The 288,358-nt window shown below is 44.5% G+C and overlaps 4 protein-coding genes across 9 annotated transcripts in view; 3 read left to right on the forward strand and 1 right to left on the reverse strand.

The window, feature by feature from the left end:
• Positions 1–19,359, forward strand: part of LOC137562794 (indolethylamine N-methyltransferase-like) — a 23,305-nt gene extending 3,946 nt beyond the window's left edge. The window contains exons 2-3 of the mRNA XM_068274489.1: positions 4,287–4,494; positions 14,941–19,359. Coding sequence (XP_068130590.1) covers positions 4,287–4,494; positions 14,941–15,367 — 635 coding nt within the window. The 3' untranslated portion in view covers positions 15,368–19,359. The remainder of the gene's footprint in view (positions 1–4,286; positions 4,495–14,940) is intronic.
• An 11,287-nt stretch (positions 19,360–30,646) lies between these two features.
• Positions 30,647–44,045, forward strand: LOC137562797 (indolethylamine N-methyltransferase-like). Its single transcript, XM_068274492.1, has 3 exons — positions 30,647–30,932; positions 34,699–34,906; positions 36,859–44,045. The coding sequence occupies exons 1-3, from the start codon at positions 30,788–30,790 to the stop codon at positions 37,274–37,276; spliced, it is 771 nt and encodes a 256-aa protein (XP_068130593.1). The 5' UTR covers positions 30,647–30,787; the 3' UTR covers positions 37,277–44,045.
• A 28,522-nt stretch (positions 44,046–72,567) lies between these two features.
• On the forward strand, positions 72,568–88,766 carry LOC137562796 (indolethylamine N-methyltransferase-like). The gene is made up of 3 exons (XM_068274491.1): positions 72,568–72,736; positions 81,974–82,181; positions 85,594–88,766. Exons 1-3 carry the CDS (start codon positions 72,586–72,588, stop codon positions 86,021–86,023), a joined length of 789 nt encoding a protein of 262 aa, XP_068130592.1. The 5' UTR covers positions 72,568–72,585; the 3' UTR covers positions 86,024–88,766.
• A 6,305-nt stretch (positions 88,767–95,071) lies between these two features.
• LOC137562801 (adhesion G protein-coupled receptor E3-like) lies at positions 95,072–223,872 on the reverse strand. Of its 6 annotated transcripts, XM_068274503.1 has the most exons (18): positions 223,674–223,872; positions 219,739–219,812; positions 205,350–205,409; positions 191,265–191,405; positions 170,843–171,001; positions 150,271–150,350; positions 148,087–148,170; positions 145,005–145,197; positions 140,807–140,920; positions 134,859–135,046; positions 129,632–129,805; positions 125,379–125,573; positions 118,367–118,602; positions 112,393–112,453; positions 108,970–109,061; positions 105,342–105,510; positions 96,592–96,693; positions 95,072–95,283 (listed from the first exon to the last, which is right to left on the reverse strand). In XM_068274503.1, exons 2-18 carry the CDS (start codon positions 219,782–219,784, stop codon positions 95,206–95,208), a joined length of 2,172 nt encoding a protein of 723 aa, XP_068130604.1. In that variant the 5' UTR covers positions 219,785–219,812; positions 223,674–223,872; the 3' UTR covers positions 95,072–95,205. The 6 variants fall into 6 exon arrangements, with proteins under 6 accessions (XP_068130604.1, XP_068130601.1, XP_068130602.1 ...); XM_068274500.1 differs by lacking the exons at positions 219,739–219,812; positions 223,674–223,872 and adding an exon at positions 223,042–223,162; XM_068274501.1 differs by lacking the exon at positions 223,674–223,872 and having other exon boundaries at positions 219,739–219,942.
• Between the last annotated feature and the right edge of the window lie 64,486 nt (positions 223,873–288,358).

Genomic DNA, 288,358 nt, shown 5'->3' on the forward strand with positions numbered 1-288,358 from the left:
TCATTGTCCTGTTGCATGATCCAATTCAGGTGAAACTAGTGGTCCCTCCTCCTTATTAGTAGCCTAACTATCCTCCTCTCCCGTTTAACCTTTTCTCTAGTTATCCCCAACTCCCCTTTGCCCTTTCACAGATTGACAGCAGAAAGAATTGCTGCAGGTATCCTTTCACCTCTCCACATTTCTGCAACAATGACAGCACTCCCAGTCCCATGGCATGTACTAATGCCAACCTCCTCGATTGTATGTACCAGGTCCTGGTTTGATGACATTCTCAAGCTGAGACCAGCAGGGGTGCTCGGATACCTCTTTTTAAAATCCGAATTGATTCGGATCCAGATACCCAGATCCGAATCGGATATCCGAATCCGAACTTTTTGGTATCCGAGTAAACTCAGATATCCGAACCCAATATCCGGCCGGATTCGGATATCCGGATAGAAAACCTGAAATAACCTTAAAAAGGGTTAAAAAGCTTCCAAAAGTCCCTTCAAATGGCAAAAACCCCTTTCGGAGGTCTCTCTCTCTCTCTCTCTCTCTCTACCCCCCCCCCCTTTTGAAAGAGATTTTTGCCATTGAAGGTGATTTTGGCTTCTGCTTAGATATCTGAACTAACTATCCACCCGGTTTTCGGATTTCAAATGGGAAATCCGAGTTTGCCCGCATAGTCTATTCGGATTTTAAAAAATATCCGAATTACTTTTTAAAGTTCGGATAGTGGAAAACGTTCGGATTATCTCGGTAGTTCGGATACCCGAAATCTTGCTGAGCACCACTGCATGCAAGTACGGAAGGGCAGATTCAGCAAGAGCCACAGGAGTGCCACACTTGTCACAAGAAAAAGGAGAGGTGAGAGAATACTTAACAACAACAAATTTCTACTACAGATCACCACCATAGGTAAAGGAGAGCTTAGTGGGGGAATAAGATATCAGGGTGGAGTACATTGATTAATCTCACACAGCTGGTGGATGAGGAATCCAAAGAAGAAGTATAAAGGCTGACTCCAAACAGGATGGCGCCACCTGCTGGTGGGCAGCGGAAGTATAAGGCAGCCAGAATCAACACTGCCACCAGGGCCGGCCTTTGACCTGAGCGACCAGAGCGATCGCTCAGGGCGCCGGCCTCCAGGGGGCGCTCCTGCCGCCTGGCCGCATGCATTATCTGGCTGCTGCGGGCTCCAGATGGGTCCGTCTTGCTGTGCGTCTTTCTCCACCCCCTGGTGCCGCTGGGGGCGAAGAACAGCAAACTGCTGGCGTTTCAGCTGCACCTTTGCCACTGAGCCTCCCCTCCCGTTGCCGCCTCTGCACCCGCCGCCTGTCCCCGACAGACCTCAGATCGCGGCGACAGCAGAGTGGCTGGCTGCGCAGGCTATCCACACTGAAGGTATTCCAAATGCGGAAGTGATGTCATTGACCGCTGACGTCACTTCCACATTTGGAATACATTGAGCGCGGGTAGCGTGCACGGCCAGCCACTCTGCTGTCGCCGCATCTGAGGTCTGGACTGCCAGACAGGTCTGTCGGGGACAGGCTGCGGGGACCGGTCGCCGTGAGATCTGAGGTCTGTAACTTGCCCCAGCCACAACTGCCCACCCAGCCACAACTACCCACCCAAACAGCCCACCAAGCCACAACTGCCCACCCAGCCACAACTACTCACCCAAACTGCCCACCCAGCCACAACTACTCGCCACAACTGCCCACCCAGCCACAACTGCCCACCCAGCCACAACTACCCACCCAAACAGCCCACCAAGCCACAACTGCCCACCCAGCCACAACTACTCACCCAAACTGCCCACCCAGCCACAACTACTCGCCACAACTGCCCACCCAGCCACAACTGCCCACCCAGCCACAACTACCCACCCAAACAGCCCACCAAGCCACAACTGCCCACCCAGCCACAACTACTCACCCAAACTGCCCACCCAGCCACAACTACTCGCCACAACTGCCCACCCAGCCACAACAACTGCCCACCCAGCCACAACTACTCACCCAGCCACAACTGCCCACCCACAACTACCCACCCAGCCACAACTACTCACCCAAACTGCCCACCCAGCCACAACTGCCCACCCAGCCACAACTACTCACCCAAACTGCCCACCCAGCCACAACTACTCACCCAGCCACAACTGCCCACCCACAACTACCCACCCAGCCACAACTACCCACCCAAACTGCCCACCCAGCCACAACTGCCCACCCACAACTACCCACCCAGCCACAACTACTCACCCAAACTGCCCACCCAGCCACAACTGCCCACCCAGCCACAACTACTCACCCAAACTGCCCACCCAGCCACAACTGCCCACCCAGCCACAACAACTGCCCACCCAGCCACAACTACTCACCCAAACTGCCCACCCAGCCACAACTACTCACCCAGCCACAACTGCCCACCCACAACTACCCACCCAGCCACAACTACCCACCCAAACTGCCCACCCAGCCACAACTGCCCAAACTGCCTCGCCACAACTGCCCACCCTGCACCCAGCCACCAGCCTGCACACTGCCCTAACCAGCATCCTGCCCCTGCACCCATCCTGCACACCGCCCTAACCTGCACCCAGCCACCAGCCTGCACACTGCCCTAACCAGCACCCAGCAAATACCCTGCACCCAGCCAGCAATTGGGGGTCCGCTATGGCTACCTAACATCTAGGGGCACATTTTTCTACCTACTGATATGTATGGGCACATAGCTATCTAATGCTTTTATTTGGTGAACATGGCTGTTTAATTTATGTATCCAGGGTGGACTTGGCTACTAAATTGTTTTATCTTGAGGCATCTGTCTATGTAATGTTTTTATTGTGAGGTACCTGGCTACTTACTGTAATTATTTTATCTGGTTGACTGTTGCAACTTTATTTTTATTGGGCAGCATGTGACTACTTGATGAATTATCTGATGGCATGTGATTACTTGATGAATTATCTGATGGCATGTGATTACTTGATGAATTATCTGATGGCATGTGATTACTTGATGAATTATCTGATAACATGAGACTGCTTGATGAATTATCTGATGGCATGAGACTACTTGATGAATTATCTGATGGCATGAGACTACTTGATGAATTATCTGATAACATGAGACTGCTTGATGAATTATCTGATGGCATGAGACTACTTGATGAATTATCTGATGGCATGAGACTACTTGATGAATTATCTGATGGCATGAGACTACTTGATGAATTATCTGATGTCATGTGATTACTTGATGAATTATCTGATAACATGAGACTGCTTGATGAATTATCTGATAACATGAGACTGCTTGATGAATTATCTGATAACATGAGACTGCTTGACGAGTTATCTGATAACATGAGACTGCTTGATGAATTTTCTGATGGCATGAGACTGCTTGATGAATTATCTGATGGCATAGGATTACTAGATGAATTATCTGATGGCATGTGACTGTGATGTGTTGGGGGGGAGGGGCGGAGAAATTTCAGTGTTTGCCATAGGCGCCGTATTACCCAGATATGCCTCTGGCTGCCTCTTGGAGTGCGAGACTCTGCCAGGCCCCGCGATATGTCAGGAATCAGCATGGGCGGAGGCGCCCTGAGGCTCAGGCTGCTGCAGGGAAGCACGCAGTACATGTGCCACCAGCTCTGTGACAGTGTCCTGAGTGACGACAAGTCCTTCTCTCCTGCTCCCAGAATTCCAGCAGCTACACTGGCACTGCTCTGCAGACAGTAAGAATAGAAGACCAGCAAAAAAGTAAGGTTCCCCATCCCCAACCTCCCTACGCGAAAGGGAGAATATGCCTATGCTAGATACACTAAGAGGGGAGGGGGATTGGCTGCCTAAATACACTAAAAGGGGATCTGCAACTGCAAGACTAGTAGCCTAAGCCTATATACACTAAGGGGGGATCTGCCTATATATACATTAAAGGGGATCTGCCTACATATGCAAGACAAGTAGCCTATATACACTAAGGGGGGGATCTGCCTATTATATGCACGTGAAGAGGATGAATGGGGAGGGGGGGGGGGGCGCCAATATCTGATTACGCTCAGGGCGCTGTGAAACCTAAGGCCGGCCCTGACTGCCACCAGTAGGCTAAAAAGTGTCAAAGCATAGTTTCTAACACCAGACACACGTCCAGAACCATTAATGTGCAGTTTGCCTATAGCCTATTAATTTAACAGGGCAATAGTAATCCATTTACAAACAGCTGCTTCAGGCTTAAATTGACCTTCATCAGTGCAAGGCAAATATTGACATGGCTCCAATCTCTTTATACTGCAAGGTGTGCTAAAAGGATCAAAGTTGCTTGATCTCAGTGTCGGTTCATCAGTCTTCCAGCTATTTCCAGTTGTTGACATATACAAGGAGATCTATATGGTGGAATTCACTGAAAGCAACATTGACCACTTGAAACTGTGGTTGGATAAAGATGAAAAGGCTACTGATTGGACGTTTGCTGCCAAACGGGCGTGCCAACTGGAGGGAAACAGGTGAGTATGTAAAAATTCAGCATTGTATTCACTTTCAATGACTTTTCTCAGTGACGGATGATTTAATTTCAAGGTTAGGCGTGGTTGGCACCAGGGCTGCTCAAATCCGAAACCGGGAGATATCCGGATAGTTTAATCCGGATATCTCCCAGTAAACCTGTGCGGGGAGTCAATCTTACCTGTCTGACGTCTTCTTCGTCTGTCCCTCGGCACCTCCCACGATGCGGTCCAAGCGGCGGTCACGTGATTACAAATGCTTCCTCCTTCCGGGTTGAAGGAGGAAGTGTTTGTAATCACGTGACGCGCGTGATCACATTGGCAATAATTTTTTGTGTCAATTGATTTCTTGACATAATATAATACATTGAGCATGTGTGCTTTTTAATACTTTTTTTTAAATAAAGTGCAGTTTTTGCACAGCATATACTGGTTTGTGCTTTTTGGTTTGTATTGCTTATCTTGTTACCAGTGCTGGTACCTGCAAAATAAACCACACACTATATACATCTTCTATATATAATATCTAAAAAAGACTTGCCTGATTACACCTTTTTGTATAGGCTTTTGTGGACATTTTCTTTTCGCAAAGCACATTTCTTATATGGCGGTTATTTTTTAAAAAAATTGATGTTTGGTCGAAAACGCGGCACTTGTTTTTTTTTTATTCGCTATTTGGGCAAAAACACAAAAAAATGTAGCTTATTTTTGTGGGAAAAACGCAAAAATGAAAATAGCATTTTCAATGCGAAGATGACTTTATTAAAAATTTGCAAGCAACACTGGTTTGTTCATGTTGTAACGCCCATTCTCCATACCGCTGCATGCTTATCAATGGGCGGTCGATTGCTCAGTGTTTGGATAATATCGGCATGTTGACAGTTCTTTCTGTGCACCAAACTGCATGAAAAACAAATTTAGATGGAAACAACGCATTGATTTTAAAGTTTGCCAGAGATGAATGAAAAAAAATTAAAAATCATACATACGGGCTTCCCCCAGCCCCACAACCCCTCCCCCCTGATCGCTCCCTCAGTGCCACCCTTCGTACCCTCGATCTTCCATAATGGGTCCCGGTATCTTCAGCCAGTCGGAGCAATGCGGCTGCGCATGCTCCCCCATCTCGCTCCTACGGCCAGGAGAGTTCTGCGCCTGTGCAGAAGTATTGCGCAGGTGCAGAAAGCTCTACGCATCAGGAGTGCACAGTAAGCCCTGACCCGCCAAAGATACCGGGACCCATTACGGAAGATGGAGGAGGTGGAGAAAGGCACAGAGGGAGTGATCAGGCCAGAGGGGACTGGAGGAAGCCCCAGGTATGTATGAATTTTTTTTTAGTCATCTTTGGTTTCATGTGATTTTTCTGTGTGTTTGAGATCCAACAAACCTGAAATGCATTTTATGTTAACATTTCTGCTATTAAAGGGAAAGTCCAAGCAAAATAAAATAATGAGTTTCACTTACCTGGGGATTCTACCAGCCCCATGCAGCCATCCTGTGCCCTTGTAGTCACTCACTGCTGCTCCAGTCCCCCGCTGGCAGCTTGCCGACTTCGGAGCATTGCAGGAACATTAACACATACATTTTTACGTGTTACTGGTTCAATGTGTACATTTTTACGCGTTGCACCACTAACGTGTAAAAATGTATGTGTTAAAGTATACCCCAACTGAAATGTGACATAATGAGATAGACATGTGTATGTACAGTGCCTAGCACACATATAACTATGCTGTGTTCCTTTTTTTCTTTCTCTGTCTGAAAGAGTTAAATATCAGGTATGTAAGTGGCTGACTCAGTCCTGACTCAGACAGGAAGTGACTACAGTGTGACCCTCACTGATAAGAAATTCCCCTTTTTTACCTCTTTCTTGCTCTCAGAAGCCATTTTCTGCTAGGAAAGTGTTTTATAGTTGGAATTTCTTATCAGTGAGGGTCACACTGTAGTCACTTCCTGTCTGAGTCAGGACTGAGTCAGCCACTTGCATACCTTATATTTAACTCTGTCAGGCAGAAAAATAAAAAAAGGAACACAGCATAGTTATCTGTGTGCTAGGCACTGTACATACCCATGTCTATCTCATTATGTCACATTTCAGTTGGGGTATCCTTTAATGTTCCTGCACTAGCGGGAATGCGTAAAAATGTACGCAATGCAGCCCGCCGACCTCCGAGGTCGGCAAGCTGCCAGCGGGGGACTGGAGCAGCAGTGAGTGACTACGAGGGCACAGGATGGCTGCATGGGGCTGGTAGAAAAAACTCGTTTTTTTATTTTGCTTGGACCTTCCCTTTAAAGGAAGCCAGAGATGTACTAACTAGCAGGATTTATACCTACCTTGGCATCCTCCAGCCCCATGTACTCCGTGAGCTCTCTCGCCGTCCTCCTGGGCGGCTTTGTTCTTCTACAAACATCCCTGGCAATAGTCCAGTTGTCCTCGCTCCCGCAGGTCTGCACCTGCGCAGTACGCTCCAGGTGATGTCAGGGGTAGCGAGGACGCGGCCGCGCTGGCGCAGTGGGTTTGCGACTTAAAAGTTGCAAATTCCGGAAGTGAACCGACGGCGGGGACTGGAGCATCGGTGACTGGCTGCATGGGCACAGGACGTCTGCGGGGGACCATTAGAAGCCCCAGGTAAAAAAAATGTTAAAAAAAAATTACATAGTTACCTTAGGGAGTTTTTAATATGTATGAGGCTATATTACTGTTAATTTTGCAAATCAAGATATGATGCTGCTACTTGCCATACTAAATGCTCCACTCTTAAATATGAAAGTCTTCAACAACCTGGAACTGTGACGCTGGAGATGCATTGTACCCACCATTTTAAATACTCAGTAATGTGTATTATACTATGGCGCCAAGTAGAGTAAGGCCTTGTTTCCATCTGTCCGCTTCTGTCCGCTTTTTATCAGCACATCAATGGTACAGATTGATACATGTTGCTGAAAAGCGGACAGAAGCGGATAGAAGCGCATAGATGGAAACAAGGCCTAAAATTAGTTAAAATTGTTAAAAAGGGGGAAGTGAGTGGACTCACCTCCCTTCTGAAAAAATGGCCAGACAACGGGCAGGTTGCTTCAAGTTTAAAGTAACATTTATTATGAGCTCCAAAAGTGCAACGCGTTTCACGGGTAACAGTCCCGCTTCTTCAGGCAAACAATTTTTGGAGGGAACAAAGTCGGGTCAAGAGCCAGATATAGCACACAGAGGTGCTATATCTGGCTCTTGACCCGACTTTGCTATATATATTTAAAATTGTACTATTTTTTCGCAATAGTGGTCCTTCAACCACTTTACCCCCGCCCGTACGAATTTCTCTGTCCCTTTTTCCATCCTTTAACCCCCAGGGACGGAGAAATCCGTACTTTCCGCGCTCCCGCCGCTGCCCGCGCTCCCGCTCGCTCTAGCACGCACTCCCGCGGGTAAACACGCCGCTCGCCCGGAGATCAATGAACGGGAAAATCCATCATTGTGAAAGAAAAAACCTGTTCCCAGCCTCCTAGTACTTCCTCCAAGCGTCAGGAAGGACGCTTGGAGGTCGCATTAAACAAAAAGTTACTGTTGCCATCTTGTGGCCAAACAGTAAAACTACACCCTAAAGCATTTTTCACATAGAAATACATTACTTATACACAAAAAATTAACTCATTACCTCCCACACTCCCCATTTTTTTTTTTGTAATTACATTTTTTTTTAAAAATTTACAATTAAAAAAAAATACATAAATAGTTACCTTAGGGACTGAACTTTTTAAATATTTAAAACGTTCAGTCCCTAAGGTAACTATTTATGTATTTTTTTTAATTGTAAATTTTTTAAAAAAAATGTTAATAAAAAAAAAAATGCCCATCTCAGTGAAGGAAGATTGAGAGGGGCGGGGAGAGGCGGCGATCAGCAGGGATTGACGCACTAAGAGGCAGAGCTACAGCCATAAGCTCTGCCTCAAGCAGTATAAACCCCTCGTTTTGCCGTGAGGATGTGGTGGTTTAGCAGGGCTTATAGTGCTTAACATGAATACAAGTTAAAAAGTGAATTTAGACTTGCTTCAGAGTCTCTTTAAACGTTGTAATAAGTAAGACAAATGGTCAAATGAAACGTGAGTTTTATGTATTAAAGCATGTTTAATTTTAAAACTACAATGGCTGAAAACTGATAAATAATGATTTTGTTTCTTTTTTCTTGTTATTCCCTTTAAAATGCATATAAAATAAAATAATTCTTAGCAAAAAGTACCACCCAAAGAAAGCCTAATTTGTGGCAGAAAAAAAACAATATATAGATCATTTGAGTGTGATAAATAGCAACAAAAAAGGAAAGAAACTGTGATCCTCAAGTGGTTAAAGAGTAGCTGTCATCCATACTATCTCAGAAAAAAACACATATATTTATAAGTAGATAAATTCTTGCTCTACTTACATAACATATGTATTGCACTGTCCACATTTTGATTTTAGTGATTTTTCTACAGTAAAAAAAGGAGAAAATCCTTCTTAGCATTTCCCATTTTAAGTGTGGCTATTTTGAAGCCAATTCTGATGTGATTTCCTCCCTTAGTCCCCTCTACCTGATTTGCCTGACCTTCGCTATAGAAAGTGCATTGTCTCAGCATGAGAAATATGAGAAATATTGGCCAATCAGAGAGGAGCAGAGGTGTGGGAGGGGAAAACAGGAAGGAAAGAGGCTTCAGCCAATTAGACCGCATTAGTTAAGTCCCGATTCACATTAGCGTTCCAGGTCCGGCTTCCCCGGACCCGGAACTCTCCGTACACAGCAGATGGTGAACGGATACATTGTTAATCAATGTATCCATTCACACTCGTGCGCCGTCCGGATCCGGATCCGATCCGGGAACGCAGCTCCGGGACGGTCCGGCTTTTTTTCCAACATGCGCTATTTTTCATTCCGTCCCGGTGCGGCTGCGGACCCGGGCCGGATCCTGACCCCAACATGCGGCCCATGCTGTGCAATGAGAAACGGATGTTTCTCATCACACTGGCAATAGGACCGGATGCTTCCAGCACCGGTCCTATGCCACTTGGGGGGCCCGGACTACACGCCGGTATCCCCCATGCTTGCAGTGCCTTTCTGGCACTGCAAAGTATCTAGTTCCGGCTACTTTATTGTAGCCGGAACTGATACATTCCGGATCCGCAACTTGTGCCGCCTTGTGGCCACCGCAGAGACCCGTACGGTCTCTTTGCGGCCACCGGACCCGGACCCCCGGACACTTGCGGACTCGAACCGCAAGTGTGAATGGGGCCTTAGTTTGAGGGGAAATACAGGAGCGAAAAAGGACAACCCAGCATGCCCTGCAACTTCCTTTTTGTGTACCAAATTTTGTGTGTACCAAATAAGAGTCAGGTAAACTGGTAAACGTTAAAAAAGGGCGTCGGGAAAAAAGGGAGGAGGGTTTTAAACGATAAGCATGAATAACTGTTAAAAAAAATTGTGCTATATTTCGTTTAAAGATAATGTTTTATAAAGTTATAAATCATGAAATAATGTGTATGAAATCGGCAATTGTAAAAATGTTAATCTTCCCTGTTTAAAAAGTGAAATGTATAATAACGTTTTATAAAACATTTATAAGAATTTTACTAAAACTATACCTAACCCTACTCTCACACAGAACCCTCCCTGTACCTACCCCTAACCCCTAGACCCCCCCCCCCCCCTGGTGGTGCCTAAACCTAAGACCCCCCTGGTGGTGCCTAAACCTAAGACCCCCCTGGTGGTGCCTAAACCTAAGACCCCCCTGTGATAAGCATTAATAACGTGTTAAAAAAATATTGTGCTGTTTTTAGTTTAAAAATAATGTTTTAAAAAAATATTGTACTGTTTTTCATTTAAAAATAATGTTTAAAAAATTATAAATCATTAAATGATGTGTAATCATGAGGAGCAGTTATAAAACATTAAAAGTCTCCGGGCGCCGCTTGTAAAACGTTATTTTTCTCTGGCGCCCTTTTTTCCTGTTGAGCGCCCATTAAACAATGTTTATTATGGGAGTGAATGGCGGCGCCCTTTTTGTCCAACTGCCTCATGCGCCCAAATTTCCTGCCTCCGGTAAACTGGGGAATAATCATTTATCAACAAGAAAAGTAATTGAGATTTTAACTTTTGGATTGCCTGGTTAGCATCCTTATTACTTGTTTACCAGATAAAAATAAAGAATTGATTTTTGATTTTATGCCCGACCGTTACACTTTAAGTCATAAACATTTCCTTTGTTGGTCAACAATGAAATTCATTCTTTTTTATATTTATACATATTTATTTCCTTTTAAAGCGGACCACCCCACTTTTTTGGGGTACTATTTAATAAATGTGATTGCTACTATTCAGACAGTCTTCCGTGTCTGCTTTGTGGAGGTAAGTCCACCACTTCCTCCCAGCAAATTTTAAAGTTTTTATCCGCTTTTATCCTGCTGGCGCCTCTGTTCTCCTACTGCTGAACACAGAACTTTCTCTCTGCTCTAAAAGATAAGCAACAGCATAATAACCTTTAAAGACAAACATTTCTTTGTTACAGCTGATACAAATCCTGCAATAAATGTACAGTGTGTCTACTTCCTGCTTTCATGGAAGCAGACATATTGTTAACATCCTGTGTTTACAAATTAGCTGCTCTACACCAGGCCGCCTCCGAATGGCCTCCATCAGAGATGCGCTGAGCCCCCCCAGGAACTACAAACGCACCTTGAACCCAAACAGAAGCTCTGCATATACACCAAAAGCATGGCTGTTAAGTGGGAGCAGCTGACCAAAAACGAATTAAATTAGTACATAGCAAGGAAATTAACAGCACTACTTAAAAACAGGCAAGTGCCTACCTGCAAAAGAGTGCAAGCCCCACTTGTGGGATATAATACACACTGAGCATACACATGAACTGTCTACCACTGGAGGATGTTGGTTTCCTGTAACAGCTTGCATGCAACCTATTAAGTACTCGTTCCTCCCACTGCGTAGAAGTCAATCCTCCATGGGAGGGGCCTAACACTAACTAAATCCTAACCTATGTATATGCATAGCCTGGGTGCGGCTAATCAAGTAAAATCGAAAATTGAAAATTGCGCAAAAGGTGGATCAGCGCAACACCAGGCCGCCTCCGAATGGCCTCCATCAGAGATGCGCTGAGCCCCCCAGGAACTACAAACGCACCTTGAACCAAGCATATACATAGGTTAGGATTTAGTTAGTGTTAGGCCCCTCCCATGGAGGATTGACATCTACGCAGTGGGAGGGACGAGTACTTAATAGGTTGCATGCAAGCTGTTACAGGAAACCAACATCCTCCAGTGGTAGACAGGTCATGTGTATGCTCGGTGTGTATTCGACCCCACAAGTGGGACTTGCACTCTTTTGCAGGTAGGCACTTGCCTGTTTTTAAGTAGCGCTGTTCATTTCCTTGCTATGTACTAATTTAATTCGTTTTTGGTCAGCTGCTCCCACTTAACAGCCATGCTTTTGGTGTATATGCAGAGCTTCTGTTTGGGTTCAAGGTGCGTTTGTAGTTCCTGGGGGGGCTCAGCGCATCTCTGATGGAGGCCATTCAGAGGCGGCCTGGTGTTGCGCTGATACACCTTTTGCGCAATTTTCAATTTTCGATTTTACTTGATTAGCCGCACCCAAGCTATGCATATACATAGGTTAGGATTTAGTTAGTGTTAGGCCCCTCCCATGGAGGATTGACATCTACGCAGTGGGAGGGACGAGTACTTAATAGGTTGCATGCAAGCTGTTACAGGAAACCAACATCCTCCAGTGGTAGACAGGTCATGTGTATGCTCGGTGTGTATTATATCCCACAATTATATCCCACAAGTGGGGCTTGCACTCTTTTGCAGGTAGGCACTTGCCTGTTTTTAAGTAGCGCTGCTCATTTCCTTGCTGTGTACTAATGTAATTCGTTTTTGGTCAGCTGCTCCTACTTAACAGCCATGCTTTTGGTGTATATGCAGAGCTTCTGTTTGGGTTCAAGGTGCGTTTGTAGTTCCTGGGGGGGCTCAGCGCATCTCTGATGGAGGCCATTCGGAGGCGGCCTGGTGTTATGCTGATCCACCTTTTGCGCAATTTTCAATTTTACTTGATTAGCCGCACCCAGGCTATGCATATACATAGGTTAGGATTTAGTTAGTGTTAGGCCCCTCCCATGGAGGATTGACTTCTACGCAGTGGGAGGGACGAGTACTTAATAGGTTGCATGCAAGCTGTTAATGGAAACCAACATCCTCCTCTAGTGGTAGACAGGTCATGTGTATGCTCGGTGTGTATTATATCCCACAAGTGGGGCTTGCACTCTTTTGCAGGTAGGCACTTGCCTGTTTTTAAGTAGCGCTGTTCATTTCCTTGCTATGTACTAAATTAGCTGATCTGCCAAGGCAGAGAAGATTCCTGAGCTGACATCGCTGAGAGACCAAATAACACTTGTGATTAGTCACAGATGAGGGGGTAATTAGACAGGCTAAACCAGGCATGGGCAAACTTGGCCCTCCAGCTGTTACGGAACTACAAGTCCCACAATGCATTTGCCTTTATGAGTCATGACTCCTGCAATGCATTGTGGGACTTGTAGTTCCGTAATAGCTGGAGGGCCAAGTTTGCCCATGCCGGGGCTAAACTTTCAAAATACATAAAGGGTGCACTTCTCCAGCTCCCTCCGGCCTCATCGCTCCCACGGTGTCCTCTTCTCCCTTTCCGTTCGCCCCCAATTGGCCACAGAAAGTCTTCCGAACCGAAGCCAACTGCACATGCGCAGCCCAGCCATGCATGCACTCCTACCACATACACATCCCCTGGAGCATTCTACTTCAGGTGTAGAACTTTCCCACTGATTTGAGCAAGACAGGGGAGCGCACCTGACTGGGCTGTGCATGCGCCGGCTGGCCCCGACTGATGGATTTTCCGGGCTAGTTGCAGGCGAATGGAGAGAGAGAAGAGGACGCCATGGGAGCAATCAGTCTGGAGGGGGCTGGAGGAAGCGCAAGGTATGTATATTTTATTGGTAATTGCCCATCTCTGGTACACTTTAACCACTTAATGACAAGCTGACTTATAAAAACGTCCTGCTAGAGCCTCTTTATGGCTCCAGGACATTTTTAGACAGTGCTAATGCCCCTGTTGCGTGCATGCGTGCATGTGCGTGCGTGCACGTGAAAACAGTGAAAAAAACCCACCAAAGAAAAAATACACCTTTATTTCCAAATACTATATTGTCACCATACTTTGTACTAGGGACATAATTGATAACCAGTACAAACAGGCAGATAAAATGTGTGGGTTTTATGTACAGTAGCAGTGTTTATATTAAAACTATAGGGAATGAAATTGGAGAAATAGTGTATTTTTTAATTTTTCCTTGTTTTTCCTTTTAAAATGCTTAGAAAATAAAGTAATTACTGAAAACAATTATCAACCCCAAAAAGCCCAATTGGTGGTGAAGAAAAACAAGATATACATAATTTCATTGTGACTACTAGTGATTAAGCTATTGGCAAATGAAAGGGATGAGCACTGAAAGGTGTAAATCGCTCTTGTCCGTTAGGGTAAAAACGCCTTGGGGGTGAAGTGGTTAATGAGAGCAGCATGAGCTCAGTGCACGCTACTCTGCGGTAGTGCAGCATAGCATGTGTTGGTAACTTACTTGCGCTCCCTCTAAATAATGGCCGCTCCACTGAACCCGCCCTGAGCCCCGGCGGGTCCAGTGGCTTTAAAGAGACACTGAAGCAAAAAAAAAAATTATGATATAATGAATTGGTTGTGTAGTACAGCTAATAAATAGAGCATTAGGAGCAGAGACATAAGTCTAATATTTGTTTCCAGTACAGGAAGAGTTAAGGAACGCAAGTTGTTATCTATGCAAATAGCCATTGAGCTCCACGACTTTGAAAGTCGTGGAGAGCTCTGACTTCTCATAGGTTATCTCAGCTGTATTCTGGTTTTCTTTTTTAGAAAACAGTTCAGGACAGGTCAAAAGTTCACTGCCCGTTCTGCAAAAACTTTTAGAATGCTAAGTAATGTGTAAACTGCAAGTATTAGAGAATGATGCAATGTTATAAAAAAAAAAAAAAGCTGTATAACTGAAAATAAAAAAATATGAGAATATTTTTTTTTTTTTTGCTACCAATGTTCTGGTAGTTACCCCTACTACACAACCAATTCATGATATCATAATTTTTTTTTTTGCTTCAGTGTCTCTTTAATGGAAGTGATCCACTCACTTTGATTGGCCCAATAGGCTGCCCGTCACAGTTGTATTTTTCTTTTCAGTTGCCCCATTCTGTTCAGGTGTGTATGGGACTGTAGTCTGATGTTCTATACTCAGCAGTTTCAGGCAACTCTGTACTTTGTGTCCAGTAAATTCACCTCCATTGTCACTTCTGAGCACAGGAGGTTTTCTTTGGAATGTGAGACTTGCTCTTGTTAAATTTCTTTTGTTTTTGCTTTCCAGGCAAGACTGGAAGGTGAAGGAAGATCAAGTCAGGCAAGCTGTTCAGCAGGTTGTTAAATGGGAAAACCATCATACCACCCCAATAGATCCTAAACTGGTGCCAGAGGTTGATTGTTTGCTCGTCATGTATATATTAAGTGTCTGTAAGACAAAAGAAGAATTCAAGAGCTGCCTGAAAAATGCTGCTTCCCGTCTGAAGGTGGAAGGTCAGCTGGTCCTGTTTTCACCGATAAACATGTCCTACTACAAGGTTGGCCAGCAAAAATTTTTCGCCTTGACCATGGATGAGAAGACACTTCAAGAGTTGGTGATGTCTGTAGGATTTATAATAGAAGAATATGACTTGATGAAAAATGCAGAAAAAAGTGATATACTTGACTATAGTCATGTGTGTTGTATTCGGGCCCGTTTGGCTCCAGAGGCCTAAACGTTAGGGCCAGGCTCTTAAAACACACCTGAACTAAAAAACAAAAACAAAAAAACAAGGTTTAGCCACTAGGGATGCTCATTCAGATGTCCCAGAATTAACATTTCTGATCGGAAATCGGATTTCTGCGGAAATACTGCGTTACTGCAAATCAGCAAAATAGTAATTTTAGCTTAATCACAGAACTCGAAATCAATGGACCAGTCAGAAAATGCAGAAACGACTCTGAAGTATTTGGCCAATCAGAAAATGCAAAAAATGACAAAAAAAAAAAACAATCGGAAACTGATCAAAAATCCATGGAATGGGTAATCAGCCTTGGCGGAAATCGGAATTTCTGTAGAATCAGAAATCGACATTTCTGACCATCCCTATTAGCCGCTCCTGGGGCTTCTTCTATTCCCCCATAATCTAAGTGGTCCCTTGGTTCCATTTGGCTTCCCTCCGTTGTGTTGCCTTTCTTTAAACTACTTTAAAAGCTTTGACCTGGCTGGGTCACGCCGATGGGGCATGCTCTGTCCCATCTGTGAGCCTCCTCGATCGCACTCTAGAGCGGCTGTACATGGCAGTCATGGCCGGGAACATTGTGCCCATGTGCAGTCTTAAGTTTTTCCAAAGCGCACATGCGCAGAATGCTCTGTTCACAGAGGCTTGTGACCACCATCGTGGAGATGCCCAGATGGGACAACGCAGCAGAGTCAGAATTTAAAACTAAAACAAGGTAAATACTTTAGTGACAATAAGCATGCAGTGAGCTGTATCGTTATAAAAGGGTTGCCCTTCTACTATTGCAATCATGAACCGCTTCTAGCTTACCAACTTGAACCAGTGAAGCGTTCATCAATAGCTAGTAGTGACTAAAACGACTTAAAAGGACTTCTGAAGTGAAGCAGGGTAGTAAGGGGTTACTTACTTGTGGTAGATAATCAGTGGCGTAGCTAAAGAGCTAAAGTGCAAGTTTTATATTGGGCCCACCACTCCGCCTCCCCCAAGCACTCTATAAATAACAATTGATACGGCGCAACAAAACCTGCCAAGGACAACCACGGTGTCAGAGGTGCAAGACGGGGATAGGGAACAGTTTGTTAATGGTTACTACTATTCAAAGCATCTACAGAAGTGAATATTAACAACAAAGGACCAATAGAGAGCAAATAATGTGGTTGAGGGAGGGCCCCTCTGTATCCAAGGGCCCCGATGCAAACCTCTACATCCCCTATTGCTACGCCACTCTAGATAATATAATGCAGAATCAGATCAGGGCTTGCCTCCCGTTCTCCACTGCACTGCATGGTTTAGCTATAAGTCCTCCTGGAATTTTCCACTATGGGACCTTTGACCTGGATCCATAAATCAAGTTCCCTGTCATGCGCAAGCACAGTTCAATTCCAGATGATGTGGCAGCTGTGCTCCTGCAGGTCTCCTGAGCGGGGTGCGCTCGCTCACAGCACATGACCGGGAACTTGATTTGCTGCACATGTGTGGCATTAATGGATCTGGGTCAAAGCTGCTGACCCAAGTTGGTCATGGATAAGTCCAGGAGGGTCTCCTAAGTTGGAGGGATATCAAGGGACAGTTTATTTATCTACAAATAATTTTCAGAGACATGGAATCTGATGCACTAAACAGTGGTAAAGTTACTTTGTACAGGTAGCACAGCAATTATACTGGTACTATGGCTGGGGGAGAACTGCTGATTACCTAATAGCACCATGCACCAATGGCCTACCTAGGGAATTTGACACCCGGTGCTGATTATTTACAGACATCCCAGCCCCCATTCCCAACAACCAATTTTTTTGATGGGAAGGTTGACGGGTTGGGGCGCCGAGCGGGCTGCTGAAAATTTTGGGAAAATGGAGTCATCAGGATGGGGACATAGCTAACCATTAAGAAACTCTGTACTCTATACAGTGCTGCAGAAGATGTCAGTGCTATATAAATACACAATAATAATATGGTAGGACATTAGACTATGACTATGGTACGATCAGTAGTCCAGGGCACTCAGCCAGTGCACATGGCTACTAATGGCAGGCAACTTCTGAAGCACTAAACACATCCTGCCACCTCTCCCTGCTAATGTCCCAGCTGTAGCACAGCAATCATTCTCTCTACTCACCCTGCTGCACTGAACATTAACTCACCGCAGGCTGTGTTTAGAGAGCAAGCCAAAACGTTGCCTACGGGACAGGAAGGGGGAGGGGTGCAACATCAAATGCAGGAAGTATTACAGCCCCTTGCAGTGCCTGCTGCTATTTCCCCAATGTTGCCCAAACTATGAAAAAGGTCCCAGGTGAAGATGAAGAATACAGTGACTGAGCACTACAGCAGCACCCCTAGCCATGGCTACACCTGGTGCTGTGAGCACTTGCAGCCTTATGAACTAAAAAAACAAACAAACAAGATTTCATTTAGCCACACCTAGGGCTTCTTCCATTCCCCCATAATCTAAGTGGTCCCTCGGTTCCATTTGGACTGCACATTACTGAGTTGTTGCGATGGCAATGCGCACCGTAACACGTGTTACCACAGCAACATGTGCATTTTCAGTGGCGTAGCTAAGTTGCTGTGGGCCCCGATGCAAGTTTTACATTGGGCCCCCCAAGCACTCTATACAAAACAATTGATACAGCGCACTTAAACCAGTTTTTTATTGATTACCACTATTCAAAGTATCTGTAGAAGTGATTATTATGAGCACAGGAACAATAGAGAGCTAATACTGCAATTGAGGCAGGGCCCCTCGGGGGCCCCTCTGGCTCAAGGGCCCCGATTCGGTCGCAACCTCTACAACCCTTATTGCTACGCCCCTGTGCATTATGCCACTTAGATTGTGAGGGACTGGATGGCAGAGCAGGAACATTCACAAGGCAACCAAGGCAACTGCGTGGGGCCCTATGGGCATTAATGGACCCAGCTGACACTTTCTCTGACCACTCTTTCACCTCAGCTTACCAAAAAGACCACAGGATGAAGCGAAGGCTAGTGCCTTGCCTTGGGCCCCATTTCATTTTTATCCTTTTAGGCTGGAATGAGTCCCAGATATGGCTAAATCTTGGTTTTTGTTTTTTTAGTTCAGGCATGCGTTGAAGTCAAACTAAAGCCAACATTTTTCGTTTATCGTTCTCTAATAGTGAAAGATTAGGACCTATTTTGGGGCTTTGATAGCTGTTTGTGACCCAGTTGCGGAAATGTCCCCTCACTTCCTGTTTTAGTGACAAGTTTCTACAGTAAAGGAAATTCATGTCACAATCTTTGGAAGGAACAAGTCCTTTGCCTTCTCTCCTTTTCTTGATTTTTCTTTCCTGCTGAAAGTTGTAGCACCATCCCGATATGGTATGGCAGCACCGCTGAGGTGGAAGGAGGAGAATTATTAACTGATTATTTCTGCTTACAGTTTACTGGTGTACAGGGCCGGATTTGTACTCTTTACAGCCCAAGGCCACTGTCACCAGCCGCCCCCCCCCCCTTCGGTATAGGTAGTGAGATGACTTCTCCACCCTTCCCTCCAGTATAGGTAGCCAGATGACTCCCTTAATCCCTCCTTTTCCCACCCCCCTTTCAGTATTGGTAGCCAGCTTGCCTTCACACCGCAGCAGCCATCAGTGTCACTCATTTCTCCACTCGTCTCCAGTGCAGAAGCTTCCTCTTCCATTCCGTCTCCAATTATGCCCAAGTCCATAGCCACCGGCCACAATGCAAACGTGCACAGAGAGCAAGGTGGCTGCTGCACAGGCGGCTAGCAGCAAAGTACCGCGATCTGGCTCTCGCCTGATCTCCCTGCATTGCAGCAAGCTTGCACCAGTTTAGCCTGCTTTGATGCCCTTGCACCTGTGGTGCCCTAGGCCATGGCCTCGGTGGCCTTGCCCTAAATTCGGCCCTGCTGGTGTAAGATGTGTTTTGTCTCTGTAGCCACTGAACTTTTGTACCACCAGGGCTTTGTTCTGAGCTACAAGGCTTAAATAAACATTGAACAGATTTGAGCAAAATGTCTCCCGTGTCTCATTCCCCTGCTGTGCACCTTTTCGCAAAAAATTAATGTGAACAAGCTCCCCAGATGAGTACCGTCACCAAGGTGAGCTAAAGGAAGAAAAAGGACTACTGACTGGATTCTCGCGGCTTAAAGAGTTGAAAAAAAAATCGTACTTACCTGGGGCTTCTGCCAGCCCCTAGAAGAGTATATGATCCATCACTGTTGGTTTGTTCTCCTCCAGGGTCCCACTGTCACTTTCGGAAGCTTGACAACCCAGGCCCAGGTCCAGGTCGCAAGCTTCTGTGTCGATGGGTTGGCAAGTACTACAGGGCTGACAGCGGGACCCAGGAGAAGACTGGAGTTGCACCAACGGACACACAGACTTCCAGGAGCTGGAAGAAGCCCTAGATAAGTAAATCTGCATACCTCTACTTTACTTTGGATGTCCTTTAAAGTGAAACTCCACTATTATAAAAACAAAACAATACCTTCAGTTCAGCTCTATAGCTTGCATTGGTCAGTAAAAAAAATTAACAACTCTATAACAGCTCAGCAACATGTCCTAAAAGAGGCTGTGAAATGGGAGTGTCCAAGTTAATTGCCAGTTAGTGGATTAATCCAGGTGTGGAAAACAAGCTCCTCCTCCTCCACTGTAAAGCTAATGACTTGGAGAGAAGGCATCTATCAGCTAGAAAGGAGCCACACTGGCATCATTGCTGCTATCTAAGATGGGGTACCGGAGAAAAATGTCAAAGAATTCCGAATAAAGTAAAACAGCTCCATGTGTGGTCCACTGACTCTTAAGCAAATCTGTAGTGATTTAAAAAAAATGCTGATACTTGCCTATGGGAAGGCTCAGGATCCCATAGAGCTTTCCCTGTCCCCTCTTGGTCCCCTTATTCCAGCACTGCCCCCCAGTGGTTACGCCACCTCCAGGAGCCCCCAGAAGGTTTTGGGAGTACTCTGAAAGACGGGGCCTACGTACTGAACATGCACAAGTGTGCACACTTGCACATGCGCAGTAAAGAGCCACCCATCTTTGGAACACAAGGGCATGCAACAGGGGTGACAGCCCTAGAATGAGGGGACCAAGAGGGGACAGGGAAGGCTCAACACGATCCAGAGCCTTTCCTCTCCATAAGGTTAGTATCAGACTTTTTCCCCTCGCTTCAGTAACATTTTAATTTTTACTCAATAAGCCAATGAGTATGAGCTCTAAGTAGATGTCTATTAGCTGGCAACAGAGCCGGGACAAGGTCCTCCAGTACCCGAGGCTGAGACACCAAAGTGCCCCCCTCCATACCTCCCACCCCAGCCGTCACACTGATTGCTATTAGACTAAGAGGTGCCCCATGCCCCCAACACCTTAATCTCTAGTTATCTGGCTTGCAGTCACTGACATGTATCCCCTTTTCTTATTTCTCTCAGCTTCAAACACAATATGGTAATGATAGCTGAGCGAGTTGTGCGCCCCCTCCTACATTGCGCCCTGAGGCTGGAGCCTCTCTCGCCTCTGCCTCGGCTCGGCCCTAGCTGGCAATCATGGGTTTCCTTCTTATTAGTGAATTAGCCTATCCATATTTTAAAGAGAATCTTTACTCTAGAATTCTTACAATAAAAAGCATACCATTCTATTCATTATGTTCTCCTGGGCCCCTCTGTGCTGTTTCTGCCACTCTCTGCTGCAATCCTGGCTTGTAATGAACAGTTTTAGGCAGTGTTTACAAACAAAAGACTGGTTTCTAACCAGAATGTGATAGGCTGAGAACTAGCTTACTGTGTGACTCATGCAGAGCTTGGAGGGTGTGTGTAAAGCTTCTGCCAATGACAAGCAGTGCTGCACATTTCACACATTCCAGCCTCAGCCCGACAGACACGACAGAGGAAAGGAGATAAGATTTATTACAGAGACAGTGCAAGTAGGAAAGGCTGCAGTAAGACAGGCCACATTAGAACAGGCATAAGAACTTATAGGACAGAAGAAATAAGGCTCAAAATTTTGTTACAGAGTCTCTTTAACCTCCCTGGCGTTCTATTGAGATCGCCAGGGCGGCTGCGGGAGGGTTTTTTTTAAATAAAAAAAAAACTGTTTCATGCAGCCAACTGAAAGTTGGCTACATGAAAGCCCACTAGAGGGAGCTCCGAAAGCGTCATTCTGATCGCCTCCGGCGACCAGAATAAACAAGGAAGGCCGCAATGAGCAGCCTTCCTTGTTTTGCTTACCTCGTCGCCATAGCGACGATCGGAGTGACGTCATGGACGTCAGCCGACGTCCTGACGTCAGCCGCCTCCGATCCAGCCCTTAGCGCTGGCCGGAACTTTTGTTCCGGCTGCGCAGGGCTCGGGCGGCTGGGGGGGACCCTCTTTCGCCGCTGCTCGCGGTGGATCGCCGCAGAGCGGCGGCGATCAGGCAGCACACGCGGCTGGCAAAGTGCCGGCTGCGTGTGCTGCTTTTTATTTCGCTCAAATCGGCCCAGCAGGGCCTGAGCGGCGACCTCCGGCGGTGATGGATGTGTATAGTCGTCCATACCGCTGAGGAGGTTAAGTATCCAGGGCCGGATTTCTGGCAAGGCCACATAGGCCATGGCCTAGGGCACCAGAAATTTTAGGGGCGGCTCAGTGAGGGGCAGTAAAGCTATTCTATGCAGCCATCCATATCTACAAGAACAGATTTAACCTTCAAACTCCCTGTCCTGTACTTGTGTCGTCCCTGCAAGACCTGTAAGCTCTATCCTGCAGGCACACTTCAGCCTAGCTCTCATGGTGACACAATGGTTCCATCATTAATGAGATAACAAACATAACATAAAAGTTCTTAAGGAAAACATGACTTATAATCTATACGCATATTACTAAAATAGTCATCTGTGACAACTGACATCCAATGAGGGAAAGTAAGTAGAATTATCATTGGGGCACACAGAGATAACAACCAAACAGACGGTATAGTTGGCCTTGGGTGGTGAAAAGTACAAATCCGGCCCTGAGTATAACATCTGATATGGTGCATGATGTGTTTAGAAAAATTGCAGTGTGATGCAAGGTAAAATAGGGTGGAATAAAAATGCCAAAAATCCAAGTATGTCCAGAAACAAAACAGAGATGTAGAAGGGGATACGCACACAAATAAAAAAGAAGAAGAAAAAGTTCCAAGCTCCCATCTTCAAATTAGCCAAATAAGCTGTATTGTTCCACTTTAGGTAAAAATTGTGGATTATGTACACAGTGCATGAGCTGGTTCGAAAAATTTGCATAAATTTGCTGTATCCAACCAGTTTGCTTTGTATACATAAAGCAAGAAGCACTATGTATGCCACGCATGTTAACTCAGCCAAGAACTTCAGCCTCCAGGATTCCAAATGTTGCAAAACTTTATTCGTATTATTGCATTGTTAAAAGCTTATGCAGACAGCTGAAGAAGACAGGCGTTTCATGGGGCATTCCCACTTCCTCAGAGACCCTTGACCAGCGTAGTACCCATCCCCCTGCACGTTCCACAAATAAAGCAAGGTCCAACGTGGCTCCAAAATGTTGGCGTTTTTATACAGGAAACGATTAAAGATACATATTGGATAAGCCAGCTGTAACGATTGTGGAATTCTCTCCGTGATCAGCGCACAAGACGTGCGCTGACACTGCGGAAATCCTCCACAAGCGTATAATTTGAGGAAACCCAGCAAGAGGTGCAATGCACCTGTAGAGGGAAATTCCTGTCGACAGGTGGAGCTGTGGAGTGCAGAGGAACAGCTCCTCTGCTCTGCCACAGATGCCAGACAGGAATTGTACGAGGGGAAGAAACGCAGGGCAAGATAGCCCTGAAAGAGAGCGATCAAAGCGACAGAAGGTATGTGTGTCCACCAAACTAGTCGCCACCCTGCGACGATGAACACACAACCATAAAGATAAAGTGAGAAGGCAATCGCCAGAGATGGCGATTGCTAACAGCGACACAAGACCGAATAAGCACAGATGAGGAATGTATGTATGTCCACCAATCTAGCCGCCAACCTGCGATGGTGGACACACAACAGAAGAAACCAAGTGAGAACGCAATCGCAAGAGAAGCGATTGCGGAAGAGAATGAGCACAGGGACAGAATGTATGTATGTGCCCCAATCTAGTCGCCAACCCGCGACGGTGCACATACAACAGCAGATATGAAGTAGGAACGCAATCGCGAGAGAGGAGATTGCCAGAGGTGACACAAGGCTACAGCAAGGCAGAGCACGAGAGTAGCAAAGGCACAGCAAATCATACAATGAGAAGATAAGGAAAATAACAAACGCTAACTAAACGCGAACACCGCACGCGTTTATGCGCGGTCCCCACGTGTTAAGCACAACAGAGACAAGCACGCCTAACTAACCACCGACAGACAAACATGAAACAGAGGACGCGAGCGCTTGCTTAACAGTTACCTCACCGAGCCTCCAGCAAGCGTTCATAGCAGACAAGACAGATACACGAAAACAGGAATAAGTGAGAGATACGATCCACTGCTCTTTCCGCCAGAGCGAGTGCGATCCAAGTATAGAAAGAGAGATGGAGATCAGACGGATCCACAGCACTAGCGCAAGGCGAGTGCGATCCAGGCAAGACAGATCAGATGAGATAGCTGGTAGCAACCACTGCTCCAGCTATACTCCAAGAACAAAGATCAGAACGACTTCCTGTCGACCACCGCTGGGACAGGACAATCGCAACAGACAAACAAAACAGATATGCAATCCTAACTGCACTAGGGAACCTGCCTAGTGCAGTCCCAGGAATTACTCTAAGCTAATCTTCAAACAATGAGCAAGGCTGACACTCCGGGGGTGTTTCACAGGACTAATCCTTATGACCAGCCCAGGTCTGTGATAGCACATGGTATTTATAGAGCAAGCCTACAAAGGATGTGGCTAGGCAATCTGCATGACAAACGTATGCAAATTCCTCAGCAGCAAGCTTCAAAACTGACAAAAGGTCTCTCTTCCAGAGACCTGCAGAATGCAGACCTGAACAGTGGTCAAAAAACTGCCTGCCTGTGCAGGCAGCCGAGCGGATCCTCACACCAGCCTTCTGTTTTATTTGAAGATTTGCAAAGGGCACTATCCCTATTTTCAGCTGTAGCACTCCCCCTTAAAGTGGACCTGAACTCAGAACTCCTGTCTGCAGTCGCTACCTCTGCACCCCCTGTTGCTACGTCACTGATGGGTGACAAAAGTGGGAAGGAGTGATGAGCAGCTACAACAACTGTAAGTAGTGACAGCTGGAAGGGGTGACAAGAAACAACGACAGTTAGAAGAGGGGATGAGCAGTATTGACAGCAGCAAGAGGTGATGAGGAGCGATGACAACAAGAAGGGGTGGTGAGCAGCATCGATGGTAGGAAGGGGGTGATGAGCAGCAGCAACAGCTGGAAGACTTGATGAGCAGTGATGACAGCGGGAAGGGGTGACTTCATGGAGGTGAGTGGAGCAATGGCATGGTGCAGGCAGGAATGATCCTTTCCTTTTGTCTTCCCTTCCTCTTGGCCCTTTATGTAGCTGGGCTATCATCTCTACATCCTCCATATTAGATTTGTGGTGGTATGGCCATGTGCAGGAGGCAGGGCCACAACATACAGAGGCAGAACCACAGTGCAGCGTATTGCCATTGCAACCTCCCCCTGCATTGCTGCGTGTCCTCCAATCACAGCAGGGGAAGAAAAAGAGCACATCTGCCTGCAGAAACAGGCACACAGCTCCCAAGGCTTAAAGAGATACTTACTCTAAGGGTGGGAAAAAAAAGTACTAGGGCTTGAACTCACTGCACCTATGCTCAGTGTAATAACACACACAGGCACTTCCTTTTAAAGAGGAATTCCAGTGAAAATAATGTAATAAAAAAAGTGCTTCATTTTTACAATAATTATGTATAAATGATTTAGTCAGTGTTTTCCCATTGTAAAATCTTTCCTCTCCCTGATTTACATTCTGACATTTATTACATGATGACATTTTTACAGTTGGAAGGTGATGTAGCTGCTGAATGCTTTTTTGGCAGCTGGAAATAGCTGTAAACAGCTAATTCCCACAATGCAACAAGATTCACAGGCAGGAAACTGCCAGGAGTACCACGGTATTCAGAGTTTCTAGTGGGAGGGGTTTCATCACAATATCACAGCGCCTCCTGATGGTTTGTTTGTGAAAAGGAAAAGATTTCTCATGTAAAAGGGGGTATCAGCTACTGATTGGAATAAAGTTCAATTCTTGGTCGGAGTTTCTCTTTAAACAATACTAGTTGCCTGGCAGCCCTGCTGATCTATTTGGCTACAGCAATGTTTGCATCGCACACCTGATATACACATGCGGCAAATCCAGTCAGACTTCAGCCGGAAAGAACTGATTTGCATGCTTGTTTAGGGTCAATGGCAAAAAGTATTGTGAGCGCTGTGATTACAGTGCAGGAGATTTGGGAGCAGCCGGCGCCACCATAGGCCGTGATAGGAATTACGGCTATATCGTGCACAGTCAGTAACTTTGGCGCTGTCAGAAGACGGAGCTGAAGTTGCTTCTAAAACACTGTAATTCGGCCGCCAGCAATAGCTGGAAGCTGAATTACATAAGTCCTTCTGATTGGAGGGCAGAGCATGATAACAAAACAACTTGCAGTCTTCACCACTGGGAATAGGAGGCACGGATCTACGCAGCTCTGATCATGTGCGTAGCCTGGGAGTTCTAATTGATGGAGAGTTAAACTTCAGAACTCAAATCTCTGCTGTGGTGAAATCATCCTATTTTCACCTGAAGAACATTGCAAAAATCAAGCACCTCATCCCCCCAGAAGATCTACCAACCTTAGTCCATGCCTTCATTACATCCCGACTGGACTACTGTAATGCTCTCTACACTGGCCTTCCAAAAAAGGTCTTGCACCGCCTACAGCTGATACAGAATACTGCTGCCAGACTGCTAACCAACCAACACCGTCACTGACACATAACACCGGTCCTGCACTCCCTTCACTGGCTACCTATAGAATGGAGGGTCCTATTCAAGATCGGCCTACTGACATTTAAATCCCTGAATAATCTAGGCCCTGGATACATGAAAGATATGTTGCAGCTGCGTAGCAATCCCCGCATTCTCAGATCCACAGGTTCTAATAATCTAGTCATACCCAGGGTCCACTTGGAATCTTTTGGTCCCAGAGCCTTCTGTCATGCTGCCCCTACGTTTTGGAACTCCTTACCTCAACAGATCAGGACAGCTCCATCCCTGGACTTGTTTAAATCCAGACTGAAAACCCACCTGTTCAGTTTGGCATTTGCAGAAATATAACTTTTGTTGTGTGAATACTTCATCCTACTACCAATTACTGAATCTGAGAGAGCCTAAGCGCTTTGAGTCCTATGGGAGAAAAGCGCTATAGAAATGTTATTGTATTGTATTATTGTATACATCGTTCCGCACTATCCACGTGAACCTGGAGGGGGAATCGTATTTAACGCTGCCGGGAGCTTGTGCAGCAGCAGGATAAGCCATACCGGCTGTATCCTGCACCAAAGTCACCCAGCGGCCAATTCATATGTATGCAAAAGTATTGACAACAGAGGTTTAAAAAGGAAAACCAGGCAATCTGCATTGTGCTAAGCAGTATTGTCACCATAAAAATCACATTTCAACAGCAACTGGTCTGGTATTAAGTGATAAAGATGCTAATCCTGCATTCAAAACTTTTTCTACTGTTATGGTTTCAGAGTTATTACATACTATAGGAGCACTGGCCCTAGTGCCAAACAGTGCCAAAAAGTTGAATGCTGGGAGTTCTTTAGAATGCTGGGAGTTCTTTTGAATGCTGGGAGTTCATTTTATCTATAATATATTCCTCCTCTTCCATTTATTTCCCTGCCTAGCTGATCACTTGTGTTTACAAGCAAGGCAGTGATTGGATGTGTAAATAAAAAAAAAAGACTCTGGGAGGAGGGCAGCTAATGAATACACAATGAGCAAGAGAAGGGAGGGGGGAAACAAGAGTCAGAAAGGATATGATGTCAGCATTAGCTTGGCAAGATGGCCACTGCCTAGAAAAGGATTTTCTGCTTTTCCTTTGTAAAATTCACAGGAATCATTACGTGGATAGCACAATACATCTGTTATGTAAGTAGAGGTAGTATATATCTACTTACATATGTGGTTTTTATTTCTAGGTTAGCATGGGTGTCGCTTGTTCTTTAAAAGGAAATACATAGTAATCTGCTAATTACGATTATGCCAAATTTTGTGTAATTTTTTGCAATTATGGACATATGTAATTAGGATTTGAACATTCAATTGATTTTGCGTAATCCGTTCGTAATTTCACGTAATTCGTAACATTCTGTAAAGTTTTCTGCCGACTTAGCGGTTATTAGCAAAGCCCCTATACATCTTATCATCACCAAAATTGCTACGTTTTGTTCAAGAGTATGGTGGGAACAACGGCAACGTTTTTCAAAAAGACCTTGTAGTTTTTGAGAAAATCAATTCTAAAAATGCAAAGAAAAAACATTTTTTAAACTCAGAAAAATGATAGTTTAAAAAACATTTTTCCTTTGCATTTTCAAAAATGATTACCTCAAAAAGTAAAAGGTCTTTTTAATTTTTTTTTTTTATCTTATTCCTATTATTACCCTTAAAGGGAACCAGAGCTGAAAACAATAAAGAAGTTATACATACCTGGGGCTTCCTCCAGCCCCATACGCGCTGATCGATCCCACGCCGCCATCCTTCTCTGCCCGCAGCTACGAGAACCGGCTACGCGCTGATCTGCCAGTCGGAGCCAGTCTAAGCATAGCAGAGGGCGCACTTCTCCTGCGTAGCCCGGCTCCGATGACGCTAGCGACGAGAGCCCGTTCTCGTAGATGCGGGCAGCGCTGGACGGCGGCGTGGGATCGATCCGTGCATAAGGGGCTGGAGGAAGCCCCAGGTATGTATAACTTCTTTTTCATTTTTTCATATATAGTTCATCTCTGATTCCCTTTAACATACTCCGCAATTTTGGTGACGATAGTATGTATGGGGGCTTTGCTATTATTATTATTATTTATTGTATTTATAAAGCGCCAACATATTACGCAGCGCTGTTTTAACCGCAAGTCAGCACGCAGTTACACGATAATTATGCGAAATTCCGATTCCTGATTGCGTTTACATACTAAATAAATTACGTTTTTTCCTGAAATTTTGCATTACTAGTTTGCATCATAACTGCAAAGTACAATGCAAAATTACGATTATGCAAAATCCATGCTCATCACTAGAAATAAATATGTCAGCCTCCATATCAGTTCAGGTGTGCTTTATTGGAGAATTCCATCCACCATCACCATTCAGCAGCGTGAACTTAGGCGTGCGCGTGTATGTGTGTAACAGCAACACGTCTGCAGTCATCAACAATCATGCAGGGGTACGGGAACGCGATAATACAACAGAAATCTGCCCGTGTTAGTACCAATAATGTTGCCATAAGTTGCCTCAGGCAGTTTCTAGGCTAAATTGCACCCAGGGCGAGGGTGTAAAGATTGGATCCCCCCCACACCCCCACCCCCGTGGACTTGTGAACCCTTACTCTTTAGGGATAGTCACACAGCCACAGGTCACAAGTAGATCTGCCTACTTACTAGTGACCAGCCACTCATCCAGGAGGAAGCAGGGACCAGGAAAACACACAGGCGAAGTGAGCCTGGAAAGCTGACTTCTCCATGGGCACCATGCACTGACAGCCTGCAGTACCGCTACAGGACATCAGGTGTCATCACACGTTGGTAACGTGACAACGACTTCACGTCTGATGCAGGTAGCCTAGGAGGAGTGAAGGAAGGTGATCGCACTGGCAATGTTTTTTCTTTCATTTGGCTGCACCACACGTCACCAGCTCGCTAGTGGTTATGTCCTTCTGCCTGCGCCCCACTTCTTCAACTTGTCGGTCTGCGCTGCACTGCCCAAGAAATGGCCCTGTGTTGCCTCTTCATGACAACATTATTGTAGGTTTGTGCATCAGGCCCATTGAATCTAGTTTGTGGAGCACTGATCAATCAATTCCCTGCGCAGAATGCTCCCAGCCGCTGGAAAGACGGAGGGAGCACATTGCACATGTGTCGACTGGCCACGACTGGCCAAGGTTACAGGACCATGGAGGAAGCCCCAGGTATGTAGAAAACGTTTAAAGTTACTCATCTCTGGTTTACTTTAAAGGGAACCAGAGATGAACGTTTCACACAAAATAAACATATCAGTGGATAGCTTGTAAAGAATAAATGCTCTACCTGATAATTTAGCCACTCTGGTGTGCCTTTTTTAGTGTTTTTTACCCATTATTGCTTCAGGAAAAATCCAATATGGCCGCTGGCTCATATCCCTTCTGCTTCCGGGTTATGAGTTGTTCTGGATGTGCTGTCTAGGCTATATGAGAAAGGCTGCTGCAGCCTTTCATCTGTGTGCTTTCATTTTGGTATGATGTGCAGCTGCCTGTAGGAAGTCTCTCTCATAGGAATGAAACTGCAGTCATCATCATTATCTATGCAGAGTGCACACAGAGCACACAGATCATATTGCAGCCACACTTGTCTGTTTCAGAGCTTCGGTCTCAGCAGCAGCAGCCCCTCCCATGTCATCAGAGCTCTCAGTATGCAAAGCAGGAAAGCTGAGCCAGGAGGGGGCAGGCTTGGGCTTGAAAAGACTCCACAGAAGAGTGACCCAGCTATAATGATTCCAGGTCAAACCTAGACTGAGCCAGTCGGGGATTCTTATCACAGCTGATAATAGCCTAATTAAGCAGATACGAATGAAACTAAAAGCAGGGTAGGTGTTTACTGTCATGTCCCCACTGATAAATGTAGTAAAATACATGAGGATGCTTCGTCTCTGGTTCTCTTTAAGGACATATGCAGTAGGAACATTGAGCTAAAAGAGAAAAGTCTCCCGGCACTGTTGACTATATGCAAACAGTGTATAATTTGTAAAGTTTGGCAATGCAGGCAATACTGAAACTCAAATACAGACACATATTCCCAGACAGACAGTGGTTAGAGGGTGATAGTTGAAGCCTGACCGCTGTTTCGACCCCTACGGTGCTTCATCAGTCACCTGCCACCCACTCTAGTATGTTTGTTTGTGTTTGAGTTTCAATATTGTCTGTGTTGCTACATTGTACAAATAAAAGACTGTTTGCATATAGTCAGCAGAGACGGGAGAATGTTCTCTTGTTCTTCAGTACACATAAATGAATCATCTAATATTGTTTTTAGAAGGGGGAGCTATCCTGTTCATTGAACTGCTTTGTGTGGGAAAATCCTTGCTATGCAGCCATGTTGACAAAAACAGCATGAATCTTGGATGATATATTCAGTTTTAGACCAAGTCTCTTCCTGGGAGTAGATCGAAGCTAGACAGCACTGGAAGAGTAATACCTGCGCAAGACAGGATATCTACTACACCAACAATGAGTGCCCAACACAAGCATTATCACGATGGGGACATGAATGCAAAGGACCTTGTAGAGACTCACTTTTCTCATGGGCAAGTCGACATAGTCGAAGAGAGTACGGGCTTCCCTATGATGGTTATGCACAAAAGGGTTTCAAAAGGTATGTGGCAGGAACACACTGGTTAAGTGTTTTTGTGGAAGTGGGGCAATTTTTTTACCAAATATTTTTTAACTAAAGTATTACCCCCCCCCCCCCCCCCGCCAGTAATTCTCAGTTTTAGGAGCTGGAAGCGGTGAGTCCGAGCTCAGTTCGGGGTTGGCTAAAACTGCTGCTCCTATTGGCTCCACAGTCCAATGTATACACACAAACGTTTTTTTTTTTGGGTGAACCAAAGTTCTCTTTTATTCTTCAAAATTATCCTTCAGAAAGCAGGTGATAAACGTAGATATGACATCAGACCTTCGTTTCACAAAAACATGCCAGGCATGTTTTTGTGAAACGAAGGTCTGATGTCATATCTACGTTTATCACCTGCTTTCTGAAGGATAATTTTGAAGAATAAAAGAGAACTTTGGTTCACAAAAAAAAACACGTTTGTGTCTATACATTGGACTGTGGAATTATTTGTAGGGGTGGAACCACACTACTTTTTTATCCTGTTAGTGCTCCTATTGGCTGCCTGGTTCCCGCGCGTGATCAGTGCTGTGCAGCGGGACCCAGGCTTCTCCCCCAGACTCTCTGCCTCCTCTTCGGCCGCCCATGTTCCGCTCTGATTTTGGGGACACGGGGGCCAGGCTTCTTCCCCTACTATCTGCCTTATAATTAAACATAGTGTAAACGTTGGGCAGCTAGCCAAAAAATGGTCTACACATTTTCTAAAGAACAGCAAAAGAAGTGGCAGCGCTCCTATGCAGGCTGCAACTAAAGTTATTACCAAGAGAGATGTGCAACGCCCCTCATCCTCCCGACCCTGAGACTTAAATACACACCATGAATTCAAAACAGATGCAAACGATGCACTAAACCCTAAAACCAGATAAAATTGAATGCAAACTGATACACATGGATGCAGCTAGCCAAAAGTAGACTTACATTTTTGTACAACAGGAGGAGATGGCAGCACTTCCAATATGCTGACTGCACCTGAATTGACCAGATTCATAGATGTGCAGAGCCTATACTCTCCTTATAGTTTGAGCCTCTCCTTATAGTAGAGCCTCTCTCCTTATATTTTGCCCTGGTGGTCTAGTGGTTGCCCATCCTTCTGATAGCTTTCCTTGGCGGTCTTCTTATGTCCCCTCCTATTTATAGCTGTCCCCTGACATTAAAAACAGGGAGCACCAAGAGCCCCAATAGTGTAATACGTACTGGATAAGGTGGCAATAAATTCGTATTGCTAGATACTCACAAGTCAGGGTTACCAGCAGGCAACCACTGTAAAGGCAGGTGGGGAGATTATCCTGACCCCACTCAGGATTAAGAAGTCGCTCTCTGTAGACAGGAAAAAAGGGTAGCAACCCTCCCCCAAGGGTGGACTCAAAATTGTATACAATGAACAGAGGCGCCAAAAGTATAAAATGAGATTAAATGAGCTTAAAAACCAACTCAAATGGCAAAAATGAAGGAGGAAGTTATGGTCCTACCTCCCTCAAGCAGACACGACAACGACTGCGATTCAGACAGTTTGTCAGACCTCTGTCAGAGGTGCTTAACTTGAATCCTTGTGCAGATCGCTTGATACTCCTCCCTGTATTGCCTGATGAAGCGGGATTGAGCCTGCGAAACGTGTTGCAAATTTTTGGGGGATTTTTTTTTGTTTCTAATAAATGTGTTTGACTGTCTGAATCGCAGTCGTTGTCGTGTCTGCTTGAGGGAGGTAAGACCACCACTTCCTCCTTCATTTTTGGCTTTTGAGTTGGTTTTTAAACTCATTTAATCTAATTTTGTACTTTTGGCGCCTCTGTTCATTGTATACAATGTCCCCTGACATTAGTGGTCTCCTTTCCCTTTATATTGTTTTCCCTGGTAGTGTAGTGGTTCCCTCCTTCTCTCTCTATATTTTTCCCTGGTAATCTAGTGGCTTCTTGGCACCTGCACGCACGGCACTGCATAGCACCTGACTTGGGAACTACCATAGACTGTATTGTTATTATGGCTATAGCAATGCAGGAGGAAATCGTCGTAATTTGGGTGCTGGCATTACTCGGACCCCCAATTACGCCACCAGAGGACATGCTAGGTAGTCAGTAGGGGAATATATTTTTTATATACCCCTGATTTGCCCAACTTCTCCTCGAAAGATGACTGCCACTCAAATAACACTTACAAATCCAGTGGTCCAACCACCCCCTCACCATCCCCCTTATAGCTTTCCCTGGTAGTCTAGCAGTCTCCCCTCCCTCCCTATAGATTTCCCTGAAGCCTAGTCATCCTTCTCTCTCCTTTTAGCTTTTCCTGGTAGTTTAGTGATTCCCACTCCCCTTTGCCCTTGCAGAGATTGGCAGCGGGGAGCAATGCTGGTAGGTATCCCTCTCACCTTTCCCCATTCCTACCAAAATTACAGTGCTCCCATGACTCATACTAATGCCAGCCACCTTTACTCTATGTACCAGGTTATGGCTTGATGACATCATCAAGCTGGGACAGGTACCTGAAAATACAGGAGGCCGGGATCAGTAAGAGCCATGGAGTGCCACACCTGCTGTAGGTAAGTGCAAAGGTCAGAGTGAGAGAACACGTATCAACATATTTTTCTGATACAGATCACTCCCAAGGGGTAAGGATAGATGGAAGAGGGGATAGGATGCCAGGGTAGGATACATTGGTTAGTCCCATATGTCACCTGGTGGGTGAGGAAACCAGAGAACCGGTTTAAAGGTGGACTCCAGACATGATGAGGCCCCCTGCTGGTGGGCAGTGTAAGTCCAAGGAAACAAGAGTTAACATTGCCACCAGTAGGCAGAAAGCGACAGGGCATGGTTTCTTATACGAAGTACATATCCAGAGCCATTGGTGTTCAATATCATGCATATAGCCTATCAATGTAATGCAGCCAAAGCAATCCATATATAAACAGCTAGTTCAGGCTTAAACTGGCCTTCTTCATTCTAAACTGGGATGGAAGAGGTGCCCTGAAAAAAAGTTCACTTGTTTTGATAGGGGAGAGATACAAAAAGGCTTAACTGAAGCAGTAAACCAATGATATAAGAAAATTAGGTTCTTTAATGAGAACTAAAACAATGCGTTTCCTGGATCACAGCCTGCTTCCTCAGGGCAATACAGTGTCTCAAGAGAATAAAAGATCTGTCACTAGGAGTGCATTTTTTATCTTCTGGAAGGTCTTCGGAAACATACCAGGGGCCATATGCAATTCACTTTTTCACCTGAGTTTTCTCCTAGGAGATTATTTTTTATCTTCTATTTAAAATAATTTTCCAATACTTTTCAACTAAAAAAGTACCAGACAGTAGGTGAAAAAGTATTAGCAAAATAATTTTGAGTATTTTCCTGCTTTCTGGTGGCTTGGAAGGCATTTTATTGACAAGTTTATTGGAAAATTATTTTAAATAGACGATAAAAAATGATCTCCTAGGAGAAAACTCAGGTGAAAAAGTGAATTGCATAAGGCCCCAGATGTCTTCTCTTCTCATCTTCTCATTGTAAGGCATGCATTGGCATGGCTCTGTGGGTAAATAATGGGAAGTAGGAGTTCTACAGAGTAGCCATTGATATCAATAATCTATTTTACCATTAAAAGATCAAAGTAGGCAAAGGTCTTGGGACCTACATTCTTTTTATGTCCATTGTTATTCCAAAACAGAATTGTAAATGAAAATATCTTTTTGTTCACCTAGCACAGACATGGGCAGAGTTCAATGTTCTTCAGTCATCCTTTCTCAGCTGTTCCACTTTCTTTTTACCGCAGGTTTGCTAAAGGGATCAAAGTTGCTTGATTTCAGCCTTGGATCTTCAGTCTACCAGCTATTTCCACTCTGCAACATATACAAGGAGATGTATGTGTTGGAATTAACCGACAGCCACATTGACCACATGAAACTGTGGTTGGATAAAGATGAAAAGGCTACTGATTGGTCGTTTGCTGCCAAACGGGTGTGCCAACTGGATGGAAATAGGTATGTAAATTTATGTAAACAACTTTATGACTTTTCATCATGACATATAATTGTCCTTTAAAGAGTAACTGTCAGGCTGCAAAAGCTAATTTAAACCTCTATTCTCCTGTGGTAAACAGTTTAGAAGGAAGCCAAAAGGCAATACTGAAGTTAAAAATCTCTCTTACTATGATGTGTGTTGAACAGCAAGGCTGGTTATTCCCAAGCTCTGAAGGAGGCTGGCAGGACGCATAACAGATACTGCAAAGCATTCTGGGGCTGCTTCTCCCCAGTGCACTACCTTGGGTCATCCCCTTCATTTCCCTATCACGCCCTGAGCCTACAGGCTCATGTTACAGCAGCTTCTAACAGCAGCAGCCTAAACTCACAGCACTGAAAAATCACAGGGCACATGTTCCGTTAGAGTATACTGCATGAGTCCGCTATTGTTCCTAGCCACATGGCTAATTAATATTCACTGCACCGTAGTGTTGTCCATTAGGATCTTTTTTTTGAGTCTAATCATCAGGAAGCAGGGAGGATATGACATCACAATTGGCTTCATAGGAGACAGACAAACATGGAACCTGCCATGAGCTGTCAGGAGCATCATTCTCTGCAAATACTATATAAAAATTCTGTGAAATCCAAACGTGGACAGTGAAATGCATATGTAATGTAAGTAGAGCCAATATTTAGCTACTGATATATGTGTTTTTTTTTTCCTCTGAGACCCTATACCTAACAGCTCCTCTTTAATCTCAAGGCTAGGTGTGGTTGGCACAATTACTGCAAAGGGAAAGCTTTATGGGATTTCTACAAAATGTTGTATCTCATTCCAGCATATTCAATTATTATTATTATTATTATTAATTTATATAGCCCCAGCATCTTCAGTGATGTTGTACAACAAAACAGGGTATAATAATACAAAAATAAACAATACAACAGTTAAAAATACAAGACAATGGTGGATTACAGCTGATGCAAGAAATAAATCAATTACAGATTTTTAGACGGGTGGAAGATACAGCCACATAATACACGGCATTGAAAGACAGAAGGGGAAGAGAGCTATACACAGAGGCTGGGTCTGGCTATAGTGCCCAGCCTCTGTTGTTAGTTGAATATTCCCTAAATCACAGCTACTCACCTACCTGGTTCCAATCGCCACTCACTCGCCGCCGGACTCCTCCTCTCTGCATAGCCGCTGATACACACGCTGCTTCCTGCTAAACAGGAAGCAGCGTGTGTACACCCGGCTATGCAGAGAGGAGACCAGCGGCTAGTGAGCGGCGATTGGAATGCAGGCAGGTGAGTAGCTGTGTATAGCGCTTCCCTGCGCACTACTCTGCAGTCTGGAGGGGGGAGCATGGAGGGCAGCCCGGGGAGAGGAAGGAAGGATTACAGTGCACCCCCTCTAGGGCGGCTGGGGTCACCCCACCTGGTGCAGGTCGCACCCCCCGCATCCCCGTCACGACGCGTATGCGCTGACGTAGATCTCATCGCTGTACATTGTAAATAGATGGCAATTACCGCTGGGAGCCTGATGACGGAGTGCGTCGTTCACAATCTCCTGCAAAACACATCCCCGGGACTTGACGTCAATCACCGTTAGGTGGTCCTGGGGGAGCCATCGCATTTACGCCAATCGGCGTGACACGGTCGTTAGGAGGTTAAATATCTATATGTCCACAAGTGTCATAAAAACAGACCGGTTTTTATAGGGCGTACTCAATTTTTCACATGACTCTATGTAGTATGTATTTTACTAATTTTCAAGATAGTGGTCCCTTAAGACCTCAAAGCCCCTTCAAAAAGTTACATAAAGTGCTGTTTTGTGGTACTTCCCATACTCTCATCTAAAGGCAACAAAATATGGAAGGTAATCAACATGTCTGTGTAAAATGTGTTATCTCTAGTCACTGGAGAGTCATACTGTTGTCCCATTTTTGTTTCTTTTTGCTCTCCAGGAAAGACTGGAGAGAGCTGGAAGATCAAGCCAGGCAAGCTGTTAAAAGTGTCTTAAAATGGGAAAACCATGAAACCAACCCTATAGATCCTAAACTGGTGCCAGAGGTTGACTGTGTGATCAGCATGTATATATTAAGTGTCTGTAAGACAAAAGAAGAATTACAAAACACCCTGAAAAATCTTGTTTCGCCACTGAAGATAGGAGGTCACCTGATCTGGTTTTTACCACTAAACATGTCCTACTACATGGTTGGCCAGCACCGTTTCTTCGTCCAACCCATCAATGAGAAGACATTTCAAGAGTTTGTGATTAATGCAGGATTTGTAATAGAAGAATCAGGCTTGATGAAAAATGCAGAAAAGAGTGATTTACGTGACTATAGTCATGTGGGCTATGTTGTGGCTCGTAAGGTTTAAGAGGTATAAAAGTCAGGGTCAGGCTCTTAAAGCACACCTGAAGTAAAACAAAAACAAGATTTAGCCACACCTAGGGCTTCTTTTAGTGCCCCATAATCTAAGAGGCTCCTCAGTTCTTTTGGCCTCCTCTCCGTCATGCTGCTGTCACCCCTCTTTAAAATCTTGTAGCTAGGGTGCCTGCTCTGTCCCATCCACATGCCTTCTTGAACACGCTCCTGAGCTGATGTGCATGGCAGCCCTGGTCAGACTGTTTAGTGCATGTGCAGTCATACTGTAATTCTTTCAGAACATGATACGCATAGAATGTTCTTACCATGTCTGCATGCACAAGTGATGGGGTGCATGATTGAGGATGCATGCCTATGATACAGAGCATGTGCTGTAGCTGTGTAGAGATGGCCCGAACAGTTTGCCGGCAGACAGTTCCTGGCAAATTTCCGCAGTTCGTGTTTTCCGCGAACTGCGAACATAGGGCGTGTTCGATCCGCCCCCTACTCATCATCATGGAGCCGAATTTTGACCCCTTACTTCACAGCCAGCAGACACATGGTAGCCAATCAGCTAGCACCCCCTCCTGGGCCCCCAACCCTCCCTATAAAAAAGCAGTTGCGGTGGCCATATTGGATTAATTATCTGCTGGCTGCTAACAGTTAGTAAGAGCAGGGTCAGACTTGCTGCAGATAGGCCTGTGTTCTTGTTCCTCACTTGCTGTGAAAGCACCCCAAACAGCCTTTTTGAGGGCTAGCACATCGGTCTCCTGTGTTGTTTTTTTTTTGTGTGTGTGACACACCACAGCCCACTGTGTGCACACTACTGCTGTTGCTACCAGGGGTGTGTAACAATAGACCCTGCAAGGGATGCCTCCGCAGGGGGGCCCAGATGCCAAAGGGGGCATGTGGGGGGAAAAGTTTGAGAGACTGACAGCTAAGGGCATGGAGAAAAAAAACGTATTCTGCTCTCACACCATTGTTATATTGACTGCATGTGTCCACCACACAGATAAGGAATCATACACACTTTGGAATTTGTACACTGTCCCTGCTCCCTATGGTTCGTAAAAAACATCTGGCTCTCACTGCTGCAAAGTTCTAAAGACTTGATGTACAATCTTAGAAACAAAGGAGCACATTTTGAAAAAAGTTGTAGACTTTCCCTTTTCAGCAAAAGGATTCCTAGATTATTATCACACGGGCTAATGACTTTATGGCCTCTGAATACTTTTACAACTCAATGGAGTGGAGATTGATGTCTTATGGTACATACACACAGGTTACAACTGTCGCTACAACCGCGTGGCACGCACATGTTGCAGCGAAAGATCCCCGTGTGTATGCCGCTCGCGCCACGAACCGTCGCTAGTCTGAGCTGTCGCCGGGCAATTGACTTGGTCAATTGCTGGCAACAGCTGTCGCCGCAACTTCGACGCAACTGTCGCTAGTCCGCCGTGTGTATGCGGACTAGCGGCAGCAACTCCATACACAATGTATGGAGCTTCCGGCGGGGGGAGGAGGAACCTTCGGCGACAGCTTCCGCCGAATCTCCGTCCCTCTGTGTGCCGTGTGTTGGCTGTAGCACAGAGGGACCTGGCGACGGACTGTCGCTAGTCTCTTGTCTCTAGAGAGACAAAAGTCCCCCGTGTGTACCCAGCATATCTGTTGCTGCTTCATTAAGAGCTTGTTATCTTATACTGAGTCCAAGATCCCGTAATAACAGTATCAATCAGTGACATTCTGAATGTTTTGCCAAAGTTACATTGATACTATATCTTACGTTAAGCATGTCATTGTTGTTCCTCCATATAGCATGTGCTCTCATGTAGTAGAAGCAGTAAAGTGTTGTACCGTGTTAGCCATGAGTAAAATAATACATGTAGTAAAATAATACAGCTGTGTGTGTATGTATGTACTGGGAGCAGAGCTGCAATGAGGTAAATAGATCTGGGGGTAGCATAGATTGCCTGATGTTTCCTTTAAGTCTAAGTGTTTTTATCTGCATGGGGAAAACACATTGGTCCTCAGTTTTCCTGTGCAGAAAGCGAGGGGGGTGGGGGGCCCCATCCAAAGTTTCGCAGAGGGGCCCAGTGAGGTCTAGTTATGCCCCTGGTTGCTACATTAAGTTGCATGCACAGTACCATTCCAGTGGATTATTATTTCACTGTATTCTGATAGTACTTTTACATTACTCTGTGTGTGACACATCACAGCCCACTGACACCCAGAGCTGTGCATAATGTGATTTCTGCCCTTTAGGGATTAAAACCTGACTTTGCGTCAACTCCGTAATTTTTGGTGGGACTTTTGGCAAGGATCCCACTCCGGCATGCCACAGTCCAGGTGTTAGATCCCTTGAAACAACTTTTCCATCACTTGTGTGGCCAGAAACAGTCTTTGTAGGTTTTAAAATTCGCCTGCCCATTGAAGTCTAAGCCAGTTCATCCGTTTTGCCATTTGCGGAAGTTCGCGTTTGCTGTTTGCGAATGAAAAATTCTATGTTCGCAGTTGTGTGACTCAGCTGGGTTGGAGTTGACAGCAGCATGACAGAAGGGAGGCCAAAGGAAATAAGGGGCCACTTTGATTATAGGGGCTGGAAGAAGCCCTAGGTATGGCTAAATCTTGATTTGTTTTTGTTTAGTTCAAATGTGCTTTAAAGAGTAACTGTCAGGCTGCAAAAGCTAATTTAAACCTCTATTCTCCTGTGTTAAACAGTTTAGAAGGAAGCCAAAAAGGCAATACTGAAGTTAAAAATCTCTCTTAGTTTTGATGTGTGCTGAACTGCAAGGATGTTAGACGCAAGCTCTTAAGAAGCCGAGAGCCGCATACCATACAGCAAAGCATTCTGGGGCCCTCCCCTCGGCTGCTAGTGATAAGTTACAGGGCTCGTGTTACAACAGCAGCAGCGCACAGCACTGAAAAAACTCCCGGTAGAGTACACTGCAGGAGTCCGCTATTGTTCCTAGCCACATGGCTAATCAATATTCACTGCACAGTAGTGTTTTACATTACCGTTCTTTTTTGTGAGTCTAATCTTTAGGAAGCAGGCAGGACATGACGACACATTTGGCTTCATAGGAGACAGACAAACATGGAACCTGCCATGAGCTGTCAGGAGCATCATTCTCTGCAAATACTATATAAAGATTCTGTGAAATCCAAACGTGGACAGTGAAATGCATATGTAATGTAAGTACAGCCAATGTTTAGCTACTGATATATGTGTTTATTTTCTCTGAGACCCTATACCTAACAGCTCCTCTTTAAAGTCCAACTAAAGCCAACACTTTTCTTTTTAGTCTTCTTTAATAGTAAAGCATTAGAACCTATGTTGGGTATTTGATTGCTTTTTGGAATCCAACAGGGGAAATGGGACAAGTTTCTACACGAAAGAAAATTAACATGACAATCTCTCGAAAGAAAATGCCTCTGCCCTCTCTCCTTGTCTTGCTTTTGTTCTGCTGAAAGTTGTATTTTTAACTGGCAAGCATTTCCTGACATGCTATAGTAGCACTGTGGTGATGGTGGGAGCGAGGATGGGTGCTGGTAAGCCTTTACTGAAAGTAGACTTGACCCTGTTTAGAACTTTTGCAGCATGGGTGGGGCACCAGGTTCACAGATGAAGCTTGAGGCATGATTGCCAACAGCAGTGTTGCTAGGATCCTAAAAGACACGGGTCCCCCAGAGGCACAAAGAAAGGAGAGGGAGCGTGGTGTGCAAAGCATGGCATGTTGAAAAGTGGGTGTGGTAATGACTAGCTGTGCTCTTCCGAGTAGGTACAAGTATGTAGCTACTCAGATTCGAAATGTAAATTAAACAGCTGCCTGTGACCATGAGATACGGGGGGTTAACCTACCCATGCATCCGTCGGATCTTATGCGTTCGATTCATGTCACACATCACGTCCCACGTCACTCTCGTGTTTCCTCCTTTCGGCTTGAATTGACATGGAACGCAAATTGTGACGCAAATGGAATGCAAAGGAATCCGATGGACTGATGGGTAAGTTAACGCCCCATCTCCAGCAGTCACAGCTGTTTAATTTACATTTCGAATCTGAGTTGCTACGTACTCATAGCTACTCGTAAGACCACCGCTAGTAATGACTGTTGGTGGGCGGATCAAATTGTAATGTAACATATTAACAGGGCAACTCTAAGACAGTGTGTCTGAGTTTCCCATCAAAACATACCCAGCAGCATTTACCCAATTGAAATAAAAAGGCATACCCCACCCCACTGGAAAACAGTAAAGCCCCCTGAAATCCCTGGTATCAGTGCTGGCACCTGTAAATAACAAACTACTACTTACCTCTGTGATGACTTCTCTGCCATCTGCCAGTGTGGCTCTCTCAAATGCAGCATCACCACTAGGGATGAGCAAGACCAGTGCAACGCGAAACTGTCCTGGCGTGCATGGGGGCCATGGGGCTAACCCACCTGTGTCAGGACCCCACACCACTGCGCTGCACGCTTCACATCCAGAAATTAGGCTGTGAATGTGGAAGTGTCGGGAAGATGGAGAGTAGTGTGCAGCACAGTGTCAAAAGGGGGGCAACACAAGTAAATTAACTCTCTCTGCTGTGGCCTGGGCCCCCATACATGCTCAACCTTAATGCCCACCCCACACTAAGATGAGCACTAAAGGCAGGCAATAGAAAAGCTGCATACGCACCCCCTCACACTCTCTAACACACTGAAGTGTGCAGGCCAGTGCACAGACTGTGCAAGATCCCTAAAGTCCTAATGGCATACAGCCCAACCATCCTGAATGGGAGGTATGATAATGGCTAGATGATGTCATATGGACTTTGAGGATCTCACACTGTCAGTGCACTAGCCGACACACTTTAGTGTTCAGCTCTGCTTGATGCTTAATAAGCTTGTGTATTTATTATTACTGAGTGAGCAAGTAGATTTAGCCCCCCCCCATCCTAGATATTAGACATATTAGATCCTGCTAAGAGACACACAACAACAACAAATAACATTTGTAAAGCGCTTTTCTCCCGTAGGACTCAAAGCACATAAGCATGGCTCAGACCAATAATTGGTTGATTGGTAAATTGTGGTCCAGAGGAAGAGCTCTATAAGTCTGGAAATGCCAGGCTAAACAGGTGGCTTTTCAGTCTGGATTTGAATAACTCCAGGGAAGGGGCTGTCTTTACTGAGTATGGTAGGAAGTTCCAAAGGGTAGGAGCAGCATGACAGAAAGCTCTGGCTTCAAAGGTTTTGAGGTGCATTCTGGGAGTGACCAAGTTTATGGAACCTGCTGATCTGATCACACACACACACGCACACACGCACACACACACGCACACACACACACACACACACACACACACACACACACACACACACACACACACACACACACACACACACACACACACACACGCCTCTCTGCCCAAAGCAGTGTTGGCTCTCTCTTCTACTCAGGGCTGGATTACCAACAAGGCAAATTAAGCATTAGCTTGGGGCTCCATCTAAGGGCCCCATCAGCCAACCGAGGAGCCAGCATCTTACATTCTATCAGCCACTCCCTGGCTGGAGCCCCTCCGTGCCTCAACTCCTCTCAGCACTCTGCTGACAATGCAGCAGCATGTGATCTAGCCCAGACGAATGAGCAGCAAACAGCGGCCGTTGCTATGGTGATGTGGACGCATGCCAGCTCTGCTTACTCCAGCCCAGTTTGTGCAGTCAGACATAGACTGATGTCAGCAGTCCCCGGGGAGGGGGCCCAATCTGTAAGTCCGCTTAGGGCCCCATTCAGTCTTAACCTCCCTGGCGTTCTATTAAGATCGCCAGGGTGGCTGCAGGAGGGGTTTTTTTTAATTTAAAAAAAACCTATTACATGCAGCCAACTGAAAGTTGGCTGCATGAAAGCCCACTAGAGGGCGCTCCCGATGCGTACTTCTGATCGCCTCCGGCGATCAGAAGTAACAAGGAAGGCCGCAATGAGCAGCCCTCCTTGTTTCGCTTTCCTCGTCGCCATGGCGACGAGCGGAGTGACGTCATGGACGTCAGCCGCCTCCGATCCAGCCCTTAGCGCTGGCCGGAACTGTTTGTTCCGGCTGCACTGGGCTCGGGCGGCTGGGGGGACCCTCTTTCGGCGCTGCACGCGGCGGATCGCCGCGCTGCGGCAGCAATCAGGTAGCACACGTGGCTGGCAAAGTGCTGGCTGCGTGTGCACCTTTTTTATTTCATCAAAATCGGCCCAGCAGGGCCTGAGCGGCAGTCTCCGGCGGTAATGGACGAGCTGAGCTCGTCCATACTGCTAAGGAGGTTAATCCGGCTCTGCTTCTACTGCTGCAAATGTTGTGCTGCTGCAGCCAATTATAATTGCTGCCAGGTAAAGTGATTGAATGTGCTGCTTTGGCCATTGAGAATTGGCACCTGATAAGCTGAGGGGAAACTGCAGATGTACTGTGAGTCAGCCTAGAGAGAGTGGCGCCAGTGCCATAGCAATGGTCACCGGCACCAAATGAGATTGGCCATGCTGTGGACCCCCGAATCTTGGCCACTAACGACGCATCTGATCGCTGACAAGCTACATTGAGAAGCTGAGACTAATAGGAAGAGTAAGCCAGAGTGTGGTGTGACTATTTTGCTTTGCTAAAAGTCTCTTTAGCATTCAATATTATTAACTGTTTAGTCCTGCTTGCTTACAATTTATTGTTGTAAGATTTGTTCTGTCTCTGTAGACCCTGAGCTCTTGTACCACCAGGACTTTGTTCTGAACTGCCAGGCTTTAAAAAAATTAAACAGTTTTTTGAAAAATGTCTCTTGTGTCTCATTCCCCTGCTGTACACCTTACTGTAAAATGTAAACATGCTGACAAGTTCATCAGATGAGTACCGTCACCAAGGTGAGTAGGTGGAAAAAAAGGGATACAGAATAAACCCCCACAGCTTAAAGTGAAATGTCACTATTTTCGAAGAAAAAGGAACATAACTCTGGGTGCTTCAAGTCCTACCCCATGGAGCCACATTAATCCATGCCGTGCACTGATGATGATTAACCAATCCGAAAAAGTCTGTATGCATATTGGATTAATGTGGCAATGTATGTAACGATAGGTGTCAGCAACCAGAGAGAGAATCTGATTCTTGGCGATCTGCAGTATCCCCAAGAATACAGATATACCTGATTATTGGGGATCTGCAGAATCGCCAATAATCAAATATGTCTAACCTCTAGACACCTGAGTGTGTAAGTGTTTTAGTGCAACAGTAACCTTTGGACCACCGGGGTAGCAGGTGGTCCAATAAGTAGAGAAGACTCTACTGCAGTCAAGGACACCTGGAGAGGGAGTCCCTGACTGATAAGGAGCAGTGTCCCCTCTGTAGAGCAGGGGACCCCTGCGGGGAGGCTGGCCACCCTGAGGGGGGGTGACAGCCGGAAGGTCAGACAGGCCGTGTTGGCAACAGTGTATCAGATATGCAAGGTACCAAATCAGAGATCAGAAGAATAGTCAAGTAAGCTACAGGTCATAACAGATATCAGAACAAGGCCTAGTCTGAGGTGTAAGGTCCGTGATCTCAACACCCTGGAACTATGCTAGAGAATAACACAGATGATATACAGTATTCCTAGTCTGGGGTGTGAGTGCCGTGATCTCAACACCCTGGAACTATGCTAGAGAATAACACAGATGATATACAGTATTCCTAGTCTGGGGTGTGAGGGCCGTGATCTCAACACCCTGGAACTATGCTAGAGAATAACACAGATGATATAAAGTAACTGGCTAAGTGTGGATTCCCAGGTCCTCCTGGTTCCACCACACTGAAGGATCTGACTAAGGTCTGAGTGCTAACACATAGGCATTCGCAACGCCAGACAACCAGCAACTGAACAGCAGGAGATATATATAGTAAAGCGCCCCACAGCGCCGCCCGGCTCCATCAACCAATCACTGACTGAGCAGGAATCAGCTGACTGCCCTGATCAGCTGATTTCCTCCTACTAGTATAAAGAGCTTGTCTTGCAGCGCGCGCGCGCGTAGCTCTCCATCTGTGTGCACTACTAGGTCCAGACAGCGCAGGCACATGTTGCTGGACGCACTGGACGCGGAATCCGCCGCCTTACCGTCGGAACATGCGGCGGCCCCCACGCCATTCTTCCCATGTGCACCATTAGTTCCAGATAACCCAGACGCATGCTGACGCGGACAAACCACCACATCAGACGCGGAATCAGCTGCCTTACTGTCAGAACATGCGGCGGCTTTTCCGCTATTCATCACAGTACCCCCCCACGAGGAGTGGACTCCGGACACTTTCCACCAGGCTTTCCAGGATGTAAATCATGAAACTTTTTCTTCAAATCCTCCGCATGCATGCGGCAATCTGGCACCCAAGATCTCTCCTCTATGCCATATCCTTTCCAGTGGACCAGATACTGCACAGAATTCTGCACCAAGCGAGAATCCAGAATCTTTTCAATCTCATACTCTGGTTGGTCATCCACCAACACAGGGGGGGGGGGGGGAGGAGTCCACCTGTACAGCTGGTTTCAACAGGGACACATGGAACGATCTCACACCTTTCATGTTGGGTGGGAGATCAATAGCATATGTGACATTATTAATCTTCTTGGCCACTGGAAATGGTCCTATAAATTCAGGACCTAGCTTGGGTGACAATTGTTTCAAGGCCAAATGACGAGTGGACACCCACACCAGATCTCCAGGGGAGAATCTCCACTCCACAGACCGATGTTTATCTGCCTCCTTCTTCTGGGTCTGAAAAGCTTTCCCTAGGTTCCTCTTAACCATTCCTCAAATCTCTTTCAAGGCCCTCTGCCAGTCCTCCAGAGCTGGAAAAGGAGTTAATGCGACTGGCAAAGGAGCAAACTTAGGTGATCTACCTGACACCACTTGAAAAGGGGAATACCCAGAGGAAGAGCTTTTCAGATTGTTGTGCGCAAACTCTGCAAACGGCAAAAACTTTACCCAATCAGTTTGCGCATCAGCAACATAGCACCTGAGAAATTGTTCCAGGGATTGGTTAACTCTCTTGGTCTGGCCGTTGGTCTGAGGGTGGTAGCCTGATGAGAATGCGAGTTCCATGTCTAATTGATGGCAAAAGGCCCTCCAAAATTTTGAAACAAATTGGACTCCCCGATCTGACACTACATTTTCCGGAATGCCATGCAGCCGGAAGATGTGCTGGATGAAGAGATCAGCCAGTTCCTGGGCCGAGGGGAGTCCTTTCAGAGGGACAAAGTGCGCCATCTTACTGAAACGATCTACTACCACCCAAATTACCGACTTGCCTTCAGACCGAGGGAGTTCACCCACAAAATCCATGGAAATATGAGTCCAAGGTTCATTGGGGACTGGCAAAGACTGTAACGTGCCCACGGGGGCCTGCCGAGAGGGCTTACTCCTCGCACAGATCGTGCACTCCCTTACAAATTCCTTACAATCAGACGCTAAACTAGGCCACCAGTCACATCTAGACAGTAGATCCTGAGTTCTGGTGTCTCCAGGATGACCGGCATTCTTGTGAGAATGAAAAAACTGTAGAATTTGTAACCGAAAGGGCAGTGGCACAAACATGACCCCCTCTGGCTTCCCCTCTGGAACATCCTGTTGATAGGGACTCAAAGTGGTTGACCAATCTCTCCAAGTCTCAGTGGCTGCCAGGACCATCTTTGGAGGCAGGATAGTCTCAGACTGCACTGACTCGGGTTCAAAACACCTAGAGAGTGCATTGGCCTTGATATTCTTACTTCCGGGAGTATACGTGATTATAAATCTAAATCTAGCAAAAAACAGGGACCACGGGGCCTGACGGGGACTAAGTCTCTTAGCCCCCTAGATATACTCCAAATTCTTATGGTCTGTGTAAACCGTGATAACATGTTCTGCACCCTCCAGCCAGTGTCGCCATTCCTCAAAAGCTAATTTGATGGCTAGAAGCTCCCGGTTGCCGATGTCATCATTTTTCTCGGCAGGTGAAAATCTGCGAGAAAAGTAAGCGCATGGATGTAGCTTGCCCTGCAATCCTGACCTCTGTGACAATACCGCTCCTACCCCCACCTCTGAGGCATCAACCTCCACAATGAAGGGAAAGGCGACGTCGACATGCCTCAGTATTGGGGCAGAACAGAACAGCTTCTTTAGAGTCGAGAAGGCCGTATGAGCCTCAGGTGTCCAATGATGAGTATCAGCCCCTTTCTTGGTGAGACTGGTGAGAGGAGAGATTATGGTAGAGTACCCCTTAATAAATCTTCTGTAGTAATTGGCAAACCCCAGGAACCTCTGGAGTGCCTTCAGCCCCACGGGCTGAAGCCAGTCCAGGACAGCAGAAACCTTTCCTGGGTCCTTCGAGAGACCAGAAGTGGAGATGATGTAACCTAGGAAGGCTACCGACTCTACCTCAAAGAGGCATTTTTCTAGTTTGGCATACAGCTGATTCTGTCGTAACCTCTCTAATACCCATCTGACATGCTTGCGATGTTCACCGAGGTTGGATGAAAAGATTAGTATGTCGTCTAAATAAACCAGAAAAAACTTCCCCAAGACTTCCCTGAAAACTTCATTAATTACCTCCTGGAAGACGGCTGGCGCATTGCACAACCCAAAGGGCATCACCAGGTATTCGTAATGCCCGTTCGGTGTGTTAAAGGCCGTCTTCCATTCGTCCCCATCTCTGATGCGAACCAGATTGTATGCACATTAGAAGTCCGGGACAAGGGGCGGCTACTCTGCAGAGAAGAGTCATCTACCGCAGTGACCAAGATTGGTTGATTCAAGGGAAGCATGGGTATACCCAATCTTTTTGCAAAGATTGGGTATACCCAAAATCAATAACCAAAATCAATAAAGGCTTCCGTAGAAGCAGTCTGACCCTCCCATGTGACCGAACAAGGGAGTAACAGACGACCATTATGTAGAGGTAAAGACTGCGCGCCCAGGGTATTACCTCTAACTACACCTAGGCGGCAGCGTTTCCCGACTTCTTGGGACAGTTCCGTACTATATGACCCTCCTCTGCACAGTATAGACAAAGCTGCTCCGTCTTCCTACGATTCCTCTCTGAACGAGCTAATTTGGAGTGACCAATTTGCATTGGCTCAGGTGGCGGTGAGATAGGTGGAGATGTGGCATAAGTGACATATCTAACCCTGTCTTTACCACGGGTTTGCTTTTGGTATCGCACCCGTCAATCCACACGCACTGCCAGAGAGATTGCTTCCTCAAGTGTCTTAGGTTCAGGGAATCCCAACATCAGCCCAGAAACTGCGTCTGACAACCCCGATAAAAAACAATCTAATAGTGCAAAAGCCCCCCACCTAGCCGACCCTGACCACTTCCTGAACTCAACCCACTGGATCCTTGCCTTGACGCAAGGTTTTTAGCTTCCGCTCAGAGGTAGACGCAATGTCTGGGTCGTCATAGATTATGGCCATGGACTCGAAGAATTCTCCAACTGACCTAAGTGCTTCATGCCCTGTTGGTAAATTATACACCCAGGTTTGAGCATCCCCTGAGAGTAAGGTTTTGATAAAGGTAATTCTCTGTGCCTCTGTCCCTGACAGATTAGGCCTCAATTCAAAATATGACATCACACGATTCTTAAAATTCTGAAAGTCAGATCTATGGCCAGAAAACTTTTCCGGTACAGACATTCTCAAGTCTGTGACTGGAGGGGATCGCACTGAATTGACAGTCGTCTGTAGGACTTGTAGTGACCCAGATAAAGCAGAGATCTGGGCCTGCTGACCTTCCATCACTCTGATGAGATTTTCCACCGAGGTGGTGAGTGTGTCCAGACGAGTGCTAAGTGCGTCCATATTGTTTTGGTCTGGCGTTCTGTAACGATAGGTGTCAGCAACCAGAGAGAGAATCTGATTCTTGGCGATCTGCAGTATCCCCAAGAATACAGATATACCTGATTATTGGGGATCTGCAGAATCGCCAATAATCAAATATGTCTAACCTCTAGACACCTGAGTGTGTAAGTGTTTTGGTGCAACAGTAACCTTTGGACCACCGGGGTAGCAGGTGGTCCAATAAGTAGAGAAGACTCTACTGCAGTCAAGGACACCTGGAGAGGGAGTCCCTGACTGATAAGGAGCAGTGTCCCCTCTGTAGAGCAGGGGACCCCTGCGGGGAGGCTGGCCACCCTGAGGGGGGTGACAGCCGGAACGTCAGACAGGCCGTGTTGGCAACAGTGTATCAGATATGCAAGGTACCAAATCAGAGATCAGAAGAATAGTCAAGTAAGCTACAGGTCATAACAGATATCAGAACAAGGCCTAGTCTGAGGTGTGAGGTCCGTGATCTCAACACCCTGGAACTATGCTAGAGAATAACACAGATGATATACAGTATTCCTAGTCTGGGGTGTGAGTGCCGTGATCTCAACACCCTGGAACTATGCTAGAGAATAACACAGATGATATACAGTATTCCTAGTCTGGGGTGTGAGGGCCGTGATCTCAACACCCTGGAACTATGCTAGAGAATAACACAGATGATATAAAGTAACTGGCTAAGTGTGGATTCCCAGGTCCTCCTGGTTCCACCACACTGAAGGATCTGACTAAGGTCTGAGTGCTAACACATAGGCATTCGCAACGCCAGACAACCAGCAACTGAACAGCAGGAGATATATATAGTAAAGCGCCCCACAGCGCCGCCCAGCTCCATCAACCAATCACTGACTGAGCAGGAATCAGCTGACCGCCCTGATCAGCTGATCTTCCTCCTACTAGTATAAAGAGCTTTTCTTGCAGCGCACGCGCGCGTAGCTCTCCATCTGTGTGCACTACTAGGTCAAGACAGCCCAGGCACATGTTGCTGCGGGGAAACCGCCGCACTGGCCGCGGAATCCGCCGCCTTACCATCGGAACATGCGGCGGCCCCCACGCCATCCTTCCCATGTGCACCATTAGTTTCAGATAACCCAGACGCATGCTGACGCGGACAAACCGCCGCATCAGATGCGGAATCAGCCGCCTTACTGTCAGAACATGCGGCGGCTTTTCCGCTATTCATCACAATGTACAATTAAGAAGCTTACACATCATTGCATTCATGTGGTTTTGGAGGTGTGGTTAGCTTACAGCCCTTACAATGGATGATTTGCATATTTAGCAGTAATGCATCGTGGGAAACATCATGTGCTCACTCCAATCTGAATTATCGCAAATACCTTCTGTTTTAACCACTTGAGGACCACAGTGCTAAACCCCCCTAAAGACCAGGCCATTTTTACTGAAATGGGCCACTGCAGCTTTAAGGCCAAGCTGCAAGGCCGCACAACACACCACACAAGTGATCCCCCCCCCCCCCTTTCTTTTCTCCCCACCAACAGAGCTTTCTGTTGGTGGGGTCTTATTACCCCCCAGATGTTTGTTATTTTTTTTTTAATAAATAAACATATTTTTATTTTATTTTTCCCACCCTCCCCTGGCCAGCCTATCACTGCCAATCGCTTTCTTGTGCCCCAGGGGGACAGCCGTGTCAAACGCCAATTGGCGTTAGGCGGTCCTGCGTCTGCCACCGTGGTCACACCCATTGGCATGATGCGGTCTTGAGGTGGTTAAGAAGGTAAACTTTTGTTATTCCTAACATTTTAGTAAGAGGGCTTTTTAGTTCTTTGTAGCCCCTTACACACTCCTAGGAGTTCTGGTTCACCATGAGCTTGCTTAGTAATCTGTAACTCTAAGAAAAAGGCGAATCCTTCAGTTGAGTATGAGAAGTTTCGCCAGCCAGGAGACTTGGGCGCAGGATACAGCCGGTATGGCTTATCCTGTTGCTGCACAAGTTCCCGGCGAAGTTAATTACTATTCCCCCTCCAGGTTCACGTGGATGGTGGGGAATTATGTAATTGCTGGATGTGTTTTAAAAGTAACTTCAGCTCCATCTTCTGACGGCACCAAAGTTACCCCCTGTGTGCCGCTATAGCTGTAATTTCTATTACGGTCTGTGGTGGCGCCGGCTGCGCCAAAGTCTCCTGCGCTGGATTGCAAGTGTTCGTCATCAGTTCAGCTCTATACATTTCAAAGAGATCACAGGAGCGTGCACCTTCCATCCAAGGCTTTATTTCCACATAGGTGACAGTGCAGCAATTCAATGTGCGAGCGACGGCCGTTTCGCATCTCCTGACGCAGGCACGTAGCGTGACCAAGCGTCAGGAGACGCGAAACGGCCGTCGCTCGCCACCTCTGTGCCTACCACCCACCTCCTTTCCACTGACCCATTACAGCATGGACACGTAAGAACTGCCACAATGGTCCGTCACTTCATATTTGACTATGCATGTTGATGCGATTTGTTGCACATTGAATTGCTGCACTGTCACCTATGTGGAAATAAAGCCTTGGATGGAAGGTGCACGCTCCTGTGATCTCTTTGAAATTGATTGAACTGTTCCTTCTTACCCTTAGCGGAGCACACATCCAGTGACAGTTGTTTTCAGTCGCAGGCATAGCCATAGTGGCCAGTGAAGCTTTCACCTGTGTTTACTGCCTATGTTCATTACTCAGTATGGGATTTGCCACACCATAAATCTTTATTCTACCTTGCCATACAGCTCTATACATTGCAATGAGTCAGTGCCAATTCTCAGTTCAGCTTAGTAACACATAAAACACAGTTGTACAACATGGTTCCTAAGGCCTCTATTCCATGAGCTACTGAAGGCGGTGAATTAACTGACTGTCAGCAGCTTCTGTCCACCAACTGGGCACTTCCTAGTGCTCAGCACAAGCAGTGGACAGGCAGCTTCTCCCCATGTAATTGCGCCTGAACATGGCAACTGCTCATGAGACAGTCTTTCTCTGCCGGGTAACGCCAAACCCTGTCAACTGTCAGACAGATGTTGTGATATGGGAGTGTCCAAGTTTATTGCAAGCTAGTGGATTAATCCAGATGTGGAAAACAAGCCCCTCCTCTGTAAAGGTAATGACTTGTATAGAAGGCTTCTATCAACAAGAGAGGAGCCACACTGAACTCATGGCTTCTAAGGCAGAAAAGAAACACCAAAGACACCAAAGATTTTAGAACAAAGTAATGCAGCGCCCTAAGTGGTTTCTAGGCTCTTAACTTTTACAGAATGTACTACCAACATGTATGAGGTTTCAGTAGATGTCTATACACATTAGCTGGGTTTACTTTCTATTAGTGAATTAGCCTATCCATATATGAAGTACAACATCTGACATGGTGAATGATGTGTTTCAAATAACTGCAGTGTGAGGGAAGGTAAAATATGGTGAAGGGAAAAATCCAAAATCCAAGTCTGTCCAGAAAGAGAGTTTCTCTTCTAAAATGTCTGAATGTTCAACGTAAACACAACATCATTTCATAAACAAAGATACTAGTGTTCTTAAAGGAAACCAGAGATAAATGCTTTGACACAAAATAAACATATCGCAGGATAGATTTTACAAAATAAATACTATACCTGGTATTTTTGGCGTTCAGGTGTGCGTTTTTTTTGTTTTTTTTGCTAAAACTCCATGAAAAACACAGTTCATCAGAAAAGCATATTACTTAGAGGGAGTGTGCAAAATGAAAACACCATTTCTAAAAACCTCTTATGAATAACAAATATTGATTAAAAGAAAAACGTTGTTCAATATACCCTTACATTAGCAGCTCCTCCCATCTCATCACAACTCTTTGTGATGCTGCAATTATACAGAACAGGAAAACAGAGCCAGAAGAAGGCAGGCTTGGGCTTGAAAAGACAACAGAGAAGACAGACTCAGCTATAATGGTTCCTGAGCAAAGCCAGACTGAATGCTCAGTCGGGGATTTTATCAGGGCTAATAACAAGCATGCTGAGCAGTGAAGGATTAAACCGAGAGCAGGGTGGGTGTTTTCTCTAATGTTCCCACTGATATACATGGTAAAATACATGAGGGTGCTTCGACTCTGGTTCACTTTAAAGTCGAGGCCAGATTAGAACTTTCCAGCGCCCAAGGCCTGCTGGAAACCCCTGGCACTTCTAACAGCAGCTTGTATGTCCATCATACAAAGGTGACAGCAGATGCTGACTGTCATAACAAACCAGGACGTAAGGGAAATGCATGATTTGCGAACTCTAAAATTTAGGCATCAGTGCAAAGCAGAGTGGCTGTGCTGCGGGCCTAGAGAGATTTAACATTTTTGCCTTTTGGACATGACTTTCACGTCCAAAAGGCTGCAGCTGGGCTGCTGCGCGTGTCTGCACCCTCCCGCGCCCGTGCCACCTCCCCCAGTAGCCCGGAGATCAATGAATGGGAACATTGTTCCCATTCATTGATCTAAGTCCCCGTAGAAAAACAGACGGCTTCTTTTCAGAGACCGCGGTCTTTATGACCCCCCCCCCAAAAAAAATCACATCCTCCTTATGCTTCCTGTAAGTGAGCACTCTCGCTTACAGGATGGAAATTAAACAAAATCACTGTGGCCATCTTGTGGCCAATTAGTAAAACTACATGCGCATACATTTTTTTTCACACATAACACAATAAATTACATTTAAAATTAAATGTTTACCTCACACACCCAAAAAATACCCAAAATAAAATTTTTAACTAAGAGAAAAAAAAAATTACAAAAAAAACATAAATAGTTACCTAAGGGTCTGAACTTTTTAAATATGCATGTCAAGAGGGTACATTACTAATATTTTTTTAAATTATAAGCTTGTAAATAGTGATGGACACGAAGCTGAAAAAATGCACCTTTATTTCCAAATAAAATATCGGCACCATACATTGTGATAGGGGCATAATTTAAATGGTGTAATAACCGGGACAAATGGGCAACTAAAATGTGTGGGTTTTAATTATGTTAGCATGTATTATTTTAAAGCTATAACGGCCAAAAACTGAGAAATAATGATTTTTTTCAATTTTTTTCTTAATATTCCTGTTAAAATGCATTTAGAAAAAAATAATTCTTAGTAAAGTGTACCACCCAAAGAAAGCCTAATTGGTGGCAGAAAAACAAGATATAGTTCAATTCATTGGGATAAGTAGTGATAAAGTTATTGGCGAATAAATGGGAGGTGAAAATTGCTTGGATGCATAAGGTGAAAAAAGATGGAAGGCTGAAGCGGTTAATTGCTTTGACATGTGACCTCTTATCTCTCCAAGTTCTGATGCCCTTTAGATTTTAGTGCCCAAGGCAATGGCCTTTGTGTCCTTTCCAGAAATCCAGCACTGCTTTTAGTTGCTTAAGATTTGACACTGTTGACCACTCCCTCCTCCTCCAATCACTACAGTCCATGGGCATCCATGGGCTTGCCTTGGCCTGGATCTCCTCCTACCTATCCAATCGCTCCTTCACCACTTCCTTCAATGGCTCCTCCTCAACTCCTGCCCCCCTTTCAGTCGGGGTCCCCCAGGGCTCTGTTCTAGGCCCCCTTCTTTTCTCCATATACACTTCCTCAATTGGCAAGCTTATCTCCTCCCTGGGCTTCAATTACAACCTTTATGCAGATGACACTCAGATTTACCTCCATACCCCCGATCTCTCAGCCACCACCATAAACAAGGTCTCCTCGTGTCTCTCAGCAATTTCCTCCTGGATGTCAGCTAGGTTCCTAAAGCTTAACCTAGACAAAACTGAGCTCCTGATCTTTCCACCCCATGCTGCTGCACCCATCCCAGGTTTCCACCTCACAATCGACAACACAACCATTCTCCCTACCTCCCAGGCCCGCTGCCTGGGTGTCACCTTGGACTCTGACCTCTCCTTCATCCCACACATCCAAAACATCACAAGAGCCTGCAATTTCCTCCTCCGTAATATCTCCAAGATCCGCCCATTCTTAACCCCGGACACGACCAAACTGCTCATCCATGCCCTCATCATCTCCCGCCTTGATTACTGTAACTCACTCCTTTCTGGCCTCCCCCTGAAACGCACTGCCCCCCTTCAATCAGTGATGAACGCGGCTGCAAGACTCATCCATTCTTCGCACCACTCTGCATCCACATCTCCCCTTTGTGAATCCCTGCACTGGCTCCCTATCCGTCTCAGGATAAGTTTCAAGATTCTATGCCTGGCGTATAAATCTGTGCACAAAACATGCTCTACCTACATCTCGGAGCTTGTTCACAAGTATACACCAGGTCGCCCCCTCCGTTCCTCCAACGACCTTCGCCTCACCACCCCGCGCATTTCACACTCCCATGCCCGCCTGCAGGATTTCTCAAGAGCTGCCCCCACCCTCTGGAATGCCCTTCCACCACCCATCAGACTTGCTCCCTCTTTCAACACATTCAAGCAAGCCCTCAAAACCCACCTCTTTATGATGGCCTACCCACCTCCTACCACACAGTAACTCTCTAAGGAATATTTAACAGCCCCCCCTAGTGTTTCCACCCCTCCCTTTAGATTGTAAGCCTCTGGCAGGGTCCTCCACTCCCTAGTGTAATCTACAGGATCATGTGCTCCTGTCCTATGACAGCCTGTACTTGTATTACTGGGCCTACCTAACCAGCCCATATTGCATGATCATGTATTTTGTACAATTTGTATGTATAACTTTGTTCTATGTGTATAACCCTATGTATGTCATCCTTGTATCATTGTATATATTTATTGTCCAGCGCTGCGTAATATGTTGGCGCTTTATAAATACAATAAATAATAATAATAATAATAATAATAATAAGATCATACCGGAAATTAAAGGACCACTGTTGTGAAAATTGAACACTTCATACATTTCTCCCAAACTAAAATGCGTTATTATTTACTTTTCTACTGTGTTACTTACAGTAGGCAGTAACAATCTGACAGATCGGATATTTCAGGAATATCTTTATTTTCAAAAGCACTTCATAAATAGAGATGGTGGTGAACTGCTCGTTGGCGAACATCTATGGGCAGCCTGGCCCTGTACTACTTCCGGGTCACAATGTCTCGCAGTAGTACGCATGCCCTGTCCATAGCTTCACAGTGAGCAGTTCGCCTATGTAGACGAGCTGCTCGCATGCATCACTATTGAGAAGACAAATAACATTTATATTGCATTTCTTTTAAGTGGTATGGGCGCTTCTCAAAAATTGACCAAAGCTAAAATATATGACAGCTTAAAACCACCACAGTTGATCGCAGTACACGCTGGGGGTATCAACTCCCTAAGAAAATATGTTGTAATGTGTACAGCGCTCCAGCTGCGTGGATACACCTAGGGTTATGAGCTCACTGCACCCTTTCCTAATACTGCACAAAATGTAACATCATATAACAATCATGCAACCAGTATCTGATTAGATTATGTAAAAGTCCAATAGATCCCCTCTCTACACAATCCGCTCTAGAGTCCAGCAATGGTGACCACACTGAATTCCAGGCTTTCAGATAACAAACAGTTCCACAGTTAGTAGTTATACTCTCACCGGTGTCCAGTGGCTGATAGCACAATTATCAGCAAATACGCTTATTAAGAACCGGGCATCAGCTCTCCTCACCGGCTTCTCTCTATATGGAACTCAAGCAGAACAAAAAAAGCACATAGTGTAATCCAGTTTAGGCGATGCTACCGAGTGACACCCTCCACCAGTGAGCACCTCTAATATAGACACACTGTCTCCGTGTGCACGCCACCACCAGAGAACATCTTAACGCTCACCAGATTAAATGGCTGACTGTTTCCAGACCAGCAACTGCACTTGGGTGTCAATCAGAAACTGCCATACGGACTTCCGCTTTCCACCAACTTTTTCCTCCTTAAGGACTCAAAACAGATGCTTCCATAGCATAATTCCGTTTTATTAAGACGTATAAAATGATAAAATTGCACTCACATGTGTAAAAAGATTATGCGCATATCAATGTAAAATCCTCGGCCGCTCTCTGCCATCTGCGTCTCTGCTGCCGCCGCACCTGAGGCCACACCCTCCTGGGCGGATTTAGATTCCGGATACCTGGGCCCAAATCCGGATAGCTCTATGTGGATATTTGGTCGCATACCCGGATATCCGCGGATATCATGCAGATATCCGGATCCGAGTACTGTTACCATGGAGATGACGTCCATGACATCTTTGAGCCAATCAGAGGGCTCCCAGCCTAAGCCCAAGCAACCAATCACAGAGGGGAACCTTGGCCAGTCCCTCCTGTATATAAAGAGGCGGCCATGATGAAAATCTCGTCCTTGCTTTGTGACTGCCACTGAGAGACAACTCCAGTGTGTTTGGCTAAAGCAAGTGCATTAGGGTCCAGTGAAAAATGGCGCCCCCTTCTGCCCGATATTTGTTTAAAACGATATTTATCGTTTTAAAGGTGAAAATAGTGCAGACCTTTAGAACGGAATTTATCGTTTTAAAACTTTTTTTTTGTCCTGCCTGAATGATATTTATCGTTTTAACCCCTGCTTTGCTGCCGTTTGGAAAATATCTGCCCGCCGACTTTGATGTTTAATAGCAAAGCCCCCTTAAATGCTAAAAACACCAAATTTGCATGGAATGTTAAGAAAAAAAATTATGAACAAGAAATTTTTTTTTTTTCAAAAAGACCATATAGTTTTTGAGAAAATCGATTTTGAATATTCTCCTTCTGACCGTGGGAAAATTAACCGCCCGCCGACGGTTAATAGCAAAGTCCCTTTAAATTCTAAAAACACCAAATGTGTAGGGAAATGTTAAGAAGAACAGTGGGAACAAGAAGAACATTTTTTTTTTCAAAAAGACCTTATAGTTTTTGAGAAAATCGATTTTAAATCTTAAAAGAGAAAAACTATTTAAATCGCGTAATGACATTTCTGCGGAAACAATTCCCGCCGACTTTAGCAGTTAATAGCAAAGTCCCCTTAAATCCTAGCAACACCAAATTTGCAAGATATGTTAAAAAGATACTGGGAAACAATATTTAAAAAAAATTGAAATTTATTTATTTATTTATTTTTTTAAATTTGAATGTTTGTGCTATGGGAAATTTTTTGAAAAAAAATGACGTGGGGTCCCCCCTCCCGAGCCTCTGTAACCCCTTGTCTCCCATGCTGGCTGGGATAGCCAGAATGTGGAGCCCCGGCCGACTGGGGCTTCGCACCCTGAGCTATACCAGCCCACATGGTCCATGGTATGAGGGGCTCCGGGGGGGAGGGGCGGCCAAGCCTTCCCCTCCCCCCCCTCCGGAGCCCTTGTCCAATACATGGACAAGGGGCTCTTCCCCACCTCCGGTGCCCCAGAAGGAGGTGGGGGCGACTACTCCCTGAGAGGGGGTTCATGGTGGCATCTGGGAGTACCCTTTAAGAAGGGGACCCCCAGATGCCCACCCCCCTCCCAGGAGAAATGAGTATAGGGGTACAAAGTACCCCTTACCCATTTCCACAAAGGGTTAAATGAAATAAAAACACAACCCCGAGAAAAGTATTTTAATAATCTTAATTAACCACAAATACTTACCTGTACCTTTAAAAAAATGTTCCCACGCCAATATATCCTCAGAAATGATCCAACGAATAACAATATCCTCTTATCTTGCGATCTTCAATTACCTTGATTGAAGATCTCCCACGCCAATTACAAATACTATACCTTACAATGCGTCCTGCGTAGGGACGCATAGCATTGGCTGCCGCTGTCCTCCCCGCCTCCTCACCTGTCACCCTCACCTAGCCTGGCACCTGGTGCACTCATGGGTGCACCGGGTGCCACCCTAGGTGAGGGTGTCAGGTGCAGGCAGGTGGGGAGAGACAGCGGGAGCTGATGCTATGCGTCTGCACAGGACGCATCCTAAGGTATAGTAACCGGCTCATCAATGAGCCGGTTCTTTTTGTATTGAATCGAATGAATCGGTTCAGAGCCGATTCATTCGATTCAATACAAGAAGAACCGGCTCATTGATGAGCCGGTTACTATACCTTAGGATGCGTCCTGTGCGGACGCAGAGCATCAGCTCCCGCGATCTCTCCCCATCTGCCTGCACCTCTCACCCTTACCTAGGGTGGCACCCGATGCACCCATGGGTGCACCAGGTGCCAGGCTAGGTGAGGGTGACAGGTGAGGAGGCGGGGAGGACAGCGGGAGACGATGCTATGCGTCCCTATGCAGGACGCATTGTAAGGTATAGTATTGCTGTAATGATCCGCTCAGCTGTCTGCACAGGCAGACAGCTGTTTGACCATTCCTTAAGTCTGTGGGCTGCAGGTCTCTGGAAAAGAGACTTGTCTTCACTTTGCAAGTTTCAGACCTGCTCTGCTGCTGAGGAATTTGCATACACTTGTCATGCAAATTGCCTAGCTGCCTCCTTTGAAGGCTTGCAGTATAAATACCATGTGCTCCCACAATCCTTTGCTGGTCATGAAGGTTTGTTCCTGCAAACACTCCTAGAGTGTCAGCCTTGTTGTCGTTTGCTAAGATTCTTAGAGTAATTCCTGGGGACTGCACTACGCATCCCTTGTAGTGCAGTCAGGTTGTAATATCTGTATTGCCTGTTCTGTCTTGTCTTGTCCTAGCGATTGCACTGTTGCCAGCGGTTGGCGATGGTGAATCGTTTGGTCCAGAACCTGGATCGCACTTGCCCTAGCGTTAGTGGCAGTGGATCTCTCTAGTCTATGTCTTGGAGTTTTACCGTAGCGGCGGTTGCTACTGGTTACTCCTTCTGTCTGTCTTGCTGTGTGGATCGCACTCGCTCTGGTGGAAAGAGCAGTGGATCCTGCTAGGCCTATTCCTGTACTCGGATCACACTTGCTCTGGTGTAAAAGAGCAGTGGATCCTGCTAGCTCTGTTTCTGTACTTGGATCACACTTGCTCTGGTGGAAAAGAGCAGTGGATCCTGCTAGCTCTGTTTCTCTACTTGGTTCACACTTGCTCTGGTGGAAAAGAGCAGTGGATCTTGCTAGCTCTGTTTCGGTACTTGGTTCACACTCGCTCTGGCGGAAAGAGCAGTGGATCCTTCCTGTCCTATCCCTGAACCCGGATCGCACTCGCTCTGGCGGAAGAGCGGTGGATCTTATCTGCCCTATTCCTGTTTTCCGTTTGTCTGTCTGTCTGGAGCAAACGCTTGCGGTTGCCTGAGGTAAGGCAGCCGTTTAGCAAGCGTTCCTGTTTTGTTTATTTGTGTTCATTGGTTAGTTAGGGTGGCACGCTTATTACTGGGCGCCTTACGCGCGGTGATCGTGCTTAAACGCGTCCTCTGTTGCGAATGAGTGCGGTGTTCGCGTTTAGTTAGCGTTTTTTATTTTTCTTATTGTTCTTGTTTGCTGTGCCTTTTGCTACTCTCGTGCTCTGTCCTGCTCGGTCTTGTGTCACTTCTGGCAATCGCCTCTCTTGCGATTGCATTCCCACTTTGGTTCTGTTGTTGTGTGTTCACCGTCGCTGGGTGGCGACTAGATTGGTGGACACGCATTTATTCTGTCTCTGCTCTCTCTTAAGGGCTATCTTGCCGTGCATTGCTTCCCCACGCACAATTCCTATCTGGCATCTGTGGCAGTACAGAGGGGTTGTTCCTCTGTTCTCCACAGCTCCATCTGCCGGCAGGAATTCCCCTCTACAGGTGCATTGCACCGCAGCTGGGTTCTCTCAGCTTATACGCTTGTGGAGGATTTCCGCAGTGTCAGCGCGCATCCTGTGCGCTGACCATGGAAATAATTCCACAATCGTTACAATTGCTAATTGGTGTGGGAGATCTTCAATCAAGGTAATTGAAGATTGCAAGATAAGAGGATATTGTTATTCGTTGGATCATTTCCGAGGATATATTGGCGTGGGAACATTTTTTTTAAAGGTACAGGTAAGTATTTGTGGTTAATTAAGATTATTGTGGTTGTGTTTTTATTTCATTTAACCCTTTGTGGAAATGGGTAAGGGGTACTTTGTACCCCTATACTTATTTCTCCTGGGAGGGGGGTGGGCATCTGGGGTCCTCTTCTTAAAGGGGACTATCAGATGCCACCATGACCCCCCCCCCAGGGAGTCGTCACCCCGCCTCCTCCTGGGGAACCGGAGGTGGGGAAGAGCCCCTTGTCCATGGATTGGACAAGGGCTCCGGGGGGGAGGGGGAGGCTTGGCCACCCCCCCCCCCCCGGAGCCCCCCCATACCATGGACCATGCGGGCTGGTATAGCTCAGGGTGCGAAGCCCCAGTCGGCCGGGGCTCCGCATTCTGGCTATCCCAGCCAGCATGGGAGACAAGGGGTTACAGAGGCTCGGGAGGGGGGATTGTAGTTAGTGTGTGTGTCTGTGAGCTGTGACAGTCTCTGCTGTCTGTGAGCTGTGACAGTCTCTGCTGCAGCCTGCAGCAGCTCTGCTAGTTAGGTGTCTGTGTCTGTGTGTGCTGTTTGTGCACACAGGCCAGGCCTGTGCTATTGCCTTAGCTACACAGTATAGTTTAGGGCATAGGGATTATTGTATTATTGTGTAGTTATTTAGTACTGCAGTGCTAGTTGTTAGAGTAGTACTGTCTGTGACTACTGCATTTCTGCTGTGCTGCTGACTCTGAGTGTCATTGTGACAGACCGTCCGTTAGTGTGCACACTGTGTTCTACTCTGCTGTCTGTCACTCCGTGCAGATTCATTCAAGTCCAACACCAATTACCCCGATTTGACTAAAGTGCAAGTACCCCACATCCATCTGATGACATCATCATACACAAACTTGCACTATGTCAGCTGACACTGGAAGCCAGGGGCAGGGCAGCAAGGCCAACAAGAGAGGGAACATTGCTGGCACCATCACCGCACCAGTGTCCATTCCGCCGCTAGCCACTGGCCGTGGACGCACTGGGTGCCCAGCTGATAGGGGGAGTCACGTTGCAGATGCGCAGCAGTGTGTAGCGGCCATTTTTCAGCAGGGGCGGCGCCGCAAATTGGAGGAGAAAGACGCCGAGCCTATGATGCAGCTGATGGTGGATGACGAGCAGGCCACCACCACCTCTACAACACACACCCCCACCACCACTCCTGTTCGCAGGTGCAGCAGCAGCCGCCCAGCAGTGCACTCGTCAGTCATCATGTCGACCCCAGCGGGCAGCCTACCCTCAGTCAGCGTGCTCTTTACTCCAGGCACCGGGAGCACAATGAGGGCTGTTACCACCACTGACATTCTGGCCACAATGAGGTTTGCGGAGGAGTCAAAGATGGTGACGGTTATTGTTGGGGGGATTCCTTGCCTGAGGTGTCAGCAGAAGAGGAGTTTGGGGGTCATCAACATTCCAGCAATTGTTTGAGGAGGGGGAGTATGATGTGTATGATGCTGGTGATAAATATGATGATGATGACGAGAGAAAGGACAGTGACTACCAACCACAGGAGGGGGATGTTGGCTCTGAGTCTGAAGAGGAGGAGGCATGCGTGGGTCTGGCACGAAGGATCAGCATCGCTGACATTAGCAGGAGCAGCAGTGGGCGTGGAATGCGGGACCCACAGCCTGCTGCTTCATCTTCTGCCGCTACCACCAGCCGCACCACTCAACCCCAGGCCCCAACCACCGCAGGCCAAAAAAAAGCAGCAGCAGCCCAACCAGGGGGTAAGGGCAAATTTCTATTCCCAATCTTGCAGTTTTTTTACCTGCCTTCAGTGGACAGATAGTTTGTCGCTTGCAATGTGAGCCAGATGAAGCCGAGGCACCTCCAGCTTCATTAATCATCTTGCCAAAAAGCATAATGTTGAGCATGAGGAGCTCAAGAGGCTGAAGGAAGCTGGTGCTGGCAGTGCTCCGGCCAAAAGCACCATCAGAACCCTCTTTGCCACTCCTGCCGACACTGACACCTGTTCAGGCAGCCAGTCCTGAGCGGTCTCCTTTGCTCCCTCCTCCTCTTCGCGTGCAACCCAAAAACGCCAACAGACCCTGCTGAGTGAGTCCTTTGTGGTCAGGGCTAAGCCTCCCAGCAGCCGTCACATCCGCTAGCTGAACGGCCTGCTTGCACGGACCATGTCTTCCCAGCTCCTCCCGTACTCCTTTGTGCAGGAGGGGAGCGACATGCGTGCGCTCCTGCAGAGCGCAGCACCAGATTGGCCAATACCCAGCCGGCACAACTTCTCATGCACGGCCATACCTGCACTGCACCGCTTCGCGATGGCCAACATGGAGCGTGGGCTGGATCATGCGGTGGGTGAGCGGGTCCATGTGACCATGGACTCCTGGAGCAGCAGGTTCGGGACAGGCCGCTATCTGTCCTTCACAGCGCACTGGATCAATTTGGTGGAAGGGGCTGAGGAGGGGACAGCAGCATCGGCCACAACAGCAATCCAGTGGGTGGTGCCATCCCGCAGCAGGGTCAGGGAAAGTGCAGCAGGTTCCTGTGGTCCGGTTCCACCCTCCGCCAAACTCCCCCTCCTCAGCAGCAGTGTGAAAGCCCGCCACTGCCAAGCGCTGCTGGAGATGGTCAGCCTGGGAAGCACAGGCTGACGGCAGACCACGTTCTGGAAAAACTCCAAGAGCAGGAGAGCAGTTGGCTGACTCCCAGAGTCGGAGAGGTGGTGTCCAACAATGGGGCCAACCTTGTTGCTGCCATCCACCAGGGAGACCTCACCCACATCCCCTGTCTGGCCTACGTCCCGAACCTGGTGGTGCAGAAATTTCTGAGTACCCACCATAGGATGGACCCACTGTTGAAAGCGGTTCGAAAAACGGTGGGTTATTTCCGCCGCTCGGTCGGTGCCTCAGCGGCCCTGGAAGGCGTGCAGAAGGAGTTGAACCTGCCACAACACCGTCTGATCATAGACGTTCCAACGCGGTGGAATTCCGCCACCGAGTTTGGGACCGCCACCACCCACCTCCCAGACATCATCCTCAATGCAGAGAGGGAAAAAATGCAGCTGGTGTGCTTGGTGCTGGCACCCTTCCTGGAGGACACCAACATGGTCAGCCGGGACTGTGCGTCGCTCTGTGAGTGGGTGACCATGGTGTGCTTGCTGGAGAAGGCCCTCGATGCTCTGCTGGAAGTGGGAGAGGCAGCCTTGATCCAGCAGGAGCAGCAGCAGCACCAACCTTCACAGTCCACCTCTGTTGAGGACTTGCAGTTGGAGGACTTGGAGGAGTTGGAGGTCCCTGACCTTGAAGATGAGGGGGCACGGCCGAGTGCAGCTGCAGTGGTGCGGGGGTGGAGAGAGCAGGGGGAGGCTCAGGAATCAGAGGAGGAGGACAGCACTGGGGTTGATGAAGACGAGTATGTGTCAGCAGAGATGGCAGACCTCTTCCCCATGGCAGCGCACATGCTGCAGTGCCTGCACAGTGACCCAAGGGTCAAGCAGGTGCGTGCTCGGGACGACATGTGGATCACCCTGATGCTGGACCCACGGCTGAAGGGGAAGCTGCATCAGTTCCTGCCTGCAGGAGGAGACTCTGTGTGCCGAATGATGGATTTACAGTGGTCCCTGGTTCGGCGCTTGGGGGACGCAGACTACATGGGGTCCTACAGCGGCCTTGACAGCGACACCCCTGTGGACCCCTTGAATTACTGGGTCAAGCACCTGGAGATTTGGAGCGAGCTGGCGCAGTACGCCCTGGAAGTCCTTGCTCGCCCCCCTTCCAGCGTGCTGTCCAAAAGGTGCTTCAGTGCGGCCGGTGGCGTGGTGACTGAGAAGCGCTCTCGTCTGTCCACCCAGTCTGTGGACAGACTGACGTTCCTCAAAATAAATCAGGCTTGGGTGGTTGGTGAATTCCTGGCCCCTGTTTTTGGCAAGAGGGGGAAAGGAAGTGGCTGGAAATCACTAAGCCTGCCTTACGACCCTTTACCACCACAACCTCCAGGCTCCGTCTTAAATCATCATAAGCCTGGTTCAAAAATTTTTTACTGAGCCGTGGTACCACCAAGTGCCATGGTGAACTATCTAAACACAATTGCTGTGTAATTTTTTTGTAGGTGACTGTGCTGTCACAGTTGTTGGGAGGCCCCAACTGCGGCAGTACGACCGCTTCCTGGAACCTCTCCTTTTGTAATGTTTTACCTGTGGCACACTAGGTACCGTAGTGATTATCTGAACACAATTGCTATGCAATTTTTTTGGAGGTGTCTGTGCTGTCTAAGTTGTGGGGAGGCCCCAACTGCGGCAGTACGACTGCTTCCTGGAACCTAGTCCTGATGTTGACAGCCATTTTTTTTTTGGGGGGGGGGGATTTTAACCACTTCCCGACCGCCTAACGCACAGAGGCGGCCGGGAAGTGGAGCCCTTAAGGACCGGCTCACCCACAGAGGCGGCGGTCCATTTAAGGGCATGGGCGGAGCGATCGCGTCATCCGTGACGCGATCCTCCGCCGGCGCCTGTCACCGCTCGCTCGCCGCAACATCCCGCCGGCTATACGGAAGCGCCGGCGGGATGTTAACCCCGCGATCACTGCATACAAAGTGTATAATACACTTTGTAATGTTTACAAAGTGTATTATACAGGCTGCCTCCTGCCCTGGTGGTCCCAGTGTCCGAGGGACCACCAGGGCAGGCTGCAGCCACCCTAGTCTGCACCCAAGCACACTGATTTCTCCCCCCCTGCCCCAGATCGCCCACAGCACCCATCAGACCCCCCCCTGCCCACCCCCCAGACCCCTGTTTGCACCCAATCACCCCCTTAATCACCCATCAATCACTCCCTGTCACTATCTGTCAACGCTATTTTTTTTTTATCCCCCCCCCCTGCTCCCTGCCCCCTCCTGATCACCCCCCACCCCTCAGATTCTCCCCAGACCCCCCCCCCCAGACCACCCCCCCCTGTTTACTGTATGCATCTATCCCCCTGATCACCTGTCAATCACCTGTCAATCACCTGTCAATCACCCGTCAATCACCCCCTGTCACTGCCACCCATCAATCAGCCCCTAACCTGCCCCTTGCGGGCAATCTGATCACCCCCCCCACACCAATAGATCGCCCACAGATCCGACATCAGATCACCTCCCAAATCCATTGTTTACATCTATTCTCTCCTCTAAACACCCACTAATTACCCATCAATCACCCATCAATCACCCCCTATCACCACCTGTCACTGTTACCTATCAGATCAGACCCTAATCTGCCCCTTGCGGGCACCCAATCACCCGCCTACACGCTCAGATTGCCCTCAGACCCCCCCTTATCAATTCGCCAGTGCATTAATTACATATGTTCTTCCCTGTAATAACCCACTGATCACCTGTCAATCACCTGCCAATCACCTATCACCCATCAATCACCCCCTGTCACCCCCTGTCACTGCCACCCATCAATCAGCCCCTAACCTGCCCCTTGCGGGCAATCTGATCACCCACCCACACCATTAGATCGCCCGCGAACCCGCCGTCAGATTACCTCCCAAATGTATCGTTTACATCTGTTATCTTCTCTAAACACCCACTAATTACCCATCAATCACCCATCAATCACCCCCTATCACCACCTGTCACTTTTACCTATCAGATCAGACCCTAATCTGCCCCTTGCGGGCACCCAATCACCCGCCCACACGCTCAGATTGCCCTCTGACCCCCCCCCCCCCCCCTTATCAATTCGCCAGTGCATTAATTACATCTGTCCTTCCCTGTAATAACCCACTGATCACCTGTCAATCACCTGCCAATCACCTATCACCCATCAATCACCCCCTGTCACTGCCACCCAACAATCAGCCCCTAACCTGCCCCTTGTGGGCAATCTGATCACCCACCCACACCAATAGATCGCCCGCAGATCCGACATCAGATCACCACCCAAGCGCAGCGTTTACATCTATTCTCTCCTCTAAACACCCACTAATTACCCATCAATCACCCATCAATCACTCCCTATCACCACCTGTCACTGTTACCTATCAGATCAGACCCTAATCTGCCCCTTGCGGGCACCCAATCGCCCGCCTACACACTCAGATTGCCCTCAGACCCCCCCTTATCAATTCGCCAGTGCAATATTTACATCTGTCCTTCCCTGTAATAACCCACTGATCACCTGTCAATCACCTGCCAATCACCTATCACCCATCAATCACCCCCTGTCACTGCCACCCAACAATCAGCCCCTAACCTGCCCCTTGCGGGCAAACTGATCACCCACTCACACCAATAGATCGCCCGCAGATCCGACATCAGATCACCACCCAAGCGCAGTGTTTCCATCTATTCTCTCCTCTAAACACCCACTAATTACCCATCAATCACCCATCAATCACCCCCTATCACCACCTGTCACTGTTACCCATCAGATCAGACCCTAATCTGCCCCTTGCGGGCACCCAATCGCCCGCCTACACGCTCAGATTGCCCTCAGACCCCCCCTTATCAATTCGCCAGTGCAATATTTACATCTGTTCTCCCCTGTAATAACCCACTGATTACCTGTCAATCACCTATCAATCACCCATCAATCACCCCCTGTCACTGCCACCCATCAATCACCCCCTGTCACTGCCACCCATCAATCACCCGCTGTCACTGCCACCCATCAATCAGCCCCTAACCTGCCCCTTGCGGGCAAACTGATCACCCACCCACACCAATAGATCGCCCGCAGATCCGACATCAGATCACCACCCAAGCGCAGTGTTTCCATCTATTCTCTACCCTAAACACCCACTAATTACCCATCAATCACCCCCTGTCACTGCTACCTATCAGATTAGACCCCTATCTGCCCCTAGGGCACTCAATCACCCGCCCACACCCTCAGAATGCCCTCAGACCCCAGCCCTGATCACCTCGCCAGTGCATTGCTTGCATCTATTCCCCCCTCTAATCACACCTTGAGACACCCATCAATCACCTCCTGTCACCCCCTAGCACACCTACCCATCAGATCAGGCCCCAATTTGCCCCGTGTGGGCTCCTGATCACTCGGCCAAACCCTCAGACCCCCTTCCGATCACCTCCCCAGTGCATTGATTGCATCTATTTTCCCCTCTAACCACCCCCTGAGACACGCATCAATCACCTCCTGTCACCCCCCTAGCACTCCTATCCATCAGATCAGGCCCAATACAACCTGTCATCTAAAAGGCCACCCTGCTTATGACCGGTTCCACAAAATTCGCCCCCTCATAGACCACCTGTCATCAAAATTTGCAGATGCTTATACCCCTGAACAGTCATTTTGAGACATTTGGTTTCCAGACTACTCACGGTTTTGGGCCTGTAAAATGCCAGGGCGGTATAGGAACCCCACAAGTGACCCCATTTTAGAAAAAAAAGACACCCCAAGGTATTCTGTTAGGTGTATGACGAGTTCATAGAAGATTTTATTTTTTGTCAAAAGTTAGCGGAAATTAATTTTTATTGGTTTTTTTTCACAAAGTGTCATTTTTCACTAACTTGTGACAAAAAATAAAATCTTCTATGAACTCGCCATACACCTAACGGAATACCTTGGGGTGTCTTCTTTATAAAATGGGGTCACTTGTGGGGTTCCTATACTGCCCTGGCATTTTAGGGGCCCTAAACCGCGAGGAGTAGTCTAGGAAACAAATGCTTCAAAATGACCTGTGAATAGGACGTTGGGCCCCTTAGCGCACCTAGGCTGCAAAAAAGTGTCACACATGTGGTACCGCCGTACTCAGGAAAAGTAGTATAATGTGTTTTGGGGTGTATTTTTACACATACCCATGCTGGGTGGGAGAAATTTCTATGTAAATGGACAATTGTGTGTAAAAAAATCAAACAATTGTCATTTACAGAGATATTTCTCCCACTTAGCATGGGTATGTGTAAAAATACACCCCAAAACGCATTATACTACTTCTCCTGAGTACAGCGGTACCACATGTGTGGCACTTTTTTACACCCTAAGTACGCTAAGGGGCCCAAAGTCCAATGAGTACCTTTAGGATTTCACAGGTCATTTTGCGACATTTGGTTTCAAGACTACTCCTTACGGTTTAGGGCCCCTAAAATGCCAGGGCAGTATAGGAACCCCACAAATGACCCCATTCTAGAAAGAAGACACCCAAATGTATTCCGTACGGAGTATGGTGAGTTCATAGAAGATTTTATTTTTTGTCACAAGTTAGCGGAAAATGACACTTTGTGAAAAAAAACTATTAAAATCAATTTCCGCTATTTTGTGACAAAAAAATAAAAACTTCTATGAACTCACCATACTCCTAACGGAATACCTTGGGGTGTCTTCTTTCTAAAATGGGGTCATTAGTGGGGTTCCTATACTGCCCTGGCATTTTAGGGGCCCTAAACCGTGAGGAGTAGTCTTGAAACAAAAATGACCTGTGAAATCCTAAAGGTACTCATTGGACTTTGGGCCCCTTAGTGCAGTTAGGGTGCAAAAAAGTGCCACACATGTGGTATCGCCGTACTCGGGAGAAGTAGTACAATGTGTTTTGGGGTGTATTTTTACACATACCCATGCTGGGTGGGAGAAATACCTCTGTAAATGACAATCTTTTGATTTTTTTACACACAATTGTCCATTTACAGAGGTATTTCTCCCACCCAGCATGGGTATGTGTAAAAATACACCTCAAAACACATTGTAATACTTCTCCCGAGTATGGCGATACCACATGTGTGGCACTTTTTTGCACCCTAACTGCGCTAAAGGGCCCAAAGTCCAATGAGTACCTTTAGGATTTCACAGGTCATTTTGAGAAATTTCGTTTCAAGACTACTCCTCACGGTTTAGGGCCCCTAAAATGCCAGGGCAGTATAGGAACCCCACAAATGACCCCATTTTAGAAAGAAGACACCCCAAGGTATTCCGTTAGGAGTATGGTGAGTTCATAGAAGATTTTATTTTTTGTCAAAAGTTAGCGGAAATTGATTTTAATTGTGTTTTTTCACAAAGTGTCATTTTCCGCTAACTTGTGACAAAAAATAAAATCTTCTATGAACTCGCCATACTACTAACGGAATACCTTGGGGTGTCTTCTTTCTAAAATGGGGTCATTTGTGGGGTTCCTATACTGCCCTGGCATTTTAGGGGCCCTAAACCGTGAGGAGTAGTCTTGAAACGAAATTTCTCAAAATGACCTGTGAAATCCTAAAGGTACTCATTGGACTTTGGGCCCTTTAGCGCAGTTAGGGTGCAAAAAAGTGCCACACATGTGGTATCGCCGTACTCAGGAGAAGTAGTATAATGTGTTTTGTGGTGTATTTTTACACATACCCATGCTGAGTGGGAGAAATATCTCTGTAAATGGACAATTGTGTGTAAAAAAAATTAACAAATTGTCATTTACAGAGATATTTCTCCCACCCAGCATGGGTATGTGTAAAAATACACCCCAAAACACATTATACTACTTCTCCTGAGTACGGCAATACCACATGTGTGGCACTTTTTTGCAGCCTAACTGCGCTAAGGGGTCCAAAGTCCAATGAGCACCTTTAGGCTTTACAGGGGTGCTTACAATTTAGCACCCCCCAAAATGTCAGGACAGTAAACACACCCCACAAATGATCCCATTTTGGAAAGTAGACCCTTCAAGGTATTCAGAGAGGGGCATGGTGAGTCCGTGGCAGATTTCATTTTTTTTTGTCGCAAGTTAGAAGAAATGGAAACTTTTTTTTTTTTTTTTTTCTCACAAAGTGTCATTTTCCGCTTACTTGTGACAAAAAATAATATCTTCTATGAACTCACTATGCCTCTCAGTGAATACTTTGGGATGTCTTCTTTCCAAAATGGGGTCATTTGGGGGGTATTTATACTATCCTGGAATTCTAGCCCCTCATGAAACATGACAGGGGGTCAGAAAAGTCAGAGATGCTTGAAAATGGGAAAATTCACTTTTTGCACCATAGTTTGTAAACGCTATAACTTTTACCCAAACCAATAAATATACACTGAATGGGGTTTTTTTTATCAAAAACATGTTTGTCCACATTTTTCGCGCTGCATGTATACAGAAATTTTACTTTATTTGAAAAATGTCAGCACAGAAAGTTAAAAAAAATCATTTTTTTGCCAAAATTCATGTCTTTTTTGATGAATATAATAAAAAGTAAAAGTCGCAGGAGCAATCAAATAGCACCAAAAGAAAGCTGTATTAGTGACAAGAAAAGGAGCCAAAATTCATTTAGGTGGTAGGTTGTATGAGCGAGCAATAAACCGTGAAAGCTGCAGTGGTCTGAATGGAAAAAAAGTGGCCGGTCCTTAAGGGGTAGAAAGCCCTAGGTCCTCAAGTGGTTAAGTTCCCACATCATCAATTAGTGTTCCCCTTTAAAAAAATAATGATGCTACATGCCTCATTTACCCTAAAAAAAACGTTTTTAAACCAATTTAAAGGCCACTTCCGGTTTTTCTATCCGGATATCTGAATCCGCCCGGATAGGCCGGATAATGCGTTCGTATATACGCATGAACGTGGATATCTGAAAGTTCGGATTCGGATATCCGATCCAGATCCGGATATCTGGGTATTAATTCGGATTTAGAAAAGGGGTATCCGAGCACCCCTGGAATCAACCCCATTGATTCCAGTGTGTGGAGCACTGATCAAACAATTCCAAATTGGCAGACTTTCTGATTAAAGAAAAAATGTTTAGAACATTAATCGGACATAATTTGATCAGAATCAGAAACATTTATTTTGCCAAGCATGACAGGGTCATGCACGAAATTAAGTTTGGCACAATACATAGCTCAATGGGAGGATAGAGGTAGATCGATAGATAGAGGTACATAGTGCAAAAAGATAAAAATAAAACAGTAAAACATCATAAATATCTTAGTATCCAGCTGTAAACATCACGCAAGCATTACCGAAAACAGAAAAAGGCTAATCAGTAAGTCCTTAGGCCGGGTTGACATGGCCTTGTTGAGAGGAGGAATAATGTGGAGGGAGTTCAGTAGGCCGCCAGCTGAGAGGAAAAATGAGTTTCTGTGTCTATCAGTCCTGGTGGAGATGGCCCAAAGCCTCCGGCCCGCTGGAAGTGGGCTGAAGAGAATTGGCCTGGGTGAGAGAGGACATTGGCAATCCTCCACGCTCTAGAATGCAGTCTGGTGTTGTACGGGAGGGCAAGTGAGGGAAGGGGTCTACTAATGATTCTCTCCGCTGACTTGATGACCCTCTGAAGTTTCTGTCTATCACTGGCGGTGGCACCAGCATGCCAGACCAAGATGGAAGAGCAGATGATTGATTAAATAGAAACTATGGCTAATTTTAATTCCTGTTTTGACTTACATAGCTCAACCTGAGAACTGTAACCTAAAAAAAATATTGACTTTTTACTGTGAAACATCACATGATGACAAAGTTAAATAGATACACATAATAAGTCATCTAATATTTTCTTAAAAGGGGGAGCTATCTTGTTTATTTAAACAGTATCATCAGTATCTCGTGGGAAAGTTTCTTGCTATGCAGTCATGTTGACAAAAACAGCATGAATCTAGTGTTATATATGCAGTTTAAGACCACACCCATCCCTGGGAATAGATAAAAGCTAGAGAGCACTGGAAGAGGAGTAGCACCTGCACAACATAGTAGATCTTCTAGATTAATGATGAGTACCCAACAATACAAGAGTTATCACGATGAGGCCTTGGATGCAAGAGACCTTGTAGAGACTTACTTTTCTCATGGGCAGGTCCAAATGATTGAAGAGAATGTGGTCTTCCCGTTGAGATATCTGCACAAGTGGGCTTCAAAAGGTATGTGGTAGGAACACACTGGTGAAGGTGCGTGTATCTGTGTGGAAGCCGGGCAATTGAATGAGAAATATGTAAAGTAATTTGTACATCCTTTGCACCCATAGTAACATGCTAGAAGTCAGTGAGTCAGTAGCGTAACTACAATTCATGGGGCCCCCCCAGCAAAACTTTGATGGGGCCCCCTTAACCTCCTGAGCGTTATGCCGCTCAGGAGGTTTTGCTAGCCTGAGTCCTCCCCCTTTCCCTCCCCCCATAAAACATTTTTTGCACAACATTGACCAGCCATGTCAGTAAAACATTTTAAGTGCTGAGTAGTGATGAGTATGAATTTCACAAAGTCGTCACTTTGCATCATAATTAGAGATGTAGCAAACCCGCTGATTTTTTTTCGCGAAACGGCAAATCAACCAAACTTCAATGGGCAGGTGAACTTTCAAAACTACAAACACTAATTCTGGCCACAAAAGTGATGAAAAAGATGTTTCAAGGGGTCTAATGCTGGGCATACACGGGTCGATGTGCCCTTATCAATCGAGCCGCTGATGGCTCGATTGATAATTTCCGATAGGTCCGATGACCCGCCGGATCGATTCCCCGCTCGATCCTTGAGCGGGAATCGATCCGGACGGCGGCGTGGACACGCGGGGACGCGGCAGGAGTCGATCCAGCGGTTAATCGAGCAGCCGGATCGACTTGTGTATTCCCAGCATTACACCTGGAGGGGGCCATGGTGGAGTGGGATACATGCCAAAAGTCCAGGGGAAAATTCCATATTTGACGCAGAGCAGGGTTTTAAGGGCAGAAATCACATTGCATTGCTAAATTGGAGGCATAAAGTGCTTTAAAACATCTTGCGTGTGTATACATCAATCAGGTAGTGACAGACCAAACTCACTGTGTAACGCACCGCAAACAGCTGTTTGTGCAGTGGTGGCCGTGCTGGACTGGTGCGCACCATGGCAAGAGTGCAGGTGGTGGTGGTTTTCAAGCCCATATGGTCGGCCTGAGGTAGCTCAATGACAGAACAACAGTGACTGAGTGTCCAGCTGATCGAATTTGGTCTGGTGATACGCAAGCCCCTGCACCGCGGCAAGGTAACAATCACGAAGGGGAATTGACACATGTACATGCCTTTTGTTTTGTTGTTGCAGCCGGAGTGCAGCCAAAAAAATTAGGCGGGCCTGTACACGCATCAGAAAAATTATTATAGCAGCCGCTGCTTGTAGCGGCCTTAAAAATTCAGGAATGCACCTGGAGTCCTCCTGGACCCTGTTGGTGGTGGTGGAGAAGGCAGTCAAGCGGCGTGCAGGCAGAGAAGCTGTGTGGGGACTGACTTAGTCTTGGGGCAGGCAGTCACACGGCGTGCAGGCAGAGATGCTATGTGTGGGGACTGACTTAGTCTTCGGGCAGGCAGTAGCCCTCCGGGATCCATATCTCATTCATTTTGCTAAAGGTGAGGTACTGAACACTTTTGTGACCTAGGCGACTTCTCTTCTCACTGACAGTGCCTCCAGCTGCGCTGAAGGTCCTTTCTGACAGGAAACTTGAGGCAGGGCAAGCCAGAAGTTGGATGGCAAATTGTGACAGCTCTGGCCACAGGTCAAGCCTGCGCACCCAGTAGTCCAGGGGTTCATCGCTGCTCAGAGTGTCTATATCCGCACTTAAGGCCAGGTAGCCGGCAACCTGCCGGTCGAGGCGTTGGTGGAGGGTGGATCCGGAAGGGCTAAGGCGAGGAGTTGGACTAAAGAATGTCCGCATGTCCGACATCACCATGAGATCGATAGAGCGTCCTATCCTTGCCTGCATGGACATGGGAGGAGGAGGAAGATTACTGGCAGTGGCACCTTTGTACCGTTGTGCTGTGACATCACCCTTAAACGCACTGTAAAGCATACTTCCCAAATTGTGTTGCAAGTGCTGCATCCTTTCAGCCTTATTTGGTAACATCTCTGCCACTTTGTGCTTATACTGAGGGTCTAGTAGCGTTGCTACCCTGTACAGGTCATTCCCCTTGAGTTTTTTTATATGGGGGTCCCTCAACTGGTTGGACAGCATGAATGACGCCATCTGCACAAAGTCGGATGCCGACGTACGCCGACGCGTCTTGCTCTTCCTCAGTGATGTTAGGTAAGTTCTCCTCCTTCCCCCAGCCACGAACAATACCACGGAACAGATGAGCAGCACAAGACCCCTGTGACGCCTGCTGCGGTTGTTCTTACACCTCCTCCTCAAAAAAAACCACGTTCCTCATTTGACTCCTCTTCCCCAGATGCCTCCTCCTCCTCCTACTTCCCCCTCCTCTGTGATGCTGCAGGTGTTGATGCCGCAGGTGATGTTTTCCACAACTCTTCCTCCTCTTCCTGATCACGCTCCTCTACAGCTTGATCCACCACTCTACGCACGGCACGCTCCAGGAAGAAAGTATATGGGATCAAGTCGCTGATGGCGCCTTCACTGCGACTCACCAGGTTTGTAACCTCCTCAAACGGACGCATGAGCCTGCAGGCATTACGCATGAGCGTCCAGTACTTCGGCCAAAAAAAACCCAGCTCCCCAGAGCATGACCTTTTGACTGTAGTTGTACAGACACTCGTTGACGGCTTTCCTGTTGTAGAAGGTGGTCAAACATGAGGAGCGTTGAATTCCAGCGAGTTGGGCTATCGAAATCTAGCGCCTCACCGGCAAGTTGTTTCTCCTCTGAATATCGGCCAAGCACGCCATGGCCGTGTAGGAACGCCTGAAATGGCCACACACCTTCCAGGACTGCTTCAGGACCTCCTGTAAGCCTAGGTACTTACTCACAAATCTTTGGATTATAAGATTGAGCACATGTGCCATACAGGGTACATGTGTCAACTTTCCCAAACTCAAAGCCGACAAGAGATTGATGCTGTTGTCACACACCACGTTGCCAATCTCCAGTTGGTGTAGGGTCAGCCACTGATTCACCTGCTTGTTCAGAGCTGCCAGGACAGCTGCTCCAGTGTGACTCTCAGCTTTGAGGCAAGAAATGTCCAAGATGGCGTGACACTGTCGTACCTGGCATGCAGCATAGGCCCTGGGGAGCTGGGCGTGTGTAGTTGGAGAGTAGATTGACACTGCCACTCAGCCGAGGAGGAGGAGAATGACAGTGAAGAGGAGGTAGCAGGAGGAGTAGGAGGAGAAGGAAAGGAGGTGGCAGCAGGCCTGCCTGCAAGCCGTGGAGGTGTAACAACTAGGTCCGCTGCACAGCCACATACTCCCTGCTTGCCAGCGGTCACTAGGTTGACTCATTGTGCCGTATAAGTAATGTACCTGCCCTGATCGTGCTTTGCAGACCAGGCATCTGTGGTCAGATGGACCCTTGACCCAACGCTGTGTGCCAGAGATGACACCACTTGCCTTTCAACATCACGGTACAGTTTGGGTACTGCTTTTTGAGAAAAATAATTGAGGCCTGGTATCTTCCACTGCAGTGTCCCAATGGTCAAAATTTTCGGAAGGCCTCAGAGTCCACCAGCTGGTATGGTAACAGCTGGCGAGCTAACAGGTCCACCAAGCCAGCTGTCAGACATCGGGCAAGGGGGTGACTGGCAGACATTGGCTTCTTCCACTCAAAGATTTCCTTCACGGACACCTGGCTGCTGCTGTGGGCAGAGGAACAGGAAGCGCTCAAGGTGAGAGGCGGAGTGGAGGAGGGTGGCTGTGAAGGTGCAAGGGATAAAGCGACTGAAGATGTTGCACCTGAAGGAGGAAGAGGAGGCAGAAGGGTGGCTTTGCATTTGTGTACTGGTTTTCCTCAGGTGGTCATCCCATTGACGTTTGTGCTTTTTCATCATGTGCCTTCATAAGGCAGTTGCCCCTATGTGGGTCTTGGTCTTTCCACAACTCAATTTTTGATTGCAGAGAGTACAGATGGCATTGCTATCATCTGAGGCAGACACACAAAAAAATTCCACACCGCTGAGCCCTGGAATGATGGCACTCTGGTGGTGGTGTCAGCAGCAGACCTTGAATGGCATGTTAGCTGGCTGTCCATTGGTGGCGATACATGCTGCCGGACACCGCCACAAGCTGTTTCTGATGATGAGCTCCCCCTGCTTCTTTCAGCAACTCGTCTCCTCCTACTCCTCTTTGACTCCCCCTCTGAACTGTCCCCCTGTTCATCTTGTCTATTGGGAACCCACATGAGATCCATGGCAGTATCATTATCATCATCACTTCGCTTGTATCAGACTCCTCCAAAACTGCACCAACAACCAGGGCCGGATTACCGACCAGGCAACTAAAGCAGTCACTTGGGGCCCCATCAGCACATAAACCAGCCCTCGCCATCCTGTCAGCGATGGCTGGATGGTATAATGGTTAAAGGGACTCTGAGCAGTGCAGTAACTATAGAAAGATGCATATCATTTTAAAGCTCTCTTTCTCCTCTTTCCAGTGATATATAAACCGCCGCCCTATGCCTTTTAGTTTTCACTATTTTCGCGATCGAAATCGCAGCCACAGCAATTTTGATCGCTAAAATAGCGAAAACTGAAAGGCGTAGGGTGGCAGTTTATCTATCATTGGAAAGAGGAGAAAGAGAGCTTCAAAAAGATATGCATCTTTCCATAGTTACATTGTATTACACAGGACGACTTTTCTCCAAAGTCGGCAGCTCGATTCAGCACAATGCAATGAAATATATGAGACCCAGGGGGATATAATTCCACACATCATGCTGGTAGGTGTGATGATGTAATTAATTAGTTGTGGGTATGCTTAAAGGCATACTCACAGGCACTGCTCGGAGTCCCTTTAAGGGCTCTGCCTCTGACACAGGAGACCAGGGTTCGAATCTCGGCTCTGCCTGTTCAGTAAGCCAGCAGCTATTGTGTAGAAGACCTTAGGCAAGTCTCTCTAACACTGCTACTGCCTATAGGGCGTGTCCTAGTGGCTGCAGCTCTGGCGCTTTGAGTCCGCCAGGAGAAAAGCGCGATATAAATGTTATTTGTCTTGTCTTGTCAAATGATGCCGTGCGCTGCTGATTGTCTTCAGAGCCAGCTCCTGCTACTGTGCGCTCTGCCACTGCCCACTCCTCCCTCCCTTCCCACAGAGAACCACAGCTGCAGCAAGAATGATAGCAGCAGATGGCAAACGCTCACTCACCTATCCATGATCCAAGAGATAGAGATCCCGTCATCTGAAACCCATCTGTCTCTTCTACAGTGCAGCCGCTCGCTCTGAAGTAGTAATAGTAGTAGTAACAGAGCGGCAGCACTCTAGAGGAGACAGATGGGCTCCGGATGACGGGACCTCTATTGCTTGGATCGCAATAGGTGAATGTGAGTCATCTGGTGCTGTCATTCTCCCCCCTGCGGCTGCCCTCTCTGCTGGACTATCGTATTCACTGGGATGGAGGCTGCATGGTGGCTGCCTAGTTTGGGAGGAAATCGGTTGTTCAGTGGTGGGGGTGATTATGCATTCTGTCATAGCAACCAGTAGCTCGGCTGCCCCGGTGTGTGCGGCATGTTGCTGTGCAGCTGCATCTTCTGATTCTATTACGAAATGATGGGGGGGCCAAAATCAGTTACTTTGCTTAGGGCCCCATTTAGCCTTAATCCGGCGCTGCCAACAACAGGTACTTCATCATCATCACACCTTAAGTCCATACTGGCACTTAACTCAGACATATGAGGTGGTGGTGTAACATGCTTAGCGCCGTCATCTTGTAACAATAATGCCTGTGAATCAGTTAATTCCCCACCAAATAACTACTGCGAAGTGTCAAATGGAGCGGACGTGGTGGTAGTAGTAGCAGTGGTGGCTGTGGAGGAAGATATGGTCACAGTTCCGTGCGGAAGCTGAGGAAGATGAGGTGTTCTGTCTTAAATAGTCAACTATGTCCTGGCAATCTTGGGAGTTGATGGCACGTGCCTTCTGAACACTGTACTGTGGTCAAGGGCCGCACAAAATCATGTGTTCATATTGGGGGGATGAAGTGAAAGGTATGCACTGACTTGACTAATACAATGTGCAGTCACACAGGTGCAGTGAAAATGGATGCACTGACTGTTGGTATATAAAACAGCGTGCGGTGCAGTGAACGGTATGCAGTGACTGCTGGTATAACAATGTGTAGTCACACAGGTGCAGTGAAAGGTATGCAGTGACTGCTGGTATAACAATGTGCAGTCACACAGGTGCAGTGAAAAGGTTTCAGTGACTGCTGGTATAACAATGTGCAGTCACACAGGTGCAGTGAAAGGTATGCAGTGACTTCTGGTATAAAATGTGCAGTCACACAGGTGCAGTGAAAAGGTTGCAGTGACTGCTGGTATAACAATGTGCAGTCACACAGGTGCAGTGAAAAGGTTGCAGTGACTGCTGGTATAACAATGTGCAGTCACACAGGTGCAGTGAAAAGGTTGCAGTGACTGCTGGTATAACAATGTGCAGTCACACAGGTGCAGTGAAAGGTATGCAGTGACTGCTGGTATAATAATGTGCAGTCACACAGGTGCAGTGAAGGTATGCACTGACTGCTGCTATAATACAGTGTGCAGTCACACAGGTGCTGTGAAAGGTATGCACTGACTGCTGTTATAATACAATGTGCAGTCACACAGGTGCAATAAAAATGGATGCACTGACTGCTGGTATATAAAACGTGCGGTCACACAGATGCAGAGAAAGATTTGCAGTGAGCTCTATATAAAGCAGTGTGCAGTCACACTGGTGCAGTGAAAATGGATGCACTGACTGCTGGTATATAAGACAATGTGTGGTCACACAGCGTCCCCCCAGGTCCCCCTGCGCTCTGCTGGCCCCCATAAATCAAACGCCATGCTAGCGACACACAGCGTGTCGATAGCCGGCTGTTTACCTCTGGATGTGTCAGTCTCGCCGCTGCCCTGCCTCCTCTATGTCGCCGCTCTCCGCCTGTGTCCCTTCCCTCCCCACTGATTGGAGGGAAGGGACGCAGGCAGGGAGCGGAGATATAGAGGAGGCAGGGGAGTGGCGAGTATGACACATCAAGAGATAAACAGCCGGCTAGCGATATCGCTAGCACGGCGTTTGATTTATGGGGACAGCAGAGCGCAGGGGGACCTGGGGGGACGCTGTATAGCAACATAGGCTGGGCATTATATGCAGACCCAGCCTCTGCGTGCTATTAGGATTCTTAGAACCCACCTCGGGTTCTCTTTAATTGCAAAAAAAAATGTACGTGAAGTTTAACGTAATCGTAATTAGCAGATTATGATAATCACTAGTGCTGAGTTCCTGGAGGAAGCTTTTGAATAATTTGGAGATGATAACAGTAGCTGAGCTTTATTTCAGTGAACTGACTTCAGAGTTATTTTTGGAAGCACTAAAGAAATTTGAGAAGCCATGTACCAAATCTGGCCATGTACCAAGTCATTCCTCTTGGTGCATTCTAGAACGTTTCACCACTTTCAGTGCACCTTATTGGATTACATCATTAATAGCTGCAAAGATAACTGCATTGTTCACCGCTGGAGAGCTGGGCGCACCACCCTCCTGCCGCTAAAATCCCCAATGGTTTAAAGGATACCACAACTGACATGTGGCATAATGAGATAGACATGGGTATGTACAGTGCCTAGCACACAAATAACTATGCTGTGTTCCTTTTTTTCTTTCTCTGCCTGAAAGAGGTAAATATCAGGTATGTAAGTGGCTGACTCAGTCCTGACTCAGACAGGAAGTGACTACAGTGTGACCTTCACTGATAAGAAATTCCAACTATAAAACACTTTCCTAGAAGAAAATGGCTTCTGAGAGCAAGAAAGAGATAAAAAAGGGGGAAATTCTTATCAGTGAGGGTCACACTGTAGTCACTTCCTGTCTGAGTCAGGACTGAGTCAGCCACTTACATACCTGATATTTACCTCTTTCAGGCAGAGAAAGAAAAAAAGGAACACAGCATAGTTATTTGTGTGCTAGGCACTGTACATACCCATGTCTATCTCATTATGCCACATGTCAGTTGTGGTATCCTTTAACCTCTTCCTGATCGCATAACGCCGATAGGCATCGGGAAAGTGGCAGCCCCAGGACCACGTAACACCAAAAGGCGTCAAGAGCGGTGGACAGAGATTAGCGGGGATCGCGCACGCCAATGCACATGCATCCCCCCTTGAGTGATGGAGCGGAGCTCTGTCAACAGTCTTCCAGTGGTGATCTCCGCTAGCAGACTGTTAGACTCGGCTGTCCCCTGGAGTGGCCCACAGAGTGATCGCTCTCATAGGCTGACGCATGTGGGGATCGCAGGGATTGACTGCCGGGGGGAGGGAGGGAGAGTGAAAAAAATAGTACATTTTATTAAAAGAAAAAAAAATTAATTTAATTAAAAAATAAGACAGCAGCCGCAATCAGAGCCCACCAACAGAAATCTTTGTTGGTGGGCAGAAAAGGGGGGGGGGGATGGCTCTGCAGCGAGCTATTAAAGCTGCAGAGCACTGAATTGTAAAAAATAGCCTGGTCACTGGGGGGGGGGGGGGGGAGAGACTGTGATCCCTAAGTGGTTAAAATACTATTACTGCAGCTAGTCGTCACAACTCGGAGGGAGATGTAATACAGGCCAAGCTGAGGCAGAGGCGGGAGAGGCTTCAGCCTCAGGGCGCAGTGTAGGAGAGGGCGCACAACTCAGCTATAATTCCCCTATTGTGTTTGAAGCAGAGAGAAATGAGAAAAGGGGATACATGGCAGTGACTGCAAGCCAAATAACTAGAGATTAAGGTGTTGGGGGCCCTGGGGCACCTCTTAGTCTAATAGCAATCAGTGTGTGGCAGCTGGGGTGGGAGGGATGGAGGGGCGCACCTTGGTGTCTCAGCCTTGGGTGCTGGAGGACCTTGTCCCGGCTCTGGTGAAGAGGGCCCCGCGACATAGGCGTACAATATAAGGGATGGAGTAGTGGGACACATTAGGGGCCATCTCGTTAGCATAGACTTCGGGAAAGTTAAATATTCTTCATTCATGGTTACCCAGCTGCTCCATTGTCTTTGTCCATTCATACAAAGGACCTGGGACTCTACCTGGACTGAACAGCACATAGTTTGATGTGTTTTCCCACAGACCATAGCTGGAAAATGCACAAGTTTTGATCTGAAGTTTTGTTTGAATGTGTGACATTATTACCGTAGGAAAGCTTGGCACATTCCTGGTATGTCTCCCTGGTGAAAACATGGTCAAAGAGGGGGTTGAGTGAACGGTGGTTCCTGATTCATTGGTGCCATTTTCTTTGTACCACAGGTTTGCTCAAGGGATCAAAGATGATTGATCTCAGCATTGGATCAGCAGTGTTTCAGCTATTTCCACTCTGCAACATCTACAAGGAGATCTATGTGCTGGAATTCACAGACAGCAACATTGACCACTTTAAACTGTGGTTGAATAAAAAAGAAGGTGCTACTGACTGGTCACATGCTGCAAAACGGGCATGCCAACTGGAGGGAAACAGGTATGTACCGTATTTTTTGAAATGTAAGATGCTCCGGCATATAAGATGCACGTAAGTTTAGAGGGCAACAACCAAGGAAAAAAAATATATATACTAAACCTGGTGCATCCATATTCCAGGAGCATCGTGAACATGTTCAGGTCCTGATTATGTTTACATATGAAATTAATTACGGTTTTCCCTAAAATTTTTCATTACGATTTTGCAAATTACGATGCAAAATTGCGATTGCGTGATATTTGGGCTCATCACTATTGTGGATTATGGTGTTCCAGAATGTGATGACATGGCTACAGTATAACTGAATAACTGTTTACTTTTTTTTGATTCAAGAATAAATGTATATTGTTGTCCTTGGAAAAATAAGATTTCCCCTAAAAAAAAAGCCCTAATCAGGGCCGTGCCGAGGCAGAGGCTGAACAGGCTACAGCCTCTGAGCGCTTCCCCTAGAGTGCTTAACTGAACTGGTGTCGGCGTCCTGCAGAGTTGCCTCTGAACAAGACTTATGCATGTGTGAGTTCATGAGCTGTAGCTTAAAGTGAATCCAAGATAAACTTTTACTCATTGCATAATTGTGTTCCTTTCATATAGTTTATAGGGCATTCCTAAAGCTTTTTTTGTTTTGTTTCAATACTCTAATTACTCTAATTCCCTATAAACTAAACAATCCTCGCCCACACTCAGTCCCAAGTAGCAAGGGCTTATGGGAGTTCAGTCTGGGCAGGAGGAGGAGGAGGTTACTAGCCAGAGATTTCAGAGGCAGAGTGGAGGAGGGAGGAGGAGGGGGGAATTAAATTTTCTACAGGCTGAGGGCTGGAGATGCTATCAGCTTGTCTCAGTGTAGTGTGACAAAAAGAACATGGCTGCCCTCATTGTATCACAGCAATAAATAATCATAAACGTTTGAAGCTGTTTGCTTTAGATGAGATATATAGAAGTTACTTTTCATCTTGGATCTGGGGGAGGGACGGGGGGGGGGGGAATGGGGGAGGGACCCCACGCTAGGATTCAGGCAGCAGTGAATGCCGGACCCTGTCCACGGATCAATTGACAGGAGGGACAGAGACCCAGCTGTTGTTACTGTTGACACCTGGGAAGAAACAGGTATGGTGAGGGGAAGGAGGGCTTTGAAAGGGGCAGAGAGATAATCACACACTGCAGTATTGAGAAAAGAGAGAGGGAGAAGGAGAGTGTGTGTATGTTTTTTAGGTGAGGCATACATTTAAAAAGTGTACCAGAGATTAAGAAGGCAGAATGATTTTTACTTACCTGGAACTTCTTCCAGCCCACTTTAGTCCGTTGATATCTTCCCGATCCCCTCAGTTGTGCTGTTTCCAGCCCCGTACGTCTGCAACTCAGCTGAGTTACAGACAGGGGCGCAGCAATAGGGGTTGCAGAGGTTGCGACCACATCGGGGACCTTGGGCCAGAGAGGCCCCATAGGTCCCTCCCTCAACTGCAGTATTAGCTCTCTATTGGTCCTGTGCTCATAATAATCATTTCTATCGATGCTTTGAATAGTGGTAATCATTAATAAACTGTTCCCCATCCCCTTCTTGCACCTCTGACACTGTAGTTGCCATTTGCAGGTTTTGCTGCACCGTATCAATTGTTATGTATGGAGTGCTTGGGGGGCCCCATTGTAAAACTTGCATCGGGGTCAACAGCTTCTTAGCTACGCCACTAGTTACAGACTGTTGCAAATGCGCAGTCCCGGCCACGTGCACCCCTTGATTGTGCTTCCACAGCCAGGAGGGTTTTGTGCTTGCATAGTTTAAAGTGTACCTGAGACGAGAAGCGTCTCAGGCACCATACTTACCTGGCCTTCCTTAAGCCCTGTTAAGGCTGCTTGTCCTTCACCGTCTCCCTGGGTGACTCCTGTTACCTGCAATTGTTCCTGAAAGCGTGGCCAATCACACTTCCCCATCATGTTCCCATCCCTGGGAGTGTTCTGCGCCTGTGCAGTAGTGCTACAGTTTCCCGAATTACCTGCTCTGAGGAGGAGGGGTGTGTGGGGGGCGGGGGGGTACGTTGGAATCTCTGCCTCTGGTGCTGGGAAACCTTGTCCCGGCCCTGGTCCTAACATATCTTTTGAAGCCAAAAAAATAAATAAAAAATATAACACCTTGTTACTTAGTCTGTATAGGGAAGCCTCAGTATAGTGCAGAGGCTTCCTCAATGTCCTTTCTCCTTACACCCCACTGTTCCAGTCAAATATATGTTTCTCTTGGCCACGCTCCCATCCATGTACTGTAGCACCTGCACGAATGCAATCCATGCATGCCCAAGGAGGAAGAAGCACTGCACAAATGGCTTCGTTCTACTGCAGGGGTCCCCAACCCTCCGGTCCACGGCCCACTGCTAGGCCGCAGGCTATGCAGAGCTGGACCGTGCCCATCTGATTGCACAGAGTTTGAGACACTGAGAGTAGCGTCACTACAGTAAACAGGATGCTGAAGAGAAGCAGAGCTGTCTGCAGCCTTTCTTACTGCTGCCACCTGGTGTCAGTAATTTGTAAAGCAGCATGCTTTTTATCTGTATGGACACCGGGTGGCAGAAGTGAGGATGACTGAGACACTCTGGTTTCTTGTCAGCCACAGAGTCTGCAAGGAGGTGATGAAAAAAGTTAATGTAGGAAAAATGAAGGGCTAAAAGTGTAGGGAAGGGTAGAAGTGAGTGAGGGGATGGGGGATAGGTGAAAAGTGAGTGAGGGGAGGATAAAAGTGAGTGAGGGGAGAAGGGAAGGATAAAAGTGAGTGTGTGGAGGAGGGAAGGGTAAAAGTGATAGTGAGGAGGTAGATGAGGGTAGGAAAGGCTGGAGGTGACTGCACCAGTAGATAGGGAAGCCCAGGCAGTACCCCACTCACTTTCACCACCTGTCCCACCAGAAGTGACCCCCCCCCCCCACACACACACACACAACCCCATTACCACACACACACTTTCGGTTCACTACTGGTTCTTGGAAAACTGCCAGATGTGGAAGCAGTCTTTGGGTCAAAAAGGTTGAGAACCACTGTTCTACTGGACTTGCACAGGCACAGTACAGCCACTCTTGTATATTGACAGGAGCATGGCCCTAAACAGGACTAGGGTCCAGGGCAGCAGCAGTCAGGTACAGGAGGATCAGGGAAGCCCCTGGACTATCCAGGGACTTCCCAATAATTATTAGAACACCTTTTTTATTACAGGTTTACTTTATTTTTTTCACTATAGTGATTCTTTAAGAGCTCAAGGTCCCTTCAAAAATTCACACCAGTTTAGTTCTGTTTTTCTGTTCTTCCCATACTCCGTCTAAAGGGAAAAATGTATATGTAGAAAGAACTCAATATAAATTTGTGATTCCTAGCCACAGCATAACCACTCTTTTCTCTGTTTTTTTTGTTTTGTTTTTTGTTTTTTTTGCATACCAGGCAAGACTGGAAGGAGAAGGCATATCAAGTCAGAAGAGCCGTTAAAGGTGTCTTCAAATGGGAAAACTATCAAACCACCCCTATAGATCCTACACTGGTGCCAGAGGTCGACTGCATCCTCAGTGTGTATTTATTACATGTGGCCTGCAAGACACAAGAAGAATTCCAGAACAGCCTGAAAAATGCCGTTTCCCGACTGAAGATGGGAGGTCACCTGGTCATGTTTGCAGCGGTAAACATGTCCTACTACATGGTTGGCCAGCACCGTTTCTTAATTCTGAACATGGATGAGAAGACATTGCAAGAGTTGGTGATTAAAACAGGATTTGTAATAGAAGAATCAGGCTTGATGAAAAGTGCAGAAAAGAGTGATTTACTTGACTATAGTTATCTGTGCTGTCTTCGGGCCCGTAAAGTTGAAGCAGTCTAAAAGTCAGTGCCAGGCTCTTAAAGTCCAACTAGAGTTAACATTTTTGTTTTTATCTTTCTTTAATGGGACAGAATTAATTGGGTATGAGATTGCTGTTTGTGACTAATACAGGAAGTGGAGAAACCTTCCCTCACTTCCTGTATCAGTGACAAGTTTTTACAGGAAAGGACATTAATACGACCCTCTCCAAAAACAAAAGAGTCCTATGCCTGCCCTCCTTGTCTTGCTTTTATTTTCCTGAAGATTGTGTTTTCAAATGGAAAGCATTATGCCGATTTGTTATAGCAACACTGTGGGGATGGGGGGAGGATTGGTACTGATAAACCTTTAGGGCCCGTTTCCACTATAGCGAATCTGCAAGTGTTTTCTGCATGCAGATTCGCAAAGCCAATGATAGTAAATGGGCCTGTTTCCAATTGTCAGGAAATCTGTGCAGTTTGCTGTGCAGGAAAAATCTGCACAGCAGAACCATTAGAATTCGCACACTGCCTTGATTCACATACAATGTAATTAATAGGAAATTTGCATGCGTTTTCGTTATGTGAATTTTCCATGCAATTTCGCGTACGTTTTTGCCTAAAATCAATGTAAAAGCACACAGGCACTGACATGGTTAAATTCGTATACTTACACAAATACACAAAAACGTATGCGAATTCACGTTAAAATTTGCCTACGAATTCGCATCCGCATGCAAATTAGTTTTCGCATTTTCCGCAACTAATTCGCACCGCACAAGTGGAAACGGGCCCTCAATGAAAGCAGTCTTAGCCCTCTTTAGGCCTGGAACCAACTACAAAATGCTAACGCTAATCGCAATCGCTAGTGTTTTTAATGAGCGGTTTGTAAGCAATTCCATGAGCGATTGCTGGTGATTTTGGTAGCATTTTTAAAAAGTGTCAGCTTTTTGCCAGCGATTGTGTAGCGATTAGCGTTTTTAATTTTGATTGGTCCTTTCAATTAATTTCAATTTTTCTACAGTGTACAGTAATGTAAAAACGCTAGCAAAATCGCTCTGTGTAGATTTTGATGAACGATTACACCAGCGTTTATATACTTTACATTGCAGAAACTCCAACGCTAAACTCTAAAAATGCTGCATGTCCTGCGTTTGTGATTTTGATCATCGCAATCGCTCCAGTGGAATTTGGCCCATCCATTAACATTAGCTGAGCGTTTAGGGAAATCGCTAGTGTTTTGAAACGCTCCCTAAACGCTCAGAAAATCCCTCTAGTGGGTTTGAGCCCTTAGATTATTTTGCAGTCTGATCTCCAGGGTGACCGGCACCAAATTCACAGATGAAACTTGTGGCGCAATTGCCAACAAGCTACACTGAGGAGCTCAGTCAAATGAGCAGAGTAAGCCAGAGTGTGGGGAGATTGTTTTGCTTTGCTGAAAGTCCATTGCTTTGTATTATTAAAGAGGCACCCTAATAACATATAGTAGAATGTGATGCATTAGTTGGGATGCCCAATTCTTTATTTATTAACCTGGTTTCAGCATCAGAAACACTCGCCATATCTATATACAGTATTTCTGTATATTGGTATGCAATCCGGCCCTTTCAGTGTTGTTTAGCCTAGGATATTTAGTTATCCAGCCTTCTGCCCTAGAGCATTCTGGGAGACTAGGTATTGCTTCTGCACACACTACAGTCAAACATTTTACTGCGATGAACCTTACCAGCACTTAAAGAGGAACTCCAGTGAATATAATGTAATAGAAAAAGTGCTTCATTTTTACAATAATTATATATAAATGATTTAGTCAGTGTTTACCCATTGTAAAAATCTTTTAAATCCCTGATTTACATTTTGACATTTATCACATGGTGACATTTTTACTGCTGGCAGGTGATGTCCCTCCAAGTATCTGCTGTTTGCTTATTTGGCAGTTAGAAACAGCTGTAAACAAACAACTATTTCCCACAATGCAACTAGGTTCACAGACAGGAAACTGCCAGGACCATGGTCCTCAGAGTTTCTTGTGGGAGGGGTTTCACCACAATATCAGCCATACAGAGCCCCCTGATGATCCGTTTGTGAAAAGGAATAGATTTCTCATGTAAAAGGGGGTATCAGCTGCTGATTGGTATGAAGTTCAATTCTTGGTCACGGTTTCTCTTTAAGATGTCACCACCACCTGTGATAAATTTAATAATGTAAATCAGGGAGAGGAAAGATTTAACACTGGGCAAACATTAAATAAATAATTTATAACCATGATTGTTGTAAAATATAAGCAGTTTTAGGCCTCTTTCACAGTGGGACGTTGTGTTTGATGAAACGTAAAGTAACACAACGTGCCACTAACGCAGCGCATGTAGGTTATGAAATTGGACATTATTTTGGACTACGTTATGTGTCTCTTGGTGTACCGTTTTCGTCACATGCTGATGGAATGAAAATGGCGCATGCGTTACATTAAAAAAAAACATTACTGAGCATGTGCAACACACATAACGCGGCAAATTTATTGCTAAACGCACAGCATGCAGCACTTTCTAAATATTGCTACACGTTACACACAACACAACGTGTGCACTGTGAATGTCGCACAGACTTTGTATTGCGTTAGTCTGCGTTATACATTTTTAACGTCCCACTGTGAAAGAGGCCTTAAAATTCCCCTTAAACTGTTTTTTTTAACTTACAATTTACTATTGTACTGTCTCCATAGCCATTGAGCTTTTGTACCACCAGGGCTTTGTTGTGAACTGCCAGGCTTTAACAAACATTCATTAAACTGCTTTCTGCAAAATGTCTCCTGTGTCCCAATCACCTGCTGTGCTCCTTATTGTAAAATGTAAAGATACTGGCAATACAGAAGAGGGAAACCGAGAGCCCAATATAGTGTAGTAAGTACTGCAAAAATGGATATATGTAAAGAGTACAATATATATTCTCACAAGACAGGGTTACCTCCAGGTAACCACTGTATAGGCAGGTGAGGAGATTATCCTGTCCCCACTCAGGAATAAGAAGTCGCTCTCTGTAGACAGGAAAAAAGGGGTATCCCCCTCCACCAAGGGGATTTTTTGGGTATACTCCAAGGGGGTCTCAAAAACGCGTTGCGACCCCCTTGGAGTATGCCAATAAAATTTATTTAGATTTGAACTGACAGTTTATAGTGTCTGCTTACAGAAGGTAAGTCCACCGCTGCCTCCAAAGCACTTTTAAACGTTGTATTACCTGATTTTATCCTGCTGGCGCCTCTGTTCTTTCTACATAATAAAGATACTGGCAAGCTCTCCAGATGACGAGTGCTGTCACCAAGGTAGGTGTAAGGCGGGGTGCCCACACTTTTTTGGCTCGCGAGCTACTTTAAGAACTGCCGAGTCTAGGATATCTACCACACCCCGAAGACACCCCCAGCATTCACGACTATCCTCTCTCCGACTCAGTGTACACACACATCCTTCAGATGTTTCAGCTTTTCATGCTATCATCCACAAACTTGATGAGATAGATGATCATTTGATTGGAATGTCAACTCACTGCACACAGAGCACATAGACAGGCTGAAAAGGGGATGTTAGCTGTGAAGAACGAGAAGCTGAGTGCTAAAACCAGTCAGCACTGCATGAAGAGTGGCGGGCAGAGAGAGCTGCAGGGTGGATGCATGTTTGTCAAATACCTACTGGGAGAGAGCTCTGAGGACACCAGCAGCTGGGATACATCGCACTGACCACAGAGAGCTGAGCTCGGCCAGTCTCCCTTTCCTAGAGTCCCAAGCAGCTTGAAATGGAGGAGACGTTGTGTGAGTCACACAGCACGGAGGGGAGGAGACCTGTCTCCTTATTCGCTTCTCTTCCCTTCAGCCATGCCTCCCCTTCAGCTGCACCTCTCCCCTGTTCTCTCTCTTCTCTGTGAAGCTGCTATAGCAGCAAAATCTGACAGCCGCGGTTGTACGGCTTCAGATTGTTACAGGACGTGGCCAAGCGACCGCGATCTACTCAACAGGTGGTCGCGATCTACCTATTGTGCACCCCGGGTGTAAGGAAAGGGAGTAGAGACTGGACCCTCACAGAGTAAAGTGGAACTGAAGTCAGTTAATTTTCTATGGGCAACACTGTGGTGTAGTGGTTAGCACTCTTTCCTTGCTGCAATGGGTCCGCGGTTAGAATCCCAGCCAGGGAACAGGGCTTGTATGTTCTACCTATATCCATGTGGGTTTCCTCCGGGCACTTCTGTTTCCAACCACATCCCAGAAACATACAGATAGGTTCATTGGTTTTCCCCTAAATTAGTCCTAGACTACGATATAAACACTACTACATGATATAGACATATGACTATGGTAGGGATAAGATTGTGAGCCCCTCTGAGGGACAGTTAAGTGACAAGACAATATACTCTGTACAGCGCTGCAGACATTTTTGGCGCTATATAGATACTAAATAATAATAATATGAGAGCACAATGAATAACTTACACACAAAAAAAATAAATATTTACAGGTAAAAATGTATTTTTACTTTAAAGAAATGCAATTTACAGCTTCGGTCAAACCACCTTTATTCTCAGTGGCCAAGAAAATGTATTGTTTATAATTATATACAGTGTCAACTTAAAGAGAGTCTGAAGTGTCCCAAATTAACTCTTTTTATTTCAGAGTCCTCTTGAGCAGTAATAGCAAAGATGATTTGCCGCATCCTCGCAAATGTACGAGGTCTTTAACCCCCCCCCCCCCCCCCCCCCGAAATCACCGGAGCAAAATCCTCCAGTACTTCCTAGAGGAGGCAGAGCTTTGTGCTGTAGCTCTGCCTCCAGCACATTCAATCACTGCCGATCGCTGCCTCTCCCCGTCCCTCTCAGTCTTCTTTCACTAGTCAGCGGCGATTGATTGGACTACAGCACAAAGCTTTGCCTTCCCCGGGCAGCAAAATCTGCGACTTTGAAAGTTGTAGAATTTTGCCCCGGGATTTGGGGGGGGGGGGGGGATAAAGACCTCTTATGGCCGTGGAGATGCGGTGAATCATCTTTGCTATTACTGCTCAAGAGGACTCTGAAACAAAAAGAGGTAATTTGGGACACTTCAGAGTCTTCTTAAAGAGGAACTGTCACAAAAATCTTAAAATTTAAAACACATACAAATAAGAAGTGCATTTCTCCCAGAGTAAAATGAGCCATAAATGACTTCTCTCCTATGTTGCTGTCTCTTACAGTAGGTAGTAGAAATCTGACATTACCGACAGGTTTGTCCTTTCCTCATTGGGACCCTGATGCTTCCCCCTCCCAAGTTAAGTATCCCCAGAGGGCTTTTTTTTAAGTACAGGTTCTCTTTAAAGAGAGCTTGGATGCTTTACTTGCATTGAAGCGCATCCACCACTATAATTATTAGGTAATTCCCGGAATAGTTGCTCCAGGGATTCATCTAACTGCCATCTGGAGGCTAATTGGCTCAGGCCTTGTAAGGTTATTTGCCTTCCCGTAAATTAACTGGGATATGTGCAGGTTTAAGATGGTGTTTTATTTATTTATTTATTTATGCATTATTATTTTATTTATTTATATTTCTGGTTGGACTTGATGGACGGATATCTTTTTTCAACCAAACTAACTATGTAATTATGTAACCTTATTTCAGCTGAGTAACATGTTAGCATTTAAAGAGACACTGAAGTCTCTTAAAAATCCTTTTTTGATGACAAAATCCTGATTAACCTCATAGCCCTACCTAAACCGCCCCATCCCCACCGCTGTACATTATCTAAATCCCCCCAAACTCGCCCTCCCTCTCCTCTGCAAAATCCACGACTTTCTTGGTCATAGATTTTGCTGCTGTTGGAGGCAGAGCTATGAGCCGCAGCTCTTCCTCCATTCCCGTCTATCAGCGGCGGATCTCCGCCTCTCCCCCGCCCCTCTAAGTGAAGGAAGACTGAAAGGGGCGGGGGAGAGGCGGCGATACCGGGCTGACAGACGCGCTGAGAGGCAGAGCTGCGGCTCATAGCTCTGCCTCTCACGGAAGCGCTGCCCAAATTGCCCCCCAGGGAGTTTGGGGGGATTTAGATAGTGTACAGCGGCGGTTTAGGTAGGGCTAATATGTTAATCAGGATTGATCTTTAAAGCATACAGTAGTTGTACAGCATGGTTACTATGGTGAATAAACAAGCCAGCAGCTTATATGGTCCACACTGGAACACTGGAAACCATCATTGTATTAGCCAAAGACACAAAAAACCCCACAAACACACGCATTCTCTATATATCTACTGCAATGCACATCCATGTAATGTGACAGGAACGGAGAGGCGCATGGTGTTTATCTGGCTGCATAGCACTTGTAAATTGAAAAGGAAGTAAAGAGGGCATACAACAAATAAAAGCGCACGAAAAAAAGGGCGCACAGTAATGATGTTAGTAAAATATAATTATTAAATACCGATATTTGACTTACTATACCCTCAACCCCCCCCCCCCTCCCTCACGACGCCTAACCATTAACTCTCCTCCCCACCAAAGTTCCAAGCTGCTCCCGGGATAATCAGGGCGGCCTGAGAGTGCGGGGCTTGGCTGCAGATCTCCCCTGCAGAGCGGTTCCGCCTGCTGAGAGCTGGCAGCGTGTGCTCGACGGCCCCTGCCTGGAGGTACCTGGTCAGAGGGGAGCAGGAGGCATTTACTCCAGCTGGGCCCCTGACAGCTCCCCAGCCCTTGCTGGAGGGGATGTCTGAACCTGAGTACGCCTGCCTGTGCCCCACCATCCAAGGCCGGGTTGCTGCTCTGCGGTCCGCCTATCCCCAGTGCAACCCCAGCTGGGTCACCTGGCATCCACGCTTGCGACAAGTGGACTAAATGGACACCGCCATAGGCGCCAATACAAAATAGCGGCATTTGGGCGCCCGCGATGCCCAATATATAGCGGGTGCTGTATCAGTGCCCGCTACAGATCGGGCACCCACATTTCCGCTTTGGCGCCCAAAGGCCGCTATTTTGTATTGGCGCTATGACAGTGCCCATTTAGTGTACTTGCCGCATACGCCCTTTTTTCCTGCTCCTGGGTTGCCACTGGGAGCAGGTAATATTTAATGCTCTGTTGCCCCCGCATTGGCAGGGGTCATGGTGGGGGGCTGTTGTCATGCCCTTGTGCACATCCAATTGTTACAGCACTAGAGAAGGTACCATGGCTTAACTCAAAGGTTTGCAAATGTTCAAAACTAACCCTGCTTATTAATGACAATTAGAGAAGCCTCTGGATCCTGAGGAGGCTTCCCCATCCCCCACCGGAACCACCCAAAATACGCCAACAAGGCTGTGTCGTGCCTTGCGCAGTCACACTAGCGGATTAACGCTCAGGTGGAAATAACTGAGCCCGATTAGGTCCATGATACTGCGCAGGTGTGAGCTGTCTGCGACTGCCCAGTAGAGGAGACCAATCTGGCTCGGCTTATTCCACCGGAGCTACAGTGGTAGGTTGCTAGTGCGCCTGCGCGAGGAGCGTCACAGTGTTGTTTTGCTTAGAGACAGTTCGGGGGGTCTCTGTGCTGAATCTCGCAGGGGATCGGGGTAGCCTCATTAGGATCCAGAGGCGTCCCCCTCCTGAGGTAAGCACCCCCTTGGGGCATTTTTCCCCCACTACAGGTTTGCTTTAAGGCCAGGTTTACACTGCACATAAAACTGTTCAGTTTAGCGGAACTAAACAGAACGGATCAGCACAGATGCGAATGGAACCTATGCAAAGTAATAGGATCTGTTCACAAAAGCCCTTTCTGAAGAGATCAGTTTGAAACACAAATATGGGTCCTGCACAAGTTTTCCATATTGGCCCGTACGAAGCGGATGCCAGTGGAATCAATGAAAGCTTATGAGAACTATGTTTCCATCCTCGATAGGTGGGACATCGCATTTGTTTCACCATGTTTTACTCACCTGCTGCCATTACATTTGGATCCTCTGCTGCTGCTACCACTGCTGCTGGATCCACTGCACAGAAAAAATGTTGGTGTAATGTGGAAATAATTCATGAAAGTTTTATAATTGATTGTGTGTATATCTTTTATATTCCTATGCTGTTATAAGAATCACGCTAATCTAGTGTGCTAGAGTGACATTTTAAGAATTATCACAATATTACTAAATGAATATGCATTTGGAGCTCATTTACTGTGTATAGCTTTTTATGCCCTTGCAGTGGGATTCCAGTCTCAGAGGACAAGAGAGGAATCTAGGAGGCTTCTAGCAGACTTCCAGAGGCGGGTTTTTTCCTTGAGGTCACTTTGAAGAAGTCGAAACTCGAAACTTAATCTACCAGGAAGTGAGTCACTTCTGAGGTCATTTCAAGGAAAAAGGAACTTAGCACGAAAGTATAAGTTAACTTACAGGAAGTCTCATAAGGGACACAGGTGATCCCACTCAGTAAGGAGGTCCAAGCGACCTTAAAATAATGATGATCGGATTCATAGAAGAAGAGACTGCCTAAAGGGAGGAATATGTTAACATATTAACTGGGGTATAAAGATAGAGCAAACAAAGGAATTCTCACTTTTCCTTGCTAGTGAAGCGTGCAGATAGTCTTGCTGTCTTTATATGCTGGCACATGGAAAAGTCCTCAGCTGAGTAATACAAAGATTTTACTTACATTGGCTACATGAAGAAGGTTTCAGAGTGGTTTTATTTCTTTTTACATCAAAGATTTGAGCCCCATCAGAAGCATTAGGCTCCCAATGGATTGCTACAGACCAATGGGAATCCTCCCTGGTTTAAGGTAGGATTCTCATTGGTCTGCTGCAGTCCAATGGCTCAATGCACCTGCTGGAGCTCCAGTTTGTATATCGGTGCTCCCTCCATGCAATGGACCCCAGCAGAGGTGCCAGAGGAACGCAAATGTGATGGCGACATGTATTAGCAAGAATGGGTGGCCACACAGAACAGGAAAAATAACTTAAAAATGGATGCCAACGTCGCAAACTGATCTGCTTGAAATGGAAAACGGATTTGTTTTTACGGGGTGAGTTTTTCATCCGATGCAGTGTGAACCCAGCCACACTGGTTAGAATTATCTCATTCACTATCCCATTATAAGTACACATATTTCAACCAGACACTGTGCTGTGGTCAGTAGTAGCCCTGCATCTGCTTTATTTTCATTTACATACATTTGCATCAGTGAGTTAATCTGCTTATTACAAGTCAATTCAATCTTCTCTCGGCAGGCTGAAGGTCCTCGTGACTCGGGCATGTCATCTACACCCTATGATCCCTCTCTTTGGCTTCAGCGATGCCGGTACTGTCTGCAGCCTTATTAAACACCACTGTGTTGTTCTAGGGAAAATCACAAGAAGAATAAGTCACTGAGGATATTGTAAATAAATAGTGATGATCGTAAACTGCTGATTACGATTCCCCAAAATATCACGTCAATTTTCGTAATCACGGCCGTACATAATTACGATTTGGACATTCAATTGATTTTGTGTAATTCCTTTTGTATAATGACTAATGCTACTTACACACTTGAAAGATTAATGAAAGATCACAGACCAATTTTACCACCTTCCATATAGTATAAGAGCCATACTCTACACAGTCTATTCTATTGAGCTGAACTCCCCATCAGATAAAAATCTTTGCAATGCAAGATGCTGCAAACAAAGATGCTGTACACATGCAACAGATCAGTATCTGCCAAAGATCCGTTCCTGCAAAATGCATTCATAGTCTATGATATCTGCAGATCCTCATACACACCTTGTTTAACAGACATTCATCTGCAGATCAGATCCACCAGGATGGATCTTCAGATCTGCAGATGATTGTCTGATCTGCAGATGAATGTCCGTTAAACAAGGTGTGTATGAGACCTGCAGATATCATAGACTATGAATGCATTTTGCAGATACTGATCTTTTGCACGTGTACAGCATCTTGCAAAGATTTCTATCTGATGGGGAGTTCAGCTTGATAGAATAGACTGTGGCCTCAATTCACGGAGCATTACCAAACGTTTATCAAACACTTTATCAAACGTTTGATAATTTACCACATGGGTAAAATCTCACTAAACGTTTGATAAAGTGTTTGATAAACGTTTGATAATGCTCCGTGAATTGAGGCCTGTGTAGAGTATGGCTCTCATACTACATGGAAGGGGGTAAAATTGGTCTGTGATCTTTCATTAATCTTTCAAGTGTGTATGTAGCATAAGTGAAATTCACGCCAAGTGAAATGCATAGTAATATCCAGTTCAGTTTCTAGGCTAAAATGTACCCAGGGCGAGGGTGTAAATATTGCGCAACCAACGCCCTCCCCCCCCCCTGCTTTAACAGGAAGCAGCGTGTGTATCAGCGGCTAGGCCGAGAGGAGACCAGCAGGGCGTGAGCGGCGATCGGAACCAGGGAGGTGAGTAACTGTGTATAGCAGCGCTTCCCTGCGCGCTAACTGTGCAGTCTGAGCGGGGAGCATAGAGAGCGGCCCGGGGAGAGGGAGGGAGAGGTCGGGCTGCCCTCCCCGTGGCTCCGGCTCCCCCCGCCATCACAGCGCCCCCCCTTCCTCTGCGCCCAGGGCAGCGGCACGGGCCGCACGGCCCTAGAAATGGCCATGGTAATATCTGTAACTGATGTTTTTCCTTACTGGCTTAGAGGCTGTTTGAAGGCTAGTAGTGGTGGAATCATCCTCTTTCTGCTTCCGCAGCGGACATAATCTGTAAAACAGATTGCGATACGCTTCTCTAACCTGAGAAGAAAGGAAAGAAATTAACTTCATAATAATGGAATGGATATAACAGAACCTATTATTAGAACCTATTATTACACTGATTTTTAGCCAAATACACTATAGGAAACCAGTCACACATTTGCATTTGATATCATCTGAAGCTCCACTCCAAAATTTAATGTAATGGGACGTTTTACGTTTAAAACTATGTTTTGTGTCTTTTATTTAAAGAAACTCTCTGATGACATATAGCACTGAATTATTCAAGATACCCAATTTTACCTTAGTTATCCTAATGTCAGTGGCATAAATACTTCTTATATCTATATATAGGAGAATGTCAGTAAGTTGCCCTGCCCCTCGGTGATGTTCTGCTGTGGCATTGATGTTATTTGCTATTTGTAACTTTCTTTCAGGCTGAAAGGACCCCAAACAAGATGTCAATGTTTCTACTTAAATTCTTCATCTTTTTATTCAACTGAATTCTAGCACAAACGTTTGCAAAAAAATCCACATCCTGCTGCGGACGCGAACAGCTGATATCCGCGCGAACTACCCGCCGGGCGAACCAATCAGGCCATCTCTATCCAGGATGACACCAAGACAGCGGGCTTGAGACGTAGGGCGAATGGTAGTGTGGTTAACAGTGACATGCACATCTGGGAGGTTCAGGGATGGCCGAGGTGGGAAGATCATAAGTTCCATTTTGTCCATAGGAACCTAGCGGACATCCAGGAGGAGATGGCTGATAGGCAGGAGGAGACCTTGTCCATGGCAGTGGTAGATAGGTCAGGGGTGTGGAGGTAGATCTGGGTGTCATCTGCATACAGATGATATTTAAAACCCATGGAGAAGATAACCTTGTCAATGGAGGATGTGTATAGGGAGAACAGTGGGGGGCCAAGGACCGAGCCTTTGAAGAAGGTCATGAAGGAGCGGTTGGAGAGGTAGAATGAGAGCCAGGCCAGGGTAAGGGCATGAATGCCCATGGACGTGAAGGACTGGAGGAGTAGGGGATGGTCCACTGTGTCAAAAGCTGCTGAAAGGTTAAGGAGGAGGAGAATGGAGTATTTGCCTTCAGCTTTAGCTAAGGCGAGGTCATTGACCACTTTGGTGTGAGCTGTTTTGGTTGAGTGGGCAGACCTAAATCCATATTGTAGTGGGTCTAGCAGGAAGTTGGCTTTCAGGTACTGGGTCAGGTGTTTGTGTACCAGATGCTCAAGGAATTTTGAGGCAAATGGGAGGAGGGAGATAGGGCGGTAGTTGGAGGGTAGTGAGGGGTCAAGGGAAGGTTTCTTGAACAGGGGTAGTACAGTGCACACTGTGAACACAACCACGGTCCTGGAACCCCTTCAGGGAAACAAATCCTTGAACTGCCGGTGCTACGCCTCACCCAGGACACCCACCTGAGGATAAAGTCATGCAAACAGTGAAGAGGCGGCACACAAACGGCTTTGCTATTTAAAGCGTATATTGGTGGTGGAGCAACACTACATGTTACGAACCATCGCGGTTCTTCATCAGGTGTAAAATGAAACCAAATGTAATCCACATATTTATACAAGTTCAAAGCCACACCCCTTAGCCCGGGGGCGTGGTGATCTTAACTAGACAAAGACCACACCTAGCTATCACAATTACACTCCAACTCCTCATTTCACCACTTATCAGATAGAACAATCAATCAAAAAATGTTTACAAAAATTCACATTATTACACATTAGCATCTCTGTAATTCTACACACAGTAACACATTAGGGGAACTCCAAAATATGGCTACCCATTACACAAATATTATAACTGACCGTGATCCCAGGGCACTCCACTAGGGCTACCCGTGAACTCCGACCTAAAAAAAGAAAGGCAAAAGGCTGTAACTATAGTCACTACCACTAAAATCCATCATACATTGCACCACTAGCTTAGCTTGGTCTAATTACAAATAGCAGTAAAAAGCACCTAAGTTGCTATAAATGCTATACAAAATGCTGTAAAAATGCTGAAAAAATGCTGAAAAAAGCACCTTAGCTGCTATAAAAATGCTGAAAAAATGCTGAAAAAAGCTGAAAAAAAGCACTGCTGAAAAAATGCTGAAAAAAGCACCTTAGCTGCTATAAAAATGCTGAAAAAATGCTGAAAAAAGCTGAAAAAAGCACTGCTGAAAAAATGCTGAAAAAAGCACCCTAGCTGCTATAAGTGCTATACAAAATGCAGGAAAAAGGCTGGAAAAATGCTGAAAAAATGCCGCCATAATGCCATGAAACAGCTGAAAAATGCTGCAAAAATGCTGCAAAAATGCCGCCATAATGCCATAAAACAGCTGAAAAATGCTGTAAAAATGCTGCAAACATGCTGCCATACTGCTACTAAAAGCTGCTATATAAAGCATTTCCACTGCATATGTTCATTCATCCCTCTTGGGGACATCACATCAAGGTAGCTAATCCATCGTGCCTCTTTCTGAAGTAGGAGCTTTTCTCTGTCTCCCCCACACCGTTCTAAATCTAGGGAATCAAGCACCATCCATCTTAATTGTGAGGCCCTGTGTCTCGCTTCACAAAAATGCCTGGACACAGAGGTTTCATATATTCCTTTGCCTTCCAAGAACCCACTGATAAATCGCTTGTGTTCCTGGATTCGTACCCGCACAGCCCGTGTGGTCATGCCAACATACATCATACCACACGGGCATTTTAAACCATATACCACATGGGTACTGGCACAGGTGGTAGTACAGGGGTAGTACAGTGGCCTGCTTAAAGTCTGAAGGGAAGGTGTCTGTGTATAGAGATGGGGTTAAACAGAGTAGTGAGGGCTGGGACCAAATCCATGAAGCGAGGATGGAGTAAATCAGATGGTACGGGGTCAAGGGGGGAGGTAGTGGTATGGGAAGTCTGCAATAGGTGGTTGACTTCCTCAATGGTAGTAGGAGTGAAGGAGGTGAGGGGAGGATAGGGTGGAGGAGGAGCTGGATGGGAGAGGGTGGGAGGTGAGGATTAAAGGTTTGATATTTCCTGAATGATGAAGACAAGTTTGTTGGTGAAGTGGGTGGCTAAATCGGTGGCAGAGACAGAGGAAATGGAGGGTGAGTTTAAGCAGGGAGTTGAAAGTGGCAAAGAGACGCCAGGGGTTGGAAGCTTGCGCTCCGATGAGCTTGGTGAAGTATTCCTACTTTGCATGAGCAAGGGCAATGTGGAACTGCAGCAGGTTTGCCTTGTACTGTAGGAAATCCTGGTTAAGTTGAGTTTACCTCCATTTCCGTTCAGCGGCGCGTGTTACCCTCCAGAGGTTGCAAGTATGGGTAGTGCACCAGGGCTGGAGGTGGATGTGGCAGAATATTGGGGGAGCAGCTTCCTCTAGGGCTGATGAGAGGGTTTGACAATACTGAGCTGCAGCAAGATTAGGACAGGTTAGGGTGGGGAGAGTGGATGAGAGTGCATGGAGGGGGTCAGCAAGGACACTAGGGTTGAGCTGACGTGGTTTCGTTGCAATCAACCAGGTGAGTGGGTGGTTAGTTTGGAGGTGCCTGCCATGAGGAGGTTGAAGGTGAGAAGGTGATGGTCTGAGGGTGGGAAGGGTGCGATGTCAAGGTATGTAATGGTGGTGAATTTAGTAAATATAAGGTCAAGAGCATGACCTGCAGGGTGGGTGGGGGTGTTGGTGTGTTGAACTAGGCCAAGGGAGTTGGCAATGGTGAGTAGCCGGGTCATGACAGAGTTGTTGGGTTCATCGATGGGATTGTTGAAATCCCCGAAGATGATGGTGGAGAAGTCAGAGAAGAGGATGTGTGGGAGCCAGGAGGCGAGGTTGTCGAGAAATTGTGGTGTGGAGCTCGACGGAGGGCAGTATAAGTCCGCAACAATGGCTGGGAGGGGATGGTAGAGGTGAAAAGTGTGGGCCTCGAATTATGTGAGTAAGTGGAGTGAAGAAACGGAAGGTGCAGGATGGGGAGAGGAGCAGTCCCACCCCTCCATCAGTCCTGTTGTCTGGTCTGGGGGTGTGACTGAGGTGAAGCCCACCATAGGAGTAGAGATGGCCCGAACCTCCGATTTTCGGTTCGCGAACCGGGTTCATGAAAATCTGCCAAAAGTTCGGTTCACGCGAACTTTCGCGAACCGCAATAGACTTCAATGGGGAGGTTAACTTTGAAAAATAGAAACTTATGCTGGCCACAAAAGTGATGGAAAAGATGTTTCAAGGGGTCTAACACCTGGAGGAAGGCATGGCGGAGTGGGATAGACGCCAAAAGTCCCTGGGAAAAATCTGGATTTGACGCAAAGCAGCATTTTAAGGGTAGAAATCACATTGAATGCTAAATTGCAAGCCTAAAGTGCTTTAAAACATCTTGCATGTGTATACATCAATCAGGGAGTGTAATTAGAGTACTGCTTCACACTTACACACCAAACTCACTATGTAATGCACCGCAAACAGCTGTTTGTGTTGTGACGGCCGTGCTGGACTGGTGCGCACCATGGTGAGAGTGCAGGCCGTGGCGGTTTTCAAGCCCATATGGTCGCCGGGCTGAGGTAGCTGAATGACAGAACAGTGACTGTCCAGCTGATCAAATTTGGTCTGTCCACAATGAAGCAACGGCCTTATTATCATGGGTGCCCCCCCGACACACTCATATAGCCGTCGGTCATTGCTTCATTGTGATATGCAAGCCCCTTCACCGCGGCAAGGTGATGATCACGAAGGGGAATTGGCACATATACATGCCTTTTGTTTTGTTGTTGCAGCTGCAGTGCAGCCAGAAAAATTAGGCAGGTATGTACACGCACCAGAAAAATTCAGGAATCCGCCTGGAGTCCTGGACTCTGTTGGTGGTGGCGGAGAAGTCAGTCAACCGGCCTGTGGGCAGAGATGCTGTGTCAGTGTGGGGACTGACTTAGTCTTCGGGCAGGCCTGAGCGTGCTTTGCAGACCAGGTATCGGTGGTCAGATGGACCCTTGACCCAACGCTGTGTGCCAGAGATGTCACCACTTGCCTTTCAACATCACGGTATAGTTTAGGTATCGCCTTTTTTGAGAAAAAATTGCGGCCTGGTATCTTCCACTGCGGTGTGTGGCTTTGCTTTTGTGTGCTGCTTTTCCTCAGGTGGTCATCCCATTGCAGTTTGTGCTTTGTAATCATGTGCCTTCGTAAGGTAGTTGTCCCTACGTGGGTCTTGGTCTTTCCACGGCTCAATTTTTGGTGGCAGAGAGTACAGATGGCATTGCTCTCATCTGAGGCAGACACACAAAAACATTTCCACACCGCTGAGCCTTGGGGTAATAGCACTTTGGTGGTGGCAGCCGACTGAGTGTTAAGTAGGGTGCCAGAATCAGAGCAGGAGGAGGAAGATATGTCACGCTTCCATGTGGAAGCTGAGAAAGATGAGGTGTTCTGTGTTAAATAGTCAACTACGTCCTGACAATATTGGGGGTTGATGGCACGTGCCTTCTTCTGAACACTGTACTTTGGTCGAGGGCCGCACGAAATCACGACAGAGCGACCTCGAACAGACCTGCCAGGTGGCCTGCCTCGGCCTTTTGTTTTGTCCATATTGAGGGAGATGAAGTGAAAGGTATGCACTGACTTGACTAATACAACGTGCAGTCACACAGGTGCAGTTAACAGGTATGCACGGAGTGGTATATCATACTGCATGCACTCACGTAGGTAGGTGGGTGCACTGAACACAACAGGTAGGTATATGCAGTAATGGGTATTACAATGTGCACCTGTCACACACAGACAGGTAGCGGACAGGCACAATGACACTGCGTGTGCTCACGTAGGTGGGTGGGTGCACAGTGAACAACAGGTAGGTATACGCAGTGATGGGTAATGTGCACCTGTCACACACACAGGTAGTCACTGAATGTGCTGGGCCTAGCAGTGGCACACACAGTATGAATTATCAAGGCTGTCTATGCAACACAAGTGCCAGTGGGACACACAGAAAAAAGAATAGATCACAAGAACAAGATTAGCTCTCAAAAGAGCTGTTGTGGGGTGCTATTTTAGCAATAAGAATCAGCAAGGAGCAAGCTAACAAGCCTACAAGAGCCTTTCTAATCTTTCCCTATGAGAGAGTCTGCAGCAGCTGTACCTTCTCTATTTACTGCAGGCACACGAGTGAGTAAAATGGCTGGCGATGCCTGCCTTTTATAAGGGGTGGAGTGGCTCCAGGAGGGTGTGTAGCCTGATTGGCTACCATGTGTCTGCTGACTGTGATGTAGAGGGTCAAAGTTGACCCTAATGGTGCACCATGGGGCGAACCGAACTTCCGGTAAAGTTTGCGGTTCTCCGCGATCGCGAACCTCCGGAAGTTCGCCTGGAACCATTCGCCGGCGAACCGTTCAGGCCATCTCTACATAGGAGAGGGCAGCCTCTGTGGCAGAGTCAGAGGGGGTGAGCCATGTCTCTGTGAGTGCGAGGATGGTGAGGGTTTTGGAGAGGAGGTGGTTGTGGACCGCTGTAAGTTTATTGCGGACAGATGTGGCATTCCAGAGACCGCAGGGTAGGGGAAGCATGGGTTTGTGGGTGGGATGGATGGAAATGAGGTTGGAGCAAGGGTGGATGTTGAGGTTATTTGTGAACAGAGGGGTGTGAAGTATGTGAAGCAGGTGAGCAGCAGGGGATGCTTGCTGGCAGCAGTCTGTGGCCCTAGGTAAGGTGATATATCACCAGCTGCAAGTAAGAGGAGGAGGGAGAAAGTGAGTGAATGTGAATGAGACTTAAACGTTTGTGAGTTTTTTGAGCTGCTGGGGGGAGAGAGAGATTTTAGGAGAGCTAACAGTTCATGAGATGCTGAGCAAGGTGAGGAAAGCAGAGCAGGTGAAATGAATATGGAGTGTGGTACACTGGGAGGATGCATGTAGCAATGCAGCTTGTAGATGTTTGCAGACAGGCAGAACATAAAAAACAGTGGAGTAAACATGGTGAGTGTGTATGATTATAACCAGAGGATAGATACAATTATTTAACTCATCAGCTTATATCCACTTCGGGTTCACTTTAATTAAAGGAAAACTGTAGTTAGAGGTACATGTATGCTGCCATAATGATTTCCTTTTAAGCAATACCAGTTGTTGATCCTCTGTCTCTAATACTTTTAGCCATAGACCCTGAACAAGCATGCAGCAGATCAGGTGTTTCTGACATTTTTGACAGATCTGATAAGATTAGCCACATGCTTGTTTCTGGTGTGATTCAGACACCACTGCAGCCAAATAGACCATCAGGGCTGCCAGGCAACTGGCATTGCTTAAAAGGAATTAAATATGGCAGCCTCCATATACCTCTCACGACAGTGGTCCTTTAACATCTGCTTAGTGAATGTCAGTTAGCCAGACTGTTGCTAGAGTAATTTTCCTGCATTTATAAATGTCTGGATATCTTTTTCACCTTAGTAGATCAGTAGAAGTTGCTCTGTAAAGCTGATCACTCACCTGGTCACCGCAAACAAGAAGTCAAGTGATCGTGGTACTTTGCGCAAAGTCATTGGGGATCTGTTGTAATGGTCGTTATCGCTGTGCAATGCCAAACGTCGTTTGTGTAATAGTGTGCCTGTAACCACGTCGCGAGAATAGGGAAACAATCGTTCAAATAAATCACCAGTCGTCGGAAAATTAGTCTGAAAAAACAGGTAGTGGGTACGGGCCCTAAAGAGACTCTGTAACAACATTTTCAGCCTTATTTCTTCTATCCTATAAGTGGAAGGAGTTGTCTTTACCACTCCAGATGGAAGATCCCAAACCACAGGGTTTATGTTAAAAGATTAAATTATTTATTCCTACCTGTTGCACTTGTCCTTTTAATCGTGCTGAATAAATAATTTAATCTTTTTACATTAACCCTGTGGTTTGGGTTCTTCCATCTGGAGAGGTAAAGACGTGTTGTTGTTGTTGTACAGTAGGTTCAACTGGACACCTTTTAGAAGACACTTCCTCCACCCTATTGATATTTTTGTTTCATTATATTACCTATTTTTGGGTGCCTCCACCCCCAGTATTATTAACCTGCTGGGCGGTCTGGACGAGCTCAGCTCGTCCAGTACCGCCGGAGCCTGCCGCTCAGGCCCTGCTGGGCAGATTTGGCTCAAATAAAAAGCAGCACACGCAGCCGGCACTTTGCCAGCCGCGTGTGCTGCCTGATCGCTGCCGCTCTGCGGCGATCCGCCGCGAGCAGCGGCGAAAGAGGGTCCCCCCAGCCGCCTGAGCCCAGCGTAGCCGGAACAAAAAGTTCCGGCCAGCGCTAAGGGCTGGATCGGAGGCGGCTGAAGTCAGGACGTCGGCTGACGTCGATGACGTCACTCCGCTCGTCGCTATGGCGACGATGTAAGCAAAACAAGGAAGGCTGCTCATTGCGGCCTTCCTTGTTTATTCTGGGCGCCGGAGGCGATCGGAAGAACGCCTCCGGAGTGCCCTCTAGTGGGCTTTCATGCAGCCAACTTTCAGTTGGCTGCATGAAATAGTTTTTTTTTTATTAAAAAAAAACCCTCCCGCAGCCTCCCTGGCGATCTTAATAGAACGCCAGGCAGGTTAAATATTATGTCAGAGTTTAATACCACTTTAACTTCCAGGACATCTGAGGTTACAATACACATTTGATTTCTATAAACATAGATTTGTTGTGCTATACTCTAATTTCATTGAAATACCAACAAATACGAATACCTGATGATTGAGTAGGCAGTGTACGAGGAAGATGTACGCCCCCTGGAGGGTGTTTAACATTGTGAAGAGGTATGAAATGACCAGTGACTGAAATGCCAACTGGAAGTAGCCAATACCCCAAGTACAGCCAAGAATACAAAACTGGGCCAGAGACTTGAATGTCAGCAGCCTGGGGAGAGCAGAGACAACGAGAAGAAAGTCAGCAGCATTGTAAAATCTTCTAGACGGTCTGAGCTTCTGCAAGGCAATCTTTAGTATGAACTGATGTCTTGATGTAATATAATTTTAGTGCAGAGATACCAGTGTTGGAGGTGCCATTACCCTAGGAAGTGCCACTACTCATCGATTTAAAGTAATTATCTAACCAATGAATTCTGTGAGCAATAACCCTGGCTCCTAAATTGTAAGGCCACGTTCACACTTGCGTTTTGGCATGCAAACGGACTGGATCCGGATCGTATCAGGACCTGATCCGGATTGGAACCGTTCGGTTCCGACCCGTTTGCATCAGCACTGTATAAGGCTGCCATCCGGATCCGGATCGTAAAAAAATAACAAAATACCTTTAAAGTTGTTGGGGTCAGCAGAAGGTGCACCTGGTGCACCTGTACAATCAAGTCCTCCGCTGTAGGCCTCACCTCCACCTCCCGACATACTGCCAAACAGCTCTAGCACGTGTGTCACTGCTGCTCCACTCCAGATATGTTGGGCCCATGTGTCCCCATCCGAAATGGCCGCTATGATACGCATAGGAAGTGGGGTAAAACGTCAGGTGTTTGTCTCCAGTGTGTTCTGTGCTTTCCGTTCCCCATAGGTTTCTATATCCGCTTGGTGCAGTCAGGATCCGGTCCGGGTGCGTGGGCCGGATGATCCGGACCCAAAAAATAGCGCATGTTGGAAAAGCCTCCAGAGTCCGGATCCGATCCGGCTCCATTCTGTACGGAACGGACGCATGTGAACGTCCGCATAGCCTTTGCATTGCTATGCGGAACGTACGTTCTGTTTGTACAGTATACGGTCCGGATCCGATCAGGCGGATCCGGACAGGGAACGCTAATGTGAACCGGGCCTAACTCACATCTTCTTCACTCCTGTTCTAAACCTAATTCTAATCATCTACCAAAAAGTATTTTTCTGTTCGAAAATGCTATTTTCAATTTTGAGAAAATATACGCTAAAATACATTGTATTTTCTCAAAATGGTCAAAGGAAAAAAAAAATTGCGAAAATTTGCAAAAAAACCCGAAAAATCTGAACTTTACCACGAAAATTCATAAAAAAACGCAAAACAGGTTTATTTTTAGTGCAAAAATTTGCGCAAAAGGCAAAAATCCCAAACTTATTACAAAATGATTTCTATGGCATTTTCGCTCAAAAATCAAATTTAACATTATTTTTTTAATTCAAAAAGAATATCATCATTTTTGTTCATCACTGCGGTTGTTAAAACATGTTCAAAAGCTGCTAGATACAGTATAACTGCAACTTATAGATAACACATTTGCAAAATTTACAAGAGACTGAAAGGCATGCATGGAAAAAGGGGCGCAAGGAAATTTGGGCGCCCAGTAAGGGCTCGTTCACACCTAGAGCGTCTTCGCCTATTTTTTAGTGCTGACTATTTTAAAAACCCGCCATAAAACGCTTGTGCAATCAATCCTTATGGGATAGTTCATATCAGTGTCTTTCGTCTGCTTTCCGCTCAGCAAAGCGCTGCCTGTACCATTTTTACGCTGATTTTGCTATAACAGAAGGTATAGGAAAAACGCAAAACGCTCACAAAAGCGCTTTCATGAATAAATACATTGTATTTATTAATTTCTGGGTGAAAGAGTTCAGTTTCTGACTGAAGAAAAGCGCTTTATAGAAAAGTGCAGGTAAGCGCCGGGAGGGTGAAAAAAAACACTCACAAAGTTGCAAAACGCTGGCCTCAGCGATTGCGATTTTAGATGTGAACAAAGCCTGACTGATGTTCTACGTTTAAAAAGTGTAACTTATCGTAGTAAAATATTGGTAAATAGAGATTTTTTTTTACTACAACTTAAAGTAATACTACTATCACACAGAGCCCTCCCTCACCGATGTGTAACCTTAACCGCCCTCCGCCCCATGCCTAGCACTCAACCTCCCCCACATTTAACTTTAATCCCCCCCCCCCCCCTTATGCCTAACCTTTAAAAATGGAAGCAGGAAATTTAGCCACCCTCTAGAGAGGAAAATTTGGGCGCCGACATAGGGTTCCATATGCCCCGAATACCAAAATTTATTTGGCGCTGCGGATGCCCTAAAATTCCCTCCCTTGCAAATAAGTTTAATGGCGCCCTATAGGTTGGGCTTGAGGAAGGCTGTTTGTGCAGGGGCGGTTAGGGTTAGGCGTCAGGAAGGGTGTTTGTGTGGGGAGATGGTTAGGGTTAGGCATGGGGGGGGAAGGGTTGTGTGAGAATAGACTTAGGTTTAGCTATAGTAAAATATTGGTATTAAATACTGATGTTTTACCTTTGTTTTTAAACTTTAATAGTAAAATATTGGTATTAAATACCAATATTTTACTAACGGGATTACTGAGTGCCCAAATTAAATTAAAATAGAGCAAACTGGTCATGTGACACCTCCAAGTGTTCACAGAGCTCCCTCTGCAGGTCAGTCCAGACATTACAGAGTATCCAACAATAATAGAGACTCCTGCTAGTGGACAGCGGAAGTTCATGCCAAGTCCAACATTCACCACTAGCAGTATTCCAACAGCATGACAGCATCCTTTTTTGATGTACCCCTTAAAAACCCTCCCAGTTATGACTAAGCACCATAAATTGTGATGACTAAGCATTGTGCACTATGTGCTGTGCAAAATTATACAAACATTCACAAAAGAAAAGTCATCCATTACCATCAATGCTACCGATGCATTGATGGTAATGGGTAAACTTTTTTGTGTGAATTTTTACATAATTTTCACAATTATGGTTCTGATCGTAATTAGGTTCTCGTGGGTAATATTGATTTCGCATATTTTTCTCAAGTTAGGCAAAATAACATTTACAGAATCCAGTACAATGTTGTCATCTAACCTGCAAAAGGAGATTTGCGGTAAGCATGTCATGCACATGTGCATGACCCTGCCCCTGCATCCCTTTATGTGGGCGCGTGCGGCCACGCCTTTGTCTTATTCACTGCGGTGGGAGTTTAATTAAGCAGTAAAAGTGGCCAATAGGCCACTCTGTTCTTTGAGCAGCCAGTGGTAGCTGGGACTGGTAGTCCAACTTGATTGGACCTCTCCATAATAAAAGTCTGTCCTTTTCAATGTCTTATTGTCTGTGGTAGGTGGTAGCAGTTAGTACTATAGCTACTAGGTGTGATTCAGGCTGCTACTGTTACAACCTTTGCTTGAGCCTTGACTATGTTTTTGGATTGCTGTCTGCCTTGACCTCTGCTCGTTTGACAACATCATCAGTTTTATTCCTGGTTTATCTGCCAGGCTGCCACATCTACTATGTTTGAGCTTTGTCTTGTTCCTGACTTCAAATTTGACGGACTCCTGGATTGACAGTCATCTGACCCCCAGTATTGACCTTGGCCTGGTTCCTGAACAAAACTGCAATTTAACTTGTCTGTACATTTGGACGCTTACCGAGTATTCGTCAGAGTGGACACATTTGCATTCAGAGATGCCAACCTCTTTCTCAACAGGTGAAGAGTGAGGGACAAAAGAACTGTGTTTAACTAAGGTAAGATACAAAAAAAAAGAAAAGAGAAAAGAGAAGATGTGAGGGGTATGGGGGCAAATAGGCTGAAAGATCTAAACAAATGTACTAAAATACAAACATTTGTCTTACAGGCACTTGCAGAAAAGTAGATACCACAAGTGGGTGTATGGGAACAGTTGCCTCAGGTCTCACAATCCCTGAACACTTGCCGGTGCCTTGCCTCAGCTGGATTGCTCGTACAGCTCATATAACATGTGTATGAAGGAAGAGACGACACACCACTGGCTATGCAAACTTGCTGTGTATGCTGGTGTGCCGTCTCTTCCTTCATACACTTGCAGAAAAGTGTTGTGCTAATGATGTTAAAGGACATCTGAGGTGAAAATAAACTAATGAGAAAAACAACTGTATCTATCCTCAGTCTCCTAAAAATGACTTTAGATATCCCACCATTTTATTTTATATTTTAATCTAGTCTTTAAGTTTTTACTGTTTTATTGTCTCTGCTCAATGGCACCTTTATTGAAGTAAACCAGAGGTTAAATGTATGAATTATTAACCCTTTTTATCTCTTTCCTGCTCTCAGAAGCCATTTACTGACAGGAACGTGATCTATGGCTGTAATTACTTATCAGTAAGGGTTATGCTATAGTCTGACCCAGGCCTGACCCGGTCCTGACCCAGATAGAAATCAGCATACCTGATATTTAACTTTTTTACGCAGAGAAAGAGAAAAAGGAACACAGACTAGTTATTAGTGTGCTAGGTACTGTACATACCCATGTCTATCTAATCATGTCACATGTCACCTCGGTTGTCCTTTAACCATTTCTGCCACCCGGACGTGAAGCTTACGTCCGGGCGGCTGCTCCGCTGCGGTGCCACGATTCGGCGCGCCCCCGTTAGCGATCGTGGGTGCCCCCCGTGGTGTCCCCCGGTAGCCCTGAGATCAGTGAATGGGAACATGGTTCCCGATCACCGATCCGCGTCAGAATATCGAAGCGCTCTCGCTAGAGGCTTCAGTCTTTCTGCACGTAAAAATTTCCACGTCCCCCTTGTGCTTCTGCTTAGCGAGAAGCACAAGGAGGGAAAAAAAAAATCAAGGTGGCTATCTTGTGGCCAAATAGTAAAACTACATCTACATATTTTTTACATTACAATTTACACATGTAATAACATTAAAAATTAACTGTTTATTTCCCACACCAAAATATTACCCAAATAAAATTTTTAATGGAAAAAAAAAATTACTATTAAAAAAAAAGACATAAATAGTTACCTAAGGGTCTGAACTTTTTAAATATTCATTTGAAGGGGGTATACTACGAACATTTTTTTATATTATAAGCTTGTAAATAGTGATGGACGCAAAACGGAAAAAAATGCACCTTTATTTCCAAATAAAATATTGGCGCCATACATTGTGATAGGGACAACATTTAAATGGTGTCATAACCGAGACAAACGGGCAAATAAAATACATAGGTTTTAATTATGGTAGCGTGGATTATTTTAAAGCTATAATGGCCGAAAACTGAAAAATAATTAATTTTTTCCATTTTTTTCTTATTAATCCTGTGAAAATGTATTTCTCAAAAAATAAATCTTTAGCAAAAATGTACCACCCAAAGAAAGCCTAATTTGTGGCGGAAAAAACAAGATATAGATCAATAAATTGTGATAAGTAGTGATAAAGTTATTAGCGAATGAATGGGAGGTGAAAATTGCTCTGATGCATAAGGTGAAAAATCCCCGCGGGCTGAAATGGTTAAGGTAAGGTCACTTTTCAAAGAGACCAGTGGTTCTGAAAATATCACTTTTGTGCCAATCACCATCTGCAATATACATTGGCATCATTATAATAAATGGGGTCCCCAGCAAAACTTTGATGGGGCCAAGCAACGTTCACACACCTTCCCTTACCTCCCCTTGGTGCCCTTCATGGTCCTGGAGCCCATCTCCCAAGGGTCATAAAACAAGTGTGGCCATAAAAAATCAGAATTGCATGTAGTGTGTGCAAGAGGCCTAAAGCCCCTTTTACACCTGTAGGGTAAACCTGCGTTGCGTTACCGCTTTTTACTGCAAGAGGCCGCAAAAGCAATGCAAGTCTATGGAGCCTTGCACACTTATTGCGCTCCAATGTGGTGTGGCAGAAGCTTTCCATCCGATTCAAGGACTACAGTGCGTTACCGCAGGCAATGCGCTTAACGCAAGGAGCCTGCTGTAATGCAAATCTGTGGGCTACACATGTATAGTAAACGATGGAGCATGGTGAGTCACAGTGAGCATGCGCGGACTGACGGGAATCCCATTCACTTACTTCCTGTATATCACTGAACTGAGGGGCGGTGCATGGCATATGACCATGTTAGTGCACGCTGCCACAGGATCATGTGATTGCAGGGGCATAACGCCCCCGCTCAGGGCCGTTTTGTGGGAACACAGCATGAGAAGAGAGCATGGGCACACATCGGCGGGGAGGGGGGGACAGTCCCCTCCTCCCTCAGCGCTCCCCTCCAGCAGGAATTAGTGGTAACAGGCGGCAGGCAGGATCACATACCTCCATCCACTGCCGGAGGTTCCTCTCTCTAAGTGTCTGATGCTACTTTCTGTTTAAACAGGAAGTAGCATGAGGCCCTTAGAGATTGGACCTTTGCATTGCGGTGAGATATGTCAGGCACTGCAATGCAAAAAACAAATGTAAAAGGGGCCTAAATCGAACTAACTATTCAACTTGTTTGTTGATGAATTGTCAGAGACACAGATGATATAATGTAGCTGCTCCATTTTTTTTTTTTTTAACAAAACACAACAGATTTAAAGGGAAACCAAGATGAAAGGCATATGGAGGCTGCCATATTTATTTCCTTTTAAACAATACCAGTTTCCTGGCAGTCCTTTTGATCCTGTGTCTCTAATACTTTTAGTCATAGACCCTAAACAAGCAACAGATCAGGTACTCTGACTCAGCCGACTCAGATTTCACTGGATTATGGATTATGGATTTATGCTTGTCCCGGGATTTTGACTCAGACACTACTTATGCCAGAAGATTGATTCATATCCCTCTCACCTCGGGTTCCCTTAAGGTTTATTATGTTACTGCAAAATTAGACTTGGTTCACGCATAAGTCAGTACATTTCCAGTTAAGTCAATTCTGCATCAGTTTTCTGTCAGTTTTAACTGACTGGACTGGAAATATTCACCTTTTATGTGTGAACAAAGCCATAGGAACACATACAAAACTGATGCCAACTGTCAAAAACTGACAGGACAGGAATGGGCACCTTTTTATGTGTGAACCCAGCCTTTAGAAGTAAATAATTGATTAGTACTGAGTACTTACAATGATGAGCACCAGCACTGGACCAAGGAAACTCCAAATAAGATTATGACTAAGCCAGCAACTAAATAGAAAAGCAAAGACTGCTTAGATTAATCAGAACATAAACACTAAGTTATAAAGCAATTCATGCAGTACGTCATCTATTAACCCTCCTGGCGGTTAATTAATTCTGCCAAATAGGCAGAAATACATTTTTTATTTGTATTTATTTTTTTGTTTCATGTAAAACTACCAGAGTGGTAGCTACATGAAACAACACTAGAGGGCGCATGTGTCCCTCTAGTGCGATCGTCGCCGGCATCAATAGCAAACAGGGGAAAGTGTATATAACACGTTCCCCTGTTTGGCTTTTCCTGACGCCATGGCGACGATCGGAATGACGTCATGGATGTCAGCCGACGTCCTGACGTCAGACGCCTCCGATCCAGCCCTTAGCGCTGCCCGGAAGTCATTGGTCCGGGCAGCGCAGGGCTCTGGCGGGGGGGGGGGGGGGCTCTTCTGCCGATAGCTGTACGCGCGGCTAGCAAAGTGCTAGCTGCGCGTACAGCACTTTGAATGAGGCGAATCGCCCCACCAGGGGCTGAAATATCCTCCTCGGCAGCTTACCCCGAGCTCAGCTCGGGGTTACCGCTAAGAAGGTTAAAGTAGCAATGCAAGCATGTTTTACAACCATATTGCTGAATAAATGTAGGCAATGTGTAATATTTAAATAAAAACTAGTGATGAGGCCTTTTTCGGTTTTACATAATTTTTTTTACAAAAATGTCACATTTTCACACAAATGAAAATAACTGTGAAATTATACTGCATGAGAAAATGTATTTTCACCAAATGCACTGAAGTCAATGGGCATGAAAATCTACAAGAAAATGTTTATTTCAAAGAAATTATATTGTATTGTTTCTCTAAAATTTTGAGTTGAAAAATGTGAGTTCATCCTTAATAAATACAATGCAAGTGAACCTAAGGTGAAAATAAACTGATGTAATAAACAATTGTATTTATCCTCATGCTCCTAAAAATGACTGCTTTAGATATCTTATGGTTTTAGTTTACATTTAAATGTTTGCGAAATAGATTGAATGTTTTGTTGTCTCTGCTCAGTGGCAGCCTATGAAGTGTCCCTAAGTCAAATAAATGACCTATTGACCTTTTTCTATCTCCCCTGCTCTCAGAAGTTGTATTCTGCCAGGAACACTTTCATGTCTGTCATTTGCTTATCAGTGATGTTTACTATATTCCTGACTAGCTACCGATAAGACAGAAGCTGTCACTTCCATGCCTAGAAATTAGCTCTTTCAGGCAGCAAAATAAAACAAGTAAACAACCTGGCTATTAATATGTTTTGTACTGTACATACACATGTTTAACTCATCATGTCACAAGTCATTTAAGGGGGTTACAAAGCCAGTCCCCAAGGGGTTAAACAGAAAGGTGCCATAAGCTTCAGTTTTCCCAGCCACGGGCATAAGTAGAGGGGAGAAACACGTGCAATCACAGGGAGGGGGATGGCAGAGCTGTGGGGACCCCAACTACTAACTTTTCTTTCTTCCTCAGATACGGGGATTGATGGATTTTCAAATAATGAACAATTAGCTTTAAGAGATTATGGGTTTAATAAAACATATATGGTTTTTTTTAATAGGATATAACCTTCTAGGATTTGATGTACTATGCCTGCATGGTCTATTGTATGGTTATAGGAAAAGTTATTTTATTCTGTTTTAATACAATTAATACTAAACTGTCTGAATCATTAAATTTCAGAAAATGTCTATTCTTTTAAAAGGATAGCTCAGTCTACCAGACTGTTAATTCAGATGTGTTGACACAACTCAGCCTTGGACAAGTCTTAAAGCGGTATAAAACCCTGACATTTTTCTACTTTTTATATGCCATACGTTTATCATATTTGCATTTGTGCATAAGTATTATTATTCATTTAGAAATTACAAGTTCCCAAAAGTACAGTTTTTTTCTTTGAGAGCTGACTTTGCATTTTATTCATAACTGGTTTTATTCATTATGTGTTGAAGGCAGAAATGCTTTGAGTGTCTGTCTGTGTCCAGGAGCTCCTGCACAGCCAGAGAATGTGTCACATTCCTCACTTGATACAATTAAGTAAACACAAGATAACATTATCTACACTTTCGGATGCGTCCAGATTTCTCTGCACTGAACTTTTAAGTCCTGTGTGTAATCCTTTGAATGCTGTTCTAGTAAAAAAAAATACTGTAAATATTTTTTTAGAGCAAAGAAGAAATGCTGGGTTTCATTCCACTTTAAGCCCCATCTACACCATACAATTTTTTTGTGCGATTCGATTCATCGATTCGATTCAATCCAACATGTTCGATCAGGATTCGATTCGATAGTGTGGTCGAATGTCATTGCAAAACAATGGCAAATCGATCGCACTACCGATCAAATTGAATCAAATCCTGGTTGGTCGTCTCAGATTGAATCGAATCGATGAATTGAATCGAATCACACACAAAATTGTATGGTGTAGATGGGGTTTTAGAGCCTGGTGTCTTTATTTGAGTTCAAAGGACAGCTTGAAGTTAGAATGTGCAGGCTGGATAATGATATATAAGAAATTCCTGTATGAATCTTTCTCTATTGGGAATATTATACCTAGTGTGTCTTATATAATGATAAAATAAACATTATTGTCTTTTATACAGATTGATGGATTTAAAATGGAATTGATCCATATAAATATATATATATATATATATATATATATATATATATATATATATATATATATATATATATATATATATATATATATATACCATATCTATATATATAATAGACTAAGTGCCTCAACCTTCAAACAAGACGAAGAAGTACTTTGCATGAGAACATTTATGCGTGCTCAAACACCAAGTTTAAGGCCTTTTTTCCACGGACTGTTGAGCTGTGTGCTCAGCAAGCAGTTACCAGGCAGCAGTGAGCAGATACCAGGCAGCAACAAGCAGTTACCAGGCAGCAGCAAGCAGTTACCAGGCAGCAGCAAGCAGTTACCAGGCAGCAGTGAGCAGATACCAGGCAGCAACAAGCAGTTACCAGGCAGCAGCAAGCAGTTACCAGGCAGCAGTGAGCAGTTACCAGGCAGCAGCAAGCAGTTACCAGGCAGCAGTGAGCAGATACCAGGCAGCAGCAAGCAGTTACCAGGCAGCAGCAAGCAGTTACCAGGCAGCAGCAAGCAGTTACCAGGCAGCAGCAAGCAGATACCAGGCAGCAACAAGCAGTTACCAGGCAGCAACAAGCAGTTACCAGGCAGCAGTGAGCAGTTACCAGGCAGCAGCAAGCAGTTACCAGGCAGCAGCAAGCAGTTACCAGGCAGCAGCAACCAGTTACCAGGCAGCAGCAAGCAGTTATCAGGCAGCAGCAAGCAGTTACCAGGCAGCAGCAAGCAGTTACCAGGCAGCAGCGAGCAGTTACCAGGCAGCAGTGAGCAGTTACCAGGCAGCAGTGAGCAGTTGTGAGAGTTTGAGAGCCTTTTTACTGCCTATTCACAGTCCATGGAAAAGAGGCCTTACCCTAGCAAGTCTGACATTGCAAATCTGGCCTAATTGGCTATTCATGAAGCAATGCTCATGCAAATGCATGCACAAACCAATACCACAAAGCAGTCACCCTGCTACATGCTACATTAGCACTATCCGGCTTAGTGCACACCAGAGCGGTTCGGCAGCGTTTTGCGATCCACTTGCGGCTGCGGATACGCTTGGGTAATGTATTTCAATGGGCTGGTGCACACCAGAGCGGGAGGCGTTTTGCTGAAACGCATACTCCCGAGGTGAGACATTTTTTAGATTGCGGAGGCGTTTCTGCCTCCAATGTAAAGTATAGGAAAAACGCAAAACGCTCTGAAAAACGGCAGTTCAGAGCGGTTTTGCAGGCGTTTTTGTTACAGAAGCTGTTCAGTAACAGCTTTACTGTAACAATATATGAAATCTACTACACCAAAAACGCTTTACGAAACCGCAAAATGCTAGGTGAAATGCTACAGAAAAATAAGAAAAAGCGTTTCAAAATCGGCTAGCATTTTGCGGATCTGCTAGCAGTTTTTGGTGTGCTCCAGGCCTCCAGGAGCGCCACGGGGAGGATTCCCAATGCCCCCTTTTTATACAACTGGGGGGACTGCAGGGTCCCAGGCTCTCTCACTGCCTGGAAACCACAGCGGCACCCCGGAGGGGGAGGCTGGGTGGCGTGGACGACCCCCCCCCCCCCCCTCCCCCAAGTGTGGCCAGCGCCGGGGAGAGCCGTCTGCACCCACCTCCCAATATTAAAAACAGGCACTTACCTTAACGTCCATTGCGTTCTGCTACATGCGCATTAATTTGGGGGCACCACATGAGAAAGGAGAGAAGCATGGGTCACCCCGAGCTTTAGAGCTCAGGGCTGGCTCACATACAGCACTCCAGAGGGATGGGGGAGGACAGGCGCACTCACTCCAGGGTTCACACCACCGGAGCAAGCCATCCACCACCTGCCTCCAAAGGATACAAACTGCACAAAATGCTTTCCATGAGAAAATGAATGCGCATGTAGCAGAACCCAATGGACGTTAAGGTAAGTGGCTGTTTTTAATATTAGGAGGTGGGTGCGGACGGCTCTCCCCAGCGCTGGCCATGCTTGTGGGGGGGGGGAGGGGGCGGCTGCGCCACCCAGCCTCCCACTCCGGGGTGCCGCTGTGGTTCCCAGGCAGCGAGAGAGCACTTTGCAGTATTGGTTTTTTGACCCTGCATAGTTTGGCATGCGAAAGCAAATGCATATTTGCCAATTAGGCCGGATTTGCAAAGCCAGACTTGCTAGGGTTAAACTTCTTCTTGCTTCAAGGTTGAGGCACGTACTCTATTAGATAGATAGATGCGGCGTATGCTACGACGCGGGTTGGCTAGTACCAGATATTAACGTATATAAAAGGACATTCTAAGATTTTTCTGCAGACCAAAAACCCGGCATGTTTATTGAAACCGTAATGAATAACTTTATTGTTGACCAGACACAAGGAAAATACCAGCTGTATTTGCTAGAAGGGGCTAGTTTCTCTTATCCCTTGTTCTAAAGCATTAAATTACAGTAGAGGTAAAATGTATGTTATTTTGTGATTGCTCGGCCTACTTGTGATTTATTGGTCTTATAAATTAACATCTTGTGGTAATTGGAGATAATGTTATCTTGTGTTTACATTCCTCACTTGATACAATTAAGGAAACTATTCTCTGACACTGCAGACTCTCCTGAACACAGTCAGATGCTCAGAAAGCATTTCTGTACACAATACAATATGAAAACACACGTTATGAATAAAATGCAAAGTCAGATCTCAGAGCAAAAAAAGTGTACATTGGGAACTTGCAATTTCTAAATGAATAATGATACTTATGCACAAAAGCAAATATGATAACCGTATGGCATATAAAAGTAGGAAAACATGTTTTTATTGAATATTATGTCAGGGTTTTATACCGCTTTAAACGAGCCTTAAATTCTTTTTATTACCTTTGGGTACAATTTATGTGACTTTATCAAAAATACGTGTAAATAGCCCGACAGGACAATACTTTACATCAGGTGTTTTGTGGCTACACTTGTTATGGGTGTGAAGATCATGATGGCTGCCCTTGTTTTATGACCCTTGTGAGATGGGTCTCAAGGCCGTGAATGGCACCAAGGGGAGGCAAGGGAAGGAGTGTGACATGGGGGGGGCATCAAAGTTTTGCTGGGGGGGGGGCATAAATTGTAGTTATACCACTGTTTCCAGCTATTTTATTTTACCAATTTATTTTAGTGTATTTTTAATTATTATTCTTATATTAAATAATCATGCTCATGGATACGACTGGCGGATCGTGTTTTGAAACTAAAGAAATGGAAAAGTTTAAAAGAGACTGCAAATGTGTTGCGTTTTAAATTCTGCCTCTCAAACAATACAGCAAAACAACCCGGATCTTACTGTGCTGTAGTTCCGTATTCCTGTGGATGGACAGCAGCTGAAATCCCCACAATCACAGAGGGGACGCCGAAGCCCAGAAGACACATGACTGGTAGGTTGGAGCTTTGGGAGGTCATGTAGTTTACAGCCCGTAGATTTCTGATAGTCATAAAGAGCAGGAAACTCTCAATAGACATCCAGCAGAAGGCGCAGAGGAAGAAGAACTGGAGACCACCAGCAATGAAGGCGCACAGGACCTAGAAAGGGGGTTATGCATGTTAGAAACAATGAGGTTGATTCACAAAACTCATTTCATGAATTATTTCGAGTGATGATCGTAATCAGCTAATTACGATTACGCAAAATTTTATATACATTTTCGCAATTACAACCATACGTAATTACGTTTTGTAAATGTGATTGATTTTGTGTAGTCCATTCGTAATTTCGCTTAATTTTCATATAATCTTCACTTAATTTTCGTGCTGACTGTAGCAGTTAATAGCACAGCCCTTATACATGCTGTTATCACTAAAACTGAGTGCTACATATGCTAAAGGGAATCAGAGCTAACCTAAAGAAAAGATTCTATACATACCTGGGGCTTCCTCCAGCCCCATACGCACTGATCGCTCCCACGCCGCCGTCCACCGCTGCCCGCATCTAGGAGAACCGGCTCCCGTCAGTGACGTCATCGGAAACGCTCTACGCAGGAGAAGTGCGCCCTCTAAGTATCTCTCCATACACTGCTGCAGAGATACGCAAAGAGCGCACCTCTGCTACGCTAGACTGGCTCCGACTGGCGGCAGAGCGGGGTCCCGGTTCTCCAAGATACAGGCAGCGGTGGATGGCGGCGTGGGAGCGATCGGTGCGTATGGGGCTGGAGGAAGCCCCAGGTATGTATAGAATCTTTTCTTTAGTTTAGCTCTGGTTCTCTTTAAGGAGAATAGTGGGTACACATAAAAAAAAATACGTTTTTCAAAAAGACCTTGTGGTTTTTTGAGAAAATAGATTTTTTTAGAAAATGCAATGGAAAAGTGGTCATTAAACTCAGAAAAATGACATTGCATTGCATTTTTTAAAATTGATTTTCTCAAAAACTGCAAAGTCTTTTTAAAGGATATCCGAGGGGAAAATAAACTGATGACAAAAAAATTGACTCCATCCTTCTCCTAAAAATTACTTTTAGATGTCCCACAGTATTATTTTATATTTAAATCTAGTTTTTAAGTTTTTACTGTTTCATTGTCTCTGCTCAATGACACCTTCATTGAAGTATGCCAGAGGTCAAATCTATGAATTATTGACCCTTTTTTATCTCTTTCCTTCTCTCAGAAGCCATTTACTGACAGGAAAGTATTTTACTGCTGTAATTAATAATCAGTGTGGGTTATGCTATAGTCTGACCCAGTCCTACCCGGTCCCGACCCAGTCAGAAACTGTCACTTGCATACCTGATGTTTAACTCTTTTAGACAGAGAAAGAAGAAAAAGAACACAGCCTAGTTATTTGTGTGCTTGGCACTGTACATACTCATGACTATCTCATCATGTCACTTGTCACCTCCGTTGTCCTTTAAAAAATTATTTTTTGACAGTTAAGTGACAAGACAATATAATCTGTGTACAGCGCTGCAGAAGATGTCAACGCTTTATGAATACTAAATAATAATTTTAAAAAACAATCAAATTTATCAATCGCTCTGGCCTGAAGCTCTCGCACAAAAGGGGGCAAGGCCAGGGCATGGCGGCAGTGGCGGTAGAGTGACAACCAGCTCAAGGACCTACCAAGTCTACCACAATTTGTAATAGTGTTCCCATGGGGCGTTTTGATGTTGAGCGCTTGCAGCAGAGCACTCTCACCTGTCTGCACAGAGTGCTCCCCCTGTGTCCGTCTGTCTCTATCCTTACCTGAGCTCTGAGAACAGGTGCCCCAGGAAGGGCAGAGACAGAAGGACAGAGGAGGGAGCGCACCGGCAGGCAGGTGAGAGTGTTCCGCTGCAAGCATTCTGCAGGAACCATGGTGGAGCACTATTAGATGGGAGGATCTCGGGGGGGGGGGGGGGGGGGGGTGGGGGAGGGGGATCAGCTGGCCATGCTCTGTGGCGGTTCCATAGATTTCTAATAGATTCCAAGCTAGAGGCTAGGTTCACAGTAAGACGTTGCGGAGCTGCGTTATAACTCTTATAATGCAGCTTACCGCACTGTTATGAAAAGTGCATGCGACGTTCACAGTGCGACGTTAGCGTTGCATTGTAACGTGTAGCATTATGGTTACGCATTTCTGCAGTGTGTTACCTCTAAACGCACACGTTACCAGGTACAGGAAAGCATACTTTTCATTGCCTGTATGCTTTACTGTACCTACTGTATGCAACGGTAATGCAGCATTAACCATTTTAGCCCTCAGTCGTTTTTCACCTTATGCATCAGAGTAATTTTCACCTCCCATTCATTCGCCAATAATTTTATCACTAATTTTCACAATGAATTGATCTATATCTTGTTTTTTCCGCCACGAATTAGGCTTTCTTTGGGTAGTACATTTTACTAAGAATTATTTTTTTCTAAATGCATTTTAACAGGAATATTAAGAAAAAATCTAAAAAATGCATTATTTCTCAGTTTTCTGCCATTATACCTTTAAAATAATACATGCTACCATAATTAAAACCTATGTATTTTATTTGCCCATTTGTCCCAGTTATTACACCATTTAGATTATGTCCCTATCACAATGTATGACGCCAATATTTTATTTGGGAATAAAGGTGCATTTTTCAGTTTTGCTTCCATCACTATTTATAAGCTTATAATTAAAAAAATATTAGTAATACACCCTCTTCACATGCATATTAAAAAAAGAACAGACCCTTAGGTAACTATTTATGTTTTTTTTGTTTGTTTTTTTTATTGTAATTTTTTTTCATTAAAAATTGTATTTGGGTAGTTATTGATGTGGGAGGAAAACAGTTCATTTTATATGTAATAATATGTGTTTATTTAATAAAAAAAATGTATGTGGATGTAGTTTTACTATTTGGCTATTTGGAGGATGGGAAACTTTTTTTTTTCTCAGAAAGACCGTGGCCTCTGATAAGAAGCCTTCGGTCTTTCAGCCAGGGACTTAGATCAACCAATGTATGTTCCCAATCATTGATCTCCGGGCTAATGGGGCGGCACGGGAGCGTGCGGGCGCGTGCTGCAGGGCAGCAGCAGCCAAATAGACGTGACAGTCACTTCCATTCGGCAAGAATGGTTAATGTGCATTGCCACCTTATTTTGCGTTGCTTTATAATGCTGCGTTGACTTAAACATCGCATTGCAACGCAACATCCCACTGTGAATAAGCCCTCAATCTATTAAAAATTTGTATGTAATGTGTGGCAGGAATAAATCTTTCTCTGATCCGATTTTGTCCAGAGGAGGATCTTTCTTTTGGGCACGTTACAGAGGAAAAAAATGACAATATGAAGGTATTTTAAGGCTACTTTCACACCAAGACGTTGCATTTTAGGGGACCTTAAGGTCGCATAACATGCCCCTTACGCAACAGGTGGTGGTGTAGAAGTTGGACGTCAGATTGAGCCGCTTTATGCGGCTCTCAAAGCAGCCTTTCCAGGATAGTGATGGGAAGTCCGGATCTTTTTAAGGATTCGGATCATTCGAATTGGATCATTGAAAAGATCCGGATCTTTGAACCGAATCATTTGAATCACTTTACTAGGGAAGCAGACTGGGTGAAATGACTAGCAGGACAGGTCTTTTCCTGCACTGTGCATTCTGTATGTTCCTGTTTCTTCCAGACAGACATCCACTGTGAACCAAATCTTTCATTGTGATCATCCGGATGATTCAATTCAATTCACTTTATTGTCATTGTGTAACACAACAAAATTACTTTTCATGATAACCCCACGGTGCATATAGGGAACATAGTGATAGTAACAAGGAAGAGAAGAAATTATAAACATATGCCAGGTATTACAGATATTTAAACAATTTGTACACAGTGTTAATTATTTCAGAGAGGATTCAGAATTCATCAAGTTTATGGCAGATGGGAAAAAGCTGTCTTTCAGTCTGTTTGTGTGTGTGCGGATTGATCTAAAACGTTTACCTGATGAAAGGAGCTCAAACAGGGCATTTCCAGGGTAAGTGTTGTCCTTGATAATGTTTTTGGCCCCTCTCACGCTGCGAGTATTATACAAAAGTTCCAGTGATGGTAGTTCAGTGCCAATAATGGCTTCTGCTGTTTTAACAACTCGCTGCAGGGCTTCTCTAGTAGCCTTCGTGCAGCTGTTGAGATTCGACTCACAAAAAAGATCCGGATCAAATGAACGATTCGTTCATGATCCGGACAACACTACGAGTCCCACCAGGAGTCACCACAGTGCAGTGAATATTAATTAGCCATGTGGCTAGTCACTGAGCGTGTGCAAGCAGTCTAACACAGCTCTATAGGGGTATAACGTACAGCATGCTGCACTTTCATTTAACGTGCAGCGTTATACCCTAACGCAACGTGTGCACTGTAAACAGCACATTGATTTTATAGTGCTGTGAGTTAGGCTATGTTACTGACTGCTGTAACGTGAGACTTTAACGTCCCACTGTGAAACCAGCCTAACTGTATGTTTTGCATGTTTTGCACTACTCCTCTGATGAAGCTTCCAGTAGTTATGAAAGTGAAACATGTCAGGCTAGGTAGAGGGTGGTGTTGTGTATGAATATGCATTCATTTTTATGTGATTTAAAGGGGTAGACATCCTGCAAATACTGAGGATATACCAATCCTAATAGGGTGTTCTGACATATATTTACCTCCTATGTCACATGTTACAGTGGGTTGCAAAAGTATTCGGCCCCCTTGAAGTTTTCCACATTTTGTCACATTACTGCCACAAACATGAATCAATTTTATTGGAATTCCACATGAAAGACCAACACAAAGTGGTGTACACGTGAGAAGTGGATCAAAAATCATACATCATTCCAAACATTTTTTTTACAAATAAATAACTGCAAAGTGGGGTGTGCATAATTATTCGGCCCCCTGAGTAAATACTTTGTAAAACCACCTTTTGCTGCAATTACAGCTGCCAGTCTTTTAGGGTATGTCTCTACCAGCTTTGCACATCTAGAGACTGAAATCCTTGCCCATTCTTCTTTGCAAAACAGTTCCAGCTCAGTCAGATTAGATGGACAGCGTTTGTGAACAGCAGTTTTCAGATCTTGCTACAGATTATCGATTTGATTTAGATCTGGACTTTGACTGGACCATTCTAACACATAGATATGTTTTGTTTTAAACCATTCCATTGTTGCCCTGGCTTTATGTTTAGGGTCATTGTCCTGCTGCCCCAGTCTCAAGTCTTTTGCAGTCTCCAAGAGGTTTTCTTCCAAGTTTGCCCTGTATTTGGCTCCATCCATCTTCCCATCAACTCTGACCAGCTTCCCTGTCCCTGCTGAAGAGATGCACCCCCTGAGCATGATGCTGCCACCACCATATTTGACAGTGGGGATGGTGTGTTCAGAGTGATGTGCAGTGTTAGTTTTCTGCCACACATAGCGTTTTGCATTTTGGCCAAAAAGTTCCATTTTGGTCTCATCTGACCAGAGCACCTTCTTCCACATGGTTGCTGTGTCCCCCACATGGCTTGTGGCAAACTGCAAACAGGACTTCTTATGCTTTCTGTTAACAATGCCTTTCTTCTTGTCACTCTTCCATAAAGGCCAACTTTGTACAATGCATGACTAATAGTTGTCCTATGGACAGAGTCTCCCACCTTAGCTGTAGATCTCTGCAGCTCGTCCAGAGTCACCATGGGCCTCTTGACTGCATTTCTGATCAGCGCTCTCCTTGTTCGGCCTGTGAGTTTAGGTGGATGGCCTTGTCTTGGTAGGTGTACAGTTGTGTATACCTTCCATTTCTGAATGATCGCTTGAACAATGCTCTGTGGGATGTTCAAGGCATTGGAAATCTGTTTGTAGCCTAAGCCTACTTTAAATTTCTCAATAACTTGATCCCTGACCTGTCTTGTGTGTTCTTTGGACTTCACAGTGTTGTTGCTCCCAATATTCTCTTAGACAACCTCTGAGGCCCTCACAGAGCAGCTGTATTTGTACTGACATTAGATTACACACAGGTGCACTCTATTTAGTCATTAGCACTCATCAGGCAATGTCTATGGGCAACAGACTGCACTCAGATCAAAGGGGGCCGAATAATTATGCACACACCACTTTGCAGTTATTAATTTGTAAAAAATGTTTGGAATCATGTATGATTTTCGTTCCACTTCTCATGTGTACATCACTTTGTATTGGTCTTTCACGTGGAATTCCAATAAAATTGATTCATGTTTGTGGCAGTAATATGACAAAATGTGGAAAACTTCAAGGGGGCCGAATACTTTTGCAACCTACTGTAAGTAAACCATATAGGCAATACAGGCTGCACCTGAAGTTTTAAATGTTTTATTAAAAGTTAAGTTTTATATAGCTCTATATCTCTCTATAACAAGCATAAATAGTGTTTTGTATGCTTTCAGCATAGTGTTTAGAGTTTTGGGCATGTTAGGTGGCTATCTGCCAGATATTTGCATTGATTTATGTGAAATCTTTCAAGTGAAAATGTCATTGAAAATCATTTTGTAATAATGTTTTGCAAATTTTCACTTTAAATAAATGGCTTATGCACTTCTTGCAGTAAAAATAACAATCTTCAAATTTTTTCACAAATTTTTCTACTAGAAAAAAAAATTATTTTCTTTGACCATATTGTGAAAATACAATGTATTTTTGCAAATATTTTCTCAAAATTGCATTTTCGATGCAAATGATTATGACTTATGAGATACTGTAAATGCAAGTGACTTGCATGCACTGCGCTCATAGCACAAGCCGCGTTATGTAAACAACAAGCGCAATATTAGCATGCTGAACATTTCGCAAATGATGCAGCTTGTATTAGAGAAGCAATGCTATACAGTCTGTACAAATTTCAAAGGTTTACAACATTTGATATTTACCCTGTTCCTGGTCTGATCAATTCCCACGAGAAATAACAGTTGTGCCAGGAAGAGGCATCCACACAGAGCGGTCAGCACAGAGGTGTGAGCGCTCCTCATAGAGCGGCACAGGAGGAATGTGAAGAGCGACAAAGAGAGGCAGACAAGAGATATGATCAGGCCAATGTGGGTGAGAATTCTAAGCATAAAATTGTCCTGTGGAAAAACAGAGAAATGTAAAAAAAGGTGAACTCCCTCAGTTCATTTATCATGTTGTAACATAGATCTTATTTATTCTTCGTAAATAAAAAAAAAATATATAAATACCCCATAAAAAACCATGACAAATTAGCTCTTTATCCCTTTCCGGAGGACATGAACTAGGCATGGAGGAAAGGAGATTTTATCACCTGTTTAGAATGTGGCTCTTTAGAGCAAGCTATTGTCCACGATTCTGCCACAATCTGATTGTGTAACGGAACTGCTACGGGCATAATTGCGGTGCATTGTGTTAGCAATTTCAGGAGATAAAAAAAAATAAGCTGAAAAATATTTTGAATTGCGGAAAAATAGTGGCGCAATTTCTATGTGATTTTCCTGCCCTCCTATACTGGTATAGGAGCTAAAGCGCACAAAATTGTGTCACAAATGCAGCCTATTAATGGAATTACCATCCCTGTGCGGTGTCCATTGGTTTAACCACTTCACCCCAAAGCGGTTTTTACCCTAACGGACAAGAGTGTTTTTCACCTTTCAGTGCTCATCCCTTTCATTTGCCAATAGCTTAATTACTACTAATCACAATGAAATGATCTATATCTTGTTTTTTCACCACCAATTGGGCTTTTTGGGGTTGATATTTGTTACAGTAATTACTTTATTTTCTATGCATTTTAAAGGGAAAAACAAGGAAAAAATGAAAAAATTCACTATTTCCCCAATTTAATCCCTTATAGTTTTAATATAGACACTGCTACTGTGCATAAAACCCACACATTTATCTGCCTATTTGTTCTGGTTATCACATTTTAATGATGTCCCTAGTACAAATTATGTTGACAATATAGTATTTGGAAATAAAGGTGTATTTTTTCTATGGTGCACATGCACGGGAATGCACGTGCATGCGCGAGAGCGTGCATGCGTGCACACGCACAGCGGCAGCAGCACTGTCTGACTTATAAAAACGTTCTGGAGCCATTAAGAGGCTTTAGCAGGACTTTTTATAAGTCGGCTTGTCATTAAGTGCTTAAAAAGTACCATGCGTTTTGTGATCTGCTAGAGATCGAAATGCAATATAAAAATGCTACTAGTGGAAAATCACCCTAAGTGCTCATTCACACTAGTGGCGTTTTTGAAATTTTTTAAGCGCTTGCGATTTTCAAAATCACCCTGAAAGCGCTTGTGCAATGGTTCTCAATGAGAAAGTTCACATCTGAGCGGTTCATTTCCGATCCGCTCAGAAAAGCGGTGCATGGGCAATTCCGCCTCAATCGATGGTATAGTAAAAAAGCAGAACGCTCACAAAATCGCTTTGTGCAGTGATTGAGTTTGCGTTTTTAAGAAAAAATACATTGTATTTATTCTTTCCGGATCAAAGAGTTCACTTCCTGACGTCAGGAAAGCACTTAGAAAAGCGCTTAACAAAAAGGTCCAAAGCACATAAATCGAAAAAAAGTGCCAAAAAACAGCCAACGCGAACGCGATTGAAGCGCAATCTGAACAAGGTCTTAGAGTGGTCAAGATGTGAAATATCATAGTTATTGGAAAATTCTATAACTGCCCCAGTGCCGCACGCATTCTGTTCTCGTTCCCGGTGCCAGGAGTATGCTGCGCTTGCGCAGTATGCGTGATGTCACACGCCAGCATGCTATGTGCTGGCGGTGTGTACAGGGCTAACGGAAGAGCGGGGATTTGGAAGATGGATGGGTACCATGACACTGGACAGATAATGTATAAATGCACACATTACATACACATTTATACATCAGGGCACCCATTTTATTCCGATTCCAATTACAGTAGACTACCATTTATCTGGAACTCAACTAACCAGCAGTGTCAACCAATCAGCACAAATCATCGACATTACTCACAGTGGTGAAGACTTACTTCTTAGGCTGTTTGTGGGCAGAAGGTGGCAGCCCTAGGACCGCCTAATGCCGATTGGCATCAAGTTCTGGACCGGGGTTTTGCAGGGGATCACTCCGTTATCAGCCTGCTAGCTGCAATCGCGTACAGCGCTGCTATCTAGTGCAGCACTGTACAGGGAACACTCTGCTGTCACTCAGAGTGGCTGGGAGTCTAAGCCCTCTCATAGGCTGATGCCTATGAGAGGCGGAGAAGAGGACGAATCCCAGTCCTAGTCAATTCAGGACTGGGAAGGGGGGTGGGAAGGAGAGGGAGGGAGAGTGAGGGAAAGTCAGTCTGTTTATGCTGAATTAAAAAGATTCCAAAAGAATGTCCTGTTAAGAACAATAAAAGGATGTAAGATTCATTTGTGTGCTGAGTTGTAAACAAACAAACAAACACAGAACACTTATCTCGCGCTTTTCTCCTGCCGGACTCAAAGCGACAGAGCTGCAGCCACTAGGACGCGCTCTATAGGCAGCAGCAGTATTAGGCGGTCTTGCCCAAGGTCTCCTAGTGAATAGGTGCTGGTTTACTGAACAGGCAGAGCGGTATGGCTGTGCAGCAAGCTGACAAAGCTGCATAACCATGTGTTGTGAAAAATGGCCTGGTCACTAGGGGGGGGTGTAAGCCTGTGGTCCTCAAGTGGTAAAGAATGGGTTCCTCGGCTCCCCCAATGTTAATATACCTTTAATGACTGTATTTTAACATATAATACATAGTTCATAGTATGTTGGGGTATAGTACTTTATTAGCGAGGCCTATTTTTTAACCTTGAGTCTCAAGCAACCAGAAAGCACACTTATCCAGCATCAGCTGATCCCCGTCAGTACCATGTAACCGGGACTCTACTGTATAATAATCAAATTGGATGATCGATCGGCTGCCAAGTTGCCTAAAGTATGACCACCTTTACAACAGTTTTAGGAATTATCCTTCCTCTGGATCAGGTACAAGGTTGAGACACAAATCCAGTTAAACAATGCAGGGGGCTTTTCCCCTGATCCTGTGTCTCTATTACTTTAGGTCATACACCCTGAACAAGCATGCAGATCAGGTGCGCTGGCTCAAATCTGACTGGAGTATCAACATGCTTGTTTCAGGGTTGTGATTCAGACACTCCTGGTACCAGAAGATGACAGGCAACTGGTATAGTTTCAAAGGAAATAAATATGTAAACCTCCATATACCTGTTCTTCGACTTCGAGTTCACATTACAATTGCCATGAGCAGGCAGCACACTACAATTTTATTGGTACTTATGCCAGTTGGCCAGTGGGCATTGCGCAAATAGTGCAGCTGCGCTACTCCACATAGCTGCCTGCGCACTGCAATTTTAATGTTCTTTTGTGAATCAAACCATTGAGCTCTTACCAATAAAATACATTTTCAGCTTCCAGCAAGCAAAACAACAATACTCATAATAGGTGAGTATTTTTTCTAAACTACAACAATTAAGTAGAAACACTAATTAAATCAGAGCCATAGTTTAAAGAGAACCTGAGGTGGGGTTCTGACAAGGCAATCCACATACAGAGGCTGGGTCTGCCTATACAGCCCAGCCTCTGTTGCTATTTCAATCCCCCCTAAGTTCTCCCTGCGCTCTGCTATCCCCCATAAATCACAGCCACGCTGCCGACACACAGGTGTCGCAGTGGGCTGTGTTTACATCTGTACTGTCAGTCTGCGTACTCCTCCGCCTCCTGCATAGCTCCGGTCCCCGCCCGCGCCCTTCCCTCCCCGCTGATTGGAGGGAAGGGACGCGGGCGGGGACCGGAGCTATGCAGGAGGCGGGGGGAGCACACAGAGTTACAGTACAGTTGTACAATAAACAACTGTGATTTTTAGGTGATTGCAGAGCGCAGGGGGAACTTAGGGGGGATTGAAATAGCAACAGAGGCTGGGCTATATAGGCAGACCCATCCTCTGTATGTGGATATCATTCTTAGAAACCACCTTGGGTTCTCTTTAAACTAGTATTGATGTGCATGACCTGGTATTTCAGACACTTTTTACTGTCCCCCGAACCTCCCCCCAGCCGCTCTAACCGCAAACCCCATTTTGGGGAAGAAAACTAGTGTCTTATATTCTGAAAATGACGGTACACACATCTTCAGCAAATTCTGTGCTATATAACTTTATACCTTGATAGGTCTATAATTATCTGGAGCCATAATGATTGCAAAACTGGAGAGGTGTCTGCAGGTGCAGATGGTGTATTTCTCATTGGATTGTGAAGTCTCACAGCCCTTGTCTGACCAGCCTTTCCCTGTAGAGTTCCAGTGGGCACAATAATTCTTATGATAGGGCTTCAAAGGCTGGAATAGAACATATATACATATTTATTAGCTTTGAATCAGGATGATACCATTTATAAGCTAACTTAAAAGAAAGAGAGGAAGCTTTCAGCTAATAAGCCTTCTTCAGACTCTGTTCCTGTATGCTGACAAGATGTTAGAGCACACAGCTATATATACATTCAACAGCCAAAAGAGATACACAGATTGTTTTACAGTGTACCCGAGGTGAAATGTGACATGATGAGATAAACGTGTATGTAGAGTGCAAAACTTATTCATAATCAGGCTGTTTTACTTGTTTTATTTTGCTGCCTGAAATAGTTAATTTTTAGGCATGGAAATGACAGCTTCTGTCTTGTCTGTACCTTGTCACGAATGTGTTTTATATGGGGTTTTTTTGTCAGCATGCACAAAGCTTATGCTGGTGTATGTGCATGGTGCGCATGGATACATTACGTTAGCTCCCTTGTGCGATTGGTATGATGCACTATCTGTCCCAGGAGAGGACGTCAGGATGTGTGCTCCTAATCCCTAGATATGTTTGATGCAATGAATGCACTATGCATGTTACAGGGCCAGAGTTAGGACACCTTTACCTGGGTACTTCTGCGCAGTATAGGTGACTAAGCATAAGAATGCATTCTTCTGTGAACTAAGACCCCGGCTTTTAACTTAGCTGTAGGGATAACAGTGGTGCCTGGATGAGTGAATCTGTGAATGCATTTGTTTGAACATTTGCATGTGAAAGTGCGAAGGGTTAATTGATTTTTGCTGTTTTCTGGCCACACCCCCTTCAGCACCTCCCTTTCCTTAAAGGATACCCGAACTGAAATGTGACATGATGAGATAGACATGTGTATGTACAGTGCCTAGCACACAAATAACTATGCTGTGTTCCTTTTTTTCTTTTTCTGCCTCCAAGAGTTAAATATAAGGTATGCAAGTGGTTGACTCAGTCCTGACTCAGACAGGAAGTGACTACAGTGTGATCCTCACTGATAAGAAATTCCAACTATAAAACACTTTCCTAGCAGAAAATGGTTTCTGAGAGCAAGAAAGAGGTAAAAAAAGGGAATTTCTTATCATTGAGGGACACACTGTAGTCACTTCCTGTCTGAGTCAGGACTGAGTCAGGACTGAGTCAGCCACTTAAATACCTGATATTTAACTCTTTCAGGCAGAGAAAGAAAAATGGGAACACAGCATAGTTATTTGTGTGCTAGGCACTGCACATACACATGTCTATCTCATTATGTCACCTTTCAGTTTGGGTATCCTTTAATAACTTATTTAATGTCCTAACTAGAGGCGATGTGCCTGGATATATGTGTTTTTTTCTGTGTTTTTTTTTTTTTGTCACAAATACAGTACACATCACTGATAAGCAAAGTGCAGTCATAAAAGTTTCCCTGGCAGAATACAACTTCTGAGAGCAGAGCAAGTGGCGATAGAAAAAGGACAATAGTTAATGTATTTTCATTTATGGACACTTAATAGGCTGCCACTGAGCAGAGACAACAAAACATTCAATCTATTTTGCAAATGTTTAAATATAAAATAAAACCATGGGCAATATATAAATAGAGAGAGAGTGAGAGAGAGACAGAGAGAAAGAGAGAGAGAGACCTTTTTAGGAGTAGGAGAATAAATACAATTGTTTATCTCATCAGTTTATTTTCCCCTCGGGTTCACTTTAAATAAGACAGAAAAACCAAAGGGGTCGACTCCTGAAAAGATGTTTTCAAATTTATGACATTATGGGGTTGATTCATTATACATCATCAGTAATACTAACACACACACACAAAACACGGCAATAATACTTTTGCAATAATTACTTTTGCGCGTAAGTATCGCAAGATACACTAGTAGTGTGACCCGTGGTACTCCAGTAATGCGCCTGCTACTATGGTAACACTCTAAAAGTACACCTTGGTACTTTAAGAGTGCTGAAAAAAAAAAAAAAAACTTTGGAGAAAAAGTGAATTGGGTAATAGGCCTAATACACTAACTAGCATTAATATTGCCATGCACAGACAATGAACAGCAATATTACTCTTACTGCCAGTAGCGTGTACCATGAGTTTTGCTATAAGGGCAACCCGCAGTACTCGAGAAGTGCAAAATTTGCTATAGAAAATCACATAGCACCGTAGCAATGTTCACACTACTCAAGTACCTGAGTACGGGTCAGTACGGGTCACGCTTATAGCATAACTCGCAGTACATGCTGCTGGTAGTAATGGTAATATTGTCGTGTGCTGTCAGCACAAAGTAATATTAACTTTAGTTAGTGTATCAGGCCCAAAGTCCCTAAGGGGGTAGTATAGATGGTCCAAGCAGATGTTGTGATTTGTAGGTGTATGTTATAGTGGTCACATCGGTGATAACTCACTAGAAGTATACAGCCAGTTGTGTCTCCCAGGTGAGATGAACTCAATGAGAACCAACCAAGTGACTGCAAAACATAGGGGCCCATCAAAAAGCCACCAAGGTTAGTGTCACTAGACTATGCTGAGAGTTTCCTGCTGATGTAAGAGATCTTCAGTGCTTGGCAGTGGCGTAGCTAGGGAGCTTTGGGCCCCAGTGCAAGTTTAACATTGCGTCCCCCAGTACTTTATACATAAGAATTTGTATAATGCAACAAAAACTGACAAGGACACCACATTATGAGAGGTGTAGGCAGAGGAGGGGGACAGTTGGTGCAGTTGCAAGCTGTACATACCCTATTGCTATGCCACTGGTGGTTGGGGAGTAGGAAAAAGTAAAAGATACATTGTCCATTTCATTCATTAATTTCCTAGGCAATCACAAGAAATTATCTTGTGGTTGCTCCCTTGATCTTTGCTTAGCCATGGTCGTATCCCCTGGTCAATTAAAGATTTGCTAAAATTTCACAATGGATCTTATAACTAGCCTGTATTGTGCTATTCCTTCTCAATTAGATGAATTGGTTAGGCATGGTCAGAATTGCCAAATTACAAATCAGATAACATTTTGCCCAAAATTCCAAATGTATTTTGAATTTCATGGATTCCGAGTTTGCACTGTGAACTCATGAAATTTCCAAATTATTTGAATTTATTGTTAATATATTTAAACATGTCCACAATGTATTACAATTTTGTTTGAAGAGTACAATGCAAAACTTCAAATAGTTTCCACTGAAGCTGCATGATAGTTGTAAGGCCTATAGCCCTTTCAACCTATTACTACTACAAAACCATGCACATCTAAGGCATACTCAATGATACTCAAACTACCTGGTGATGGAATTAATAAGGCCAAAGCAGCCCGTCTTTATCTTAACCAAAAAACAAAAGCAGTGCAACATTAAGATCATCAGAGAGCTGAGGTAAGGGATCTGGAAGTGCACCACGTGCTAATGGTCACAATAACTTGGCAAGCAGCCTTAAACTGGCCTCCAGCCGCGGTCGCCGCCTTAGAGACAACTGCATGCCCCACCAAAGGATCACTTCACGAAGAAGACCGTTACTGGGCGATTTGCCCCCAAGGTAAATCCCCCATCGAAACACACCAACTTCCGGAGCCCTTACCCCTTCGGCTGCAATGACAAGATTAAAAAAATGCTCTGTGCACTTGGCAAACTGCTGCTCCGCCCCCTTCACTGCTTGAAATCTACTACCCAATCTCCCACCTCCCTGCAACTTGCCTCCGCCCCTTATTTTCTCCTCTAAATCCCTCAGGCTCCTGGCAGGCTACACTATCATCATGCGTGGCCTTCCTGACATCACTACTCTATGCCTCCAGGCCCCTTGCTTTACACAAATGTAATTTAGTCATTTGCAGAGATTTCAGAATTTATGTGTCGGAATGCCATGGATTCCAAACTTCCACTTACAACTAAAGATATAATACAATTCAATGCAAAAGTTGTAATTCTGTGAAATCTGTACGCTCAATCTTAGAACTGACCAAAGCAATGTTTTTGTGGATAATGTAAAATAAGTTGGCATGAAATTTAAAACCACTTCATGACAAAGGACGTATACATACGTCCATTGTATTTGTGGCCAACGCACCACCAGTTTGTTACTAAATGTGGCACATGTGGTATCATTTTAACCATGAGAAGTTGTAGAATACATTTTGGTGTGTCTTACAGCTTGGACCCCCATCACAGAAAAAATAGGTAGGGACAAACTCAATCAAAACATAATAATTAGTTTTCAAAATTATGATCAAACTAGGGAAAGTTGTAAGAAAACTACTAGAGACATATGTGGTAACATTTTAACCGGGATAAGTAGTAGAATACAGTTCAGACAGTTTTAGGGGTGAGGCCCATGTCTTGTGTATTTTTTTTAGTCACAAACTGAATCAAAAGCAATTACATTTTCGCATATTCTGAACCAAAATAAACGACTCGTAAAATGATATCAAAGTTACAGAATATAAAAGAAAAAAACATATATTGTTACCTTAGGAACATGGCTTTTTAAATATGTATGTGATGAGGGTATATTACTATTATTTTTGCAAATAAGGTCTTGTATTGATGGATAGTGTATAATGAGAAAGAAAAAAATAAAAGAACAGAAAAAGACACTTTTCTTTCCAAATACAATAATGTAACCATACATTGTGCTAGAACAGAATCTAAATGTTTTAATAACCAGGATGAATAAGCAAATAAAATGTGTGGGTTTAACTTATAGTTAGCGCTGTTTATTGTAAAGCTATACTCAATGTAAATGGAGAAATTGTGGTTTTTTTTCTATTTTTTCCCTTATTTTCCATTTAAAATGCATATAAAATAAGGTAATTACTAAACAAAACTATCACATGCTAAAAGCTTAATTTGTCCTGAAAAAGCCTAATATATAGATAATTTAGGTGTGATAAGTAGTAATAAAGTTATTGGTAAATGAATGGGAGCAGCGCTGATATATGAACGTTGCTCTCATCCTGAAGTGGTTAAGTAGAGCATCAGGTCACAAATCAAGATTGAGCTTACGTTTGGTTGCAAGAGAAAAACAAAATTAATATTTAGTGTGACCTTTGGGTACAGGCAAGGTTACTAAAAGTGTTAGCTGTTCAGAATACTAACCTGGAGATGGTAAAGAGTGAAGATTACCGGGTAAGGTAAGTTTTCCCTAGCATGGTTTGTAATAGTTCCAGATACCACTTTAGAGTTGACCACAACTAAATTATCTTCTTGAGGAACGTGTGGAGTAACTGATATATTTCCATCAAATGCCGACTCAAAACCTTTGTAGGTAATAAAAATAACACCATCTGGAGGCAGAATTACAAAATGATTAATTTTAGTTATGCTCATTTTACCTAATATATGTCTGACCTTATAAAAAGAATACTTAACTGTATTGGCCTGTAAAGCCCAAAATTCGATGAACCAACTTAAATTACATTTGCACACAACATAGAAGGAATAGTAGTCCAGTAGTATGCAACTTAAATTTATGACATGTAGTCAGCATACAACGGAGATAATATCTTCATATGACAATTGCAAAAAGCCAAACACTCATAAGTGCTAACTCATCTGTAAAAGCATGGTGTAATGCTGGGCTGTGATCGGCAGAGGTGCAGTGGGCGCCTGTGTTGCATGACGTAATGATCGTTTCACGGAGGGGGTTCCTCGCTTTTCCTGAGGCTTGTGCACATGTGTGTTTGCAGAGGAGCAACCATTAAATTTCAATAAATTACTCATTTGACTTATAGGAGACCTGAACTGTTAATACTTATATCAGTGAGAATTCTCTGGATGGTTCAGAGACATTCCAGATACTTCTCCAATCCACCATTCCAGCATTGGATCCCGCAATACCTATTCAACAAAATAAAGTCAAATAGGTTTCTTCTGAATGCTAGTGCAATGGTGGACAAGTCCATCTTGACTGGGTATGCATGCAGGGCCGAGCCTGGGCGGGTGCTGCGGGTGCAAGGCACCCAGGCGCCTGCCTCTGAGAGGCGCCGCCCGGCCGCCGCTCTCCCCCTGTGGCCGCCGCTCCCTCCCTCCCTCTAGCCGCCGAGTCAGACCTCGATCAGGCGGGCGGGCGCTAGGACCTAGCACGCAGCACTGATATGCGGAAGTGACATCACTTCTGCATATAGAGCGGGTGCGTCCGGCTCCTGGTCGGGTCGCCCGCTGATTGAGGTCTGAAGCTGCTGCAAGGTGAGAGGGGGAGCGGCGGCGGCAGCAGCAGCAGCAGCGGCGGCGGGAGGGGAGGGTTGGGTGCGCTCCTGTCACTACCTAAACGGGGACCCTATACCCCCTGGCTACACATACTGGTCACATATACCCCCTGGCTATATATAATGGGCACATATTACCCCCTGGCTACATATCCTGGGCACATAATACCCCCTGGCTACATATACTGGTCACATATACCCCCTGGCTATATATACTGGGCACATATTACCCCCTGGCTATATATACTGGGCACATATTACCCCCTGGCTACATATCCTGGGCACATAATACCCCCTGGCTACATATTCTGGGCACATAATACCCCCTGGCTACATATCCTGGGCACATATACCCCCTGGCTACATATCCTGGGTACATATACCCCCTGGCTACATATCCTGGGCACATAATACCCCCTGGCTACATATCCTGGGCACATATACCCCCTGGCTACATATCCTAGGCACATATACCCCCTGGCTACATATCCTGGGCACATATACCCCCTGGCTACATATCCTGGGCACATATACCCCCTGGCTACATATCCTGGGCACATAATACCCCCTGGCTACATATCCTGGGCACATATACCCCCTGGCTACATATCCTGGGCACATATACCCCCTGGCTACATATCCTGGGCACATATACCCCCTGGCTACATATCCTGGGCACATATACCCCCTGGCTACATATCCTGGGCACATAGACCCCCTGGCTACATATCCTGGGCACAGATACCCCCTGGCTACATATCCTGGGCACATATATCCCTGGCTATATATTCTGGGGATACTGGCTGTTTGTCATTATGTATGCATTTGCTGGTGAAAAGCTGTCTTATTATGTGCATTTGCTGGTGAAAAGCTGTCTTATTATGTGCGTTTGCTGGTGAAAAGCTGTCTTATTATGTGCATTTGCTGGTGAAAAGCTGTCTTGTTATGTGCATTTGCTGGTGAAAAGCTGTCTTGTTATGTGCATTTGCTGGTGAAAAGCTGTCTTGTTATGTGCATTTGCTGGTGAAAAGCTGTCTTGTTATGTGCATTTGCTGGTGAAAAGCTGTCTTGTTATGTGCATTTGCTGGTGAAAAGCTGTCTTGTTATGTGCATTTGCTGGTGAAAAGCCGTCTCTTGTTATGTGCATTTGCTGGTGAAAAGCCGTCTCTTGTTATGTGCATTTACATGGGGAAAAGCTGTCTCTTATGTGAATTTAGTGGGGAAATTTTGTCAGTAAAAATAATCTTTTGTCAGTAAATTTTTAGGTATTTGTCAGTAAAAAATAACGTGAAAGGTTGGCAACACTGGCAGGCTGCGCGGCGCAACGGGAAAGATACAGGCAGCCCACCTTGGGCTTGGCAGGGGGGAGGAGCCGACGTCAGCGAGCGAGAGTAGGGTGGCCTCAGGCAGCCATAAATATGCAGTGTGTGACTGCGTCGCACTCGCAGAGCCTCTCTGCCTGAGTCAGTCCAGAGACTAGCAGACTCGCAGGAATCCAAAGCCAGCCAGGAGCAAGCCCATGGAAGAGGGGTAGGAATGGGGTATCACATGCATGCGTAAAGAGGTGGAAGGTGTGGGTGTGATTAGGCAGGACATGGGTGTGGTTATGTGGTTGGGCACGGTTAATTTAACCACTCCCATAGGCGCCAGAGAAAATCTTGCACCCAGGTGCCAGGCACCCCAGGCTCGCCCCTGTATGCATGACTAAGATCCATACATACCCAGTAGAATGAAACACTCGTTCATGGAGGAAGAAAAACCTGTGCTTAAGTGGTTTGTTCTACAAGATGTGCGTGGACCTTACTCATGAATGCCCAGTCCAGATGCACTCATGCACAGCTGGGAGCATGGCCAAAAGACGAAGATGGACTCTAAGCTGGAATGGTGGGCTCTATGAGGATCCAGGAGGCCTCTGGACCATCCAGAGGCTTCCAGCTACTGAGGTAAGTATCTTACTAGCCTCCCCCCCCCACACACACATACATGCCGTGGAAATTTTCAACACTTATTAAAACTAAGGAATAATTGGAGCGGAGGTTGTCCGAGTAGGCCCGTTTTGCTGTTTTTATTTTTTGATTGAGGGTGTTCCTGGCTGCTCTAAACTCCTTCAAGGAACCATATCTGTCCGCTTCCTCCTTGATTTTTCGAAGCCGCCGCAGTTTGCCAGCGCATCATCCAAACAGCAGAAAGGATAATTAGCTGTAGCTTACCTTCCCTGCACAATCTTTACGCTAGCAGGTGCAGAAAGAGAGCAACCAAAATTGCCTCTGACCCGTCTCACCCTGCTCACTCCATCTTCCAGCTCATGCCTTGAGGATTAAGATTCCGGTCAATCGCAACTAAAACCTCTAGACACAACAACAGCCTTTTTCCTCAGGTGGTAGCCATACTTAATGCTGAACCACGCTAGAGCTGCAAGGACCTGAAAGTAATCAGCACAGAACTGAAGATGAACAATTCTCACCTTGCTTACTGCCATTATACTTACTACTTGCATATTGTCCTTGACTTGTAATATACATACTGTCTGTCCTTGTATTGTTTTTGGTTGTGTTTTTTTTTGTTAAGCAACTGCCAAGATTGCTTAACCAAGATTCTGATTCTGATTCTGAATAGTGCTGGTCAAACAGCTCTTTATTGGATTCACTGGTTAATCAAACATCAAATCTAAATACCATTAAAGTGTTCCTGTAGGGAAAAATTGCCCCTATGGGGTACTCGCCTTGAGAGGGGGAAGCCTCTGGATCCTTAAGAGGATTATCCCGTTCTCTTCCACTGGCCTGTTCCAGACCTGGGACCCTCAAAAAGTTGATGACAGCTCAGGCATGTGTACTAGCACAGACCTCCTCAGCTTTCTTCGGTAAAGGCCAAGCCCAATCAGGTCCATACTACTGTGCATGTGTGAGCCACCTACACAGTAGCACGGACTAAATCGGGCGTCCCAGTGCTAGATCCAATGGAGTAGGACGGGGAAGCCTTTAGAGGATCCAGAGGCTGCCTCCTCCTGAGGTAAGTATCTATTATTGGGTATTGCAAACCTCCTAGGATGCTTTAAAGTCTGTGAATTTGGGTTAATTTTCTGGATTGCAGACACCGTATACAGTTTCCAAATACACTTAAGACATTGCAAAAATCCTAACACTCTGCACAACACTGTACAAGCCAAGAAATATAGTGGTGGACCTTCGTATGCTGAGCTCGGGATAACCGGTGTAGTGAAACATTTTGCTACCCATCATATTTTGCAACTTGCCATAGAGGACAGTGTATGACTGTGTAGGCGTGGCTCCTCTCTGTTAACACGCCTGTAATTTTTTGCAACCACATTTCCAATTGAGCTAGAAGGGGGATTGTTCCCTCCAGGGGGGGTTATTAGTTGAGCAAGAGGGGGGATTGTTCCCTCGGGGTGGGGGGGTTATTAGTTGAGCAAGAGGGGGGATTGTTCCCTCCAGGGGGGGTTATTAGTTGAGCAAGAGGGGAGGGTTCTGTGTGAGAATAGGGTTTGGTTGGGTTGCATTTTCTGATACAGATAGGTTAAAGTCAATGGTTAGGTTGCACTTTCTGATAGCTATACCTATAAATTAGTGCAACCGGTTGCAAAATCTGATAAAGTTGCAAAAAATTTCACCACACCGGCAAGGAGGTTAATTACACAAATTCGGAATTTCGGAATTGCCATTCAAACCGTAATTTGGAATTCCGTAAGGAAAAATTTCGGTTTCATAATTTCGTGTTTTGTCGCAAATTCGTGTTTAACTCGAAATTTAGTCATTTCATGTTTTCTATAGAAAGTTATTTTAGTTACAAAAATGAACGTCATTTTGTTTCTAATAGTAATTATGCACTAATGACTAAACTCAGGAAAGTCACTCATTGATTGCAATTACTGATTGCAATAACTGATAATGCAAAGGCCCCTGCACATGCTGTCGCTTTAAATGTATCAGAAGGCTCTATCCGCAGCCACTTCTAAGACAGGTGCTCTTTGCCATGGTGCTCTTAGCTGTCATGTTGAGACACTTGGTTTTGGGCCTTGCAATATCTGGTAATGCAAAGGTCCCTGCACTTGCTGTCACTTTAAATTTATCAGGAGGATTTACCTGCAGCCACTTCTAAGACAGGTGCTCTTTGTCAAGGTGCACTTAGCGGTCATGCATGCTGAGACACTTGGTTTTGGGACTTGCAATATCTGATAATGCAAAGGTACCTGCAAGTGCTGTCGCTTTAAATGTATCAGGAGCCTCTGGACTGGAACACAATTTTGAGGAAGGTTGAGTTTGCGTGTTAAACATGAAATTCTGATTTGTTTGTGTTATGTAAACAATCGTAATTATGAAAAAGATCGTGATTACGAAATTCCCCATAAACACGAAATTTCGCGTAATTTCGTTTAATTCACGAAATTTCGATTACGGCCATAATTGTAATTTCGTGAATTTCATGAAATCGTAATTGGGTCTTTACGCTCATCACTACTGTCCTGTGCAAGAGTTCAGCTTCACTTTAACACAAGTTGCAGCCAGAAATACAGAGAAGCTGTGTCACTAGCAGAGATCGGCTCACAAGTGCTGGGGGCAGACAAGCCTTCTGCTTATACAGGGCTATGGGTGCCTGTGATGCTGTGCTGGTTTCAGGCAGCTGAAAAGCCATATCAGGTCAAATATAGTTTTGACTGGATCTAAACACCAACACTACTGAGGAAGTTACTCCGATTGGTGGCACATTCTATTCTAGTTTACTTAAAATTATTTTAACTAAATATCTTTTCAGTATAACTAATAATAATCATAATAATAACATGAATAATGAAGACAATGAACCACTCTAGTTGTACATTACCTCTTTCACCAGGTATTAGCTTGCAGGGTACCTTCATACTGTTGACATTTGGCTCCACAAGCAAGGACTGAAAACTAGAGTTGCAGTTGCTTTGAGAAGCCTTCATGGTAATACCTGATAAATAGAATACTGGAGATATGAGCTAAGCTTTTCATTAACATCAAATACATCATGTATAGAGAGCTGAATTGCATTTTTTTCCGCTATTTATTTTTACATGAAGTAATTTCAAAAAGAAAATTACAGCATTGTAGAGATTTTTATTCAGGTAGTATCTTCAATGACTAACTTAGTCATAGTTTTCTTACAAGATTGTGAAACGTTAGGGTTTAAACTCTTTTGAAATGTAGAGTACCTCATTAATGCTTGGGTCTATTCAACCTTCAGAGAACTGAACCCACTGAAAATAAAGGCCTAGCTCCCAACTGTCCCTCTTTTGGAGGGATAGTTCCTGTACGTGAATAGGGATTTGTTGGGGGCATAATTAGGGGTTAGGCAGGGGTTTGGCTTAAAGGGAACCTTAAGTCTGAGAAAAAAAATGACTTTTACTCACCTGAGGCTCCCCGCAGCCTCCTGCAGCTGAACGGTGCCCTCGCCGTGTCCCTCCGATACACCTGGACTGCCACTTCCGGTTTGGCCATCACCGGCCGACAGTCTGGGAACGCGGCTGATTATCCGCGTCCCCGGCCGCAATAGCATTATAGAGGGCGCTATTGCGGCCGGGGACGCGGATAATCAGCCGCGTTCCCAGCCTGTCGGCCGGTGACGGACAAACCGGAAGTGGCCGCCGGCGAGTCCAGGTGTATCGGAGGGACATGGCGAGGGCACCGTTCAGCTGCAGGAGGCTGAGGGGAGCCTTGGGTGAGTAAAAGTCATTTTTTTTCTCAGACTTAAGTATCCCTTTAAAGGGACCCTGAGCAGTGCCTGAAATTAAATTATTACACTACCATTTCTGTAGTTGGGCAGGCCCTGGCGTCTGCAGAAGTAGGGTAATCAAAGCCTCTGTAAAAAGAAAAGGTAAAATAAAAGGTATTCCATAGCATTTTGGTAAGAAGATGTTTAGGTCCGTTGTGGCCTCTTACACACTCCTAGGAGTTCTGGTTCACCATAAGCTTGCTGGGTACTGTGTAAATCATTAATTCCTAGAAGGGTCTCATTTCATTTAAATTGAAAGCTGTGTAAATGAATACTGGGGGCTCGATTCACAAAGCAGTGCTAACCCAGTTAGAGACTTTAGGCATGATAACCATTGCACCACTCTGGTGAAAAGCCAGTTTAGGTGTGATAAGTTTAGGCATGATAAGTTTAGGTGTGATAAGTTTAGGCATGCTAAGTTTAGATAAGTTTAGATCGCTTGCAAAGTCCCGCACGCAAAGCAGCGCCATTAAACTTTATACGAAGTGCACCAGACTTTGCTAGCGTAAAACTTTTGATCAGCTGTGCACTGCGGTGCTAACGCAGTTGGCGCTTAAACTTATCATGCCTAAACTTATCACACCTAAACTTATCATGCCTAAACTTATCACACCTAAACTTATCACACTTAAACTTATCATGCCTAAACTGAGTTTAGGCATGATAAAGGGCTTTTCACCAGGGTGCTAACTGTTAGCATCGCTTTGTGAATCAGGCCCTGTGTGAGGTATCAGTGTACACTACAGTGAGTCCCCCTCTTCATTTATCCCCTATAAAGTCTCATACAGTCTGTATAGTTGATTGATCTTCTCCCTACTAGTATGTGCACCAAGTCCTTTGTTAGACCACCACAAGAGAAACTGGGATTTCTATCAAGAAACCTCTTGAGTCTCCATTATTAGAGCGAATCTAAAGCCATCACCCAGGAGAAGCCACAAGAATATTCTTGCCCCATTTAATCCTATCTGGACGATTATAGTCTTCCAGATAGGAGCCGCTCTGCTCTATCTGGACATTGATACGCGCCCAGTGTTTCCGCGGTGGGTGCATGCGCATATGCGCATGCCCGCTGCTCATTACCAGCGGCATTTACACAGCGTTGATTGGAGAAGGGGAACTATTGTTCCCTGATCCAATCGCAGTGCCTGCAATGAATGGACATGACCCCGACCAGGGGCCATGTCCATTCATAATAGTGAAAGTAAAATGGTGTAGGAGGGAAAAAAAACACTTCCTGGTAACACAGGATAGTGATTGCAGCACCATCTAGTGGCGAAAAAGTTAAAATACACTTAAGGTAAATGTTAATTAAAAATTAATAAAATTAATCTCTTTTAATGTGTAGGTTTTATTTATAGTAGCATTGCTTATTTTAAAACTTTAGGGGATGAAATTGGAGAAATAGTGTATTTTTTCCGTTTTAGTTTTTTTTCCTTTTTTCCCTATGAAATGCATAGAAAATAAAGTAATTGCCGAAGACAAGTATCACCCTAAATTGTGGAGGAAAAAAAAAAAGATATAGATCATTTAGGTATGATCAGTTGTGAAAAAGTTATTGGTAAATGAATGGGAGAAGTGCTGACAGGGGAAAATTGCTTCTGTCCTAGAGGTGAAAACATCCATAGGCTGAAATGGTTAATTCACTTTTCTCCTGAGTTTTATTCCGGGAGATACCGTAAGTTTTCGTCATATCTAAAAATAATTTGACAGCACCTGAAAATTGAAAACATAATAAAGAGTATATAAAAAGGTAATTTTATTTTGAGGGTTTTTTTTATTGGGAGTATTTTCTCGCTTCCCATGGAAGTGTTAGGGCCCGTTTCCACTAGCGCAGAAACCGGGCTGAATTCGGCGAGTTTCCCCGCAGGCAAATCGCGTGGGGGAAACTCTGCCATAGGAAACAATCAGATCAGGTGCTCTGAGTCTTCTGACTAGATGTTCCAGGTGTGGGATTCAGATAAGGATTACGGTACATTATTTTAGCCTGCTTACTTCGTTTTTCCCTCCATATAAAACACATCCATTCTAATAGGAACTGGCTAGTTGGAGTGATTGCTACAGAATAGTGCAGGTTTTGAAAATGTGAACAGTGGAACAGCAGCAGCTGCTTTGTTCAGTTAATTATTCACTTTGCAAGGTGGGAGTTAATTTGCCTTCTATGCCAATTAATCTCATATGCTCACTCCAATCTGAATAATCCCAAGTACGTTCTGTTTTAAGAAAGCAAACTTTTGTTTTGCATAGCATTTTTGTGAAAAGGCTTTTTGGTCCTTTGTAGCCCCCTTACACACTCCTAGGAGTTCTGGTTCACCATGAGCTTGCTGGGTAGGCTGCAACTCTGGGTGTTTCTAGTCCTACCCCATAGAGCCTCATTAATCCATGCCATACATTGATGAGGATTAACCAATCTGAAATAGTCTGTATACATGTTGTATTATTATGGCTCTGTATATTTAATAAACTGACACATCATTTCATTCCAGCGGTTCTGGAGGCGTGGTTAGCTACAGGAACAACAAATGATGATTTCCATATTCAGCAGTGATGCATCATGGGAGACATCATATGCTCACTCCAATCTGAATAATCACAAATACCTTGGGCCTGATTCACAAAGCGGTGATAACTCAGTTATCACGCCTAAAAGACTTTAGGCGTGATAACCTTTGCACCACACTGGTGAAAAGTCAGTTTAGGTGTGATAAGTTTAGGTGTGATAAGTTTAGGCATGATAAGTTTAGGCATGCTAAGTTTAGATAAGTTTAGATCGCGCACAAAGTCCCGCACGCAAAGCAGCGCCATTAAACTCTATGCGAAGTGCACCAGACTTTGCTAGCGCAGAACTTTTGATCAGCTGTGCACTGCGGTGCTAACCCAGTTGGTGCTTAAACTTATCATGCCTAAACTTATCACACCTAAACCTATCATGCCTAAACTTATCACACCTAAACTTATCACACCTAAACTTATCATGCCTAAACTGAGTGTAGGCGTGATAAAGGGCTTTTCACCAGCGTGCTAACTGTTAGCACCGCTTTGTGAATCAGGCCCCTTGTGTTTTAAGAAGGCAAACTTTTGTTTTTAATTGCCGTTCTGTACTCCCAATAGAGAACCGTTGCCAAAGAAGAGCTTGCAGTCAGTTTAGCAAAATCTTAAATGGATATGATAATTTTAATAGCAGTAAATTGCAATTACAGCACTGGCTTATGGTTATGACAATTGTTATTTTAGCATATTCATACAGTTCCCTTTAAAAGCCCACAGGTATGAAATCCATTCTTACTTAGTGCTGAGTTGTTAATTTCCTGATCCCTTGGTGCACTGATGAAAGAAATCAGCACAGCTTTTTCTATGTAGTACAGAAACTCAGTAATCAGACTTCCTCTCTGCTTCTGGCCACTGATGTCTCTGATATGGTTATCGGTGAGAATCTGAGAGAGTGAGTCAGATAGATGGTCGAGCTGCTGTTCCGCTTCCTGTGATAAAATGGAATAATAGAGTGCTTCTGATATTTGTAAACTATGGAAACAACACCAGAGAATTACATATATTCTATTAAACATGTATGTGTATGTAGATAGAGAACTGGTTAACCCCCCTCGCGGTATAAAAAATTCCGCCAGGAGGCAGCGCAGCAGTTTTTTTTTTTTTCTTATATCATGTAGCGAGCCCAGGGCTCGCTACATGATAGCCGCTGCTCAGCGGCATCTCCCCGCCCGCTTTGATCGCCTTCGGCGATCTCCGATCAGGAAATCCCGTTCAAAGAACGGGATTTCCTGGAGGGCTTCCCCCGGGGCGGGATGACGTCGGGACGTCATTGGGAGTCCCGAACCACCCCTCAGCGCTGCCTGGCACTGATTGGCCAGGCAGCGCACGGGGTCCGGGGGGGGGGGGGGGGCACGCGGCGCGACGGAGAGCGGCGATTGAGCGCGGGGCGGCGGCGATCGGTGTGCTGACGCAGCTGCTAGCAAAGTGCTAGCTGCGTGCAGCAAAGAAAAAATTAAACAAATCGGCCCAGCAGGGCCGGAGAAAACCTCCTGCGCGGCTTACCCCAAACTACGTTCGGGGTTACCGCCATGGAGGTTAAGGGATAGAAGGCAAAAAATGGTGGTAAACGGAACATACTCAAAATGCGAAACTGTTAGCAGTGGGGTACTGCAGGGGTCAGTACTTGGCCCAATTCTTTTCAATTTATATGTTAATGATTTAGAAGATGAAATACAGAGTCAGGCCTAGTGCACATCAAAAACCGCTAGCAGATCCGCAAAATGCTAGCAGATTTTGAAACGCTTTTTCTTATTTTTCTGCAGCGTTTCAGCTAGCGTTTTGCGGTTTTGTGTAGCGGTTTTGGTGTAGTAGATTTCATGTATTGTTACAGTAAAGCTGTTACTGAACAGCTACTGTAACAAAAAACGCCTGGCAAACCGCTCTGAAGTGCCGTTTTTCAGAGCGGTTTGCGGTTTTCCTATACTTAACATTGAGGCAGAAACGCATCCGCAATCCAAAATCTGCAGCAGCCCGGGAGTATGCGTTTCTGCAAAACGCCTCCCGCTCTGGTGTGCACCAGCCCATTGAAATACATTACCCTAGCAGAACCGCACCCGCAAGCAGATCGCAAACCGCAGCGGAAACGCTCCGGTGTGCACTAGGCCTAATAGCCCTCTTTGCAGATGATACAAAATTATGCAGAATTATCAACACTTACATGGATAGTAACATACAGTATTACAACAGGATCTTAACATTGCCATATAGGCAAGCACATGGCAGATTAACATTTTAATGTTGATAAATGTATTGTCATGCACCTTGGACGTACCCATGTAAGATCACCATATAAAATAAAAGGCTTACAGCTGGGAACATCAGATTTGGAGCAAGGCTTAGGAATAGTGGTTGATAACAAGTTAAGTACAGGTAGTCCTCGGGTTACGTATGCCCGCTTTACGAATGCCCCGACGATACGAACGGCCCGCCGATAGCTCCGCCCCGTTGATGACGTCACCGCGAGCGCCGGATTGCAGTGATTTAAATCTTTTTAAGTACTTTTACATTGATCTAAAGATGCCATGTGTGTGTGGGGAGGTGAGCAGCTACATACCGCACACCTCCCGTGTCCTGGTGTCACCCTCTGCCTCTGAAAAACACCTCTGTATCATTAAACAGATCTACGTCCTCTGACGCATGCCAGGACGTGACCTGTCATACTGCGCATGCGCAGCGTGTACAGTATCCGGGTCAGAGGCCGCGGATCTGTTTAATGATACGGAGGTGTTTTTCAGAGGCAGAGGGTGACGCCAGGGCACGGGACTCGGGAGGTGTGCGGTATGTAGCTGCTCACCTCCCCACACACACATGGTGTCTTTAGATCAATGTAAAAGTACTTAAAAACATTTAAAATGCCACAATCCGGCGCTGTCTCGACTTAAGGACAGATTCAGGTTAAGAACGAGATGACAGTCCCTATCGTTAACCGAGGACTACCTGTAATCATATACAATGCCAAGCAGCTGCTGCTAAATCAATTAAGCAAATAAAATCCTGGGACGCATAAAACAGGAAATAATATCTCGAGATTCTTTTATACTACTCCCCCTGTATAAATCACTTGTGAGGCCACTCTGGAGTATGGGATACAGTTTTGGGCACCACACTATACAAAGGAAACTGACCTTCTAGAACGGGTACAAAGACGGGCAACTAAATTAATCAGAAGGATGGAAGATCTCACTTCCCAAGAAAGGTTTTACAAACTGGACTTATTTAGCTTGGGGAAAAAAGGCTCCTCAGAGGTGACTTGGTTAATATGTATAAATACATCAGAGGGCAATACAAAAGCTTGGCAGATGAGCTTTTGTCTCCAGGGTCATACAACAGACAAGTGGACATGATATGCGTACTAAAAAAAGTTTTTGCCTATCTCTTTAGAAAGGGGTCCTTTACAGTGAGAGTGGTTAAAATCTGCAATATCTTACCTCATAAAGTAGTTATGGCAAACAGTATATTATCTGCATTTGAAAATGGCTTGGATGCTTTCCTTGCACAGAAGGGTATCCACTGCTATAATTACTAGGTAATTCCTGGGAGAGTGGATCCAGGGGTTTATCTGACTGCCATCTGGAGTCGGGAAGGAAGTTTTCCCTTTTAAAGGTACGTGGCCCAAGCCTTGAAAGGTATTTTGCCTTCCCCTGGATCAACTGGTTACTGTATGTGCAGGTTTTGGTTTTTTTTCAACCAAGCTAACTATGTTACTATGTACAGTATATTTTCGGACAGCAATCTGCTCTACTCTTGCCAATCTGTTTCGCTAAAATCTGCCCACTCACACACACACACACACCCACTCACTCACAAATTTGTCTTACTTTCTCAGTGATGCTGATATAATTTAATTGACATGACTGGTTGAGAAACCTTCGTGCATCCTGAATCGCAGAACACAAAGAGTGCTGAAAAAAAGAAAAACTTATGAGTAAACTGTTGCAAACCCTTTTTATCTTGTATAATATGCATATTTTTTCAGGGCAGAAAAACTCCTCCCTCCTGGAACCAGAAAGAGGTGAGTTTCCTGCCTGCTGCACTAATATCTGGAGGGGAGCTGGGAGAACTGAAGAGGGGGGCCTGAGCTGGAGTGGAGTCTGGCCCCCTCCACGCCCATGTGTGCCTGCTGCTCCCCCCTCCAGGCTACCTATACTAGGGGCACTATAGATCTGGCTAACCTATACTGGGGACACCTATACCCGACTAACCTATACTGGGGGTACATATACCTGGCTAGCTATATTGGGGTACCTATACTGGGGCACCTATACCTGACTAACCTATACTGGGGGTACATATACCTAGTTAACCTATACTGGGGGCACCTATACCAGGTTACCTATACTGGGAGCACCTATACCTGGCTACATATACTGGTGGAACTGGTATGTCTGGCTACCTATACTAGGGGCACATACAGGGACGGATCAAGACCAAGTTGCGCCTGGGGCAAGGTCAGGTTTTGGTGCCTAAAGGTCAGGTTTTGGCTAACCTATAATGGGGGCACCTATACCTAGTTAACCTATACTGGGAGCATCTAAACCAGCCTACTTATACTGGGGGGCAACTATACCATGTTTGTTTCTAGTGTTATCCAGACACTACTGCAGCCAAATAGATCATCAGGGAGTAGTTTAAAAGGAAATAAATATGTCAGCCTCCATATTCTTCTCACTTCAGTTGTCCTTTTGTATTCAATTTGTATCCACTACCATTTGCTGCCTGGTGGTTTATCTGGTTAGATAGCTGCTGTGTGCTGACTACATCAATTTACATTGCTGTGTGGGGCCTATTGTATTGCATTTAGATCACATAAGACCACGTAGGGAGAGACTGACTGCTGCACATTTGTATAGATGCAAATTGCGTAACTCGCTACTATACTTGCATCTCTTGCTTGTGCAACAGAAACTAAGCAATGCATGGACAGGTATATAGAATTATATGCAATTTGTGTAATTTGCTACATAGATTAAATAAATACCTTAAAGGGACACTTAAGTCGAACAAAAAAAAAATGAGTCTTACTCACCTGGGGCTTCCAATAGCCCGCTGCAGCTGTCCGGTGCCCTCGCCATCTCCCTCCGATCCTCCTGGCCCCGCCGGCAGCTACTTCCTGTTTCAGTGACAGGAGCTGACAGGCTGGGGACGCGAGTGATTCTTCGCATTCCTGGCCACAATACTGCCATCTATGCTGCTATAGCATATATCATATACCATATAGCAGCATAGAGGGTGCTATTGTGTCTGGGAATGCGAAGAATCACTCGCGTCCCCAGCCTGTCAGCTCCTGTCACCGAAACAGGAAGTGGCTGCTGGCGGGGCCAGGAGGATCGGAGGGAGACAGCGAGGGCACCGGACAGCTGCAGCGAGCTATTGTAAGCCCTAGGTGAGTAAAACTCATTTTTTTTTGTTTGACTTAAGTGTCCCTTTAAGCCCAGTTCACGTTAGCTTTTAGCTGCGGATCAGGCCGTACGTTTCCGCTTTCCGTTCTGCTGAACGGACAAAAAAAATGCTGCAGGCCCTAATTTTGCGGACCATTTTGCCCAGCGGAACCGGACATTTTACAGCACACTGGCTGTTAAAACGGAGCATTTCCCGGATCCAGGTGGCCGGATCCGTACGGCCGGATCCGCAAAAAAACGCAAATGTGAACCGGGCCTAAGGCTTGAGACCCACCACAAGCGTTTTGCTACCAATCACAAGGCATCCACAATTTGCTAAATCATAGAAGTGCTGCAATTTCACCGTGATTCCCAGGGTGATCGCAATTTGGCTACTGCAGCCAATGATGGGATTGCTCCGGGATTGCTCCCAAAATACTGCAAGTATCGATTTGCAATCACTCCACAATCTCAGCGCTACCAGTGGGACCCCCCCCCCCCCCTGCAGATCGCCAGCAAAAAAGCAAGCACAGAAAAATCAGTGGTGGGTCCCAGGCCACAATGTGATAGTTACAAATCTGTACTGGGCCATATAAAAAAGGATGTTTTCACACAAGTACATACCTGAGTTGTCGAACTGCTGCAGTATTCTGAATATCTTCCCCAGTTAATATTAGACTTACATTCTTTTATCAGTTCTGATGCTAAAAGCAAGCAATCAAAGTAATTATTGGTTGAATGGAATATTCGAAAAAAAATAGCCCAGCCTATTAAAGTATAAAAGAGGAACTGTGCCTGTTTCAAGCACTTATCGTCTTATATCCATAATTTTGTGCATCATCCATTATAAACATTTGACTGAGGGCAGCTTGCTCCTACTACAGCCAGAAAGGAAGTGGTTTTCTCATATGAGTTTTGAGGTTTCCGCAGCCAATTAGTTTTGAATGAGATGAATGTCAGTTAAACGAATGTGTTGGCAGCGCTTGGGGAGTTCTGGTTGTGTTTCAAGAGGGACAAGACTAGAGATGGTCGGAAATGCATCGTTTCCACATTCTGAGAATCAAAATTTCCGTGTAATGTTAATTTTTGCTATTTTTGTCAATAAAGTTACATAATTTTTTTATATATTTTTTGCAGGATTTGCTTGTTTTGCGGATGTATGCTATTATGCGTAATCCGCATTTCTAATTGGCCAGGATGGCACACTTCCACAGTGGTGAGACTGTGCGGGAGCCGTGACTCACAGAAGCAGAGAGGGATTAGAGATGGCCCGAACATCCGATTTTAGGTTTGCGAACGTCGACCGCGAACTTCCACAAAGGTTCGAGTTCACACGAACCATGTGAACCGCAATAGATTTCAATGGGCAGGTGAACTTTCAAAACTGCAAACACTGTTTCTGGCTACAAAAGTGATGTAAAAGATGTTTCAAGGGGTGTAACACCTGGAGGGGGGCATGGCGGAGTGGGACAGACGCCAAAAGTCCCCGGGGAAAATTACTGATTGGACACACAGCAGGGTTATAATCCCTAAAGGGCAGAAATCACATTGCATTCCTAAATTGGAGGCCTAAAGTGCTTGAAAACTTCTTGCGTGTGTATAAGTGGATCAGGGAGTGTAATTAGAGTACTGCTTCACACTGACAGACCAAACTCACTGTGCAACACACCGCAAACAGCTGTTTGTGTAGTGATGGCTGTATTGGACTGGTGCGCACCATAGCGAGAGTGCAGGCAATGGCGGTTTTCAAGCCCATATGGTTGGGCTGAGGTATCTCAATGACAGAACAACAGTGACTGTCCAGCTGATCAAATTTGGTTTGTCCACAATGAAGCAACGACCTTATTATCTTGAGTATTCCCCTCAACACACTCATATAGGTAATTTCTTCATTGTGATACGCAAACCCCTTCACCGCGGCAAGGTAACATACATGTCTACATGCCTTTTGTTTTGTTGTTACAGCCGCAGTGCAGCCAGAAAAATTAGACAGGTGTGTACACGCACCAGAAAAATTATTACTCTTTTTGTTAGTGTCCTTAAAAATTCAGGAATCCACCTGGAGTCCTGGACCCTGTTGGTGGTGGCGGAGAAGGCAGTCAAGTGGCCTGCAGACAGAGATGCTGTGTGGGGACTGACTTAAGGTGCCCATACACTCGTCAGATTAGCAGCAGATAGATAAGAAATGCATCTGATGATCTATCTGATGTGTTTTTAGAACATTTTTTACCAGGATAGAATTCCAATAGATTTCAATTTGAAATCTATTGAAATTCGATCTGATGGCATTTTTTTTGCCATCAGATTTCCATTAGGGCCAATGCAAAATGATAAGCAATCTCATCAGATCAACCTAGATTTTCTACCCTGCCCGTTCGATGGAGATCCATCGAAATCGATGGAGATCCATCGAAATCGATCGAAATCGGCCGTCGATCGGTCGATTGGCCAACCGATTTGCAATCGATCAATCGATTTTGATCGATCGGTCGGCCAGAAAATCGGCTGAGTGCATGGGCCCCTTTAGTTTTGGGGAAGGCAGCAGCGGCAGGCAGGCAGGCAGAGATGCTGTGTAGGTACTGACTAATGCTGCATACACACTTGAGATAAAAGTCTCTGGAAAAGGCAAGATTACAGACCAATTTTACCCCCTTCCATGTAGTATGAGAGCCATACTCTACACAGTCTATTCTATGGAGCTGCACTCCCCATCAGATAAAATCTTTGCAAGATGCTGCACACAAAGATGCCCTTACACATTCAAAAGATCATTATCTGCAAAAGATCTCTTCCTGCAATAGATCCATTCCTGCAAAATGCATTCATAGTCTATGAGATCTGCAGATCCTCATACACACCTTGTTTAACAGACTTCATCTGCATATCTGGCAATCATCTGCAGATCTGAAAATCCATCCTGGTGGATCTGATCTGCAGATGATCTGCAGATGATTGCCTGCTAAACAAGGTGTGTATGATGATCTGCAGATCTCATAGACTATGAATGCATTTTGAAGGAATGGATCTATTGCAGGAAGAGATCTTTTGCAGATAATGATCTTTTGAATGTGTACGGGCATCTTTGTGTGCAGCATCTTGCAAAGATTTTATCTGATGGGGAGTGCAGCTCCATAGAATAGACTGTGAAGGTATGGCTCTCATACTACATGGAAGGGGGTAAAATTGGTCTGTGATCTTGCCTTTTCCAGAGACTTTTATCTCAAGTGTGTATGCAGCATTAGTCTTCGGGCAAGCAGTAGCCCTCTAGGATCCATTACTCATTCATTTTGATAAAGGTGAGGTACTGAACACTTTTTTGACCTAAGCAACTTCTCTTCTCACTGACAATGCCTCCAGCTGCGCTGAAGGACCTTTCTGACAGGATTCTTGAGGCAGGGCAAGCCAAAAGTTGGATGGCAAATTGTGACAGCTCTGGCCACAGGTCAAGCCAGCGCACCCAGTAGTCCAGGGGTTCATCGCTGCTCAGAGTGTGTATATCCGCACTTAAAGAGAGAAACTCCAACGTAGAATTGAACTTTATCCCAATCAGTAGCTGATACCCCTTTTACATGAGAAATATAATGCTTTTCACAAGCAGACCATCAGAGGGCGCTGTATGACTGATTTTGTGCTGAAACCCCTCCCACAAGAAGCTCTGGGACCGCGGTACTTTTGGCAGTTTGTTACAATGTAACAAGGTTCACAGACAGGAATTAGCTGTTTACAGCTGTCTCCAACAGCCAAAACAGCTAGGAGCAGCTACATAACCTGCCCACAGTAAAAATGTCACCATGTAATAAATGTCAGAATGTAAATCAGGGAGAGGAAAGATTTTACAATGAGCAAACACTGACTAAGGGCCTGTTCAGACTATGTGCGTTCCTAGACGTTTTCAGGGAACGTGTCTGGGTACCAAAAACGCATAGAAACGGCTCCTAATGCTTTTGAATGGGCTAGTTCACATGTATGCGTATGAGACGCATACGTTTCTCATCCGCATTGCTGCACGCAGTTCTGTGCGTCACACATAGAAACGGACGCAATGAAAGTCTATGGACGCGTATCAAAAACGCGTACTATTGCGTTTTTAGCGTCCGTTTCCCTCTGCGGTTCCCATAATTCTCTTTTTTCCCCTGGGTCACGTGTGTGTGCAAAACGCAATAGAATACGCATTAGAACGCAAGAAAAACGCATGCGTTTTTCAACTTGCGTTTCTTTGATTTTAAACGCATTCTTCATACGCAGATAGTCTGAACAGGCCCTAAATCATTTATACATAATTATGGTAAAAATGAAGCACATTTTTTACTACATTATTTTCACTGGAGTTCCTCTTTAAGGCCAGGTAGTCGGCTACCTGCCGGTCGAGCATTGGTGGAGGGTGGATCCTGAAGGGCTAAGAATATCCGCATGTCCGACGTCACCATGAGATCGCTAGAGCATCCTGTCCTTGCCTGCGTGGACATGGGAGGAGGAGGAAGATTACTGGCAGTGGCACCTTTATTCCGTTGTGCTGTGACATCACCCTTAAACGCACTGTAAAGGATACTTGCCAGCTTGTTGTGCAAATGCTGCATCCTTTCTGCCTTCTGGTGATTTGGTAACATCTCAGCCACTTTGTGCTTATACCAAGGGTCTAGTAGCGTTGCCACCCAGTACAGGTCATTCCCCTTGAGTTTTTTTAAACGGGGGTCCCTCAGCAGGCTGGACAGCATAAAAGACCCCATCCGCACAAAGTCTGATGCCGACCTACTAATCCATCTCCTCTTGCTTTTTCTCAGTGATGTCAGGTTAGTTCTCCTCCTCCCCCCAGCCACAAACAATACCACTGGAAAGGTGAGCAGCACAAGCCCCCTGCGACACCTGCTGCGGTTGTTCTTCTGCCTCCTCCTAAAAAAAAAACACCTTCCTCATCTGACTCCTTTTCCCCAGACGGCTCCTCCTCCTCCTCTCCCCTCCTCTGTGCTGCCGCAGGTGTTGATGACAAATCTGGTTCTGATCGTGAGGTTTCCAACAACTCTTCCTCTTCTTCCTGTTCATGCTCCTCTACAGCTTGATCCACCACTCTATGCACGGCACGCTCCAGGAAGAAAGCATATGGGATCAAGTCGCTGATGGCGTCTACACTGCGACTCACCAGGTTTGTAACCTCCTCAAACGGACGCATGAGCCTGCAGGCATTACGCATGAGCGTCCAGTACTTCGGCCAAAAAAAACCCAGCTCCCCAGAGCATGACCTTTTGACTGTAGTTGTACAGACACTCGTTGACGGCTTTCCTGTTGTAGAAGGTGGTCAAACATGAGGAGCGTTGAATTCCAGCGAGTTGGGCTATCGAAATCTAGCGCCTCACCACCAAGTTGTTTCTCCTCTGAATATCAGCCAAGCATGCCATGGCCGTGTAGGAATGCCTGAAATACCCACACAGCTTCCTGGGCTGCTTCTTCCTGTAAGCCTGGGTACTTACACACAAATCTTTGGATTATAAGATTAAGCACATGTGCCATGCAGGGTACATGTGTCAACTTTCCCAAACTCAAAGCCGAAATGAGATTGCTGCCATTGTCACACACCTTGTTGCCGATCTCCAGTTGGTGCGGGGTCAGCCACTTATTCACCTGTTTTTTCAGAGCAGCCAGGAGAGCTGCTCCAGTGTGACTCTTGGTTTTGAGGCAAGACATGTCTAAGATGGCGTGACACCGTCATACCTGGCATGCAGCATAGGCCCTGGGGAGCTGGGGGTGTGTAGTTGGAGAGGAGATCACAGCACTAGTACAGTAGCACTACCAATCAGCCAAGGAGGAGGACCATGACAGCGAAGAGGATGTAGCAGGAGGAGTAGGAGGATATAGAGAGGAGGTGGCAGCAGGCCTGCCTGCAGGCCATGGAGGTGTCACAACTATGTCCGCTGCACAGCCACATACCCCCTGCTTGCCGCCAGCGGTCACCAGGTTGACCCAATGTGCTGTATAAGTAATGTACCTTCCCTGACTGTGCTTTGCAGACCAGGCATCCATGGTCAGATGGACCCTTGACCCAACGCTGTGTGCCAGAGATGACACCACTTGCCTTTCAACTTCACGGTACATTAGAACAGAGGCGCCAAAAGGTTAAAAGGAAGCTAAATGAGCTTAAAAACCAAATTCTTGGTAAACAGAGGAGGTAGTGGTGGACTTACCTCCTCCAAGTAGACACACAACAACTGTAGTAAACACAGTCAATATATTTTATTTATGAACTCCAAATATGCAACGCGTTTCGCAGGTTTGATCCCGCTTCATCAGGCATAAACAACGGAGCAATAGCATATGTGGTCAGTAGAAGAGCCAGGCACCTCAGAGGTGTCATCATGTGCCTTTGTAAGGCAGTTGTCCCTACGCAGGTCTTGGTCTTTCCATGGCTCAATTTTTGGTGGCAGAGAGTACAGATGGCATTGCTGTCATCTGAGGCAAGACACACAAAAAAATGTCCACACCGCTGAGCCCTGGGATAATGACATTGTGGTGGTGGCAGCAGCAGCTGACCTTGAAGGACATGTTTGCTGGCTGTACATAGGTGGCAATACATGCTGCCGGACACTGCCACGAGCTGTTTCTGACAATGAGCTCCCCCTGCTTCTTTCAGTAACTCGTCTCCTCCTACTCCTCTCTGACTTACCCTCTGAACTGTTCCCGTGTTCATCTGGTCTATTGGGAAGCCACGTGACATCCATGTCAGTATCATCATCATCATCATCATAATCATCCTCCACAGCTTAGCTTGTATCAGACACCTCCAAAACTGCACCAATAGCGGGTACTTCATCATCCTCACACCTTACGTCCATACTGATGCCTAACTCAGACATATGAGGTGGTGTAACATGCTTAGCGCCTTCATCTTATTGTAACAATAATGGCTGTGAATCAGTTAATTCCCCACCAAATAACTGCTGCGAGGTGTCAAATGCAGCGGATGTGGTGCTAGTAGAAGCGCTGGTGGCTGCCGGCTGAGTGTTAAGTGAGGTGCCAGAATCAGAGCAGAAGGAGGATAATAAGTCACGGTTCTGTGCGGAAGCTGAGGAAGATGAGGTGTTCTGTGTTAAATAGTCAACTACATCCTGACAATCTTGGGAGTCGATCGCACGTGCCTTCTGAACACTGTACATCAAGTCAGCATGACCTCAAACAGACCTGCCGGGTGGCCTGCCTCTGGCTCTGCCTGTGCCTGTTGTTTTGTCCATATTGGGGGGGATGAAGTGAAAGGTAAGCACTGACTGCTGGTATAATACAATGCGCAGTCACACAGATGCAGTGAAAGGTACTGACTGCTGGTATAATACAGTGTACAGTCACACTGATGCAGTGAAAGGTACTGACTCTTGGTATAATACAGTGTGCAGTCACACTGATGCAGTGAAAGGTGCTGACTACTGGTATAATATATTGTGCAGTCACACAGATGCAGTAAAAGGTATACACTGACTGCTGGTATAATACAATGTGCAGTCACACAGATGCAGTGAAAGGTATGCACTGACTGTGCTGGGCCTGGCTCAGTATAGCAATTAGCAAGGGCCAGCTGCGACAGACAGGGCTGTATATGCAGTGTCAGTGGCACACACAAAAAACAAAACAAAACAAAAAGATCACAAGAACATTAGCTCTCAAAAGAGCTTTTTTTTGTGGTGCTTTTCAGCAACAAATATCAGCAAGGAGCAAGCTAACAAGACCTCCTAACTAATGCTTTCCCTATCTCTGCAGCAATGTGTCTCCCTTCTCTCACTAAAGCAGGCAGCAGACAGAGTGAGAAAATGGCCTACGCTGCTGCCTTTTATAAGGGGGGTGGGGGGTGGGCAGGGGTCCAGATGGAGTGCAGCCTGATTGGCTGCCATGTGTCTGCTGACTGTAAAGTTTAGCCCAACGATGTAGTAGAGGGGGCGGGTCAAACTCGCTATATGTTCACATTTCGACACAAACGCGAACCCCCGTTTTTTCACATGAACAAACCGTTTGTGCCATCTCTGTAACCTTTGACTGACAATAGCAGTGAGTGAATAGCAACAGTCTCTGTCTCCTGTAAGTCCCTGTGATAGGACACATTGGCTTCAATTCATCAAGCATTACCGCATTCGGTAATGCTGAAAACAGCTGACTTAACAAAGCACTTTAGAAAATGTTAATTCATCAAAGCTGTTACCGAATGAGAAGCTGAAATGACACAGCAATGAGATAAATTACCGACATGTGCTCAACAAATGTTAATTCATCAAGGTTCCCACATTCGCTAACACATTCGGTGTTTATCTCAAGCTCTCCCCTGTTGTTACAGGCTTCGAAAGCCTTCTGTGTGAATGTTTTCATGATTAGCAGGAGCAGGCAGCCAATAGAAACAGCCCCTGTTCTCCTGCAAGTGCCGCTGATAGGTCACACAGGCTTCTCCACACAAGCTTTCAGACCCCCCAAGCAGTGAGCAGAGAGAACGGGTCAAAATATATCCCCAGATTCCCTTCGGTGGTGTAACCCTTTCAGGCCCTGTTTGATAATGCAAAGATGCTGGTGGTGAAATCACCAAGCATGGCATTTATAATGTCTCCAGGAAGTTCATCTACGTTGTGGCAAATAAATAAAATGTTAAGAAAGACTGATCGACAGATTCAGAGCAGCAGAGGCAGTATAAATAACAGTAACTATAACACCTTTACATCACAAAGGGATGTCTGGATGCCTTCTATTGTTATCAGCTTGTAACAACACAGAGACATTCCAAGCTGCTCTGCACCACTCTGCAGTTATCGAACAGCCTTTGATGAATTGAAGCCTAGTAGTTCGGTAACTTAACGAACCTCTACCACACATGGGAAAATATTGATGAATTAGCACAGTGAAGTGTAAAATACCGAATGCGGTATTTTAAGGACTGGGGTTTTGTTATCGAACACCCTTTGATGAATTGAAGCCAATGCCTTCTCAGGTGGAACAAGCTTTTCAACCTGCCAGGCAGGGAGCAGAGAGAATGGAACAAAAGAGGTTTCCCCTGGAGCCCTTTGACTGTTTAGCCCCTTTGGTTCCTGTTTGAAGATGTAGAGGAACTAGTAGAGAAATCACCTAAGCAAGACATGTGTTATGTCTCCTGGAAGTTCTTCTAAGCTGTAGCAATTCAATTAAATGTTAAAGTCTAATATATTCAGAGCGACGCAGTATAACAAACATACATGCTAAAGGGATGTTGGGATGCCTCTTACTATTGTAATGCCCTCACTGCATGGAGAATAGCATATAACAAAACAGACAACTCCATACTCTTCTGCTGTTACTGAACAAGTTTTTTGTGCATTGAAGCCATAGGTTTCAGTAAATTACCGAACTTCTACCTCACCAGTGAAAATCTTGATGAATTAGCAAAAAAAAGTCTAAAATACCAAATGCGACATTTTCCCGACTTGTTTATGTTTTTCTTCGAACAGCCTTTGATGAATTGAAGCCAATGGCTTCAATTCATCAAGCATTACCGCATTCGGTAATGCTGAAAACAGCTGAGTTAACGAAGCACTTTAGAAAATGTTAATTCATCAAAGCTGTTACCGAATGAGAAGCTGAAATGACACAGCAATGAGATAAATTACCGACATGTGCTCAACAAATGTTAATTCATCAAGGTTCCCACATTCGCTAACACATTCGGTGTTTATCTCAAGCTCTCCCCTGTCGTTACAGGCTTCGAAAGCCTTCTGTGTGAATGTTTTCATGATTAGCAGGAGCAGGCAGCCAATAGAAACAGCCCCTGTTCTCCTGCAAGTGCCGCTGATAGGTCACACAGGCTTCTCCACACAAGCTTTCAGACCCCCCAAGCAGTGAGCAGAGAGAACGGGTCAAAATATATCCCCAGATTCCCTTCGGTGGGGTAACCCTTTCAGGCCCTGTTTGATAATGCAAAGATGCTGGTGGTGAAATCACCAAGCATGGCATTTGTAATGTCTCCAGGAAGTTCATCTACGTTGTGGCAAATAAATAAAATGTTAAGAAAGACTGATCGACAGATTCAGAGCAGCAGAGGCAGTATAAATAACAGTAACTATAACACCTTTACATCACAAAGGGATGTCTGGATGCCTTCTATTGTTATCAGCTTGTAACAACACAGGGACATTCCAAGCTGCTCTGCACCACTCTGCAGTTATCGAACAGCCTTTGATGAATTGAAGCCTAGTAGTTCGGTAACTTAACGAACCTCTACCACACATGGGAAAATATTGATGAATTAGCACAGTGAAGTGTTAAATACCGAATGCGGTATTTTAAGGACTGGGGTTTTGTTATCGAACACCCTTTGATGAATTGAAGCCAATGTCCCAAGGTGATTATATATTAAGGTGTGAACTGCGTATCTTTTTTACTACTTTTTGCTGTTTTAGGAAAAGGACAGGATGTGCAATGTGAGGTGGCATCTTATAGTGGCATAGGGGTTTGCCCCCTCCCCAGCAATTGTGAAGAGAGTGACAGGGTTGAATAGGATGAGGGAGCTGAAATTACGGTGTTTTTTGTTTATTTAACAATACATTTTTATTGAGTTTTGTACAACAAGGCCTATCAACATGCCAACAGCATTCAGTGAATCGAAAACATATTATACTTTTTAGAACAGTGTTACAGTGCAGGTACTAGGTAGAGTTATTGTGATAGGTTAAATAAAGGAAAAACTGAATACTTGTAACTCCAATGGCAGTCTGGTTAAAAGTTCAGGAGGCATTATCCTCGAACTGTGGGTTATTTTCCCTGCATATAGTTCGAGGGTCGCTTCCAGGTATCATAGGCTGCTGTAAGCACTTAGATGTATGGCAAAAACACAAAGGGATGTTAAAGAAACAAATTGAAGTCTTTAGCCGGTTTCCCCAGATCACAACTCTGCATATGAGTATTATCATCCTAAGATGATGTAGAATACCAGTTATAATTGCTGCTAACAAGAAATACGAAACTCTAGAGAAGGTATTAAGTTCACATCTTAAAGGAAACCAGAGATAAATGCTTTGGCACAAAATAAACATATCCCCCGATAGATTTAACAAAATAAATACTATACCTGTTATTTTCGCCACTCCGATGTGCCGTTTTTTTGTGTGTTTTTTTTACTAAAACTCCATGCAAAACACAGTTCATCAGAAAAGCATATTATTTAGTGGGCTGTGTGCAAAATGAAATCACCATTTCTAAAAACCTCTTATGACTAACAAATATAGATTAAAGAAAAGTTTTTCAATCTACCCTTACGTCAGCAGCTCCTCCCATCTCATCACTGCTCTCTGTGATGATTTGAATATACAGAACAGAAAAGCAGAGCTTGGGCTTGAAAAGGCATCCGAGAAGAAAGGCTATAATGATTCCTGAGCAAAGCCAGACTGATTGCCCAGTCGGGGATTTTATCAGGGCTGATAACAAGCAGGCTGAGCAGTAAAGGATGAAACAGAGAGTAGGGTAGGTGTTTGCTCTAATGTTCCCACCGATATATATGGTAAAATACATGAGGGTGCTTCGCCTCTGGTTCACTTTAAGGCCGAAAGAGATCTTGAGGGGAATTGAAGAATTAGTAATATGTCATCAGCAAAAAGGCCTAGCTTAGCCTCTCTGCTAGGAGTTTGGATACCAATGATGGGTTCTAGGGAGAGAACAAATATTAGTGGCGAGATAGGGCAGACCTGGTCCATGCCATTGGTGATTCTAAAGGGTTTTGAAGATAAGCCTGAGGAAGAAATCACTGTAGAGAGTCGGGAGTTTAAAGACATGATGGCATTGTGTATGAATCCAGTGCAATAAAAATAAATTATTACAAAAGCTCAGGGGATGCTCAAAATACAAAATAATTTATTTAATATCAACACAGCCACTTGGTCGCTATGAATCCAGGTACAGTGGAGTTGCCTGTAGCTGCCTGGTTCCATAGGGTCTTTCCCTTCTTTGGCTATCATTTATAAAGATGCAGAAATGCTTAAAACAGCTGACTTTACCGCACACGTAGCAAAAGCGGAACACGGAGAAATGTATCAATTCGGCAGCTTCTGTGTCTCCGCAAGCCTACCGCCTGTTTACCGCCAGCCTAGCTCGGGGAATCTCCGCACTGCTACCGCACCTGAATACTTTTTTATGAATCAACAGCCAGAAGTCTAAAACACTGCCAGCGGTGTTTTCCCGCACTGATTCTCCATACCGACAGCACTTTCATGAATGATAGCCTTTGTGTATTGTTATAACATTAGCTAAAAGTGATTCTTGAGGGTAATTTCCAGAGTACGGCCTTGTTAAAGGCATTAGTGATGGGAGTCAGACATTTTTCCTGAAATGTCTTAAAATAATAACTTAAGAAACCATCAATACCAGATGCCTTATATGATTTTAGTTCATTGATGGCAATAAGGACTTCAGATTCCTTTGTATTTATTCAGGGAGAGTAGAGCTTCAGTTGTGATAGTGGGTAGATTAATGCTTTGGAGGTAATCATTAATCTCTTGTTCGGTAGGGTGATGGTTTAAAGTGTCAGTTTTGTAAAGCTTAGTATAATAGTCAGCCAAAGCATTAACTATATCTTGGAGTGACGGACAGTTAACCTGGGTTGTACAGTGTCTAATCTGCAAGATGCATGCATTGGTAGTTTCTTCTCCCTTTTATTTTCAGAGCTAGACATTTACCTAGTTTATTGCTGAGTAGTTTGTTTCTCTGAGGATGGATTGTGTAAAATCATATTTCTAATAAAGTAAAGTGCATAGGTTATGTCTAAGAAGTTCTAGTTTGGAAATGGCTTCTTCATTTGGAGATAGATATATTATTATTATTATTATTATTGATTTATAAAGCGCCACCATATTCCGTGGCGCTGTACAAAGTAAGAAACAAACATGGGGTACATTATAATACAGACAATGGTGTACACCAAAATACAAGATACATAATTAGTGACAAAATACAAAGAATGATACAAAAACAAATTATAGAATTGGTAATGACAGTGATAAAATTAACATGATGAATAAAATGTATGATGGTTATCAAGAAACAAAAGGGGGAGAGAACCCTGCCCTTGCAAGCTTACAATCTAAAGGGAATGGGGGGGGGGGGACAGGAGGAGGGGTAGTATGCAGCAAATATATAGAGGCTGTGTGTTTTAGGATACCTAGTAGGAGTGCAATTTGGTCTTAGGACAAAGGGAAGTAGCCTAAGGTAGCGTATATGCTTGTCGGAATAAGTGTGTTTTTAGAGAGCGTTTAAAGGCAACAAAGGTTGGCGAGTGACGGATGTGTTGAGGGAGGGCATTCCAGAGGAGGGGTGAAGCGCGTGCGAAGTCTTGTAAACATGAATGTGAGGATTTGATTCTAGAGGAGGACAACAGAAGATCATGTGCCGATCTGAGATTGCGATTGGGTTTGTATCTGGAAATTAGTGAGGATATGTACCGGGGAGAGAGATTGTGGAGAGCTTTGTAGGTTAGGGTTAGGAGTTTGAACTGAATCCTCTGGTTAATTTGCAGCCAGTGAAGAGCTTGACAAAGAGGGTCGGCAGAGGAAGATCGAGAAGAAAGATGAATGAGACGAGCAGCTGAGTTCAGTACCGACTGGAGCGGGGCCAGTTTGTTAGAAGGTAGACCACAGAGTAGTATGTTTCAGTAGTCCAGACAAGAAATTATAAGAGCCTGTATTAACATTTTAGTTGAGTCTTGAGTGAGAAAAAGACGGATGCGAGATATGTTTTTGAGTTGGAGATGGCAGGAGCTGGTTATGGAGTAAACATGAGGAATAAAAGAGAGAGATGAGTCGAATATCACCCCCAAGCACCGAGCTTTGGGAACTGAAGTTATGGGAGTGTTATTAACATTTATTGTTACTTCAGGCAGGGAGGTGGACAGAGACGGTGGAAAAATATATCTCCTGTTGTAGTGATTTGGTTTGTTTTAAAAGGGAATCTATATGGGATCTCCTCTGTTTTTTAAATTGTGAGCTAATCTTAATACAAATGCCCCACATGAAGGCCTTGTGAGCATTCCAGATAGTAATGCTGGGTACACACGATGCGTTTTTTCAGTTGATTTCCCGTTCAATCGATTTTCCATTTGTTTTTCCGCTCGATTTCCCATTCGATTTTTTTTATCAACTTCCAGTCACTTCTATGAGAAATTGAGTGGTAAAACAATCAAAAGTAATATTGGACATGAGGGAAATTATCAATCGAATGCATCTATCGACCGCAAAAACGCAACGTGTGTACCTAGCATTAGGCTGCTAATACCCTCTGTAGAGTTCAATTAAAAATAATCAATCAAATGTTGTTTTAGAGAAGATTGAGTTCGAGGTGAGTGTTAAACAGTCCTATTCATTCTCCACGTTGTTGGTGGACGGGATTCGTTCAGAGAAATAGAGACCGAGACCAGGGCGTGGTCAGTCCAGACCCTGGTGCCAATGGCAGAGTCTTTTGTGATGTCAAGGGTAGATCTGTCTATTAAAATGAGGTCAAGCCTTGCAAATGACTTGTGTGTACCTGAAATATAGAAGTAGTCTCTCTCTCCAGGTTGGAAACATCTCCAAGTATCATACTGCGCTCTCGCCTTGCAGCGCTGGGTCCCCGGTTCGAATCCCAGCCAGGTCAACATCTGCAAGGAGTTTGTATGTTCTCCCTGTGTCTGTGTGGGTTTCCTCAGGGCACTCTGGTTTCCTCCCACATTCCAATAACATACAGATAATTTAATTGGCTTCCCCCTAAATTGAATTAATTAGAGCAAAAAGAAAGGTCCTCAGGCCACCATAATTATACCAATATACAAAAAGATTTATTGCAAAATATTTTATACAAAGCACAATCCCCTAGATGTAACCCATAATTAAGTAATAATCACTCCCCAAATTAAATTTAAGGACCATGCGGAGCAAAGGTTATGCATGAGTGATGCAGTGCCCGCAACTAAATCAGCATGTTAATCATTGGCCTAGGCCTATAAGACTATACACACCAACACAGTCGCCCGCGCATACATACACCTTTCATTCTGCCATCATATCTCAAAGATTGTCTTCGGGGGCCCCCCTCTCTCTTCCTCCCTTTGTCTAAGGATAGGATTGTCCATATACAGGTTACAAGTTCCAGTGAAAACAGCCAACGGCTTCCGGATATCTTGTCACATGATTCCATTAGGCATAATATGATATAATATGATATGAGTATGGATGGGTCTCACCCGTGGAGAAATCCCCTCAGCGTGTCATGCAGTGCCGCTCACTCCTTACAGACGTTTGAGCGATCCAAAGACCATGCGCATGGTGATGCCGGTATCCCCTCAGGCTGCCGGTATAGATGATTTCGCCTTGTGTTATTTCCAACACGCTGGACGCACTCAATGCGCTGGTCCTGTAAGCGGGGTTGGTTGTGGCCGCCAAGGTGACGTCACGCGTCATGCACGCAAACACTCAGCAGGCCAATGCTCCGCCCACCGACGCGTTTCACGCCCACATTGGGCGTTTCATCAGGGTGTGGCCTATGCGGCCATTACGATCCCTTAAAAGCACTTTCCATAGTCCCTCCTACACCGTAACCACGGCAACCAGCACGCTTCCACCTACGGATTTATACGGAGGCTGGATTGGGTCATAAATATAAATAAAAGGAAAAAGAAATATCTTTTATTCTGCGCATAGCTTTCAAATAGATTTGTGAGTTCTCTCGGATGGATACAATTGCTACTGTATGTGTATATTTCAATAAATCAAAATGTCCAGGTCATATTGTGGGATAGAAACGGGGGAACAATGTAACATTATCCCAAACTATAATGTTACATTGTTCCCCCGTTTCTATCCCACAATATGACCTGGACATTTTGATTTATTGAAATATACACATACAGTAGCAATTGTATCCATCCGAGAGAACTCACAAATCTATTTGAAAGCTATGCGCAGAATAAAAGATATTTCTTTTTCCTTTTATTTATATTTATGACCCAATCCAGCCTCCGTATAAATCCGTAGGTGGAAGCGTGCTGGTTGCCGTGGTTACGGTGTAGGAGGGACTATGGAAAGTGCTTTTAAGGGATCGTAATGGCCGCATAGGCCACACCCTGATGAAACGCCCAATGTGGGCGTGAAACGCGTCGGTGGGCGGAGCATTGGCCTGCTGAGTGTTTGCGTGCATGACGCGTGACGTCACCTTGGCGGCCACAACCAACCCCGCTTACAGGACCAGCGCATTGAGTGCGTCCAGCGTGTTGGAAATAACACAAGGCGAAATCATCTATACCGGCAGCCTGAGGGGATACCGGCATCACCATGCGCATGGTCTTTGGATCGCTCAAACGTCTGTAAGGAGTGAGCGGCACTGCATGACACGCTGAGGGGATTTCTCCACGGGTGAGACCCATCCATACTCATATCATATTATATCATATTATGCCTAATGGAATCATGTGACAAGATATCCGGAAGCCGTTGGCTGTTTTCACTGGAACTTGTAACCTGTATATGGACAATCCTATCCTTAGACAAAGGGAGGAAGAGAGAGGGGGGCCCCCGAAGACAATCTTTGAGATATGATGGCAGAATGAAAGGTGTATGTATGCGCGGGCGACTGTGTTGGTGTGTATAGTCTTATAGGCCTAGGCCAATGATTAACATGCTGATTTAGTTGCGGGCACTGCATCACTCATGCATAACCTTTGCTCCGCATGGTCCTTTGGTTTTAAATTTAATTTGGGGAGTGATTATTACTTAATTATGGGTTACATCTAGGGGATTGTGCTTTGTATAAAATATTTTGCAATAAATCTTTTTGTATATTGGTATAATTATGGTGGCCTGAGGACCTTTCTTTTTGCTCTAATTAATTTGATTTCAGTATTCAGGTGGGCCCCACCCTATATTGTTCAGGGATATTAACCAATTTATGAAGCACCATTGCTTTCTCATTTATTATTGTTCCCCCTAAATTGGCCTTAGACTACATTAAATATGCTACACAATACATATATAGACATATGACAATAGTAGGGACTAGATTGTGAGCCCCTCTGAGGGACAGATAGTGAAAAAAAAAAAGACGATATACTCTGTACAGCGCTGCGTAATATGTTGATGCTATATAAATAAATAAAATCTTTTGAGAGTTGAGCAGTTAAGCTTAGGATCAACCACAGGATTATAATCTTCTGCTAAGTTAGTATGCCCTGCGCAAATTTGGTGATCTTGGAGAGGTTTCTATTGGTAAAAGAAATGTGGTTCGTATTTACATAGTTATTTGGTTTGAAAAAAGACATCCATCCATCAAGTTCAACCATCGAGTTTGGTACATATGAATTACCTATGGTGTAAAAAGAATTGTTCATTTCCCCAATAATTGCAACAAAGCGAGTATTCTCACTTTGTTGTGTTGCAATGTGTTCAAAACTCAAAAGTGTTGCAGAAATCTATGCAGACCCCTCTCTTTTTCTTTTTCCTCAATACACTATGAAATATATCAAGGAAGAACGGGTGACAAAATTTAGGCGCTTCACGAGAATTTAGATAGTGTTTTTTGGAGGCACAAGATGTCCGCCTTTTCTTCTGCAATCAGCTTTCATGATAAGTAATGTTTCCTGAGAGAGTTGAGGACTCTCACATTAAGGGTAAAAGTTTAAGGGCCATTATTATTTAATACATAAAGCAGTGCAGTTATCGATTAGTTGAGAGTATATCTCAAAAGTCGCAAAGTGTAGAGCAGCACCTTGGTAAACAGCCATCTTTGGGGAGAGCGAAAGGGTGGAGGAGATGGGAAAGGTTAGGCACAACTACAACAAAAATAAAGATAACAATTGAGCAGAGAAACCAGTTGTTCGAGTAAACAAGCAGGCTCAAAGGGACCTGCAAAGGATCTGCCATCACCATGGAGGGTAAGGCCACAGGGGTGGACATCCTATTGGGGGGGTTACAACTCTTGGGATTAACTCACCACCAGAGAGGAAGGGCATCACTCCGAGGATGGTCAGGTTGGAAGTTCTTCTGCATTGGAGGATTGTTCTCCAAACCAATTTATTGACTGGAGTTAAGATTTAGGGGAAGCACAAATCTGTTTGTTTGTTGACGCAGATGAGATGTTCCATGATTTCAAAGTCTCTAGGCCTTCTTCAGAATCTGCAAGTTTTTCGTTTAGCCAATAAACCACCTCTACCGCTCATGAGCCTCCACTAGCTCATTATGAGCAGATGTATAGTCAGTCATCTTGGTTTCTATATACTGTATGTCACTCTCTCATTAGTCTCAGTAGTTAGGTGCAGCATTTGCTCTGAGAGTAGTCTAATATCGCTGTACAGGGCACCCCTAAAGGACATAATACAATCCTTTAGAGAGGCTTGAGTCAATGGCCGATCTTTTGCAGGGAAAAGTCCTAATGGATCTGCCTGTGTATGTGCTTGTGCAGGCATATGGCCTACCTGATCTGAGTCAGTCCTGGATTTCAGAGGACTCCTGATAGTGGGGGAGTCCAGTGTGGAGGAACCACTTCATCAGGCTGTGGCAGGACAGGGCTCACATCACATTGGCTGCAGCGGAGGATCATTGTGGTAGAGCTGCAGATACAAAGAGGAAGAGGAGCAGCGTGTCTCTGTGAGAAGGGCAGGCACCATCTTGGATCCGGCCAGCACTCGTGGTGGAGACTCCATCAATTTTCGGGGTTTGAGTTTGTCCTTTTTTCTTTTGCTGGCAATGGCAAGTAGTGATGGGCTTCCCCGGCAGATAGGCGCGGTATCGGGCAGAAGAGAGGGCTGTGGAAGTTGAAGTGAGCCGCCATAGCAGAGGTGCAGGGTGAGCTAGGGACTCAGGCTGCTATTCAGCTCTGTGTCAGGCCACTCCCGCCCATTGCAGTGTTCTTAGTGCACGGGGTACAAGTAGCATCAGAAAGGGCTAAAAAAGAAGCATCCCCCCTTCCCTAACTCTTGGCCCTTTGAGGTTGTAGGAGCTTCTCCCATATAGTTACACCCTTGTCAGGTCTTTTGGTAATGTTTTTAAATAGTTTTAAAGACTTTCTAGGTGCATTGTTCAACAAGTTTAAAGGGAACCTGAGACGAGAAGCATCTCAGGTTCCATACTTACCTGGGGCGACCTTAAAGGATACATCCGAGCTGCAATAAAACCCCCAAATCTACTTACCTTGGCCTTCCTGAAGCCCCTTTTTTCAGCTCAGATGTATCCTTTAAGCCCCTTAAAGGGGTTCTGTGGGGGTTGTGGAAGAGAAAAACTGACACTTACCTTGGGCTTCTATCAGCCCCGTGCAGCGGTAATGTCCCACGCCGTCCTGCTCCCATCCGCCGTTCCCCGCAGCCGGCACCGGGCTATTATTCGTCTGACATACAGACGAATAATGCGCGTTGCCGTGCCTCCGCTCGCGTCATCTGAGGCTTACTGCGCAGGCGCAGTACAACGGAGCCTTGTACTGCGCTTGCGCAGTAAGCTTCCGATGACGCAGGCGGAAGCGAGCGGGTGCGCGGCCACTCTAGCGCAGCCGCAGTTGGATCCCATGCCGCTTAGACCGGGGCCGGCGGCGGAGAACGGCAGATGGGAGGAGGACGGCGTGGGACATTACCGCTGCACGGGGCTGATAGAAGCCCAAGGTAAGTGTCCGTTTTTCTCTTGCACAACCACCACAGAACCCCTTTAAGGCTGCTCATTCCTCGCCGTCTCTCCGGGTTGCTCCTGTCGCCCACAATTTAGCCCGAAAGCCAGTGTGAGTCACGCTTCATCACGCATGCCCGGCCCTGTGCTCTCCCCCGTCATGCTCCCGTGGCCTGGAGCCTTCTGCGCCTGCGCAGTAGTATTGAGCAAGTAGTAGTACTGAGCAGGTAGTACTGAGTGGGGAGACGTCGAGGGACGAGCGGCCTTAAAGGAAACCAGAAACATAGACAGTTTTATACATACCTAGGGCTTCCTCAAGCCCCATCCGGACAGATTGCTCCCACGGCGCCGTCCTCAGTCTTCTCCGTCTTCTGCACCAGGTCCCATAAGTTCGGCCAGCCGCGGCCAGTCTGCACAAGCGCAGTGTGCTCTCTCCATCTCTCTCTGGCAGAGAATAGTATTGCTCAGGAGATCTGTGCGTATGGGGCTGGAGGAAGCCTCAGGTATGTATAAAACATTCAAGAGTCTTCCTCTCTAGGACACTTTAATACACCATCACTGGTTTTTCATATGGTTTTACATATATTTATGACAATTATGAGTAAATCAAATATAAAAGAAGCTGAAACAGCCACAAAAGAATACTAGATAAACTCAATGTACTTATAAAAAATTCTGTAAGCTGTACTAAATAGACGATACTGTATGTGTAGTAGTTAAATATGTATTTTTAAACAGAACTATATGTAAGACTTGAAAGAGGGACACATAAGGGGCAAGAGAGGAAGAGAGGGATTATAAAATAGGAAATGTATCTACAAAATAGGATTTGCCCTTGGGAAGTATGGAAGTTTTCATTATATATTTACGGGTTTATATGAAAAGGGCGCCTGTAAAAAAGGGCGCCTGGTGTAGCCCATACAAAAACTTCGGCTACAAAAAGGCGCCTGGTGTAGCCCATATAAAAACTTCGGCTACAAAAAAGGCGCCTGGTGTAGCCCATATAAAAACTTCGGCTACAAAAAGGCGCCTGGTGTAGCCCATATAAAAACTTCGGCTACAAAAAAAGGCGCCTGGTGTAGCCCATATAAAAACTTCGGCTACATAAAAAGGCGCCTGGTGTAGCCCATATAAAAACTTCGGCTACAAAAAAACTCCGGGATGTGTTAATTACTATTCCCCCTCCAGGCCGCCATGGATAGTGGGGGAATGAAATAATTCGGCTTCCAGCGCCTGTAGCCTATATTAAAACTTGGCCGAATAAAAAATATGGGCTACAAAGGAGTGCCCTACTGTAGCTGAAAACCTTGTAGCCAAAAAAATATGGGTTACAAAGGGGCGCCCTTTTGTAGTCGAAAACCTTGTAGCCGAAAAAAATATGGGCTACAAAGGGGCGCCCGCTTGTAGCCTATATCAAAACTCGGGTGCCCTTTTCAACACCTTGTAGCCCATACTTCCAGAAATAACATTGATGTCGATGGCAGTGCCCTTTCCATACAGGCAGCTCAGGCGCCCTTTTCAACCGATACCATATTTACTCACACTAAAGAAAAATGTAATACAACACATGGTATGCCAGGGAGTTCTTGCCTCTCATCACTCACCTGTGCATGCATTCTCTCCTGTGTTGTTGCTAGGACAGAGAGAGGTGTCATCTCCTTTCCGGAAGCCTCTGTCGCATACACAGTAATATCCACCTATCGTGTTCTTACACTCTGTAAAAGCTCCACAATGATGTTTCAGTTGAAAACACTCATTTATATCTAAATTGAAAAGAAAGAGACATTATTTGCAAATATTAGTGGTATAAGCGCTGAACAATCTCTGTACTCAGGGCTTAAAGAGAAACTCCGACCAAGAATTGAACTTTATCCCAATCAGTAGCTGATACCCCCTTTTACATGAGAAATCTATTCCTTTTCACAAACAGACCATCAGGGGGCGCTGTATGACTGATATTGTGGTGAAACCCCTCCCACAAGAAACTCTGAGGACCGTGGTACTCCTGGCAGTTTCCTGTCTGTGAACCTTGTTGCATTGTGGGAAATAGCTGTTTACAGCTGTTTCCAACTGCCAAAAAAGCATGCAGCAGTTACATCACCTGCCAACAGTAAAAATGTCACCATGTAATAAATGTCAGAATGTAAATCAGGGATTTAAAAGATTTTACAATGGGCAAACACTGACTAAATCATTTATACATAATTATTGTAAAAATGAAGCACTTTTTTATTACATTATTTTCACTGGAGTTCCTCTTTAAAGGTTATAATTCCTTTAACATTAATATAATAAATTAGTCACAAATAATATGCAAGAAGTTTTAAATCAGGATGATACCATTTATTGGCTAACTACAAATGAATAAGAATAAACAAGCTTTCGGCCTTGCAGCCTTCGTCAGGTTTTAAATCAGGATGATACCATTTATTGGCTAACTACAAATGAATAAGAATAAACAAGCTTTCGGCCTTGCAGCCTTCGTCAGGTTTGTAGTTAGCCAATAAATGGTATCATCCTGATTTAAAACTTCTTGCTTTTACTGATGGCTAACACGGTACAATACCCTACTGCTCACAAATAATATAGAATGGCAGAGTTCATAGAACGGCAGGCTCATGGGATTGCCGTGGCAAGGGAATATGTGTGTGTATATCTATCTCTAAAATTATATATGGGTGATGTTAGTTTTGTTTAGGTGAACAGAGTTACTATTAAATGTTGGCATTGTATGGGGTTTTTATTTTTGCTGCATCTGTGGTTTCCAGAGTATTGGCTGTTCACAGAAGAACATTTTGCAGTGGAGTAATTGGCTGCAGTGTTGGCCACACCCACCCACTCCCCTCCTTCCCTTGTAAGGTAATCTCAGATATGGCTGGGCAAAAAGATGCTTGTTAATTGGGGATGTTATATATGTATGTGTTATTGGCATGGTTGATTATTATTCTTTATTTAGTAACCCTGAATAATAAAATTGTTGCAGCCATTTCATATGATAATTTCATTGGCGTAGCTATGGAGCTACGGGCCCCGGTGTGAATTTTACAACAGCCCCCCCCCCCCACCCAGCACTCTATATGTAACATTTGATACTGCGCAAAAAACCTGCCAAGGTCATCCACAGTGTCAGAGCTGCAAGAAGGGGATGGGGAACATTTTGTTAATGATTACCACTAATCAAAGCATCTATAGAAGTGATTATTACCACCACAGGACCAATAAAGAGCTAACACTGCCAGTGAAGGAGGGACCCGTGGAGCCCGTCCAGCCCAAGGGCCCCGATGAGGTCGCTACCTCTGCAACCCCTATTGCTACACCCCTGGATTATTTGTAGAGTGTGTAGTTATTAATCTAGTTATAGCAGTATTATAATAATTAAGGTGTTTTATGTGGTTATGGTAAAATAATGCCTCATAGAATGCCACGTTCGCTGATTAGTAGTGTAGTTAAGGTGTATTATGCTGGGAACACACGTTTCGCTTTTTGCAGGCGATTCTCCGTTCGATACGCGGCTTGATTCTCTTATCTTCCGCTTGTTTTTCTTATCTTTTTTCCATTCACTTCTATGAGAAATCAAGCAGAAAACAATAGAGCGGAGAATCGGACATGACGGAATTTATCAATCGAAGGCATCTATCGAATCGATTCTCCCACAAAAACGAAACGTGTTCCCAGCATTAGAGATTTTGCCCCCCAGGAAGCAATATAAGGGAAGCCCACCCCTTTCCCACCCTCTAGCTGCCTCTTGTTTACAAAGGCTCTTCTACAGCCCCCGTATACTGTGTACACTGTACATTAGTGTTTTCCACAATCAGTACAATATAGCTGATTGTTGTAGATTTTAATGTGAATGAGGTGACTGTGTGCTTCCTGGTGTGTCTGCTTGTGGCATAAAGGTATTCCATGAAAGGAGACTATGGCCACAATTCACAAAGCTTGTCTCCTGTGTGTATTAACAATTCTGAGCTCTTTTTACTGTTATTACTATGTTGACAATGCAACTTACCTCATGTTATCCTTAACTTAAGGTTTCTGTACTTAAGTTAAGGAGAGATTCCTAAAGTTAATGATTGAATCCTTAGATTAAGGACTGAATCTTAAAGTTAAAGCTAGGATGTTAACTCACAGAGAGAAATAAAGGGGGACTGAGGCATATCGCAATGCCCCCCCCCCACACACACACAGCACTGTTTTCCCCAATAAAACTCCTCTCTTTGCTTTGTTTAAAGCGGAATATAACCCAGAATTTCTTCTTTGGTCTAAAAGATTATTTACAGCATATAATATACTAACACAATGTTTCTTTTTAGTAAAACAGCATTCAAAGGGTTACATCACAGTGCTGACTCTTTCTTCTGCAGGGAGAACCAGCATCGGAACTGCTGTTAAGCTTATCTTGTGTACACATTCTTTACTTGATACATTTATGTAAACATTCTCTGGCTGTGCTGGACTTCAGATGATGAGTCCTGGGGTGAAACACAGGTCACAAATCACTGGTGGCTGCATTCACAACAGTTATGAATAAAATGCACCAGCAGCTTTAAAAATAAATTAACTGAACTTTTGAGACGTTATAATGTCTAAATGAATAATAATCCTTGTGCACAAAAGCAAATATGATCATTGTATGGGTTATAAAAAGTAGGAAAACACATTTTTGGTGAAAATTGTGTCAGAGTTTTAAACCGCTTTAAGGGATATTCTTTATTATGTGCAAGTTGTGGTGGAGTTCTGCCTTAACATTACATTTAGCTCAGAAGGTCATTGCTCAGGTGTGCCTGAGTTGAAGTAACCGGCAAAAGGAGTTGTGGAGCACACCTGTGATGGTTAGTCCATGATTGGCTGGCTGTGGTCCAATAAGTGGCTCATGGCTGTTGGCCAGCATTAAGAAACATCCATGCCATTCAGTCTGTATTTCAGGCTAGATTTTATTCTGGAGGTCACCCACAGGGCTCAGAAGAATGAAGGAGGAGAGGCTTGGCTGTGTCAGGTGCTTGCTGGTATAATAATCATATTTTTATAGCGCTTTTCTCACTGGGAACTCAAAGCGCTGTGACCCTGCATTATGAAGTATTAAAGAGAAACTGAAGCGGAAAAAAAAATTATGATATTATGATTTGTATGCGTAGTACAGCTAAGAAATAAAACATTAAGATCAGATACATCAGTCTAATTGTTTCCAGTACAGGAAGAGTTGAGAAAATCCAGTTGTTATCTCTATGCAAAAAAGCTATTAAGCTCTCCGACTAAGTTAGTCGTGGAGAGGGCTGTTATCTGACTTTTATTATCTCAACTGTAATTGAACTGTTTACTTTTCCTCTGCAAGAGGAGAGTTCATTACTTCACAGACTGCTCTGAAAGACTCATTTTGAATGCTGAGTGTTGTGTAATCTGCACAGATTATAGAATGATGCAATGTTAGAAAAAACACTATATACCTGAAAATAAAAGTATGAGAATATTTTCTTTGCTGCTAATCTTCTAGTAATTATTCATAGTACACAACCAATTCATTATATCATATTTTTTTTCCCGCTTCAGTGTCTCTTTAAAGGCTCAGGTAAAGAGGTGGGTTTTTTAGCCTTTTCTTAAAGCTGCCTGGAGAAGGAGCCTCTCGCACTGATTGTGGAAGTGAGTTGCATAGAGTAGGGGCTGCATGGGCACCAAATGTTTATAAGTGAATCCTGGGAATAACCAGATTCATCTGACTGGCAGAGCGGAGGGTACGTGGAGGGGCATATAGTTCCAACAGATCAACTATGTACTTGGGTTTCATGTGGTTTAGAGACTTGAATGTCAGCAGGCAGATCTTAAAATGGATTCTTCTACTTTCTACTGGCAACCAGTGAAGAGTTTGCAGTACAGGGGTGATGTGTGAGCTGCGGGGGGCATTGGTTAGGAGTCTGGCTGCAGCATTCTGTACTAGCTGTAAGGGGCGCAGAACCTTTTCTGTAGATCCGATGAACAGGGCGTTGCAGTAGTCTAGGCGGGAGGATACAAATGCATGAATCAGGGCAGGTAGGTCTTCAGCTGGGATAAGGTGTTTGATTCTCGCTATATTTCTTAGATGGAAGAAGGAAGACTTGACAACAGCCGATACCTGCTGTCTGAGTGTTAGCTTTCCATCCAGGATCACCCCAAGGTTTCAAACAGAGTCTTTATACTGTATGCTATCTCCCCATTTGCTAGTTTGAAGTGGGAAAAGTTTTGGACTTAATCCATCATGTGTGGGCCACCTACCACCAACACCTCTGTTTTGTCAGAGTTCAGCCTCAAGCAGCTGGTGTTCATCCAGTTTTTTAATTCCACTAGACAGACATTGATGGATGCTGATGGGTCTGGCTTGAAGGATAGATACAGAAGTGTGTCTTCTGCATAACAATTGTATCCTAGGCCATAGTTCTGGACTATTTTGCCCACTGGGAGTATGCAGACTGCAAAGAGTAACAGTGATAGCACAGAACCCTGTGGGACTCCACAAGCAAGTGGCACTGGATTAGAGTAGTGGGTGCCCAGACCAGTGGTGCTCAAATACCCCTTTTTAAAATTCGAGTTTGGTCGAATTCGAATAGTAAATTATTCGAGGTCAGTCGAATATTCGAGTCGAATAATTTTTACTATTCGATTCGACCTCGGACTTCGAGCTCACTATTCGAGTCGGTATTCGAGCTCATTATTCGAGCTGACTATTCGAATTGGCCTTAAATAGCTTCCAACACTTGTTTTGAGGGTGAATGATGCAAGAAACCTCTTTTTTTCCAAGTAACAACAGCAAGTGATTATGTGGGGATGTTCCTTTAAAAAAAAAAGGTGGAAAGAGAAGTTGTGTCCAGAATTTTGTTCAGTACTGTATATACTTCTTCTTCTTCTTCTTTATCTTCTATATCTTCTTCTTCTTCTTCTATATCTTCTTCTATATCTTCTTCTTCTATATCTTCTTCTATATCTTCTTCTTCTTCTTCTATATTGTCTTCTTCTTCATCTTTTTCTTCTTCTTCATCTTCTTCATCTTCTTCATCATCATCTTCTTCTTCTTCATCTTCTTCTTCTTCATCTTCTTCATCTTCTTCTTCATCTTCTTCATCTTCTTCTTCTTCATCTTCTTCTTCTTCTTCATCTTCTTCATCTTCTTCATCTTCTTCTTCTTCTTCATCTTCTTCATCTTCTTCATCATCATCTTCATCTTCTTCTTCTTCTTCTTCATCTTCTTCATCTTCTTCTTCTTCTTCATCTTCTTCAGCTTCTTCATCTTCTCCATCTTCTTCTTCTTCATCTTCTTCTTCTTGATCTTCTTCATCTTCTTCTTCTTCTTCATCTTCTTTTTCTTCTTCTTCTTCTTCATCTTCTTCTTCTTCTCCTTTTTCTTCATCTTCTTCTTCTTCTTCTTCTTCTCCTCCTTCTTCTTTTTCTCCTTCTTTTTCTATATTGTCTTCTTCTTCTTCACTTATTTCTCTTTTCAATTTTTTTTTTTAAAGAAATGCAGCTATTTTTGAGCGTAACAAATAGCTGGTGGCGCACGCATGTTGGAAGCGCCATTGTATGTGCTCCCTGGCAGTGGAAACACACAGACAGCAGTAGGTAAATTCAGCAGCAGGAGGAGGAGGATGAGTGTGTGGCAGCAGGCAGTCAATGAGGCAGGCAGCGTGACATAATAGCCCTGGTACCTAGCGGTGATACCAGGGCTGTAAATAAACACAGCAGGCAGGAGGTCCCAGACAGCGGTCGTGCAGCCCACATCGTGTCCAATACACAACTGGGACAACACAGTTTTCAACCCGGGCACCTCTGAAAAATTAAACCTTTTTTTTTTTTTTTATGGTTTTTTGGTTTTGTTTGTAAAACAAATTACACAGATATATAGCTATTTTTTGACGTAATAGCTGGTGGCAGAGTGGCAGCAGAATGTAATTCTGTGTACCCTGGCAGTGGGAAACACAGACCGACAGCAGCAGCAGCAGTAGGAATGGAGGAGTAATGTGAGCAGCTATTGTTTGACGTAACAGCTGGTGGCAGAGTGGCAGCAGAATGTAATTCTGTGTACCCTGGCAGTGGGAAACACAGACAGACAGCAGCAGCAGCAGGAGGAATGGAGGAGTAGTGTGAGTGTGGCAGCAGGCAGGCAGCGTGACATAATAGCCCTGGTACCTAGCGGGTGATACCAGGGCTGTAAATAAACACAACAGGAGGTCCCAGACAGCGGTCGTGCAGCCCACATCGTGTCCAATACACAACTGGGACAACACAATTTTCAACCCGGGCACCTCAGAAAAATTAAACCTTTTTTTTTTTTATGGTTTTGTAGTTTTGGTTTTACAACCAATTACACAGATATAGCTATTTTTTGACGTAATAGCTGGTGGCAGAGTGGCAGCAGAATGTAATTCTGTGTACCCTGGCAGTGGGAAACACAGACAGACAGCAGCAGCAGGAGGAATGGAGGAGTAGTGTGAGTGTGGCAGCAGGCAGGCAGCGTGACATAATAGCCCTGGTACCTAGCGGGTGATACCAGGGCTGTAAATAAACACAACAGGAGGTCCCAGACAGCGGTCGTGCAGCCCCCATCGTGTCCAATACACAACTGGGACAACACAGTTTTCAACCCGGGCACCTCTGAAAAATTAAACTTTTTTTTTTTTATGGTTTTTTGGTTTTGTTTGTAAAACAAATTACACAGATATATAGCTATTTTTTGACGTAATAGCTGGTGGCAGAGTGGCAGCAGAATGTAATTCTGTGTACCCTGGCAGTGGGAAACACAGACCGACAGCAGCAGCAGCAGGAGGAATGGAGGAGTAATGTGAGCAGCTATTGTTTGACGTAATAGCTGGTGGCAGAGTGGCAGCAGAATGTAATTCTGTGTACCCTGGCAGTGGGAAACACAGACAGACAGCAGCAGCAGCAGGAGGAATGGAGGAGTAGTGTGAGTGTGGCAGCAGGCAGGCAGCGTGACATAATAGCCCTGGTACCTAGCGGGTGATACCAGGGCTGTAAATAAACACAACAGGAGGTCCCAGACAGCGGTCGTGCAGCCCACATCGTGTCCAATACACAACTGGGACAACACAGTTTTCAACCCGGGCACCTCTGAAAAATTAAACCTTTTTTTTTTTTTTTATGGTTTTTTGGTTTTGTTTGTAAAACAAATTACACAGATATATAGCTATTTTTTGACGTAATAGCTGGTGGCAGAGTGGCAGCAGAATGTAATTCTGTGTACCCTGGCAGTGGGAAACACAGACCGACAGCAGCAGCAGCAGGAGGAATGGAGGAGTAATGTGAGCAGCTATTGTTTGACGTAATAGCTGGTGGCAGAGTGGCAGCAGAATGTAATTCTGTGTACCCTGGCAGTGGGAAACACAGACAGACAGCAGCAGCAGCAGGAGGAATGGAGGAGTAGTGTGAGTGTGGCAGCAGGCAGGCAGCGTGACATAATAGCCCTGGTACCTAGCGGGTGATACCAGGGCTGTAAATAAACACAACAGGAGGTCCCAGACAGCGGTCGTGCAGCCCACATCGTGTCCAATACACAACTGGGACAACACAGTTTTCAACCCGGGCACCTCAGAAAAATTAAACCTTTTTTTTTTTTATGGTTTTGTAGTTTTGGTTTTACAACCAATTACACAGATATAGCTATTTTTTTACGTAATAGCTGGTGGCAGAGTGGCAGCAGAATGTAATTCTGTGTACCCTGGCAGTGGGAAACACAGACAGACAGCAGCAGCAGCAGGAGGAATGGAGGAGTAGTGTGAGTGTGGCAGCAGGCAGGCAGCGTGACATAATAGCCCTGGTACCTAGCGGGTGATACCAGGGCTGTAAATAAACACAACAGGAGGTCCCAGACAGCGGTCGCGCAGCCCACATCGTGTCCAATACACAACTGGGACAACACAGTTTTCAACCCGGGCACCTCTGAAAAATTAAACCTTTTTTTTTTTAATGGTTTTTTGGTTTTGTTTGTAAAACAAATTACACAGATATATAGCTATTTTTTGACGTAATAGCTGGTGGCAGAGTGGCAGCAGAATGTAATTCTGTGTACCCTGGCAGTGGGAAACACAGACCGACAGCAGCAGCAGCAGGAGGAATGGAGGAGTAATGTGAGCAGCTATTGTTTGACGTAATAGCTGGTGGAAGAGTGGCAGCAGAATGTAATTCTGTGTTCCCTGGCAGTGGGAAACACAGACAGACAGCAGCAGCAGCAGGAGGAATGGAGGAGTAGTGTGAGTGTGGCAGCAGGCAGGCAGCGTGACATAATAGCCCTGGTACCTAGCGGGTGATACCAGGGCTGTAAATAAACACAACAGGAGGTCCCAGACAGCGGTCGTGCAGCCCACATCGTGTCCAATACACAACTGGGACAACACAGTTTTCAACCCGGGCACCTCTGAAAAATTAAACCTTTTTTTTTTTTTATGGTTTTTTGGTTTTGTTTGTAAAACAAATTACACAGATATATAGCTATTTTTTGACGTAATAGCTGGTGGCAGAGTGGCAGCAGAATGTAATTCTGTGTACCCTGGCAGTGGGAAACACAGACCGACAGCAGCAGCAGCAGGAGGAATGGAGGAGTAATGTGAGCAGCTATTGTTTGACGTAATAGCTGGTGGCAGAGTGGCAGCAGAATGTAATTCTGTGTACCCTGGCAGTTGGAAACACAGACAGACAGCAGCAGCAGCAGGAGGAATGGAGGAGTAGTGTGAGTGTGGCAGCAGGCAGGCAGCGTGACATAATAGCCCTGGTACCTAGCGGGTGATACCAGGGCTGTAAATAAACACAACAGGAGGTCCCAGACAGCGGTCGTGCAGCCCACATCGTGTCCAATACACAACTGGGACAACACAGTTTTCAACCCGGGCACCTCTGAAAAATTAAACCTTTTTTTTTTTATGGTTTTTTGGTTTTGTTTGTAAAACAAATTACACAGATATATAGCTATTTTTTGACGTAATAGCTGGTGGCAGAGTGGCAGCAGAATGTAATTCTGTGTACCCTGGCAGTGGGAAACACAGACCGACAGCAGCAGCAGCAGGAGGAATGGAGGAGTAATGTGAGCAGCTATTGTTTGACGTAATAGCTGGTGGCAGAGTGGCAGCAGAATGTAATTCTTTGTACCCTGGCAGTGGGAAACACAGACAGACAGCAGCAGCAGCAGGAGGAATGGAGGAGTAGTGTGAGTGTGGCAGCAGGCAGGCAGCGTGACATAATAGCCCTGGTACCTAGCGGGTGATACCAGGGCTGTAAATAAACACAACAGGAGGTCCCAGACAGTGGTCGTGCAGCCCACATCGTGTCCAATACACAACTGGGACAACACAGTTTTCAACCCGGGCACCTCAGAAAAATTAAACCTTTTTTTTTTTTTTATGGTTTTGTAGTTTTGGTTTTACAACCAATTACACAGATATAGCTATTTTTTGACGTAATAGCTGGTGGCAGAGTGGCAGCAGAATGTAAATCTGTGTACCCTGGCAGTGGGAAACACATACAGACAGCAGAAGGGCAGTACACAGCAGCCCACTGTAGTTGTAAAATGTGTGGCTGCAGGCGACGTAATAGTCAAAGTGAATCAGGCTGGCTTAGTGAGCAGGAGCCAGGAGGTGGTAAAGGGTAGTAAGGCACATTAACGATGGTTCTAAGTTCCAGCAGCCAGTTCATGTCCCCCTCTCGCCGACAACAGGGGCCAGGAACTCGCCTTCCACCCACGCCTGGTTCATCTTGAGAAACGTCAGTTTGTCCACAGACTTGTGAGACAGACGTGAGCGTTTCTCGGTGACCACGCCACCAGCTGCACTGAAGCAGCGCTCGGACAGCACGCTGGAAGGGGGGCAGGACAGCACTTCCAGGGCGTACTGCGCCAGCTCGCTCCAGATCTCCAGGCGCTTGACCCAATACTCCATGGGATCAACAGGGGCATCGCTGTCAAGCCCGCTGTAGGACCCCATGTAGTCAGCCACCATGCGGGTCAGGCGCTGGCTGTGACCGGAGGAGGATGCTGCTGCATGCACCTCCTCTCTAGTCACTGCTGCCGGAGCCTCTACAGTCTTGTAGAGCTCGTGGCTGAGAGACAGCAGGTCTGTGGGGCGCTTGCTGCTGGATGCAGGCACCTGCTGCTGCCTCTGTGCTGGCTGGACAGTGGGGGTGGAAGGCTGGGGGAAGGCTTCCTCTAAGCGCTCAACAAGGGCCTGCTGCAAGCTCCTTATTTGTTGCGCTGGGTCTCCTCCTGCAGGCGGCAAGAACTGGCTCAACTTCCCCTTGAGGCGCGGGTCCAACATCATGCTGATCCAGATGTCCTCCCTCTGCTTCATCTGGATCACCCTGGGGTCCCTGCGCAGGCACGTCAGCATGTGCGCTGCCATTGGGAAGAGGCGGGCCACGTCTGCTGGCACATCGACGGCAGTGCTGTCCTCCTCATCCTCCTCCTCTGCCGCCTCATCCTCTCTCCACCCCCGCACCAACTCAGCTGCGCTGTGCTGATCCCCCTCATCAGCAGCAAGGTCAGGGACCTCCACCAAGTCCTCCTCCTCCTCCCCCTCAGAGGTGGACTGTGCAGCTGCTTGCCGCTCCTGCTGGTCCAAGGCTGCCGCTCCCTGTTCCAGCAAAGCATTGAGGGCCCTGTTCAGCAGACAAACCAGGGGCACCCACTCGCAGACCATAGCATGGTCCCTGCTCACCATGTTAGTGGCCTGCAGAAAGGGAGCCAGCACTAAGCACACCTGCTGCATGTGCCTCCAGTCATCATCGGGGACGATGGACGGGATGTTGCTGGTCTTGTCCCTTCTCTGAGCGGCGGAAACAGTGGCCTGGGCAAGGTACTGGTTGACAGCGTGCTTCTGTTCAACCAGACGCTCCAACATCGCCAGGGTGGAGTTCCAGCGAGTCGGAACGTCAAGGATCAGCCGATGGCGTGGCAGCTCCAGCTCCTTTAGCACGTCTTCCAGGCTCGCACAGGCTGCAGCCGAGCGCCGGAAGTGACGCACAACGTTCCTTGCTGTTTCCAGCAGTTCGCCCATCCCCTGGTAGGTGCGCAAGAACTTCTGCACCACCAGGTTCAGCACGTGGGCAAGACAGGGGATGTGGGTCAGGTTTCCCCTGTCTATTGCGGCAACCAGATTGGCCCCATTGTCGGCCACCACCTCTCCGACTCTGAGGCCTCTGGGGGTCAGCCAAATCCTCTCCTGCTCCTGGAGTTTGGCCAACACATGGGTTGCCATCAGCTTGGTCTTCCCAAGGCTGACCAAGTGCAGCAGCGCTTGGCAGTGGCGGGCCTTCACGCTGCTGCTGAGGCGGGGGGTTTGGCCAGGTGTGCTGGAGGATGGCAGAGGATCGGAGGAACCTGCTGCAGTTCCCCCGACCCTGCGGGGTGGCACCACCCACTGTGTTGCTGCTGCTGCTGTGCCCGCTGCTGCTCTCCCATCCTCACCCCCTTCCACCAAGCTGACCCAGTGGACAGTGAAGGACAGGTAGCGGCCTGTCCCGAAGCGGCTGCTCCAGGAGTCCATGGTGACGTGGACCCTTTCACCAACCGCGTGCTCCAGCCCTCGCTCCACATTGGCCATCACAAAGCGGTGCAGTGCAGGAATGGCCTTGCGGGCGAAGAAGTGTCTGCTGGGGAGCTGCCAGTCTGGGGCTGCGCAAGCAAGCAGCGCACGAATGTCGCTCCCCTCCTGCACGAGCGTGTACGGCAGGAGTTGGGAGCACATGGCCCGTGCCAGCAAGCCGTTCAGCTGCCGCACGCGACGGCTGCTGGGAGGCAGAGCCCTAACCACCCCCTGGAAGGACTCGCTCAAAAGGCTCTGGCGTGGCCTTTTGCTGGCACGGGAATCAGCAGACACAGCAGAGGAGGCCACTGAGGACTGGCTGCCAGAACAGGCCTCAGTGTCGGCGGTAGGAGTTGCAGAGGGGGGAGGAGCAGTGCGTTTCCGCACTCCTGCTGGTGCTGCTGGAGGAGCAGGAGGGCGGGTGGCTGCTGTTGCTGCTGAAGGCTGTGCAGTGATGGGTGTGGTGCCACTGCCAGCACCAGATAGATGCCTTCAGCCTCTGGAACTCCTCATGCTGGTGGAAATGTTTCGCAGCAAGGTGGTTGATGAGCGAGCTGGTGCTGAACTTTAAGGGGTCTGCACCTCTGCTCAACTTCCGCTGACAGTGGTTGCAAGTGGCATACTTGCTGTACACTGTGGGCATGGTGAAAAAGCACCAGATTGGTGACAAAAACAACCCCCTACGGCATGGAACCGCTGCTGCCTGTCTCCCTGTGGTGGTTGGGGGGGGGGGCTTGGGTGCGGCTGGTGGTGGTACTGGCAGATGCTGCTGCTGCTGCTGCTGAGCCTGAGACACCAGCAGGCTGGGGGACCTGCCTACTGCTGCCAATGCTTGCAATGATGCGCCTCCTTGCAAGGCCCACAAGCGCATCCTCCTCCTCAGAGCTGCTGATGACGACATCCCCTGGAGCTGGTGGCACCCAGTCTCTGTCTGTCACCGTGTCATCATCATCCTCCCCCTCCTGAAACATGTCCTGCTGGGATGATGACCCCCCAAACTCCTCTCCTGATGCATTAATGGGCTGCTTGACTGTCGCCACAGTCTTGCTGTCCAATCCCTCATCCCCCAAAGTGCCCATCAGCATCTCCTCCTCCAAATCGCCAACAACAGCAGACAATTGACTCATCATGCCTGGGGTCAAAAGAGTGCTGAGTGACAGGTCGGCGACTGACGGTGAACTGGCCTCCTCCCCAGGCCTTGCTGGGCGGCTGCTGCGAACAGGGGTGGTGGTGGTGGTGGTGAGGGTGGAGGCCTCGGATGCAGAGCTGATGGCGGGCTGCTCATCCTCCGTCATCAGTTGCACCACAGTGTCTGCATCCTTTTCCTCAATGGGACGTTTCCGACCCGGCTGGAGGAAAATCGGAGCAGGTGCTACACGCTGCTGCTGCTGTGTTTCTGCAGCGTGAGTTGCAGATGCTCCTGCTGGGCGGCGCCCAAGGCCAGTGGCTATAGGAGGAATGTTAGCCACTGACGCTGCTGCTGCTGCTGCGGAACTGTGCATGGTGGCGCGGCCGCGCCCGCGGCTTGCCACAATGCTGCTCCCTCTCCTCCTGATTCCCTTGCTGCCCTTCCCCTTGCCCAAACCGCGGTGGCTGCCACTTCCAGACATCTTCGATGTTTTGGGCGTAAACACAAAAGTTTTTTAAAAGGGCGGGTGAAAAGTGGGGTACTTTAATGGAGTGGGTTGGTGGGCAAGGTGACTGAGTGAGTGTCTAGTACAGTAAGTAAGTAGTAACAGAGTCAGTAAGTACAACTAGAAGTTACAATAATCAGTAGTAATAATCACAAGGAAATAGAGTGTGTGTACACAGACAGTGAGTGAGTGCACGCACACGCAGGAGCTATCCTATGAACAGTGACTGAGTGTCCCTACTAGTACAGTAAGTAGTAACAGTAAGTACAACCAGAAATTACAATAATCAATCAGTAATCAGAAGGAAATAGAGTGTGTGTACAGTACACAGACAGTGAGTGCACGCACACGCAGGAGCTAGTAGCCTATGAACAGTGACAGTGAGTGTCCTAGTACAGTTACAGTATATAACTATTCAGAAGGAAATAGAGTGTGTGTACAGTACACAGACAGTGAGTGCACGCACACGCAGGAGCTAGTAGCCTATGAACAGTGTCAGTGAGTGAGTGTCCTAGTACAGTTACAGTATATAACTATTCAGAAGGAAATAGAGTGTGTGTACACTACAGTACACAGACAGTGAGTGCACGCACACGCAGGAGCTAGTAGCCTATGAACAGTGTCAGTGAGTGAGTGTCCTAGTACAGTTACAGTATATAACTATTCAGAAGGAAATAGAGTGTGTGTACAGTACACAGACAGTGAGTGCACGCACACGCAGGAGCTAGTAGCCGATGAACAGTGACAGTGAGTGTCCTAGTACAGTTACAGTATATAACTATTCAGAAGGAAATAGAGTGTGTGTACAGTACACAGACAGTGAGTGCACGCACACGCAGGAGCTAGTAGCCTATGAACAGTGACAGTGAGTGTCCTAGTACAGTTACAGTATATAACTATTCAGAAGGAAATAGAGTGTGTGTACACTACAGTACACAGACAGTGAGTGCATGCACACGCAGGAGCTAGTAGCCTATGAACAGTGTCAGTGAGTGAGTGTCCTAGTACAGTTACAGTATATAACTATTCAGAAGGAAATAGAGTGTGTGTACAGTACACAGACAGTGAGTGCACGCACACGCAGGAGCTAGTAGCCTATGAACAGTGACAGTGAGTGTCCTAGTACAGTTACAGTATATAACTATTCAGAAGGAAATAGAGTGTGTGTACACTACAGTACACAGACAGTGAGTGCACGCACACGCAGGAGCTAGTAGCCTATGAACAGTGTCAGTGAGTGAGTGTCCTAGTACAGTTACAGTATATAACTATTCAGAAGGAAATAGAGTGTGTGTACAGTACACAGACAGTGAGTGCACGTACACGCAGGAGCTAGTAGCCTATGAACAGTGACAGTGAGTGTCCTAGTACAGTTACAGTATATAACTATTCAGAAGGAAATAGAGTGTGTGTACACTACAGTACACAGACAGTGAGTGCACGCACACGCAGGAGCTAGTAGCCTATGAACAGTGTCAGTGAGTGAGTGTCCTAGTACAGTTACAGTATATAACTATTCAGAAGGAAATAGAGTGTGTGTACAGTACACAGACAGTGAGTGCACGCACACGCAGGAGCTAGTAGCCTATGAACAGAGTCAGTGAGTGAGTGTCCTAGTACAGTTACAGTATATAACTATTCAGAAGGAAATAGAGTGTGTGTACAGTACACAGACAGTGAGTGCACGCACACGCAGGAGCTAGTAGCCTATGAACAGTGACAGTCAGTGAGTGTCCTAGTACAGTTACAGTATATAACTATTCAGAAGGAAAAAGAGTGTGTGTACAGTACACAGACAGTGAGTGCACGCACACGCAGGAGCTAGTAGCCTATGAACAGTGTCAGTGAGTGAGTGTCCTAGTACAGTTACAGTATATAACTATTCAGAAGGAAATAGAGTGTGTGTACACTACAGTACACAGACAGTGAGTGCACGCACACGCAGGAGCTAGTAGCCTATGAACAGTGTCAGTGAGTGAGTGTCCTAGTACAGTTACAGTATATAACTATTCAGAAGGAAATAGAGTGTGTGTACAGTACAGTACACAGACAGTGAGTGCACGCACACGCAGGAGCTAGTAGCCTATGAACAGTGTCAGTGAGTGAGTGTCCTAGTACAGTTACAGTATATAACTATTCAGAAGGAAAAAGAGTGTGTGTACAGTACACAGACAGTGAGTGCACGCACACGCAGGAGCTAGTAGCCTATGAACAGTGACTGAGTGAGTGTCCTAGTACAGTTACAGTATATAACTACAATACAAAATACAATCAATCAGTACTAAAGGACAGCAGAAATACTGGTATAGATGAGAAATAAACAGAGGACAGGAGAGAACAGCTGCCCACACAGGCAAGGCCCTGAGGCCTAAAGCTGTAAGCCTGCAGCAGCTGTCTGAGTCCCTCTCTATGTAACACAAAAGCTACTAACTAAAATACAATGTCTATCTAACTAACAACAATATAGGTGTATATAGGAGGTGTATGTGAGCAAAAACGCTAGGTAAATGACCACAATAAAGCTCTTGCTAAGCCAACGCACAAAGGAGCAGATCTCTCTCTGTGCAAAGTCGGGCAAGGACGGAGAAACGGAACATGGCGGCCGCTATTTATAGGGTAGGGGCTGGCCAGGGTCCCCCTCAGTGATTGGCTGCCGTCAGAGGGCCTGGGAGCCCTCTGATTGGCTCTAAGGACATCAATCTGGGCTATGACGCTATTCGAGCTCGGTATTCGAGCTCGAATAGCGCTGTTAGCTCGAATAGCGCGAATAGTGAATGGGCTATTCGAGTTCACTCGAATAGCCCATTCGAATAGCTCCAGCTATTCGGAGCTCGAATACCGAGCTCGAATAGCTGAAAAAGAGCTCGAATATTCGAGCTACTCGAATATTCGAGCTCTGCTGAGCACCACTAGCCCAGACACACTTGCTGTGTCCCTTAAGATAGAAAGGTTTAAATCCAGCTGAGAACATATTTCTTCAATCACTGGATTAATATTTCATGACCCATGAAATCAAAAGCTGCATACAAGTCAAGGAGATTCAGAAGTGAGCACACACCTTTGTGTCTTGCTGTAAGTAGATTATTCATTACTTGGACTAGTGCCGTTTCAGTGCTGTGCATTTTCCTGAATACTGACTAAAAGGTATCAAATATGTTGTTATCTGAAAGCATGGCTTATAGTTGGTTGGCGACTGCTTTCTTGTTATGCCAGTCCCATAATTGCCTTAGAAGTTAGAGACTCCCAAGGCTGGAGCGCCGGGAAGTGGTGAAGAGGCGAGTTTGCAGACAGCAGCATTGATTCTCGGCATGTGTCTGCAGATGGGAGTGACCTGCCAGATCGATTTGTCCAGTCAGTGGTCAGAGGGAGAGAAATTCGCAGGGAGGCAGAGTCATGGAAGGAGCCAAAAGAAAGAAGCACGTGACCGGAAGGGGAAGAGTCTGGTGGAACGCACGCTGGAAGTGCTGTGGACTGGAGCACCTGGCCTGCCAGCAGACATCACAAGTGAGGTCCACTTGTTCCCTTTCCTCTCCAAGGCAACAGGACTTGCCAGCACCACAGCAGCCTGCAATTTCCGAGGGACAGTGCTGGAACTTTGCTGCAATCAGGCAGCAGAAAGCAAGAGGCAATCAAGCTGCAAGATCGTCAATGTCTGCAGTTGGTGGCAGACTTGAGGCAGCAGACGAGTCTTCGGCCACCAGGGAGGAATATCATGGTCAAGCTCCACATCATCCTACTGATCAAGAGGACAGCTAATCTGATGATGAACAGAGAGAACAACCAACCAGGGTTGGGTGAGTGTGCTCAACCTGGGGTTATGAGGGATTCTGCATTACTTGTTTCTTCCTTGTATGAAAATGTTAAGAGGTTTAATGTGCCTTTCTTTCTCCCCTACCTCTCCTCCCCCACCTCAGCCCCGGTGGTGTCCCTGCCATAACATTCTGCGGCATGGTTCCCACCAGGTGTTCCTCTAGCTGCTACATCAGCAGATAGTGTAGTTAGTTTGGTGGTTTCCATTTTGCAGCCTTGGGTGCTGGAGAGATTTTATAGGGAGGCTATTGCTTGTGATGTTTTGCCATTAGGTTTTCACCTTCCCATGTCTACAAAAGAAAAGATATGGAAAGGTGAATTTGTTAACATTTTATTATTATTGCCATAATGTAAGGAATTTGTGGTTAAAGAAAAATAAAAGAAAGGTTATGAGGATCGCCAGAGGCCTGTTGCCAGGACTTTTCAGAACTAGCTGCAGGCCTTCTTTTTACAGGTGTCCTTGGGAAAAGCAGCCTAGAACTGTGTACTGGTCTCTTTCTACATCTTGAAAGTATTTTGGAGGTGTATCGACAGCTTGGTGGCTGGTCTTGGTTCATGTATGATGAATCATTCAGGCATACGCTGCCGGTGTACCCATTCAATGGGGAGTTAAGGATGCAGGACTTTGATTTAAGAGACTCTGAAGCCTCACAAAATCTCCCTTTTTACTAACAAATCCTCTTGTGCGATATGGTACTAGCTGAAACGCAGCTATCCCACGGCTAAATGAGTCCTCTTTGTCCCCCAAATCCCCGGGGCAAAAATCCACAACTTTCTTGGTCGTGGATTTTGCTGCCCGGGAGGCAAGACAGACACACACACACACACACACACACACACACACAGACACACACACACAGACAGACAGACAGACACACACACACACACAGACACCACACACACATACACACACAGACAGACACACACACTCACACACAGACACACACACACACACACACACACACACACAGACAGACAGACAGACAGACACACACACACACACAGACACCACACACACATACACACACAGACAGACACACACACTCACACACAGACACACACACACACACAGAGACACACTCACACAGACACACACACACGCACACACAGACACACACACAGACAGACACACTCTCACACACACACACACACACACACGCGCACACACACACACACATACACACACACAGACACACGCACAGACACACACACAGACACACACACACACAGACAGACACGCTCACACACACACACACACACACACACACACACACACACACACACACACACAGACAGACACACACACACACACACACACACACACACACATATACACACACACAGACAGACACACACACACACACACACAGACAGACACGCTCACACACAGACAGACACACACAGACACACACACACACACACACACACACACACACACACACACACACACACACACACACACACACACACACACACACACACACACACACACACACACACCTTTTATTTCATGGATGCATTTTGTTCAAGTGCCTTTTAATTTGGCTGCTGAGTCAATGCAGTGGCCAGGATATCTGTGAAGTGTGTTCACTATGCTATGGAAGTTTTTCTGGGGTACAGCACTTCCCTTAAAGCGGAATATAACCCTGCATTTCAACTTTGCTCTAAAACATTATTTACAGCATATTATATGCAAAAAGCATTTTTTTTTACTAGACCAGCATTGGAAGGGTTAAACACAGAGGTTTAAAGTTCCGTGGAGAGATATGCAGAAGTTCAGATTGTTACATTCTATTTAGTTAAATGTATCTATTGAGAAATGTTACACACTCTTTGGCTGTCCTCCATCACCTTCTCAGTCAGAGAGAGTGAGTCACATTCAACACTTAGATACATTTATGTAAACAAAATGTATTTATGTCAGCTTCGGATGCGTCTGCAGAAATCTCCAGGAACTTTTAGGGCCCGTTTCCACTATAGCGTTACGAAATCGCCGGCGAATCACCGCAGGCAAATCGCATGCGGGTGCGATTCCGCATGCGTTTTTTGCCGCGATTTCGCATGCGATTTTGCATAGGTAAGGCTGTATGCGATTTTAACCATGTCACTGCCTGTGTGAATTAACATGGGTACCTATGCGAAATCGCATGCGAAATCGCGGCAAAAAACGCATGGGGAAAATGCATGCGATTTCCCTATTAAATACATTGCGTGCGATTCGCCTGCATTCCACACGCAGGCGAATTCTGAGGCCGCTACCCTGCAGATTTTTTCTGCACAGAAAAACGTGCGGGGAAACGCACAAGTGGAAACAGTCCCATCCACTTGTACTGACTGTGCGAATCCGCATGCGTTGCCCGCATGCGGATTCGCGATAATGGAAACGGGCCCTTAAAGCTCTGTGTAACCCTTCCAATGCTGGTCTAGTAAAAAAAAAAATGCTGGTTGCATATAATATACTGTAAATAATGTTTTAGAGCTAAGTTGAAATGCAGGGTTATATTCCGCTTTAATCTGACATCTTCCTCTTTTTCTTAATACCTAACCCTAACCTTCCCCTTTAAGAGAAATCCCTTCCCCCATGCCTTACTTCTCCCCCACAGCAGGTTATTCCTTCCTAATGCCTAATCCTACTCTCCACTCCAGCAATAAATCACTACCTCAAATCTAAAGACCTTCACTTCCCCTCCCAATGTAAATCCATTCCTGACACCTAACCTGCTCTCCTATCACAGTATTTCCTAATGCCTAACCATATCCTCCTATCCCCGAGTGCTGAAAATAAGATCTCTCTACCCTGTCCTCTAACATTAACCGGCCTAAAATATATCTTACCCAACTAACTGAGGTCAAAAGATGGCAGCACAGCCGCCTAACACTAGCTGATATTATAGCCTTGGGCAAGAACCTAAATTAGGGACCCTGACCCAGAGCTGCAGGCCTGGATTGGGCTATAGGGCCACACACAATTTAAAGCCAAAGTGCCAGTGCCCAAATTATAGGCTTAACCCCTATATAATTATGACAGATATACTCACCATCACATTGGGTTACATTTCTTTTACCATGTTTTAAATACGATATTTGGAATCCAGGTAGACAGGGACAAGTAGAGAATGGTTCATCACAGTCTTCACTTATCAGGCAGACCTTTCTACTATCAGCACACACTGTTCCATCTACATAATAGAAGAAACAAAATAAAATGATCTGACATCTAAATTATATCTTATTGTTATTAGGGCATTGTTAAATTAACCCTAAAATTGCAGGATGCTTTTGCTGACCTCCTTTACAGGCTGCCATACACTGATCGATTGCCACCAAATCGACCAGCAGATAGATCCTGTCACACGCCCCCTAGTGGCCAGACCGCACGATGCCTTCCAATGGGTTTCAGCACACAGACCATGCAATCTGTGGTCACAATCGGTGCGCAGAAACCGCTGGAATTTTGACAGGAGACAGGCTAGAAGGGAGCTTGTGAGTTAGAGTAACACAAATTACACACTATTTCAGGGTATAACTGCCACCACTCCTACAGAAGGGTTGGAGACCTAACTGCACTGATACCTGCAAATAAAACGGTTAAACACACTCTATTTTATCTAGCTGTCAACAGTAGTAGCGACTCTTCAGAAGCTAGGATTCGGTTTGTGCGGCTAAATAGCAGGGGTAGCTGAAAAAATAAATGACTTTTTAGAAGTCTTTTATTATAAATGCAATATAAATAATCAATATACACAGAAAATCATTAAACTCAACAATTATAGAGACATTAGTAGCGCAGTATGAAAATAAAAATAAGGGAAGAAATAAACGGATACTTAAGCCAGGTGAAAATATGTCCTTTCTGGGAAATCTGAGCACATGGAAAATGTCCTTTGTTTCAGTTCAGGCAAATGGGCACCAGCCACGTGGTCCTCTGGCTGGGTGGCTTGATCAGGTGGTGGTACATAGGGGAGAACTGCCCCTCCTTGTATGCATCCTGGTTTTATGGAAGCTAGTTTTGGGGTGGGACCAAGCCCCCCCCTCTGGTTGACAAACCAATCACAGTTCAAGTCCTTGGAGAGAGATTTAGGTTTAAACATATAAAATGCTGTAATTCAAAACCGATAAATGCCATATTTGTGCGGATGACAGATTCATATTCTTCAGAATATGACTATTCCTATGACATCAGATGTGGCAACCATATTATGTTTAGTTTCTGAGAGGTTTAATACTTGGTCGTGGCTTATCCCTGGCCCCCCCAAGACTGGTATCAAAATGTCTGTCAAGACACCCCGAATCAAATCATATAACTTTCATATCTCTGGGTCTATCCTGTCTCTTCAAAAGGCAGCAACACTTTGCCATATGGGTGTTACGATTCTTGTGGTATCATCTCTTGCCTGCTGGTGGTGGTATTGAGTTGGACTGCCCTGGACTTCCACTATCCACCAGCAGGTGGCTTATCATTGCATCTAAGGACTTGCAGTTCTTTGTATGGCCTGCAGAGGCCTCTAATGTGTCTCTGATCAACTACCACCAGCTGCTTCCTATTACATGGACTATATAAGTCTGCCTCTTCCTGCAAGTCATTGCCAGAACTTCCTATGTTACAGGTCTGAGTCTCTGGTCACCTCTGTTCCTGATTCCTGGTTTCCTGTACCTGCTCTGTGATCTGATTACCTGCTGCTGAACCTCTGCTAGTCCTGACTCTGCTTCTGTCTATTCCTTTGTACCTTGCTTGTATCTGATTACCCGTTGCTGACTCTGTTATTCCGTTTTGACCTGTCTTTGCCTGCTCCCTTTGATACTGCGTTATTGTATATATATATATATTTGCTTGTACATATATATCTCCTGCATGCCGTTTGTAGATAGATAGATAGTCAGGGTTTTGGTTATATGTGTGCACACTGTTTTGTTTGGTTTGCGGGAGATTCACTGTATATATTGTTTGCATATGGTTGTATGTTGTTTGCATGATTTGGTCCTTAATAAAACACCTTTTTGCACATTCCTGTCTCAGTATCAGTGTTTCTGCAAACTGTGGTCATTCATTGCAATACCTGTTTATTGTTCCGTAACAGTAAGTTCTGGCCATTATACTGACCACTGCAGACATACTGTGCACTGATACCTGTTGTGTCCAAAAATGGATCCGCAACAAATGTACTATTATGTTTTGCTGGCTGATTAAGAAGAGATCGAATGTCATGCTGAATTTGCTGGTTTTTCTAAGGCTGAAATACAGCAGTTAATTTTCCAAGCCCACAGTTATGTTAAATTGGGAATCTTAAGCACCCAAGATATTGAAAATTTAGCCAGGATCTGGAATGACCTTGTACACCCCAAAATAACAAATGTTTGTTTGCAACCTGATTATGACAGAAGTATAGTCAGCGATTATGAACCACCTTTTGACAACTATGCCATAGAAGCTCTAATTAATTTGTTTGAGGATGACAGGGAATGTTTTCTTGATTACTACTCAGGCAAAGATAAACAGAGCGTGCAGGCTTGCATTGATTCCCTCCAGTCCCTGATTACTAAGGGAATATGCAAGTATGGGAAAGCCTCTCTTTTGCTAAATGCATGGCAGAAAATTTTCTCTGCAGGTTCCACAGCTCCTGCCTTACCTGTTATAAATCCTGTCCAGGTTGACTTTACTTCTGAACAAGTTAACATGTACCATAGTTATTTGAAAACAGACAGAAAAGCATTTTTTGACTTTTACATTAAGCAAAGCTTTGCATTTGTTTCTGGATGTAAATGTGCGGTTGAGAGTCTATTGTCTGAAAGAAGATGTAAGCCTGAGTCATCTCATGCCCTGATTGATGCATATTCTGAAATCCTGTCATTATGCAAATCCCCTGTTAACCCTCTGGCTACCTCTCATCTAGTTCAGAACCCTGAGTCCTCTGCAGCTAAAGTACCTAAATGTCAGTCTTCCAGAAAAGAACGTTTGGATTTTTTGTTTAACTCTGATCAGATTGACCATTTGTTTGATTTTTTTGAAAAGAGATATGAAAGGGTTTTGTGAATGGTATTCTGAAAAAAGTGAAGCGTTTGTATCCGCCAGTATACGTGCAACTGAGTCTTTGTTGAAACATAAGCTTTGTAAGCACGGATCAGCTGTTGCTCTGATTGCTGCTTGGAATGAAATCCTTTCTTTCCGTTCCCACCCTCTGTCTCCTGCTCATTTTTCATTTACCTCCTCCTGTGTCCAGAACTCAGAACCTACCATAGTTAAAAAAACATATCAAATCAGCGCCTTTGCAAACCGCTATCAGGTCCACACCTTGGTCCTGGCAGTATCCAGCCTCATCAAGAGAACCTGCTGTTGCTCCAGTTTCCAGAGTGGTCTCCAAGTCCAGACGCAAATATTCTCCAACGGCTTCTATTACTCCAGTCATCTCACCTCCTGTGCAGCCTCCAGTCATCTCACCTCCTGTGCAGCCTCCAGTCATCTCACCTCCTGTGCAGCCTCCAGTCATCTCACCTCCTGTGCAGCCTCCAGTCATCTCACCTCCTGTGCAGCCTCCAGTCATCTCACCTCCTGTGCAGCCTCCAGTCATCTCACCTCCTGTGCAGCCTCCAGTCATCTTACCTCCTGTGCAGCCTCCAGTCATCTTACCTCCTGTGCAGCCTCCAGTCATCTTACCTCCTGTGCAGCCTCCAGTCATCTTACCTCCTGTGCAGCCTCCAGTCATCTTACCTCCTGTGCAGCCTCCAGTCATCTTACCTCCTGTGCAGCCTCCATCCAACTCCTGTCTGGTGCAGCCTCCGGTTAATGTTTCGGTGACACCTGTTATACAAACTCTTGCCTTCCTCTCACAGCTCTTGCAGACTTGGTATGCTCCAGGATCCAGTCCAGCCGTGTGTTTGTCTGCAGAGCCTTGCCTTCAGCCTGCAGAGACTTTGCCTCCATCTGCAGAGCCTTGTGCTCAGCCTGCAGAACTTTGCATCCAGTCTGCAGAACTATGTTCCCAGTCTGCAGAATATTGCCTCCAGTCTGCAGAGACTTCTAGTCAACCTGCAGAATCCTGCTCAGTCTGGAGAGTTTTGCATCCAGTCTGCAGAAAACGGCATACAGCCTACAGAATTTCAATCTAGTATCCTGCCCACTCAGTTTCAGTTCCAGTTCGCACAGGCCCAGTCCGCACAGTCTCAGTGCCAACTCGCACAAACTGTATCAGGGTCTCAGCCAAAGGTCCAGTCAAGCGCTCAGCCAACGGTTCAGCCATGCGCTCAGCCAACGGCCCAGCCAAGTACTAAGCCAAAGGTCCAGATCCATGAAGTTATGCAGGATGTTGCCCTGCCTGAAACTACTGAGCCTGTTGCCCTGTCTGAAGTTTCCCAACCTGTTAACCTGCCTGAAGTTTTCCTGCCTTCTGTTTCACCTGATGTTATGCAATCTGCTGCCCAGTCTCCACAGACTTTTGCTGCTGCCCAGTCTCCACAGACTTTTGCTGCTGCCCAGTCTCCACAGACTTTTGCTGCTGCCCAGTCTCCACAGACTTTTGCTGCTGCCCAGCCTCCACAGACTTTTGCTGCTGCCCAGCCTCCACAGACTTTTGCTGCTGCCCAGCCTCCACAGACTTTTGCTGCTGCCCAGCCTCCACAGACTTTTGCTGCTGCCCAGCCTCCACAGACTTTTGCTGCTGCCCAGCCTCCACAGACTTTTGCTGCTGCCCAGCCTCCACAGACTTTTGCTGCTGCCCAGCCTCCACAGACTTTTGCTGCTGCCCAGCCACTAGAGACTCCTGTAATCAACGCTCCTGATGCTTCCAAGACTGCGGTCTGCCCTGTTGGTACCAAGCCTGCGGCAGCGCCTGTTGTCTGCCAGTTTCCTGCTCTGTCTGAGACCTGCCAACCTGTTGTCCACTCTGATCCTGTCCAGTCTCCTCCTCAGCCTGATGATGCATGCCAGTTTCCTGCCAAGCCTGTTGGTGCCTGCCAGTCTCCTGTTCAGCCTGATCTTGCTCATTTTCCTGCCAAGACTGATGATCCTGTCCAGTCTGCTGTTCAGCCTGTTCCTGTCCGGTTTCCTGCTCAGCCTGATGATGCCTGCCAATCTCCTGCCAAGCCTGTTGGTGCCTGCCAGTCTCCTGCTCAGCCTGGTGACCCTCTCCAGTCTCCTGCTCAGCCTGGTGACCCTCTCCAGTCTCCTGCTCAGCCTGATGATCCTGTCCAGTCTCCTGCTCAGCTTGATGATCCTGTCCAGTCTCCTGCTCAGCTTGATGATCCTGTCCAGTCTCCTGCTCAGCTTGATGATCCTGTCCAGTCTCCTGCTCAGCTTGATGATCCTGTCCAGTCTCCTGCTCAGCCTGATGATCCTGTCCAGCCTTCTGCTCAGCCTGATGATCCTGTCCAGCCTTCTGCTCAGCCTGATGATCCTGTCCAGCCTTCTGCTCAGCCTGATGATCCTGTCCAGCCTTCTGCTCAGCCTGATGATCCTGTCCAGCCTTCTGCTCAGCCTGATGATCCTGTCCAGCCTTCTGCTCAGCCTGATGATCCTGTCCAGCCTTCTGCTCAGCCTGATGATCCTGTCCAGTTTCCTGTCAAGCCTGATGATCCTGTCCAGTTTCCTGTCAAGCCTGATGATGCCTGTCAGTCTCCTGCTCAGCCTAATGATCCTGTCCAGTCCCCTGCCAAGCCTTATGCCTGCCAGTCTCCTGTCCAGCCTGATACATTGCCTGATATCCTCCAGTTTCCTGAGATCCTGATTTCTACATTGCTCTCTGTCCAAAAAATGCTGGTCTGGATTTGGTTGGCATTATTTCCCTCCCTGCCCACCCAGGTTTGCCTTCTACTGCCTCCTGTATTTGTTGCTGCTTTCTGGGTCCTGCCTGATGTTGTACAGTCTTTTCTCCAACTTGCCATCCTGCCTGGACGTCTACAGCTTATGTTACAAGATCCAAAGATCAAGTTTTCAAAGTGTTTTCCCTCCCTGCCCACCCGAGCTTGGCCTCTGCGAACCACCTGGCCAATGTGTGGATTGTCTGCCTTCTTGTGGGACCCGGGCGGACATTTTCTAAAGACACTGTGGAGCGTCCTGAGGCCGCTCCTTCAGGGGGGGGTACTGTTACGATTCTTGTGGTATCATCTCTTGCCTGCTGGTGGTGGTATTGAGTTGGACTGCCCTGGACTTCCACTATCCACCAGCAGGTGGCTTATCATTGCATCTAAGGACTTGCAGTTCTTTGTATGGCCTGCAGAGGCCTCTAATGTGTCTCTGATCAACTACCACCAGCTGCTTCCTATTACATGGACTATATAAGTCTGCCTCTTCCTGCAAGTCATTGCCAGAACTTCCTATGTTACAGGTCTGAGTCTCTGGTCAGGTCTGAGTCTCTGGTCACCTCTGTTCCTGATTCCTGGTTTCCTGTACCTGCTCTGTGATCTGATTACCTGCTGCTGAACCTCTGCTAGTCCTGACTCTGCTTCTGTCTATTCCTTTGTACCTTGCTTGTGTCTGATTACCCGTTGCTGACTCTGTTATTCCGTTTTGACCTATCTTTGCCTGCTCCCTTTGATACCGCGTTATTGTGTGTGTGTGTATGTGTGTATGTATATATATATATATATATATATATATATATATATATATATATATATATATATATATATATATATATATATATATATATATATTTGCTTGTACATATATATCTCCTGCATGCCGTTTGTAGATAGATAGATAGTCAGGGTTTTGGTTATATGTGTGCACACTGTTTTGTTTGGTTTGCGGGAGATTCACTGTATATATTGTTTGCATATGGTTGTATGTTGTTTGCATGATTTGGTCCTTAATAAAACACCTTTTTGCACATTCCTGTCTCAGTATCAGTGTTTCTGCAAACTGTGGTCATTCATTGCAATACCTGTTTATTGTTCCGTAACAATGGGCTTACTGCTGGAAAGCTTTCACACCCAGGTGTCACTGGCCCAGGAAGGAACTTCTTTTGATCAAGTTAATTTACACACACAGGTCTTATCAGAGAGCCAACTTGTCTCATAAAAAGAAAGTTCTGCTCACGGCTATGAAGAAAACAGACCCCCAGGCTTGGCTGCCTGCTAAGCCCTAAACATCAGATTCTGATCTGGCACGTCAACGCCAATCGGTGCAGCAATCCGATTGCAATTGCGTTTCATTTTTCTCGCGGTTCTTCCGTGACAGATCCCTCTGCGATCCAATCTGATCAAAGAGGGATCTATTGGCTGCCTACACTGCAAACAGATTTTGAATCGATTTCACTATAAAACTGATTCATACTCTGTGGAGCTCCCGCTGCCGCCGCCGTCCCCTGCATAGATTACCTGATCCGGCCGGAGTGAATCCCCCGGTCTCCGCTGTCTCTTCTCCGCTCTGGGCTCCAGCTTCACTTCCTGTCGGGAAGTTTAGAGGGCCCTCTACTGTTTAAACTTCTCCCGAAAGGAAGTAAGTAAAGCCAGCTGGAGCCCAGCGCGGAGAAGGGACAGCGGGGACGCGTGTCGGCAGAACAGGCAATGTATTGCCGCTAGCGTGGGTCGTCGGAAATTCGAACACCGATATCGACGCACCCCCGACCCGCCGGCGATCAAGCGAAATCTTCCGTGCGGACAGATCGACGGGAACGATTGATTTCGGACTGAAATCGGTCATTCGGTCAGCATTTGCACATCGATTTCGCAGCAGATTCGATAACAATGATCGAATCTGCTGTCTATCGACGGGAAAACGTGTAAGTGTATGGGCACCTTAAGAACCATCATTTGTTTGGTTATCATTTTTCTCTCCATTATGCATTCTGAATTATTGGCTCAGTAAATTAGTGTGTAGATAAGAAAGCTGGTTCCTGTGTTACTCCAGGTGAGACTCAGATACTACTGAAGCCAAAAGATCAGCAACATCCTATTATATAAATACATAATAATAATATGGTAGGACATTAGACAAGGACAATGGTAGGATTAGATTGTGAGCTCCACTAAAGGACATGACTATGTACTCTGTAAAGCAGCGCAGAAGATGTCAGTGCAATATAAATACTGTACATCATAGTAATATGGTAGGACATTAGATGTCACTGCTATTTAAATACATAACAGTAATATGGAAGGACATTAGACTATGACTATGGTAGGATTGGATTGTGAGTTACTCTGAGGATAGTCAGTGACATGACTATGTACTCTGTAATGTGCTGCAGAAGTAGTCTGTGCTATATAATACAATGTGAAGGAGAGACGAAGGCTAGTTTCACAGTGGCACATTGCATTGTAAAGTTGCCAGGCAACATTGCAACGCAACACAACAAAAAAAGTGGTAACACAGATTAGCACTGGGTTACTGCTGCATAAAGTAGGTACAGTAAAGCATTCAGGCAATGAAAAGTATGCTTTCCTGTACCTGGTAACGTGTGCGTTTAGAGGTAACGCACTGCAGCAGTGCATAACCATAATGCTTCATGTTGCAATGCACCATTAATGTCGCACAGTGAACGTTGCATACACTTTTTATTGCAGTGTGGAAAGCTGCACTATAAGACTTTATAATGCAGCTCCACAACATCCCATATGAACCTAGCCAGAGGGTAAAAGGGAGATCGATATGCCAGGGAGAGAGGGTGAGAAAGACATGGGGAAATGCAAGACACAATCTTCATTGAGACATTGATGCGATTGGATTTAAGAGTTCTATCACATGAGCATCTAAATTCCAGGAAGTATTTAGCTGCCATATCCATCCCAACCTCCCTCATTGCTTCTTCTTCTATCACTACAGAAGTCTGGTGATTGTAAGCATTGTTATCTGTATCCACTGGCCTTTGCAGCATACTCAGTTTAGTGTTACAGGAGACAGTCAATACAGATAATAATGAGGACAGCCAGCATCTGTAAATAATTTAGAAGTGAAACAAGGTCCCGACTTCCTTCTTTACTAGCATACAGCTGGTGCACAGGGCTATGTTTATACCTGGCTCTGTGCTCTGTCAAGTATTTAGTATTTATATAGTACCGACATCTTCAGCAGCTTGTTACAGAATATATAGTCATGTCACTGACTGTCCCTCGCAGGAGCTCACAATCTAATCCCTACTATAGTTATCTACTTAGTCTATGTATCTATCATAGTCTAGTGCCAACTTTAGGAGGACTCCAATTAACTTATCTGTATGTTTTTGGTATGCGTGAGGAAACCGCAGTGCCCCGAGGAAACCCAAACAACACAGGGGGAACATTCAAACTCCTTTCACTTAAGGTAGCCATACACCGGTCGATTTGCCATCAGATTCGACCAACAGATAGATCCCTCTCTGATCGAATCTGATCAGAGAGGGATCGTATGGCTGCCTTTAGTGCAAACAGATTGTGAATCGATTTCAGCATGAAACCGTTCACAATCTGTGGTGGTGGTGCTGCCGCCGCTCCAAGGCATACTTTACCTGCTCTGCCGGCGCGACTCCCCAGGTCTCTGCTGTCTTCTTCTCCGCTCTGGTCTGGTCTCCGGGTCCGGCATGCTTCACTTCTTCCTGTCTGGGGGAAGTTTAAACAGTAGAGCGCCCTCTACTGTTTAAACTTCCTGCCGGAACAGGAAGAAGTGAAGAAGTGAAGCGTGCCGGACCCGGAGACCAGACCAGAGCGATGAAGACAGCAGAGACCTGGGGAGTCACGCCGGCAGAGCAGGTAATGTATTGCAGCTGTTTTGCGTCGGTCGTCGGGCACTCGAACGCCGCTAGCGTCGCGCTCCCTACCCGTGGGCGGTCGACGGTAATTTCCCGCACGAAGCGATCGACGGGATCGATCTATTTCAGGACGAAATAGATCGAAATTTAGCGTGTAGCGTGAACGATGTAACAGCAGATTCGATCCCAGTGATCGAATCTGCTGTTACATCGTTCACGCTACACGCTAAATTTCGATCTATATCGTCCCGAAATAGATCGATCCCGTTGATCGCTCCGTACGGGAAATTACCAGTGATCGAATCTGCTGTCGATCGGCGGGGAATCGGCCTAGTGTATGGCCAGCTTTAGTCTTTATTGGATAAGGTAAAATTAAAGTAACAACGGAGTGTCATAAAAGTAATAGAACAAACTTTCAACAGCATCATAAAAAATCCAGAATGACTATGCAATAAACCCATGTAAATGGGAAGCAAGATTAACCATAATCCAAATGATAATATCAAAGCGTATCAGTATACAGATAAAACCATTCAAAACCATTCCCATAAACAGGTAAAAGAAAACCAAACAGTTCACAGGTAATATCCCCAGATAATATCAGGCAGAGAGATTCCCGCGGTACAACAGCACCCACGTTAAGCAGGGATTGAAGGGGGGGGGGGAAGTCCAATGCACTTAGCACAGTACGGCAACAACCACATAATAGCTCACTTTAAAAAGTTATGTATAAAGATAAGGCAGAACATGCAGAGACATGCAGAAAATGGCAGAAGAGCTACTCATCCAGAGTATGTTCACAATAATCAGGTGAAGGTTGAGAGGATCTAACTCGCCTGGATCTGTTAGGGGTCCAGATAGGAGACAAGGACCTTCGAGGTTGCTTAACAGGCATGTGCAAAGAGGAAGGATTGTGTAACCCCAGCTTATGTAGCAATTTGTCGCCTTCTCTTGGAGTTTGAGCCACATGAGTAATTCCATTTTGCGTCACGATAAGTTTAAAAGGGAAGCCCCAGCGATATTTGATCTGCGCCTTTAATAATACAGCTGTAATATTTTTCATCTGCTTATGTTTTTCAAGAGTAATAGGAGAGATAGCCTGATAAATTTGAATAGTATGATCTTCGTGCTTTAGATCTGAAGTTGATCTGGCAGCTTTAATGATTTGTTCTTTAATTAAAAAGTCCTTAAGACACAGAATAACATCTCTAGGAGGTTGCTCAGGCGATGGCTGGGCTCTCAGTGCACAATGAATTCTATCACAAAGAAAGGCAGGAGTGATTTAAAAATGCTGTTAACCGTTGGTATAAGGTCCTGATAGGTCTCAGGAAGGCCCGATTCTTAAATTGTTCCTGCGGCTACGATGATCTGAATCTTCTGATTGTGATTGCAAAGCACTGACAGTATCCTTTAAATGCATGTGCTCCAATTGTAGGTCCTTATGAGAGGCAAGGAGCTCATCATGTTTTGTTTCTAAAAGATCAGTACGAGTGCAAAGAGAAGCTATTTCTTGAGATAAAGAGGATTCCAACCTGCGTAGTTCAGATTGAAATTTACCTGCAAGTCGCTCATACATCAGTTCCAGGCTGTCTTCCAGATCGTGCTTAGTTAGAGGTTTGCTGCGTTCTTTCTTGGATTGAGTCCAGTCTGGGGCAGCAACTGGGAGGGAGTCTTGAGAGAGAGCAAAGGCCATCTTTCGAGGACATCTCTGCACCACGCGGCCTAAAGGAATAGTCCGACACTGAATTCTGCTGCCTCGGAGCGTCGGTTTTCTTCTGCCTTGATATGCACCAACAGGAGCGGGGATTAAGGCTGACGACCGGTGCGTGATTTGGGTGCTAAAATCCCCATGGAACGGTCGTTAGAGCCGTTGAAGAGCGGAGCTACATTCAGCTGCGTCCGTCTTCCTGCGCGCCGCGCATGCACCCAGAGAACATTCAAACTCCTTGTTGGTATAAAGCCACTGTACCGCCCATTCTAGTGTCTCAACTTGTGCCTGTCCCCAGACACTGCAATGGTCATGGTCTGAAGGGGGGTAATCCTCCCTAATCTTGCCTATGGACTTCCTGATCCAGAATGATGTACTCTGTACTGGCTGCATGCTTGTTCTGGAAGTGTAACTCAGAAACCTCAGAAGCAAAAAGTGTGGCAGCTTGCAAACTGATATACTTTCTAACAGGAATTACATATTGCAATCTCTGTATCCCTCTCAGTTCACATTCGAGTCATGCCATATTGTTTGCACTTCAGTTTCCTGGGCATCACCATGGGCTGTAATCATAGTAACTTTTTTGGCAACAATAACTAGAGGGCAGGGAAGTTTCCCCACCCCCTCTCAAAATTTGTAGTCAGGGCTGGATTTACCATAAGGCACTTTAGGCATGTGTCTACAGGCACCTGATGATGGAAAAGCGACTCACTTCCTTTTCCGAGCGCCTCCCTCCCATCTTCCCTATGCAGAGTCCTGATGAGAGTGTAAATGAGAGGTTACTCACTCTGCTCTCAGCATTTCACTGACGATATCTCCCTTCAGTCAGGACCACCTCTAGCTACTTAATATTGAGGCAACTTCTGGCTACCTAATACTAAGGGGCACCTGTAGCTACCTATGATAGGCATGGGAAGTAATGGAGAAGTGACAGCTGGGACAGCCAGCACACTTGCGGTGCAGTTTGGTGGAGGTTTGTAGGTTCATGGACGGTGAAGTTTAAGTTGCCGGGGCATCTGTGCCTATAGGCTCCTGTGAGGTAAATCTGGACCTGATTGTAGGGCCACATTGTCATAACAACGTCAGCAGCCACAGTTTGAATCTATAATACAGCTTGAATACACAATACATAAAATCTACTGCACACAGCCTAATACAGCACAGGGGGATCCAAGTAGGAGAAGGGGAGACTCAGGGACAATACATAGGCATACAGAGGAGCACACAGCAATGTGTGTACAGCCTCTTAAACACCATCATATTGTGGATTACTGATCTGGTCCATCAATCTACAACCCAGTGCCCACAGTATCTAGCGTTACACTTAAAAAAACCTCCTCCTTTGTGGGGTGGAGCCGGGGTGTGCGCAGTGATTGGCTGTTGCCTACATTTTTTTCTCCATTGAGTGTGTGTGCACTGTGGTTGACCACAGCCTCTTGAAAAAGCCAGATACACCGGCGAAACATATTGAGGGCCTCAGTGTGGCAGGACATCTGACTGCTGATCCACCGTTTTGGGTGTGTGAGTGGAGTGAATGTATGGCGGATGATCGGTGGTCTGAGCATTTGTTGTCAGTTTTAACATATCGTTGTTTTTTGTCGGTTCTATGAAATAAAATAATGATATTTTAGCACTATAGGTGTTTTGCATTTTTGTTGCTTGGAATATACGTCTTTTTTTTTGGTTCACCTAAAGCTTGCGATAAATAATAATTTTTTTCCAGTCTTTTGCTTGCTTTTCCATTGATATGCATACATAGAAAGTACAAAATGTTCTTAGGAAAAAATGCTGCCCAAAGATAGTCTAGTTTGTCAAGCCCAAGCTGAACCGCACTGCAAGTGTGCTGGCTGGCGCAGCTGTCACTCCTCCCTTACTTCCCTTGGCCTTCATATGTAACTATAGGTGCCCCCTAGTATTAGGTAGCCAGAAGCACCCTCAGTATTAAATGAACACTATCAAACCAAGTGTTCTAAAATGGCAATGTACAAATAAGTAGCTGTGTAAACATTTTTCTACTTTTCATGTTAAATATCAGAGGCAAAATCTTTAATTCATTGTGTGTAGGATTTAGCTCTATTGGGACAAATCATTCTCAAAAGGGGTGTCTGCTTCAATGCACAGCCAGTGTTGTTTTTTTTGGTTATCAGACTTCTCTGAAAGCAAAAATAGTATGAAAAACTGTGGCGTCACAGACAATTACAAATGTTTATAACAAGTTACATTTCCTCTGCTCTCTTCAGACACTTCAATCAGAGACACAAGCAGGACACAGGACTGTCTCTCACACACACAGGAGTAACAGGTTCACTGTGAGGGAATTCCCCCTCCCCTCATAGCTCACTCTGCCATCAGATTACAGCAGACTGCTGTCAGTTCAGAGTGAAAAGAATTTGTTACAGTAAACAAGAGATATGCAAATGAAATGTATACATCATTATTTACCAGCACTTCAGAAACTCTCTTAATCCAAGGTTAAAAAAACATGTTAATCGATAGTGTTCCTTTAAGTAGCTAGAGTTTCCCCTGACAGAAGAGAGATGTGGTCAGTGGAATGCCAAGAGCGTGGTGATTAATTTACGCTCTGCTCAGGACTCTGCATAGGGGAGGAGGGAAGCGCTCTGGGAGGGGGATGAGTCCCCTTTCCATCATCAGGCGCCTGTAGGCATGTGCCTACAGTGCCTCGTGGTAAATCCAGCCCTGGTGTAGATATAAGATGGTTAAAAACAAGTTAACATACACGATTTTGTGTAACTTACTTATATTTTCCTTAGGACACACAGGAGGATCATTGGCTCCTTTTGCAGAAATATCTATCTCTGTGATTTAGAAAAAAAGAGTGAAAGAAAAAGAAAAGAAAAAAAAGACAAAAGTTTAATGACATGCTGTGTACAGTATAAGATAAATAATTATAAAGAATGTAGCCATAGAAAATGTATATACAGTATGTGTTAAGCTAACACATGTATGATAGTTCTTGACAGAGGTGGTTGGTGGGGGCTGCCTCTGCTGAGAATCTAGAGTGTGTACAGTGGCCACCGACCACCCGCGATGTGCTAGTGGCTGTTCCACCACAGCAGATCAACTTGTTTGTCACTCCGTTGTCCCTTTTCCATCCTCCATAGCAACAGAACTCATCACTATACAGAACTCGTCAACAAAAGCAGCAGCGCTGTATAGTGCACCCTTGAATGATGTAGTTCCACCTCCAGAGATCCCAATGATAGATTCTTCCTCTCCTAAAAGTGCAACTCAGTGCACAAAAAAGGGAGATATGGACTCTCTCAGTGGAATAATAAAAGGCAAATTTTATTGGAATATATGGATTTTAAAACAGATAAGATAAACTCACATCTAGAGGGTCCCACTCCAGTAGGAAACTCGTCCCGACTAGTTTCGAAGAGAGCGGGCAATGCTACACTGATCGCTGTGATTTGTAGTACCGCACGGAGTGGGAAGCGTTTATTGCCAAGAGGGTTCCTACTGGAGTGGGACCCTCTAGATGTGAGTTTATCTTATCTGTTTTAAAATCCATATATTCCAATAAAATTTGCCTTTTATTATTCCACTGAGAGAGTCCATATCTCCCTTTTTTGTGCACTGAGTTGCACTTTTAGGAGAGGAAGAATCTATCATTGGGATCTCTGGAGGTGGAACTACATCATTCAAGGGTGCACTATACAGCGCTGCTGCTTTTGTTGACATATCTACTGCTTTGGAGGCTGAGGATTTACCTCTACAGTGGCTGCAGTGTGTATCCTTGTCTATAGAATACCAGTTGTTATATCGTGAGGCGCCTCTACTACACCATTGACTATACAGAACTCGGTCTGAACTGTCGCCAGTAGGCGTCCTGATCCATGCCAGGTGACATTGGTCATACATGTGTATCCAGCTTTAGGGTCATGGCACAAGAGAAATTTAGCAGTAGCATGTCAGTTCTCTTTAGGGCAAGGGTGTATAACCCAAGTCGCGGTTGTATGAATTGCTCTATTCCCCCACCCTGTAGAGTTGTGCACACTATTGTGATGCGGTAGCCACAGTTGACCCCCAGGAAAACCCCACCCTGTGTAAGTAGCCAGAGGAGCCCTCAGTATTTATTACCCAGAGGCAGCCCCCCCAGCATAGCTAGCCACAGGGGACCCCAGTAGCCAGATGCAGCCCCACTTAGTATAATATGTACTTTAGGGATAGGTAGCTAGAGAGCCGGTCCCCATGTAGGTAGCCAGAGTGCCCCCCTGTAAGGTAGCCAGAGCCCCCCCCCCTCAGCTAGCCATGCCACCCATAAGGTAGTCAGAGTGCCCCCTCTGTAAGGTAGCCAGAGTGCTACCCCCGTAAGGTAACCAGAGCACCCCACCATAAGGAAGCCTGAGTGCCCACCCATGAGGTAGCCAGAGTTTCCCCCTGTAAGGAAGCCAGAATGCCCCCTATAAGGAAGCCTGATTGCCCCCCTTCCTATAAGGTAGCCCAGGTGCCCCCCTGTATGGTAGTCAGAGTGCCCTAAGGTAGCCAGATTGCCCCTCTGTAAGGTAAGGTAGCCAAACTGCCCCCCTCTGTAAGGTAGAAAGAGTGCCCCCCCCCCCGTGAGGTAGCCATAGTGTCCCCCGGCCTCTAAGGTAGCCAGAGTGTCTTCCCTGTAAGGTAGCAAGAATGCCCCCCCATAAAGTTACCAGAGTGCCATCCTGTAGGTTAGCCACTCCATTCTTAGCAAAATGTACCACCCAAAGAAAGACTAATTAGTGGTGGAAAAAACAAGATATAGATCAATTCATTGGGATAAGTAGTGATAAAGTTATTGGCAAATTAATGGGAGGTGAACATTGCTTGGATGCATAAGGTGAAAAACGACTGAAGGCTGATGTGGTAAACACTAAATTATATCTATAGCAAATTATAGGCTTGTCTTTAGGGTGCATTTGCAAATTTCCAGGCTTGTAGCATGGCCATAGACCAGGATGTGGGTGTGGTCATGGGTGGAGCCAAATTTACAGGTGCCCCCCAGCGTATGTAGTTACAGGTGCCCCCCAGTGTATGCAGTGACAGGTGCCCCCCTCCCGGTGTATGTAGTGACATGGACCCCCAGTTTAGGTAGTAACATGTGCCCCCTAGTTTAAGTAGTGACAGGAGCCCCCAGTGTAGGTAGTGACAGGTGCCCCCCACTCAACGTACTGACAGCAGCAGCCCAGCGTCAGACCTCAGAATCAGCCGGTGACCAGTGAGAGCGGGTGCACGGTACTTCCTGGATACCGCGCTGCATATTAAACTGGTCTCTTTGGTGTGTCTCCCATGTGTCCACAGGTGTCCCCAGTGTGGCCCCCAGTTCCTAGTGTGGCTCCTTCTGTCCCCAGTGTGTGTCCCTGGCTCCCCGTATGGTCTTCTTACACTCCCCTCCCCCAGGGTGTAATTATCAGGATAGCGGCAGTCTTACCTAATGCAGTGGCTCCCGGGGATCGTAGACCTGTCTCCTCTCTTGCTCTGCCCCTTTAGTGATGGCTTCTGCTATATGTGTCACCAGTAGAAGTCAGTAGAAGCCATCACTAAGGGTGGAGACAGGTCCGCGATCCCTGGGAGCCGCTGTATTAGGTAAGACTGCCGCCATCCTGATAATTACACGGGGAGGAAGGGGGGGTGCACACAAAAGCGGGAGGAGCTCACACACAAGCAGAGGGTGGTTTATATTAGTGGGCATTCATAAGTCAGGGATTCCCTGATTTTGCTCTTTAAAAAGCAGGGACTATTTCTCCCCACTTTTTGGGGTGAAAAAGTGTGTTGTATACGGAGGCAAATACAGTATTCTCTTTTGAACCCTGGTAGAATTTTTATGACATACAGAGGTGTCAATAGTTGTTTTCATGTACAGAACTTTGGAGACTGTATTCTAAGGACAAGTGCCATTTTATTATTAGAGATGCAGCAAACCGTTCTACCGCGAACAGTCTATGGGCATCCTGTACTACTATCCGGTCAATAAGGTCCCTCAGCACACAGGTGCTGGCCCGGCCGCACGGGTCCTCGATCGCACGCCGGTGGCCGGGCATGCTCTACACATGTGCATGATGTCATGCCTGCTTACTGCTGAGGGACCTTGCCAACCCGGAAGTAGTACAGAGGGAGGCTGCCCATGGACTGTTCGCAGTAGAATGGTTTGCCACATCTCTATTTATAAGTTTCTGTCAGGGCCAATGCTGGATGGATGGATGGATGGATGGATGGCCAGTCAGCAGGAAGCTCAGGAAGGTCTTTGATAAGAGCTAATTAACTCCGTGTTCTGCCTGTGATAACTGGAAAATTAACCTTTTGTCAGCTCTGGGCTGCTGTTACGCTGTTAATGAGGTATGATGTATTCCATAACTCATTTCTTCTGTTGAAAACACGGTAATCCCCCCAATTCTTATGCTATGTTTAATGTTTTAGAGCAGAGATGACATTTTGAGTTTCATACCACTTTAATAAGCTTCTTCCCACAGGCATCCTTCTGTAATGAAAAATAAATATAGCATCCTTGGAGCTGAAAGGAGATAATCTGGTTCTCTTATTGTTTCCAGACTCAGTCACCTATGTGTCAGCCAGTTGGATACAGAAAGTGTTAAAATATTTGCATTTTTTTTTTAAGTATAAAGTACAAATGTAATGCCTATATAGAGCACAGTCCCAAAAGTATTAATTGACTTTAAAGTTAGGCTATAAATCTCACAATAGATAAAAGTTGCCTGTAATTGACAATTTTCTAGTGTGTGTACACTGGACACTCTGGCATTGGCTGGTCATCGTCCTTCTGCCCTTCTCCATAGCAACAGAATGCATAGCCTAAAGGCTAGTGATGCCTCTGTTGGGCCCCAAATTGTCGTAGAAGGGACAGGTTTGCTGCACATGCATACATAATAGACAAAATACTGTGTGGTACATTTATGGAAGCATCAGCCTCACAAAACCTTGTCTGAGCAAACTGGTGGAGCAGAGTGGTCTGTACAGACAGATAGAAGTTATGCTACATACACACTTGAGATAAAAGTCTTTGGAAAAGGCAAGATCACAGACCAATTTTACCCCATTCCATGTAGTATGAGAGCCATACCTACACAGTCTATTCTATGGAGCTGAACTTATCAGATAAAAATCTTTGCAAGATCCTGCACACAAAGATGCTGTACGCATTCAAAAGATCAGTATCTGCAAAAGATCTTTTCCTGCAAAAGATCCGTTCCTGTAAAATGCATTCATAGTCTATGAGATCTGCAGATCCTCATACACACCTTGTTTAACAGACATTCATCTGCATATCTGACAATCATCTGCAGATCTGAAGATCCATCCTGGTGGATCTGATCTGCAGATGAATGTCTGTTAACAAGGTGTGTATGATGATCTGCAGATATCATAGACTATGAATGCATTTTGCAGTAACGGATCTTTTACAGGAACAGATATTTTGCAGATACTGATCTTTTGAATGTGTACAGCATCTTTGTGTGAAGCATCTTGCAAATATTTCTATCTGATGGGGAGTTTAGCTCAATAGAATAGACTGTGAAGGTATGTGTGATGATTTGCTCAGCTGCCTGTGCAGACAGGCAGCCCTTTGACCATTGTGTAAGTTTGCATGCTGCAGGACTCTGGAAAGAAGAGTTTCTGTCAGTTTTGCAGCTTGTGCTTGCAGAGGAATTTGCATACGTTGTCATGCAAATTGCCTGGCCACATTCATTGGAGGCGTGTACTATAAGTACTATGTCTTTCCCACAATGCTTTGCTGGTCATTTCCCTTCCATGCTCAGTTCCTGATGGACACTGCTGGAGTGTCAGCCATTGCTATCTAGTATAGTTAATTCCTGGGGGTTGCTTTAGGCTCCCCTTCTAGCCCAGTCAGGTTGTATTATCTGTATTGCCTGTTCTGTCTTGTCTTGCCTGTTTGCCATTGTCCTGTCCCTATGGTGGTTGACAGGAAATGGTTCTGATCTATGTTCTTGGAGTATAGCTGGTGCAGCGGTTGCTGCCAGCTATCTCTTCTGTTCTGTTTCCTGGGATCGCGCTAGCTACTTTGTGCTAGCGCTGGGGATCCTTCTGTTCTGTTTCCTGGGATCGCGCTAGCTACTTTGTGCGAGCGCTGGGGATCCTTCTGTTCTGTCTTGTCGGTCGCGATTGCGCTGTCACCAACGGCGGTTGATAGCGAATCGTTCTGTCTTGCTGAGATCGCACTAGCCGCTAGCGTTAGCGGCTGTGGATCTTTCTGATCTGTGTTCCTGCTTGGATCACACTTGCTCTGGCGGAAGAGCGGTGGATCCTTCCTGCCTAGTTCTTGTTTTTCGTGTGTCTGTCTTGTCCGCTGCGCTTGCTACAGGCTCGGTGAGGTAACCGTTAAGCAAGCGCTCGCGTCCCCTGTTTCATGTTTGTCTGTTTATGGTTAGTTAGGCGTGCTTGTCTCTATTGTGCTTATCACGTGGAGATCGCGCATAACCGCGTGCACTGTTGCGAATGAGTGCGGTGTTCGCGGTTAGCTAGCGGTTGTTATTTTCCGTATCTCCTTATTGTATTTGCTACCCTCGTATTCTATTCTGTTCTGCCTTGTGTCACGTCTCGCGATTGCACCTCTCGCGATCGCGTTCCTATTTCGTATCTGCTGTTGTGTGTGCGCGGTCGCGGAGTGGCGACTGGATTGGCGCACACACATACAACCTATCCCTTTTGCTCAATCTCATTCGCAATCGCCTCTCTTGCGATTGCGTTCTGCGCTTCGTACAATTCCTGTCTGGCACTTGTGGAGGTACAGAGGATTGGTTCCTCTGCACTCCCCAGCGCCATCTGCCGACAGGAATTTCCCTCTACAGGTGCATAGCACCTTTTGCTGGGTTCCTGCAAATTATACGCTTGTGGAGGATCTCCGCCGTGTCAGCGCACGCGTTGTGCGCTGATCACGGGGAAAGTTCCACAATCGTGACAGTATGGCTCTCATACTACATGCAAGGGGGTAAAATTGGTCTGTGATCTTTCATTTTCCAAAGATCTCAAGTGTGTATGTAGCATTAGAACTCTGAAGAAAACATGCAAAGATAGATCATAGACCACCATCAGATAATACAGCTTACTTAGAACAGTGAGGAACAACAGAGAATACAGGAAATAATCATCGCATAAAGATCAATGCCTCACATTACAGACAGTGACATCTTGTAGTTGTTAAACTATACTGCAGTTTAGGTAATAATCCTGTTGATATTTCCAACATAAACAGTAGCCAAATAAACAGCTAATATTTTTCTCATGTCTTTGATTATCTATAAGCTACATAAAGACATTGTATTATCATACCTGCTTGGTAGGAATAGCAAGATGCTGAGTTGGGTTTTCTTGGCTATTTGCTTTTGCATTCCTTCACAGCAGGTAGTGCTGCTCCTTTTCCCATTCCTTGTCCATAGGAAGGGATGTGCATGATTTGTCATAAGATCAGGGGAGTAACTAGAGGGGATCAGCCCCTCGCAGGGGGGCCCAGAGCTGTGGTGGGGCTCCGACTACTAACCTTCCCTTCCTCTGATACAGGGAACTGCACTTCAGATCGGGTGTTTTGTGGCTATACTGATTATGGATGTGAAGATCATGATGGCTACACCTGTTTTATGACCCTTGTCAGGGTTGGTTCTAGCTAGCTATGGGCCCCAAAGCTTGTTGCCAGGCCCCATTCTACCCCACCTGTCACACAATATCATCAGTTGTCCATCATATGTCCCCTCAAAAGCATTGTTGGGATCAGGGCCAGGCCAAGGCAGAGGCAAAGAGTGTGTGACCATCTAGGGAGACACAGGGCCATGAATGTATGTATTATACACTTACCGCAAATGCACTTTTGAAAGTTAGATGTAAAAATATTAGTGCATTTCTTAACCACTTTGTCCTCCTTGACGTATAAAAACGTCAAGGAGGACAGGCGCGCTCCCGCGGCCGATCGCGCGCGTGCACGTGCACTCCCGGCCGCGGATTCGGTAGCCCAGGAATCAATGTATCGGGCTATGGTGCCCGATCACTGATTCCTCTCCCCCGCTGAAAAAGCGACAGCTTCTCTCGGAAGCTTCGCTTTTTCTGAAGCTATGTCCCTCTAAGCGTACATTATACGCTTAGAGTGAAGTCATGTAAACAAAATCGAGATTGCCATCTTGTGGCCAAAAAGTAAAACTACAAGTAAAAGTAAAAAAACATTACAATACACAAATATTTGCCCAAATAAAACACTATTTATATCCCACCCTCCCAAAGATGCCCACATAAAATGTTTAATAAAAAAAACAAAAACATTACTATAAAAAAAAACACATAAATATTTACCTAAGGGTCTAAACTTTTTAAATATCTATGTAAAGATGAAATATTTCTCTCTATTTTTTTTTTATAAGCTTGTAAATAGTGATGGATGCAAAACGGAAAAAATGCTCTTTTATTTCCAAATAAAATATTGTCGCGATACATTGTGATAGGGACATAATATAAACGGTGAAATAACCGTGACAAATGGGCAAATACAATACGTGGGTTTTAATTATGGAGGCATGTATTATTTTAAAACTATAATGGCCGAAAACTGACAAATAATTAATTTTTTCATTTTTTTTCTTATTCTTACTGTTAAAATGCATTTACAGTAAGGTAGCTCTTAGCAAAATGTACCCCCCAAAGAAAGCCTAATTGGTGGCGGAAAAAACAAGATATAGATCAGTTCATTGTGATAAGTAGTGATAAAGTTATAGGCTAATGAATGGGAGGTGAACATTGCTCGGATGCATAAAGTGAAAACGAGCTTAAGTGGTTAAACATTATTTTGCCTAACTTGAAAAAAATGCAAAATTAAGATTACCCACAAAAAGCTAATTATGATCAAAATTATATTTACGAAAATTACGCAAAAATTCCCAAAAGCAAAGTTACCATTACCATCCTTGGTGGTGATCCTTGGATACCATTACCATCAACATTACTTGCTACAGCACATAATGCACAATATTCATAGAACACCAGTTCACACGTGAGTTTTCTGCACTACCCAGGGCCACTGTATGTACACAATAATGCAGCCTACTGAAACCGCAATGTCTCTAGTATTTAGCATGGGATTTTTCCATTGACAGTGTAGCACTTCACTTGTATCTGGAGGTAGTTTTTCTTCAAAATTGTTGCAAATATGTTAGCCATATGTCTCAGTGATATCTTGCAGCCTTTAAAGGACCACTACTTCAAAATTAAAGTATTCAGTTAAAATCTGACAGAACTGAAACTAGTCCATCTCCTCATTGGGGATTCTCATGGTGTTCTTCGTTTTCCAAAGAATTTCTAGCATAACTAGAAATGACTGGACCCCCCCCTGAAAAACTTTGGAAGGGCCCCCTCCCCCTGCACACTGAATAGGGACTGTCTACAAATCTTTGTCTACAAAACTTTGTATGATTCGTTATCAGTGGCTGGGCAGATGCCGTCATCGGAACAATTGTACAGAGAGCAGAACGTTTTTCTCTCCTCGCCCTTAGTTGTCAGTCTCTCAGGACGGGGCCCCCTGTGGCTTCTGGGCCCCCCTGCGGCTGCATCCCTTGCAGGGTCTATTGTTACACCCCTGCTGACATGACTTCATTCTATAGACTGATGCAGAGAGAAGATTATAGACAAACATGGATTATTACCGGCCATTAGTAGGAGTATATTGTACAGAATCCAGGTTACTGAACCTCTCATTTTGTGCAGCCGTCACTGTCGGCGTTCTTCTGATGTCTATCATGTAGCTTCACATACCCAACTGTGCAACATCCTCTCCATCCTCTTATCTATTCTAGTGAATAATCAAATTCTGTCTCTCACAAAGCGTTGCTTCCTGTTGGTAGATCTTATTAACCTGCTTTGTAATGCATTTAGAATTACCCATTGTATTCTCCGCAGTTGGCAGCCCTCATGTACTGTTGGTGTTCAAATTTGGGTTGTCCTTATATTCCACCCAAATATGGTTGTTTCAATTCGGACTATATCGACCCAAAAATCACGATTTGACGGTGCAAATTCAGCACTTCCATAGTGCCTAGTGATTGAGATCTGCTAGTGAAAGCACAGCGCTGTGTCTGCTGGCAGAAAGCCACTATATTGTGTTAAAGTGAACCCAAGGTGAGAGTGATATGGAGGCTGCCATATTTATTTCCTTTTAAAGAGAATCTGTACCTGAAAAAAAAACCCTCTGGAGGATATTTACCTCGGGAGGGGGAAGCCGCTGGATCCTAACGAGGCTTCCCCCGTCTTTCCCCATACCTCCTTTCAAGCACTGTATTTTGAGTATTTTTGAAGCATATTTCATTGCTGTCACCGCAGGCCACAGTTCACCGTGGCAGACAGTCAGTCATACAGTGACTGTATATCATTGATTATATTAGCACTAAAGTTTTGCGTGGCTGGACAGTCTAACTCAGAGCACACAAGGATTTTGTAGGAAAAAATATCCACAAAAAAAATGATTTGGACTGAGAGAACGGCATCACGTTACATCACTTGTAATAGAACTTTTAAACTTGGGTAAGTGGTTTGGACTGAGGCTGTTTTTATACAAGTGCAGTGCGATGATCCCACTGCAGAGGAGTCAGCCACGGGATCACCGCACCACAGGAAACCATACTTCATATGACCCTGCTGCAAAGTACACCTTCAGAGTCATATGCCCAACGTTGTTCAGTGACTTCCTGTTGGACAGGAAGTACGTCACTGGGATTTCCGTCGGTCCACACTAGCGCGCCATGTTGGACCGCACTCCGCTGTTTATACTAACTCCATTGCTATTGACTTGCATTACTGTATAATACATGCCGCGGTATGCACAGATCGTGCGGTAAGGCGTGAATGACTGGATTGCAGCGATTTGACTTCATCCGGCACAGCGCGACCCATTGCATAAGTATGAAAGTCTCCATAAACTTTCATTGCTCTTGCGACGAGGCAGCAAACCATACGTAGTGATAAGCGTAATGACCAAATTACGATTACACAAAATTCACAAAATTATGATTATGGTCATAATCGAAATTTCGTGAATTTCACGAAATTACGCGAAATTCCGTCTTTATGGGGAATTTCATAATTACGATTTTTTCGTAATTACGATCGTCTAGGTAACACAAACAAATCAGAATTTCATGTTTAACACGCAAATTCGACCTTTCTCAAAATTGTGTTCCAGTCCAGAGGCTCCTGATACATTTAAAACAGCACTTGCAGGGACCTTTGCATTAGCAGATATTGCAAGGCCCAAAACCAAGTGTCTCAGCATGCATGACCGCTAAGTGCACCTTGACAAAGAGCACCTGTCTTAGAAGTGGCTGCAGGTAAAGCTTCCTGATACATTTAAAGCAACAGCACGTGCAGGGACTTTTGCATTATCAGATATTGCAAGGCCCAAAACCAAGTGTCTCAGCATGACTGCTAAGTGCACCTTGACGAAGAGCACCTGTTTGAGAAGTGGCTGCAGATAGAGCCTTCTGATACATTTAAAGCGACAGCATGTGCGGAGGGCCTTTGCATTATCAGTAATTGCAATCAATGAGTGACTTTCCTGAGTTTAGTCATTACCTAAGTGTGCATAATTACCATTAGAAAAAAAATTACATTCATTTTTGTAACTAAAATAACTTTGTTTCAATAGAAAACATGAAATTAATAAATTTTGCGTTAAACACGAAACGCGAAATAATGAAACCGAAATTTCGCTAACAGAATTTCGAATTACAGTTTGTATGGCAATTATGAATTCGTGTCGTAGCGGCAAAATTCGCGTCAGTAATTGAGGAAACACGAAATTTCGAAAATTACGGCTCATCACTAAGCACACGGCAACGTAATGCGTTATATGTGAAAGGGCCCTCAAAGAAACGCATCACTACCACTGGTAACAGAAGTCTTAAATCGGGCAAGTAGTTTGGTCTGGATGAATCGCATCACATTACATCACTTGTAATAGAACTCTTAAACCTGGCCAATTTTTGGACTGGGCGAACCCTTTCGGGATCTTCTGCCTCTACTCTGAATATTGAATTAGAAATATTTTAATCACAATATTAAGCACGAGTGGGTCTTGCCCGGAATTGGGTTTGGCACATACAATTGCTCAGAGTAGAAATAGGAAGTATCTATGGATAATAGAACAAGAATAGACAGAAGTGCAAATTAATAACTACCGGTAAGAGTACACATTAAAATTAATTAACAGGAGTAGCAAAGGAGACCACAGGACACAGTTCTGAACACAGTGTTACGCTAGTAGATAGTTCAATCCGACAGCTGAAAATTTAGGAGGGGGGGGGTGGGTATAAACTGAAGGGGGTGGGCACTGAAGGTGGAATGGCCTGAAGCGAGTTCCAGAGGTTGACAGCAGAGGGGAAGAAGGAGTTTCTATACCTCAAAGTTCTGATGGACATTGCCCAAAACCTACGGCCTGAAGGGCCGATTCAGCGGAAATTACGATTTTCACAGATGCCAATTTCCGTATTTGTAATTTTCACGTTTTCAACTTCTGATTTCCGATTTTCCAATTTTCAAGGAGTGTTTTATTAGTCATTTGTTTGCATCAGAGAATGCAAAAATGCAAAAAACAGAAATAATCGTACTCAATGCCAAGCCGCTGCAGCTAAAGCTAACAAAATTTTGGGATTTATTAAAGGGAAATAAAAACTTAAGATGCTAGCATTATATTGCGCTAGCATAATATTGCCCCTGTTTAACACTCTAGTAAGGCCACATCTGGAATATGGAATTCAGTTCTGGGCACCAAATTACAGGAAAGATATTGCAGTTTTAGAGCAGGTGCAGAGACGAGCAACAAAATTGATACGTGGGATGGAAGGTCTCGCTTACCAAGAAAGGTTAGATAAACTGGGTTTATTTAGTCTAGAGAAAAGACGCCTTAGAGGGGATCTAATTAACATGTATAAATACATCAGAAGGCAATATAATAGCTTGGCGGATGAGCTTTTTGTCCCTAGGCCTTCTCAAAGGACTAGAGGACATGATCTGCGCATGGAGGAAAAATGTTTTAGCCATTTATTTAGGAAAGGGTTCTTTACAGTAAGAGTGATTAAGATGTGGAATGCATTGCCACAGGAAGTCGTTATGGCAAACTCTATACCTGCATTTAAAGGGGGCTTAGATGCTTTCCTTGCGTTGAAAGACATCCATGGGTACAATTACTAGGTTATGCCTAATGATGTTGATCCAGGGATTTTATCTGATTGCCATCTGGAGTCGGGAAGGAATTTTTCCCTTTAGGGGCTAGTTGGACCATGCCTTGGAGGGTTTTTTTCGCCTTCCTCTGGATCAACAGGGATATGTGAGGGAGCAGGCTGGTGTTGTACTTTATACTGGTTGAACTCGATGGGCGTATGTCTTTTTTCAACCAAAATAACTATGTAACTATATATGTAACTATGAAAACGGAAAAATGGAAAATCGGAAATTCTTGTGATTGTTGTAAAACTAAAAACAGTGATCCGATTTTTGCTGAAAAATTCTACATTCTCTGATTAGTTCACTGCTTCCAAGGTTTGTAATTGTGCTAAAATTACCTAGTTGCAGTTTTCCAATTTCCATTTTCCGATTAGAAAAGCAAGAGGAATCCGAATGAGCATCCCTAGTGAGGGGTCACCACCAATCCTCAGTGCTCTGGGGCAAAGTCTGGAGCTGTGGAGGAGGCCGAGTGAGGCGAGAGGACTCCCGATGATTCTCTTCACCGATCTAATGACCTTCAGAAGTTTGTATCTGTCCAGGGGCATAATTAGAAATCACTGAGCCCCCTGCAAAACTATGGATGGGGCCCCTCCCGCCAAACATCAAACCTGCAGAGAATAGAAAGCTTTTTCTCTCTGTGCCTAGACTCCTCAAGCATCACTACAGGAAACAGCACTTGGGGAGGGGTAGAAAGGCTGGAGGTGGAAGAGGCTGTACACAAGAGTGTGCTGAACACCGAATAGGGATTGTCTACAAATCTTTGTCTGCAAAACGTTGTATGATTCCTTATCAGTGGCTGATCAGATGCAGTCATTAGTACAATTGTGCATCCCTTGCAGGGTCTATTGTTATGCCCCTGTATCTGTCTCTGGTGGAAGAGCCAGCGTACCAGGCAAAGATAGATGAGCAGGGGACGGACTCAATCATTACACTATCATTGGCCTCAATTCACTAAGCTTATCTCCGGTCTTTAATAACGTTTCTAGTTTTATCACCATGGTGATGAGGCATGTAGTATTCAGGAAACATTTTACCTCAGGCAAACCTAAAGTTAACTCTTCTGTCTTTAAGTTAGCTCTCCAATCCTTAAAATAACTCCAGAATTCTAATGCTGGGCATACACGGATGCAATTATGCGCCGGATCAAGCCGCTGGCTCGATGCTGGCACATCCCTGCTCGTGCGCATGGATCGATCGCCGCTCCTCCCCGAGGGTGCTCCATATCTTCCGCTCCATTCCCTGCTATTGTCCGCGCGTGGGGATCGAGCGGGGAATCTATCCGGCAGGTCATCGGACCTGTCGGATATTATCAATTGAGTCATCAGCGGCTCGATTGATAAGGAGAAAACTTACCATGTATGCCCAGCATTACGTTAAGGGCTCTTTCACATTAGGGCAGATTTTCTGCGTTTCAACGCAAAGGGTAAAGTTTGCGTTACCCAAGGTGAAATGAAAGTCCATAGACTTTCATTTTAGCTTTCACATATAACGCAGCCTTTTTGTGCGTTGCGTTACACTGCACCCAGGCGCAGTTTTTCGGCCGACGCTAGCTTTATGCGTTACAATGTTAGTCAATGTAAAACGCACACTATGCGCGTTTTTAATCCGTTAACGCAGGCAATCAGTCCCAGAATGCAACAGAGGAACAATGTAGAAAGTTGAAAACTAAAAGAAAAAAAAATTACCTGCGTTTTTCTATGTGCTGTAACGCATTGAAAACGGATTAAAAACGCACACTCACTGCAGTGCAACGCATATCAAAACGCATTAAAACGTATGCTTTGAGCGTTCTCCAACGCAAGCTCTTGTGTGAAAGAGCCCTAAAGACAGGCTGTAAATTAACTGTGTGTGAAAATAACTACAGAGGAGGTAACTTAACAACAGAGGAAGTAACTTACGGAATGAAGAGATAAGATAACTTACCTCCACACAGTGGGAGAGTCATCTCTTGCCTAATTATCTCCAGCATGATCTTAGTGAATTGAGGCCTTTGTATTCTGTAGAAAATAACATCTTATCCCATTATTATTATTATTGATGTATAAAGCTCCAACATATGCCATAGTGATGTACACAGTAAGGAACAAACATGGAGTACATAATACAGACAATGGTATATGCACCAATATACGAAGTACAGAGTTGGTATAAAATGCAGAAGCATAACAATAATACAGAATTGGTAATTACAGTGACAAAAGTAATATGAATAAAATATGGAACAAATTCCAAGACACAAAAGGGTGAGAGAGCACTGCCCTTGTGAGCTTACAATCTAAAGGCGATATAATAAATTGTTTTGTTAACTGTTTAGTCATTTGTGTCATCATCTGCTGATAATATGCAGCACTGGTAGCAGCACTAACACATTTTTTTGTCTGTGCCTATAATAAGTTTAGGGCCACTATCAATAAATATGCTTTGAAACCTAAAATATGTTAAAAGCTCTATGCTTCAAAAATAATAAAGAAATGATTTGTATCGTCAATCCACTGTCTCAAAGTGATGCATTATGGGTATTACCATTCACTCAACTAGGAGTTGAACTTGCACAAAAGACGTAAGAAGGCAAAACATTTTAAAGAGGGGAAAAAAATTACAAGAAATGTATAAGATAAGAGGATTTTTCTCCCTTTCTAATTCCCATACTGTACATTTCCCTTGACATGTTTTGAATTTCACTGACCAATGAAGAGTCCCATGACCGCATATGTAGTAAAAGCAGCTACAGTGGGCTTCTTGTGTGAATAGAAGTGTGAGGGATATGGAGGTGGAAATTAGTCATTATTATTTCCTTTTAAAGCAATAAAATGTCAAGATTTTCCACGTGCTTGGTTCAGGTGTGTGATTCAGACACTACTGAAGCCAAAGATCAGCAGGACTGCCAGGCAACTGGTACTGTTTGAAGAAAAAAAAATATGTGAAGGAAGACAAAAAGAGTAGTTGTATAGATGCAGGGATAAGACCCAGTTGGAGAGGTCTCACCTTATATGTGGGACTGGAGACAGCCACAAACCGTCCAGGACCATAACAATTCTGTGAGAGCCTCGGCAGGTGCACTTGTGGCTTAAGTTCAGGCTAAGGTGGAAGTAGCATTAGCAAAGCCTGATCGGATCTGCTTTACTTCGCAGATCAGAGGTGTCTGTGCCTGGGCAGTAGAGCGGATCCGATCTGGCTCGGCTATTTCTGTCTGAGCCCGTACGAAAAGCCATTACAGTGTACTGGAAGAGCATCCCGATTGCAATCACAGGTTCAAAGAATTTAGCAAGCGATCGCGCTCCAATACGTAGTAAATGAGCGCTGCAAAATAGCTTTTAATTTGCTGTTCAAAAGCGATTTTGCAGTGATTTTTGCCTGATTGTGCTTTTGAGGACCCACCCTTTACCCCCCCTTAAAGGACTTACGAGGCGAATTGCTTAAAAAATGTTATGTACCTCATTGCTAAAGCAGACCTCAGGGCAGACGAACAGCACCTTCCTTTTCACGATCAGGTGCTTTATCAGGCTAATCCAGGTTACATTGCAGCTCCCGACCCTCCACAGGGTCGCCCTAGCAGAATCGCCGCTTTAAAAATCCAACTCCTGCGCAGCTCGCATAGCCGTGGCCGCGCAGGATTATAGCCCCGCTCGTGTCCGCCCTCACTCCGTGCGCTCTACTATACGTCATGTGGGCGGCTCCACATGACCACCCACATGACGAACTACACTGCCAGCCAGCCGCGCCCCCTCAGCAGAGAATACAAGCTCTGAACGAGCAGGTACTCACTCGTTCAGCGCTTGTATTCTCTGCTGAGGGGGCGCGGCTGGCTGGCAGTGTAGTTCGTCATGTGGGTGGTCATGTGGAGCCGCCCACATGACGTATAGTAGAGCGCACGGAGTGAGGGCGGACACGAGCGGGGCTATAATCCTGCGCGGCCACGGCTATGCGAGCTGCGCAGGAGTTGGATTTTTAAAGCGGCGATTCTGCTAGGGCGACCCTGTGGAGGGTCGGGAGCTGCAATGTAACCTGGATTAGCCTGATAAAGCACCTGATCGTGAAAAGGAAGGTGCTGTTCGTCTGCCCTGAGGTCTGCTTTAGCAATGAGGTACATAACTTTTTTTAAGCATTTCGCCTCGTAAGTCCTTTAAGGACCAGCGCTGTGCTGAGTGATCTGTGCTGGGTGGGCTCTGCAGCCCCCAGCACAGATCATGTAGCAGGCAGAGAGATCAGATCACCCCCCTTTTTTCCCCACTAGGGGGATGATGTGCTGGGGGGGTCCGATCTCTCATGCCTGCATGTGGCTGGCGGGGGGGGGGGGGCAGCTCAAAGCCCCCCTCCGCGGCGAAATTCCCCCCTCCCTCTCCTACCTGCTCCCCCCCCCCGGAGATCAGGGCTGCACAGGACGCTATCCGTCCTGTGCAGCCAGTGACGGGACATCCCCTGTCACATGGCGGCGATCCCCGGCCGCTGATTGGCCGGGGATCGCCGATCTGCCTTACGGCGCTGCTGCGCAGCAGCGCTGTACAAATGTAAACAAAGCGGATTATTTCCGCTTGTGTTTACATTTAGCCTGCGAGCCGCCATCGGTGGCCCGCAGGCTATTCACGGAGCCCCCCGCCGTGAATTGACAGGAAGCAGCCGCTCGCCCGAGCGGCTGCTTCCTGATTAATCAGCCTGCAGCTGGCGACGCAATACTGCGTCGCTGGTCCTGCAGCTGCCACTTTGCCGACGCGCGGTATGAGTGCGCGGTCGGCAAGTGGTTAATATACTTATTCTGTGCCCCGATTTTTGCCTTGGGCACATTACCCCGCCCCTTAGCAGAAGAGGTCACAGGCGTTTATCTGATTGGAGCTACAGAAGCACCCATTCTCTTGTGCTAGGGGGCGGGGCTACGGTCGGAAGCCGGACATAAAGAGACCCGGGAATTATAATAAAATTCATTCCCACTGGAAAAACAAAAATAACATCCACAAATCGGAAGTGCTGTACAGTTTACTGTACAGCGCTTCCAAATGCCTGGGAATCGTGGACACAATTACTCTGGGGATCGCTGCACAAAGTGCTTGCGTGATTATAATGTGCAGAAGGGTCCTAGGCCTTCCTGTGCGTGGCTGATAGCAAACTCTACAAGGTGACATCAGGCACATATTTATAATAAACATAATAATCGCCACCATTAAAGTGAACCTAAACTAATGAAAGAAAAAAAGAGTTTAACTTGCAGACATCCTATGCCCATGCCATCACCAAGTGATCCTCCGGTCCCCCGCTGCGACCCTCTATCATTTGGATGCGCGGCCCTGTTCCGCGTGCCTCCTGATCGCGCTCTTGAGGATGGGAGTGCTCTGCGCATGCGTAGTATGCAAACATCTCTGCTGCGTATTTGCAGAATGCTCCCAGTAATGAGAACGTGATCGAGGATACGTGCAGCCGTGCATGCGCAGTGGGCATTGACTCGCCAGTCAGACGGACGAGGGTCGCTGCCAGTGTTGCCAACTCATCCCTTTAATTACTGACACATACACAGGCTACTTACAGATAATCAGTGCCTTAACTGCATCTATCTAGCCATGAAACCTGTATAATCCATATGTGTCAGCAATTAAAGGGATGAGTTCGTTGGCATCACTGGTCGCTGCGGGGAGGGACTAGAGAATTGCTTAGTGCAGCGTGGGCACAAGACATCTGCAGAAGGCTGGTGGAAGCCCCAGAATGGTTAAACTCTTTTTTTTATCCCTGTATCAAAAAAGAAACCCCTCCGTTTAAGTAATATATATCTCCAACACGTTTCACTTTTTTTTTTTTTTTTTTATATCCGTCTTAGCAGTACATATAGGTAGTACCTACGTTTATAATTTAATCATTAATAAATAAAATACCTATATTATTAACACCAATTATATTGCCTGAGGTCAGCTGATGGTATCTGTGCTCGCTGATTGGTGCTGCAGTGTGTGGGTGACGCTGCTCTGTATTATGTCTGCAGTCTCTGGGCTTCCCCCATAGCTTTGCATAGGACTTTAGGTCCTCGGCAAGATGGCGTCCAGCATGGATGCACTGGAGAGGCAGCAGACGGAGCTCTAGCGCTGGAGAGGGCGGGCAGAGGAGGGGGTGACACGGGGGATGCTGGGAGGGAGAAGCTCAGAACGGGAAGTTTCTGGAAGCGAAGGAGGGCGGGAGATTGTCTCTGCTAGTGCTGGGCTGTGTGTATAGAGAGCAGGGGATAGAGGAGCAGGGCTGAGCTTGCTGGCTGTCTGTGTATAGAGAGCAGGGGAAAAAGGAGCAGGGCCGAACTGTCTGTGTATAGAGAGATCCTCCATTACTGTTATATTACAGTAAATGTGTGTGTATAGAGAGAGGCTGATACAGATGGGCGTTATGTCTGGCTGTGTAGTGAGCCTGACACACAGCAGAGGCTGATAGGTGAGGATTGCTGAGCTGTAATCTGTATGAAGTGGGAGAGTGATGCATCCCCCATTGCTGTGATTACAGCTATATCAGTCAGGGTCATGGCATAACAACTGCAGGGGGCATAGGGAGATGGGGAACAGCAGTGATCATACACAGGAGTTACTGCATGTCTTTATAAGGAGAGATGGTGTTGATTAGACTACTGCTGGGGATATACAGAGACAGTAATGAGAGATGGTGCTGATTAGACTACTGATGGGGATATACAGAGACAGTAATGAGAGATCGTGCTGATTAGACTACTGCTGGGGATATACAGAGACAGTAATGAGAGATAGTGCTGATTAGACTACTGCTGGGGATATACAGAGACAGTAATGCAGAGTTATAGTGTAGATATACAGGAAATAGAACACAATGGACAGAATAAAGAGATATACAGAGAGACTACAGTGCAGGATAGAGATGATGCTGCAAACATATAAAACAAATCTATGAGCAGGATGTATATAGAGATACTATAGCACAGGATAGAGGTGATGCTGGAGACATATAATACAGATCTATGAGCAGGATGTATATAGAGAGAATATAGCGCAGGATAGAGATTATGCTGGAGAGAGATAATACAGATCTATGAGCAGGATGTACAGGTGCTGTGGTGAAATCCTATTTTCACCTGAAGAACACTGCAAAAATCAAGCACCTCATCCCCCCAGAAGATCTCCCAACTTTAGTTCATGCCTTCATTACATCCCGACTGGACTACTGCAATTCTCTCTACACTGGCCTTCCAAAAAAAAGGTCTTGCACCGCCTACAGCTGATACAGAACACTGCTGCAAGACTGCTAACCAACCAACCCCGTCACTGCCACATAACGCCAGTCCTGCACTCCCTTCACTGGCTACCTATAGAATGGAGGGTCCTATTCAAGATCGGCCTACTGACATTTAAATCCCTGAATAATCTGGGCCCTGGATACATGAAAGATATGTTGCAGCTGCGTAGCAATCCCCACATTCTCAGATCCACAGGTTCTAATAATCTAGTCATACCCAGTAGAGATGCGAAGTTCGGATCTTTTCAATGATCCGGATGATTTGAATCGGATCATTGAAAAGATCCAGATCTTTGATCCGAATCTTGGATCATTTTGCAAGGGAAGCATTCGGGGGTAAAATGACTAGCAGGACAGGAGAAGGGGAGGGGGGTGGACACACAGAGAAGGGGAGAAGATGGGCAGGGAGTGGACAGAGAAAGGAGGAGGGACGAGCAGAGAGCAGAAATGTTTGTTTGCACACAATACCCACATGCTGCAATCATATGCTTTACATATATTTCACCTATATGTTCATCTGTATACTTGGAATGCAAACGTCGCACAGTGAAAGAAAGCATTCCCCAAAGCATTCCCAGAATTGAAGTGCAGCTGTTTAAAGCAGTGCAGGAGGATCGTATTGCCCTGCAATGACAGTGCACTGTCATTCTAGCTCAGCGCGTCTACAAAGTTACTAAGCTGTGCTTCTGAGCCAAAAGTTTCCTATTTGTTCACTATGCAGCACAACTAGGAACAGACAGCCTAAAATGCGCAGCACATTACAGCCAGATGTGTGCTCTACACATATCTGGCAGTGGCACCCATGTCCCATCTACCTGTCCCTGCAAGGCTGGCTGGCTCCCCTGGAACTGAGCGATCCATCTCTGCTCTGCTTCCAGGACCCCGTTGCCCCTGGCCCCGCCCCCTTTGCGAACCGAATCACTCATTTTGATGATTCGGATGATTCGACTCACAAAAGAGATTCGGATCAAAGATCCGAATTGTTCACGATCCGGACAACACTAATACCCAGAGTCCACTTGGAAACTTTTGGTCCCAGAGCCTTCTGTCATGCTGCCCCTACGTTTTGGAACTCCTTACCTCAACAGATCAGGGCAGCTCCATCCCTGGTCGTGTTTAAATCCAGACTGAAAACCCACCTGTTCAGTTTAGCATTTGCAGAAATATAACTTTTGTTGTGTGAATACCTCATCCTACTACCAATTACTGAATCTGAGAGAGCCTAAGCGCTTTGAGTCCTATGGGAGAAAAGCGCTATAGAAATGTTATTGTATTGTATTGTACAGGTCCTTCTCAAAAAATATGCATATTTTGATAAAGTTTATTATTTTGTGTAATGTACTGATTAACGTTAGACTTTCATATATTTTAGATTCATTACACACAACCGAAGTAATTCAAGCCTTTTATTGTATTAATATTGATGATTTTGGCATACAGCTCATGAAAACCCAAAATTCCTATCTCAAAAAATTAGCATATTTCATCCGACCAATAAAAGTGTTTTTAAAACAAAAAAAAGTCAACCTTCAAATAGTTATGTTCAGTTATGCACTCAATACTTGGTCGGGAATCCTTTTGCAGAAATGACTGCTTCGATGCGGCGTGGCATAGAGGCAATCAGCCTGTGGCACTGCTCAGGTGTTATGGAGGCCCAGCATGCTTCGATAGCGGCCTTAAGCTCATCCAGAGTGTTTGGTCTTGTGTCTCTCAACTTTCTTTTCACAATATCCCACAGATTCTCTATGGGGTTCAGGTCAGGAGAGTTGGCAGGCCAATTGAGCACAGTAATACCATAGTCAGTAAACCATTTACCAGTGGTTTTGGCACTGTAAGCAGGTGCCAAGTCGTGCTGAAAAATGAAATCTTCATCTCCATAAAGCTTTTCAGAAGATGGAAGCATGAAGTGCTCCAAGATCTCCTGATAGCTAGCTGCATTGACCCTGCCCTTGATAAAATACAGTGGACCAACACCAGCAGCTGACATGGCACCCCAGACCATCACTGACTGTGGGTACGTGACACTGGACTTCAGGCATTTTGGCATTTCCCTCTCCCCAGTCGTCCTCCAAACTCTGGCACCTTGATTTACGAAAGACAAAAGGCGAAAAAGGCAAAAGTTGCTTTCATCTGAAAAAGGACTTTGGACCACTGAGCAACAGTCCAGTGCTGCTTCTCTGTAGCCCCGGTCAGGCGCTTTTTCCGCTGTTTCTGGTTCAAAAGTGGCTTGACCTGGGGAATGTGGCACCTGTAGCCCATTTCCTGCACACGTCTGTACACAGTGGCTCTGGATGTTTCTACTCCAGACTCAGTCCACTGCTTCCGTAGGTCCCCCAAGTTCTGGAATCCGGCCTTCTCCACTAGTGATGGGGATTCCGTCTCTTTTCAAAGATTCAGCTCTTTTGGATCAGCTCCCTTTACAGAGCCGGCTCTTACGCCTCCCAAATGGCTCTTCATTTAGAATGACTTACATGCTCATATTTTAGAATAAACTAAGCAATTATGAATGGTTTGTGTATAAGCAATTTATTACTAATATTGTTTAACATTTTAATAAAAGCTTTAAACGAACAACTTTTTTTTAACAGGTACATTTTTTTAAAATGTTGTAAAATTTAATTACAACAACCATATCACATGAACGATGTTACATAACTAACTGATAAAGTGAATGTCCCCAGAAGGGGTTGACAAGAAGAAAAGTAAAGAAAAGAAAGAAGGGGAGAAAGTTGAGAGAGGGGAAGGTCTTCGTGACTGAGGTTCTACAGCCAGGAGCCTAGAAGAAAATAGGATCAAAAAGAATCCAATATTAAATGTACAACTTAACATAAAACCACAGCAAACAAATAAAGGCCAAACTCCACAACAATGCTCTTTGAATCGAAGTTTTTAGGCCAGGTTGGTATTCAAGAAAACCAAATGCCTCAGCTTAGCTGGGCTGATGCGATTTCTTCTCTCCGTAATTATTTGTCCTGTTTTTGAGAAGATTCTGAGGGAACCGATGTAGCAACAATGCAAAGTCTTCCTTCCATTACCTTAACCAGGCATGGGTAGACTGACGCCTTGGCCTCCCACCAGCTCAATGGGTCTTCAGCTCTTTAGAGATGGGAAGTTCGGATCTTTTCAATGATCCGGATGATTCGAATCGGATCATTGAAGAGATCCGGATCTTTGATCCGAATCTCGGATCATTTTACTACTGAAGCATTCGGGGTGAAATGACTAGCAGGACAGGAGAAGGGGAGGGGGGTGGACACACAGAGAAGGTGAGAAGATGGACAGAGGGCAGGGAGTGGACAGAGATGGGAGGAGGGACGAGCAGAAATGTTTGCACGTAATACCCACATGCTGAAGTCATATGCTTTACATATATTTCACCTATATGTTCATCTGTACTCTTTGAAAGAAAGCGTCGCACAGTGAAAGAAAGCATTCCCAGAAGTGAAGTGCAGCTGTTTAGTGCCGAGTGCAGGAGGATCATATTGCCTTTCAATCACACTGCCTGCAAAGTTACTGAGCTGTGCTGAGCCAAAAGCTTCCCATGTGTTCACTGTGCACAACTACGGAACAGACAGCTTATAATGAGCAGCAGATTATAGCCAGTATGTGTGCTCTACACATATCTGGCAGTGGCACCCATGTCCCCTCTCTCTCATCTTCCTGTCTCCCTGCAAGGGTGGCTCCCTTCCTACAGAGCGATCCATCTCTGCTCTGCTTCCAAGACCCCGCTGCCCCCCTGAGAAGGGGGCGTGTCACTCCTGGACCCACCCCTTTTTCGATCCGAATCACTCATTTTGATGATTCGGATGATTCGACTCACAAAATAGATTCGGATCAAAGATCCGAATCGTTCATGATCCGGACAACACTACAGCTCTTTGGACGAGGGGCTCCTCTTGATAGGACCTAACCTCCAGCATAGCATCAGCTGTGAGATTTCACCTTGCAGTGTCTCTTGTTACTCTTTGTCAAAGAGCCTCCACACAGCAGAAGCTTTTGGTACCTGCGAACACGCCCCTGCTCCAATTTCTTCCTCTTGGCCCTCTGAGGAGCAGACAGGCTGCTGGGGTTGCATCTTGCTGCTGCTGCACTTATTCTGTGAAATGCCTCATCCACAGCGCTGTTTTTATTGAATGCTGCTTTTTTAAACCTGGGGTCCAGAGCAGTGGTTTCTGACAGCACAGTGTTATACTCCATCCTCAGAAATGTTCTGTCCATGGATGAAGATAGAGCAGTGGCAAGCTCCTTTGCTTTATCCCGTTACACTCCGTTGGTGGTGGGCTGTGACCCGCTGTAGACCCTTGCAGGGAGGAAGCATTTTGGAGGCTGTGACTTAGCTTTCTGTACTTATCTCCACAGTCACCTCCTCAAAGGACTCCAGAATGGTGCAGACCTCTTTCACTGTCTCCCATTCCTCTTGACTTAAGGCTTCAACAGGAGCATTGATTACAGCCAGGGTGGAGATGATGGCATCTTTTGATTCAAGGATGCGTTTCAACATATAAAATGTTGAGTTCCACCTTGTAGCACACTCTTGTTTGGGCCGTAGCTCTGGCATCCCCATCTTGCGCTGCATAGACTTCAAGCTTCCCTGTGGCAATTGTGCTTTTATGGAAAAACTTAACAATAGCTTTTACTTTGTTCACAGTTGGTTTCACCACCTTCAGTGCATCGTTAACAATCAAGTTTATTGTGTGTGCAAGACATGGGTTGTGAGTCCACTGCAAATTTTTTATAGCTTTGGTTATGTTTGCTGCATTATCGCTAACACAGCATACCACTTTGTCATGTGCTTGCCATTCTTGTGCCACTTTTAGGAGCTTTTCTGCTAGGTTTTCTGCAGTATGTCTCAGCAAATTCAAACCAGTCCAGAAGGCAAGATGTCATCTTAAAGTTCTTGATAAAGTGGCAAGTCACAGACATGTATGAGCATGTCGTTCTGGATGTCCAGCAGTCAGTAGTAAGGCAAACTGCTGAAGCGCTTTTGACTCTTCTAGTCATAATGCGCTAGAAGAGTCATAATGCACGCTCCTTGTACAGCTGTCTAGTCATAATGCACGCTCCTTATACAGCTGTGGAACAATTGTTTGGGACACAGTTTTTCTGCTAGGGAGCACATTCATGGGGTTTAAGGCCTTTACAAAAGTTTTAAATCCTTTGTCCTCCACAATGGAAAAGGGTTGAAAGTCACTCGCTATAATTTTTAGCCAGATCTTCATCAAGACTTATTTGTTTGCCCAATGTCATTTGTTTCGGAATAAATGTAATAATTTTGGTTTGAACCAAAGACCGTTTTATACCTGCAGTTTTCGGTACGGCAGTGGATGCTGCAGCAGAAGAACTCTGCTCGTGTCCGGGGTCAGTGGATGGCAGGGGAGAAGGCCTGCTCTCCTCCAGTTGCACGGATGGGTGGGTGGTCCTTACATGTCTGTGCATGTTTTTTCTTGACCCTACTCTAATAGATATGTTCATGTTACAAATTCTGCACTTAGCTTTGCAGCCTCTAATATCGCTGAAATGCAGCCAGATGCTGCTACTCTTTCCTTTTTCACTCATTTCTTTACTTTTTTTTTTTTTTTTTTTTTTTGTTATTCACGATAAGCTTGCACTTAAATCTGGCTTTTCTGGGCCTAACTGCTCCTGTAAATAAAGTCCCACCCCTGCCTAGTGCATGAGTAATCAGTAATCAGGACACTTAGCTCTGCCTCCTGCTGTCTAGTATCTCTGTCTTGGGCTGTACCAAATCGCACAATTTGCTTATATTTAACAACTCCTTCTGTCTTTTCAATAATATTGTAGCTTGTGTGTAATGTATGAGCCAATAATTGCTAATAAAATAAGAGTGAGCCATGCATTAAATTGCACTTGGCAGCTTATATCATGCTGCTGGTACAGTGAGTGTTCTTTTTATTGGTTGGGCCCACTTTCAATGAATGTCTGAACGGGGTGGGATCCTGTGACGTCACCACAGGCAGGGAGAGAATAATATGTAATATACAAAATGAATTAAAATTGAAAGAGAGGCGAGCAGCACTACTCGCAGGCTGCACTATCTAGCCCACCTATCATGTGGTTGTGTTCTGCTCACACATCGCCTGCCCTCCCTCGGAAATCAGCCAATCAGAGGGGAGACTGTGTGTGTACTGTACGGGGGCGGGAGCAGGAAGAAGTGTGTGGATGGAGGAGGGCGAGGCTGATCGGGGATGCGGCCGGATTATTACGCTGTGCAGTGTGCAGCCAGCCGGAGGAACGGAAGGGTAATGTTAGTGGGGCTGCGAGCTGGATGCCAGGCGAAGCTGCACTGACAAACTAGGAAGCTTCGGCTCTTCCCTCGCCGGGAATCGGCTCCTTTCGTTCGCTAAAGAGAGCTGGCTCTTAGAGCCGGCTCGTTCGCGAACGACCCATCACTATTCTCCTCAATCTTCCTCAGGGTCCGGTCACCTCTTCTCTTTGTGCAGCGTTTTCTGCCACACTTTTTCCTTCCCACAGACTTCCCACTGAGGTGCCTTGATACAGCACTCTGGGAACAGCCTATTCGTTGAGAAATTTCTTTCTGTGTCTTACCCTCTTGCTTGAGGGTGTCAATGATGGCCTTCTGGACAGCAGTCAGGACGGCAGTCTTACCCATGATTGCGGTTTTGAGTATTGAACCAGGCTGGGAGTTTTTAAAAGCCTCAGGAATCTTTTGCAGGCGTTTAGAGTTAATTAGTTGATTCAGATGATTAGGTTAATAGCTTGTTTAGAGAACCTTTTCATGATATGCTAATTTTTTTTAGATCGGAATTTTGGGTTTTCATGAGCTGTATGCCAAAATCGTCAATATTAAAACAATAAAAGGCTTGACCTACTTCAGTTGTGTGAAATGAATCTAAAATATATGAAAGTCTAATGTTTATCAGTACATTACAGAAAATAATGAACTTTATCACTATTTTTTTTTTTTAGAAGGACCTGTATATAGAGATACTATAGTGGATAGTGATGATGCTGCAAACATACACAGCTCTATGAGCAGGATGTATAAAGAGAGAATATAGTGCAGGATGGAGATGATGCTGCAAACATATAATACAAATCTATGAGCAGGACGTATATAGAGATATTATGGTGCAGGATAAAGATGATGCTGAAGACATATAATACAGATCTATGAGCAGGATGTATATAGAGAAAGTATAGTGGATAGAGATGATGCTGGAGACATATAATACAGATCTATGAGCAGGATGTATATAGAGAGAATGTAGTGCAGGATAGAGATGATGGTGCAGACATAGTGGATAGAGATGATGCTAGAGAGAGAGATAAAACAGATCTTGTGTAATAAGGGACAGAAGATAGAGTAGAGTAGGAAACAAATATGGGACATACAATATGGACAGTGATATACATTAAATATTATACACACAGGTACATAATACTGGATTGGCAGACATAGAAATTATAGTGATAAACATAACATGATGAACAAAATGTACTGCAACAACACAAAAGGGTGGGAGAGCTGTGCCCTTGAAAACATTCTAAAGCAATAGGGAGGAAGTGAGGCAGGGTACGGTATGTGTACCTACTCTGAGTGGGCTTTAGGTTATATTTTGAAAGGAACATAACTTGGCCAGAGGTTGAAGGGGAATGGCCTAAGTTAGGTTGTATACTTGTCTGTAAAAGTGAGTCTTGAGGGAGCATTTAAAAGTTTCAAAGGTTGGAGAGTAACAGATGTGCTTTGGAATGGGAATCCAGAGGAGGGGTGAAGCTCATAAGGGTTTTTCTGTATATAGCTAAATGCAATTGTAGGGGGCGTTCAAAAGTAACTTTAGAGCTGTACAGTGGGTTCTTGCATCCCAGAATTTTCACTCAAAATATACAATGATCCACAATATGCTAATGAAAATTAAATCCTTTTGTCTATTATTATGTCTTGTATTTTTAAAGCGCCAACATATGCAGTGCTGCACAAGAGATAAATGGGTTAACATACAAGGTGGGACATACAAGGAACTTGCAACTAAACAAGATCGTGCAAATGTCTTTTATAAGTGTCTTTGTTCAAAATAGTCCGTTATAGTCCGCAAGAGAGGTGTCAAGACAGTGAGATTGCATAATTAGGGGTGAGGGGCCCTGCCAGAGGCTTATAAAGAGAGTCTAAGCGCTTTGAGTCCTATGGGAGAAAAGCGCTATAGAAATGGTATTGTATTGTATTGTATTGTATTGTATTATAAAGGTCTATAAAATCAATTCAAATTTATTGCCAATAAACGTTTTAGTTCCAGTATTGGTTTTTTTACATTCTTTTCACTATTACCTCTCACTCACACTTTATACATTGGAGCGCCCCTCCGCTACCCCCCCCCCCCCCCCCAAAAAAAAGGCAAAAAAACAAAAATAGAAATATGTGTAAACATTAAAATAAGTAGATGCTTTGCTTTCAGTGTTGGTATAAAGTTAATGTGGTTACAGCACCTTCATTTATGAATACATTATTAATTAGTATTTATGTAGCGCCAACATCTTCTGCAGCACTTTACAGAGTGTGTGTGTGTCTATATATATATATATATATATATATATCTATATATATCTATATATATATATATATATCCCAGTTTAATCCCCACTATAGTCGTTTGTATATGTATGTATCGTGTAGTGTATGTATTGTAGTCTAGGGCCAGTTTTTAGGGGGAAGCTAATTAACTTTTCTGAATGTTTTGGGGCTGTGGGAGGAAACCAGAGTGCCCAGAGGAAACCCACACAGATATGGGGAGAACATACAAACTCCATGCAGGTAGTGCCCTGGCTGGGATTCCAACTGGGGACCCAGCATTGCAAGGCGAGAGCGCTAACCAATTAGGCTTATATGCGAGTATATACAGTATGTAAAATGTTTTAAAAACTGCATACTATATTAAATATATAAACTATATATACAATAAATATAATATATAAACTGTCCTATGAGTATACATAAAATGCCAACTGCTTTAAGGGACCATTGCCCTTACATGCATGATCTCCGTTTAACACATACATACATACATACATACATACATACATACATACCATGTGATAGTGAGAGGGGGAGAAGGGATTTTTTTTAAAGGGAATCTGAAGTCAAAATGAACTTATGAGATAATGATTTGCATGTGTAGTACAGATAATAAATAGAACAGTAGTAGCACAAATATGTCTAATATTGCTTCCAGTACAGGAAGATTTAAGAAACTTCAATTGTTATCTATGCAAAAGAACCTCTCTGAGCTCTCCGACCCAACTAGGGTAGCTCTTTTCTGGAGCACTTATACAGGGAGTGCAGAATTATTAGGCAAATGAGTATTTTGACCACATCATCCTCTTTATGCATGTTGTCTTACTGCAAGCTGTATAGGCTCGAAAGCCTACTACCAATTAAGCATATTAGGTGATGTGCATCTCTGTAATGAGAAGGGGTGTGGTCTAATGACATCAACACCCTACATCAGGTGTGCATAATTATTAGGCAACTTCCTTTCCTTTGGCAAAATGGGTCAAAAGGACTTGACAGGTTCAGAAAAGTCAAAAATAGTGAGATATCTTGCAGAGGGATGCAGCACTCTTAAAATTGAAAAGCTTCTGAAGCGTGATCATCGAACAATCAAGCGTTTCAATCAAAATAGTCAACAGGGTCGCAAGAAGCGTGTGGAAAAACCAAGGCGCAAAATAACTGCCCATGAACTAAGAAAAGTCAAGCGTGCAGCTGCCAAGATGCCACTTGCCACCAGTTTGGCCATATTTCAGAGCTGCAACATCACTGGAGTGCCCAAAAGCACAAGGTGTGCAATACTCAGAGACATGGCCAAGGTAAGAAAGGCTGAAAGACGACCACCACTGAACAAGACGCACAAGTTGAAACGTCAAGACTGGGCCAAGAAATATCTCAAGACTGATTTTTCTAAGGTTTTATGGACTGATGAAATTAGAGTGAGTCTTGATGGGCCAGATGGATGGCCCCGTGGCTGGATTGGTAAAGGGCAGAGAGCTCCAGTCCGACTCAGAAGCCAGCAAGGTGGAGGTGGAGTACTGGTTTGGGCTGGTATCATCAAAGATGAGCTTGTGGTGCCTTTTCGGGTTGAGGATGGAGTCAAGCTCAACTCCCAGTCCTACTGCCAGTTTCTGGAAGAAACCTTCAAGCAGTGGTACAGGAAGAAGTCTGCATCCTTCAAGAAAAACATGATTTTCATGCAGGACAATGCTCCATCACATGCGTCCAAGTACTCCACAGCATGGCTGGCAAGAAAGGGTATAAAAGAAGAAAAACTAATGACATGGCCTCATTGTTCACCAGATCTGAACCCCATTGAAAACCTGTGGTCCATCATAAAATGTGAGATTTACAAGGAGGGAAAACAGTACACCTCTCTGTCTGGGAGGCTGTGGTTGCTGCTGCACGCAATGTTGATGGTGAACAGATCAAAACACTGACAGAATCCATGGATGGCAGGCTTTTGAGTGTCCTTGCAAAGAAAGGTGGCTATTTTGGTCACTGATTTGTTTTTGTTTTGTTTTTGAGATGTTATATTGGTTTCACTGGTAAAAATAAATAATTGAAATGGGTATAGATTTGTTTTTTGTTAAGTTGCCTAATAATTATGCACAGTAATAGTCACCTGCACACACAGATATCCCCCTAAAATAGCTAAAACTAAAAACAAACTAAAAACTACTTTCAAAAATATTCAGCTTTGATATTAATGAGTTTTTTGGGTTCATTGAGAACATGGTGGTTGTTCAATAATAAAATTATTCCTCAAAAATACAACTTGCCTAATAATTCTGCACTCCCTGTACATCAAAGAAACAGTCAGAGATTTAGATAAGATTTTTACTGCAGGGAAGTTGAAAAGGGTCATCAGCACTGCTTGTGTTAATAGTTTAAAATTCAGCGTGGTTTGTAATTGCAAATATGACAGAATCATACAATGTTATAAAAAAAAAAATAACAAAACTATATGCCAAACAATAGAGACTATTTTGTTTGCTACCGATGTTCTATTAGTACTACACATACAAATTATTACATCATACGTTTTTTTTTTTTCACTTCAGTGATGTATGTATGTGTGTATGCATGCATGTACTGTATATAGTCCAGGATCTATATCATTGGTAGTGGAGTGGGTGGGTATTTATTGTATTTATAAAGCGCCAACATATTACGCAGCGCTGGACATTAGTTTAGGTTACAGACAATATTTAGAGGTGACATACAGCAATATGACAATACAGGAATACAAGAAAGACCACAGTATGAGTACAAGGTAATGCTTAGTCAGTCACTGGAGGGGAGCATGGAGATTAGGCAAGTTAGGTTCACTCAGATGCATAGCATGGATGCACAGTAATGGAGGTGCATGATCAGGTAGGACACAAAAGGAGGACCCTGCCCAAAGGCTTACAATCTAGAGGGAGAGGTAAGGACACGGAAGGTAGGGGTAGGTGCTCAAATGTTGCTTTCTCTATTACTCTTCAATAGGGTATTGTAGTTGTGAATGACAATTTACAATTGTGACTAAACTCCACATTCCGACAAGTGTCTTTCCAATTTCCCTTGTAATTTTGCTTATTGTCGGAAAATTTGCAAAATCTACAATATTTTGCGGATGAACGCTATTATGCGTAATCCGCATTTTCTGCAGTAGACTTCTCTGTATTCTCTGATTGGCCTAATACTTCCAAGTCTAAAAATTCTGCGTTATTCCAATTTCCAACGGTACAATTGTTGTAAAATAATCTCAGCAAAACACGGGAGGAAAATGTGTCCACTTAATATGTTTCTGAGATCAGCTACAATTGAAAAAAAAAAAAAAAAAAAAACGAACGCATTTGGATCTAAAAATGGTTTGGCCGCCAAACTTAATTGTTTTAAAGTATTTTAATTGTAGCTCTTCATGAATAACTTATTTTGCGAGCATTGTTGGGGGGTTTGTGATGTGAATTGTTAGATGTACTCGTTGAAGTGCTGATGACAATTGTCAATGCTTAATATTTAAAAACATTACAAGGTACAATAAATCTGCTGCAGTTTTTAGATTTCTGAGACGTTTCTGCCTCAATGTTAAAGTATAGGAAAGTGGAAAACCGCTCTGAAAAACGCTAGAGCAGAGCGGTTTTCCAGGCGTTTTTGTTACAGAAGCTGTTCAGTAACAGCTTTACTGTAACAATATTTGTAATCTGCTACACAAAAACGCTCCAAAAAAATGCTAGGCATGTGTAGAAAAGATGCCTAGAATCACTCTGAAATCTGCTTCAAAAACCTCTAGCGTTTTGCAGATCTGCTAGAGGTTTTTTTGGTGTGCACTGGGCCTAGGAGTCAAGCCAGTCATTGTAGCAATTTATATACTGTAGCTTGCCAGTTCTACGGAGACCTAGGCCTGTATGCAATTACAGTATGTTTTTTCTCTTAGTTTATGTTTTAACACCTTGTGAATATAATGCCTTTTAAACCACCAGCAAGCAAGAAAATACTGCTACGAAGAGTATAGCTTTGTTTTTTTTTTTCACTTTATTGGATCCAATACCAAATCTGAATCTGCAGTCTGATGTGATAACACTGAGTGCGCCCAACACATAGTATATTAAAGCAGAATGAAACCCAGCATTTTTTCTTTAATCCAAAAAAATACTTACAGCATATTATATATAACCCGCATTTTTTTTTTATATACTAGAATAGCTTTCAAAGGATTACACACAGGACTTAAAAGTTCAGTGCAGAGAAAGCTGGACACATCCAAACTGGAGATAATGTTACCTTGTGTTTACTTAATTGTATCAAGTGAGGAATGTGACACATTCTCTGTGCAGAAGCTCCTGGACACAGGCAGACAGACACAAGCATTTCTGCCTTCAATACATAATGAATTCAACCAGTTATGAATAAAATGCAAAGTCAGCTCTCAAAGCAAAAAACTGTACTTTTGGGAACTTTATACCGCTTTAAATATATAAAAAACCCATTACAATATATAAATAATGTCCTTGGAATATACATATACTGCCAACTGTTTTTTAATTAACGCACGCACGCACGCACGCACGCACGCACGCACGCACGCACGCACGCACGCACACACACACACACACACACACACACACCTCTTTAGTTTATGAAGTGCACCCAAAAACACGGCCATAAAATCCCCAGCTCCGCAGAGCCTGTCCTAGCACCCTGGTCATATAGATACTCATTGATGGCTTATTCTTGTTCAAACATCACGTGCGTGGAACTGCAGCAAGTCTGGCTGCCACAAATTAAGCATCTCATGGGCATATTGTTTTGCGACTGAATCTCAGCAAGGTGCGCCATGGTCATGTATGAACGTCTGCAGCAGAGGCCAGAACAATGTCATGGCATATACATCTTACATACAAAAATTAGTTTTTTGTTTTTTTTTAAGTTTGTTGCAGCCACGGCTAGATGTGGTGACTTGGCTCTGCACATGGTACAGGTTTACATACAAAAAGTTATATTTTTGATAATATACAAAAGCTATATTTTGGAGAAACGTTTTTTTCTTTTATTTCAGCCACTGTAGCAGAGACCAGAATGATGTTATGACATATACATTTTACATACATAAATTTTTTTTTTTTTTTAAAGTTTGTTGCAGCCCCAATGACACGAGATGCGGTGACTTCGCTCTGCACATGGTACACAGGTTTACACATAAAACAACTTATTTTACAATTTTATTTAGAAAAACATAGTTGCGACCACTGTAGCAGAAGCGAGAACAATGTTATGGCATATACATTTTTTTACATACACAATTTTTTTTTTTTTAACAAATACGTTTTTTTGTGTTTTATAAAGAACAAGTACAGGTAAGACACATGACAAGCATGCATAAGCATACCTAACATAAGCATGACTTTATTAACAAAGAACAATGCAATAAATCGCCAGTGCTCCTGTAACTCCCCCCTCCCTTCCCTAACTTCTCTCGTGGTCTTCCCCCGCATCCCACCAGACAAACAAGTAAGCTAGAAGCATGGTCTTAAGCTGGCCACTAACGGTCCAATTTCTAGCGAAAAATCGTTCGAGCGATCGAAAATTCTGATCGGACGAAAAATCGTTCACTACACCATCAACTAACCAATCTTTGCTTCCTATCTATCACGACCACCAAGAATATCCAGATTTTCGTTCGACCAAAATTCATTCGGGCGACATCTTTTTCACTCGTTTATAATCGATTGTGTCCACCAATGGAGATTATTTACAACCAATCCGATCAGAATTTCTGATCGCCCGAACGATTTTTCGCTAGAAATTGGACCGTTAGTGGCCAGCTTTAGAATGAAATACTAATTCTCGTAGTTTTTATTCCTTGATCCTTGACATATACCAACCAAGGTATCCAGATCCCTTCAAATTTGAGAGGGCAATTTCTTTGTATGTAGGTGAGCTTGTATAAGGATAGGGAAGCATTAACCATTTTAATCCAGTCTGCACTTTTTGGAGGAAGTGGTTGTATCCAATGAAGAATTATCTTTTTCTAGCAAAATAGCAAAGCATATCCCATAAAAGCAACAGCCTCCTATTTGAAATGATTTTACTCGAAATTCCTAAGTGTGATTTAGGATCAATCTCTATGTGCCGTTCAAAAATCTTCTGAAGTATCTTATTAATTTGCTCCCAGAACTTCTGTATTTGGGGACATTTCCATACCACGTGTATAAAGTCCCCATTTTTTAAATGTGTGTTGCAGCCACTATAACAGAGGCCAGAATTATGTTGTCATGGCATATACATTTCACATACACATTTTTTTTGTGACGCAGTAACTTGGTTTTGCACATGATGAATTGTACAAGTTTTTACATACAAAAATGTAAAACATGCAGAGTGTGTATGCACATGTCAATCGGAAGCATGAAATTTGGGCGCATGAGGCAGGTGGACAAAAAGGGTGCCGCCATAGACTCACATATTAATTAGCGTTTGGCGCCGAACGGGAAAAAAAGGCGCCTGTGATAATTAACTATTTAAGAAAACAAAACCTTGTACATAATGTGTGTTACAACTTCTCTGGCGATCAGTATCGTTTAAAATTTACTAATAGTAATTTTACATTTTATAGATGAATGCTAATGTAATGTTTACATAATGATGACTTTTCATAAATCATTTTCCATATACAAACCCGTCAGAATATAAATCATAAAATACATTTTTTTTTAAATCATCATTCTGTAAAACATCATCCATAAAATAAATTGTGTAAGACCAAAATCATAACATAGTTTACAACACTAAATGCATATAAAACACTATTATTCATCTGATAAACCGAACATCAGCGAAATAGTTATATATATATGTTGTTGGCACTGATTACTCAGAAAACACTATTATTTGTCTGACAAACCGAGCAATACATAATTCACAAGTATTTTGGAAAGTGATTACTCATAAAGCACTATTATTCGTTTGATAAACTGAGCAATACATAAAGCGTTATATAATTATTTTGAAACTGGTTACGCAGAAAACATCTGTGTGATAAACCGACCAAACCCTAAATCGTTACAGGTTCTTTTTAGCCTTACGTTTTTAGTTAAATATTAGTAATTCATTAGTAAAGTAATTTTTTTTATGTTTGGTAAGTAATTAACCTATTTTGGTTCCTGGACGTAGTTTCTACGTCCAAAAACCATGCGCGCTGCCACGGCCGATCGCGCGCGTGCACGCGCACTCCCGGCCGCGAATTTGGTAGCCAGGGAATCAATGTATCGGGCTATGGTGCCCGATCATTGATTCCTCTCCCCCGCTGAAAAAGCGACAGCTTCTCTCGGAAGCTGCGCCTTTTCTGGCCGTTCCCTCACCGATGAGTCACTCTAAGCGTGTGTTACGCTTAGAGTGACGTCATGTAAACACTCATGGCCGCCATCTTGTGGCCAAAAAGTAATACTACACCTGTAAGAAAAAAAATACAAATTAACACACATTTACATTATAAATCTATTGTTTACCTCCCACCCTGCCAAAACTACCCAAATAAAATGTTTACTATACAAAAAAAAAATTACAATAAAAAAAATGTAAATATTTACCTAAGGGTCTAAACTTTTTAAATATCAATGTAAAGATGAAATATTTCTATATTTTTTTTTTATTTTAAACTTGTAAATAGTGATAGATGCAAAATGGAAAAAATGTACCTTTATTTCCAAGTAAAACATTGTCTCCATACATTGTGATAGGGACATAATTTTAACGGTGTAATAACCGGGACATATGGGCAAATACAATACGTGAGTTTTAATTATGGAGGCATGTATTATTTTAAAACTATAATGGCTAAAAACTGAGAAATAATGAATTTTTCCATTTTTTTCTTATTCTTCCTGTTAAAATGCATTTACAGTAAAGTGGCTCTTAGCAAAATGTACCCCCCAAAGAAAGCCTAATTGGTGGCGGAAAAAACAAGATATAGATCAGTGCATTGTGATAAGTAGTGATAAAGTTATAGGCTAACGAATGGGAGGTGAACATTTCTCACGTGAAAACGACGGAACCTGAATGGGTTAAAGATCACATGACAAATATCCTCGTGTCCAAATTTTTTCTCTCTCACCTTGCCCATGTTCTGTAATGTCCTCTTTCTTACTCTGTCATGTCCTTTTATGTTCCTTTTAAAGGGAAGGTCCAGGCTGAAAAAACAAAACTCCACTTACCTGGGGTAACTCCACTTACCTCTCACTCACCGGGAGGGAGAGGAGCTGCGACAAGGGCACCGATCGACTGGCAGGGGCTGGAAGAAGCCCCAGGTAAGTGGAGTTTTTTTTTTCAGCGCGGACCTTCTCTTTAAAGCATACATGACTTTGCATTTGGTTTGGCCCACTCTAGACCACCATGGAATCTATATTATATGTGAAGCCCTAGATCACCAGGGAAGCCATATGGGGGAGGTAGTGGGTAAGCACTAAACACTAGTGAACTGTGTAGGGGAGGGAGGGGACCACTACACACCAGGGAACTGTGTATGGGAGGTAGGACCCTATTACACACCACATAACTGTATAGTGGAGGTTGGGGATCACTACACACAAGGGAACTGTATAAGATTTGGAGTGGAGTAATCTGACACCAGAAAACTTTAGGCCATTAGACATTGAGTTTGGTCCGCGGCTAGGTCCCACTGTTCAATGTTTGCCCACTTTGTATTTGAGTTTAACACGTTACTTTGAAATGAAGTATCCCTAAGAGTTTTACTTACCTGTATCTTCTGCTAGCCCATAGGCCCCAGGGTTCAATGTTGGCCCACTTTGTATTTGAGTTTAACACCCTTGCTTGAAATGAAGTATCCGTAACAGTTTTAATTACCTGTATCTTCTGCCAGCCCCCTGCAGACATCCTGTGCACAGGCTGTTTTAAAGTGTAAGATACAATACAATACAATAACATTTCTACAGCACTTTTTTCCCATAGGACTCAAAGCGCTTAGGCTCTCTCAGCTTCAGTAATTGGTAGTAGGATGAAGTATTCACACAACAAAAGTTATATTTCTGCAAATGCCAAAATGAACAGGTGGGTTTTCAGTCTGGATTTAAACACGTCCAGGGATGGAGCTGTCCTGATCTGTTGAGGTAAGGCGTTCCAAAACGTAGGGGCAGCATGACAGAAGGCTCTGGGACCAAAAGTTTCCAAATGGACTCTGGGTATGACTAGATTATTAGAACCTGTGGATCTGAGAATGCGGGGATTGCTACGCAGCTGCAACATATCTTTCATGTATCCAGGGCCCTTTCATGTATACAAGGTGGGTAAGAGATTATATTACCTATCATCTATTTTAATTAACATAACTAATGTAACTTAATCACAGTATATTTGTTTAGGCTGAAGTTCCTCTTTAAATGCTGATCGCGCAAAAGTTCATAACGCGTGATCTGTACTCTGTTCCTGCGATCTGCCCTACTATCATGTGATAATTTTAACATGCGATGTCCTGAATTTGAGCACGCAATAGTTCCTTAGTGCACGCAAAACTTTGCGTGCTAACCCACTTAGGGCATGCTAACCCACTTAGCACTGCGGTTAGTGAATCAAGCCCTTGGTGTTGATGATTGCCAGAAACAGTCCAACAGCAGTGCTGATAAACTGGTGTTGTATAGGTGGCTGTGTGTAAGTGCAGCAATGTTGGGCAGCAGATTTATGATCTCTGTTGTGTTTATGTTGGCTGATTGGCGGAACATTTGTACCGGTAGCAGGATGCACCAGGGGCCCACACACTGTGCCAGACGTCCTAGCAGTGCCATAGGAGGCTTGTAAGAGAGAAACAAATAGAGACCGAGAGCCCGGTATGGTGTAGTATGTATTGGAAACAAGGAGGGATAGTATAAAGTAAGTATTATACTCACAAACATGGGTTACCATATAGGCAACCACTATATAAGCAGGTGGGGAGATTAGACCCACAAACATGGGTTACCATATAGGCAACCACTATATAAGCAGGTGGGGAGATTAGACCTGTCCCCACTCAGGAATAAGATGTCGCTCTCTGAAGAAGGAAAAGGGTGTATCACCCTTCCACCAAGGGTGGAATATCTTGACAATTAGATGTACAGAGGCGCCAAAAGGATAAAATATGCTAAAACGTTTAAAATATTCGGGTGGCGGCGGTGGACCGACCACTCACAAACAGATCCAATGCTGTCGTTTGAAATAAGACAATTTATTCACATACTCCAAAAGCAAAGTCGCAACGCGTTTCACGGGCACAATCCCGCTTCATCAGGCATTAAACATACGGAGTATCACACTGAAAATGACAGAGATGAAGGCATCTACAGGTGTATGGTAATATCTCAGTAAAACAAAATATATACCAAATTGTAATATATTATATATTGTAATGATGCAGTAAATTCTCGGCTGAAAAGGTAAAACCAAGAGGAGCTTTTTTTGTACATGTGATGGTGGGCGTGAGAATATACAGATTGAACTGAAGTGGTTGAATGTGTGCAGGGGTGAGAATGGATGGTAAACCGTATGGTACAATAACGTGGCGAATGCATGGTATAGGGGGTAAGCAGGAGTGGCGGATTCGTGGTCCGTTGTATGGTAAATAGCAATTGCATGGTGAAAGTAATTGCATGGTAATTAGTAGTTGCATAGTGAAAGTAGTATTAAAGAATCTATATTGTTCTGTATTGTTCTGTAATAATCTGTATTGTTAAAATCGCACACAAGTAAACATACCAGTGTGTTGGGGGACATCTCCTATTACCCTCTGTCACAATTTCGCCGCTCCCCGCCGCATTAAAAGTGGTTAAAAACAGTTTTAAAAAGTTTGTTTATAAACAAACAAAATGGCCACCAAAACAGGAAGTAGGTTGATGTACAGTATGTCCACACATAGAAAATACATCCATACACAAGCAGGCTGTATACAGCCTTCCTTTCGAATCTCAAGAAATCATTTGTGTGTTTCTTTCCCCCTGCATCTCTCATGCACTGAAGTTTCAGGCTGCTCTTTTCTTCCTGCAAACAGCTTTGCCCTTGTCTGTAATTCCTCAGTATGTTAAAGCCCAGCCAGCTCAGAGGACGATTTATCCAGCTTGTAAAAGATGAGAGAGAAGAGAGAAGCTGCTCTAATCTGAATAACACACAGGCAGTGTGCAGAGAGGGGCCTGGAACGGGGAGTTCATAGCAGAACCACAACACTGAAGAACTTGGCAGCCTTCCAGACACAGGCTGACAAGTCTGACAAGAGAAAGATGCATTGATTTATTACAGAGACTGTGATAGTAGAAAGTGCTGCAGTAAGCCAGAACACATTAGAATAGCTTTTGGAACTTGTAGGATGCTAAAAAACAGGATGCAATTTTTGTTACGGAGTCTCTTTAAGAAATGTACATGTGTGTAAAATCTATAGCGTCAGTACACACACACACACACACACACACACACACACACACACACACACACACACACACACACACGCGCACAGCGGGGACACAGTAAGGTGGGAGTTTTTTGTAGGGGGGGGGGGGGGAAACATGTTTAATTGGGAACAGTGGCTTGTTGGGAAGTAGCAGTGGTTAGAAGTGCAGAGAACAGATGTGGTGGGAGGAATGGTAGGAGGATAGTGAGAGGGGAGATGTAAGTAGGGAATAATAGACAAAACCAATTAGAAAGTACATTTGAGCAATGACAAGTAGTAGGTATTGCACTAATGTGCGTGTAGAACAGGAAAGAATTAATGAGACTTACCAGCTAGTGGTCCAATAAGCGCTTGGCACCTCTGTGCGCAAGTGCCGGCGTGGGACCTTTAAATAGCTGTACGTAGTGTCAATATTCCAATTAGTTTGGATTAGAGGGTTGGGTCAGCAAGTGGTGGGTGTGGGGACCAGGGGCGCTGTCAGCCTATGGAAGACTGCAGGGGGCGGGGATCGTTTGAGTGAGGTTGCGTACAGCAACTGTGGGGCAGCGTTACGAAGCGGCGAGGGTGAAGGGGCAGTGTGTCAGGGAGGTGTCGTCACGCCAGGGGCGTGGCGCCGTCTGTGTATATGGTACGTGTCTCTATTAGACCGTGGGTGAACTATGCGCATGCGCAGGGGTTATTTTCAGTCGGGCTATGGCCATGTTTGTTGTGGGCAAACCGGCCGGGGAGTTAAAAGTAAATAGAAAACGGAGCAAAAAAGCCTAGCCTTTCTGTGAACAATGGCTAGCCGCAGGAATCTACAAACAAAGAGAAACCAACACAAATGGCCACAATGCAAAAAGCAAAAAAACTAAGGGATTCTTTGGTTAAGGGAATGTGTATTGTAGTGGGCTGCTGCCCTCTGGTGGGGTAAAGTAAGTCTGCATAATGAAATCAGTAATTACAAACAACATACCATTAATGTACTGCATCTGTCTAATTCTGATGGCATTGGCATGTAATACTATTGTGTTAACATAGTGTGTTGAATTGCTTAACCTCCTCGGCGGTATGGACGACTACACACGTCCATCACCGCCGGAGGCTGCCGCTCAGGCCCTGCTGGGCCGATTTGAGCAAAATAAAAAGCAGCACACGCAGCCGGCACTTTGCCAGCCGCGTGTGCTGCCTGATCGCCGCCGCTCTGCGGCGATCCGCCGCGAGCAGCGGCGAAAGAGGGTCCCCCCAGCCGCCCGAGCCCTGCGCAGCCGGAACAAACAGTTCCGGCCAGCGCTAAGGGCTGGATCGGAGGCGGCTGACGTCAGGACGTCGGCTGACATCCATGACGTCACTCCGATCGTCGCTATGGCGACGAGGGAAGCAAAACAAGGAAGGCTGCTCATTGCGGCCTTCCTTGTTTATTCTGGGCGCCGGAGGCGATCAGAATGACTCTTCCGGAGCGCCCTCTAGTGGGCTTTCATGCAGCCAACTTTCAGTTGGCTGCATGAAACAGTTTTTTTTTTTTATTTAAAAAAAACCCTCCCGCAGCCTCCCTGGTGATCTCAATAGAACGCCAGGGAGGTTAAGAAATGGAGTTATATCTTTGCGTATCTACACAGATATATTCACATATAAATAAATATAAATATAAAGAACACAACCGCCTGTGTCTCAATATCAATGAAATTAAAAACATTCAAGATTGTAAAAACACATGTATACATTTTTGACATGAATCAGTGAATGCATGAATAATAAAGATAAAAACGTAAAGTATTTCTCAATTGAAGGAGGCGTATGGAAAGATAATGGATAATAATGTTAAAAATAATAATAATATTATTAATAATAATAACAATAACAATATCAATGGTATTATAATTAATAATGATAAAGGTAAAAATAATCGTAATGGTAATAAAAAAAAAACGGGATACATGATAAAAATTGTTAAAAAGAGAAGACCGAATTAAAAAAGAGAAAAAGTTAGCTGTTGATGGGATGAGTTAGTGGATTTTTTTCAGTACTTCATTGAGACCATCTGGAGTTAAAGTTTTGAGTATTTGGATCCAATACATTTCGCGTTTTTTTGAAGGAGTCAAAGGGATCGGAAAGATTGTGCGGAATGGATTCGATGAGTGTCATACGGAATAACTCCGGATTATTGTTGTGATGAGTGGAAAAATGACGGTGATACACTGTGAAGGGGAAATTTGTTCAGTATATTCCTTTTGTGTTGCCCTATTCTACGTCTGGCTAATTGGGTGGTTCTGCCCACATACTGCAGCTGGCAAGGGCATGAGATTATGTAAATAATGTATTTGGATTCGCAGGTGATACCGTCTTTTATTTGGTATTCTATATTAGTAACAGAGGAGGAAAATGATGGGGTGTTGAGAACAAATTGACAAGCTAGGCATCTTCTATGGTTACAAGGTGCACTTCCTGGTGTCTGAGTAGTGAGAGAGCGTGTGGTGTCAGTAGACTTCTGTCGTAGTCTACTCGGGGCCAGAATGCTGCGGAGGTTGGGGGCCTGTCTGTAGGTGATGGCGGGTTTGTTGGGTATAACTGGTCGTAAGTGGGGATCTTGTAGAAGGATTTCCCACCTATTGTTTAGAATGCTGTGGATGGAATGGTGCTGGTGGCTAAATTTTGTGATGAACCGGGGCATGTCAGGGTTCTGATTAATGGATGATGGTGGTGGAGGTGGACCGTGGGTTTTGGCTTTAAGTTGTGCATCTTTTAAGAGTTTTTTGGGGTACTTCCGATCTTTAAATTTAGACGTCAAGACTTTAGACTGAGTGTTATATTGTGATACGTCAGAGCAGTTCCGGTATATTCTTTTGTATTGACTGTATGGGATATTTTTTGTCCAGGGGCGGTGGTGATGGCTCTGATAGTGAATGTAGTTGTTGGCATCGACGCGTTTGAAAAATGTTTTGGTTTTTATAATTTGTTGTTCAGAGTATAGGACAAGGTCTAAAAATTCTATTGAAACTGTGTCATGGTGAGATGTAAACTGTAGTCCTGCGGGGTTGGTATTGAGATAATCAAGGATGGATGGAATAAGGTCAGCGGTACCTTTCCATATGAATATTAGGTCGTCTATGTATCTTTTGTAGAAAATGATATATGTGGAAAACAGGTTATCATGGTACATTTTTAAGTGTTCAAGAAGTCCCATGGCTAGATTAGCATATGACGGTGAGAACGAGCTTCCCATGGAAACTCCGCTGACTTGGTGAAAAGTGAGGTCTTGAAATGTAAAGACGTTATTGTTAAGGATGAATTCCGTACAGTGTATTAGAAATGATTGTTGCATTTGTAGCATGGACATATTGGATTTCAGGTGGTGTTGTAGAGCAGTGAGTCCAAAGGCGTGCGGTATATTGGTGTATAGGGATGCCACGTCACATGTAAGCCAGATGTAGTCTTCTTGCCAAGGTGTAGAATGTAATAGTTGGACCAGATGTTGAGTCTTTGAGAAAGGAGGGAAGGGCCTGAACCAGGGGCTGCAAATGTGTATCAACGAAACGGGATAGGTTGCTGGTGGCGGAATCAATTCCAGAAATAATTGGTCTGCCTGGTGGTTTATGACTGTCTTTGTGGATTTTGGGCAGGTAGTAAAAGAAAGGAGTTTTGGGATGATGATTAATGATGAAATTTCTCTCATTCTTGGTGATAATATTGTTAAGCAGGGCATCATTGATGACATTTTTGAGAGTTTTGTTGATTTCAGGGGTGGGGTCCGTGTGTAGTAGTGTATAATGTTTGGGGTTGTTTAATAGTCTAAGGGATTCTTCTAGGTAATTTGCTCTGTCTAGGATGACAATCCCTCCCCCTTTGTCGGCAGGTTTTATGACAATATTGAAATTGTTTCTCAAGGTTTTAAGGGCTGATCTTTCGGATGAAGAAAGATTGGAGGACGGGAGGGTGTCAGGGATAGTGAGGTTTTGTAAATCATTTAAAACTAGGGAATAGAAGGTGTCTATGAAATTTCCTTTTGAGGCAGTGGGATAGAAACGTGAGCGGCCTTTAAGTTGGGTGTTAATGAATTTTTCAGTTTCAACTTCTGCTGTAGGAACGGCAACTATAGGGAGTGCGTCATTATTGGTAATGATGAGTTCAGTGGATAATAGGGAATTGTGCTTTTTTTATGGCGAAATGTCTTTTGAGGGTGAGTTTGCGAATGTAGGTGTTGAGATCACTGAATAATTCAAATAATTCTGATTGGTTGGTGGGACAGAATGACAGGCCTTTTTCCAAGAGACCTGTTTCGTGTTTTGTGAGGAAATGGCTGGATAAATTGAAAATGCTTCTTTTGGTTTCTGTGATCGGGGTGAGATTGGCTGTAGGGGGTGGGTATATTACCGTTTGTTTCTTTTTTCTTTTGCCTCTACATCCTCGTTTTCTGAGTCGGATAGTGGGCGTTTCGTTTTTTTCGGTGGTTTTGGAAGGGATCGGGTAGAGGGTAGCCAAAACAGTGGAATTGATCTTGGACTTCAGGAGACCCCCCCACACAACAACCAATCTTCATCAATGAGATTGAAGTGTCCAGGGTCCCCAGCGTTAGGTTCCTGGGCACAACCCTAACGAGCGACCTAAGGTGGGCGCAGAACACCATTAAAATCCAGAAGAAGGCTCAACAGAGACTATTCTTCTTGCGCCAATTGAAAAAATTTGGTATGCCTCAGAAGCTGCTGTCCAGCTTCTACACTGCCACTATTGAAGCTACTCTTTGTTCCGCCATTATCGTGTGGTATGCAAGAGCAACCGTTAGCGACAAGTACAAGCTTCAAAGAGTTATCAGCTCAGCGGAAAGGATCATCGGCTCTCCTCTGCCGCCGCTAGACCTCCTCTACACCACCAGAATGAAAACAAGGGCTAGCAAGATCTCCCAGGACCCATCCTACCCAGGCTGCTGCTTCTTTAAGCTCCTCCCATCAGGCCGACGCTACAGGACCACCCGCCCTAAGACTAACAGGCGTAGGGACACCTTTTTTCCCCAAGCAGCCCTCCTGCTGAACTCCTGCCTCTCGTCGGCAAGCCAGTCGCTCAGGCCAACTTAGCCAATCAGCCTGGTCAAGGCACACTGGAGCCAGGGCCTGTAAAGAACCAGCTATCACCCTGGTGCTCTTCTTGGACTCTTTCATCTAACCTACTTATCCATAGACCGTTAAAAATGTGTAGGCACTGCCTGTCTCATTGTACTATTGCCTGTCTTGCTTTTATTATTGCTATTCTCTATGACTGTCTCGCTTGTTATGTTTGTTATGCTTATGTTACTGTCTATTGTCTGTTGCCATTGCCATGTGTACCACAACCAATTCCTAGTTCGACCTCGGTCGCACTTGGCAAAATAAATGATTCTGATTCTTAAAATTGGACAGGGTAATTGGGTGACTAAAGTGTTCTGTGTTAGAGAGGCTGGCAATTCTAAAAAAGAGGATGAGAGGGTTTGATTTTGTTGTTCATTGTTGTCTATTTGTTGAGTGATGCGGGGTATGAAGAATTTACAGGAGGCTTGAGGATGCCACAGGCTGATGGAGATTGCGGGTTCAGGGTTTGCCGGGAGAACAGTGCCTGTGACAGCTGTTTAGCCATCACAGCACTGGGCCAATTGCCGGCTGGGGGCTGTTCATTGAGACCAAGTAGAAAAGGCGAGACAGCAGGAAGTACCGCTGACTGCAGGCAGGTCATTGCATGCGCGGAGAGCACAGAATAAGTGGCAGTAGGAGCTGTTTCAGAGCTGCATCAGCTGCTTGCAAGGAGCCTGAACGTGACCCTAGGCTCTCATACTCTCCATAGTGGGGGACACAAGCGGCTACGGGTTGTAGGAATGTGCCAAATGCTTCTTTGGTTGGCAGGGTGAACGGGAACACAGTGCACCATGGTGGACTGCACGGGTCTCTGGCAGAGGGAGATGTAAAAAGCCAATGTGCAATAGACAAATGTAGTGCAGGTATGAAAATAAAGGTTAAAGAGGCTCTGTAAAAATAAAAACATCCCCTGGGAGGTACTTATCTCAGGAGAGGGGAGTCTCTGGATCCTAATGAGGCTTTCCCTGTCCTCCTTTGTCCCTTGATTCCAGGGCTGGTAGCCCCCAAACACCGGATGTCGGCTGTGGCACAATATTTACCTACCTCGATCTAGTGCAGGCGCAGTAGCAGCTTTCTGATTGCGCTCAGGCAGAAAAAGCCGAGCCCAGTTGGGTCCGTTCTACTGTTCAGGTGACTCGCGCCTGCACAGTAGAGCAGCCCAGATAGGGCTCAGCTATTTGCACCTGAACCCAATTGAAAAACTGCTACTGTGTCTGTGCTAGATCGCAGTAGGTAAATATTGCGCCACAGCCAACATCCTCATCGGCTGTAGTTTTAGGGGAGCCAGCACTGGAACCGAGGCACAGGGGAGGATGGGGCAAGCCTCAGGATCCAGAGGCTTCCCTCTCCCGAGGTAAATATCCCCCGGGGGTAGTTATTTTTCTTCCAGATCCTCTTTAATTGCAAAGCTTACCAAGTACATTCTGGACCAAATATTTTAATATTTATTAAATACACATTGGTAAAAAAGTTAGGGGGCAGGATTATGTAAATAGTAACAATTACCCTCAAACCATTCATGGGGCTAGTAGGTTGGATTTGATCAGTGTGCAGCTTGTACAGTTCGCAAGCTAAATAAAGTACACCTGAGATGAAAATGTAGACTTTTATACATACCTGGGGCTTCCTCCCGCCCCCTCCATGCAGATCGCTCCCTCGCCGCTGTCCTCCGCCTCCTGAATGATCCAATAGAAGCCCTGTTATTGTCGAGCTTGCACGGCCAAGCTGGGCTGACGTCATTGGCAGCGTTCTGCGCCTACTCGCCCCGCTGTGCTGTGCTCCTGTCACAGGGAGCATTGCTCACAGCCACGGGAGCGTGACGAGGAGTGGGCGGACTGAGTCTGCACCAACTGCCCACAGATAACAGGACTTCTACTGGATCATCCAGGAGGCGGCGATGGCGTGATCTGCATGGAGAGGGCCGAAGGAAGCCCCAGGTATGTATAATACCTAGATGTATATGTACACCTTAAAATCAAAAAAACCTTACAGTGAGTTTTAAAATGTTAATTTTCTTGATTTTGTTTAATTGATATTTAACGATCCTAGTGTGTATATTATATTTTACTTTATTAGCAAGTTTTTATGCGTTTTATTCTTTTAAATATTTTTGGGGGTAATCACTGAGCATTCTGGCTAATTGTTGCTATTTACATAATCCTGCCCTACTAACTTTTTGACCAGTCAGCGTGTATTTTATAATTTTTAAATATTTGGAATGTACTGAGTGAGGGGAGTACGCCCCCAGGAAATGTTTTGCAATAAACATTTATTACTTTCATACCTGCACTTCATTTGTCTATTGCACATTGGCTTTTTACATTTCCCTCTGCCAGACAGCTTTGTAGTCCACCATGGCACACTGTATTTCCGTTCACCCTACAACCATTGCACCCTCTGGAACCTTCCTACAATCCGTAGCTGCTTGTGTCCCCCACTATGGAGAGTATGAGAGCCTAGCATCACGTCCAGGCTTCCTGCAAGCGGATGATGTAGCTCTGAAGCAGCTACTGCTGCCGCTAATTCTGTGCTCTCTGTGCATGCAATGTCCTTCCTGCAGTCAGCGGTACATCCTGCTGTCTCGTCTCTTCTCCTTGGTCCCAATGAACAGCCCCCAGCCGGCAACTGGGCAAAGTGCTGTGACGGCTAAACAGCTGTCACAGGCACTGTTAAGGCAAACCCTGAACCCACCATCTCCATCAGCCTGAGGCATCCTCAAGTCTCCTAAGGCACCACTAGGTCCATTGGCACAGTGTTTGGGCCGTGGTGCATCCTGCTACCGGGGCAATTGTTCCACCAATCAGCCCACATCTGCATAAATGCAATAGAGATCATAGATCTGCTGCCCAACATTGCCGCACTTACAAGCAGCCACTTGTACAGCATCAGTTTACCAGCACTGCTATTGGGCTCTTTCTGGCAATCGTCTACACCAAGGATACAAAGAACATAGACCAGAGATATCATCCACTAATTTCTAGCTTAATCTACTGCGGACGGACACCACAAGCAGCGCAACTTTTTTTTTTTTTTTAAAGAGGCCAGAACAGTACCAAAAGAGTTAAAAAGAGAATGGACTACATTTTTCACTGTTACTGTGATTTTCAGCTAATTCAGGTTCTTGTACTCTGGGTGCCCCTTATCATACAGTTGAGATGTTCCTCAACCGTCGCTATAAGGTCCTCTGTACTTAAGTACTTGGAAGTAGTCATGTCTGCTGCACTGGGTATGGTGGGGGTGGTCAGGGATGCGCTTAGGGAGCAGTGTCATGTGGTTTTCCACCAGGAACCATATCAGTGATAATTGTGGGACCAATATGGTCAATACGAAGGTCTCATTCCACAAAGGGTTTATTGGTGCAAAGAGAACACATGACCCTGCAGCGTTCACACGTTAACTGTACTACACTAACACTATACTGATCATCCACCCCCTTCCAACTGTCTGTGACCGATCCCCATAACACCTTCATTCCAGTACACCCTAACATAAAACGAAACTGAAACAGTGATTGGAATGATACTATATTTTTATTAAATATCGGCCTCAGAAAAGTGACAATTCGTAAAAACTTCAAGTAATAAAAAACCATAACAATAACATTTATAATCATCAGCATAATAACAAAAACACACAAATTGCACTTAAAATAACACCTCTTCACTCCTTTGCTAGACCAAATCAAAGGAAGGGTCAACCCCATCTTCCGAGCATGAAACCATAACTCCCATCCGCAGCTTGGGCTCAGGAGACCCTCTGGCTTACATGCTAATCACCTCTGACCAACACCTGGCAACCTTGCCACATATCATGGCCTTCCCGCGAATGCCATCTTACAATCCACCTTGTTTCCCACCCACCTTGACAAATCTCTCCTCCTCTAGCAAAGGGAACTCTGCCACAAGAAACCCAAAGTGGCCACCTTACAAAGTCCACATGGCCAGACCTCACAAAACCAGACACTGCTGACTGTAAGCTATATGAAGAGAGACCAGATGTCAAATATAGTGATGCTTGTATTGTAGGTAATGTGAATATGAGTGCTGAACGAATATTACAAGCAGCCAGAGGTTTTCCAGTCCACACTTAGAATGTTACAAACAAGCTCATAAATCTTTGGCGCTCTCTTAAAATTCCAGATTCCTATGTAAATCTGCAGTTACCCAAGCTCAACATGAATATGTGGTCGCCACCAAAGGATTACCACAAAATAGGTTTTACTACTGCATACACAGAATCTCCATTTATCATAACACATAAGATTAAAACTGAAACCTACATTGAGGGTCCATGCACACTGGACCCCAATTGCTTGAAATCGCATATAAGGTATATGCACAATCTACTTGCACAGAGTAAACCCTAAAATAAAACCTCACTGGTCCTTTTAGGTGTAGACCGCTCTCTCCCGACCAGGTTTTGGCTTTCTGCCATCATTGGGGTGAGGAGAGCTGAACAGAGCGGGCAGTATATAGTTAAAATTATTTACCATAATCGGTTGGGATTAGCCCCATCCATTGTTCCATAGATTTACATTGGAGACATCCGATTGGCACAGCTGACCCGTGGGGGAACATGCCATTGGTCCTGGTGTGTCAGCTGACCTGCGGTGCTACGTATTGGACGCTGGTAAGGGGAAGTAGGTTGCCTTCCCATGACGTCATGACTCTATACCTTCATGGTAAGTGTAGTTTTGCAATGGGCAGCAACATCTCTGCATATTGAGTAGCCAGCCACTCTCTCCCCGCGTTGTGGGTTACAATCATTTTGTGTATCCATCCTTGATACGTAGTGCTGCCATCTAGTGTCCATTTTTAAATAGGCAGTCCTGAAAAGAAAATTGTGATCCTATTATTAGGAATGATCAATAAAACAGTTGATGTTAAAATCTAAGTTTAAACCAGTTGGTTTCAAGGTCTTTGGAGTGTTTATATCTGTTCTGTAACTTTAAAAGTTCTCTTTCTTTGTTTTGCCCCCCTCCAGTCATATTTTAATTGATCTATTAAACAGAATGTCATCCCACTTGTATCGCATATAAGGTATATGCACAATCTACTTGCACAGCGTAAACCTTAAAATAAAACATCACTGGTCCTTTAAGGTATAGACCGTTCTCTCCCGACCAGGTTTTGCTTTCTGCCATCATTGGAATCAGGAGAGCTGAATAGAGCAGGCAGTATATAGTTGAAATTATTTACCATAATCGGTTGTGATCAGCCGGTGTTCCATAGATTTACATTGGAGCCATCCGATTGGTTCACCCACATCCTTTCCGTGTATTTCTTTAAAATGGTTCGGAATTGAGTGATCAATTTCACCTTTTTTACATTGTGCGTATTTATATAAACATTTTTTGAACTCTCGTTCAGTTTTTCCCACATACTTAAGTCCATATCTACAAACACATTTACTTTTACAGTGAAAGAAGTTCTTTAACCTCCTTGCCGTTTATCCCGAGCTGAGCTTGGGGTAACCTTTGCAGGAGGAATGCTCAGGCCTCGCTGGGCCGATTTTCACAATTTTTTTTATTGCACGCAGCTAGCACTTTGCTAGCTGCGTGCATGTCTCGATCGCCGCCGATTTGCTGCTACCCGCCGCGCCCCCCCCCTCCAGACCCCTTGCGCAGCCTGGCCAATCAGTGCCAGGCAGCGCTGAGGGGTGGGTCGGGATTCCCTCTGACGTCCATGACGTCATCCCGCCCCGTCGCCATGGGGGAAGCCCTACAGGAAATCCCGTTCTGAAAGGGATTTCCTGCTTGCAAACAGCGCCGGCGGCGATCAGACTAGGTAGGGGGATGCTGCTTGTCAGCGGCTATCATGAATGAAAAAAAATAAGATAAAAAAAGTGCTACGCCGCCCCCTTGCCAAAATAATTGGAACGGCAAGGGGTTAAGGCCCTGTAACATTACTTTTTAAAGTCAATTGTTTCCTTGGAACATTATCACATTTCCGACACCAATAAAATCCATCCTTGGTTAAAAGAGTTCTCGGTGGGGGTTCCTGTTTAAACGTATTAAATAAAATATTGTGTAGGTTTGATGCCTTCTTAAAAACCAGCTGTGGTTTTGGGCCCTTTACTTTTTGAGGCCCGTGTCTAGTTGTAACGAGTGTCAGTATCTAGATAGAATCTTTTATTATATCTCCATACTGCAAATTAAAATCTCTTATAACCGATGTTTGTGATTGATCTCTGTCATTTGTTGTGTCTACAGCTCCTTCTGTTTCATTTTGTCTTTTATAATTCACCATTTGTTTGTATATCTCTCATTACAATATTATTTCTGATCTCATTCATTGTTGATTCATCATATCCTTTCTCTGTAAATCTGCCTATAAGTAAATCAATCTGTTCCATATCGTCATTCAAATCTGTGCAATGTCTAAATATTCTTAGGAATTGACTCTGAGGTACAGATCACAACCAGGTAAGATATTGGCAACCATCAAGCTAGAAGTAATTGTTGTGATCTGTATTTTTGAAATACATCTTCGTTAAATAGATGCTGGATGAATTGGTAATACGATCTAAAATGTTCACAGTATTGAAGCTAACATCTCTATTAAAAACCTGGTTATGATCATTTCCATTAATAAAATCAATAAATAATTTCAATAATTCGAAATCTTCTTTCCAGATAAAAAGACATTAAACTTGATGCCTACTAAGCCACTGGACCCACCGGGCCTCGGGGTGGGACAAGTGGAGCGGCCATTAGTTTATAAGGAGTGTGCGTAAGTTACCAGCACAAGCTACACTGCACTACCACAGCATAGCGTGCACGGAGCTCGCGCTTCTCTCATTAAGCAGCTTGATAAGTCAAGCCCATTGTCTATAAAATGTTTCCATAAAACCAGGTTTGCGTGTGTTTTACCATAAATAAAATCTTTCTCCCACTTAGCCATAAAAAGATTTGCAAGACTCGGAGCCTACCAAGCCCCCAATGCAACTCCAGTTTTCTCAATATAATTGTTATTGAACCAAAAATAATTGTGAGTTAGTGCAGGCTCAAAAGACTATTTTTTTTTTTTTAAGTAGACTATCAAATTAATCTTTACATCACTTAAATGATCTCGTCCCTTTAAAAAGTATTCAACCGCCAATATTCCTGCTCGTTGTTAAATAACGGTTTACTGAGGTGATATCAGCGGTTACCATTATACATGGATCATTAAAATGCTTAACTGACTAGAGGTTGGAGAAATCTCTATCAAGTCTAGCTGTTGCAGATTGGATCCCACTCACAATTGGCCTCCCCGGAGGATTTTTTATTATATTTATGGATCTTGGCTAAACAGTACATTTGTGGAGTTCTATAGTAGGAGGGCACTGTATATTCAGCCTCTTTTTTTTCTAATACCATTCCATCATCCAGGCCCTTCTTTACTAGTCGCTACAGTTCTTCATAATAACTTTTGCCCAAATCATTTTTCAGTACTTCATAGGTGTTTATGTCTTTCAGGAGGTCCATTACCATCTCATTATAATTAGGTTTTTCTATGACAACCACTCCACCACCTTTATCTGCTGGCTTTATTATAATCTGTCCTTTTTAGAGTCTAGTTAGTGCTACCTCCAGTTTCTTATCTGTACGCGTTGGTTTTACCTGCAATTCATCAATATCTCTTCAGAGGGCTTTTTTAAAAGGGTCAATAACTTGATTGTTTGCAGGCTGTGGATTGAAAGTGGATTTGTTTTAAGTATACTCATTGGGACCTCTCTGTTCACACTGCTATTCACTGTGGAGGTAGTGGGAGCATTCTTGCTGCTAAAAAAATAAAAAAATGAATACTTTTTCTAATACATTTATCGGTATCTACCTCATTTGTTTCTTAGGGGCATATTTGAGACCTTTATCCAAAATTTCTAGTTTAGATGGTGATAGTTATCTACTACTTAACCTCCCTAAGCTAAAAGCGGTGTGCTTTTAGCTTAGGGTGTCGGGCATGCCGCTAAGGAGAATTTCTACTGATTTTTATCCCCCTAAGTTAACTAGCTATAGCCATCCCTAATAAATGTATCTAACTATAGTAGAGGTGCCCCACAGCTCCTGAACCCCCCCTGCTGGAATCCTCAGTGCCATTACTCACCCAGCCACTCACCCGCGGCGATCGCAGCGGCTCCAATCAAAACATCCCCGCCGCACACAGCGCCGTCTTCCGTGGCTGGGTGGGCGGCTTGCTCCCCACTTACGAACCTAGTAGCCTGATGAATGGGGCTAACACATGGCAGACCTGATGGATTAGCCACCACTCTTCTTGAAGGATGTAGGGGAGTGTTGCTGTTGACCCATGAATGTCCTGCTACAGAAGGTGCTCAGCAACTGCTCTTTTCTGCCCCACCAACCTCTCCAGCATGTAAAGGGTGGAGTTCCACCACATTGGACTGTCTGCCATGGTGTCACTGAATTTGAGGCAAAACTGAGTTGGCAGTTGGAGAGCGTTGGGGATGGCAACCTTCCGTGCATGCTGCACCACCTCACTCATACCTGGGTAGGTGTGCAAAAAGCGATGCACCACTAAGGTGATGAATGTTGCCATCATTAAGGACAGCCAGCAAATTTGCAGCATTGTCACAGACAAGTGGCCAACCTGGAGTCTTCTAGGGGTAAGCTACTTTTGGAGCTGTTCCCGGAGGATGGCCAGAACATTAGATGCTGTGAGCCTCTGCTCCCCGATGGTCACCAGCTTGAGCACCGCTTGACAGCGTTAGTGACACACACTGGTATACTGGCCGCTTACCAGGTGGCTTGGCAGTAACGGTAGAGTTACCAGCAGGGGGGAGAGCGGACCTGTTTCCCTTTACCCCACAGGGCAGTGCAACCAGCTCACTGGGTGCACCAGGACTGAAACCCTCCTGCTCACTATGGAGTATGACCCAGTGGGCTGTAAATGAGATATATCGTCCCTGCCCATGCTTGCTGCTGTACCCATTCATGGTGAGATGTACCGTCACTTATGGAATAATCTAGCAACAGGGCAACATTCTCAATTGTGTGGCAGGGATTCCCGTTTGGGCAAAATAGTGCTAGCTGGGGATCTGCCGTTCAGGAAGGGCATACTCCAGTAGCTTACTAGGGTAGCAGCTGCTGGGCCATAGTCTGTGCCACTAACTCATTGAGCCTCTGGATGCTGCGGCTATGGGGAGGCAGCGTCCTTGTCGATCTTATTCAGCAGGAGACATTGGCAGTGCTTCCAGAGGCTGCACCCGAATTGACTACCTGCATAGATGTGCAGAGCTTGAAAAACCGGCAAATTACACAACTTGCATTGAAAACATGTACAGCAAAGGAGGGTGTTGGCTTCAACAAGAATAATATATGCATAAATTATTGCCTACTAGACTATTTCACGGTGATGACGTACCCTCACGGAAGAGACCTAACCACTAACCTAACCATGAAAACATAATTGTTACCCGGTGCTGCTAGTCATAAATGTTATACACATTTTTTTTCTTTTCCAAAGGACAGCAAACAATTGGCAGCGCTCCTAGGCTTCAAATAAAATAAAACCAACAGAGGTGTGCAGATTGGCTATATTATTATTGACTCGCTAATCAATGGCTGGGTGCTGTGAGCTGATGACTGCAGTGGAGGAAACAGAAATATGGCCTTTATTGCTAGACTGTATTGCACAGAAAAGGCAGGCGGGAAGGTGAAAATCTCAGAAACTGAGGCAGGAAGGAAAGGTGGACAGTTCTGTGCAATAGTCCTCTGCTTGGTGTTACTTTGTCTTATGTCCCCTTGAGGTCCTTTAAAGAGAACCTAAACTGAAAATAAGTCAAAATAACCATACACGGGTCATCCTACTTTTTTATATGCCATACGGTTATCATATTTGCATTTGTGCATAAGTATTATTATTGATTTAGAAATTATATGTTCCCAAAAGTACAGTTTTTTGCTTTGTGAGCTGACTTTGCGTTTTATTCATTATGTATTGAGTTTAGAAATGCTTTGAGTCTCTCTGTCTCCAACAGCTCCTGCACAGTCAGAGAATGTGTCACATTCCTCACTTGATACATTTAAAGGAATACTATTAAATTTGTGGCAACAGTCTAAATGATTGTATTAGCATGTGTAAGGACGGGCAGGGTTAATATTATTGCTGTGTGTAGTCATTTTATTTTTAATTACCTTATACGCAGCGTCCCCTTATCAAACTGACGGAGAAGTGGATTATCTCATTATGAGAGGGGGGTTCCGCGTTCCTATTAACCATTTCAGCCCGCTGGGATTTTTCACCTTATGCATCAGAGCAATTTTCACCTCCCATTCATTCGCTAATAACTTTATCACTACTTATCACAATTTATTGATCTTCATCTTGTTTTTTCCGCCACTAATTAGGCTTTCTTTGGGTGGTACATTTTGCTAAGAGCCACTTTACTGTAAATGCATTTAAACAGGATTAATAAGAAAAAAATGAAAAATCATTTCTCAGTTTTCGGCCATTATAGCGTTAAAATAATATATTCTACCATAATTAAAACCTATGTATTTTATTTGCCCTTTTGTCTTGGTTATTATACCATTTAAATTTTGTCCCTATCACAATGTGTGGAGCCAATATTTTATTTGGAAATAAAGGTGCATTGTTTCCGTTTTGCGTCCATCACCATTTACAAGCTTATAATTTAAAAAAATGTTTGTAGTATACCCCTTCAAATGCATATTTAAAAAGTTCAGACCCTTAGGTAACTTTGTCTTTTTTTTTTCCATTAAAAATTTTATTTGGGTAATATTTTGGTGTGGAACAAACAGTTAATTTTAATATTGTTATATAAAAAATGTTTAGATGTAGTTTTACTATTTGGCCACAAGATGGCCACCTTCATTTTTGTTTTCCCTACTTGTACTTCTCGCTAAGCGGAAGTACAAGGGGGATGCAACATTTTTCCGGGCAGAAGAACTGAAGCCTCACGGGTGAGCGCTTCGGTTTTTCCTGCGGGGGACAGGGATCGGTGATCGGGAACCATGTTCCCTTTCACTGATCCCAGGGCTACCGGGGGACACCACGGGGGCGCGCCCGCGGGCAGGAGCGCGCCCCAAGAGCGGGAGCACAATAGAGCAGCTGCCCGGATATGAGCTTCACGTCCGGGCGAGTGAAATGGTTAATATACTGTAGTACTACGTGCTTCCTCACATCACAGCGGGGAGCACGTGTCCTGCCTCAATTAGTTACTTTGAGGAGCGAGAGACTACCACTCTCGCTCCTATTCTGCCCCGCAATAAAGTTTATTATTCCCAATCTTGAAATTATCTCTATTGCCGGCAGCCTTCTGTGGAAAGCTCTCCACAAAGACTGCCAGCGGCTGCACCCGTCCCCACCATCGACTCAGAAGAGCCGCTGCGACACTGAATATTGTCTGTTGCAAAGAGCCAGAGGAGGGCTGTAGAGCTGCCGCGTAATCACGGAGAAACCCGGAGCCGAAGGTGGGGACGGGTATACAATATTTGGCGTTGCCACCATTCTTTAGAAAAAGATTTTACCTATTACTCCCATACTCACAAAATGTACTTGCATACAGACTTGGCATTATCAGATCAATTCCTGTTACAGTTCCTGTTTCTAAAATTGGTCTAATCACATGGTCTGACCTTGCACCCATTACAATAAACGAGAATAATAAAACTAACAATTCTCCACAGTGGAGATTAAACAAAATGCTCTTAAATCCCCCAGAATCTAAAGACCAATTAAAAAAAGAAAGGCACTGCTTGCCTTTTTTTGAACTAAATGTGACTCCTGGAACAAAACCAACATTACTCTGGCTAACACAGCAGGTATCAGAGGGGTATGTTTTTCCGCATCACCTAAGAACAAGAAATTAAGTGAAGGTCATGGTCATCTTTTTGACTGAGCTGCTGCTCTGCTCCTCTCACAGGTGCAAGGTATGACTTTGCCTGCTTACTGAAAAAATTTACTTTTAGGCCTCTTTCTCAGTGGGACGTTAAAGTTGCACGTTATAAAAAATTATAACCCAGCAATACAAAGTCTGTGCGACATTCACAGTGCACACGTTGCGTTGTGCGTAACGTGTACCAATATTTAGACAGTGCTGCATGTTGAGTTTAGCAATACATTTGCTGCGTTATGTGTGTTGCACATGCTCAGTAATTTTTTTTTTTTAATGTAACGCATGCACCATTTTCGTTCCATCAGTATGAGACGAAAACAGCACACCAAGAGACACAACGCAGTTTAAAACAACGTCCAATTTCATAACCTACCTGCACTGCGTTAGGGGCACGTTGTGCGACTTTAACGTCGTATCAAATGCAACATCCCACTGTGAAAGAGGCCTTACTGAGGGTAACGGTAATCTTCTTGACTTGTCTTGCATTAAATTTGTACATGTTCAAGGGTTGGAAAATAAGGGAGACGTTGGTACTACCGTGTGAGCCAATATCTAGATCAATAAAATTATATTCGCCATCCATGACTCCTAAAAGCACAATTGAAAAAACGTCTTATAAATTGTAGTGTTGACTACCACTACTAGGTGGCATTATTCTATCTAATTATATCTAATGTGCTTCCAATTTCAATAGTTTTTATTGGAATTTTCAGAATAATAACATAGTACATCAAAGTACTAAGGCAGATAAAATAACAGATAAGTATGTATACATACATAGTTTTCATTAACAATTAAGCCGATTGTTAGGTAATTTAACTATGTTAATATAGTACAAAAGATAAAAGGTTAGAGGTAAACATTGTAAAGGTTTTGCGTTCTATTTTCGGTGTTCAGTTAAAACAAAGCCATTAAACATTAACAAAGTGTAATGACAACAGGTTATAATAAGACTATACGCATAGTAGGTATGTGTGTCTACAAAGTACGCATTGGTTTAATATATATTTTTATTACAAGTACTCAAATGTTATCAATGAATAGTAAATATTAAGTTCCCTTCAAAGCTCATGTTATTAAATTGTGTGTATATATAAGTTGGTATATACTTGCAGTATGGCAAACAAAACTTTAATAAAGAAATGTCAAATTGTGAGCGACGCGGAAGTCCAAATTTATAACGCGTATATTAGCAATGTATATCCCGCATAGTGTTTGCCTATCATGCGTATACATATGCCAGTAATGCGTATATACGTACGCATAAATTCTAGATGCATACTTTGAGACAGTTAATGCGTACTTGTATGGCAGCAACGTGTATTTGCGTATTTTGAATACGTTATTTACAATTGGTGAAAAATCCTATGCGCATGCTCCTATGACTAGTAAGCGTACAAATATACGCCAATAATGCGTATTTTTTTAAAAATAGAGTAGTTGTTTGCTCTAACCTGAACCTATAGACAAGGTGAATTTTGAAATAAGAAAGATTATCAATCTCGGCTTACTTAAATAACAGCTGATAACTAACAGAAGTTATATTCCTTATACACCCATATAAATAGAGTGGAGTAATATTATCAAGTGGCAAAATATTACTATATTACCTGTATATCTCCATATCCCTATCATATATATATATATATATATATATATATATATATATATATATATATATATATATATCTAGACTTGTTGTAGGAGACGTGTTATTAGGCTAACTAAGTTTGAGCTATGAAAACACAGTGATCTTATGTATCATAATAATTCTATTGAAGGCCCTCTCAACCTGGAAAGTGGGGGTATATTTCAACCTCCCTTCAGAAATTCCAGGGAGTGGACCACTAGGAATTGGGTCATTCACCGTGTAATTAAATCAGTCCGTAAGAACCGAAAATTCCAAATCTAGTGCAGTCAGAATTGTCTAAGTATTAAACTAAACTAATCTATTCTAACCTCATCTAAACTATCTACATAAAGTTTCCAATCTTACAATGTCACCCTCAGTGTGCAGAACAAGTTTTAAATTGAGATGTCAGATAATATCTTAAACTGCTAAGAAAGCCTTAAATTGATTTATTTAATTATTAGGCTGGTCTAGAGCAAACAAACAAGCAATTGATCAATTATGTCCCATCCTGCAAGAGGTCCAGAAAAAACTATTACAATTCCAACACCGTTGATTTCCTATATATCATTGGCCAAAGCTTTACTTTGTTCAGGAAAGTCTCCAACACACCACTCCATATTGCCCATGATTTTTCGGCCAACAAGTTAGATTCTACAATTTTGAGAATTTCTCCAAGTATTGGAGCGTCAGTTGATTTCCATTGAGAAGCTATCTGATTTCTAGTAGCTATAAATAAGTGGTTTGCTATGAGTCTCTCCCGAACAGGCAAATCTTCCGCACCCAAGTGAAATAGAGCCAGACCTGGAGGAATCTTTTGTAAAGACATAGGTAACTTCTTCAGGCATTGTTCAATAGCATTCCATATAATCTTTATTTTACAGCATTCCCACCAAACGTGCTCCATGGTACCCACCAGATTGCAGCCCCTCCAACAAAGAGGTGATGATTTTGTGTCAAATTTTGAGATCCTCTCAGGAGTCGTATACCATCTCCAGACTATTTTAAACAATCCTTCATGGTGATTTATGCAATGGGATGACTTTTTTAATGTCTTAATCATCTTTTCCCAATCTTTTAAGTTAAGTTCACCACCTAAAAAGTCCTGCCAAGCATTTAATTGCCATCTTGGTGTTTCTTCTTTAATTTCTAATAACGTTTTATAAAGGGTTGAAATACCTTTAAGTTTAGTCCCCTCCGGCTGTATGATTTTATTAATTTTATACGTTGAGTTCTGGTTGGTATGGGAGTTCGCTTATGAATTTATATATTTTGTCATATATGGGCCTATCATGAGTTGCAATACCGTAGTCATTAACCAATTGTTCAAATGGTTTTATATTACCCTCCTCTTCTAAAATATCTTCTAAATGTTTTAACTTATGAGTAACAATCCAACTCTCCAGATTAATATTCCTGATGACTGTATTTAAAATGGTCAAAGGTATGGGTCTCGAGGTAGATAAGATGTCTTTTTTACATAATTGTGTCAGTTCTCTCCAGACTTTCAAGGAGTTGGCCGTTAATGGATTATGAATATTATGTTTCACTTTCCATATTAGTCTTGATTTAAGAAATAATTTAATGGAATCATATGGAATTTGTTCCTCCTCTATGAAAAGCCATTGCTTAGAATAGTCTTCCAACCAGATTGACCTAGTTTGATCAAGAACTGCCGCCTTATAATAATACTCAGGTCTGGGAACTCCTAGGCCTACATTGGAGGTATGAGATGTTATTTTATTGGAAATTCTAGATTTTTTACCCATAAGAATATATTTATTTAACTCTTTTTGTGTTTTGTCAAAAAAGTTCTGGGGTATTTTGATGGGGAGATTCCTGAATAGGTAGAGAAGCTGAGGTAAAATCATCATTTTAAAAGCCGCTGCTCTACCCATCCAGGAGAACTCTAATTTTGTCAGGGACTCTAATTTAATTTTAAGTTTAGTCAGCCATGGACTAAAATTTTCTTTATATAATTGTGAAAGTTTTGGGGTAATTTTGGACTCCGAGGTATTTAAATGACTTATTGCTCCATATGTATTGGCAGGACTTTTTAAGCTCTTTTTTTGTCTTTTTTGAAACATGACATGGTAGTACTACTTTCTTATTTTGATTAAGTTTAGTATGATATCATAGCAAAATCATCAAGTTCTTCTTTAACTTTGGGCAGAGATATAGTAGGTTTCTGTAGATAAAATATAACATTGTCTGCATAAAGACCAAGTTTATGAGAGGATTTGCCTACTTTAATGCCCAAAATTTGTGGGTTATTTCTAATTTTTGAGCTAATAGCTCTATTGTAAGATTAAAAATTAATGGTGAGAGGGGGCATCCCTGACGGGTACCATTTTTTATATCAAATGAAGATGACAAATAACCCGAAGAAATCACTCTGGCTGAAGGTTGGGTGTAGAGTGCCAGAATTGCTGTATGTAAAAACTTAGGGAAACCAAACTTAGTCAGAACCTTGGAGAGATATAACCAGTTGACTCTGTCGAACGCCTTCTCCGCGTCCAAAGAGACGAGGAGGGTAGGCGTCCGACAGAGTTCTATCTTATGAATCAAGTCTAACAGCTTTCTAGTTCCATCACATGTAGATCTTCCAGTTGTAATACCGACCTGATCCGGATGAATCAGTTGTGGCATTAATGGTGCCAGTCTATTGGCAATTATTTTAGCGTATAATTTGACGTCCGTGTTAAGTAGGGAAATTGGTCTGTAGCTAGCTGCGTCTGTGGGGTCTTTACCTTCCTTCGGTATTGTGGAGATCAGGGCTGTCAAAGATTCTCAAGGGAAAACACCTTGGACTACTATTTCATTAAACATGTCAGTTAACGGTTTTGTCAATATAGTTTTAAATTTTTAGTAGTAATCATTAATATAACAGTCTGGTCCGGGTGTCTTATCTTTCTTAAGAGAGGTAATGGCAGCCTCGATCTCCTATTGACGAAAGGGTACATTTAAGGATTTCTGTTTGAATTTTGTCAGTGAGGGTAAGTCAATGTTCTCTAAATATTTGTCTATTTCTGCAGTAGTCGGGTTATGAGTATGTGGGTCTTTTCTAGGTTATAGAGGTCTTTGTAATAAGTAGCTAAAGCGTCAACTATATCTTGGGGGTGATGTAGTTCAGTCTTTGTCTTGGGGTGTCTAATTTTAATTATTCTTTGGTGGATTCTCTTGCCTTTAATTTTCCTGGCCATGGCCTTCCCTGCCCTATTTTTGTCGTAGTACCAATGTTCTTTGAGTATTGTCTGCCACTTGTCATATTGGAAATATAAACAATCAGCCAATTCTTGTCTAGTCTGTTCTAACATCCGGATCAGGTCAGGTCCCCCTCCAGAATATACCTTTACTTCTAATGATTTGATCTTATTCAAAAGCATGGTAGTCTTTTCTTTTTGTTTTTTCTTTTGAATAGCTCCATATTTCATGAAGACACCTCGCATGAAAGCTTTGTGGGTGTTCCAGATAATTGTTTTAGAAACATCCTCTGTATTATTAAACTTAAAAAACTCTAACAACTCTTTTTGAATTGAAGGGGAGGTGTGTTCAGAGTTCAATAAATATTTATTTAATCTCCATACAGGCTGTTGTGCAGTGGAATTCTGAAGTGAAATGCTTATAATTAGCGGTGATTGGTCTGACCAGACTCTCGGGATGATTTCGATATCTTTAACCAGAGGTAGAGAGAATTTGTCAGTCAGGCAGAGATCTATTCTAGTAAAGGACTGATGTATTGGCGAATAAAAAGTAAATCCCTTTTCGGTAGGGTGCATGCATCGCCAGGTATCAAAAAGTTCGGAGTTAATTAGGACATTTTGTATAATTTAATGTTTCATTCTAAGTTTGGAGGTACAATCTAATTGGGGATCCACTACTGAATTAAAATCTCCGAATATAAACAGATTACCTTCTGATTTTTTGGAAATTAATTTTAATTTTTTATTTATAAATTGTGTTTGATTTGAATTAGGGGCATAAAGGTTGACAAATGTATAAATTTGAGAGTTGATCGTGCCTTTAACCATCACTAAACGTCCATCATTGCTAGAATAGGTGTCTTTAATTACCAAACCCAAAGCACCCTTAAATGCTATGCATACACCAGCTTTCTTTTTATTGTTTTTCATAGTGGAATGGAAAATTTGTGTAAATTATTGTATTTTAAGTTTATTGGCTGCTGATTTCATCAGATGTGTTTCTTGTAGGCCGGTTATATTAATATTGTGCTCTTTGATTTCTGGACCAAATATCTCTTTCTATAGGAATCTAAACCTCTTACATTGAGGGACATCAATTTAAAGTTTTGAGCCATACATGTTTGTGAGCTTAATGATGTGATGTGAACCTTGTATCAAATATATCTTACTCTGAGCAGACCTCCAATCATACAATCCAGTAGCAATTTCAAAGCAGATTCTATAACAAAATCTATACATCTCATTTCTAAGGAAAAAAAAATCAAGGGTTAGATGAGATAACCATATATAATCATTGTTCATATCAGATCTAAGTGACCACAAAGAGAGTGACAGTAAGAGGAAAGATAGAGGAAAAATAGAAGAAGTGGCAGCTTCACAGGCACCCGGTTCTGCCATAAGCAACAGCCACTAGAGTATATCCTTATTTCAACAGGAACAAAGAAAGAAAGGATAAAGATAAAGACCACTCAAGAGAGAAAGAAATAAACACAAAACTAGAAAAGGAATAACCTACAGATAGGTCTAAGGACCTAGCCAGGTCCGTGTCCACGGATGTGGACTTGGCAGGATGTTCTCCTAAAGGAAGTTTTCCAGGAGAAAATCAAGTGGAGGGAAGTAAGTTTGTGGCAAGACATGTGTAAGTTCAGGTATCACCTGTTGCCCCATCAGGGTGTTCTTCATCTGGTTGTGGTGGTGGTTGGGTGGTGTCCATTGCAACCGGTTTGAAGGGATTTGGCCTTATGGAGCTTGGTTTCGGTGAAATCGGAGGTCTGAAGGATCTGTCTCTTTGTTGATCTCTAGGAACGAAGACAGGAATGTTCCATTTATAGAGCAAACTATGTCCTTCTTTCGGGGTCTTCACAATATGTTTAGTTCCATTATCATCGATAATCAGCTTGATTGGGAATCCCCAGGAATATTTTATTTTTTTGTGACGAAGAGTTGTGGTCACTTCGGAAAAGAGACGTCTTGCTTTAAGTGTGGCCTGTGAGAGGTCCTGATATAAACGAAGGTCCTTGTAATCCTATGGCAGACTTTTTCCTTCTCTAGTTGTATCCAATAACATCTCCTTCACGTGATAGAAGTGAATTCTTGTTATGACAACCCTGGGGAGATGTTTGGGAAGGGGGTTTGGCTTAGGAAGCCTATGAGCCCTGTCGACTGTGAGCTCATTTTCTGGTAACTTGGGGAATGTAGTGCGTAGGAGTTTCACTACGTAATCTTTTAGATCATCATTCCCTACCGTTTCAGGAACTCCTCGAATTTTCAAATTGTTTCTTCGGTTCCTGTCTTCTCCGTCAGCAATTTTTTCCCGCATCCATTGGTTCTCCTTCAGAAGCGCTTTATGGGCGTCTAAAAGTTCATTATGAGCTGTGGTCATTTCCACCACCCTGTTCTCCAGTCTCGTTATTCTCTGGTCAGTTTCTTGAGAATAGATGGAACTTGATATGTATGTTTTGTCTGGGGATCCATATTCTCTCTCCTGTCATCTCTTTGTACAGCTGAACACGTATTTTCTTCCGCATACGCATGAGCCTGAGTACCGGCATGCGTATTTTTATGCGTACTTGTGTGCACGGATGCGTATGTTTGAGCCGCTGCATGCATATTTTCCAATGCATACTTACGCGTTGGCGGTTTCAGCGGGCTCCGTTCTCTGATCTCCCCAGATTCGTCCTCATCATCATCCGGCTCCTCAGAGGTGCCCCTAGGGTAGGGGGTACTCAGGGCAGCATACCTGTTTCTCTGGGTCAGCGGTGGAGGTGGTCTATAGTCAGCCTCATTGTTGCTGCCAGGCCTGTAGCGGCGGCCATTTTGGTCTTCCTCACTGTAGAAATCTGTGAGTCTTTTGGGGATAACGGGTTGTTTTCCTCCGATTTGTGCCTGGAATCCACTCCCGAGACATCTGCAACTTCACCAACCTTTCTGGCTGAAATTGGGGCACTCAGGAACACTGTATGTCTTTAGATTCAGTGTCTTCCACAGAGAGCTGCAGGCTCAAGCAGCCATCTTCCTCTGTGGCACACCACACCCCTATCTAATGTGCTTCCCATCTACTGCTCCAATGCAATTTGGAAAATCACTCTTCTCCCAGTACAAAATATATCTGTTCCCATTTGATTCTACTTGGGGATGGCATAAAAATTGGTCTTAATCGTCTCCAAGTGCCTTTGCAGGTTTCCACCACGAGTATTAAAATTGTCACTTTGCCCAGTTGAAAATCAAAATGAAGTGAGGAATACGACTGTCCAGTGCAAAAATATCTGTAAAGAAAAAAAATTTAAAAAAAAAAAAAAACAAATGCTGCAAAAGCCTTTAAAAAAAAAAAGTCTGATTAATCATAGCAGAGTTTACCTTCCAAAACAGAAGGTATTTGCAAGTCAGGTAGGTGTGAGCTCTGAAGGTCCCACAGTGCATCACTTCTAAATATGCAAATCATCCTTTGTTTTTCCTGATAGCTAAACACACCTCCAGAACTAATAGAATTCAATGTTATGTCAGTTAATTTGTACAGAACCAAACTAATCCAACTTGCATACAGACTTTTTTTTTTCAATTATCTTTTTTTTTTTTTTTTTTTTTTTTCAATTATCTTTTTATTTTCATTTTTCAAAGAGAACACACAAAAAAAAGAAAACAGATTTTGTACATAAAGCTACATTAAGTGTATAACAGCAACAGCCACGTTTGGAAAATATTAACCAGAAGACAACAGCAGCAGAGTTAATGCTAAATATAGTACACAAGTGATAACCTAAATGCAGACCTATATAATAGAAAATAAGACTTATTGGGAAATATTTGCAGCTCCCCAAGCAGTCCAAGGGTCCCATATCAGGTTGAACTGGGGAATAGTCTCTTGAATTGTTGAAGTAATTTTCTCTAAAGCATATATGTATTGTATTCTGTTTATCAGCTCACTCCTAGAAGGAGGGAGAGACTTCCAGGTCTTAGCAAGTAGAGCTTTTGCAGCATTGCAAATTTGTCCCAAAAGTTTATTTTGGGTTTTGGAGAGTTGGGGATGAGGCTTGTGGAAAAGTGCAGTCCACGGGTCCGGTTGGATTTGCCTAGCAAGCACTTCAGATGCGAGCGAATAACACATTTCCCAAAAATCTACTACTAGAGGGCATGTCCACCAGCAGTGGACTTGATCAGCTGTGGATGCACATCCTCGGAAGCATAAATCAGATGAGTAACCCCCATTTGGACAGTTGTGCAGGAGTCCTGTACCAGTCGTAAAAAATCTTATAATTGCGCTCTTTAGTTAGTGTATTTCTTGATGAGGTTGACATACCTGAAAAGATAGCCTCCCATTGCTTTGCATCATGAGTAACTTTCAATCTATCTTGCCATTTCAACATGGCTTTGGAAGATGTCATGTTTAGAGTACCAGAATTCCTGATATAGAGCCCATCGGGAAGTGGGTAGGACAAAGCAATCTTTTCTAGGTTAGAAGTAGTTAAAGTCAAGCCATGTGAGTGCCGTGATCATAAGAAGTGACCGATCTGTAAGTACCTAAAAACTTCTGAGTCTGGTAAATTAAATTTTTCCTGTAGTTGTATCCAAGACAAGGGGAGGCCATCTCTCAGTAAATCACCTATGTATTTTATTCCTCTAGATTTCCAGTTACTCCAAGCTAACCCGCAGACTCCCGGGGGGGGAAATCCGCATTATAAAATAATGACTCTAGGCTGGAGTGTCGACCTAACTGATCTAACATTTTAACAAAGGTCTTTTTTAACAAGAGGGACTCATGAATGGGAAGCGGGAGAGTGTCAAAACCAAGGCAAGGCTTAGGAGTCCATATAAAGGTACTTATTGGAAAAGGGAACATCATCTTTTGTTCTAAGTCCACCCATCTGACTGATCCCCTGGGAGAAGACGCTGCATAATAGTAATGCATATTACTAGGAGCACCTATCCCCCCCCAGCGTGTGGCGAGCTAGATGTAGATATTTGATTCTGGGTCTCCTACCCCCCCAGATGAAGTTGGTAATTTTAGACTGCAAAACTTCCACATCTTTTCTGACGACTCTAATAGGTAGCGCCCGAAACAAGTACAAGATTTTAGGCAGTAATGTAATTTTCACTGATTAAATATGCCCCAATAGGGATATGCGCTAGGGTTGCCACTCTTCCAACAAACTATAAAGCTTTTTGAATATTGGGGTGTAGTTTAATTTGTATCGGTCTTCAAAATTCTGAGATAGGGTTACTCCCAAGTATCTGATTCCAGCCGGTTTGAATCTAAATCCAAAGGAGCGAGAAAGAGATGTCTGTCTGCTCAGCAGTAATACCAAACGGAATGGCCTCAGACTTGATATGATTGATTTTAAAACCCGTGAAGATACAGAATCGATCAATTTCTTGGAAAAGATTTGGTAGGGAGACCGTGGGGTTAGCTAAAGAAAAAATAGTGTCGTCAGCAAAGAGTGCGGTTTTAAATTCTAATCTACCCACAGTGACCCCCGAGATGTCTGGAGAGCGTCTGACCCGTATTGCCAGAGGTTCAATGCAAAGAGCAAATAATAAAGGAGAGAGAGGACACCCTTGTCTGGTGCCGTTTTTAATTGGGAAAAGTTGGGAAGTAATTCCCATATTGCAGACCGACGCCATGGGGTTAGTATATAGAGCTCTAATTCCGTTTAGGAACGCACCCCTAATTCCGAATTTTTGTAGGGCTAACCGAAGGTATCTCCAGTCCACTCTATCAAATGCCTTCTCTGCGTCCAGTGACAGGAGCAGAGAAGGCAGTCGAATTAGTTTCATTTTAGCTATTAATCCTACCATTCAAATATTATCTGTGGTTTGTCTCCCAGCAACAAAGCCAGTCTGGTCCGGATGGATAAGCGAGGGGAGAAGAGGATTAAATCAATTGGCCAGGATTTTTGCGAAAATCTTCATGTCAACATTGATCAGGGAAATGGGCCTATAGTTAGTAACTTCTGCCGGGTCTCTACCGGGTTTGGGAATAACGACTATGGTAGCTTGAACCATTTCGGGGGGAATGTGTCTCTACCCTGAAGGATGTTGTTAAATAGGGATGTTAACTCTGGAGCTAAAGTCTGTTTGAATGCTTTATAATAGGAGGCTGTATATCCACCCGGGCCAGGTGACTTAGATGCTTTTTTTTTTTTTTAAACATGGTTTTATTGAAGATTCTGCATACATACAAATCAGAATAGCAATATCCTCATTACAATTACAGGAAATGGCACCGGAGATAACTTGAAGGATATCAGCATATCAAGCAGAGTATTTAAATAACCAAAGGGTATATGTCAACCGGACATAATGAACATAATATAAAAACAGTGAGTCTATCAGATACAATTCTTATAGCTGTTTACAGAGAGCCTAGAGTATAATAGAAGACCTTTACAAAATTACTGTCAATGGTGACAAGGTCCATTTGCTCCATACTTTATTGTATTTACCGGGACAGTTTCTATGCTGGTATACTAAGTTAATGTAAGGTAATACATTATTGACTTGAGTGAATTGGACACTGTCGGTATTTGTGGCGTAATCCACCCTAGAGTAATAGATCTTCTTGCATACAGGAGGGTTTCACGTAATATGGTGCGCTCAAACTTGTTGTATTGCTGTTCAGGGATTATTCCCAATAAGCAAATTTTAGGATCTCGTACAACTGGTTTTTCCAATATTTCAGTTAGTATTCGGACAACCTGTGTCCAGAAGGAGAGTATTTGTGGGCACTCCCACAGCATGTGCCAGAAGTCGGCCGAGTCAGCCAAACACTTGGGACATATTGGGGGGTAGTTGTTTTTAATTTTTGATAATCGGAGGGGGGACAAATATGCTTGCCTAATTATATAAAATTGGATCAGTTTGCCATTAGCTGAGATAGCTGCTTGGGAAGGTGAATTAAGAGCTTCCTCCCATTCCTCATCATCCATATCAGCTACTAGACATGTCCATTTAGATTTAAGTAGATCTGTGTCCCTGTCGGCCAGTACTGTAATGAGGGAGGTATACAACATGGAGACTAGGCCACTCATACCTTGCGTACGTAATACCCCAATCAATGGAAAATCAGAAAAAGTCATTTGGAGGTTACCAAACTGAGTTTGCCAGCAATGTCTTAATTGCAAGTATTTATAGAACTGCTTATTGGTAAGATTATAGATTGATTTAAGTTGGTCAAAAGTCTTAAACACACCCTGGGTAATAAGATGAGCAAACACATTTACACCTATATTCTGCCACTCAAGGGCCCCGTGGAATGCTGCCAGATGTGGGTATTTGTGGTTAGTCCACAGAGGGGTGATTTCTAATGGAGCATTTATTTCAAATATACTTTTAGCATCCGCCCATATCTTAGCAGCTAGCCTATGAATACATGTGCTTCTGCCGAGCAATTGAGTTCCAGGGCTCTCCAGAAAGGATAGTAGATTGTTCCCTTTAACCGATTTGGCCAAAAATTGCTCTGATATGGGTCGATCTAGAGTGTCATGCACCCAGGTAGATAAATATCGAAGTTGTCCAGCTAAATAGTACAAATAGAAATTTGGAAGTGCCAACCCAGCAGATTGTTTAGGGGCTTGAAGGGCTTGGAGTCTAACCCTGTGTCTAGTTTTCCCCCAAACAAAAGTGGTTATCAGTGAATTGAGCTCTGTAAAGAATTTTTTAGGGATTACTATATGGACATGTTCTAGGACATATAAGAGTTTAGGTAGTATAATGATTTTGATTAAGTTCACTCGCCCAATAACATTTATAGGGAACAAGCTCTATGAGTTGAGTTTTTCTTTAACAAACTGTAACAAGGGGTCAATATTTAGGTGGTAGAATTCCAATTTGTCGGCCACAATATAGATACCCAAGTATTTAAAGCTCTTGACCACCTGAAGTTGCGTCTGTAGAGGAGTTTCCATATTGGGATTGGTGTCTAAAGGTAGAATGACTGATTTTTGCCAATTTATACATAGCCCTGAATAGAAAGAGAAAGTCTGTATAGTGGGAAATGCTTGCTGAAGAGACTGTGCTGTGTCCTGTAAATATAGTATTAAATCATCAGCATACAACGCTAGTGTATCAGTCAAACCATCTTTATGTAAACCCTTAATTAACTCATTAGATCTTATATTGAGGGCAAGAACTTCTATTACCAAAGAGAACAGGTAAGGAGAGATAGGGCAACCCTGTCTAGTCCCCCTACTAAGGGTTAGTTTGATGGCCATTAATAATTAGTTTAGCTTGTGGGGTCTTATACAGGAGTTGGATCCAAGATATGAATTTTTGCCCAAAGCCAAATTTCCCTAATACCTGCCATAGTAGTTGCCATTCGACAGTGTCAAACGCTTTGGCAGTGTCTAATGACACCAATGCTCTATCTCCCATTGTGTCATGGTTAATTACTAAATGAGTTAGTGTTTTGCGAATGTTAATGGATGTAGATTTCCCAGGCATGAATCCGCATTGATCCGGGTGGATTATTGCAGTATAATAGTTTTAATTCGATTTGATAGTAGTTTGGCGAACACTTTATAATCACTGTTAAGTAGCGAAATTGGTCTATATGAGGAGCACTGGGTGGGGTCCTTCCCGGGTTTCGGGATTAGAATAACAGTAGCTTGGTTGAAAGATTCTGGGAGGGTTAGTAAGTCAGTACAGGATTTTAATGTTGCATATAATTCAGGGATCAATGCTTCATCATAACATTTGTACACTTCCACCGGAAGGCCATCAGGACCAGGGGTTTTATTGTTGGCTAGTGACATAACTGCCTCCTGCACCTCCTCCAAAGTTATGTCCCTATCCAGCAGTTTTTTTTAATCAGTGGTCAGCTGAGGGAAATGTGTAGTGGCAAGATAATTGGCAATTTCGGTATCAGTACAGGTAAGTGTAGATGTATATAGTTGCTTATAAAAGTCGTAGAAGCACCGTACCATATTAGGGATATCTTTATAGACCGTACCATCAGGACCAGCAATTGCTAATATAGTGTGTGATGTCATATTGGAGTGTGCTAGTTGTGCCAGAAGTTTGGCGGATTTATTTCCAATTTCGAAATTGGATTGCTTAAAAAAGAATTCACGTCTCTTTGCTTTTTCAGTCAGGAGAGCATTGTATTCTTTAAGGGTAGTTAGCCAGAGGCGTTTGGTGGTGTCGTTGGGATTTTGCGTATATGCACTTTCATAAGATGATAAACGTGATTCTAAATCAAATTCCAATGACTGGGATTCTTTTTTAATATTTTTAATGGCATAGTTAAAAGTACCCCTAGCATAGGCCTTAAAGGTATCCCATTTAGTGGTGGTACTAGTTTCATCTCGATTGGTCTCAAAAAATAGTTCCAATTGCTTCCCAACTCCTCCATGTTCAGTAATCTGAGAGAACCAAAATGGGTGTAAGCGCCATCTCACTGGTGGTTTAATGTTTTGTAAAGAGCAGATCAATATTATTGGCGTATGGTCAGAGAGAGAGCGTGGGAGGTGTGATACAGCTGTAATATGGGGTAATGTTAATGGGGTGGTGAAGATATAGTCTATGCGGGAGAGTGCATGACGATGGGCTGAATGGCACGTGAATTGGGACCGAGTTGGATTAAAGGATCTCCATACATCTATCCAAGACATTTCACTAATGAATTTAGCTAAGGTTGTGGGCATTAAGGAGAAGGTACTATTATTGGGGGGGTCGTGAAATTTATCGAGAACTGGATCCATGAGCATATTAAAGTCTCCTAAACAAACAACTTGATAGCCCGGGAAGTCAAGAGCAAAAAGGGCAATATGCTGTAAAAGGGACACTGATGCAGGTGGAGGGTTATATATTCCTATGAGGACTAAAGAGAGACCTTCAATGTGAAGTGCTATACATATATATCTACCTCGGTCATCCACTTCTAGCTTATGTATGTCAAATCGGAGTCTTTTGTGGAATAATATAGATACTCCAGAGGAATATGAGGAGTGTGTACTATGTGCAGCCCAGCCAACCCACCTTTTCCTAAGACAAGAAGTTTTTGCTGGTAGTAGGTGTGTTTCTTGTATGCATAATACATCTGGTTTCTGCTTGTCAATTTGTTTAACGATCATGCCTCTCTTAAAACTGTCATTCATGCCCCTTACATTCCAAGACATACATTTTATATTATCCAAAGGCATGGTAGATATTGATGTAAATAAGGGTTGTTATAAAGCACAGGTGGTCTTCAACCATAGTTCCAGACTGCTTAATAGTGTTATCAGATAGCTCACAAACTAAAATAAGGAAATAAAAACATACCATTTAAACCCCTACCCACAGCACAAACAGTGAAACAATTAGTACTGGGGTCTTATACCCAAACTGAACCTAGGCAAGAAGTCAGTTATATACTGACTGAACTTAAGAGACCAAGTAGTTATAGTGGTCCGGTGGGACCAACAGCAGGTTATGTACCGCAGAGCCCTCCCAGTGGAAGGAGCATATCAAATAGCAATTGGCGGAGTGCTGCCTATACATAGGTGAGTAATATCAGCATGGCAGCATGTTATACTAGCAAAACAGGCAATGATTCATAAAGCTTTGTTCTCGCATTAGGTATCATTAATCGGACTAAACATACAGTCAAGATGGGTAAATTATTGCTTAGTATCAAGCCAGTCCACTGCTTCCTTGGGATCTGTGAAAAACAGAGTTTCATTACCATCAACTATGCGCAGCTTAGCTGGAAATTGCATAGAGTAAGGAACATTGGCATTTCTAAGCCTGCGCTTAATATCTATAAAGGAGGCACGTTTCTTCTGTAGCTCTTGCGAGTAATCAGGGAACATCATAATTTTAACATTATCTATAGTTAGGTCTTCCTTGTTGCGCGCAAGACGGAGGATAGTGTCTCTATCTCTGCAATTTAGAATTCTTGCCAAAAACGAGCGTAGGGGTCTGCCAGGCTGCGGCCTGCGCGCAGGGACCCTATGTGCCCGTTCAACAGCAAATGCTTTGGACAAACTTTCACCACCAAACTGTTGCAGCAACCAGTGTTCAATAAATTCTTCGGGCCTGTTCCCCTCTGCTCCCTCCGGTATCCCCACAAATCTCTGGTTATTACGGCGAAGCCGGTTTTCCATATCATCTGACTTGGCATGATTGGCTGTAGATTCTTGTTGTACTGTACGAATCTTCGCAGCATAGGGTGCTATTGTGTCTTCGATGTTGGAGACTCTTGTCTCGAGCTCTGCAGTACGTTCACGCAGTTTTTGCATGTCCTGCCTAATTAGGCCCACATCAATTTTTACTTCCTCCACCTTTGTGGTAACCACCGTACGGGACTCAGTAATGGCGGCCATTAGCTGCATGTGGACGTCTTTAAGTGTGAGTTCAGCCCCTCCAATGGCCCCTGTCTCATCTACAGCATCCCAGCTGGCAACATTGTCCTCCATGTTCAGGGGTAATGTCTCGTCTAGCGAAGTATCAAAGACTTGGTCAGCGGGATTAGTTACTGCGACACAAGATGGCGGAGGGTTTATTTCAACTACGTGAGGGCTGCCAGCATGGTTTATCACCTCCGTAGTAGTGGCCAAGTCAGCTGCCGGGGATGACTCCGGGCATATGGGTTTAGGGGTACGTGGAGGGGACAGGGAGTTGTCTCTTACCGAGCCGTTTCCACGGTGTTGTTGGCGGCCACGTTGCGAGAGGCCTGGTGGATCCGGCCGCATGTATTTATCCATCCTTTCGTTGTCGGAGAGGGCTTTAGCACGTCTGGCCATGTGGTGTAGTTTGTCCAGGATACTCCGGAGATCTGAATGCCACTCAGGAGGGCTCCGCGGTATAGCTAGGAGTGTAAGCAAAACGGTCCGTCCAGAGCTCTGGAGTTATGCGTCCTACACCAGCGCCATCTTGGTCACGCCCCTGCTTTAAGTTGTTTAATAGCTAGCAGAACCTCTTTAACCAGTTCACCCCCAAGGGTTTTTATCCTAACGGACCAGAGCAATTTTCAGTTGTCAGCGCTCCTCCCTTTTATTCCCTAATAACTTTACTACTACTTATCACAAGAAAATGATCTATACCTCGTTTTTTTCGCCACCAATTAGGCTTTCTGTGGATAGTACATTTTGCTAAGAATTTTTTTATTCTAAATGCATTTTAATGAGAAAAACAGAAAAAAAAAGAAAAAAATCATTATTTCTCAGTGTTCAGCCTTTATAGTTTTAAAATTAAACATTCTCCTGTGGATAAAACAAACACGTTGTATTTGCCCAGTGGTCCCGATAATTAAACCGTTTAGATTATGTCCCTACCACAATGTATGGCGACAGTATATTATTTTGAAATATAAGTGGTTATTTTTCTGTTTGTTCTGGCCATAATTACAAGCCCCTATGTAATAAATTAAAATTAATTTTCCCCCATAAAATATAGAATAAAAAAAGCTGAGTCCCTAAGGCAACTATTTTTTTTTTTTTTTTAAGCTGATTTTTTTTTTTACAAGTGTTTTTTTTTGGGGGGAGGGTTGGAAGTGTAATTTTATTAATGATGTGTATATACTTGAAAATGTATGTATTTTGTAAGTGTAATATACTTTTTGGCCACAAGATGGCGCTGGTGAACACTCATAGGACGTGTTCACTTTTTTTTTTTTTTTTTACACACTTTATTAAACTGTTACATTTCCTGTTTATGTGAATGGACGTAGCCGCTGTTCGCGGTCACGTCCATTCACTCCAGGCACTGCGATTGGGTAGAGGACTGTTCAGTCCTCTTCCCCAATCGCCCAGCACGGGATCCCGACGGTAATGGCGGCGGTAGCGGCGGACACACGGCGGTAGCAGCGGCGGGAATGCGCGACGTATTAAAACGTCATGTTGCTGTTAATAGCGGTAAGCATGACGTTTTAATACGTTAGGATGGCGGTAAATGGTTAAGTGAGATTAAAGAATTAAGTTTCTGGCTGCTAGAAATAGATAAGGATGGTATAGATGAGTCATTCAGGTAATCCAAAATGTCCGTAGCCCGAGTTGCACTTTTATCAGTAGTGGTACCATTATATAATTCTGCATAATACTTCTGAAATTCCTGAATAATTAAGGAGGGATTGTGTATCAAACGTCTTGTTTTGTCTCTAACGGGGTTGAGTCTATTAAGGATCAAGCGTTGGCCAAGTTTTTTAGCCAGCATTGTATCCGGCTTATCTCCTTTTTCGTAAAATTTGTATGAAGTCATACGGAAAGCTCTGTCAGCTTTCTGAAACAGAAGTGCCTTAAGTTCCTGGCGCAAGGCAGAGAGCGGAGTCATGCAATCTGAAGGGTCCCCTCTAGCGTGTTTGAATTCTAAGCGTCTAATTTCTGTCCTCAGCTCATTTATTCTAGCCCTATTATGTTTACGCCTAGTTGAGGATATTTTGATTAGTTCTCCCCGAATGGTTGCTTTATGAGCTGCCCATCTAATTCCCTGTGAGGTGTCGCCTACTTTGTCTCGAAGAAGGAAATAATCTCTCTTGTCAATTGAGGTTTAAGCTCCTGGTCTGTCAGGAGGGACTCATTAATACGCCAAGAAGTTTTAGGCCTGAGACTTGGAGAAATAAATTTGATCTGTACCGATGCGTGATTGGACCAGGAAATTTCCGAGTGATCAGCTGAGACCACGTCAGTGAGAAGAGCTGTGTCCATGAAAATAAAGTCTATATGTGAGTAGGAATCGTGTGGATGTGAGTAAAAAGTGTGGCCCCTCTCTCCAGGATGCAGAGCCCTCCAGACATCCCAGGTACCCGTGTCAGACAAGAAGGAGAGCAGGCACTTAGGGGGTAATCTGGTGCGACCAGAGGCCCCATCTAAGGTAGCATTAAAATCTCCTGCTATTATAAGTTTACCTTCTCTAAGGGGTAAGAGTTTGGAGGTTAATTTAGCGAGGAAAGAGCGTAGGCCCTCAGATGGAGCATATACGGAGACTAGAGTAAATTGGAAACCATTGGTTTCACCAATTAAGATAAGGTATCGCCCCTCTAAATTCCGAACCACAATTTTCACGTTAAAATTGAGTCTCCTGTGTATGATTATAGCAACACTACATTTTTTTTTGAGAAGTAGAGGCATAATAAGCCTGTAATTACATCTTGTGCCAATATTTGGGTTCTTTATTTCGGGTGTAATGGGTCTCTTGTAGGAAGATAACGTCTGCACCAGCATTTTTATAGTATTGGCAAGCTAATCGTCTTTTCTGGGGTGCATTTAGTCCTTTGACGTTGTAGGTGACTATAGTCAAAGGGCTAATGTCGTGAGATAACTGAGAGAGTAGAGACTGAGTAGTGGGTTGGGGGGGGGGGGGGGTTGAACTCTTCAAATGTGGTGAGGCCGTGACCATGTTATCATACATTCAAAAAGCACCCTTATATTACTCAGAGCATAAGTGGTTAAAGATAAGCACATGCTGATGAAGTCACTGTAACATTTAGGTTGATAAAGAATGATAGCAAGAGGATTCCATAAGCAAAATATATAAGAAAAATTAGGCATATTAAATACTAAACATTTGCGCTGTTTTTCCTTAGCTAGGTGGGATGATGTTGTGTTATACCCTGGAGCAATAATATTGCTGAGATAAGCTTGAACAAAAACAAAAACATTCAAACAGAAAAACAATATGAGAGACGTATAACTTGTAGTCTCGAGTAAACCGTATAAATCCTGTGGTCTAACGCCACAGATAGATTAGGGGCTGTGAGAACTAGCAGCCAGTGGCTATCAAGCCAGTCTACATGTAGACCAGAGAGCACTGTGCTGTCAAAGGGCAGCAGATGCTCAAGGAAGTGAGAACAAAGTACACAGAGCCTGTGCGTGCGTAATTGAGCTCAATAGGAGTGATCAGCCAAAAAGAGATTCAGGGAGGCGAGTCCATGGTCAGGGACCTCTGTGCTGTAGGGATCCTGGACATGGCCCACAAGTTAGCTTTTTTTAGGGGTGGAGTGAGGAGAGTTTGTTTGCCATTCTCTTCTGAGTCTCTTGTTTGAGTTAAGAGTGTCCATAGGAGGGTCTTCTTGAGACTCAAGTAGGTTATGCTTTTTCAATAGCTTGAGACCTTCTTGCAAAGTCGTGATTTGAAAGTTTTGATGACCCAATTTCAGGTTTAGAGCGAATGGAAACCCCCATTTATACTGAATTGCTTTGCACTGTAGGATAGAAGTAATTGGCTTTAGTGACCGTCTTTTTTCAAGCGTAATTGGGGAGACATCGGGGAAAATTTGAATTTTATATTCCCCCACTCCAGCCTGACCAAGATCACGAGCTGCTTGCAATATAGGGATCTTAATCTTGGAGTAGTGTAGCTTAAGAATTATATCTCTCGGCTTGACACCTTGTTTAAAGGGTTTTAAAACACGATGAGTGCGATCAAACCGGAAGAGTTCATCAGGACGATCGGGAAGTAAAGCTTTAAACATAGCTGTAGTGTATGCTGTGAAATCTGTGATGGTCTCTGGAACACCTTTTAATCGGAGGTTATTCCTCCGGTTTCTATTGTCCATGTCTTCTATTTTTGTGTCTTGTATCACCTGATGTTCTTTGTAGGTGGACATCCTATCTTGAATATCATTAACAGCGTCCGCTGTATCATCCATGCGAACCTGTAGAGAGTGCGTGCGCGCACCTAGGTCATCAATTTGTGTAGATAGGGTGGTGGTTGCCGCTCTGATTTCATTACCGATAGATTCTTTTAATTCCGCCAAGAGGTCAGAGATGTCCTGCAGTGAGAAGTTTCTGTTAGAAGAAGCGTCATTGTCTGTCACTTGCATTACGTTTTCTTTTTGTGGGGACGTTTGTACTTTGTTCGATTTAGCGTCTTTAGGTTGAAAGAAGTCTTACTGTGCAGATGTTGTCTTTGGGTTCACGGATTTGTTAGCCATGTTAATGAAAAGATATTGACTGCAGATAAGATGAGAGGTCGGCAGACAAAGTTGGTCAGATCATACTTTAACAAAATATACACAGGCTCTATGGGAGCGTAATTATATCATATTCAGAAGAGTAGTAGAGTCGTGTGAGCCCAATTGCTAAGATAAATATGTAGCAGAAATGAGGAAAAGACTACGTTCAGCTAGGAGTGCTTCCAACTTTCTGTCTGGTTTTAATGTTATGGATGACTCTATTGATGTATAGCTTCTGTAGCCAGACTGTTAGGGGATCAGAGCTTTGAAGGCTGTCTTAGACTCTGTCAGGGAGGATTAGGCTTGCGTGGATAGTGCTGCAAGTTGGGGCCTAGTCGAGCCTTGCAAGCCTGGGCCTCAATTTGTGAAGCAGGCCAGCCGGAAGTGAGGGTCTGGCGCGGTAGCCTGAAAATACCTTGGCTTGTGTAGCTCTCTGCCACACTGAGATGAGGGTCTGATGCTGGGCGTGAGGCTGGTGGGAGATAGAGAGCTAGGCAGAGCGAGGGAGAGAGGATCGGAGCAGTCCTACCACAATCCTGGAAGGTCTGCGTGTGGTGCAGCTGATGCGCTCTGGGGGGTCAATCCACCAGTCGGGTGGAGAACGGAGACCTCTGCTTGCTGTCCCGATAGTCGGCTGGGCGATTTTCCCCTCCGTGGGAGTGAGATGAAGCGGCGATAAAGCTGAATCAGGCCAGTAGCTCAGCTCAGTTGCTGCCGTCCGCCATTAGCGCCAGGCCACGCCGCTCCTGGCTGAAATACTTTTTAATGATCCATTTGGATTTGACAGCGAAGTTCAGGGCTCTAAGCGTGTCCGAGTAGTACTTCTGTTCTTGGGCAATATTTGTGATCATAACGCTGTCATACAGACTGTTTTGTAATGGTTTATCGTACATTTAGTTACGATATTGTTTATTAATATCAGCCGATGTAGTAGCTGAATTAAATATATATAGATTTTTTATTAAAGTTTTTCTATCAGTGCCAATGGGCTTAATTCCCCTTATAAAAGGTTTACATTTTGTCAAGATGCAATCAAAGAGAAAGTGGATATAATGTGTGCAGGAGATGAATTTTAGCTCAGAAAATCCTCCGTTCTCCAACCCCAAATATCCTCACATTTACAGACCATTAAAAAAAAAAAAAAATAAGAAACTATAGCAATCAGTTCTAATGTCGCATTCACACCGACTAAAATTATAGAAGATACACAAGGGAGATTTATCATGCTTGTCGCCGAGATAAATAAGCCATTGACTATACTGAACATCTGTTCCCCAAATACAAAGCAACTTCCATTTATTAAACAAACTATTAAACTAACAAGGAAAATGCAGAAAGGAAGTATTCTTATCGTAAGAGAATTCCATACTATTATTGACACTAGTTTAGATACGACCAATTCATTAAGGAAACGGGGCAATACCCTACAAAAATATATTCCTGGTATGAAAATGTATACATTTGGCGTTGCCACCATGCTTTAGAAAAAGATTTTACCTATTACTCCCATACTCACAAAATGTACTCGCATACAGACTTGGCATTATCAGATCTATTCCTGTTACAGGATATCTTTTTCTAAAATTGGTCTAATCACGTGGTCTGAGCTTGCACCCATTACAATGAACGAGAATAATAAAATTAACAATTCCCAACAGTGAAGATTAAACATGTTATTGCACATCCCATTCACATATACTTACATAACATAACATTTAAATAAATAAACACACAACAACAGTTGGCGAAAAGGCCGCGGCCATTTATTTTTTGGGGTAACCAAAACCAAGAATGTTTCATAACCAAATTAAATATCTTTAATATAACGATCAAATCATATATACCATAACTTTATTAACAAATGTCCGCCCGCAGGGTGACATTACCCAATAGGTACCCCAACTTACCGCGACGAGAAACGAGCGTAACTATAATGGGGGGAGGGGTGAAGTGCTTGTTTCAGTCGGCTGCAGGATCCACGCAGCCGACCCTTTTATCCTCCTGGCTCTTCTCCTATAGGTTGCTTACTTCCAGCCCACAAAAGCAGGCCAATCCTGCAGCTCCCCGCACACCTGCAAATTAAGCAGACAAGAGCCAGTACCTGAGGGGAATACCCTTCAGGGACGGCTCTAACATGCAGGTGCAAGCTAATTGCTTGCACCTAGCATGTTATTGCACATCCCATTCACATATACTTACATAACATTTAAATAAATAAACACACAACAGTTGGCGAAAAGGCCACGACCATTTATTTTTGGGGGTAACCAAAACCAAGAATGTTTCATAACCAAATTAAATCTTTAATATAACAATCAAATCATATATACCATAACTTTATTAACAAATGTCCGCCCGCAGGGTGACATTACCCAGACGACCAGAGCGGCCTAGTCGTACTGGGCCCCAACCACCACGGCCTTCTCAATGATTGAATGAATATTCGCATTGCATATATCCACACCAATTTCTGATAAGTGAACTCCATCAGGCCGATCTAAGCCTGAAACCGAATCTTACAACTCCACGTGACGGAGAGAGAAGCCACCAATATCACTCATAACTTTAAACATGAATCTGTTTACCCTTTTACGAATTCTGTTCAGGAACTTCATTTGATGTCTAAACCATACAATTCTAGGAATAATTTCTGAGAAAATTAAAATAGTGCTTGGCAGCTGCAGTGCAAGCTGCCGCACATCACGCTTCATATCACTCATCAATTCGATAGTGTTCCTTTTACCTAAATCATTCCCTCCTGCATGAAGGATGAGGAAGTCCGGAGCAGGCCACAACTTAAGTTTTGAAAGAACTAAATCAAAAAGGGCATCCCAACGGAAACCTCTAGTACCTTGCCATAAGATTTTGTATTGGCCAGGATCTAGAAAGAGATTTTCTGAATAAGGGCGGAAGCGTGCTCTCCTCCTTGCCCAACAAACGTATGAGTGGTCAACCACCCAAATTGTGACCTTACGACCTGAAATTAATCAATACACAAATTAGGTCTAACATACAAATTGAATCTATTAGACTCCCACCTACCAATTCTCTGAATGTCTGCTTCCGCTAGACCCAATCTCGCTGCCTCTGTGGCAGCGCCAATCCTAAATGAGTGAGCAGTGAAATAAAACTCTTGTAAACCTAGGACAGCCAGGCATTTTTTGAAAATCTCATCGCCCGGAACGGAAAGGATGAGAGAGGGGTACCATCATTGTGTACTAGGAAGGACACCGACACCGGCTTGATCCGCAAATAGCTCTCCACTGCTCTGTACGGGCAGCAAACTGAGCCGTCTAACATGCCAAGGTGGAGCCAGGCCCCTCTACCCCTTTGGTCGAAACTCCATATTTTCTGTATCCATGGTGATCCCTAAAAATTCAATCACTGTTGTAGGATAGACAGTTTTATCCGGGGCCAGAGGCACCCCGAAACTCCTTCATCATAACCTGGAAGGTATCTAATACTTGCTGACAAATGGGGGAACCACCTCGACCAATTAACTAAAAATCGTCTAGATAATGAACCAAGGAGCCCTGTTTAATCTGCTGCTTAAAACCCATTCAAGAAAAGTGGAAAATGACTCAAAATAAAAACAGGAAAGGCCACAGCCCATAGGAAGGCATTTATCAAAATAATATTTACCTTGAAAACAAAAGCCTAAGGAATTGAAACCTTCAGGCTGAATAGGCAATAGTCTGAAAGCAGACTGAATATCTGTCTTTGCCATAAGGGCAAACCTTCCAAATTCCTTGATCACCTTCAATGTCTGATCAAATGTTATGTATGAGATAGAAATCAACTCCTTATTAATGCAGTCATTCAATGAATCATCCTTTGGAAATGATAAATGGTGGATTAATCTGAACTCATTAGGAGCTTTCTTAGGTACTACCCCTAAAGGGGAAATTCTGAAATTATCAAAGGGGGGGGGGGGGGGGGAGAATCAAATGGGCCTGCTACCTTCCCTGCTGACACTTCCTTCAATATTTTTTGACGGGCAACCTGTGGATACTGCTCCACCGATTTTAGGTTTGGCACCACCGTGCAACCTTCATTAGCAAAAGGGGGAATATCAAAACCCGCAGAAAACCCATCAAACAGCAGGCGGCTGCTCGCCTGCCTTGGATATTTGTTTAACCTAGGCAACATACTTTGCACTCTCACTGGTGTCGGAGCTCTTAAGAAAAAGCTCCTTGCTGCCTTGACCTCCTATTTTTTTTAAAGCAGCAGAACGCCGGGTGATTCCCGCTACAGCTACTGCATTCGTGCTTATAACGACAATTCGTCAAACATTTGCACTGACTCATTATAAGCGAAACAAACACCTTTCTTAAAGGTGCTTGCTGGGGACACTTGCGCAGTCTTAGCAACCGCAGACCTTTGCGGGAGCATAAATCCAAGCCAAAGGGCCACCTCCTTGGTTCCCCAGACCAGTGAAGAATGGACCGACATCCTCTGACGGAAAGCCTCATCATAATTTAGCCAGGCGAATCCGCCGAACTGCCTATATGCATCGTGAATTATATCAATGTGCTGCAACAGGCCTGTGGCTAACTCAGGCTTCTTTTCAATAACCACTGTAGTGTAAATAATAATAGCTTGCAGCCAGTTCGCAAAAGTGCACAAAACTGGGCACCTCCGCTCGTCCTCCCCTTCCTTCTTCTCTTTGTTTCCTAAATCCTTATAATGAGGAAGAAGTGATAATATATCCATATATTCACCTCTCCATATTTTTCCTTTACAGAAAGGCTTAAAGAGAATCTGTACTCTAAAATTTTTACAGCAAAAAGCATACCATTCTATTCATTATGTTCTCCTGGTCCCCTCTGTGCTGTTTCTGCTACTCTCTGCTGCAAACCTGGCTTGTAATTGCCAGTTTTAGGCAGTGTTTACAAACAAACTAACCAGCTTGTGATAGGCTCACATAAGCAGAGTGTGTGAGTCATACAGAGCCTGCAGGGGGTGTGTAGCTTCTACCAATCACAAGCAGCCCTGCAAATTTCACACATTCCAGCCTTATCCCGACTGTGCTGACAGAAGAAAACAGATGAGATCATATAACAGAGATAACACAGCCACTGTGCAATTAGGAAAAGCTGCAGTGAGCCAGAGCACATTGGAACAGGCAAAGGAACTGATAGGATAGAAGAACTAAGGCTGAAAATTTTCTTACACAGTTTCTTTAAGTGGAAACCAAGAGGAGACGGAGAGCAAGGTAAAGCCTCTTTGTAATGTGTCTCAGCAATACCTGCTTGCAGGGTCGGGATATTAGCTGACCCCCCTGATGCTCCTGCTTCTACTGGGGGGACCACACCGCTGCTGGTGAAGCTGCAACCTTACCCGATCCCACCCCCAGCTCCTGACATCCCCCTGGGACTGAACTTTCCCAGCTAAAGTGTTAAACATGCTGAATAATTCATCTAAACATGCTGAAATTACAGACAGAGACTGAGAATTCACACACTCACCCATCTCAGAAGCATTGGAAGTCAGTCCTGTAGTCGGCTGAACCTCTGCCCAGCTGCTGCCTGCTAAAGCTCCTTGCTTTGCCAGTGCTGTGCCAGCTAAATGGTGGAAAGCTGCCCGGGGCATTGTTGTCCGGCCCCTGCTTCCTCCAGTCTTTTTTCCACGCTGCGGCCCAGGCTTTGCTCTGGGAGTGTATGTGCGCTGGGGGGGGGGGGGGGGGGGGAGAAAAGACCCTCCTCACCTTCCTAGGCCGTTTGCCTAAGCCTGCATGGCGAAAG

The sequence above is a fragment of the Hyperolius riggenbachi genome, chromosome 3 (assembly GCF_040937935.1).
Source record: "Hyperolius riggenbachi isolate aHypRig1 chromosome 3, aHypRig1.pri, whole genome shotgun sequence".
In the NCBI taxonomy this organism is placed as follows: Eukaryota; Metazoa; Chordata; class Amphibia; order Anura; family Hyperoliidae; genus Hyperolius; species Hyperolius riggenbachi.

Excerpts from the sequence above, each read along its gene's own strand:
- LOC137562797 (XM_068274492.1), top strand. The coding sequence starts at position 30,788 with ATGAGTGCCCAACACAAGCATTATCACGATGGGGACATGAATGCAAAG. Across the intron at positions 30,933-34,698 it reads GCACAAAAGGGTTTCAAAAG|GTTTGCTAAAGGGATCAAAG; the intron begins GTATGTGGCAGG and ends TTTTTACCGCAG. Across the intron at positions 34,907-36,858 it reads TGCCAACTGGATGGAAATAG|GAAAGACTGGAGAGAGCTGG; the intron begins GTATGTAAATTT and ends TTTGCTCTCCAG.
- LOC137562796 (XM_068274491.1), top strand. The coding sequence starts at position 72,586 with ATGATGAGTACCCAACAATACAAGAGTTATCACGATGAGGCCTTGGAT. Across the intron at positions 72,737-81,973 it reads GCACAAGTGGGCTTCAAAAG|GTTTGCTCAAGGGATCAAAG; the intron begins GTATGTGGTAGG and ends TTTGTACCACAG. Across the intron at positions 82,182-85,593 it reads TGCCAACTGGAGGGAAACAG|GCAAGACTGGAAGGAGAAGG; the intron begins GTATGTACCGTA and ends TTTGCATACCAG.
- LOC137562801 (XM_068274500.1), bottom strand. The coding sequence starts at position 223,147 with ATGCGCAGAGCACTCCCATCCTCAAGAGCGCGATCAGGAGGCACGCGG. Across the intron at positions 135,047-140,806 it reads GCTAATACCTGGTGAAAGAG|ATGGTGTTATTTTTATTACC; the intron begins GTAATGTACAAC and ends TTCTGCCTCCAG. Across the intron at positions 125,574-129,631 it reads ATAATTATAGACCTATCAAG|GACAATTTTATGCTTAGAAT; the intron begins GTATAAAGTTAT and ends GTTTTTCCACAG.